We start from the raw sequence: 288,358 nt of genomic DNA, 5'->3' as shown, positions 1-288,358 counted from the left end.
TATTTGAATTTAATAATATTCTAATTCTTTTAAATGTTGGTATGATGGTTTTTAATTCGATATTCAATTTCAGTAATATTTTAATCTAATTAAACGTTGGCCCAATGTTTTTATAGCGGTGTTTTTATTCTCTTCTTTGCTATATGAAAGTAATAATAACCTTACTTTAGTATTTTATACTCATAGTAAATGTTGTAAGGATCTTAAGTTTTACTAACGTTTATTTTATTTTAAATCTTTACTATCACTTCTTATTTTCTACTTCCGGCCAGAATTATAAGCGTTAAGGATTTTATGCAAAGTTTGTCTGGCGAACGCCAAGTATTTAAGTGTGGCCTTTTTGCCAAGCGAAAGAGAGGAAGCAGTGAGTTCGAAGCAGGCCGCTTACCTTAGAAGTTACGCAGTTGCTATTTGCCTTCCAGGCCAGAGGTTTTAATCCTCTTGATAAATTAAACGTATTGTAGTGTTCACAGTCTCTGTGCTACATACGCTTCCTGTTATTATAAGGCCAATCTTCCACGTGTATTATTCTAAAGTTAAATTAGAGTTTAGTTTTATTTTGATATCTTTTACGTTAGACCCCGAGTGGAGGGTCATTGTATTCCGAAGTACGGAAGTCATTGTATATAAAGAAAAATAAAGGGTTTTGTATGCCCTTCGTCTGTATCCTGTCTACTTACTACAATTAGTGAACATAGCTTTAGTAAGCTCTCTGTTCCTAGACAGGTCCTTGTATGTTCCCGAAAAAGGTTAGAAGAAACATTGAACCTGATAGTGGCGCCCAACGTAGAAGAATAACCATCGCCGAGTTTCACGAAGAACCTGTGCTGCCTGCAGAAACGGCTCAGAATCCAGAAATGCCAGCTGCCGCCCTGGAAGGATTTGGGTACATCGTCCAGACCATGCGCGCTTCGATGAAACCAGAAGCAACATTTAATGGAAACTCACCGGTAACCAGTTTTTTGGAAAAATTGGATGACCACTTCATGCTCTACCCCGTGCACGAGTTTCAAAAAGTTACCTTAGCTACCAGCGCTTTGAGGGGCCAAGCGCTTAACTGGTTCAAATGTATCGGCAGAAGTCTCTTGGGTCAAGCAGGAAGTCCCACCTATACTTACGAAAATTTCAAGACTGCCCTACTAAAAGCCTTCCCTGTTGTAAGGGATCGTGCGAAATTAGAAACGGAACTTTTTAGCATATATCAATAAAGAATCGAAACCTCTCGAGCTTTATTTTAAGAAAAATTCACGTTTTCAAGCTCTTGTATGGAAACCGTCCGGATCCTGAAATAATTCAAGTGATTTTGCCGAGGTTACTAACCCCAAGTGCAAGACTTTATTGAATTGAGAAATCCGACTACATTGGAAAAGTTATTTGAGCTAGCAATCCAGTTTGAAAGTAGAAGAACGGCGGACGTCGAAAGAAGACGCCAGTATCAACAGCGAAACCAATTTGGTACGCCAAGACTACAGCAAACTCAAGCATACGGCTACGGAGAAAAAGCGAATCAGTGGGCAAGGAAACCCGAGCATTCAAAAACAGCCGGCGAACGTCGACAGTTCAATAGCAACCCAGGAAAAAAGTCTCAAGGCCAGGGGAAAAAGAAGGAAAGCACGGAAAGGAGAAATAATATAAACTAAAACGGATTTCTGCTGACGAGAGGGTGCGGAAATCCGAAGGCCACGAAAACCCCTCTTCCTACGAGATAAATACAGTAATGGTGAAAAATTTGACTCTTCCGAAGATTGAAGTCTTGGTAAATAATATCCCGGCCACCGCACTCCTGGATACCGGCGCGCAGTGTTCCTGTGTGGCAGAAGTCTTTTTTAGAAAGTATTTTCGCAAATACCGCATATATAATGCGGATAACACGACAGTATTAGCGGCGCAAGGAAAAGAATGTAAGTGCGTAGGTAAAGTACAGTCGGTCACAAAAGTATTCGAACACCTGTACCCATTCAGAAAATTTACTTTTCCGTTGAGAAACAAAATTGTCTCCAGAGTCCATCTTGGTTCGATAGAAAAAAAAAACAAAAGGATGGCTCATGTCCAAAATTGGCTAGGTGCATGAAACAAAATACAACATGACCTATCTGGGTGAGATGGGAAACAAAATGGCTGCTCACGTGATCCATTATTGCGCTCAGAGAAAACGCAAAGTGTGGCTGCGGCTCGTCTCGGTTTCGGTGAAAACCCGAAACGGTCTGCAGTGTCTATCTTTGTTGGATGAGAAAACAAAAGGATGGCTCATGTCCAATTTATTTAGGTGTGGGAAAAAATATAGCGTGACCTATCTGGATGAGATGTATCCAGCGATCCAGTATAGACTTTTTCCCCATCTGCAATAGGTGACATCTATAAACAATTTCATTGAAATCTCCTCGAAATATAAGAAACAGTTAGCTCGTGAAATTGTAAGGTATTCCCAAAGAATTCCACTTCTTGAAGAAGGAAAAACATCCTAGCTGCAGATGAGGTAGAGAGAGAAAAAGCATGTTGCACCATGGAGAGCCCGCACGGTTCTGAACAGAAAACGTGGAATGCTTTTATAGAAAAGAGTTGAAAGTGAAAGTAAAAGACGATTGGAAATTTTTCAATTGGTTGCCGACTGGGAAAAAATTTTCAGAGCTCAGAAAAAAAATTCTGAGATGTAAAAAAAAAAAAAAACTTTTTGTTAATTTTTATCATGTCTTCTAGACATGATAAAAATTAACCCTACCCCCCTTTTGTGTGGGAATGTTGTCTCACTGTTTCTAAAAATAGACCATGACTCATTCTAGGAATTATATGTTTTAGAAAGGATGAGTCATGGTCTTTGGGTTTCTCCGATCCAAAGTAAACAAAGTGAAGACATCAAATTAATAGAAAAAAAGGAAGATTTTTTTTTTTTTTTTTTTTTTTTTTTTTTTTTTTAGCTCTGGAAATATTTTCCCATTCAACAGCCAAGAAATATTTCCAGCCAATACAATTTCATTTTTACTTTCACTTTCAATTCATTTCTTATATCTATAAGAACATTTCATGTTTCTGTTCAGATCAGTGTGGGTTGTTCAAGATGCAGCAACTCTACTCCATCCCACAACCAGGAAAAAAAGATGTTCTTTCATGAGGAATTCTTTTGGCTTTCGAAAACAACGATGACATGATGATTGTAATACATTTCTGTTCTCATGTCCCATGCTTGAACTCAGAATTATTTCCAGAACTCTGAAAATTTTTCCTAGTCAGCTCGATAACCCAACTTTCGTATATTTATTTTTTAAGCCACTCGAGTTTCGACTACCCATCCGTGTGTGCTGTGCATTCAACCTGGAGACACATTCCCTGAGCTCTAAGAAAATTTTCCGAGCCCACTCAATCGCTGAAATGGATTAAAAATAAATTGTTTCATACATTTTTAAAGCTCAAGAGTGTTAGGTATCATGGAAAGAGCTTTTTCTTCTCACAGCCCACTCAATCGCTGAAATGGATTAAAAATAAATTCTTTCATACATGTTTAAAGCTCAAGCGTGTTAGCTGTCATGGAAAGAGCCTTTTTTTCCCAGCCCACTCAATCGCTGAAACGGATCAAAAATAAATTCTTTCATACATTTGTTTAAACCTCAAGACTGTTAGCTGTCATGGAAACTGAAATTTATGTCACGGTTTGTGTGTCACACGTTGTCAACGGTATGATTTGAGGTGAAAATTGTAAACCCGGTATGAAAAATCTCTTTAACATCACTTTAGAAGAAGATGTGGGATAGAGAGATTTCGTCATGGGAAAATGGTCTTTCAATGTCCTTCATGGGAAAATGTCTTTCAATATCATGTCATCTCTTTTCAAATAGGATTGAAGGATTTTTCTTAAACTATGTTTAAATATTGATGCATAAAAACCACGGATGGGAAATTTTGATCCATGGATGGATCATCCAATTTCGCTAGACCCTGATAAACGGCTGCTGATGAAATCCAAACGTAGGGTCCTAGCTTTTCAAATGGGAAACATTTTCCCCTAAACGGAGGAATGATTTCTATTCTGTGAGACGTCAAAAATTGGAAAAAAGCTTGTGTTCACAGAAGCTCTTTCTAGAAGAGTGGTCCTGGGTCCAGATGAGGTAGAGAGAGAAAAAGTGTGCTGCACCTTGGATAGCCCGCACAGTTCTGAACAGAAAACGTAGAATACTTTTATAGAAAAGTGTTGAAAGTGAAAGTAAAAGGCCAATCGTCTTGGCTGGAGAAGTTTCACTTGGTTGCCGGCTGGGAAAAATTTTTCAAAGCTCAGAAAAAAAAAATTGAGATGTTAAAAAAAAAACAACTTTTTGTTAATTTTTATCATGTCTTCTAGACATGATAAAAATTAACCCTTCCCCCCTTTTGTGTGGGAATGTTGTCTCACTGTTTCTAAAAATAGACCATGTATACCAATATACTACAAACGGACTTGAACGCCTGTTCTCAGTATGTAGCTATACAAATTTGAGGTAAAATTTAAAAAAAGACATCTTTTTGGGGAAAAGGGAGTAAATTTGTATAGGAGTATACTACAAACGGAATTTAAGGTCTGTTTTCAGTATATAGCTATACAAATTGGAAGGTAAAAAAAAATAAAAAAAAGACATCTTTTTTTTTTCGGGGGGGAAGGCAGTGAATTTGTATAGGAATATACTACAAACGGACTTTAAAGCCTGTTTTCAGCATATAGCTATACAAATTGGAAGGTAAAAAAAATAAAAAAAAAGACATCTTTTTTTTTCGGGGGGGGAAGGCAGTGAATTTGTATAGGAATATACTACAAACGGACTTTAAAGCCTGTTTTCAGCATATAGCTATACAAATTGGAAGGTAAAAAAAATAAAAAAGACATCTTTTTGCTGGGAAATTAAGTGAATTTGTATAGGAATATACTACAAACTGACTTTAATGCCTGTTTTCAGTATATAGCTATACAAATTGGAAGGTAAAAAAAATAAAAAAAAAGATATCTTTTTTGGGGAAAAGGAGTGAATTTGTATAGGAATATACTACAAGAACATCAAGAAAAGAACATCATGGGTCCAAGAATTGAAACTGAAAGTCCAAAAACGAAATGTTAACGACTGGGAAGAAAATTTTCAAAGCTGAAAAAAAATTATAAAAAAAAAAAAAAAAAAAAAAAAAAACTTCCTTTTTCTTTCTTAATTTGATGTCTTCATTCTTTTGACCTTGTAGAAATAAAAAAAGTGAAGACATCAAATTAAGAAAGAAAAAAAAGGAATTTTTTTTTTTTTTTTTTTTTTTTTTTTAATGTGTGAAAATTTTTCCAGAGCTCTGAGAATTTTTCCCAGTCGGTTTCTAGAAGCAACTCGTTAATGTATTTAAACCACTCGCGTTTCAGTTTCAGATCAGTCTGTGCTGTGCACTCAACGTGGATACACGCTTCTCACTCTCCTGGGAAGAGCTTCTGTGAAGGTATGTGAACATTTTTTTCTTACTCTTTTGTATTTCATAGACTACAAATATTTATTGAGTCACCCATTTTATAGAAATGTATTCTTATTTCCTTTCAATACTTTGAGGTAGGGTAATATTTTTCCCCCTGCTACTGTTTTTGTTTTTCAAGGCTAGAAATGTTTTACTCAATAGCTGTTTTTATAGAAAACATGCTATTATTTCGTATACTGATATATTTTGTGAAACTTTAACAAATTCCTTTCAAGAAGCCAAGATCTCGTGATCCACAGCTGGCTAGACCCGTCAGTGTAATCGGATCACGATTGTTCCATCATATACTGATATATTTTGTGAAACTTTAACAAATTCCTTTCAAGAAGCCAAGATCTCGTGATCCACAGCTGGCTAGACCCGTCAGTGTAATCGGATCACGATTGTTCCATCCTATACTGATATATTTTGTGAAACTTTAACAAATTCCTTTCAAGAAGCCAAGATCTCGTGATCCACAGCTGGCTAGACCCGTCAGTGTAATTGGATCACGATTGTTCCATCATATACTGATATATTTTGTGAAACTTTAACAAATTTCTTTCAAGAAGCCAAGATCTCGTGATCCATAGCTGACTCCATTAGTCAGGAAAAACGGATCACGATTTTATTCTTTTATTTCACTTCTTTAACAAATGACTTTCAAGAAGGCAAGATTTCGTGATCCACAGCTGACTAGACTTGTCAGAATTAACGGATCACGATAGTTCCATTGTATACTGATATATTTTGTGGAACTTTAACAAATTGTTTTCAACAAGGCAAGATCCTGTGATCCACAGCTGACTCCATCAGTCAGGATAACGGATCATGATTTTTTTCAATCGTATACTGATATATATTTTGTATATTTTGTGAAACTTTAACAAATCCTTCAATCGTATACTGATATATTTTGTGAAACTTTAACAAATTCCTTTCAACAGGGCAAGATCTCGTGATCCATAGCTGGCTAGAGCAGTCAGGATCAACGGATCACGATGATTCCGTCGTATACTGATATATTTTGTGAAACTTTAACAAGGCAAGATCTCGTGATCCACAGCTGACTAGACTAGTCAGGATTAACGGATCACGATTTTATCAATCGTATACTGATATATTTTGTGAAACTTCTTTAACAAATCCTTTTCAATAAGGCAAGATCTCGTGATCCACAGCTGGCTAGAGCAGTCAGTATAATCGGATCACGACTGTTCCCTCGTATACTAATATATTTTGTGAAATTTAAACAAATGACTTTCAAGAAGGCAAGATCTCGTGATCCAGAGCTGACTCAATCAGTCAGGATTAACGGATCACGATTGTTCCATTGTATACTGATATATTTTGTGAAACTTCTTTAACAAATGACTTTCAAGAAGGCAAGATCTCGTGATCCAGAGCTGACTCAATCAGTCAGGATTAACGGATCACGATTATTCCATTGTATACTGATATATTTTGTGAAACTTCTTTAACAAATGACTTTCAAGAAGGCAAGATTTCGTGATCCACAGCTGACTAGACTTGTCAGAATTAACGGATCACGATAGTTCCATTGTATACTGATATATTTTGTGGAACTTTAACAAATTGTTTTCAACAAGGCAAGATCCTGTGATCCACAGCTGACTCCATCAGTCAGGATAACGGATCATGATTTTTTTCAATCGTATACTGATATATATTTTGTATATTTTGTGAAACTTTAACAAATCCTTTTCAAAAAAGACAAGGTCTTGTGATCCACAGCTGACTCCATCAGTCAGAATAACGGATCATGATAGTTCCATCATATACTGATATATATTTTGTGAAACGTTAACAAATGACTTTCAAGAAGGCAAAATCATGTGATTCAATAGAATTGTTCAATCGTATACTGGTATATTCTGATAAAACAACAGAATGATCCAATTTTGAATACGATCCCAATATGTTTTTATAAAATCCATTTCATATTTTAAAACGTGAACGACTGACTTTCAAGCTGGCTGCATGGGTGTTTTTTTTTCGTGGTTTTTCCCCACGTGTAACGTGAATACGAGCCAGTTTCCCTTCCAAAGTCCTCCACGAAGGCATTTCTTAAGGCAAGTAGCCCTCAAATGCTTTACCGTCCTCCGAATCGACTTGACCTCTCTCCAACTTCCACGGTGTCATTTGAACGAACGAGTCGGCTGTTGGAAAAAAATGTCTGACAGCTGAAAACAATATCTCCACACACCTTCACAAAACCTCTTTCCAGGAAGAAGAAGCGTGTATTCAGCTCCAGTGCACAGCACAGACTGATTTAAAGCTGAAACGCGAGTGGTTTAAATAGATGAGAACCCTCTATAGAAATAATTTGAATATATCTGGTTTTGTGAATCAAGCCGACTGGTAAAAAATTCTCAGAGCTCAAAAAAAAAAAAAATCTTTTTGTTAATTTTTATCATGTCTTCTAGACATGATAAAAATTAACTCCCTTCTCTTTTTGTCTGGGAATGTTGTCTCACTCTTTCTAAAAATAGACTATGACTCATTCTTGTGGAATTCTGTTGGGATTTTACTTTCGATTGGCTTTTGACTTTGTTTCAATTCCCCAGTTATCTATAAAAGCATTCCGCGTTTCACTTCAGATCCGTGTGGGCTGTGGAAGAGGCAACACGTCTCTCTCTTTACCCAATCTCATGATATTCTTTAAGAATTTCTTAGCCATTTGTCAAAGAAGGGGACTATAATTGAAGAATTTATGAATTTGGGAACATGTCACCATGGCAAATCTAAAATCTTGGCACTGGATACTGGAAAGCCCCGCTCTGATTATAATTCTGAGTTCTAGCATGGGACATTTTTTAAATCAATAAGCTAAACTATTTTTCTAGTCTCATATTCTCTCGTGACTAGGGTTCCAGATTTGGGTAGAGAGAGACATGTTGCCTCATCAACAGCCCGCACTGTTCTGAACAGAAACGTGGAATGCTTTTATAGAAAAGTGAAGAGTTGAAAATGAAAGTCGAAAAACGAAATGGGATCGGCTAGGAAAAATTTCTCAGAGCTCAGAAAAAAAATTTGAGATGTAAAAAAAAAAAAAAAAAAAAAAAAAAAAGAATCTTTTTATTAATTTTTATCATGTCTTCTAGACATGATAAAAATTAACTCCCTTCTCTTTTTGTCTGGGAATGTTGTCTCCCACTTTCTAAAAATAGACCATGACTCATTCTTTCTAAAGAATAGAATTCCAAGAAAAGATTGGATGAGTCATGGTCTATTTTTAGAAAGTGGGAGACAACATTCCCATACAAAAGGGGGGGTGAGTTAATTTTTATCATGTCTAGAAGACATGATAAAAATTAACAAAAAGTTTTTTTTTTTTTTTTACATCTCAGAATTTTTTTCTGAGCTCTGAAAATATTTTCCCAGCCGATCTCATTTCGTTTTTCGACTTTCACTTTCAACTCTTCTCTTTTCTATAAAAGTATTTCGAGTTTCTGTTCATTACACTGTGGGCTGTTGAAAAGGCAACACATCTCCCTCTCTACATTAATTGGGAATCCAAGATGTTCTAAAGAAGAATTCTTTGAGAATCTCTTAACCTTTCTAAACTTTAGACGAGCTAGCTGGATATTTCTTCATTTCTTTTTCAAGTATGGGTTCAAAGGATTCTTTTAAATAGTTGCAAGTAAGACGTCGTATCATTTTCTGTTGATTCTATTAAATCTATTAAAAAATCTATTAAATCTATTAAAATCTATTAAAAAATTTCAATGCCTAGTTTTAGGGCTACCTATACCCGGCATGATTCATATGTTTTACTCTACGTTTTAGATGAGACCCTCTCTTAAAAACACGATTTTCCTATTCAAAGTTGAAATGAGTTTCTAAAAGCATGATTCTTTTAAAAAACATGTGTGATTGTGTAGGTGTGGTGGGACGGTTAGATTTCTGCTCTTACGAGATAGTCATCTCCACCCTCTCGTGGTCGCTGAAATCTCGTGATGGCTCAAGTGAAAAGGGTTCGTTTATTTTGACTCACAACCACGTTATATTTTTTTGGATATCTCTTCCAACGACTCGTGGAACTCTTTTCCCTGAAATCAGGTATGTTTAGCAGTGCACGCCCTCTGAAGTAAAGCTCGGAATACTTTGACAAATCCTGTCGAGTGGATTATGAAACCATTTTTAAAGGACCTCAGAGAAACACCCATGAAGACGATACCAACGTGTCGTTTTTCAGAAAGCATGAAGGTGGTTCATGGTGAGAGATGAGATGGTAAAATAGTTTTTTTCTTAGAAAGTTGAAAAAAATGGAGAGTAGTAAGACACAGTCTCTTTTTTCGAAACTGAGTAGGAGGGTCATTTTGAGATGAGCTGGAAAATATTTTCTGAGAGATTTGAAAAAAAAATTTTAAAAATAAAAAATATATATATTATATAATATATATATTATAAATACTTTTTGTTCATTTTTATCATGTCTTCAGACATGATAAAAATGAACGACATCTCTCTTTTTTTCTTTGAAACCTCTCTCAACCTATCTCGTCCTGTTTCTCAAGTAACATTCCTTTCCTGAAAAGCTAATTTCTTTAGAAACCTGAGACAACTCCTTTCCTGTAAAGCTAATTTCTTTAGACACGTAAGACAACAGGTAGAGACATCCTTCGAACCAAAAAGAGAGTAGAGATCCTTTTGAATAATGTCGAATAGACAAAAGACGGCTAGCCATTTCCGTTCTATGCTTTTTTTCCTAGGGACGATCCACGAAAGGGTCTTCTTTTGTTCACGAAGCGTGGTTCACCCATGAATTAAACACGTAGGCTCGAAACTTTCTAACATCTCTACCTCCACGGTGCAGTTTGAAAGGAAGGTGACCCACCCATCACCCCAGCTATGAAATGAAACGTCAAAACAGTGCACACGTTCTAGAATAAGAATCCTTGTAGACATTTGGGGGCTCTACAGCACAGACTCAACAGAAACAAAACGATAAAAACTTTCATAGATCCTAGAGACTGGATGCTTAAAAATAAGGTGATGTCTCGTCGATCAAATCAGCTGGAAATGTCTAAGAGCTGTGAAGAATGGATGGCCTACCTTCACAAAAGTTGTTTCAAGGAGGGAAAAGTATGTATCCAAGTAGAATACACAGCACAGACTGATGTTAAGTCGAAACTGGAGTGATTTCAATACACAAGTATGAATTCGTTCTAATAACCCTTTAGATAGGTCTCGTTTGACTCATCGAGTCGAGGGGGAAAACATTGACGTGTTGCCTTTCCAACAGCCCACACTGTTCTGAACAGAAACGTAGAATGCTTTTATAGATAAGAGAAGAATTGAAAGTGAAAGTAAAAAAACGAAATCGGATCGGCTGGGAAAATTTCTGAGCCGAGAAAAAATTCTGAGTCAGAAAAAAAAAATAATAATAAGAATAATAATAAAAATAATAATAATAATAATAATAAACCTTCCTTTTTTCTTTTTTAATTTGATGTCTTCACTTTTTGACTTTCTACAAGGTCAAAAGAGTGAAGACATCAAATTAATAAAGAAAAAGGAAGAGTTTTTTTTTTTTTTTTTTTTTCAATCTCATAATTTTTCCTGAGCTCTGAAAAATTTTTTCCCAGCCGATCCCATTTCGTTTTTTGACTTTCAATTTCAATTCTTCTCTTTTCTATAAAAGTATTCCGCGTTTTTGTTCAGAACAGTGTAGGCTGTTGAAAAAGTAACACGTCTCCCTCTCTCTTTACCCAAATCTGGAACCCATGATGATCTTAAGAAGAATTCTTTAAGAATCTCTTACGATTCCTGAACTTTAGACAAGCTGAATGTTTCTTTTTCGTATTTCGAAGCTATTGATGGATCAAAGAAGAAGATTTCAATGGAATGACTTCATCGTTCTAGGATAGAATATTTTTTCGAAATCTCTTCCTACTTTCGTCTACACAGAAATGCTTTTCACGAAAGTTTGGTCCTCTTTTACATTTACTTTTTAAATAGTTGTTCAAAGGGATTTTCGTTCTGCTGATTCAGGTTTCCCGCGCTTCACGCTACCCATCCTCACCCATTTCTAAAGGATCTCAGAGAAAATTAAAAGGGAAAGAAATAGCCTCCAGTGAACACAACTCCAACAACGACAGTGGATAGTTATTTTCTGTCCTTCCAGAGATATCACCGGTGACCGATAGGTTGTTCAACCACACGGGTGTCGTGAAAAGGCACACCATGCCTGTTTCCCTCCCAAAAATGTTTCTTCGGAAAAGGGAAAGTTTTTTTCCCACCCCTTTGGAGATTCCTTTTCCGCATCGATACCCAAACCCATCGGCGAGAAAAATAAATTTTTTTAAGAACATGAGGTTTCTGAAATATATTACAAACATACGTATTCATTTTAATATTTTACCTTCATTGGATCAAGTAGTCTGTAAACTCTAAATTTCTTAAATGATTCCAACAACATGAGATTTTAGTGTTATTTCATCAATCTTTTAAGTATATTGTGTCTCGTCAAATCCTTTTTATTTGAGATGGATGATTGCTAAACAAAATGGTTGAAATAGCATGATAAGAAGGAAAAATATGTTATGTTAGCAAATAATTTACGTGACATAAATATTATCTAACTATTTACATGGATCCAGCTAACTCAAACTGACTGTATATAAATTGTTTTGAGGGGGGGGGGGGAATTAAATTCATCTTGTCACAGGTTTTAGCTAAATTGTATATACAATGTATTAGAAATTCCTTAGAAACTTTAAACAATATAGTTGTAAGAGGTTAGAAGAAAGAAATAATAATACGGTTCTTCCAAGCTACTTTACGTAAGATTGACGAAGCATTGTAAGAAATAATAGATAAGCTCGTAAAATACATGTATGCGTGATTTATTAAAAATATTAGACTGAATACGTATCTTATATTGAGTTTCAAGAATGGAAATGTTCTTAAAAAAATTTATTTTTCTGGCCGATGGGTTTGGGTATCGATGCGGAAAAGGAATCTCCAAAGGGGTGGGAAAAAAACTTTCCCTTTTCCGAAGAAACATTTTTGGGAGGGAAACAGGCATGGTGTGCCTTTTCACGACACCCGTGTGGCTGAACAACCTATCGGTCACCGGTGATATCTCTGGAAGGACAGAAAATAACTATCCACTGTCGTTGTTGGAGTTGTGTTCACTGGAGGTTATTTCTTTCCCTTTTAATTTTCTCTGAGATCCTTTAGAAATGGGTGAGGATGGGTAGCGTGAAGCGCGGGAAACCTGAATCAGCAGAACGAAAATCCCTTTGAACAACTATTTAAAAAGTAAATGTAAAAGAGGACCAAACTTTCGTGAAAAGCATTTCTGTGTAGACGAAAGTAGGAAGAGATTTCGAAAAAATATTCTATCCTAGAACGATGAAGTCATTCCATTGAAATCTTCTTCTTTGATCCATCAATAGCTTCGAAATACGAAAAAGAAACATTCAGCTTGTCTAAAGTTCAGGAATCGTAAGAGATTCTTAAAGAATTCTTCTTAAGATCATCATGGGTTCCAGATTTGGGTAAAGAGAGAGGGAGACGTGTTACCTTTTCAACAGCCTACACTGTTCTGAACAAAAACGCGGAATACTTTTATAGAAAAGAGAAGAATTGAAATTGAAAGTCAAAAAACGAAATGGGATCGGCTGGGAAAAAATTTTTCAGAGCTCAGGAAAAATTATGAGATTGAAAAAAAAAAAAAAAAAAAAACTCTTCCTTTTTCTTTATTAATTTGATGTCTTCACTCTTTTGACCTTGTAGAAAGTCAAAAAGTGAAGACATCAAATTAAAAAAGAAAAAAGGAAGGTTTATTATTATTATTATTATTATTTTTATTATTATTCTTATTATTATTTTTTTTTTCTGACTCAGAATTTTTTCTCGGCTCAGAAATTTTCCCAGCCGATCCGATTTCGTTTTTTTACTTTCACTTTCAATTCTTCTCTTATCTATAAAAGCATTCTACGTTTCTGTTCAGAACAGTGTGGGCTGTTGGAAAGGCAACACGTCAATGTTTTCCCCCTCGACTCGATGAGTCAAACGAGACCTATCTAAAGGGTTATTAGAACGAATTCATACTTGTGTATTGAAATCACTCCAGTTTCGACTTAACATCAGTCTGTGCTGTGTATTCTACTTGGATACATACTTTTCCCTCCTTGAAACAACTTTTGTGAAGGTAGGCCATCCATTCTTCACAGCTCTTAGACATTTCCAGCTGATTTGATCGACGAGACATCACCTTATTTTTAAGCATCCAGTCTCTAGGATCTATGAAAGTTTTTATCGTTTTGTTTCTGTTGAGTCTGTGCTGTAGAGCCCCCAAATGTCTACAAGGATTCTTATTCTAGAACGTGTGCACTGTTTTGACGTTTCATTTCATAGCTGGGGTGATGGGTGGGTCACCTTCCTTTCAAACTGCACTGTGGAGGTAGAGATGTTAGAAAGTTTCGAGCCTACGTGTTTAATTCATGGGTGAACCAAGCTTCGTGAACAAAAGAAGACCCTTTCGTGGATCGTCCCTAGGAAAAAAAGCATAGAACGGAAATGGCTAGCCGTCTTTTGTCTATTCGACATTATTCAAAAGGATCTCTACTCTCTTTTTGGTTCGAAGGATGTCTCTACCTGTTGTCTTACGTGTCTAAAGAAATTAGCTTTACAGGAAAGGAGTTGTCTCAGGTTTCTAAAGAAATTAGCTTTTCAGGAAAGGAATGTTACTTGAGAAACAGGACGAGATAGGTTGAGAGAGGTTTCAAAGAAAAAAAGAGAGATGTCGTTCATTTTTATCATGTCTGAAGACATGATAAAAATGAACAAAAAGTATTTATAATATATATATTATATAATATATATATTTTTTATTTTTAAAATTTTTTTTTCAAATCTCTCAGAAAATATTTTCCAGCTCATCTCAAAATGACCCTCCTACTCAGTTTCGAAAAAAGAGACTGTGTCTTACTACTCTCCATTTTTTTCAACTTTCTAAGAAAAAAACTATTTTACCATCTCATCTCTCACCATGAACCACCTTCATGCTTTCTGAAAAACGACACGTTGGTATCGTCTTCATGGGTGTTTCTCTGAGGTCCTTTAAAAATGGTTTCATAATCCACTCGACAGGATTTGTCAAAGTATTCCGAGCTTTACTTCAGAGGGCGTGCACTGCTAAACATACCTGATTTCAGGGAAAAGAGTTCCACGAGTCGTTGGAAGAGATATCCAAAAAAATATAACGTGGTTGTGAGTCAAAATAAACGAACCCTTTTCACTTGAGCCATCACGAGATTTCAGCGACCACGAGAGGGTGGAGATGACTATCTCGTAAGAGAAGAAATCTAACCGTCCCACCACACCTACACAATCACACATGTTTTTTAAAAGAATCATGCTTTTAGAAACTCATTTCAACTTTGAATAGGAAAATCGTGTTTTTAAGAGAGGGTCTCATCTAAAACGTAGAGTAAAACATATGAATCATGCCGGGTATAGGTAGCCCTAAAACTAGGCATTGAAGTTTTTTAATAGATTCATGATCAACAGAAAATGATACAACGTCTTACTTGCAACTATTTAAAAGAATCCTTTGAACCCATACTTGAAAAAGAAATGAAGAAATATCCAGCTAGCTCGTCTAAAGTTTAGAAAGGTTAAGAGATTCTCAAAGAATTCTTCTTTAGAACATCTTGGATTCCCAATTAATGTAGAGAGGGAGATGTGTTGCCTTTTCAACAGCCCACAGTGTAATGAACAGAAACTCGAAATACTTTTATAGAAAAGAGAAGAGTTGAAAGTGAAAGTCGAAAAACGAAATGAGATCGGCTGGGAAAATATTTTCAGAGCTCAGAAAAAAATTCTGAGATGTAAAAAAAAAAAAAAAAAAAAAAAAAACTTTTGTTAATTTTTATCATGTCTTCTAGACATGATAAAAATTAACTCACCCCCCCCTTTTGTATGGGAACGTTGTCTCCCACTTTCTAAAAATAGACCATGACTCATCCAATCTTTTCTTGGAATTCTATTCTTTAGAAAGAATGAGTCATGGTCTATTTTTAGAAAGTGGGAGACAACATTCCCAGACAAAAAGAGAAGGGAGTTAATTTTTATCATGTCTAGAAGACATGATAAAAATTAACAAAAAGATTTTTTTTTTTTTTTTTTACATCTCAAAATTTTTTTTCTGAGCTTTGAAAAATTTTTCCCAGCCGGCAACCAAGTGAAACTTCTCCAGCCAAGACGATTGGCCTTTTACTTTCACTTTCAACACTTTTCTATAAAAGTATTCTACGTTTTCTGTTCAGAACTGTGCGGGCTGTCCAAGGTGCAGCATGCTTTTTCTCTCTCTACCTCATCTGGACCCAGGACCACTCTTCTAGAAAGAGCTTCTGTGAACACAAGCTTTTTTCCAATTTTTGACGTCTCACAGAATAGAAATCATTCCTCCGTTTAGGGGAAAATGTTTTCCATTTGAAAAGCTAGGACCCCTCGTTTGGATTTCATCAGCAGCCGTTTATATAATCTAGCGAAATTATCTAGCGAAATTGGATGATCCATCCATGCATCAGAATTTCCCATCCGTGGTTTTTATGCATCAATATTTCAACATAGTTTAAGAAAAATCCTCCAATCCTATTTGAAAAGAGATGACATGATATTGAAAGACATTTTCCCATGACGGCCATTGAAAGACATTTTCCCATGACGAAATCTCTCTATCCCACATCTTCTTCTAAAGTGAAGTTAAAGAGATTTTTCATACCGGGTTTTCAATTTTCACCTCAAATCATACCGTTGACAACGTGTGACACACAAACCGTGACATAAATTTCAGTTTCCATGACAGCTAACAGTCTTGAGGTTTAAACAAATGTATGAAAGAATTTATTTTTGATCCGTTTCAGCGATTGAGTGGGCTGGGAAAAAAAGGCTCTTTCCATGACAGCTAACACGCTTGAGCTTTAAATATGTATGAAAGAATTTATTTTTAATCCATTTCAGCGATTGAGTGGGCTGTGAAAAGAAAAAGCTCTTTCCATGATACCTAACACTCTTGAGCTTTAAAAAAGTATGAAAGAATTTATTTTTAATCCATTTCAGCGATTCAGCGGGCTGGGAAACATTTTCATAGAGCTCAGGGAAAAACAAGGCTCTTTCCATGACACCTAACACTCTTGAGCTTTAAAAATGTATGAAACAATTTATTTTAAATCCATTTCAGCGATTGAGTTGGCTCGGAAAATTTTCTTAGAGCTCAGGGAATGTGTGTCCAGGTTGAATGCACAGCACACAGGGATTGGAAGTCGAAACTCGAGTGGCTTAAAAAATAAATATACGAAATTTGTGTCATGGAGTGACTAGGAAAAATTCTCAGATCTCTGGAAATAATTCTGAGTTCTAGCATGGGACATGAGAACAGAAATATATTACAATCATCATGTCCACGTTGTTTTCGAAAGCCAAAAGAATTCCTCATGAAAGAACATCTTTTTTTCCTGGTTGTGGGATGGAGTAGAGTTGCTGCATCTTGAACAACCCACACTGATCTGAAGAGAAATATGAAATGTTTTTATAGATATAAGAAATGAACTGAAAGTGAAAGTAAAAATGAAATTGTATTGGCTGGAAATATTTCTTGGCTGTTGAATGGGAAAATATTTCCAGAGCTAAAAAAAAAAAAAAAAAAAAAAAAACTCTTTCTTTTTTTCTATTAAATTGATGTCTTCACTTTGTATACTTTGGAATGGAGAAACCCAAAGACCATGACTCATCCTTTCTAAAACATATAATTCCTAGAATGAGTCATGGTCTATTTTTAGAAACAGTGAGACAACATTCCCACACAAAAGGGGGGTAGGGTTAATTTTTATCATGTCTAGAAGACATGATAAAAATTAAAAAAACGGTTTTTTTTTTTTTTACATCTCAGATTTTTTTTCTGAGCTCTGAAAATTTTTTCCCAGTCGGCAACCAAGTGAAAATTTTCCAGCCAAGACGATTTGGCTTTTACTTTCACTTTCATCGCTTTTCTATAAAAGTATTCCACGTTGTCTATTCAGAACCGTGCGGGCTATCCAAGGTGCAGCATGCTTTTTCTCTTTCTCTATCTCATCTGGACCCAGGACCACTCTTCTATAAAGAGCTTCTGTGAACACAAGTTTCTTTCCACATTTTAATGTCTCACAGAATAGTAATCATTCTTCTGTTTAGGGGAAAATGTTTCCCTTTTGAAAAGCTACGGCCCCTCGTTTGGATTTCATCAGCAACCTTTTATCAGGTTCTAGATTTAAAAATGTATGAAAGAATTTGTTTTTAATCGATTTCAGCGATTGAGTGGGCTGTGAAAAGAAAAAGCTCTTTCCTTGATACCTAACACTCTTGAGCTTTAAAAATGTATGAAAGAATTTATTTTTAATCCATTTCAGCGATTGAGGGGGCTGGGAAACATTTTCTTAGAGCTCAGGGGAAAAAAAGGCCTTTTCCATGATACCTAACACGCTTGAGCTTTAAAAATGTATGAAACAATTTATTTTTAATCCATTTCAGCGATTCAGGGGGCTGGGAAACATTTTCTTAGAGCTCAGGGGAAAAAAAGGCTCTTTCCATGACAGCTAAAACGCTTGAGCTTTAAAAATGTATGAAACAATTTATTTTTAATCCATTTCAGCGATTGAGGGGGCTGGGAAACATTTTCTTAGAGCTCAGGGGAAAAAAAGGCTCTTTCCATGACAGCTAAAACGCTTGAGCTTTAAAAATGTATGAAACAATTTATTTTTAATCCATTTCAGCGATTGAGGGGGCTGGGAAACATTTTCTTAGAGCTCAGGGAATGTGTCTCCAGGTTGAATGCACAGCACACAGGGATGGGAAGTCGAAACTCGAGTGGCTTAAAAAATAAATATACGAAATTTGTGTCATGGAGTGACTAGGAAAAATTCTCAGATCTCTGGAAATAATTCTGAGTTCTAGCATGGGACATGAGAACAGAAATATATTACAATCATCATGTCCACGTTGTTTTCGAAAGCCAAAAGAATTCCTCATGAAAGAACATCTTTTTTTCCTGGTTGTGGGATGGAGTAGAGTTGCTGCATCTTGAACAACCCACACTGATCTGAAGAGAAATATGAAATGTTTTTATAGATATAAGAAATGAACTGAAAGTGAAAGTAAAAATGAAATTGTATTGGCTGGAAATATTTCTTGGCTGTTGAATGGGAAAATATTTCCAGAGCTAAAAAAAAAAAAAAAAAAAAAAAAAAAAAAACTCTTTCTTTTTTTCTATTAAATTGATGTCTTCACTTTGTATACTTTGGAATGGAGAAACCCAAAGACCATGACTCATCCTTTCTAAAACATACAATTCCTAGAATGAGTCATGGTCTATTTTTAGAAACAGTGAGACAACATTCCCACACAAAAGGGGGGTAGGGTTAATTTTTATCATGTCTAGAAGACATGATAAAAATTATCAAAAAGGTTTTTTTTTTTTTTTACATCTCAGATTTTTTTTCTGAGCTCTGAAAATTTTTTCCCAGTCGGCAACCAAGTGAAAATTTTCCAGCCAAGACGATTTGGCTTTTACTTTCACTTTCATCGCTTTTCTATAAAAGTATTCCACGTTGTCTATTCAGAACCGTGCGGGCTATCCAAGGTGCAGCATGCTTTTTCTCTTTCTCTATCTCATCTGGACCCAGGACCACTCTTCTATAAAGAGCTTCTGTGAACACAAGTTTCTTTCCACATTTTAATGTCTCACAGAATAGTAATCATTCTTCTGTTTAGGGGAAAATGTTTCCCTTTTGAAAAGCTACGGCCCCTCGTTTGGATTTCATCAGCAACCTTTTATCAGGTTCTAGATTTAAAAATGTATGAAAGAATTTGTTTTTAATCGATTTCAGCGATTGAGTGGGCTGTGAAAAGAAAAAGCTCTTTCCTTGATACCTAACACTCTTGAGCTTTAAAAATGTATGAAAGAATTTATTTTTAATCCATTTCAGCGATTGAGGGGGCTGGGAAACATTTTCTTAGAGCTCAGGGGAAAAAAAGGCCTTTTCCATGATACCTAACACGCTTGAGCTTTAAAAATGTATGAAACAATTTATTTTTAATCCATTTCAGCGATTCAGGGGGCTGGGAAACATTTTCTTAGAGCTCAGGGGAAAAAAAGGCTCTTTCCATGACAGCTAAAACGCTTGAGCTTTAAAAATGTATGAAACAATTTATTTTTAATCCATTTCAGCGATTGAGGGGGCTGGGAAACATTTTCTTAGAGCTCAGGGGAAAAAAAGGCTCTTTCCATGACAGCTAAAACGCTTGAGCTTTAAAAATGTATGAAACAATTTATTTTTAATCCATTTCAGCGATTGAGGGGGCTGGGAAACATTTTCTTAGAGCTCAGGGAATGTGTCTCCAGGTTGAATGCACAGCACACAGGGATGGGAAGTCGAAACTCGAGTGGCTTAAAAAATAAATATACGAAATTTGTGTCATCGAGTGACTAGGAAAAATTCTCAGATCTCTGGAAATAATTCTGAGTTCAAGCATGGGACATGAGAACAGAAATATATTACAATAATCATGTCACGTTGTTTTCGAAAGCCAAAAGAATTCCTCATGAAAGAACATCTTTTTTTCCTGGTTGTGGGATGGAGTAGAGTTGCTGCATCTTGAACAACCCACACTGATCTGAAGGGAAATATGAAATGTTTTTATAGATATAAGAAATGAACTGAAAGTGAAAGTAAAAATGAAATTGTATTGGCTGGAAATATTTCTTGGCTGTTGAATGGGAAAATATTTCCAGAGCTAAAAAAAAAAAACTCTTCCTTTTTTTCTATTAATTTGATGTCTTCACTTTGTTTACTTTGGAATGGAGAAACCCAAAGACTATGACTCATCCTTTCTAAAACATATAATTCCTAGAATGAGTCATGGTCTATTTTTAGAAACAGTGAGACAACATTCCCACACAAATGGGGGGTAGGGTTAATTTTTATCATGTCTAGAAAACATGATAAAAATTAACAAAAAGTTTTTTTTTTTTTTTTTTTTACATCTCAGATTTTTTTTCTGAGCTCTGAAAATTTTTTCCCAGTCGGCAACCAAGTGAAAATTTTCCAGCCAAGACGATTTGGCTTTTACTTTCACTTTCATCGCTTTTCTATAAAAGTTTTCCACGTTGTCTATTCAGAACCGTGCGGGCTATCCAAGGTGCAGCATGCTTTTTCTCTTTCTCTATCTCATCTGGACCCAGGAACATTCTTCTAGAAAGAGCTTCTGTGAACACAAGTTTCTTTCCACTTTTTAATGTCTCACAGAATAGAAATCATTAATACGTTTAGGGGAAAATGTTTCCCGTTTGAAAAGCTAGGGCCTCTCGTTTGGATTTCATCAGCAACCGTTTATCAGGTTCTAGCGAAATTGGATGATCCATCCATGGATCAGAATTTCCCATCTGTAATTTGGATGGATCAAAATTTCAACATAGTTTAAGAAAAATCCTTCAATCCTATTTGAAAGGAGATTGAAAGACATTTTTCCATGACGAAATCTCTCTATCCCACAGCTTCTTCTAAAGTGAACTTAAAGAGATTTTTCATACCGGGTTTTCAATTTTCACCTCAAACCATACCGTTGACGAGGTGTGAGACACAAACCGTGACATAAATTTCAGTTTCCATGACAGCTAACACTCTTGAGCTTTAAAAATGTATGAAAGAAGTTATTTTTAATCCATTTCAGCGATTGAGTGGGCTGGAGAAAAAAGGCCCTTTCCATGACAGCTAACACGCTTGAGCTTTAAAAATGTATGAAAAAATTTGTTTTTAATCCATTTCAGCGATTGAGTGGGCTGGGAAACATTTTCTTAGAGCTCAGGGGAAAAAAGGCTCTTTCCATGACAGCTAACACTCTTGAGGTTTAAAAATGTATTAAAGAATTTGTTTTTAATTCATTTCAGCTATTGAGTGGGCTGGGGAAAAAAAAGGCCCTTTTCATGAGAGCTAACACTCTTGAGCTTTAAAAATATAGGAACAAATTTATTTTTAATCCATTTCAGCGATTGAGTGGGCTGGGAAACATTTTCTTAGAGCTCAGGGGAAAAAAGGCTCTTTCCATGACACCTAACACGCTTGAGGTTTAAAAAGTATGAAAGAATTTATTTTTAATCCATTTCAGGGATTGAGTCGGCTGGGAAACATTTTCCTAGAGCTCAGGGAATGTGTCTCCAGGTTGAATGCACAGCACACACGGATGGGAAGTTGAAACTCGAGTGGCTTAAAAAATAAATATACGAAAGTTGGGTTATCGAGCTGACTAGGAAAAATTTTCAGAGCTCTGGAAATAATTCTGAGTTCAAGCATGGGACATGAGAACAGAAATGTATTACAATCATCATGTCATCATTGTTTTCGAAAGCCAAAAGAATTCCTCATGAAAGAACATCTTTTTTTCCTGGTTGTGGGATGGAGTAGAGTTGCTGCATCTTGAACAACCCACACTGATCTGAAGAGAAATATGAAATGTTTTTATAGATATAAGAAATGAACTGAAAGTGAAAGTAAAAATGAAATTGTATTGGCTGGAAATATTTCTTGGCTGTTGAATGGGAAAATATTTCCAGAGCTAAAAAAAAAAAAAAAAAAAAAAAAAAAAAAAAAAAAAAAAACTCTTTCTTTTTTTTTAATTAAATTTGTGTCTTCACTTTGTTTACTTTGGAATGGAGAAACCCAAAGACCATGACTCATCCTTTCTAAAACATATAATTCCTAGAATGAATCATGGTCTATTTTTAGAAACAGTGAGACAACATTCCCACACAAAAGAGGGGTAGGGTTAATTTTTATCATGTCTAGAAGACATGATAAAAATTAACAAAAAGTTTTTTTTTTTTTTTTACATCTCAGAATTTTTTTTCTGAGCTCTGAAAATTTTTTTCCAGTCGGCAACCAATTGAAAAATTTCCAATCGTCTTTTACTTTCACTTTCAACTCTTTTCTATAAAAGCATTCCACGTTTTCTGTTCAGAACCGTGCGGGCTCTCCATGGTGCAACATGCTTTTTCTTTCTCTACCTCATCTGCAGCTAGGATGTTTTTCCTTCTTCAAGAAGTGGAATTCTTTGGGAATACCTTACAATTTCACGAGGTAGCTGTTTCTTATATTTCGAGGAGATTTCAATGAAATTGTTTATAGATGTCACCTATTGCAGATGGGGAAAAAGTCTATACTGGATCGCTGGATACATCTCATCCAGATAGGTCACGCTATATTTTTTCCCACACCTAAATAAATTGGACATGAGCCATCCTTTTGTTTTCTCATCCAACAAAGATAGACACTGCAGACCGTTTCGGGTTTTCACCGAAACCGAGACGAGCCGCAGCCACACTTTGCGTTTTCTCTGAGCGCAATAATGGATCACGTGAGCAGCCATTTTGTTTCCCATCTCACCCAGATAGGTCATGTTGTATTTTGTTTCATGCACCTAGCCAATTTTGGACATGAGCCATCCTTTTGTTTTTTTTTTCTATCGAACCAAGATGGACTCTGGAGACAATTTTGTTTCTCAACGGAAAAGGAAATTTTCTGAATGGGTACCGGTGTTCGAATACTTTTGTGACCGACTGTCTGATTATACTGTTATAACCACGAAATCTCGAAATGTATGGGTTTTACAGTTGACTACGGTAAGACGCAGGGAGACCTGTCATCCCTAGCTCCTCCTAGGAATTCTGAAGATACTATTACAACCCCAAAATCTCAAAAATGATAGGATTTACAATTGACATCGAGTCCCGAAAACAATCCAGCTGACCCTAGAGAGATTGGAAAGGAAGATGGGAGGGAGATTATTCTTCTTTCGGGATGGAAACAATATTCGTACTACTTTTCTCTCAAGAGGGAAAGGGGCATCCAATCCCACAACCTGTCGAGCGGACCCTAGCGAGGTTGAAAAGGCAGACAGATTCGACTGGGGTCGGTTTCGGGTTAAAAAGAAGAGCTGTTCCGCTTTTCTTCCAACATGGAAAAGGGTATCTAGTCTCACAACCTACAAACGCATCTTCTTTCAAAAAGTTAGAAAGGATTTTAAAATAGGTTGGAAACTATTTTCTTCTTCAAAATTCGGGAAAACAACAACATACGCTTGGGTTCCAAAAAACAGTTAAAGAAGGCTAAATCAACAGCCCGTCTAAAGTGAAATTCCGAAGAGAATAAATGGGTAAGGACTCATCCATCGAGTTGGCTGGGCAATGGTTTTCTTAGAAATTGAAACGGTCCACAAATAAACAACGTGGTAAACAATATCAACAAAATGGTAAAGCAAATCTATTGAGCTGGTCTCTCAAATCTCACCCCGCAAAATATTTTTAAACGTAAACAAGTCAACAACATAGTAAATACCATCAATAGAATAGGATAATAACATCGGCTAGAAGGGGAAAAACCTGTCAGAGAAGCAAAAACACAAAAGAGTGGAAGAAAAAACGTTAACATACCTTCACAGAAGCTTTTTCCAGGAGAGATAGAAGCGTGTATCCACGTTGAGTGCCCCGCACAGACTGATTGGAAGCTGAAACACGAGTGGTTTAAATAGCTAAGTGAGAGTTCTTTCTAGAAACAATTTGGAACTCTTATTTTGATCATCGAGTCGACTGGGAAAAAATTCTCAGAGCTCAGAAAAAAATTCTGAGATGAAAAAAAAAAAAAAAAAAAACTTTTTGTTAATTTTTATCATGTCTTCTAGACATGATAAAAATTAACTACCCCCTTTTGTCTGGGAATGTTGTCTCCCACTTTCTAAAAATAGACCATGACTCATCCTTTCTTAAGAATACAATTCCAAGAAAAGAATGGGTTGGGATCTATTTTTAGAAACAGTGAGACAACATTCCCAGACAAAAAAGGGGGGTAGTTAATTTTTATCATGTATAGAAGACATGATAAAAATTAACAAAAAGTTTTTTTTTTTTTTTTTTTTTTTACATCTCAGAATTTTTTTTTCTCAGCTCTGAGAATTTTTTCCCAGTCCACTCGATGATCAAAACAAGACTTTCAAATTGTTTCTAGAAAGAACTCTCACTTAGCTATTTAAACCACTCCAGTTTCAGCTTCAGATCAGTCTGTGCTGGGCAGTTCACCTGGATATAAGGCTTTTGGATACAAGAATGGTTTTTCTCAACTCGCAGAAATTTGTTTCCAGCCGACTCGTTTTCACTTTCCCATTCAACTCGTCTCTGATCTATAAAAACATTCCGAGTTTCAGTTCAGTTCGGAACGGGCTGTTGGACACGCAATACAACAAGATGCTTCTCCTCCAGACCTGGAAAATACTTCCCTATTAGGAAGATAGAGATACGTAAAAGAATAAGCTGTTACGTTATTATTGATTCCATCTCCTTTTTAGCTTCTTCTCGTATGTGTTTACGATACTTTGTAATTTTCATAGAACGTTTAATGATGGTATAGGAAGGATTAAAAGATCGATACGGGAAATACTTTCGAAAGAATCGTTTTAACCTTCTCGAGCAACTATCTAATCTTCGAGGGAAAAGGGGGCCGGCAATAACCCAAGCAAGAAATTCATACAAAAATCGATTACGTTGATCCCATATATTGGACGAAGCCAATTTCTTTTCTGCATAATGTCGTCGAAGATCTGTTTCGTTCAGAAGTTTTAAAATTTCAGTTGCTTTTAAGTCAGTTTCAAGAATGACAAGAATAAATAAAGCCATCTCTTCATATTCATAGCGATCTATAACTATTTTTCTAAGTTTTTTGAGGTCATCTAATGTAAGCAGAGGACCTTGACATCTTTTAATATTGGTTTGTTTTGGATGTTCCCATTTCTCACTTAACAAGCGATACAAAAACCAGAATTTATTCTTCACTTGATTGCGCGATTTCTTCTTTACTTCAGTCAGATACTTTTCATATTCCTCTAATGCTCTCTTATAATGATATTTAATGCCATCACCATGTTTTCGATACCAGTCATAGAATTCATTAAAATAAAATTCATAGTTAGTTCTTGTTGCTTCCGAAATATTCATACGTTTAATAATAATTTGACATTCCTCCATTGTCGGATTTGGTATGAATACTGTACTGTCATGCTTGTGTCTATGTTTAGGAAGAGAGTTTTCCCAACATTTCCACCGTCTCATTCGTTGGTATTCCCTCTCTTTGAATCGAACATTTGGATCTCTTCTCCTTTCTCGTAATCTCCATCGATTTGCTTCTTTTTCTCTTTCCAATGACCAATAATGTTTCATGTAGGCCTTCTTTTTCCTTTTCCTTTCAGATAAAATTGTGGATTCCTCATTATTCATCTTGATTCGAACCCTTCATTATTCATTATTATCTATGTTATTTTTGATTCCGTCTTATATTTTTTTTAAAATCTAGTTCTTTTTTGGTACCTAAAAATTAAATTGATTAAAAAAATATAGGGATTCTATAAACCTTTTGAATATCCTTTAACCGTAAAATAGAAAAGAGAATAAAAACCTAACCCCTTTCATATTACCCCATTTCTCGCTCAAGGCACCTTGATCAAGTATTGGGATAATGATAGAAGGGTTAGGACTTTAGGATCCTTTTTATTTCACTATAAATTGATAAAAAAGATTTATACTAAAGGATTTCAAAATTTTATTAATGATATTAAATTATTATTAATGATTTTTTGAATGGGTGTCAGGATCTGACGATATTGAAAACGAAATAACTTTATCAATAATATATATGTTTGAAAAATGAATATCATGAAGGGAGGAAAAAAAACATAATTTTTCCTAATATCTAGCTTGTTGTGTTTGATAAATCATGTAAATGGTCAAACAAATCACTAATGTAATGACAAATAAACAGTAAAGCTGGACAGTATGAATGAAAGACATAAACTTACCCCTTTTCAATTTGAAGATTTGAAAAGGATAGAATATGTTATCTTCTTTAAGTGGAAAAGATTCCGGCTATTATATTTCACCTTGAACTGTAGATTGGAAATCTAAATACTTCTATCGATAACAATGAATCCATTGTTTTTTTTTGAAAAAAAAACTAGTAGTGACACACGTCGGCTGGAAAAATTTAACCTTCTCCATATAAACTCCTTGCATGTCTAGAAGTGATTTTTCTTTCTCCCATTTCAATAGCAAAACAAAATTGTTGATGATAACGTTCTCCTTTTTCCAATGTCACTTTAAAGAATATCTTTTGAGATCTTTTACGTATCTCTATCTTCCTAATAGGGAAGTATTTTCCAGGTCTGGAGGAGAAGCATCTTGTTGTATTGCGTGTCCAACAGCCCGTTCCGAACTGAACTGAAACTCGGAATGTTTTTATAGATCAGAGACGAGTTGAATGGGAAAGTGAAAACGAGTCGGCTGGAAACAAATTTCTGCGAGTTGAGAAAAACCATTCTTGTATCCAAAAGCCTTATATCCAGGTGAACTGCCCAGCACAGACTGATCTGAAGCTGAAACTGGAGTGGTTTAAATAGCTAAGTGAGAGTTCTTTCTAGAAACAATTTGGAAGTCTTGTTTTGATCATCGAGTGGACTGGGAAAAAATTCTTAGAGCTGAGAAAAAAAAATTCTGAGATGTAAAAAAAAAAAAAAAAAAAAAAAAAAAAAAAAAACTTTTTGTTAATTTTTATCATGTCTTCTAGACATGATAAAAATTAACTAACTCCCTTTTTTGTCTGGGAATGTTGTCTCACCGTTTCTAAAAATAGATCCCAACCCATTCTTTTCTTGGAATTGTATTTTTAAGAAAGGATGAGTCATGGTCTATTTTTAGAAAGTGGGAGACAACATTCCCAGACAAAAGGGGGGTGAGTTAATTTTTATCATGTCTAGAAGACATGATAAAAATTAACAAAAAGTTTTTTTTTTTTTTTTTACATCTCAGAATTTTTTCTGAGCTCTGAAAATATTTTCCCAGCCGATCTAAAAAAAAAAACTTTTTGTTAATTTTTATCATGTCTTCTAGACATGATAAAAATTAACTCACCCCCCCTTTTGTATGGGAATGTTGTCTCCCACTTTCTAAAAATAGACCATGACTCATCCAATCTTTTCTTGGAATTCTATTCTTTAGAAAGAATGAGTCATGGTCTATTTTTAGAAAGTGGGAGACAACATTCCCAGACAAAAAGAGAAGGGAGTTAATTTTTATCATGTCTAGAAGACATGATAAAAATTAACAAAAAGATTCTTTTTTTTTTTTTTTTTTTTACATCTCAAAATTTTTTTTCTGAGCTCTGAGAAATTTTTCCTAGCCGATCCCATTTCGTTTTTCGACTTTCATTTTCAACTCTTCACTTTTCTATAAAAGCATTCCACGTTTCTGTTCAGAACAGTGCGGGCTGTTGATGAGGCAACATGTCTCTCTCTACCCAAATCTGGAACCCTAGTCACGAGAGAATATGAGACTAGAAAAATAGTTTAGCTTATTGATTTAAAAAATGTCCCATGCTAGAACTCAGAATTATAATCAGAGCGGGGCTTTCCAGTATCCAGTGCCAAGATTTTAGATTTGCCATGGTGACATGTTCCCAAATTCATAAATTCTTCAATTATAGTCCCCTTCTTTGACAAATGGCTAAGAAATTCTTAAAGAATATCATGAGATTGGGTAAAGAGAGAGACGTGTTGCCTCTTCCACAGCCCACACGGATCTGAAGTGAAACGCGGAATGCTTTTATAGATAACTGGGGAATTGAAACAAAGTCAAAAGCCAATCGAAAGTAAAATCCCAACAGAATTCCACAAGAATGAGTCATAGTCTATTTTTAGAAAGAGTGAGACAACATTCCCAGACAAAAAGAGAAGGGACTTAATTTTTATCATGTCTAGAAGACATGATAAAAATTAACAAAAAGATTTTTTTTTTTTTTTTTTTTACATCTCAGAATTTTTTTCTGAGCTCTGAGAATTTTTTCCCAGTCGGCTTGATTCACAAAACCAGATATATTCAAATTATTTCTATAGAGGGTTCTCATCTATTTAAACCACTCGCGTTTCAGCTTTAAATCAGTCTGTGCTGTGCACTGGAGCTGAATACACGCTTCTTCCTCCTGGAAAGAGGTTTTGTGAAGGTGTGTGGAGATATTGTTTTAAGCTGTCAGACATTTTTTTCCAACAGCCGACTCGATCGTTCAAATGACACCGTGGAAGTTGGAGAGAGGTCAAGTCGATTCGGAGGACGGTAAAGCATTTGAGGGCTACTTGCCTTAAGAAATGCCTTCGTGGAGGACTTTGGAAGGGAAACTGGCTCGTATTCACGTTACACGTGGGGAAAAACCACGAAAAAAAAACACCCATGCAGCCAGCTTGAAAGTCAGTCGTTCACGTTTTACAAAATATGAAATGGATTTTATAAAAACATATTGGGATCGTATTCAAAATTGGATCATTCTGTTGTTTTATCAGAATATACCAGTATACGATTGAACAATTCTATTGAATCACATGATTTTGCCTTCTTGAAAGTCATTTGTTAACGTTTCACAAAATATATATCAGTATACGATGGAACTATCATGATCCGTTATTCTGACTGATGGAGTCAGCTGTGGATCACAAGACCTTGCCTTTTTTGAAAAGGATTTGTTAAAGTTTCACAAAATATACAAAATATATATCAGTATACGATTGAAAAAAATCATGATCCGTTATCCTGACTGATGGAGTCAGCTGTGGATCACAGGATCTTGCCTTGTTGAAAACAATTTGTTAAAGTTCCACAAAATATATCAGTATACAATGGAACTATCGTGATCCGTTAATTCTGACAAGTCTAGTCAGCTGTGGATCACGAAATCTTGCCTTCTTGAAAGTCATTTGTTAAAGAAGTTTCACAAAATATATCAGTATACAATGGAATAATCGTGATCCGTTAATCCTGACTGATTGAGTCAGATCTGGATCACGAGATCTTGCCTTCTTGAAAGTCATTTGTTAAAGAAGTTTCACAAAATATATCAGTATACAATGGAACAATCGTGATCCGTTAATCCTGACTGATTGAGTCAGTTCTGGATCACGAGATCTTGCCTTCTTGAAAGTCATTTGTTAAAATTTCACAAAATATATCAGTATACGAGGGAACAGTCGTGATCCGATTATACTGACTGCTCTAGCCAGCTGTGGATCACGAGATCTTGCCTTATTGAAAAGGATTTGTTAAAGAAGTTTCACAAAATATATCAGTATACGATTGATAAAATCGTGATCCGTTTTTCCTGACTAATGGAGTCAGCTGTGGATCACGAGATCTTGGCTTCTTGAAAGAAATTTGTTAAAGTTTCACAAAATATATCAGTATATGATGGAACAATCGTGATCCGATTACACTGACGGGTCTAGCCAGCTGTGGATCACGAGATCTTGCCCTGTTGAAAGGAATTTGTTAAAGTTTCACAAAATATATCAGTATACGATTGAAGGATTTGTTAAAGTTTCACAAAATATACAAAATATATATCAGTATACGATTGAAAAAAATCATGATCCGTTATCCTGACTGATGGAGTCAGCTGTGGATCACAGGATCTTGCCTTGTTGAAAACAATTTGTTAAAGTTCCACAAAATATATCAGTATACAATGGAACTATCGTGATCCGTTAATTCTGACAAGTCTAGTCAGCTGTGGATCACGAAATCTTGCCTTCTTGAAAGTCATTTGTTAAAGAAGTGAAATAAAAGAATAAAATCGTGATCCGTTTTTCCTGACTAATGGAGTCAGCTATGGATCACGAGATCTTGGCTTCTTGAAAGAAATTTGTTAAAGTTTCACAAAATATATCAGTATATGATGGAACAATCGTGATCCGATTACACTGACGGGTCTAGCCAGCTGTGGATCACGAGATCTTGGCTTCTTGAAAGGAATTTGTTAAAGTTTCACAAAATATATCAGTATATGATGGAACAATCGTGATCCGATTACACTGACGGGTCTAGCCAGCTGTGGATCACGAGATCTTGGCTTCTTGAAAGGAATTTGTTAAAGTTTCACAAAATATATCAGTATACGAAATAATAGCATGTTTTCTATAAAAACAGCTATTGAGTAAAACATTTCTAGCCTTGAAAAACAAAAACAGTAGCAGGGGGAAAAATATTACCCTACCTCAAAGTATTGAAAGGAAATAAGAATACATTTCTATAAAATGGGTGACTCAATAAATATTTGTAGTCTATGAAATACAAAAGAGTAAGAAAAAAATGTTCACATACCTTCACAGAAGCTCTTCCCAGGAGAGTGAGAAGCGTGTATCCACGTTGAGTGCACAGCACAGACTGATCTGAAACTGAAACGCGAGTGGTTTAAATACATTAACGAGTTGCTTCTAGAAACCGACTGGGAAAAATTCTCAGAGCTCTGGAAAAATTTTCACACATTAAAAAAAAAAAAAAAAAAAAAAATTCCTTTTTTTTCTTTCTTAATTTGATGTCTTCACTTTTTTTATTTCTACAAGGTCAAAAGAATGAAGACATCAAATTAAGAAAGAAAAAGGAAGTTTTTTTTTTTTTTTTTAAATCTTTTTTGAGCTTTGCAAATTTTCTTCCCAGTCGTTAACATTTCGTTTTTGGACTTTCAGTTTCAATTCTTGGACCCATGATGTTCTTTTCTTGATGCTCTTGTAGTATATTTCTATACAAATTCACTCCTTTTCCCCAAAAAAGATATCTTTTTTTTTATTTTTTTTTACCTTCCAATTTGTATAGCTATATACTGAAAACAGGCATTAATGTCAGTTTGTAGTATATTCCTATACAAATTCACTTAATTTCCCAGCAAAAAGATGTCTTTTTTATTTTTTTACCTTCCAATTTGTATAGCTATATGCTGAAAACAGGCTTTAAAGTCCGTTTGTAGTATATTCCTATACAAATTCACTGCCTTCCCCCCCGAAAAAAAGATGTCTTTTTTTTTATTTTTTTACCTTCCAATTTGTATAGCTATATGCTGAAAACAGGCTTTAAAGTCCGTTTGTAGTATATTCCTATACAAATTCACTGCCTCCCCCCCGAAAAAAAAAGATGTCTTTTTTTTTATTTTTTTACCTTCCAATTTGTATAGCTATATGCTGAAAACAGGCTTTAAAGTCCGTTTGTAGTATATTCCTATACAAATTCACTGCCTTCCCTCCCCCGAAAAAAAAAGATGTCTTTTTTTTTTTTTTCTACCTTCCAATTTGTATAGCTATATACTGAAAACAGGCCTTAAATTCCGTTTGTAGCATATTCCTATACAAATTTACTCCCTTTTCCCCAAAAAGATGTCTTTTTTTTAATTTTACCTTCAAATTTGTATAGCTACATACTGAGAACAGGCGTTCAAGTCCGTTTGTAGTGTATTCGTATATATGGTCTATTTTTAGAAAGGGTGAGACAACATTCCCAGACAAAAGGGGGTAGAGTTAATTTTTATCATGTCTAGAAGACATGATAAAAATTAACAAAAAGTTTTTTTTTTTTTTTTTTTTTTTTTTTTTTTTTTTAACATCTCAGAATTTTTTTCTGAGCTCTGAAAATTTTTTTCCCAGCCGGCAACCAAGTGAAAGTTCTCCAGCCAAGACGATTGGCCTTTTACTTTCACTTTCAACACTTTTCTATAAAAGTATTCTACGTTTTCTGTTCAGAATTGTGCGGGCTGTCCAAGGTGCAGCACACTTTTTCTCTCTCTACCTCATCTGGACCCAGGACCACTCTTCTAGAAAGAGCTTCTGTGAACACAAGCTTTTTTCCAATTTTTCACGTCTCACAGAATAGAAATCATTCCTCCGTTTAGGGGAAAATGTTTCCCATTTGAAAAGCTAGGACCCCTCGTTTGGATTTCATCAGCAGCCGTTTATCAGGGTCTAGCGAAATTGGATGATCCATCCATGGATCAGAATTTCCCATCCGTGGTTTTTATGCATCAAGATTTCAACATAGTTTAAGAAAAATCCTTCAATCCTATTTGAAAAGAGATGACATGATATTGAAAGACATTTTCCCATGACGGCCATTGAAAGACATTTTCCCATGACGAAATCTCTCTATCCCGCACCTTCTTCTAAAGTGAAGTTAAAGAGATTTTTCATACCGGGTTTTCAATTTTCACCTCAAATCATACCGTTGACGACGTGGGACACACAAACCGTGACATAAATTTCAGTTTCCATGACAGCTAACAGTCTTGAGGTTTAAACAAATGTATGAAAGAATTTATTTTTGATCCGTTTCAGCGATTGAGTGGGCTGGGAAAAAAAGGCTCTTTCCATGACAGCTAACACGCTTGAGCTTTAAATATGTATGAAAGAATTTATTTTTAATCCATTTCAGCGATTGAGTGGGCTGTGAAAAGAAAAAGCTCTTTCCATGATACCTAACACTCTTGAGCTTTAAAAATGTATGAAAGAATTTATTTTTAATCCATTTCAGCGATTGAGGGGGCTGGGAAACATTTTCATAGAGCTCAGGGAAAAACAAGGCTCTTTCCATGACACCTAACACTCTTGAGCTTTAAAAATGTATGAAACAATTTATTTTAAATCCATTTCAGCGATTGAGTGGGCTCGGAAAATTTTCTTAGAGCTCAGGGAATGTGTGTCCAGGTTGAATGCACAGCACACACGGATGGGTAGTCGAAACTCGAGTAGCTTAAATAAATATACGAAAGTTGGGTTATCGAGCTGACTAGGAAAAATTCTCAGAGCTCTGGAAATAATTCTGAGTTCAAGCATGGGACATCAGAACAGAAATATATTACAATCATCATGTCCACGTTGTTTTCGAAAGCCAAAAGAATTCCTCATGAAAGAACATCTTTTTTTCCTGGTTGTGGGATGGAGTAGAGTTGCTGCATCTTGAACAACCCACACTGATCTGAACAGAAACATGAAATGTTCTTATAGATATAAGAAATGAATTGAAAGTGAAAGTAAAAATGAAATTGTATTGGCTGGAAATATTTCTTGGCTGTTGAATTGGAAAAATATATCCAGAGCTGAAAAAAAAAACTCTTCCTTTTTTTCTATTGATTTGATGTCTTCACTTTGTTTACTTTGGAATGGAGAAACCCAAAGACCATGACTCATCCTTTCTAAAACATATAATTCCTAGAATGAGTCATGGTCTATTTTTAGAAACAGTGAGACAACATTCCCACACAAAAGGGGGGTAGGGTTAATTTTTATCATGTCTAGAAGACATGATAAAAATTAACAAAAAGTTTTTTTTTTTTTTTTTACATTTTAGAATTTTTTTTTCTGAGCTCTGAAAATTTTTTCCCAGTCGGCAACCAATTGAAAAATTTCCAATCGGCTTTTACTTTCACTTTCAACTCTTTTTTATAAAAGCATTCCACGTTTTCTGTTCAGAACCGTGCGTGCTCTCCATGGTGCAACATGCTTTTTCTCTCTCTACCTCATCTGCAGCTAGGATGTTTTTCCTTCTTCAAGAAGTGGAATTCTTTGGGAATACCTTACAATTTCACGAGCTAGCTGTTTCTTATATTTCGTGGAGATTTCAATGAAATTGTTTATAGATGTCACCTATTGCAGATGGGGAAAAATTCTATACTGGATCGCTGGAGACATCTCATCCAGATAGGTCACGCTTTATTTTTTCCCACACCTAAATAAATTGGACATGAGCCATCCTTTTGTTTTCTCATCCAACAAAGATAGACACTGCAGACCGTTTTGGGTTTTCACTCTTCGCGAACCGAGACGAGCCGCAGCCACACTTTGCGTTTTCTCTGAGCGCAATAATGGATCACGTGAGCAGCCATTTTGTTTCCCATCTCACCCAGATAGGTCATGTTGTATTTTGTTTCATGCACCTAGCCAATTTTGGACATGAGCCATCCTTTTGTTTTTTTTTTCTATCGAACCAAGATGGACTCTGGAGACAATTTTGTTTCTCAACGGAAAAGGAAATTTTCTGAATGGGTACCGGTGTTCGAATACTTTTGTGACCGACTTTACCTTTATATATCCGTATCAAGGACGAACAAGTAAAGGTGATGTTTTTTATAGTAAAGAATTTGCAAGCACATTTAATCCTAGGAATAGACTTTCTTTCAGACGCACAAGCTACACTGGATTTTAATGAAGCGTCCCTTAGGCTGACAATGAAACCAGTGCGTGTAGAAAAGGTTGAACCGCCAAGGTTAAATCTTGACCACCTGCCTAATGACGAGCAAGATAGAATCCGACAAGTGGTAAGTGAATTTGCTTCCTTATTTAGTGATATTCCAGGATTTACTCAGGTTACTAACCATAGTATTGACACCGGAGATGCATTGCCGGTTCGTCAAAAACCATACCGGTATGATAAGAATAAGGAAAAAATTATAGAATGGCATATTACCGATATGCTACGTAAAAAGATCATAACGCCCATCTCAAGTAGTTATGCTAGCCCGGTGGTTTTATGTAAGAAAAATAATGATTATCCTTTGGAGCATCCAAAAAGGTGGAGATTCGCTATTGATTACCGTAAATTAAATTCCATAACGAAATATCCGGTATATCCGTTACCGATCATAGAAGAAATTTTAAGGAACATAAAATCAACCAAATTTATGACGACTTTAGACTTAACGAATGGTTATTTTCAAATAGGGGTCAGGCCTGAGGACGTGCCTAAGACTGCTTTTATAACCAAGTCTGGCACTTATGCATTTTTGCGTATGCCGTTTGGCCTTTCTGGGGCCCCAGCAACATTTCAGCGATGCATGGACATTGTGTTAAGACCTGTTCTTGGAAAGTCCACATTTATCTATTTAGATGATATCATTATTACTAGTGATAATCTCGACCAACATATACAGGATTTAAGACAGGTGTTTTCTTTATTAAATGAGGCCGGTCTAAAAGTTAATGTCGAAAAGTGCAAATTTGCAGCCCCTGAATTAAAATATTTAGGTTACAAAATATCGCAAAAAGGGATCGAGACAGATGAATCAAAAATAATCGCTGTACAAAAGTATCCGACTCCAAACACGGCAAAGAAGCTCTCTTCTTTTCTAGGACTTTGTTCATATTATAGGTCCTTTATAAAAGATTTTGCGGCTATCGCTGAGCCATTGTTAAAATTAAAAAGGAAAAAGGCAAGATTCTCGTGGACGGCCGAAGCCAATAAATAGTGCTTTCGAAAAATTAAAACAAGCATTAACGCAAGCCCCTGTGTTGAAATTTCCTGAAAAGGATGAAAATTTAGAAATTTCAGCGGATGCTTCGGATTATGCGGTAGGAGCGGTACTTTCGCAAAATCAGCAGCCCGTGGCATTTTTTAGCCGAACTTTAAATCAAACACAAAGAAACTATTCCGCGACCGAGAGAGAGGCACTTGCAGTTCTGTTAGCAGTGCAAAAGTTCCGAGTCTATTTTGGAAAGGCGCCGATAACAGTATATTCTGATCATGCGGCGGTAACTAGATTGTACTCAGGGAAAAATTTATCCCCAAGGTTAATAAGATGGGCACTCAAGCTGCAAGAATATAATCTGGTAATCAAGCATACCCCCGGAAAGGAAAATATCGTAGCAGATGCCCTATCACGAATTAAATTAGACGAACAGGGTAATACCGTAAAAGTTGCAATGCTTACAGCGTGTACAATAAATTCCCGAGAAACTGTAATAACCGAACTGGGTAAGGATCCTGAGTTTGGAAGTATTTATGAGTATTTGAAGGATCCTGAAAATTTTAGCCACCAAGATATGGTGGCGATAAGAAATAGGGCGGCCCATTACGAACTAATAGATGGTCTATTATTTTATACAAAAACTACGAATTCCAACAACGAATTTCGACCTGTTATCCCAGCTAGTCTTAGATTAAATATCCTGCAAGAGCTCCATGACAACCCTTTAGCTTCTCATGCTGGTATTCGAAAAACTATCCAACGCGTACGCGAGGCAGTCTACTTTCCTGAACTGCAAAAGTTAACAAGGGCGTATGTCCAGTCCTGCCCAACATGTCAAGCCGTTAATTATATTAATTTCCGTCCGGCCGGGTTTCTAAATAGTATTAAATCCGAATTTCCAAATGAAATAATTGGCATCGATTTATTGGGCCCTTTCCCAAAAAGTCAGTTAAATAAAAGTCGCTATCTCCTTGTTATGGTTGATCATTTTAGTAAATGGACCGAAATTGTTCCCTTAAAACGAGCCTCCGCGAAATTAGTTACTGATTCTATTTTAAATAAATATATTTTAAAATACGGGGCGCCCCTAAAAGTTATATCGGATAATGGTCCTCAATTTGTAAGTAATATATTTGAAGACATGTGCCAAAAACTGGGCATACGTCATTTAAAAATGGTCCCGTATCGGCCGCAATCAAATATAGCGGAACGGGTCAACAGAAATATAGTGAAAATTATCCGTAGTTATGTTAAAAATTTTCATAAAAGCTGGGATAACTATGTCAATGAATTTGCTTTCGCCCTTAGGACCGCAAAACATGATACAACGGGAAAAACTCCTGCTGAGTTATTTCTAGGCAGAAAGATTATAACACCGTTAGATAAACTATTTTATGTGCAACAAAGAGCCCCAGAATTTAAAATGGGTGATATAGAAAAACTAATAAAAGAAGCAAAAAAGAATACGGAAGTAGCACAAAGAAAACAGAAATTATATTATGACTTGAAACGACGGGGAGTAACTTATAAAGTAGGGGATGAAGTTTTAAAAATTAAGCATTCACTTTCTTCAGCACCAGAAGATAAAACTGCCAAATTTTTTCCACGATTTGAAGGACCATATGTTATAGAAAAAATAACTCACGCTGTTGTAGTGTTAAAGGCCAGAAATGGTGAAACCTGTTCCGCAAATATTGATCAAATTAAGCCCTACTTCGATCGTAATAAAATGCAAATCTTTTCAGATCTTTTGCAGGATCCGGCACGGCAGACACCGCAGGTACAAGTTCCAGAGGTGGGAAAACTACAAGTACAAGGGCAAGCCAATGAGAGACAGAAGCAAGTGAAAAGAAAATTGCCCCGCGGAAAAATTGAAGGTAAAAAGAAAAAGAAGTCGTTCCACCGTCCAGAAAACAGAGTTCACGAACACCCCCAGAATGAAGAAGGGAGAAGGACGACGTATGTGAAGAGGACCAGGAGAAAGGACGGCAACTATAACCCGGCTTTAAAACGGAAGATCGACTCATCCGACAGAACTCTCCGCAGCAAACGTCGCCGAACTGCGGAAGGGCCATCAGCGGCGGAGGAAAAAGTACAAGAAAAATTTGAACGGCCAACAACGAGGTCCAAGCAGGATCACGACAGAAGTTTCCCGGTTCCACCAAGACCAGCTGCCTTTAAACGGCCAAGACCACAAGCAGAGGAGAAAAGGAAGGTGTTCAAGGGTGGCCGTACTGGTGAAAAACGGAAGCTTCCAGAGGAAAGCACTGAAGGGCGAGCCCGTACAAGAAGGAGGATAAACCAGGCTAATATCTGCAGTACCTTTAAAGACTGGGCCCAGAAAAGGATGTCCGAATATTACAAAGATAAGTAAAATTTTATGTTACTTTGCAAACTTAAGTTAATCTTTCATTCTTACTGCAAGTGGCAGATTTCAAGAAGTTTTACCTCATGCGAGGTCTACCTTTATCGCCAAAAGGGCGAGAAATGAGTTGTGACCGATTTTCGTATTATGTTTTTAAATTACTCGTGCGTAAAACTAAAGTTGATATATAATAGCGTTGTGTAAAGACTTAAATATTGTAAAAAGTTATTGTATAAATTTTATTTAAAACATTCTAGCAAGAAAGAAGTTTTAGTCTGAAAGACTTTTTGAAATGTAGTATTATTTCAATGTAGAAAGAATTGGCACTTGCTTTGAAAAGAATAGAAGTTAACAATGTACTACTAATGTATGTTTTCAAATGTGTAAAATTAACGGCATGTTGATATGTTCTTATATACATGTGAACTGTTATTTTAAATGTTAAGAAATACCGTGATATGGTAAAAGTGAAAGTAATGTTAAAAATTTGTTATTCGTGTGACTGTAAAGATTAAATCATGGCGAATATGTGGTAAAGGTTGAATGATGTAGTTAGGCTCTCTGACGCTACACTTTAGAGTTAGCCACTTTTAGAATAGTACCTCAGGGTTTAGAGTTGAAAGTAGGGTGTGTTAAGAGGTCTCGTTATGTTGAATTTTAACACTTTAGTGTTTTGATTGTAGAAGGAAGTGTGGCACACGTAGACAGAAACACATTCGTGTTTGGTGTTCTTTTACAACACATGTCAGAGAGCACGGGGAGAGATAATTAAAATAGTCATGAATGAAATAAGAAGGTTAAGAGAAGTATATTCTATATGTTATTTGCAATGTCATTCTGTAACATTTCATTAAACTAGTTTTCCTTCCAGATCTCTGGAAGGAACCAGAATTGAATAAAGCTCCTGTTTAGATGCAGTACAGATGAAAAAAAAGATTGTTGTAGATCCTGGGAGCTGCTATTGTAACAAATTTCTTTCTTTTAAATTTTCTAGTTTCTAACGAAGTTATGATTGTAAAAGGTTGGCCTCGCGTTATATTCTAGAGCTAAAAGTTTTCAACAAGGTCGTTTTAGACCTCAGTTTCAAACTAATTAACTCTGGCGGGAAGTATGTAAGGATCTTAAGTTTTACTAACGTTTATTTTATTTTAAATCTTTACTATCACTTCTTATTTTCTACTTCCGGCCAGAATTATAAGCGTTAAGGATTTTATGCAAAGTTTGTCTGGCGAACGCCAAGTATTTAAGTGTGGCCTTTTTGCCAAGCGAAAGAGAGGAAGCAGTGAGTTCGAAGCAGGCCGCTTACCTTAGAAGTTACGCAGTTGCTATTTGCCTTCCAGGCCAGAGGTTTTAATCCTCTTGATAAATTAAACGTATTGTAGTGTTCACAGTCTCTGTGCTACATACGCTTCCTGTTATTATAAGGCCAATCTTCCACGTGTATTATTCTAAAGTTAAATTAGAGTTTAGTTTTATTTTGATATCTTTTACGTTAGACCCCGAGTGGAGGGTCATTGTATTCCGAAGTACGGAAGTCATTGTATATAAAGAAAAATAAAGGGTTTTGTATACCCTTCGTCTGTATCCTGTCTACTTACTACAATTAGTGAACATAGCTTTAGTAAGCTCTCTGTTCCTAGTCAGGTCCTTGTATGTTCCCGAAAAAGGTTAGAAGAAACATTGAACCTGATAATGTATTTATTTACACTTGCCTGCCATCTTAAAAAATGACATTTTCAACAAAAAATTAATCCATTACTTTTAACGATATTTATTTATTTATTTTTTAAGTTTCGAATACTTTACTATGCGTAAAAACAGCGTTTTTCAAGATGGCTGACGTTTGTAAAAATCGCGCCAACAATTCGGCCAACGTAAATCGCCAAAAATCCGTGCAACCGTCTACCAAAGTAGCACCCCATCATCTACATATAAACATACGATTAGCTTCTTCCCGTTCTTATTTCTTATATATAAGCATGGATCAGCTTCACTTGTCTTGAAGCCCAGCTGTGACACAAAATCTTCAAAATATTTATTCCAGCAGCGTGATGATTGTTTAAGTCCATGCAAACTGCGTTTCAACTTACAGACTTTCTTCGAACCGTCACTATATCCTTCTGGTTGCTGCATGTATATAGATTCTTCAAGTTTTCCATATAAGAATGCTGAACCGACATCAAACTGAAAAAGATGCATTTTCTCATTGGCTGCGATGCTCAAAACTGAACGAATAGTTCCTAACTTTGTTACTGGACAAACGTTTGATCATAATCAACTCCAAAACGTTGAGTACATCCTTTGGCAACAAGTCTAGCCTTGAATTTATGAATAGATTCATCAGGATTCCTTTTGATCTTATAAACCCACTTGCATGGTATAGCTTTAGCATCTTTTGGTAATTTTTCTAAACTCCATGTTTCATTCACTATCAATGATTTCATCTCTGAATCCATAGCTTCTTTCCAATTAACACTTTGCTTACAGTTGATCGCTTCTTCATAAGATTCAGGTTCTTCAGAATCAATAATAAAAGCTTCACTTATCTTTATATAATCTTCAAAACGCTTTGGCGTTCTCAAGTCAGCTCTATCTCTTAGGAATCTTGACTGTGCATTATTTTGCAAATTAATATCTTCACATTCTTCTCTTTCAGAATGTTCTTCTGATATATTTCCAGATATTTCTTTGTTGTATTCTTTTTCTGAATTATCTTCTTCACAAAGAAACTTTTCTGACTTATCTTTTTCTGAATTTTGTTGATGTGCAGAGCCAGAAATTAGGCTATCTTGATCTTGAATAGGTAACTGCACCCTTTCTTCACAATTTGTGAGCTTTTCGTTAAATATAACATCCCGTGAACAGATCACACTATTGGTTTCTTTGATCCATAGTCGGTATCTTTCGTCTCCATCATAACCAATTAAATAAGCTTTTGTAGCCTTATTATCCATTTTCCTTCTTCTTTGTTTAGGAAGATGGGCATAACAGACAGATTCTACTATACGAAGATGCTTAATTCGAGGTTTCGTTTTAAACCATAGCTCATAAGGACTCATGCCTTCTACTGATGATTTGCCAGTTCTGTTTAGTACATATATGGCAGTGTTGACTAGTTCAGCCCACATTGCTGCAGGAAAATGAGCTTCAGAATTTGAGTACTTAAATGTCCTTGCCATTTCGATTATTGTACGTATGTCTCTTTCACTAGAGCCATTTTGTTCAGGAGAATAAGGTGCTGTTAATCTTTGAGTTATACCTTCAGAAGGCAAAATAGCACGCACTTTGTCATTGTCAAACTCGCGTCCATTATCGCTGAGAAATTCTTTGACTGAATGTCCTAAAATTTTAGCGTGTGCAAGCATGTGTTGTAACATATTTACAACAGCAGATTTTTCCTTGATAAAATACCCATAACGAAACTTTGTGTAGCTATCTTTAAACACAACTAAGTATCTTTTCTTCTGGAAAAATTCATCAAAAGGTCCACAGACATCAGCTGAAATTAATTCACCAGGCTTGCTGGCTGGCTTTCTTATGGCAAATGGTAAACGGTGTGCTTTGCCAAAAATGCATGGTTCACACAATTTTCTTTCAAATGGGATTTTAATTCCTAATTCTTTCTCAAGCATGTTCTTAATGTGATGTTTATCTTGATGTCCTCATCTCTGATGATATAACTCTAACAAGTAATTGTCTGCTTCAGCAGCATGAACTTCTATAATTTTATCAGGCATAATAGGTTCGATAGCTGCCTTGTATAAAGTACCATATACTTTGCGAGTTCCAAAAAGCACTACTTGACTATTAACTTTTAACCAGCATTCTGTAACTGTTGAAATAAATTTACTATTCGGATTTCTATCTTGAGCAGCAAGTAAAGAAAATAAATTTCTGTTTATCTCAGGGACATACCAAACATCTTTAAGGTAAATTCTTTGGATTTTACTACCAATAGTTGTTTTGACACATACTGTACCTTTACCAAGAGCAACTAAAGTTTCTTTTCCAGTAACCTTGATGCTACAGGGACTATCAAACTTCATAAAGTCAATAAAGTATGTGAAACAATTCATGATATGTCTTGTAGCTCCACTATCGATCCAAAAAGATGTTCGATCAGTCTTAGCCTCTTCGTCAATGGACATCAGTATTACACTGCCTGTATTTCCTTCATTGGTTTTCGTTAACCTATTCTTGGGTGGTCTTCCATCAGCAATCCACTGTTTACAATCTTTTACCCAGTGTCCTTTCTTTTTGCAATAATTGCAAATATCTTCTTTTCTTGGTTTTCTTCTGAATTTGTCTTTTCTATATTGCTTTTGTTTTTCAGATTTTGACATTACTAATGCCACTTGTTCATTTGTATTGCCTTTCTCATGACTTAAATTCTCTTTCATGAGAGCAAAGCTGTGCTGTTAACTCATCAACTGTTCTTTTGCCTTCACCCAAGAGTAACCAACTTGACTTAAACAAATGGTATTGTCCTGGTAAGACATCTAAAATCTTGCAATTGAGTAGCATGTCAGGTAACTTATTTTCATTTTTCTTTTCAAGTCCTGAATTCAACTCATTCCATAAGTTTTTTAATTTGGAAAGATGAGCCGCCATATTATCATTTTCATTCCACTTGAATTGAAAAAATTGCATGCATATATTATACAATTGATTTTCTGATGATGCTTCAAATAACTTATGCAATTCCAACCACACTTCTCTAGCAGTCTGAAATCTCATAACTTTTTGCAGAGTTTCTTCCGTCATGGAATTTGTTAATACCACCATAGCACTAGTGTTTGCATTTTGAAACTTCGTAACAGCTTCATTATATTTCTCTTGTTGAGCAATCGGAGCATCTACAGGAAGAATTTCTGGTTTCACTATAGTTCCTTCTACAATTTCTAAAGCACCAGGATGATAATTTAAAAGAAATTTTATCCTGTATTTCCATATAAGCCAATCGCTTTCACCTGATAAAGGCTTTATTTGGACATTAGATAATTCCATACTTTGATTTCTAAACAACTTTCGATTGCTATAACGAAAACAAAACACTTACTTGATTAGGCTTAACGAGTTCCGTTTCTTCGAGAAAACATCAATTCAAAACATTTGACGCAATATGAGAGCTTGCTTGACCCATAACCTAAAAAAGTATTTCTTAAAAAATACATAACCTAAAAAAGTATTTCTTAAAAAATACATAACCTAAAAAAGTATTTCTTAAAAAATACATAACCTAAAAAGGTATTTCTAAAAATAGAGAAAACAAACAGCAGAGCAAAAATACGATGCTTTTTATTGGAATTACAAACTATAGCTTTTTTTTTGAACGACAGTATCGCGAATCACGATCTCCTGATGACGACAACACTCACTGTTGCCAGAACTTATCTAAACTATATATTATATTATTATTATTATTATTAACATACTTTAATAGTGATTTGGTGTGAATTGAGTTGCAAGATTGTCAGCTATGACATCAGCCTTTCCTGAGTCAGTGTAGGCCATCTGTGCGCGATCGGCCGTTTGAAGGGCCGGAATGAGTGTTTTATTTTTGCGTAATCGGGCGGCTGCGCGCCAAATCGATTTTCTTCAGTCGTTAGGGACTCGATGTATGTTTTCCACTCCGCTTGTTTTAATAAGCGGGTTTCGGTCCTTATCTCGTTCTGTATCTTGCGAAACTGGGCACGGATATTTGGATCTCGTGACCTTTGCCAAATTCTTCGCGAGTAGTTCCGCTGCTTAATTTTGAATTTAGTCTCAGGTGGGAGCCTAGCATCTGGGTGTTTAAGTGGTTTTGAAGCCGCAGCTCTCGCTTCTTTAAGTAAAGACTCCAAACTTTTAATATGCCTGTCAAAGTCCGAATTGCTGGAAATTTTGATGGAAGGGAGTGCAGTTTTTTCCAAAATAAATCTAAAGTCGTCCCAATTTGTTGAGACTTGCTCCTCTAATTTTGAGTATCGATTTTGAATATCTAAGGTAATCAAAACAGAGTAGTGATCGGAATGTAAGTCCTGAATCACTTTAATTTCATGCCGAAAAAATATATTATAAAAGGCAGCCAGATCAAGAACTGCGGGGGACCCTCTTGCAGGGTAGCAAACCATGAATTCAGACTAATACCATACCTGTTCCTATTTGAACAAAACCACGCGTTATGTCGTGAATTTAGATCACCAGCAATAAGTAGGTGATTTGAAACATTCAAAAGTTTATCAAAATCACTGACAGGAAAAGCTGGCCTTCCACGGGCTGTTGATTGTGGAGATAAATAGGTTAAGACTATTGTCAGCGGGGAGAAATTTTGAAGGAAAATTTTGATGATAGTCGCTTCCAAAATATTTAAATCAGGGGACGGTATCATGTGATGCTTTAAGGAACGCTTCACATAGATACAAGTGCCACCACTGGGATTTCTGCTCTGTGACACCCTGTAAGTACAGTAAATGTCATAATTCCCAATTTTGGGAGTATTCCCTGGGGTAAGGTGAGTCTCTTGGACTAATAGCACGTCAATATCATGCTCTACTACAAAATCACGAAATTCGTGAATTTTTTATGTTAATCCATTGGCGTTCCATGTGCCAATGGTCAGTTCTCTGATTGTGTTGGAACTGTTATTCATATAATTGAATCACTAGCGTACGATAAAATCGGAATCTCTAGCCAATAAGATTGCTTTGAGTGATCGCGTGCTTTTCTCCTCATTTGGAATAATAAACATGGCTGCATTTCGTTGGAGCGAAACTCAGCTAATAGATTTCTATAGAGAAAATGTTGTGTTGTGGGACACGAGTAATGTAAATTTTGAAAATAAAAAATTAAAGGATTCTCTTATTTTGATCAGATTTGTCTTCCCCATTACTTTTTATATTCAAATACTTTCTAATTTCGGGTGAAAATGATTTTAACTCCTCCAAGAAAAGTTCCCAAAATTATTATTAAAGATGTCATGGGTACTAGATGAAAATATTCGGAAACTACTTAAAACTGTGGTCGCAGAGACTCAATTGACTTCTCCGAAAATGGGAGTTAATCAGGTGACGAGGTACATAGCTTTTCCGACACCTCCTACACCAGCGATTATAGCTTAGTGGTAAAGAGCAGACTAGGTTTCCTCCTGCGTCGAGATCGTGGGTTCGATCCCCCGTTTTAATTTTGGACTTTCTGCGCCTGGAAGAATTTTTAATTTAGTTTCTCCATCACTAAATTCGAACTGCTTGACTTAAAAGTCACGCTTTATTTTTTCGCCTACGGGTGGGGTGTTTATTGAATTTTAACGTCTTTCTTTTTATTTTTCGAATGACCATTGGCACGTGTTTTAGATCTACTGGTAAAAAAAAGTCAAAAGTCACAAACTCAGTTTTGTGTTAATTGAATTTCGCGAAAGCAAATTACAGCCCAATTTAATTCAATATTTCTAAATTTTATTCTCTGATTAACTGATAGAGTCATATAATCATAGTTTTCAGACTGTATTAGTTATTTAATTATGCTGATATTAGTTTTTTCATGTTCAATAAATATACTACTTAAGACTTTGCGCCTTTATGATATTTCTTATTTATGAAATTACACTGTTGCTTTGTAATGTAGTAATCTTTATTCTTTATTAATACTTTTTACTCATATTGGTTTGATATTCATGATGTTATTGTCTATTTATTCATTAATAAAGGTTTTGATTCAAAGCACAGTAGTTACTTATGTTTTTTGAAACATGGTTTTTTTATTATTTCAAGATTTAAATGCACAAATAGGAGTGCCATAAAGTGAAATTTAAGAATAAATAAATAAACTAAAAAAGAAGTAATCTGTGTACTCAGTACACAAAAGAAGAGTTTTTTTTTTTTTTTTATTTTCCTGCAAACTGAATTTAGCAAAAAATCAAAATCACGCGGCATCATCCGTAAATACTTTCCGAATTGTATTCTGTCTGCAATACGCAACTCCCGAAGCAGGGAATTACGAAGGCACTATGAATTTCTCGTCGTTTGACCCAATTTCTGGTCCAAACGCCTTTTTTCCCCTTCTGTAGCAGTAGCTAAGTTCAAAATTGTAGCTGTATCTATAGTAGCAATTTAAAATAGTCATCCATTATTTTGACTATTTGACAACACCGTAAGCTTTGTTTACAAATCGTAGACAGTGTGACGCCGTAGAGGGCGGGAACACTTCCTTTCATAGTGATTGGCTGAGTGAATTCCTGTACCAACGAGAAAATCGTTCCGTGTGGACAGGCGAGCTATCTCAGATATTGTCGGCCAGATAAGTCGGCCGAGAAAATCGCTACGTGTAGATGGGCCTTTACAGCTTACTAATGCAGAGTATGTTTCCTTTATATATATATATATATATATATATATATATATATTAGAACCCCGTGAGTGTCAAGTGTTTTTAGCCCAATTGACGTTCTTGATCGGATACATTTGGAAAATATTCTTTACCTAGCATCATATCAAATCAGACTAGTCATTGTTACTTCATTTACCGTACTTTCAGGGGTGGAGAATGGTAGTGATTAAAGTGAAGTTTTGCCAAATATTCTATGTGTATATACAAAGATGTTTGTGTATATATGTGTATATGTAGACTCTAAATATATATAGAAAGAGATTATATTATAGATTATATATCAAAATTTAAAAAATATTTAATTAAAAACTGTTTCGTAACTGTAAAAATCGTCGTTTATTCTATTATTTTGCAGATAGAGATTCGGGAGGGCGCTGCGATCACGAAAGCTGGAAGCAGTGTCTAAACATAGCTCCGAAATTTTTTAAATAACTGTTTCAGTAAATATTTTCAACTCTCTAAAAAAGTTTAATTCACCTTTCCTATGCAATGTCTCATTCATCAAATTGAAAAAAGGAAACTTCGCTTCTTCGAAACTTCAGATGTTTTGTTAGCTGCTTACTATCAACACGAGAAATCCAAAAGAGGCCCTGACACGGAATATTCAGATAAGTAACATTCTGTTCTTTATACAATATATGTTTTTCTATCACTAGAGTGCAATTAAATTTCTTTATTTATTATTTTTCATAAGATTCTAGCATTATACAATAGTTAGTAATAGTAGCAAGTAATGTGGTTCTTTTCTTCGTAACTATTCCGTAGAGACGCCACATTCCTTATCAGTAGTCCGTTCTTATCAGTAATTCACACCCTTCGGAGGCCCCCCTCTTCGTGCTTAGGAATTTCTTGAGAGGGAAAAAATGGGGATCTCTTGACCATCGATGAGTATAGATTGTGATTTTTGTAACTAAGATCCCCGACCTTTTTTTTTTCAGGTATCAAACTTGGAATTATGATCAAATATAAATACAGGGTGACGGAATTTATTAAACTTGTACTATAATAAATTACAACTGTTAAATTAATAAATTAATTTTATATTTAACTAATATTTAAGAAAAATAAACTGTATAATTTATTTTTGTTGATATGCTCTCACACTGTGTATGGATTTATGATTTTGTCAATTACTGTTTTTTGAAATATACATGAATTTTTTGGGAACGGCAATAGTTAATGTTACTTTAGTTAAAATATTATGTACATCTCTGTGATGATATATGTCTTTTCTAGTTAGGTCTCAAGATTAGGGCATACACATTACCATGTAGGAATTCATTCATTTATTATTTGTTTTTATTAAACTTAGCGAAAGTTTGCTTCTTAAAGACACTAATTTTTGCAGATGAACTCCTTAACTACACTCATGGACACAATCGTATTTTAGGATATTTTCTACTTCTTTTCCTTTTCTTTCTTTAGGCCCTTTTTCTTTTTTTCCCTCTATTATTTCTGGGCCATTTATATTAAATTTTATTTTGTCCCATCTTTTCTTTCTGGCGTTTTGAACTCTTAAAAAATGTACGAAGTTTCTTTTTACTCTCCTCAAATACGAAATTGCCCCCCTTTCTATATACCTTTCCTTCGCACCTATGCTTGATTTTTCGCCCATCGGTGCAAAACAAGACATCTGTCTACTTTGTCTGTCTGATGCAGATAGATAAATATCAAGCACTTTTCGTCTCTTAGGAAAAAATCTTTTCTAGTTAATCACTATTATATCCAACAGTGACACAATAGAAAAAAAAAAGGGGGGGGACATCGAGATTCAGCAAATGGGAGGTGGTTAACTATAATTTTAAAAAAATATGCCACAAACATGATGAGTTAACTATTAATCTTCAGAATTAGACGCATATTTGAGTCTAGGTCCATTCGTTGAAAATATTTCCTTGGTGAAGTTAGTTATTTCAACCAGCATATTTCTGCACCTATAATAAAACTTTTCACATTCCATGACACTTTTATGTCTCAATACTTATATTTCTTTCTCTATTATGTGCTGTTCATAATACAAAGTATTCTTTCAATGGATGGGCTACTTTCTGGAATATAAAGGAATAAATTTTTACTATATTAGAAAAGTCTCGATATATTTATATTAAAAAAAAATCCCTACTCATGAGTTTGATACAGAAATTTTCTTGTTATTCCACTCAACTTCCTTATAATTTTTATGAAACTTTACTGAAGGAATTGCCTTCTGCTTCTGTATCAAATTATCTTCTGTTTCGGAAAATGTGATGAATTTTCCAAACAGGTTGTCTTGCAGGTTTTTTTTTCATTCAGTTACCTTCCTCAACAGAATTCACTTGAGTTACTCGAACATTTCAGTATTACCTTGCACTTCATAGCTTATTCATTTCTCAAAAGTCAGCTAAAACCTTTAGTTGTTTTTTGGCTTAGGATTGTGGCAAAGTTGGCAAGGGCTATTTGCCTAAAGTGACAGACAGATACATTCGTGAAAGATTTTTTAAAAAGAAACTGGCTCTTAATCACGTTACTACGAAACCTTTTCTTCTGGTACTATTTTGTTTCATTTAAAATATTAAAACGCATAGTTAAATTTAAATATACACACTCGGGTTGAATGATGTAATCGCGAGAATACTCGGTCCCCAAACTCTGTCGAAACTTATCGTAAAATTTCTAATTATTCACAAATCTGAATAATTTAGGTATATAATGCTAAATTTCAAAATTAGTACATTACTATAGTTGTTTATTAGAATGATAATACTTTACAGAATTCGAAGGAATGAAAAGCTGAAGTTAGTTACACACTATTAGAGATATAGTTAGACACACTAGTAAGGAAAGCCCTTGAGAAGAAATAACATGATACAGAAAGAATGAGCACATAAGGTAATTAGGATCAGAATAGGTTATAGAAAATTGCATTAATACAGAAAAATAAAAGTCAAATATTTACACGACAATGCATATGTATTAGTTTATTAAGAATGGCCCTTTATCTCAGCTGGATTCGAACTCACAGCTTACGGTCCACCAAAGTATTAGCACTTCTGTAAATCCTTCAAGCGATCGAGCTAGCAAGAACTTAAATTTAAACAGTGATTATGGCAGCCGCTGAGCCTGGAAAGTGGTTAGAGATTCTGACTGCCGTTCTGAAGAGCCCGAGTTCGAATCCCAGAAAAAGGCATGGATGGAAATTGTCTGTCCCTTCATAGGAGGCAGCAGTGGCTAACCTTTAAAGTGTCTCTATAATAACTGACCATTTCTTTCGCCACCAGCAAGATAAAGAACATGGGTAACTTTAATTATTTCTCATATCCTTTAACTATACTAATATTTGATAAATCAGATTACTTAAAATAAAAAAGAAAGAAAAACTGATATTATATTATACATGGAGTTCATACCGCGATTTCATGGACGACATTACTGTTTTAGAGAGTGTAGACTTGACGCAGAGAAAAATTACATCTTCAAAATTTTTACCTTTCAAATTCTTTTCCCTTTTCTACATAAGCCGGTGTTATGATATAATATAAATGAAAATCCTGACATTTTGAAATTAGTAATGTAGAGACAGATTAAGTTATCATTGCGAGATAGATCACAAACATTCAGTATATTATCAGTACGCTTGTCAACCGTGATATCACATACATGATTGAAGTGACAACACAACACAACTGTCACCTATTTTTGTGGAAAAAGTTGGCGGTCCTGGAAGTATGTAAAATGGGAACGTTATCTTAACGCAAATGAGGTGTTTTTGTTTACATATTGGTTAACTAATCCGTTATAGAAATATTTTTACCTCTGAGCCATGTGCTGTTTTTAATGTGAACCAAACTACCGTGTAATAAAAATGAAGGTGATTTGAGGACGAACGTCTCTTGTGATAGTGAGTATTCAAGATTCGATGAAGTGGGGACGCCATGTTTTTCTGTTTTACCATCGGTTTTTATTTTTCACGATGAATTGGAAAATGCTGTGGTGATTGAAAGCTGTGATTACTTTTGCAGCTTTCTGTTAATTATAAAGTCATTCGAAACCTTTCTTTTTTAGAATCTTGTGTAGCTTGAAGCAATCGGTGGTTTTGTATGGCCGTAGCAGTCGAAACGTATTGCTTAACTTAATAACTGCTTATATTAATAATTTCTGCAGTGCGACAGGAAACACCAGATAATTGTCATCGAAAATACTTAAGTAAGATTTTATTTTTATAGATATATCATGTATTTGCAAATTGATATTTTACAAATTCATTAAATATGTAAAATTTTATTAAGAAATTTAGTGGTTGTAATTGAGATATCTTTTGAAAAGAAATCTCTACTGTAATAAAATGCTATGCATTAAAACACAGGAACTAAAATCAATATTCTAAAACTAAGTTTTTTTTTCGTAAGGAAAGTCTGAAACAGAATATGCTCACATGTTGAATTTCAAACAGCTATGATCTCAAAATAATATTTGAATTTAGAATATCTCTTTGATTTATTTATGTTTTTATGACGACTAAGCGGTCTATATTTAATAAATATATAGTACATAGGAGATGTACATGGTAATTATAAAATTTTTCTTACCAGTAGGCTTAGGTAATAACGTAATTAGTTAACACTAGAAGGAAAGTTCCGTAGTAGTTAATGGTAGAACTGCTACTGATTAATTTTTATTTGACTATGGCAAAGGAAAAAATAATGCTTCATTGTAAATTGAAAAATTTTTATCAATACGTAATGAACATCATGCATATAGTCTGTTAATTCACCTGTATGTGTGCTCTGCATTTTTTTTTTTTTTTTTTTTTTTTTTGGTGGTACTTGATGGAAAATTTATTTTTATGTCCTGCTCTATAAAAAAAAAAAAAAAAAAAAAAAAAAAAAAAGAAGAGTTGGATATTATCTGAAATAAACAACACAATTATTATGTAAATGTTATAATTCAGTTTTTCAACAGTTTTGCCATGGTTTAATGTTTTCCTTGACAAATTTCATCTGAAGTACTTTAATGACTTTTGTGTAAGTCTTGGCCACATGATTGGAAAAGACATCAATTTGAACCTATTCCAGTATTTCAGAGATTGTTTTTTATTATTACATTTGAATTCATTGGCAAATAATTTAATTAGATAAACCCTTGCTAAATTTGCTAAACATCATGAATGCATTGCATGTACAGCATGCAGAAGTGCATTTTACAAAGTTAACTTTCTGTGGAAAAAATAAGTAAAAAATAATAATCTGAATTAGGTATAATTCAGATTGAGGTAATTTGTATGCTATAAATATTGTAGTTAAAAGTTAGTTATTAGTGAAAAGAAAAAAATGAAATGGTAAAAGTATATTTTAGGGTACCCCTTGGTGGTGCATGGATATTGAGTTTGTGGAATTCCTTGACTTATAATTTTGGCTTGCATAATGGCGATTTTTGCACAAAAAATCGAAAAAATCGCCGTTAGACAAAGCCAAAATAACAACACAAAGAATTGCACAAACTCGGTATTCATGTACAATTACCTATTTACATCAACATCAACCTATTTTCACTTAAAAAAAAATCCCTGAATTTTAAAAAAATGGCATTGCGCACTATCCTGACTCGTTAATCTTCGGATTATGGTAACTTGGCGATTTTTGGGCGACCAACCCTGCTACAGCAACCTGCTAGTTCTTTTTTTTTTTTTTGACGGCATTTTGTTTTCACGAAGTAAAGGCACGTTTTTTTTTTTACTCAACATTTTTTTCCAACAATCTGCTAGCCGAATTACACTTATGCTAGAACTTTTATGGAACAAAAGTGCTTAATCATGACGAAGATTAGGTGCGAAATTGGGAGAAAGTGCAGAATCGCCCACTGCTTGCTGCGTTTTATAGAAGTGCACATACACGGTATCATCCATGTACACTTCGACCTATTTTCACTTAAATAAACATCCCAGAATTGCACAAAAATGGCTATTCATGTACACTGCTAGTCCTAGCTAGTAACCTTTATCGCTTTTCCAAAATGTTGCCAAATTACCTGTTACCATATTCCAAAGATTAGCCTCTTGACTTTATCCATATTCACTTGGAAAAAATCCAAGAATTGCACCAGCTTGCATTGCGAACTCCCTTCACTTTGTCCATGTACACATGGGTATATTTTCACTTAAAAGGTCAAAGGAGCACCCGATTCTACAATCCAGGCAATCACAAAATACATAATCTCAATAAACTACATTTTAAATCAAACAATAAAATAACATAAAAAAGGAAAAACATGTTATACATTTAAGCATTACAAAAAGCGGGTTTTCATCCGCAGAGAACCCATTGGCGCTTCGGGAAAGAACCCGTTGGCGCCGTTGCAGTTTTTACTCGTCAAGGGATGAGCCGAGCCGTAAACGTGATTTTTAGTGCATGTAAATTCAAATTAGCAGACAAAACAAAATATTAAGCATATGGTAGTAAAAATTCACAGATAATAAGCATGTAGATGTAAAACTAATATGAAAATAAAGCTGTATTTTTCATAATATATTTCACAATACAAATAACCTTCAACAGTAATCTATTTTTCTTCAGTAGCATTGTTAGCAAAACTAGAACTTTATACATTTTATTATTTTTCAAGACTAATTTGAACTGTATTCCTTACACCAGCAGTGGTTTGCTAATTTTGATGACCATGGGGATGCATCAAACTACTCAGTCATCTTAGATAATCAATATTTTTTATTTCAATTTAATCAGCTATTTATGTCACACCTGCCATCCTCGGAAAGGTTATTGTTAGAAAAGCATTAACAATATAGTATCTTATTAAAATTATAGGCTGATCTTTGGAATATGGTAACTGGTAGTTTGGCGATATTTTGGAGGCGATAAAGGTTACTACCTAGGACTTTGGTAATAATGTGAGAAGTACTCAGTTCCGATTACGCATTATTTTGTGTGAGGGAAATGAGAGATCATGAGATATGTCATGTGACATTAATGGACGAATTACAGTTCTTTAATCGGAAAAGGGGGGAAATCTGGAAAAAATCTGGAAATTTTGTATTTAACTTTATTCTGTGTTGTGTGAAACAGTGTTGGTTAATTTTTGGATCCCATGGCCCTAACTAAAGTGAATTCAAACTGGGTATTTAGTGGGATTGAAAGGGGTAGTAATAAGTGTTTTTTTAAGGTTGTGCGAGATTAGAAGATGTTTTATTAAGTTATTTATTTTATATGGTACTTTGCTGTGAACTATAAGTATGATTTTAAAGATCCTGAAACAGGCGCACATATGCTTGCTTTTTATTTAGTGGAGGAAATAAGAAAAGTTTATCGGCCACGTAATCAAGATTCTGAAGAAGATTAGGTAAGTTAGTATTTTTAATTATTTGAGGATATTATTTTTATGCATTGTTCTAAATGTAAGGAGTAAATAAAGTAATATGATATTATTGGAAAATTATTATTAGCAATGATTTAGTTTAAAGTAATTAGGATTGTAAGCTAATTTTTATTAATTTAATATATGTGCTTATTTATTATTTTAAGTAGTGTTTTTGAATTTTATTATATTTTAATTAAATGATAGTTATTTTGTGAATTATATGTTTGTAGGAATTTGGTATACGTTTCAGTGGAAGTAAACGTGCATGGAAATAATTTAAATATTTGACACTAAGTATTTGTAACCATTTGTAATGTTTGCGGTATGAATTCATTGGTGACGTTTATAATATAATAGATAATTTAGAGGTAAAAGTTTTTGGATATTTTATTTATTTTTTACGTGGAAATGTTCATCTTTGGAAAGGGTATATACTTTTTCGCTATCAGGTAATTTCATATATGTTCTTTTTACCAAATTTTAAGATTCACAAAATTTTCATGCATTTTCGTGAAATTTTTCTAATTTATGAGAAAAAAGCAGTGTACATGGATATAGTGAAGAGTGTGCACAATGCCATTTTTGTGCAATTCTGGAATGTTTTTTTAAGTAAAAATAAGTTGACGTGTACATGGTTTAGCAATATTTTAATTTAATGATAGTTATTTTGTGATTTTTAATTTTTGTAGGAATTTGGCATACGTTTCAGTTGAAGTAAACATGCATGGAAATAATTTAAATGTTTGACACTAAGTATTTGTAACCATTTGTAATGTTTGCGGTATGAATTCTTTGGTGACGTTTATAATATAATAGATAATTTAGAGGTAAAAGTTTTTGGATATTTATTTATTTTATACGTGGAAATGTTCATCCTTGGAAAGGGTATATACTTTTTCGCGATCAGGTAATTTCATATATGTGCTTTTTACCGAGTTTAAAGATTCACAGAATTTTTTTGCATTTTCATGCGAATTTTGGTTGATCTTTACAATATGGTAATTGGTAGTTTGGCGACATTTTGGAGGCGATAAAGGTTACTACCTGGGACTTTGGTAATAATGTGAGCAGTACTCAGTTCCGATTACGCATTATTTTGTGTGAGGGAAATGAGAGATCATGGGATATGTCATGTGATATTAATGGACGAATTACGGTTCTTTAATCGGAAAAGGGGGGAAATCGGGAAAAAATCTGGAAATTTTGTAGTGTTCAGTAGATAAAAAGAAAAGAAACATGTTTTTACTTCGTGAAGACAAAATGGCGGCGGGAAAAAAAAATAGAGGGTTGCTGTAGAAGAGTTGGTCGCCAAATTTTCGCCAAAAAAACACCAAGTTACCATAATGTAAAGATCAACCCAAATTTTTGTAATTTATGAGAAAATAGCAGTGTAGAAGGATAAAGTTAAGAGTGTGTCCAATGCCATTTTTGTTCCATTCTGGGATGTTTTTTTAAGTAAAAATAAGTCGAAGTGTAAATGGTTTATGTGTATGTGCTATTCTGAAAAATGCGCAAGGAGTTTGCGATTGTGCACTTTTTCCCAATTTTGCAATTAATATTTGTCATGATTAAGCATTTTTGTTACATAAAATTTCTAGCATAAGTGTAAATTCGGCTAGTAGATTGTTGGGAAAAATGTTCAGTAAATAAAAAGAAAAGAAACATGTCTTTACTTCATGAAGACAAAATGGCGGCGAAAAAAAAAATAAAAAAAATAGAGGGTTGCTGTAGCAGAGTTGGTCGCCAAAGTTTCGCCAAAAAATCGTCAAGTTACCATAATCCAAAGATCAACCAAATTTTACGCCATAAAAATTGGAGCCGTGAACCGGCATCTGTCGACGAAAACTTCTTTAATTATAACGAAAATATTTCTATCCATTCGTTGTTAAAAAATTCAGAAAAATAACGTGGAAAATCAGAAACAATAATAATAAATAAGAGAAGAAGAAAATAAATCTGCAAATGCGAACAACGACAGTGATAATTCAACAAAATGAACGCAAGAGGTTGCAACCTTCAAACAAGCGAATACAGTCAAAAGTCGTTAATTCAGACACCCATAATCCGGACCTCAAAGCTAAAAACTTTCTGCGCATGTGCCGCGTTGGCACATGCGCGTAAGACTTTGACTACTGCGCATATGCGTGTGCGCAAGTGCAGAATACGTTTTCGCCTGCGCGTTTAATGTATAACGGATGGTGTACGCTAAAATTATCTAATTATCTATTTCAGTTAATGTTAATGATTGCGTTGTTCCTTAATCTTCGAATTGGATCCCGCTTGTTATTTTTTGCAGACTGTAAGAGCAATTTTATAAAAGTAAACTTGAACTTTCGATTATGTCAAATAGAATTTCCGATGCTGGAACTTCCAAAGGATCTACAAAACGAAGGTAATTTTCGATGTCCAACAAACAAAAAGTGGAATTGCTGCAAAAAATGGATAAAGACATGAAGAATGTGACAGAGAGGTTAGTGAAAACGAAAAAATTTCGATTGACAAGTTAGTCGGTATTCTTGGCACAGCAATTAACGGGACTTGAACAGCGGAACTTTGTAACTGAACAAGAAATTATGTCTGTTTATAGAATTAAAGAGAAAGTATTATCACATAAAACGAAGCAACTTAAACAACTTACATTGAAAGAAATGTTTAATAAAGTAAACAAATAAATATTAAGCTTTTCTTTTGTAAATTTTGATACCCTTTAGATCATAATTGTTCTTTATTTTATAAATTACGGTTTCATATTTTTAATTTTAGAATTTCTGCATGCCATCTTACGAGATTTAAACTGATGATCTATAATTCGGAATCGCCGAAGTCTCGACGAGTCCGGATTAACGACTTTTGACTGTACGATGAATCCGATAGGTTACCAGGTTTGAACTATTATTTCCAAAGTTGGCAATGTTTACATTTACCGGGTTCTCTGCGGAAGTGCTTCCCAAAAAGCAAATATCCACTTACCCTATTAAGAAGTTCCTTCGTCTTTAGTCTGTGGCACACAAAATTCGTTAACAGCATCCAAAAACTTTCTAAAATTATCTGAACTCGAATTCGTTTATCGGCGTTGCCACATCTGAACCTTTCTTCCTACAAACCTTTCTTCCTACAATCTAAACAGTTTTTACGTTCAACTAGACCTATATCCTTCCTAGATACAAGATACTTATAATGGCTACTAAGTAAACCTTCATTTATACACCAGGCAATTAACACTCTTTTCCCCTTTCGATCAAATCGTACAGAAACTTCAAATTAATCTTACTACATTCAGCCATTCTAAACAGTAAAACCAACACACACCACAGTCTAAAGAATAAAACCAACACGCACCACAAAAGCACTTACAAAACATGCCATGATTCAAAATTTCTCAGAATCCATTCAACTACTCAGGCTACCACCATAAATAAAATAACAACTTCGCCATAATACAAGGGGTACCTTAAAGTCTACTTTAACCAATGAAACAAATGTTAATTGAAAGGATTTATGAGTACTCTTCTGTTATCGGGACGATTCAGAAATGTATGTATGCATGTTTATATGTTCATATACCAGGGCCATCCAGGAAGTAGATTACGTTTCCGTCTGTGTCCGCTAGAGGCGGGGCTAGCGCGGCCATCTTGGGGTCAGAGCGTTGCGCAGCTCAGTCTGCATCTAGCCGTGCTAGTGAGAGGTTCGTGCTGTGCTCCGTTCAGATACTGTGACGGTTTGAAATGTCTGCGTTAATTGAAAATCCCGCGAGCTGCGAGGTGCGCTCAGTAATAAGGTTTCTGACTGCAAAAAACTGTAAACCGATAGAAATCTATCGGCAGCTTCGTGAAGTGTATGGGGACAACATTATCACTGAAGGTGGAGTGCGTCAGTGGGTCATAAGATTTCAAAATGGCCGAACCAATGTTCACGACGAAGATCGAAGTGGGAGACCCAGCATAGTGACCGCTGAACTTCTCGAAAAAGTCGATGCTAAAGTCCGTGAAAATCGAAATTTCACAATAACGGAACTTTCTTTGAGTTTTCCACAAATTTCGCGAAGTTTGTTGCACGAAATCATCAGCGAAAAGCTTGGTTACCACAAGTTTTGTGCAAGATGGAAGGCAAGAAGAGGTAACGAAGTGGTTGAAGGCGCAGGCGGCCGAATTTTTCGACGAAGGAATTTCCAAGCTCGTACATCGCTACGATAAATGCCTTAATTTGTATGGTGACTATGTAGAAAAGTAGTATTTGAGTGTGGCTTTCATCTGTATATAATAAAATTTGTTTCCTATACTTTGTTTATTTTTTTATTCCAAAACGTAATCTACTTTCTGGATAGCCCTCGTATGTGTGTTCACATACAGATTTGCATACATACATACATACATTTCTGAATCTGGTCCCGATAACCAAAGCGTAGTGATTTTTGTTACTGATTAATAAGTACATGATACAATTATTTTTTTAAAATGCTGGCGATTTTTGTTTGAGACAATGATTGACACAGCTCTCTAAAAGCTTCCTGTAAAGGAGCACAGAGTTTTTCGGTCCCTTTCATGTGCCCCTCTTGTTTTTTTTAAGGTTAATCTTCGTTGTAAAATCAGACAAATCCAGGGTTTTCTAAATAATTTAATTTCTTTTAAGTTAAAGGCACTTTACCTTTTTTATTGCTATTGCTTTTCATTGTTGACTGATGATCATCCAATTCTTCATTTGTCATTTTTTGATTAATTCTTTCTCTTCTTGGGTCATATCTGAAAATCCTTTGTCCACCAGTTGCTTTTATAATTTGTATGATTTCTTTGTCGTTATTTTTAAGCGCTGAAAAATTGTTACCATTTTTTATAACTTCTGGCTAGAGCTAATGCCAATGAGCATTCAGTTTCGATGATTGAATGTTGAACTGCATATCAATGAAATTCTAATGTTGGACAAATTAATTGGAAACATTTTAGAAAAAATATATATATAAAATAGCATTTCCACAAATCCATGCTCAGCAGTGATTTACTTTACTATATATGGTTCATTTTAATGTTTTTACATATTAAGATTTTACTTGATTTTTATACTTGTACTCATTTTTCATGAGATTTCATTTGATTTTATACTTGTATTGAGCATGTTGCACATTGGAATTTCTATTGTATTATATAATTCAAGTTCTGAAGCAGACACTTTTTACTCTTCTTAAAATAGTTTGTGATTTGTATGTTCTTACTGCTGCCTTTCTGGTGTAGTGGTTAGTGATGCTGTTTGTCATAAAAATGGGACTGTGTTTGAATCTCGGAGAAGGCATGGATATTTGTGAGCATATAGTGTCTGTGAGAAGGAGACACTCAAAACACTCGGCGGCCTGAAAGTTTTCTCAAAAGGTTGCTAGTAGAGAGAAAAGAGGGACTGGAGACCTTTCCCTTCCCTACGATGTTTTCCTTCAAAATTGGAATGGATTTAAAAATTCTTTATTAAAAAAAATCAGTAAAAATAGCATGTAAATAAGACAAAATAGTTATGAATAGTGACACATGAAAAATGAACAATGAATATGATGCTACAATGTGCAAAATTGTAAATAGTAATGTATAGAACCAAGAACAACGTAAAAGGCTATTCTCTGGGATTTATCTGAGCTAATGAAAGTGGTTTCATTTATCGACTAGCTCCACTTTATGTGAAGTTTTAATTTTTCAGCTTGTACCCCCATGAAGAAAAAGTGGTTTTGGAGCACTACTGCCGTTTTTCCCACGTTTCCATTAGTTCAGATAAACCCTAGTGTGGACTGCTTTTAAGAGGATACAGATTGAAGCAAGGCACTACCTAAACAAGCAAATTCATTGTGTTAGCAGGTTTGAAGTGCATTATCACCATTTTTGGTAGGGTTTACATTTACCAGACTTTCTTTGGAAATGCTTTTGGTATGTTTAAGTGCATTTTGTCTATGCGGTAAGGAGGCATTCAAATTTGTGGCGAGTTGAAATCCTTTTTAGAGGATGGTTGTAGGGGAACAGGAGTGGGAGACCAGATCCACCCATCTCTGGGACCGTTCATCCCTGCAGCCTTCAGTTGGGGTAAAAGCTGCTCGGTTAGCAAGACTTGTGATACCTAATATGCCTAGATTCAGAGGTGCCTGCCTAGCTTCAATCGAAATCTGTACCATTAAATCAGAAGATTGGTATGATTTTCTGATTATTGTGTTCACTTTCTGAATAATTTGAGTGAACTCGGAGATTGATGCGATGCGTTTATGCGACGCATGGTGTGACTAACGAACATGGCACTAATGTCTAACTCCTTAGCAAGTTCTCGAGTGATTGATCGTACTGATCTTCTTCCATAAACTCTCGCAGGCAGTCATCATCAATAGCAGTAGGTTGGGCAGAGCATTTTGCCTTTTGTATGTTATAGTCTTAGTTTTTGAACATTCGGTACTAAGCCTTCACAGTGTCATATGATACAACATCGGTACCTAAAGCTATACACAAGATTTTGCAACATTCTGTAGCTGACTTTTTGCAACAGAAGTGGAAGTAAATGATAGTAGCGTGATAGTTTCATTTCAGATACATTGTAGTTAATAATAACAGTATTGTTTTACAAATTTCACAACATAGTGTTCTAAAGCAAGTCTCTTTCTTTCAAATGCCAAAAATTGTGTGACGAAATGTGATTTAATAAACCAACGTGGACTGTTTGCGCAGACGGTATTTGGGGTGGTCGGAAATTTTCGTTAAAACCCAATATATACTTAAAAGTACTAATTAAAAAATTAGGCAGAATATGCATGCTCTTTGTAATGGTAAAGGTTATTTTGAAATTCGTAGTTATATGTTTCTAAGAGTAAAAGTAAATGATTGGATACGGAAAATAAGTGAACACGTCTGTCCATATATCCATACATACATAGATACCTACAATTCTGGACCTGGTTCCAATAACAGGATACCAAAAAAATCTAATGTAAAATTAAATTTATACTTATTTCATAGAAAAACTGCATTTCAAAATAATTTTATTCAGAGCCCTAATATCTTGCATCTTTGAAAAAGAAAAAGAACCGTGTATGTTTCTCTTAAAAGGCAGAATTTTTTATAAAATTGATATAAAAATGTGCTTGTTTTAAATTTCAAACTTTTAATATATTCTATTTTATAGAGTAAATAAAAATTTCACATAATTTTCCTTATTTTCTAAGAAATCTTAAAGTAAAAAGTGAAATTGAGGAAATGGAGTAGAGGAATATGCATTCATTGAAGCAGAAAAATCTCTGAAGAGTCTTAAGTATTGGGTTGGCAACTAAGTAATTGCAGATTTTTTTTAAAAAATCAAAGACAATTTTTTCATGGAACTAAATAACTTTATTCTGTAATGTATTGCCCATTTTGATCAATGACCTTTTGTCATCTTTCAGGCAGCATCATAATTCCACGTTCATAAAACTTCTGGTTTAGCAAAAAACTGAATTAGCAAAAAACTGAATCAGGTACGATTTGTCATCATCATCATTATTGAAATTTTTACCATTCAAGGAGTTTTGTAAAGATCGAAACAAAAAGTAATCAAATAGTGCAAGGTCAGGACTATATGGTGGATGTGGCAAAACATCCCAACCAAGCTCCAATAATTTTTGCTGAGTGACCAAAGATGTGTGTGGTCTTGCATTGTCATGATGGAATACAACACCTTTTCGATTTGTCAATTTGGGCCGCTTTTCTTCAACTGCATTGTTTAATTTCGTTAGTTGTTCAATGTAGACATCAGAATTGATCGTTCGGTTGGGTGATAAGAGTTCAAAGTAGACAATTCCTTTGTAATCCCACCAAACTGATAACAAAACCTTCTTTTGATGAATATCAGCTTTTGATGTTGTTTGAGGTGGTTCACCTACCCTGCTCCACGATCTTTTCCGCTTGATATTGTTGTAAACAACCCATTGTTCATTGCCAGTTATCAGTCGTTTTGTTTTAAAAATGGATCATTTTCGTTACGTTTCTTTAGCAAATCGCAGCTGTTAATGCATTGCGTTAAATGCGTTTCTTTCAGTTCGTGAGGAACCCATGTATCGAGTTTTTTAACATAGCCAAGTTGTTTTAAGTGATTTTCAGTGCATGTATGTGATACATGAAGCTTCTCTGCAATCTCACGTGTTGTACTGTGACGATCCGAATCGATTATTGCTTTGATTAGGTCGTCATCAACTTCAACTGGACAACCAGAGCATTTTTCATCTTTGAATGAAAAATCACCAGAACGAAATTTGGCAAACCAATTTTGTGCCGTTCTTTTAAGGTTTCATCACCATAAACAGCACATAACTTTTTATGAGCTCGCGATGCGTTTTTCCCTTTGCGGAAGTAAAAAAGCAAAATATGACGAAAATGTTCCTTTTGATTTTCCATTTTTCAACAAACGCCAAACAAAAAGTACGCAACCGATCAAAAAAACTTTTTTTTTGATTGACAGCTGAATTGCCAACTATTAAATAACAAAATGTGTTTTACCTTTGTACTACGTCTGCAACCCTAAAAATTCAACTGAAGCCATCTATGAGTGAAATCCGCAATTACTTAGTTGCCAACCCAATAGTTTGGAAAAAACTTCAGTTTGAAAGCAGCTTATTGTTTTTTATTTGGTTATTAGGACAACATATTTAAGGTATTTAAGATAAAAATTTGAATTAAATTAAAAAATACTTTTTTTTATTTAATTTGATTTTTTATCAGATAAATAAAAAATGCATATTTTTGTATTAAACATGTGCAAAATGGTAATATTATTTCATAATACTGTGAGTGTAGTTAATGTCTTATTTAGCATTGCGCTTGTTAGCATAAATGTAGAATTGAGTCTCCATTTATTGGGGGAAAAAAAAAAAAAAAAGTACCAAAATATACGCGACCGTAAGGATTAATTTCAAATTATTATTGTGTATTTCCTTTAATGATTTTAACTTATCTTTTTTATACACCTATATTTCTTCTCTAACAACTAAATAGCATACAGTCAAAAGTCGTTAATTCGACACCCATAATCCGGAATGATCTATAATCCGGACCTCAAAGCTACAAATTTTCTGCACATGCGCCGCATTGACGTTTACTCTTGCGCGTTTAATGTATGACGAACGGTATAAGCTAAAATTATCTTTTTCAGTTAATGTTGCAGATTGCGTTGTACCTTAATCTTCGAATTGGATCTGGCTTATTATTTTATGCAGACTGTTAGAGCAATTTTATAAAAGTAAGCTTGAACTTTCGATTATGTCAAATAGAATTTCCGATATATATTTATTAATATGTAAAGGATCTACGAAGTGAAAGTATGTTTCGAAGTCCATTAAACAAAAGTGGAATTGCTGCAAAAAATTACCTAACCATTCCGAAATCTGTATATCAATTTCACGCTGCTCTGCGGATGGGGGGGGAGGAGGCCGCGGCGCGCAATGAATTGGAAGTTGATCTGTCGGCACTATCCTTATCTTCAGGGCAGATGTTTTCATTTTATTTGGCTTATAATTCCTTAGTAAATATAGTATTTCATCTCAATATACTCCGTCTTTGATATGATTTAAATCAAATTCCTCGTCATTATAATTTGCTTCCGATAGGGAAAAAAGTGACACAAATGTTATTGAAAATGAAAACATTTCGATTGACAAATTAGTCGGTGTTCTCGACACATATAGGACTTGAACAGCGGAACTTTGTAACTGAAAAAGAAATTATGTCTGTTTATAGATTTAAAGAGAAAGTATTATCACATAAAAAATGAAGCAACGTAAACAACTTACATTGAAAAAAATGTTTAATGAAGTAAACAAATAAATATTAAGCTTTTTTTTGTAAATTTTGATACCCTATAGATCATAATTGTTCTTTATTTCATAAATTACGGTTTCATATTTTTAATTTTATAATTTCTGCAAGCTATCTTACCAGATTTAAACTGATGATCTATAATCCGGAAGAATCGATAATCCGGAATCGCCGAAGTCCCGACGAGTCCGGATTAATGACTTTTGACTGTATTAGCCCAAAAACGAGTTGCCTACATTCTAAGTAATTTTTTTTCTTCTTTTTTTAGCCAAAAGGTACTTTGTCACTGAAGGACTATTGCTTTCATTTTGCGATTTTGCGCTGAATCACTTTTCAAACTGTTGCTACCAAATGTTAGTCCTGCATTATATTTGAAGAAATTAAATAATGAACATCTTCCTAAATGTATGTTTATTTCTTGCATTGTGATAAAACAACGGTACATAAAGCCATCGAATTTTGAAAACATAATCCTTCACCGAATATGGGCATCTGAAAACCTAAATTTGGGAATTTGTTTTATTATCGATTTCATATTTTGTAAAACTTTAACGAATTTTTGGTTAATAAACCCAAGGATTTCAAAACGAGAAATTTCAACGTTGTACAGAAAAAAACATGTGTATCTCCAATGCGTGAGACTGCATATCAGAAATTCTAAAGATATGCTCATTTTAAAGTTATTTTACTGTTGATGGTTGGTGTTTTGTTTAATGGTTTAAGTGCAAAGAACATGTTATTTAATAAATAAAGGTAACACACAAAAAAATGTCACTTGGACATAATTTAAAATCTGAAACCTTTCAGATTTTTTTTAAGGTATTTTACCGAAGAAAAATTGAGTTGAGTTTTTTGGCCATTCATGAGTAATAAACTATCTTATTAAAATTGTACTTGGTACTTTCCTATTGAAAACAAAATGTTCAACCATATGAGCCTCTTGTTTTCTAAATGGTGTTTTGAAATTTGTATTTATAATTACAAGGAATTTGGAATAATTTATTGTATTGCCTGGTATATCATATGTATTAGCCCATTGACCATGAAAGTTGGCTGTCATTAAAGTTGATGGAGGTCCCACCAAAATTTTGCAGAATTCTGAAGGAACCTATTTTTCTTTATTTAATAAACAATCGGTCTTTAATATGCTTCATTTTTGTGTTTCATAAAAAGGCTTTTGTCGATTTTTACTATTCTGTTACGTCCTTTGATTTTATCAGAAGCTCTGTTTAGAATGCTATAAGTACAGACTTGTCGCAGGTAATTATTCAAATTCAGTTTGTTTTGTCAATCATATTCAGCTGACTATCGTGTCTATAAATTATTTTTTAAATGTTAAAATCCCTTAATTGAAAATAATGCATTGCTTCCTATTCTGTAGAAGACAGATGCCAAAGCTTAAAACTTTTTTTTTTAAATGCAGGATAAGGACTCAGAATTAATAGCTTATCAGAATTATGCCTGTAACTAAATGTAACTTTTGGAAAATCCTTCAATAGATGTTTAACCGACTTAAAGATCTATGTTAAAATTCAAAATTTAGAACAGAAGGCATTCACAAATTCAGCCAGCATTTATTGCTAGAAATCAAAAATGAAGAATTCAAATTTAAACTAAATCTAAGTAGAAATTATCCAGAGGCTATACAAAGATATTTAACTTGTAAGTTGGCTGTAAAGTACACCGGCACAACAACACAGTCTGCAAGATTAAAGCGGAATGCTTGCATAGAATATCAAATAGTAACATGGCCTTCAGCAGCCAGAGTACCCGACTGAAACAATATCAAATCCTCATATAAATACAAATATATTTCAGAGTTCCCCTTGGCAAAAATTAGCGATTTTTAGCGACTGGCGAGCAAGGCACAATTTTGAAGTTGGCTGCTACACAAATCCAAAATAAAAATTTAAAGAATTGCACAAACTCTGTGTCCATGTACATATTGATCTATTTTGTCTTAAAAAACCCTCAGAGAATTGCACAAACTCGGTATTGCACACTACCTTTGTCCATGTACACATTGATCTATTTTTACTTAAACAAAAAAATCAGGAGAATGATGACGTCATATAAGGTTAAAACAAAATTACTCATCGCCAAAATTGAGCAAAACTTGTCTCCAATTGTAGCTCAATAAACTGCAAATCACGCAATGAAAAAACATAAAAAAGGAAATACACGTTATCTCATATACGCACTGCAAAAAGGAGATATCGACATACCTTATTTAGAAATTTCTGTGTCTTAAGTCTTGTAGCAGACAAAATTCTTTAAACAACATCCAAAAACTTTCTAAAATTATCTGAACTAGAATATGCATACTGCTGTCGCCACATAAATTCACAGAAATAAGAGTAAAAAATATCCTCCGTAGTGCCGGACTGTCAATGGCATTTCCTCTGAAAATCGCTTTTTATTACACTCCACATACCTTATTGTTGACATGAGCTCTGATTTCCGCATCCTTAACCCCTTAGGCTGTGTTCAGATGGCGGCGTAAAGGACATAGAGGCGTAGTCATAAGGGCATAAAATACGGGAATTCCGTTCGCACTTGCGAGACCGGGGTGTAATCAGTGGCCAATGAGAGAAGCTAAATTTGCGCGTGCGTGGATGTGTCTACAACTTTCCCGCGCTGTTCTCCTGCTCGATTCATTTCCAGTTTGCTCTGCTTGTTTTGTGACAGCGAAATCTTCTGTAGAACGCCACTTCGTTTTAGCTTCGCTTTGATTGGTCGACACTTATCCCAAACTTTGTGTAAAGTTGAAAACTTTGAACCCTATGCCACAAGCCCTAAACCAGATTTTGTGACATTGCATACACTGGTTGCCTTGGCAACGGAGCTCGGCTTTAACCACTTATGCCCTTTATGCCCCCATCTGAACGAAGCTTTAAGGACCAGAACGAAGCGCAACGACGAGACCGATCTCACTGAAAAGGATAGTCTCCACGAGCCTGCGCGTTTTCAGCAGTTAAGCCTAATTTTACAAAATAATAATAAAAAAAAAAGTATAAAATTGGAATATTTGTATAATGACTTCAATTTTTGAAGTTGCGTAATTAATGTACTTGTTTTTAATATGTATAATTATAAAGAATATCACGTTAATAGAAATAAATTAAACAGTCAAAATACTCAAAATTATAACTATACACACAGAAATAAACACTATAACATAAAAACGAAATTACAAATACGAAATTAAAAAAATCTGATGTGTACACCACATGACTTCCTTGTACGGAATATTAAATTATACGCATTTTTTTCTTGCATTTCGTTTCAACTTATTGGATTTAATTAAATCTACTTCGCCGACAGCGCATAAACCACAATAGAATAAATGCATTCTTTAAAATTCACTCTATTTGTTTACCATAGTGACACTCTGGCACTAGGTTCACTTAACAGTATTATATTTCGTTCATATTATAACTCAGAATGCACAAAATTTATACTATTTAAAGAATAATTTAATCTTTGCCACATGTTCTATTCAAATACTATAATAAAGCTAGAACGATGTATAAAAGAAATTAAGCAAACAAAACAGAAAAGAAACAGTTTTCACAGACGATTGAGTATTTCTCATTCAGTTCTCACTTCGCTACAAGACAAAAATACATAAAAACTCAAAATATATGTATTAAAAATTCCTAATTATTAAAAATTAAATTACTAATTATTAATAATTAAATTAAAAATTAAATTACTAATTATTAATAATTAAATTATAAAAAATTAAGTAAATCTTAAACGCTTATTTCCTTGAAAAAATTTCAGAAAGGCTTAAGCATGATTTAATTCGCAATAATAAATGAAGGCGCTATGTTTGTTGTTGCGAAGCAACGTTTCTCTAGATTGGCAACAAATCCACTACTCTGCTGTTTCAAATGTATACAAGCAATGGCCGCCATAAAAAAAATTATTAGGCTTAGCAGCACATAAACAACTTTAAAATTGTTGATAATTCTAAAAATATTTCATACAGATTTACTAAAGGCATAAAAAGTTTAACCAGAAGATAAGAACAACATAATTCAATCATTTTTAAAGCAAAAAATGTACAATTTACAAATATATAAGAGTAAAGAAACAGATCACTGAGCCGGGTAATAGAGTGAATATACAGTCAAAAGTCTTTAATCCGGACACGTCGGGACTTCGGTGATTCTGGATTATCGATTTTTCCGGATTATAGATAATCAGTTTAAATCTGCTAAGATGGCATGCAGAAATTATGAAATTAAAAATATGAAACCATAATTTATAAAATAATGAGCAATTATGATCTAAAGGGTATCAAAATTTACAAAAAAAAAGCTTTATATTTATTTGTTTACTTTATTAAACATTTCTTTCAACACGTGCATGCGTAAAGCATACGTTACGCATAGTCGAAATTAGAAAATTGCAACCAAAAAACTATTTAATGTGTATTCGTGATATTTATAATGACGAGGAATTTGATTTAAATCATATCAAAGACAGAGTACATCGAGATGAAATACTACATTTAGTAAGGAATTATAAGCTGAATAAAATAAACACATCTGCCGTGAAGATAAGGATAGTGCTGACAGATCAACTTCCAGTTCATTGCGCGCCGCGACGACCCCTCCCCCCCGCGCAGAGCAGCGTGAAATTGATAAACAGATTTCGGAACGGTTAGATAAACAAAGGATATGCCTTTATCCATTTTTTGTAGCAATTCCACTTTTTGTTTGATGGACATCGAAACATACTTTTGTTTTGTAGATCCTTTGGAAGCTCCAGCATCGGAAATTCTATTTGACATAATCAAAAGTTCAAGCTTACTTTTATAAAATTGCTCTTACAGTCTGCAAAAAAAATAAGCCGGATCCAATTCGAAGATTAAGGAACAAGGCAATTATCAACATTAACTGAAATAGATAATTAGATAATTTTAGCTTATACCATCCGTCATACATTAAACGCGCACACGAAAACGTATTCTGCGCTTGCACACACGCATATGCGCAGTGGGAAATGTCTTGCGCGCATGCGTAAACGCCTATGTGCATGCGCAGAAAGATTTTAGCTTTGAGGTCTGGATTATAGATCATTCCGGATTATGGGTGTCCGAATTAACGACTTTTGACTGTATATATATAAATATATTTATATACGTTTGGCGCTGCTGATTGCAACCAAAATACCAGGTGCACATCTACATGTTATAGTAGTCCTATATACAAAATTTCAATGTTCTGAGGCTACTCGTTTGTGAGTTACCTGGGATACATATGTTCGTACAAATGCCACAAAAAATTCTCTTCAGAATTCATTTTAAAGCTGTTTCATAATTTTTTTGGAGGAAAAGAGTGTTTTATTCTGTCCTTACGTACAGATATCACATAAAAACATCATTAAATTGCATTCGAAAGCGGTCAAAATGGATATTTTCATTACAATACTTCGTTTTTACTTCGTACAAGGAAGTAAAAAGAAAACTAAGCAAGACTTACCTGTAGGTAATTAAATTCCAATTTAAAAATTCCGCTGTGTGTGGAATAATTCAAAACAAGGATCAACACACAGGCGTACATTGCATATTTTGCACCCAAAATACGTTGTTTGCTTTCGCTTTTCCTTGTTTTTAGCGCACACAATGCATCTTCTCCTACCTTTATTACCTTTTCTGTCAACGCAAATTTTCGGAAAATGTCTTCCAGTTAGATGGTATCTTAGACTCTTAGCCATAGATAACGGAATGCAACTGTATATAACCCCAACACATGTCCCAAAATGTCTTCAAAAGACACTCAGAAATATTTCATCCTCAGACCCTGTGTGACATCAGATTTATATTAGAAAGCTTCCTGTTTTTGTAGATCGAAAAACAGTGTCTGCTACGATACCAGAATGTGATCAAGGAAAGACCCCTAGTGGCAGGATATCCGTTACTGATCAAGTCAATATATGCGTTATATATAATTACTCTATATGTAAATACATTATATATCATAATATAATGCCTGGGTCATTATATATAATGACAATTTAAAGCATTATATATAATGACCTATTAAATCGAGTAAGAAAAACAAAAACGCTGGTTGTTTCCTGAGAAATGTGAGCGAGTAAAAAGCATTATGCGTCGAGAAAGCTGATAGTCTTTCCCCTTCTGTAATAATGCTGTAATGTTATTTTTTAATTAACCAAGAAAGTTTATGTTAAGTTTCAACATAAAGAGAGAAAAGGATAACTGGTCTTGAAGTTCTGCGACGTTACACCTACTGCTGCACTTTCCTAACCAAAAAAAGCAAACAACATTAAAAAAAAAAACAAGGAGCTGGATGCAGTTACCCACATTCGTATAACGAAAAAAGCAAAGAACAAAAGCGAAAAAAAATCCTAACAAAATAAATAATAACACCTGAACTCCTTTAATTCACAAGCACACTTATAAAGAGCTTTTATTCACAGTTTGTTTATATCAATAAGTCTATCAAAACCAGAAGCACAGAAACTAATGCCAGTACATGTGTAGAGTCATTAGGTATTTTGGAGGCAGGAAAGATGAAAAGTATGCAACGCCTTTGCCGAGGATTGAACCACGCACCTCTGGAATACCCGCCCAGCGGCAGATCACCACACCACGAAGGTGGGAGAAATACCTTATATACTCCCCCTTTTAAAGGGCAATTGGGATTTTTAGGGGACCCAATGGCCAAATCCTGGGTGGAGCATCATTCAATACCCTTTTAGTTCGGGCACCACTATCGAGACAGTAGGTATTTTGGAGGCAGGAAAGATGAAAAATAAACGCCTTCGCCAGGAATCGAACCATGGACCTTTGGAATACCGGCCCAGCGTGCAGACCACCATACCACGAAGGCATACGAAGAAGGCGGGAGAAATACCTTATACATGAAGGTCAAATGCCATATGAATCAACCTATGTGAAAACAGTTACCATTTAGCCCATCTACTGGCTTTTAAATATTCAAATAATCGTTCCATTTTAAAGTTACTTATAATCGATGCTGGGCAGGTAGGATTTAAATCATTGCATCGCTTATATGGGATGCTAGTCCTGTGCGGGTTAAATGTCACTACGTGATTTACTGAGAAGTCAACAAAGCCATAATCAAAAAGACAATCATATGACTTCAGGCAGTTCGTTACAATATTTGTTCCAGGTAAAATATGCCTTTTAATTACATCCAACAAAGTTTCTTTTCTCCTGTCCTCAACCACTTAAAAAAAAAAAAAAAAAAAAAAAAAAACCTTCTACTCTTTTGGTCTATACCACCAAACACCCACTTTACCATCGCACACACTATGCAATGCAGAAGTAAGCCCTTACAAATATTTTTCCATCACTCAAATCCATAGCATTCAACTACTCAGTTATTTTTTAATTAACCAATGTTATTTTTTAATTTTTTATTGCCATAAATGAAAGAACAACTTGGCTGTAATCCAAGGGCACCTTAAAATATAGGCTAGTCAAAACTTATTCTGGTAGGGAGTTGTAAGTTGAAACGAGGCAAGATAGAAAAAGTTAACTAAATTAAAATATAGCTTACATTTTGTAGTGTTCTAACAAAATAGTAGAAATCGGCGAAAGCCTTTTTACAAAAACCAAGCATGTTGAATACTGATTGTTTATTAAATAAATAGGAATTAACTCCTTCAGGATCTGCAGGAATTTTCACTTGTGGAAGAAATGTGAATTACCAACAAACCCTAAAATCTATTTTATTTAAAAAAAGGACTAGAAAAAATATGTATATACAGATCAGTTACAATGAACGTTTTCTTGCACATGCATAAATCAGTAACCATTTATTACTCGTTAATGCCAAATGAACCATAAGACGGTGCATATGTTTCTTTGTTGAACACTAAAAGTTATAATAGCATTTTGCTTTACAAATAATGTGCTAATTCCTTATGCTATATTAATATTATTTAATTTATCTGTAGGTAATGGATGAAGCAAGCATTGAAGTCTTGGTGTCTCGTGAAGCCTATCCAGTGAATACATTTATTTCTGATGATGGTATATATACAGTTCCATTTAACTTGTTGCCCGGAGAGGGTGGTTTATTCAGGGGGCGTACTTCAGAAGGAATTCTCATCTTGACAGAATACAGGCTGTACCATGTAGAAGGAACTTTTTTCAATATCCCTGTTGGTTTGATTGACTATATTGAATGCAGAGATATATTTTATTTATATATTTATTGCAAAGATGGACGCTCATATAGGTAAGAAAGAGATATTTGTTTTGTGAGTACTTGCATATTTTCATGTCGACTGTGATCTAACCAAACTTACATTAATCATTCTGGCAAAAGTTTGAAGGAATGATTCATTCTTTATTTAACCTTCTGAGAGGCATTACTGGCTTTATCTGGCCATGGTTTTTTGTTACTTGGCACATATTAGCAGGGTTCGTAGCGGTCCTTCCAAGTGCTTATAAGTCCTTATGTTAGTAAATAAAATATAAAAGCCCTTATAGGTGCTTTTTCTCTAAAGCAATTTTTTTTTTTTGGCATTTAGTGCCTTTTTTTTTAACGAACGCACACTTTTTCCTTGTACTAAAGCCGAAACTAAATAAACAGCTTTTCTTCTTTATGTGGAACGTCAGATGTTGAATTATACTCCCAGAAATAGATTTTCACCCCTTTCTCTCCATTAACATAACCTTTGGTGCGCGCGAGTACAGACAGGTGCACGTCGTTTTATTGGTCAAAGAATTGCGAAAGCGATAGAAAATTCCGGTACATTCCGTATTTTCTTTTGCTCCCACCCAATACTACACACGTTTGAATTTCTATCAAGATTTTAATAATTTGCATTCTCGTTCCACGTGGTCAGTTCATATTCGTGTTTTTAATGATCGGTATGCTTATATTATGAGCATATGTATAAATATTTATAATAATATATTTGCAGTAACTGCTGAAGTATAGATAAACTTAAAAAATGCATAAGTGTGGCTTAACACAGATTAGTTTTCTAAGGAATGATATTCGGAATGGCATAAGTAAAGTGAAAGTAATCGAATATATATATATATATATTTGCACATACTATATGTATGGGATATCGGGTTTATGAGTTTATTTCTGCAGAGGGTCTGTTATCGTTTTCGCGGGAAATCTGTTGGTTCCATTTCGATTTTAGGTCGCCAAGGGCGAATTCGGTAACGCTAGCCGAGAAAAAGTGAAGCTCGGAAATACGTTTTGAAGCTTCAATAGACAATTAAGTATTTGGTTTAAACCTATGTTGTTGATAGTAATGCATAATTTTTGCTAATGGCGATACAATTATTAGTTGAAAATAACTAACTAATTAAAAATTTTTTAATATTTTTAAAGCTGAAAACAACTAATTGAAACTAATTTTCCTGAATTAACTATTAAATTTTTTAATATTTTTAAAGCTGAAAACAACTAATTGAAACTAATTTTCCTGAATTAACTAGACGCAAAATTAACTTTCATGAATTACTAAAGTTATTGGGTAGAAGTTTAACTGAAAATATACATTCCGTATTATATATATATATATATATATATATTTATACAGTACAAAGTCCGAGGTCTGGACTCTTCGGGACTTCGGCGATCCCAGATTTGAGAATTTTCCGAATATTAGATCATTTTAAATCTACTAAGATGGCACGTAGAAATTATAAAATTGAAAATATGAAATCATGATTTATGAAACAATGAAGCATTTATTATTTAAAGGGTATCAAAATTTACAAAAGAAAAGAGCTTAATATTTATATGTTTACTTTATTAAACATTTCTTTCAATGTGAGTTGTTTGATTTGTTTTCTCTGCTAATACTTTAGACTAATACTATAGACATATAATTTCTTGTTGAGTTATTAAGTTCCATTGTTCAAGTCCTGTAATTGCTGTGTCGAGAATTCCGAATAACTTGTCAATCAAAATTTTTTCTCGTTCATTAACCTCTCTGTTACTTTCTTCACTATCGGTAGCTGTATTTTCTGGATTTAAAACCACACTACAGATTTCGCCTTCCGTTAATTGATTGATGATTGGGGCATTGTCATCGCAATGAAAAACTTCTGTTTAACTTCCCTAAATTCTGCCGCCTGGTGCGGCCATGTGAGCTCTGGCACTGGTTCTGGCTTTATGTGAATAACAAATCAGTTATTCTTAAGTCAAATAGCACTAAATATAATCGTTTGTCCTATGAGTATCATTAACAAAATCTATTTTTAGCATAAGGAAAAAAATTTCTGTTAAATTTCCCCTTGTCAACATTTTAGCGCATTAAACTTAAATCTGTAATCGGATAATACTGTGTTATTTGGCGTCGCTGCATGAGTCATCACTCAAGTTGTCATCCGTTGATAAACATGCAGTGATGAAAGCAAAACACAATAAATAATGATTCGCGATTTCGGCATCAAGGATATAAAATATTAGTTGCTGTAAAATTAATAAATGCTTCAGTATGAGATTATGCCAAGCAGATACGCAGCTATGGAGTCAAGTTACTAATTATACAAATTTATGCTAAAATAATTATTTCTTCACTAATGAGATATTTTATTTAGCGCCAAACTGAGATTAAGAATCGGGATTTCTGGCATGGTTTTTTATGATGAGGAAAAAAATCTAATGTGCATGCGTAAAGCATACCCCTTCCCTCCAAAAAAGCCCTAAAAAATTGGTTGGCGGTGGTTTTGAGGACCGGATTTTAGATCATTCCAGATATTGGATGTCTGGATCTTGGAATATGTACTGTATATATTATATATATATAGTAAAAAATGTATATTTTCAGTATACATTTCTTATTATATATATAGATTTCTTCTTATATGTATATATATATATACATTATATACATATATATGCGATACTTAATGCCTTGCATGTAATGTCCCTTTTAGCTGCAAAACATCTTTCCCTTCTCAACTGCAGAGTTTCTTCTAACAGTATCATGAATTTTGTCAGTATCATGAAGTTAGAACCATCTACTTCAGGAAAAGATGTAACTGCTAATTCAACATCAATAAGTGTAGAAAATAATAAAATCAATTCTTTTCTTTTCAAATCTGAAGTTACAGATGCAGAAATGTTGTGGGCTTTTTGAAATGCATCAAAAGCCACTATTCTTTTAAATCGTGTGATGATATTGGGCCGTTATTCACTAAAATGTTCCCGGATAGTTCCATCGCAAAATAGTTTTCAAGTGGTGAAAAGAAACGTGCTTATATCTGTTATTTTGGTCTTGGCCCTTAATTTAAAACTTTGTTACTAAAGCATTGTAAAAATGCTGAGTTTTTTACATTACTATTTGATGAGACTCTTAATCTGACAAATCAAAAGAAGCAACTAGATATTTATGTGAGGTACCGGCATCACGAAAATAAGGTCAGAACTCAGTACCTTACTTCTGCATTTATAGGGCATGCAACAAGTGAAATTATTTTATCCAAATTTTATGAATGTGTTGAAAAACTAGACTTGTCAAAACTCTTACAAATATCGATGGATGGTCCTGCAGTAAACTGGAAATTTTATGATTTATTGCAACATGACTTGACAAAAGAATATAACGTTCAATGCTTGACATTAGGGACATGTGGTTTACACGTTCTTAACAATGCTTTCAAGCATAGGATGTCATCAATTGGCTGGGACATTCCATCATTCTTATCCTCCTTATATTGGATTTTTAAAGATTCTCCTGCAAGATGTGAAGATTTTTTAAGTATATCTGGCTTAAAAAAACTACCTGTGAAGTTCTGCTTTTACCGATGGTTGCAAAATGTCCCAGCAGTTGAAAGAGCCATTGAAATATGGGATGACTTGCTACTGTACATTAAAGAAGTTGAAATGGGTAAGTTTAAAAAAAATTCATCGAAATCCTTCTCAAATATTTTGGAGGCAACTAAAGGTAAAACATTTCTTATAAAATTAAATTTTTTTCTCTCTCTGTCAAAAATATTATTGCCTTTCTTTGAATATTATCAAAGTGATAAACCACTTATTCCCTTTTTTGCTGAAGATATCTTAAAACTTGTAAATGATTGCCTTCAGGACTTCAAAATTTTGAAACTAGAATATTCAAAAATAACTAAAGCAGAAAATCTTTATAAATTTAATTTTAATGATCCAAATTGTTATAATGATAAAAGTAAAGTTTATTTGGGATTCATTGCTGAGCAGTTAATGAATGATAAATGCCGCAAGGAGGACATTTCACAAGCTGAAAGTTTTGCATTGAAACAAGAAGGTCAACAATGTGTCTTAACAATAGTACAACACTTAATGTCTAAATGTCCAATAAATTATTCTCTTATTCGAAATACATCTTGTATAGACCCACAATTGATGGTTAAAAGTCCAGAAAAGCCCAGAACAAAATGAAAATAGTTCTAACGGTATTAATGCAGAATAAATGTGTTTTACAAGATGATTGGGATGAAATTCTGCTGCTGTTTGGAGAGTTTCTAGACAAAGTAGTTAAGACAAATTTACGTGAATTTTCTACTTTTGATCCTCAAAATCTTTCTCTTGACACATTTCTCACTTCTTTATTTCATGATTTTCACTATTCAAAAGTATGGGCAATAGTGAAAATGATTCTTATCTTGTCACGTGGACAGGCCTCTGTGGAAAGGGGCTTCTCTGTAAATAAAGCAATTGAAATTGAAAATTTAATTGACTCATCATACATTTTTCAACGCACAGTATTTGATTACATAAAATTTTCTGGAGGTGTTCTTAATATCGAAATTAATAAAGAAATGAGATCAGCAGCAGCTTCTGCAAGGTCTAAATATATGCAGTATTTAGAAGAACAAAAATCTTTAACTAAATCTGAAAATTCAAAGAGAAAACGAAATATCATTGAGGAAGAAATTGATTACATGAAGCAGAAGAAAAAATTTCTTCAAAGGGAAATTAAAGATATTAATGAAGAAGTAGATGCTTTAGCAGATGAAGCTGAGACCAGCATGAACATTGATTTCGATTTGTTTATCAAAGCAAATTAAATTAGAAGAATAGTTAAAGAAAAGGAAATAGACATAAATAAATTAGTTAAAATAGCTGAAAAGGTATTCAGATTTAATAAAAAGCACAAATGTTTTGTATCTTTTCTTGTTCAGTTTATTATTCTAGTATCTTTCAAAAAACCAAGGAAATAAATTGTATGTTTACAAATCAGTTATTTTAATCTGCAAAATATTCTTACATTGTGATTATAATAGTAGTTGACTGTGTTTAAATAAATATCAAATAAGTTAATCGTGTAAATCTCTAAAATAGTGACTGTTATTAGTGTAAAATACACTTATACGTGTTTTTAAAGAAATTATGTTCTTAATTTAATGTTATCTACTTCATAACTTGTAGGGAGTTAAATTTTCAAAATTGTTTTATTGTAAGTATTAAAGTGAATTTAATAATAGTGCATAATGCACACTTCTGTTAGTTTCTTAAAGTGAAATTACAAGCATGAAGTCGGTTGTATGGATAATTGCTTTATTCTATTCATTTTTTTTTTTTTTTTTTGTTTGCTGATAGGTCCTTAATTTTTTCTTTGATGGTCCTTAAAAGTCCTTAATTTTCACGTAAGGAAATGTGTACGAACGCTGGTAAAGAATGGCTACAATCTACCCCCCTTCTTTTTTTACCAGTTACGCTTGACTATTCGGAATTTTCAGATATTCAGCAATTTCCGAGTATGCCAGTTATTTAAGCTTTTACTGTTAAAGGATGAAGCAATTTTCCGTCTTCCAATTTCAGAAAAGTTCCTATTTTTACGTATTTTTGCTTAAATTACTTTGCTTGCAATATCTGTTAAGGGAAAACTGTTACACAATGAAAATTTTAAAAATGTTCAGAATTTAAGTTTAATTACGCAGCGTATTCAGAAACTAAGTACCGTTTCATTCTAGCGCCGTCACAGCTCTGTGGTAGGCATCCCGCGCATGCGCACTAGTCTTTCTTGTGCACTGACTTTCAATTGTCGCCATTTTGGTTGCTCGATGTTGTGTTTTCAGTTTGCTGTGCACATTCAAAATGTTTAAGACAATTAGTTCTCCCGCTGACTGTTAGATTCATGCCGTGATTAAATTTTTGAACGCGAGGAATATTAAACTGGCCGAAATTTATCGTCAAGTGACAGAAGTTTACGGTGGATACGCGATAAGTGATGGAATGGTAAGAAAGTGGTTAAGAAAGTTTAAAGTAGGTCGAACAAATGTCCACGCCGAGGCACAGAGTGGTCGGCTTTCTGTTGTCATCGATGATTTGGTAAGGAAAGTTGATGAAGCAATTCATGAGAACAGACGCTTCACAATGACAACTCTTTCAGAGGCATTTCCACAAATTTCACATACTGTTTTGTTCGAAATTGTGTCTGACCGCTTGAATTATCGCAAACTGTGTTCCCGATGGGTTCCAAAAATGCTCACTGATGTTCACAAAACAAAGCGACTTGGTAGTGCCCTGACATTTCTCACGCGGTACAGTGATGAGGGAGAAAACTTTTTAAACCAAATTGTGACAGGTGATGAAACTTGGGTGTGTCATTTCACACCAGAATCGAAACAACAATCGATGGAGTGGAGACACACACATTCTCCGAAAAAACAAAAGTTCAAAGTGACAATGTCATCACAAAAAATCATGTGCGCTGTCTTCTGGGATAGGAAAGGCGTTTTGCTTACTGAATTTCTTCCCAGAGGTGAAACCATTAATGCGGCACAATATTGTGAGACTTCAACAAAACTAAGGCGTGCCATTCAAAACAAACAAAGAGGAATGTTCAGTAAAGGATTGTGTTGCTCCATGACAATGCTCGGCCCCATACGGCTGGTGTCACTCAATCGTTAATTCGACAGTTTCATTGGGAGCAGTTCGATCACCCACCATACAGCCCGGACTTGGCGCCGTCCGACTATCACTTGTTCCTGCACATGAAGCGCGAGCTTGGTGGTAAGCGCTTTGGATCTGACGATGACACGAAAAATGCTGTGGAGTCGTGGTTATTGAAACTGGCGGGAAGTTTCTATGACGATGGTATACAAAAACTGGTCACCCGCTATGACGAGTGTTTGATCATTGGCGGAAACTATGTTGAAAAATAGTTTAAGACATGTATTTTCATGTAAAAATAAAATTGGATTCGAAAAAATTGTTTTACTATTTTTTTTTTTCAAAATGGTACTTAGTTTCTGAATACACCTCATATTTAAATATTAATATGAGTGGAAAAATAAATTGTATTTATTTTTAGGTGCTAAGAGAATATAATAAATATGGCTTATTATTATTTATTTTCTCTATTTTGAACTGAAATTTCATCATTAAATCTTGTAATATAATCTAGTTCTGTATAGTTTTTTTTTTTCCTCTCATTATAAACTAGTTCTGTAAATTGAGCTGTCATTTAAAATTAAAAGAAAGGAGTGCGATTGTTTTCCGTGGTTGAGTAATGCTCATTTTCTCTTAATAAATACTGAATTGCTCATATTTTAAATTACAAGTCTGATTTTTCTTTTAAGGTTATGCAGTTGTGTATAATGTAATTAGACAGATGCTTATTTTTTTTTTTCCCTAAAATGTGCTAAAAAGGGCTTATAGGTGCTTATTTTTTTAAATTAAAATGTGGTTACGAACTATTGTGGCTATTAGCTAATAATTTTAGACATTTTGCTTTTTTTTTAATAATGTAAATGCCGTCTTAATGAATGTAAGTTTATGAAAATAGGGACTAAAATAAGTAATTATATAAATTTTGCTAATAAATGCTGTTTAAATACAAATCCATTCAGAGAGTTAATTTGAACATGGTTTCCCAGTAGGATCGATTGACCACCTGGGGTCAATGAAAATTCAAAGGGGGATCAATGATTATCAAAAGGGTTGATACCCAAATATGTACTGGCATTTGAATGACATGATTAAGCTCCCATTGATTACAAAAATTGTGCAGTAGGTGCTACTTAGTGATCACGTTTTTGCATGACTATTTTGATAACAATAAATGATAAGAAAAAATATCCTTCAAAATATCAGTGGAATATAACTGATTTAAAACAGACACAACATGAAACATATAATTAGGTACTGTCACAGCATTTTAATTGGGAACATGAGAAAAAAAAGGAACAGTTTTTAATGACTTTAATTGAAAAGTTCATTTGCAGATTGTTCATATAATGTTTACGGAAATTATTTGACCAATGCTGTTTGCCTAATCGTGACACTTGGAACATCCCTCATTAAATAAGAACATTTTCTCCGCATTCTTTTCTTCCTCTTCATAAGAGAGAGGGGGGGACAAAAATTCTGCAGAAATTTTTATCACTACTTTATGTACTATGACGACAACCTTGGCAACGTTTGCTGATAAAAATCTTCATTGGTGTTTTTTGGTTTATGTTTATAAATTTTAAAAATAAAAGCCCTAATTATAAAGTAACAAAAATTTAAAAACCAAAAATCCTGAATATGTACATATTATAAACACATATAAAAACAATACACTTAATATGAATGAAAAAAATTAAAATTAACTTGCTTAAAACTGGTTAAAAGAAAACATTGAAGTTATTGGTGAAAGGTGACGGGAAATAGCTTTCAAAATAGCATCAAAAGGCACTTCCTGTTTTTTCCGCCAAATAAATTCAGCTGAATAGGTATCCAAATGATGGCGGCTTGTCCCTCGTTGTCTCTTGTTCCTCCATTTTTCAGAACCTCACATCCTTTCATTGTGTTGAGTATGAGTCTGTGTAGATGGGTCAACAGAATTGTATCGATGATTCACCTTAAAATGTTTAAAACTGGCAGCAATGATCTCCGCTGTTTGATATCCAGGCTACGAATATGGCATTATTGTTGAGCTTTCAGCAATATTATTTTAGATTTCATGCATTAATGTTGTTGCCTTTCCGATGTGGAACTCTGACTAGAAATGTTTCTTTTGTCTCCTGGCAAATTCCACCGAAGACCCACTGCTGTGGCAAGATACAACCTTGATTATTCTTTTGATGCGTAAAAAGGCTTTCGACAAACATTCCGGGCCCTCCAATTTTAATATTTTGATTATCCTCCAAATCCTTCACACACACTTCATGCATATAATTATTCCAATCAATAACAGTCTTATCAGATAAATCCAACTGATCTTAGCACCATTTAATGGACAACTGTTCATATGCCCAAAAGTAAATAAATCTTAAAGCTTTAAAAAATTCAATATGACTGTTTTCAAACCACGTACCAGTTCGGTCCCACTGCTGTGGCAAGATACAACCTTGATTATTCTTTTGATGCGTAAAAAGGCTTTCGACAAACATTCCGGGCCCTCCAATTTTAATATTTTGATTATCCTCCAAATCCTTCACACACACTTCATGCATATAATTATTCCAATCAATAACAGTCTTATCAGATAAATCCAACTGATCTTAGCACCATTTAATGGACAACTGTTCATATGCCCAAAAGTAAATAAATCTTAAAGCTTTAAAAAATTCAATATGACTGTTTTCAAACCACGTACCAGTTCGGAAACCAAACTTTTGTTGACAACTTTTGACATTGGATCTCCATTAAAATCCTGAATTATAAAACTTCATATCATGGCCAAACAAACCATATTTTTACAAACGCGTTCTTTGAGTAAAATTCCAGTCTCTCTGAAAAATTCTATCACTTCTTCATTTGAAGGAAGTTGTAAAATGTTGATATCCGTTGGGAAAAAAATAATCACAAAAAGTTTCACGTGCTTAACCTAAATGTAAATAGTACGTGAAAATGTAGGAAAAAAAAAAAAAAAAGTTGTGGTAATAGCAAGTGCGGGATAATACTCTTTATTTTAGCACCCTCTATAACCTATGTTAGGGTTAACCTGTATAACCTACAAGGGTTGACAGTTTTGGCGAAATATCTAGGTAGTAGTCGTAGTATGTAAGTACCTTTTTTTCCTTCTGAAGAAAAGAGACTGTGGTTGATCGTGCTCAAAACTGATATAGTGATTCAAAATCTATGCCAACTAAGATTGCTTCTTTCTCTAATTTTAAATAGTAATAATAATTTAATAATAAATTATAAATTCTAAAATCAAAAACAAGCTGTTTGACTATTTCCTATCTTAGTGACGTTTCTGTTTCACTTTTAATTTGTAAAGCTCTATTTTAACCTGTTTGGCAACTTCCTCTTTTATTTGGTGATTTTGCTTCATTTAAAAAAATTATAATATTTTGATATTTTAACTGAATTGTAAATCACAAAGATATAGTTTCATGTTTTTTTATGCAAACGGGCAGGACTTCGGCAATTCGACAACTATATCTGAATGATAACATTAATCATGATTACATTAAGGAGTATTTAATGTGTTAATAAAATTTAGTACTAATTGATTTATTAATATAAAGCTTTTTCATGCAAATAAATCTTATTCAAAACACATAAGCTAAGGGTAAAAATATATTTATGGAAGCCCTTAGGTGAAAATTGGCGATTTTTCGTGGTACGTGGACACATGGACTCGAAGTTTGTGCATTTCTTTGACTTGTTATTTTGGTTTTGTGTAGCGGTGATTTTTTTGCCTTTGCACAAACTCAATATCCGTATACACATTGACCTATTTTCTTTTAAAAACACATCAATAAACTGCATTTTAAATGAAACAATGAAATAACATAAAAAAGAAAATTCATCTTACTGTTACACATCATCTTAGCTTCAAGGAAATTTAGAAATTTCCATGTCTTCGGTCAAACAAAATTCCTTAACAGCAGCCCTTCCTAAATCTGTTACCTTCAAAAGGAGGTACATGGACACAGAGTTTGTGTAGTTCTTTGACTTGTTATTTTGGCTTTGTGTAGTGGCGAATTTTGTGTCAAAAATCGCACAAAAAAAAAAAAAAAAAAAAAAAAAGTAAAAAAATTGCACAAACTTGGTATCCATGCACACATCGACCTATTTTCACTTAAAAAAAATCAGAGAATTGCACAAACTTGGCATTATGCACTCCCTTGACTTAGTCCATGTACACATCAATCTATTTTCACTTAGAAAGTCAAAGGAGTAGCCAATTCTATACTAGAGTCAAACAAAAACTATATAATCTCAATAAACTACATTTTAATGAAATAATATAAAAAAGGAAGTTCATTGTAGGGCTACATACAGGAAATTTAGAAATTTCCCTGCCTACATTCAAACAAAATTCCTTAACAGCAGCCAAAAACTTCCTAAAATTATCTGAACTAGAATCTGTATACTGGTGTCGCTACATAAATTCACAAAAATAAGAGTCAGAAATATCTTCCGTAGTGCCGGTATCCTCCGACATTCGATCGTATGCATTTCCTTCGTACAAACAGGACACTTATAATGGCTACTAAGTAAACCTTCATTTACACACCAGTCAATTGATGCTTTTTTCCCTTTTGTTCCAAATTATACAGAGATTCAAATTAATCTTACCACATTCAGCAATTTTACTGTGTAAACCACAAAATAACCAAAGTGCTTCCTAACCAACATCCAACACAAAAACACACAAATCTTTTCCTATCATTGAAATTCACTGCAATCACAAAACCAATTATGCCATAGCATTCAACTACTCGGGTTACCATAAATACAACAACTTGGCAAACGACAACTTAGCGATAATCCAAGGGGCACACTTAAATATACTGTAACTGGTTTATATCACATTGTAAATTAAATAGGTACATTTATAGATTTTCTGTCATGTTAATTATGTTTTTTTAATGGAAATGAAAATAATATAAGCTTGAATTTCAAATAATTAAAATCTTTGCCATAACTACATAGCTGAAAGGTCTTTGTGGGCTGCTAGTTACCTCGGTTTTACTCTAACACAAATAGTAATTCTTGGTAATTTGTAACCAAATTCTTCTGTAATTCTTGCCAAAGTAAACCTTCATTTACACACCAGTCAATTAATGCTTTTTTCCCTTTTGTTCAAATCATACAGAAATTCAAATTAATCTTTCGACATTCAGCCATTTTACCATGTAAAACACAAAATAACCAGTGTACTTCCTAACCAACATCCAACACACAAACACAAAAATCTTTTCCCATCATTCAAATTCACCACAGTCATGCAACCAGTTGCATCATAATAGGGTTTTCATTCAACTACTCAGGTTACCATAAATGAAATGAAAACTTGGCAATAATCCAAGGAGCACTCTTAACCGTTTGACTGCTGCGCGTCACAAAAGCGCTGCGTTCATTTGTCTCGACAACCACGACGCAGTTAGTTATTTTAGAATGCACTTATATTACAAAGTACACGTGAGGTCAGACTGACTACATTCACCCACAGAGCAATAAGGACAGACGCGCTGCGTCGTGGTTTTCGAGACAAATGAACTCAGAGCTTTTGCGCCGCGTAACAGTCCAAAGGTTAAATATACTCTAACCAGGTTAAAGGTTATCAGAGAGAAATATCTAAAAATAAAAGTTCTTATCAAATAAACATTAGAACAGGGTTGCCACACTACTGGTAAAACCGGAAAAGCCAGGAAATGCGAAAATTGACCAAAAAAATCAGGGGAAAGTCAAGGAATATAAATATTTTAGTCAAAATCTGGAAAAATCAGGGAATTTCATATGGTGATCCCTTAAAAAAAAAAAAAAAAAAAAAAAAAAGTTTTGCACCGATGTTGGAAGCAATCTCTTTCTTGGCGAATTGTATATCGCATTAGTGTCACTTGGGCAGCTGGCATGGCACCAGTTTTCGCAGTTCCAATTAAATTGTGTTTTAGAAAGGCAAAGCAGGTTTCCAGCAGCTTTTGGTTTCCAGTAACCTCGAGAAGCGCATGTGCAGTGCATGTTGAACTAAACAAAATACTTATTCTCGTATAAAACAGAATCGGTTTAATCCTAGTATATGGTATCATGGAGGGTAGAATCAAAGAATATGTATTTATGAATATCTTTTAAATTTTCTTTAAATGTTAAAGGAAAAGAAAATATTTTTTTGCGTAAGTAAGTTAATTAATGGATTAGTTATTTTGAGAAAAAGAGGGGGAAAAAAATCGGTTTTTAAATTATTGCGAAAAATCAAAGAAGAAAAACGTTACTAATTAACATGCGAGCTTCAATTTTCTAAACTCATCGTGGAGAGGGAAATTCTGGCTGCCAGGTTCCGTCGCCAAATCCCTTGGTTTTTTATATATTTTTAATTAATATATATATATATATATATATATTTTATGTATGGTACACAGAATTTGGCGACATTATGATGAGCAGTAAACTGGTCATTTTGGTGTTGGTGACAATATTCAAAATCATGCCCAAGGCCTTACCGTATACTAGATTAGCACAAAATCTTATAAACCTTTTTTTTTTCTTATCAATAAATGCCTTATTTGTCATTTTGCAGTAAAATAAAAAAATTGTAATCAGTTATCTAGGCTAACTATTTAATATAACTATATTCGCTAAAATATCGTATCGAGCCTTGATTTCTTTTTGTGGGGAGCCATCAAAAGTGTCGTATATCATGATCCAATTGTGTCTAAAATGGATCTTGTGGCAAGACTTTCCTACGCAGCTGCTACACTCAAATAAACTGCCGGTGTGTTTGAACATGTCCGACAATCAATGGTCTGTCAGTGTCAGGCATGTTTGGCTTCTGATGGTTCAAACTTCGAGCATCTGTAGTAACATTCAAGCTGTCGTACACCATTTGTATTCATGTCCGATAAATGTTTCAAATTAACCAATCTATTGTTTTCTTTCCCTTATACCTCTGCTATCACTTACCCCTGACATTTCGGGGCATGGGTTCCTATGCAATTCTTAATCTTTATGATGTGCCCTACCTTCCGCAGCAGTTTGTCACAACATTTACGGGACACCCTGTATGATGGGAAAAAATTTACTCTTTTAAATGCTTGAGCTCATGTATCTTTTCCGATTTCGAAAAGTTTTCACTTGTGTGTTCCTGCAGCACTTGCACATGCTAGTCTGCAGCATTATTAGTCATTCTTTGCAATCTTTGACACCTGTTGGAGCCTTTTCTGTAGAAGTTGTAAAGGTATTTCATGATACATATTGCTAGAAAAGACCAGTTTCATCCACTGTGTAAATTTGCCCTGGAGATAATGTTTCACTATTAATGAGTTCAATTAATTCATCTGCAGTTAGTTAAGCAGCTTCATTATCAACTAAAGCTTTCTCACCTGAGATTAATGGGGAAATTGCAGAATCACTCACTGCTTGGCACGTTTTTAAAAATTGCACGTACTCGGTATCCATGTACACATCGACCTATTTTCACTTAAAACAAATCCCATAATTGCACAAAAATGCATTGTGCACTTCTTTAACATTATCCTTGTACACATCGACTTATTTTCACTTAAAAAGTCAAAGAAAATTGACAAAAATCCAACTCTTTTAAAAGATGCCAAACAAATAAATGGGTGATTCTGCACTTTACCCAAATTAATTGCATTATACTGTTGCGAGTGGAGTGTCGGAATCCACCAAAAATTCACAAAGTTCCTTTTTTTGTTGCATCATATATCAGGGTTCGTAACGGTCCTTACAAGTTCTTATAAGTCCTTATATTTGAAAATAAAATATAAAGGCCCTTATGACTTATTTTCACTTAAAAAGTCAAAGAAAATTGACAAAAATCCAACTCTTTTAAAAGATGCCAAACAAATAAATGGGTGATTCTGCACTTTACCCAAATTAATTGCATTATACCGTTGCGAGTGGAGTGTCGGAATCCACAAAAAATTCACAAAGTTCCTTTTTTTGTTGCATCATATATCAGGGTTCGTAACGGTCCTTACAAGTTCTTATAAGTCCTTATATTTGAAAATAAAATATAAAGGCCCTTATAGGTGCTTACTTTTTATTTAAAAGCCCTTATTTTTTTGTTTTTAGTGCTTATTTTTTGCTTTTAGTGCTTTTTTTTTTTAATCCTTTGTTTTTAATTAGCGCTCATTTTTTCCCTGTCCCAAAGCCGAAACTAAATAAACAACTTTTCTTCCTTATGTGCAATGTCAGATGGTGAATCATACTCCCGGAAATTGCTATTCCCTCCCTTCCTCTGCATTAACATAACCTTTGGTGCGTGTGAGAGTACAGACAGGTGCATGTCGTTCTATTGGCCAAAGAATTGTGAAAACGGTAGAAAATTCCGGTACATTCGGTATTCTTTTCCTCCCACCCAAATACTACACACGTTTGAATTTCTATCAAGATTTTAATAATTTGCATTCTCGTTCCGTGTGGTCAGTTCATATTCGTGTTTATTATGATCGTTATGCTTATATTATGAGCATATGTATGAATTTTTATAATAATATAGTTGTAGTAACTGCTGAAGTATAGATAAATTTCCAAAAATGGGTGTGTTTTAACACAGATTAGCTTTCTAAGGAATAATATTCGGAATGGCTTAAATAAGAGGAAAGTAATTGAATAGTCAAAATAATTTCATTTTCTTTGCCAATACATTATACAGTATGGAGGTTGGGAGTTTCTCCGCAAAATCTCTAATATTGAAGCAGTGGACTTGTTTTTGTCACTGTCCAATCTGGATTGAGTAGGACTAAAAGTTTTTGCCGTCTACCCAACCCAAGCGAAGATTGATTCTATTCCGGAAATTTAATACAGTCTGTTGAAAATTAGTCTCTTTCTTTTCCTTTATTTAGTTCTTTATTCTCCAAATACCGGCAGGTCTTGATTCCGATTGCATAATATCACATATGGAAGAATTACGTTGCACGTATTGCGCAATAACGTTTGCGGTATTTTGCAGAGATAATTAATTTTGATGTTCAGTCTGAGATTTGTTTATGTACACTTAAAAGAGTTTTACTGTGCTTTCTAAGCAGAATATTTCTCAGTTCCATTGGTCTATTTTTTATTTTTATATGATGCACATATCGAAATGTCAAAATCATTTATTTAGCCTAAATTTAAATCTAAAGAATGGCTACAATCCCCCCCACTCCTCTTTTTCCAGTTACTATCCGGAATATTCGGGAATTTCCGAGTATGCGGGTTAGTTAAGTTTTTACTGTAAAAGGATGACTGAATGAAGCAATTTCCCATCCTCTGATTTCAGAAATGTGTCTCTTTTTTACTTAAATTACTTTGCTTGGAATATATGTTAAGGAAAAACTGTTATGCAATGAAAATTTAGAAAATGTTCAGAATTTTGATTTAAGTTAAATTATTTAAATATTAATATGAGTGGAAAAATAAATTGTATTTATTATTAGGTGCCAAACAAATACAATTAATATGGCTTATTATTATTTATTTTCTATATTTTCAACTGAAATATCATTAAATCTTGTAATATAGTTTAGTTCTGCATAGTTTTATTTTCCTCTCATTGTAAACTAATTCTGTAAATTGAACTGTCATTTAAAATTTAAAAAAAAAAAAAAAAAGTTAATTGTTTTCTATTTTTGAGGTAATGTTCATTCTCGTAATAAATATTGCATTGCTCATATTTTAAATTACAAGTCTAATTTTTCTTTTAAGGCTATACTTATATCCATTTTTTGCAGCAATTCCATTTTTTATTTAATGGACATCGAAACATGGTTTCGCTTTGCAGATCCTGTTGCAGCTCCTGAGTTTGAAACTCTTTTCGACATAATCAAAAGTTCGAACTTTAGTTTTCATAAAATTGCTTAATTATAACAGTATGCAAAAAATAATAAGCTGGATTAAGTCAAAAAGTTAAGGAACAGCACAATCTGCTATATTAACTGAAATTCTTTGGAATCAGTAAAGTATAATTTTTGCCTAGATTAACAGGGTGTGCTATACATTATTTGCTATATAGCATGAGAAGTGGCGACAAAATGTTCCGTTAATTTTACATCCATTACATCTCTAATTCTTGTGCATGCTTAAGCTTATCTGAGTCCTGAATAAATAAATTCCTACGTATAGTTAAACTTACTGAGGTTCAGTGCTAGATATTTTGCCACCTGGTGCAGTCTCTGCAGCTCCTAAATTCTGCTACCAAGCACATCCCAAAGTTCTAAATTTTTGCTGCCCCTTAATTTTGGGGTCCAGTGCTTTTTTTCCCTAAATTCTCAAAATTTTGTCACCCCTTAATTTCGTTACTCAGTGCTTCTCTAAATTCCAAAAATTGTGTCTTCCCTAAATTCTGCCGTCCACTGCAGCCATACGAGCTCTGCCGCTGGTTGTCGGTTTATGCGAATCATTTTTTCTTAATTGAAATAGCACTAAATGTAATCTTTTGGCCTGTGAATATCATTAACAAAATCTATGTTTAGCATATGTAAAGAAATTTTTGTTAAATTTTTCCTCGTCAACATTTAGCGCATTTGACTTAAATCTGTTATCTTCACTACTCTTTGTTATTCAATCACTAATATATAAAAATAGTGTTTAGTTATCGCTGCATGAGTCATTACTCAAGTTATCATGTGTTGATAAACATACGGTGATGAAAGCAGTTGGCATCAGAGATATAAAATATTAGTAGTTGTAAAATCAACGATGTTTCTATGCAGAAGAATATTTCGGTTCAAGATGTATGCCAAGCAAATACGGAGCCAAATTATTGATCACACAAATTTATGCTAAAATGATTGTTTCTTTAATAATGAGGTATTTTATTTAGTGCCGAAGTGAAATTAAGAACCGGGATTCTCCACGTTTTTTTACATGGAAAAAATCAAATGTGCATCCATAAAGCATAAAAAATATTCCTAGAAAAAGTTTTTGTTGGTAACTTTAAGGTCTAGATTTTAGATCATTCCGGAAATTGGACGTTCGGATCTTGGACTTTGTACTATATTTCTCTTGTATGACAAATTTCAAAACTTAACTTTCAAACCATGAGTTTTGATTAAGATTTGTGCTTGAGTATCCTCTCTGAATCTTGCATCATAATATCGTGATAGATATATCACAGTTTGCTTATCTTATAAATATTTTATATTATTTGTTACTACATTATAGAACTTCATATCAATGAATAATTATTTATCAATTTTATTTATAAAATTTTTTGTAATCAATATGATGTTGATTATGCTGATCAAGTGCTGTTGCAAATTCCACAGTCAACCCCTTGATCATCATTAATCCCATTTAACCCATCAATACATGCGCTGGGATAAAATCCACCCCACGTGTAGTCTTTTCTTAGAGAAAATAAGGGAAGGTCGTATGTGACCTTTCTAGTACTTCATGTATCTTTCAAGATCAAGGTTAGGAAGGGGTCGTCCAGAGGAATTTTTCCCGTGTGCTTGGGATTTTGTGTTTTTGCAGAAGGAATGTGCAATGGGATTGTAGCGTATACTAACATTTCACTTCTAGAGAGACATTCAATGAAATGAGTGTGTACGATCGAGAACAGTAATGACTGCAGGTTCTTGTTGCTTGTTTTGAAACTGATAGCGAAATTGAAGATTCTGATTCTGAATGCAATAATATTTCTGAAAGTGCTCACGAAACTGATTCTGACCAGTAATATGATGATTCACATTATTTAGGGAGTATATCTTCTTTGACATCAGACAGTTTTTATGTTTGAAAAGATGGAACAATTTGAAGTAAATTACCCTCGAAAAATGTTCGGACACGGCCGCACAATATAGTGACACATTTACCTGGTGTCAAGAAAAGATTTAGAAATTTGAAAAATCCAACTGAGTGTTTATTGCAAATTTTTGATGAAGAAATAATGGAAGATTTGATGAAATCAACAAACATTTACATTTCATCGATAAGAAAGAAATTGTCTAGAAAACGTGATGCACAAGAGACAAACGTTGCTGAATTGAAGGCGTTGCTTTTCCTATTCTATTACACTGGAGTGCTGAGAGCAGCACTTCTCAAAAGAAAGATTTGTGGTCAGCTGACAAAAGCAGAAAAACTTTTTTAAATAACAATGTCTATTAACTGATTCCACTTCCTGTTGAGGTGTATTAGGTTTGATGACATAAATTTACGAGCAGAGCTAAGGATGACCGCTAGACTTGCATGTATTAGAAATGGTTTTGAAATAGTTATCAAAAACATACGAAAAATATATTCTTTATCTGAATATTGTACTATAGACGAAAACTTAGAACCCTTTTGAGAAAGGTGTCAATTCAGACAATATATAAAAATTAAGTTCCCAAGATATGGAATAAAAGCCTTTTCTTTGTGCGATTCTCATACATTTTACGCATACGACTTAGAAATTTATGCACGTCAGCAGCCTGTCGGACTATATAGACAATCAAATATGGCATCGGATGTTGTACAAAGACTTATTGTACCCATAAGTGGCACTGAAAGAAATATAACTATCAATAATTCATTGGCCAAAGGAATGTTCAATTGGTACATGAACATTCCTTTGGCCAATGAATTATTGAAAAAGCACGAATTGACATGTTTTGGTAGAGTTCAAAAAGATAAGCGTAAAGTTCTAGAAGAATTTCTGCCAGATAAAACAGGCTTCTGTACTTTTCTCATTTTGGGTTTAGAAGTAAAGAATTAACTCTTATTTCATATGTTCCAAAAAAGAGTAAATTGGTTCTTGTTCTATCATCCATGCATGAGGATAATCAAATCGATCCATTATCTAAAGAGCAGCTCAAGATCGAAATGATAACTTTTTGCCACTCTACAAAAGGTGATGTTTATACTGTTGATGAGTTATGTGGAACTTAAGTCTGTTTCAAGAAAAGTTTGTTTGTTTGCTGGCCTCTAACGGTATTTTTTGGACTAATGAACATTGCAGGTATAAATGCTTTTTTATTCAGCGATCAAATAACAACCAAGTGAATATGAACCGAAGAGCTTTTCTCAAAGATTTAGCATTAGAACTTGTAAAAGAACACGTCCTATAAAGGGCTGCAATTCTATCTCTCAAAACTGGAGTAAAAAAAAAGATGCAGCAGACCTTCACCCTAAGAAATTGTTTGTAAAAATATGTTGTCACACTATGTGAGGATTGTTCAAAATGAGATTATTTGAATAATTAAACTCAGGTAGGAAGGGGGGGGGAGATGGAAAACCTATGTGTAATTTATATTTTTTAATATCCGTATTTAGAATCTATTCTTTGATATGAATAATTGTATGGCATTATATTGAGTTTTAATGAAAAAAAGCTAGTAAGAATGCAGCCTGTTCATATTCCTCTAGTGCTTTATCAAACCACTCTATAATAAAAACTTATTACGAAACTATAGCACAATTATTATGATGTAAACACTTATGTTTAAAAAATATGTACATATGAAAACTGATTTTTCTAATATAAGAAATTATATATGTATCTTATATAAGTTAGTAATTTTGCATAAATTCTGATTTTTATGGTTTACTTTAGGTAACCAGTATGGAAATGTTTGTATAACTTTATATTATCTCGAATTAAAACTGGAAAAAGGTTTAATAGAATTCACAAAGCTATTAGTCATGTATACATTCATATAAAACAAAGAAAATTCATTTATTTATACGCTGGGGGGGTGAACTCCGAAAAACAAAAACACTGGGGTAAAATTTTTCCCATGTGTGTACTAATGTACACTGCTCAAAAAAAAAAAAAAAAAAAAAAAAAAAAAGGGACAGTGTTATATCTCCCGTTCTACTGGGCTGATTGACAAAATTCAACCTGCGTTTTTCATGTCTCGAAAGCGCGACTTAGGATATATATTAGATTTATATATAGCACTATTCTAACATAGGTATTTTGACACAAAATCGGACTTTTTCTGAAATAACATACCAATTTTTTTACATATTTTGATTCTACGACTCAAATTATGCCAGAATACCAAGTTTTGTAAAAATCGTACGAGTAGTTTTTAAAATATTAGCTCTCAAAATTTTAGTTCCTTAATGTTAATTGAATTTGGCAAATATTTATTAATATCTCTTTTTAATTAAACTTTTTTGATTTGTTTCTCTCACATTTCGAAATTTAGGTTCATTCCAAATTTTTCGTGTTTTATTTTTAAAATTTCTATTTTAAAATAATTTTTATAAATTTTTCGAAAAAAATTTTGTATTATAACCTATAAAACTTTTACTATCATCTTAAAGTAGGTGTATTTTTAAGCATATCTGCAAAAATTAGGCTTTTTTATTCAGAAATTTCTAAGATATACACGAATTTACATATTTTCGCATTTTGAAATTTGGCATATTTTTTTGAGCGATAATAACGCCAAATGTGGTCTATGGATTTTTGTTACAGTGAATTGCCACAGCTATTTTTAACCTTAAATTTCAAGTAAAATTTTACGGAGAATTAATTACATCTCTCAATAATTTTTTCCCTCAATGATGCATAATAAATATTTATTAATACTATATTTAAAGCTATTTTTTTAAATTATAGATAATATTATTCAAATTTTTAACTATTTTTTAAATTTCTCTATATCTTTAAAAAAAATAAGAGTAAATTTTTGTATGAGTAAATTTTTACCTTCCGCGTTTTATCGTCTGCTGCTTTACTTCGTTTAAATCGAATTGTCTAAAACAGAGAATTTTCGTTTGATGTTTATTTGAATTTTATGACAGTAAGTGCATAATTTATTTCTAAACAAATTATTGCTTTTGAAGTGGCTGAAAGAGCGGCTGATACATATTTTTAAAACACAGTATATTTTTATAGAAACATAAGATTTAGAATAATCATTTTTATAAAAGTCAAATTATGATATAAACATACAACCCTCTAGAGACTGAATTAATGGAAGTTCAATGGTTATGTAGAAATGATTTGCAGCTACTTAATGGCTGGATAAGTCAGCAGATTCTGTGGACAAGTAAGAATAATTATATAAACGACACCCAACATTCTGGATTCAATTAACAACGAGGATATGATGTTTATTAAATGAATTCAAGAAGTTTTAAAATATAAAAAATCAACTCATTTTTTTATCTTAAAATGTATTTTTGTGCGTAGCGTATTTTCATTATATTCTTAAAATTCTAATTTAGAATGTAATTGTCAAGAACTGAATCCTAATCATTAGTAATATAATAAATCCTTCTTATAAATTGCAAACATTTATAATTTTATATTAATCAAGATTGCACACGATATTATTTATTTACACTTCAATTCTTACCATCAGCTCTAGTAGAAGTTACAAATCAATAATATTTAATTAAGGATTGGATTGGATTATTTAATTATCGCAAAGCACACGAGTCCATGCAGCCAGCCCGTTCGTGGGATTCGAACCTCGGACCAAACTACCAGTGTTCAGCGTGTTTACCACTCGGCCGCTGGTGGGCTATTTAATTAAGGAACGACCATCTAAGTTTAAAAACAGCATACCGTAGCAGCAATTCAATTATTGGCGCAGCATCTTTCATGTTACTCCCGATTGGCATGCTACATGATTTTTAATTAGTATTCGGGTTTTGCTAGTAACTTCACTTAGAAATCGCGCTTAAACTAGGTTAGTTGGTTATTTGAACATAGAAAGAACATAGGAGCTATTTGATTAAGATGCTTTCATAGAGAACCTTTGTAAAGAGAACCTAGAAAACGACGAAAACCAACCATGCAAAGCCTGGGTTAGACTTCGCAACAAACAATTAGTATTTAACAATCTTCAAATGCTAAACAACTGGTGAGGCTCCAATTAAATCTCCAATTTAATATTTTATTTGTAAATATTTAAAATATTGTTGTATTCTTAGACACAAAAGGCACAATTTAAGTTTTGTTAACTCGTTAGTAAACTACCAAGCCGTAGTGCAAATGAATATTCAATTGCTTTTGCAATAATTGTATTCACTTAATATTCTTGGAATATGAGCTAAAGAAGGAACGTTCTCGGAAGATTAAAGAAGTGTTTAAATCCAGTGATATTAGGTTTGTCTTACAAGCTCAGGATGAAAACGATTCTGCAATTGCCCGAGTAGTTGACTTGTAAATGACTGTGAATTAAGCAGTTGAATTTGTCTGACAAATTTGTCTTCTTGCGATTTTTTTCTTTCCCAAAAACTAAAATTGCCTCTCAAAGGAAAGTTTTTTGACATTGAAGAGACAAAAGGAGTATGACATCTACTTTTAGAGGCATGTTAAAAACAGATCTCTACAAGCCTTCTCTTGCATTACATGTTGTGCAGTCAGACAAAAAGTTGCATCAGCCTAAATTTTATAATCTATTTTTATTCCACTCTGATTACTTTATTAACATACAGTGAATATATACTAAATCTTTTACTTTAGCTTAAGTAATTCGGAAGTTTTGACGGAATTGTTGTCGGAACTAGGACTTAGAAGATAAGTCAAATTAAATATTTCGATAACCCAATAAATTCAAGGTCGAAGTTTCAATATTTTATTTTCGGAAGGGGGGGAATTTTTTTTCAGTTTTGATCCATTATCCTAAGTATATTTGCTTCCATTCTTTATTTTTCCATAAAAGCGAAAAATTTACGCTTGGTATATAACACATAGCTTCAAATTAAAATTTAATAATATACAGAGTGGTTATAATTAAAATTCCACACTGAAACAGTCATAAAAGGAAAACTACTGGATCAAATGTTATCAAGCTTGGTAATCGTGTAAAGGAGGTCATGGGAATTTATTTTCCGCGAAAAAAAGGAAGTTCGAAACCTCATCACCAGGGGGGGAAATGGAGCTGTATGCAATATTATTAAACGAAATATGGGTCGGAATCTAACTTAACCTTTTGTTACACGGGTTTAATATGTTGCATACCCTTAAGAAACTTTGAAGTAGGCAAATTACCATTTAAAAGCGTTGAATTCGATAACAGTCGAGTGCGCCATCCGTCTAAGTGAGAAATTCGTCCGTGAAAACCACGAATTAGCGATTAGAAAATGTGAGATCGCAAATCACTCGCACAAGTGCGTACAATCTGGAAATTGTTTTCTTACAGATCGCTAATTTGTAATTTTTGAAGCCTGAATTCAGCACTAAAACATGAAGATACTGATTCAAAACGCTTTTAATCGATTTGGGCCAAAGAAATCCCTCATGTTATCTATCTAGTTCTATTGCATTCTCCTGCTGCATTCGATTGCATAGTAGTCATTGCACACCGTTTAGTGTTGAAGGACAGCTAGTTTTATAACTGAACCATTTTTCTCTTAAGAGCAGGCGACAGCTGGACCACTGTGATTGCAGCTTACTTAGAGTCAATGTTAAAATGTTTCGTGATACATGAACTGCATGGAACAGCAGTAATATGGCATTTTAGATACTACGATTTTTATGCAGGGCTGGGCCCCACCTCACGTGTGTCGCACAGTTACTTAGGAAACATTTCACGAATAAACGTCTTATAGGCCGACAATTCCCCTCTTCCCGCCAGACCTCAATCTCTGTGACTTTTGGCACTGTTTATGGTGATATTCTAAACAATTTGGCAGAAATGAAAAATGTCCGTAACATTCCTCCTGATATGCTAAGAACTGCTGTTAAGAATGAAGTAACAGGATTTAACTTGCTCTCGTGAAATGCTGGACGTTACATTGAACATGCTTTGTAACACGTTTCGGAAACTATTAAACACATTTTAAATAGATGTTTTCATGTCTTATTTCATTTACCAATATTGTATACAGCGCCATTTTTCCACTGGTGGTGAGTTTTTTAACTCTTTTTTTTTCCCGCGGAAAATAAATTCCCATAACCTTCCTTACACAATTCCCAAGTTTGATAACATATGGTCCGGTAGTTTTCCTTTTATGACCATTTCAAATTGGAACTTAAATTATAACCACAATGTAAATTAAACTTTAAAAGTCTGACAGTTTGGTTCAAGTCCCAGCTTTAAAAATATATATATTTAAATATAATATTTTATATTAATCCTCTTAGAATGTTTTAAGAAGCTAATTTTTCTCTCGCGTTATAGATTGTATAAAAAAACATGATCTTTAATATGATTTAGATTGTTTCAGCCGATATAAGAATCGGGTCACTCGGTGGTACAGAATAAACCCTGCTGGACTGTTTTATTTCTTTGTCATTTACAAAAATATTTTAATTAAAATATTTATGCTTTGGACTTTGCTCTATACTTTGTTTATAGTTAAAATGTCTAGAAAATGAAAAGCTGTCTTCAGCTGAAACACAGTTGATACAATTGATATTTTAAAAAAATTGACAAGAATGCAAAATTTATTAAAGTCTAGCAATTGAAAAATCTTAATTTTTTTGTGTGAGCACTGAAAATAACTGTAGAAGGAAAGAAGAAAATTAGGGAGAAAAGTAAGCAAAAATTTGCAGGGAAATTTGGCTGTCAGACATACCAAAATGTTTCAAAAAGTTGGACGCTTTTGAATATACTTTCAGGATACTTCAAAGAATTTAGGTGTTCAAAGAGAAAACACTTAGACGTGTACACCACCACCATCACCACCACCACCAAATACCATCAATTGAGCTTGTTTTAACAGAAAAGACAAAAACGATATCATTACAGATTAAAGTGAAGAGCGACTGGTTGTAGACTATATAGTTGTATAAATTTAAATTACGTTATAGAACATCATATCATATCATAAATGGAGAATCCCATGATTTTCTCAGTCGAATTATTTGAAGATTCAGGAATTTATCCAGTGATGTATGTGGATGTCACCTAAAGACGTTTTTTTTTCCTCCTGATGAAACAGCGACTGAGCGGTAAATCGCTGAACACTGGTAGTTCGGTCCGAGGTTCGAATCCCGCGAACGGTCTGTCTGCATGGGCGTTTTCGTGGTTTTCCCCATATGTAATGTGTATGCGAGCCAGTTTCCCTTAGAAAGTCCTCCACGAAGGCATCCCTTCCCTTAGGCATAATTAAATAAACCAAAACCTCTTGATGAAACCAGACTTTCCTTTCATCTCATACCTTCAAAATGTTTAGCCTCTAAAGACTGATAAGGGCTCTGACCAAATACTTTGTGATGAACTTTCTAAGAGAAACCAGCTAGCATACACGGTACACATGAGAAAATCCACGAAAACACCCATGTAACTAGCCCGTTTACTGGGATTGGAACCCCGGAGTGAAGTACCAGTGTTCAACGATTCTCTACCGCTCGGCCGTTTGTGGGCCTTTATGAAATGGAAGGCGATAACTTTATTTAAAATGATTGTCAGAAATACCAAGATATTTCGAAAAGTTGGATGCTTTTTAATATACTTGCAGAATGCCTAAAGAAAAAGTGCAAGAATAAAGTAGAATGCCTGAAGGAAAAGTAAAGAAAAAATAAATTTTTGTGTAAAATTTAACATTTCTACTTTTTTTTTTTTTAATTTAAAACTTTTTAATCTTTTGATATTTGATTCTTGCGATTTCAAAAATAAAATATTTGACTAAAATATGAATAACATTTTAAGAAACCAAATGTAGGATAAAACTCTGTAAAGCAATGAGCACAATGATTAAACTGTTTAAAGCAGTGTATACAAGTCATCCTATGTTAAAATGTCCGTTATACATCTCTCTTATTTATATATTTCTTTTCTGAACGGAACATTGAAAGGCGTGTTAACTGTGCTTTACTGTAATTTCTCTTTTAATATATGCAGTTTTCAAGTGCATCATAGTCTGGGTTACAAAATATTCTTCGGAAGAAAACGCAATTCAAATAAATAAAATCAAATTCTGGAAAATTTATATTAATAAATATATTTAAAATGCTCAGTTTGAAGGAATAAATAGAAAATTTTAAAACAATTATCTGAAGAGACAATGCAACACAAACAATTAAAAAAAATATAAAAATTTAAAAATTTCCTAAAATAATAACTATGACAAATAAATATATATAAAGAAAACTATTTGAAAAAAAAATAAATAAACGCTGCACCTTTATTGACGCAGTTTGAATAAGTAAATAGAAATTTTTAAAACAGTTATTCGAAGAAAAACATGTAACTTAAAGAATTAAAATGAAATTCGAAAAAGAAAAAATTATTTAAAATAATAACAGTTATAATAAAAAATATTTAAAGAATATTATATGGAAAAAAGAATGATGGTGACTTTTTTTCCTCTCACGGGAAAGGAAACAAGGTTGCCATATATTAAGACGTTCGCCAAGTGAACTATTCTTGGTGCAAACTGAACAAAAAGTGCCAACATAAATTTGTGAATTTCTCCATAAATTTCGCTCCAAATTTTACAAAATTTCATATTTAGGCGTAATTTGAGTTGTAGAATCGAAATATGTAAAAAAATTGGTATGTTATTTCAGAAAAAGTCCGATTTTGTGTCAAAATACCTATGTTAGAATAGTGCTATATATAAATCTAATATATATCCTAAGTCGCGCTTTCGAGACATGAAAAACGCAGGTTGAATTTTGTCAATCGGCCCAGTAGAACGGGAGATATAGCACTGTCCCATTTTTTTTTTTTTTTTTTTTGAGCAGTGTACTTACATAGCCCAGTGATGCACGTGTGCTGAAGACTAATATTTCATGGACCTCCAGGAGGGTCAGGCCAACCGGCCAAGCAGTAAAGTCTCTCAATACTATTAGTTTGGTCCAGGGTTCAAATTCCAGCAAACTGGCTGCTTGCGTGGGCAGTTCATGGTTTTCCCCACGTGTATACAAGCAGTTTCGTTTTGAAAGTCCTCCACGAAGACATCCCTTCCCTTAGACAGATGGCCCACTAATGCTTTGCCATAATTAAGTAAACCAAACCTTTAGGGGGTTAGTACTGACCCGGTTGGGAATTCCTGATCCGGATTGATGCATGGTTGCACGATGTTTTTTACAGCACTGTTTTGCCAAACTTCACAATCTTTCAATGTATCTGTATATCAAGTATGTGTACCAGGATAACCACTCCCAGAATATTGAAAATATACCACTGCTTGCTGTCCTATAGGAAGCAGTCCAAAATTTTAATCTTTTTTTCCTATTTCCGCAAACTCAAGAGAAATACAGAACCCCAGCCTGTAAAAGCAATTTATATCATTATTTACAGAAACTAAACTTACTGAGGATTGCTGTATTATAAAAGATCTTATAGGTGCTTTTGACTAAAATTTATCAGTTACTGGCACTAAATTGCTTTGTTTGGTGACAGTTTTTGATGGCCAAAAATGATACATGGGAAAATATGCAAGTACCAATTTGTGTTAAAAATATCGCAGTTATTTGCATAAAATTTTTAAACACTGAAAGGCTGTCACAAAATAATTTTTAGCTTAGAATTTTAGTACATTTTCATTAGCCTGCTGCAAAATATTTTTTGGTTGCTTGGGGAGGGGATATGTGAAATAAATATTGTGGACATGTTAAACTGAGCAAAAAAGTAAGATACCATATGATCAGCAGCTGTTTTCTGAATTTATAAATCTGTGTTTATGATGTACTGTAAAGTGTCTCAGAACCAACTCATTCTGCTTTTAAAATGTTATGGATCTTCTATTTAAAAGATCAGGTACTTCAGAAAAAATCACATATTAGTCTTTTGGCTCCGTTAAATATCCATTTCTTGCAAGAAGTGCTGCTGACTTAGTATGCAAGTTTTCGTCTGCTTCCCTGATTAAATTGAACTGAGCAATTGGAGTGTAATGACTTCAGCCTGCCAGTGTAATTTGACATTTCAAGTTGTTTTTCATGCTGCATATGCTTTCAGTGGTTGCTGACTGCCAGTATTGGCAGATGTGAGCATGTAAATTATTTACATGTAATTAATAGACAAGTACCAGAAATTTTTATTTTATGTATAGAATGCATTTATATCGCTCTTAGTCAAAAGCAAATGGTAGGATGCCGATTTCACTACAACTTATTTTCAGTAATTTGTGCTGATCTTGTGCTAGCAGACTTTTTCCTCTTTCCATGACTGAAATTGTCACTAAAGGGACACCGATTTTCAAGCATGTCAGTCGTTTAAGCTGCTGTTAAAAAAATTAACACAGTCTCAAAGGAGGACTTCAAAAGTTTCCAAAATATTCAAAAGTTTCCAGAATTTGTATGAATGTTGTCAGAAATGAATTGTAGACGGCGGAGCTACTTTGAAGTACAGTGATGTATTTATATGTAAATATTTATTATGATGTAAATATGTAATACAGTTATGGCATCAGTTACCTTTTCAGTTTCACCTTGTAGTTTTGTTAGTGAAAGCAAGAAATAAATACTTTATGGCTTTAGCATGAGTATTATATATCACCTGGCTCAGTGAGCTCAGTTTTTTTATTCTTATATGTTGGTAAATTGTGCATTTTTTACTTTAAAAGTGATTGAATTATATTCTTATGTTCCGGTTAAGGTCATACTGGCCAGATGTCCAGAGAAGTGGCAAGTCGCCCGGGAGAGATTGCTATGTGTGCCTACATTGCCACATAAATACTTTTTGGTGGCATGGTGCATTGCATCGGCATCTTATTGTCAGTTTTCAGTAGGGGTTAGAATAATCAGAAGGACAATAAAAAAATCAGGACAGGTATTCTGAGATCTAAGGATGAAATAGCATTTTAAAGTAAAAACTATTCAAGTAGCATTTCTATTTGTACCCCCCTTTTTTTTAAGATTCTGTCTGATTTGAAATTTTTAAATTAATTTCTTTTAGGTGTATTTTTGATAATAATGATGAAACACAGAAATGGTTCAAGAGAATTCAAAATGGTATAAAGGTTCCTGACAAAGTGGATGACCAGTTTGGGTTTCGATCTTTTGCATGGACAGGGGAAGAACAAAAAGAAGGCATTGCATCAAAATTTTGTAAGTTGCTTGATTTTGTTTTTTGTTAATATGTGCAGATCTGTTTGTGTCTTAAAGTATTTATAAAGCTTTAAATATGTATTGTGTTTTAACTCTAAACATTAAAAGTCTTTTGATTTAGTACTAAATTAATATCTTACAAATTATAATTCATAACAGTTCATGCAAGCCCTAATTATGTAAGTTTGTTGACTTCAGTAACTAGTTATTGATTATTGGAGGAGTTAAAGCAGTAAAACTCAGTATAATATTCATAATTTGCAGGACTAGTTTTGAAGGTTTAAATATAGAACCTTCTTCAGTTACAGATGTGCAAATGACGGAAGAGAACCCAGTGATGAGATACGGTAAGAATGAAAGGAAGTCAAGTTACTGGTGCCCTGTATTGATGAAAAATGAAAACAGCTATGAAAGAATTTCTTTAAAATTTAAGGGTATAAAGACAGACTTGAATAAGGATTGTTTACTTGAAGTAAAAGATTTCTTATGAACGAGATATACCAATAGAAAATCTAGTTTGCCAGCAGAAGATGTTTTTTAGAATAATTTTGTCTGCAGTACAATAGAAAATATTGTTATGAAATGTCTAGCTGCGGTAATATAGCTTCCCCGCAAGGCAGGTTTAAGGTTGCCACATTTGGTGAGAAATCGTCCATTTGTCCCCTAGACGGGTAGAGAACCTTCTGGAATGAATTCTTACTGGTTTAAGCCCAGAATGTTCTCGAACACAAGCCAAAAGCTATATAAACCCTGCTGGTATGCAGAGAGTCATGCAAGCCCTAATTATGTAAGTTTAGTTATGTAATGTTAAGTTTAGTTATGTAATGCAAGCCCTAATTATGTAAGTTTAGTTATGTAGTTAATTATGTAAGTAATTATGTAAGCCCAGAATGTTCTCGAACACAAGCCAAAAGTTATATAAACCCTGCTGGTATGCAGAGAGTCAGTTAGTGTGGCATTGATCAATTTGATAGTCAGTCAGTGAGTGCCTAGTGGTCAAGTGCATTGATAGAATCTCTTAGTATATCGTGAGTTAGTGCATCGTTGAGTTTTCTCTTAGAGTGTGTTGAGCTCCGGGAACGACCGAACCAAGTTTGGAGTTGTACTCTAGTGTGTCGTTGAGTGCATCACGAGTTATAGCGGGGAGAGTCTCGAGAGTATGTAGAGTTTGGAGAATGACCGAGCAGAGTCAGGAGCTGTATTCTGGTGCTTTGCCGTTAAGCTGTCTTCACCATTATAACCTGATAGCGGAGAGTATTGAGAGTACATGAAGTTCTGAGAACGGCTGAACCGAGTCGGGAGCTGTACTCTGGTGCTTTGTCCTGAAGCTGTCTTCACCATTACAGCCTGGTAGTGCGAAGGCTGTGTCACTGGTTCTTCGACGACTTTAAATGAGATTATGGAGCTGTCTTGAATAATGTGGCCAGTAAAGTGTGCTTTAATACTTCATCGAGTGTTGTCGTTATTCACTCCAAATCTACGAACCTGTATGTACGTGAAAAGAAAAATACGCAACAATATGAATTTCTAACCAACAGGATTAAGCAACAGAGGATTAATGTGTTTTGTTTTTCCTTAAATGTGTCTCATGTTCCTTAGTGCACAGTTTTAGGGCTGTCTTACTTTAATCAATGTAAATTAAACCACACTGGGGAGGAATTCTGTGTTATACTTCAGAATTTCATATTTGGACTGAGGTCCTTAAGTATGGAAATGCGAATTTTATTGATGGAAGATAAAATGACTTGAAAGTTGAATTTCTGTAAAATGCTTGCAGTTTATAGAATCAGTGGAAAAAGGAATAACAACAGAATTCTTACAATCTAAAACAAGAAGCTGCTTTTTGTTATGTTAATGAGAATTTTTTAATGGCTTGATCAATAATGTTAGGTGATAAGTCTCTATCAATAGCAATGCTTTTAAGTAATTTAGTTCTTGATTGAGAGCTGATTTGGAGGAGCAAACTTGAAGTGCTTAGAAAACAAAGGAATAAAATGAAATTAACTTCTGTTTAGTCTCACATGATTTTAACTTCCGTTTAGTCTGACCTGATTTTAACTTCCGTTTAGTCTGACATGAATTGAAGTGTGGTGGATGGCAAACAAAGAAGCTTTACTGTAAACCGTAATGCTGAAGTTGAATATGTTGCATGTGACCAAGATGTCAAAGAATGGAAGAGAATTAGATATTTTTAGCTAAAAAGTGAACTGAACAGCAGAATTCATTATTGAAAGAGCTTTATTACCATTAAACAGGGTAAAATTATTGTCTGCGTAACAGAACCATACAGGCAAGTTTAAAGATTCGAATAATTTTGATTCATAATAATGCATGTATATAATAGCAAGGATGGGACTAATAGGGTTCCCATGGTTAATTCCCCAGTTTCCCCGTAATTCTTATTGTATTAGAAAACAAAATGGTGTTTGTTCAATTTCTGTGCAAGAGAACAGAAATTCTCAAAGTCTTGTTTCTAAGCATTTAAGAGAAACCTTCTATTGGAACATTTATTAATAATGGGACTAATAGGGTTCCCATGGTTAATTCCCCAGTTTCCCTGTAATTCTTATTGTATTAGAAAACAAAATGGTGTTTGTTCAATTTCTGTGCAAGAGAACGGAAATTCTCAAAGTCTTGTTTCTAAGCATTTAAGAGAAACCTTCTATTGGAACATTTATTAATAATGGGACTAATAGGGTTCCCATGGTTAATTCCCCAGTTTCCCTGTAATTCTTATTGTATTAGAAAACAAAATGGTGTTTGTTCAATTTCTGTGCAAGAGAACGGAAATTCTCAAAGTCTTGTTTCTAAGCATTTAAGAGAAACCTTCTATTGGAACATTTATTAATAATGATTTTGCATCAAAAGAAACTATGGTGAAATTTCCAGGGGCAATACTTTTTTTCTATTGAACTTTTTATTATGCCGGGGTTCGTAGTGGTCCTTATAAGTCCTTATATTTGAAAATAAAATATAAAGGCCCTTATAGGTGCTTACTTTTTCTTTAAAGCCTTTTTTTTTTTTTTTGCTTTTAGTGCTTTTTTTTTTTAAATGAACGCGCAATTTTTCCCCGTATCAAAGCCGAAACTAAATAAACAACTTTTCTTCCTAATATGGAATGTCAGATGGTGAATCATACTCCCGGAAATAGCTTTTCCCCCTTTCTCTGCATTAACATAACCTTTGGTGCGCGCGAGAGTACAGACAGGTGCATGTTGTTCTATTGGCCAAAGAATTGCGAAAACGGTAGAAAATTCCGGTACATTCGATATTCTTTTCTTTCCACCAAATACTACACACGTTTGAATTTCTATCAAGATTTTAATAATTTGCATTCTCGTTCCGCGTGGTCAGTTCATATTCGTGTTTATTATGATCATTATGCTTATATTATGAGTATATGTATGAATGTTTATAACATAGTTGCAGTAACTGCTGAAGTATAGTAAACTTCCAAAAATAGTTATGTTTTAACACAGATTAGCTTTCTAAGGAATAATATTTGGAATGGCTTAAATAAAGGGAAAGTAATCAAATAGTCAAAATAATTTCATTTTTTTGGCCAGTACATTATACACTACGAAGTGCATTATACAGTACGAAGATGGGAGGTTTTCCCCTTTCTCTGCAAAACCTCAAATATTGAAACTGTTACAGTTCGCTGCTTTTTTTTTTTTTTTTTTTTTTTTTTTTTTTGTCACTTTCCAATCTGGATTGAATAGGACTAAAAGTTTTGTGGTCTACCAACCCAAGCGAAGAATGATTCTATTCCGGAAATTTAACTCAGTCTGTTGAAAATTAGAATGAAAAACACCCCAGATTGGTAAGTCTCTTTTCCTTTATTTAGTTCTTTATTCTCCCAAAACCGGCAGCTGTTGAATTTGATTGCGTAATATCATGTAGGGAAGAATTACTGCGTACGCACATATTGCGTTTGCGATATTTTGCAGAGATAATTAATTTTGGTGTTCGGTCCGAGATTTATTTATGAACACTTAAAAGAGTTTTACTGTGCTTGCAAAGCAGAATATTTTTCTGTTCCGTTGGTTTGTTTTTATATGATGCACATATCGAAATGTCAAAAGCATTTATTAAGCAGAAAAATCTAAAGAATGGCAACAGTCTATCCCCCCCCCCCTCCGCTCCTCTTTTTTAAGTTACACTGGACTGTCCGAATATTCGCGAATTTTCAAGTATGCGGGTAGTTAAGCTTTTACTGTTAAAAAATGACTGCATGAAGCAAATTTCTGTCTTCTGATTTCAGAAATGTTCCTCTTTTTTACTTAAATTACTTTGCTTGCAATATCTGTTAAAGGAAAACTGATATACGATGAAAATTTAGAAAATGTTCAGAATTTAGATTTAAATTAGTTAAATATCAATATGAGTGGGAAACTAAATTGTATTTATTATTAAGTTCCAAGCGAATAGAATAAATATGCCTTATTATTATTTATTTCCTCTTATTTTGAACTGAAATTTCATCATTAAATCTTGTAATATAGTTTAGTTCTGCATATTTTTTTTTCTCTCATTGCAAACTAGTTCTGTAAATTGAACTGTTATTTAAAATTAAAAAAAAAAAAAAAAAAAAAGTAATTATTTTCCATGCTTGAGATAATACTGCATTTCTCATATTTTAAATTACGAGTCTAATTTTTAAGGTTATGCAGTTGTGTATAATGTAATTAGACAGGTGGTTATTTTTTTTCTTAAAATTTGCTTGAAAAGTGCTTATTTTTTAAACTAAAATGTGGCTATGAACCCTGTATGCCATTAACTGACAAAATTGAAAATCTAGAAACTAAATACAAAGCTGAGGGGTACGAAGCTGTGCCTGAATTTAATGCTGTAGGATGGAATGTAATACTACTGTTATGAATTGTGGATAGAGCATATAATCTGACACAATTTGCAGCAGATGGGATAAGCAATTTTTTTAGATGGGTCAGAAATATTTGGGAAGATTTAATTGCAGTTTTTATTTTTGAGAGGTTCAAAGGTGAAGGGTCAAATTATGTGAGCCTTTATTTAAGAGCTTAGTGACACATCAATATAAGAGTTTTTGCCTATGGCAACTATCTGACTGACTTTTGTCCACCTTTGAAAGTACAGTCAAAAGTCTTTAATCTGGACACGTCAGGACTTCGGCTAATCTCGATTATAGATCATCAGTTTAAATCTGGTAAGATGGCATGCAGAAATTATACAATTAAAAATATGAAATCGTAATATATGAAATAAAGAGCAATTATGATCTAAAGGGTATCAAAATTTACAAAAAAAAGCTTAATATTTATTTGTTTACTTTATTAAACATTTCTTTCAACACGCGCATGTGCAAAGCATACATTACGCATAGTCGAGATTAGAAATTTGCAACCAGAAAACTATTTTATGCGTATTCGTGATATTTATAATGACGAGGAAATTGATTTAAGTTATATCAGAGTACATTGAGATGAAACACTACATTTAGTAAGGAATTATAAGCCGAATAAAATAAAAACATCTGCCCTGAAGATGAGGATAGTGCTGACAGATCAACTTCCAGTTTATTGCGTGTCGCGCCGTCCCCCCCCCCCAGAGCAGCGTTAAATTGATAAACAGATTTCGGAATAGTTAGAGAAACAAATCTCCTTTCTGTCACTTTCTTCATGCCTTTATCCATTTTTTACAGCATTTCCAATTTTTTGTTTAATGGACATCGAAACATGCTTTCGCTTTGTAGATGACATAATCAAAAATTCAACCTTACTTTTATAAAATTGCTCTAACAGTCTGCAAAAAATAATAAGCCGGATCCAATTCGAAGATTAAGGAATAATGCAATCTGCAACATTAACTGAAATAGATAATTAGATATTATTAATAAATTTTAGCTTAGCTTATACCGTCCGTTATACATTAAACGCGCATGCGTAAACGCATTACACGTTCACGCATGCACAGAAAGTTTGTAGCTTTGAGGTCCAGATTATAGATCATTCCGGATTATGGACGTCCGGATTAAAGACTTTTGACTGTATATGTATAATGTATGCGTTAGAATGAATTCTGCGCTGTGTAGCTTTTTTTTTTTCTCATGTTTAGATCAGGGTTCAAAGGTTTACTGTTAAATTTTGCATTATGGGCAGTGAGATGCTTAATAATTTTTCTGTACCTGAAACTTTACTGAAATTCAAAGCTTTTTTAATAGGATCTAGAATTTTTGGAATCGAAGGTTTTTGGGATTTGAGAGAAGTTAAAATTATATCTTTGATTCTCTCTGGTTAAAAAATGATCATAAAACAATATAAAGCATTTTTTTTTAAATGTCAAAATAATTTTTTCATTTATGTGTGTGCAAAATATTTATGTTAAAAATAAGACAATTAAATTTTTTATTTATATTAAATAACAATACATATTATTAAAATTTTCACATTTAATAATTTGTAATGAATTTGTGATTTTATTGAAATATAGTTTATTTAAAAGTAAAAAGTGATCTGTTTATTAGTAATTTTAGGTAATTGGAGTTCTGTTGTATTCCTTTCTAACTTTGTAAATTGAAATATTCATCATGTGAGGAAAAAAATGGGTACTTGTGTTGGCATAACCATCTTGGTACAATTCGGCCTTTTTTTTTTTTTTTTTTTTCACATGAAGGGGGTAAAAGTTATTTATGGATAGCATGTTTGTGGATGTTTTTTGCCTGGAAGGACTATAAATTTTGTTTTGGCGTTGATTCACTTTTTAAATTGTTGCCACAAAATATTAGAGCCCTGTGTTATATTCAGAGAAATTAAATAATGAATAATCTGCATAAATGTATATATGTTTCTTGCATTGTTATAAAACAACAGTACCTAGAGCCATCAAATTTTGAATAATGTGCATTTCCACCCGATTATGGGCATCTAGAAGCACAAATTTGGAAATTACTTTATTATCTATTTCATATTTTGTAAAACTTTAATGAATTTTGATTAACAAACTCAACAATTTGAAAGCGAGCAATGGCGACGCTGTATGGGAAAAAAAATATATCTTCAGTGTGCAAGACTGTGTATCGAAAATTCTAAGGATATGCTCATTTTAAATATTTTGTGATATTGCTGTTGAATTGAATTTTATGGTTTAAGTGCTAAGAACATAACATTTAATAAATAAAGGTAGCACACAAAAGGAAAAAAAAAAAAAAAAAACACCTTGGGGCGTAATGTAAAATCTGAAAGCTTTCAGGTATTTGTTTTTGTGAGTTTTTTCCCCAAACTATTGATATTTATCATAAATTGGCAAACGTTATCAACATATGGAAATATACCAAATTAAAATACAAATTTAAATTATTAAATGAGGATTACATGATGCATTAAAAAGATATTAATAGTCTCCAAATCTTTCTAACATCGATCTGTTTTCACTTTCAAAAACATCAGATTTACCATTCCACAAGCTTCATCAGCACCAAATGCATCTTCTTTTCTCTCTCTCTCTCCTCCTTTTTTTTGGGGGGGGGGGGATTTTACCCTGAATTTTTGTATTTTTGCAGGAATTGTACTGCAGGTTTTTCCTGTTGTTGGCATATTCCACAAGTTGGTTTTAAAATTAAATATATTGATCAACATTTTCTATTACCAAATCTAATCTTACAAATCAGCTCTATCCACAATATTAGATTATTAATTTTGGTAATAAAAATGTTGGAACTTTGACTACAACAAAAAGTACCCATATGAAAATGGCAGTGTTATGTGACTGAAGGATTGTTAAGAGCATGATTTCTTAGAAGAATGGTTATGCACATAGTTGCCAAAGTTTAGTGTATTCTGCAAATTTGCCAACTTCTACTAAGGTGGTTATGATAATGTATAAGTCTAAAATTTGTTGCATTTTTAATCAGTTGTAAAATTAATTAGCAGTGTAATTTAGCTGAAATTGTTTGTGAAATGTTTAGCCACTCATGATTTGAAAGAAGCGGCATTTGCGGATATTACAGCCGAGGCTGAGAGAATGGGTTTTGATCTGAATAGTGTGTGGAAGATTAGCAGAGTAAATGAAGATTATCAGTAAGTAAATTCCTTTTATTTCACATTTTTTAAATAGAAATTAAAAAAAAAAAAATGGAATTATTCATGTTTTGCTTTTCTCTGTAAAATGTGGACCATATTTACTAAGTTCTTTAACTGAAATTTTAAGAACCGTACTGTCAAGTTGAATTGTTGCGATGTAAGTAACCCTTTTTTTTTTTAACAACATATCACTGTATTTCCTTATATGTTCCTTCCCAACTCCCAAGTTCTTTAACACCAAGGACTCTGAAATTTTTTAAATATATGTGTAGTTTTCTCTTTCCTCAGTACATTAAGAGAATGAGCTGTTCTAAATTTTAAAATCAAGTTGTCCATGTAGTTTTTTTTTTTTTTTTTTGTCTTACTTATAAAGACAAACCCTCACAAAGTATCTGAAAAAGTCACATCGAAATTTTCCTTTCTTAAGTATTGAATATCATGCCAGCCTAATACAAGAACCAATTCGTCACAGCGAAGCAAATGAACTGACATTCAATCCATGATGTTACTGAATAGGCTGCCCATTCACCTTCTCTAATTATTAATTTGGGGCCTGAAGAAGAGCAAAGACAATAAGAATAGGAAGATTCTGGAAAGTAGAAATGAAAACATCTCATTAGATATTGTAATGTCAATTTTACTATGTTTTGTTATTGAATATAGGTGTTTTTAAAGAAATAATATTGGAATAGTTACTTGTAATTTATCTGTGACTGCTTTTCATTTGCTGTATTCTTACTGTAAGCGTGTGCTTCGGAAATCAAGTGATATATGTAATTTTCCTTTCTTGATTTTCTGACGATAAAATTAATTTTGAAAAAGGGGGGAGAAATACAATAATCATTAAGAGAAAACACTTTTACTTTCATTTTGAGCAGTGATGAGCTAATGCCTCGCCACTGAAAATTACTCCATAACAGCTTTTTGTTGCTAAACCAGATATATAAGTACATTGTTGCCATTTGGTTTTTCCATCGAGATATGTTATATTAATAAATAATTTATATTTATCTGGAAAGTGTATAAGTAATGCTTAAATGAGATTAATAATAATTAAACATCTGATATTTTTAGAGTAGTTTAATGCTTCTGCTACTACAGATTCATTGAAACTGTGAGAAAAAATATAATAAAATGACAGCATGTTTTGGAATGTTGGGAATATTCTGAACTCCTTTGGTGGTGATTAAGATGTCCAAGGATTTTATAATTGAAGAAATTCAAAAACTAAAAGTAAAAGGTCTAGTCTTCTGAGAGATAAATTTTATTCCACTGGCAGACGTACGTATGTACGGTAGTAAGTCATTGGTAAACATTATTTGTCAACAGTCATCATGCTTTTCTAACCATTTGTTTTGAAAATAGGCCAAAGCTTCAATGTTAACATTGAAGAAGTCAGTGGCAATTACTCTGTTTGTGGATAGAGCTAATTTGTAAGAAGGGGATGATGGGTATTGGTACTTGTTTTTCTGTAGTGACCGTGGCGAACAGCATTGATACAGTTCAAGGTTAAGAAAGTGCAATTTGTTGCAAATGTTATAAGCATACACAAAAAAAGAAATTGACTACGGTAAATGATAATTTCTTCAGTATTCACATAGTATAAGTTACTTAATATGTAAACATAGGAATAATTCATTATAAATTTATATTTATTGTAGTATTTAATAATGTTGTAATTTATATTGTATTAAATAAATTATAACATTTTATTACTTTAACAATCTATTTAAAAGATAACATACATAAAGATACCAGAAAACTCATTGTTTACAAGTGCTTTCTGGTGGCCATAGTTAAGTAATTACTGCTAATATCTGATAGGTTATCTTGGCCAACTTGGTGACAGAACATTGCATCGCCAAATAGTTTCTTTTCCAATATATAATTGCATATTATGCCCATTTTGACAAATATTCTCGCTCAGTAAAATGCATTTTTCATGGGAAAAACTGTGGCTTCTATTTGAATTGATGTATTGAAATTGTATTGTATTGAAAATAGTGATTGTATTGAAAATAGTATTTGTATTGTATTGAAACTATTGTATTGAAAATAGTGAACATAGTTAATTATCTGCCATGAAAAACTTACATTTTAAAAGTAAAAATTTTCATTAGATAAAGAAACATAAACAGCAAGCTCACACAAAAACTGTAATATTTTAAAAGCGACAGTATAACAAACACATATGCAGATGGATAAATATTTGTTTCTCACCAATGCAAAAACACACCAAATCAAAATTTTTGCCAAGGCCACTGCAGAAAACAATTATCTGATATTTCTGCGGTAAAGAAGTTTGCTTCATCTCAGGTATCACATGATGCACACTTGTTTCATGAAATGCGTATCTCTTTAACCCATTAACTACCAAAACTACAAGGAATGATTCTTTTCTCATGAAAATAATAACAAATATTAAATTAAGCATTTATAATATAAATTTACATTGAAAATAAAAAAATGCTCTTATCTGTGGAAAAAGCGAGTGTTGCGTTCCCGCAACGTCAGCGGAATATGACTACAGATATTTAGTGACTAGGATTGTACTCGTGTGCAATGTTTCCTTTGAGTGGAAAACTGGATTACTTTTTAGCTGTATAACGTTTTATAAATCTATAAATCACTTTACTTGTATTTAATATTAAATTATACATTATATTTCTCTGACAAATACAGATTATTTCATTTGAAAGATTCAAGCATGAAAAGCTCCGCTACATTCATGATGTAAAGCTTCATTATATACTTCCATCTATAAACAGTCTGGCTGTGGCACTCTTTACAACGAAGTCTTTTGTTATCATCGGACTTAACGATAAAAAGTCTATCATCTCCATGCAATGGTTTTTGAATGCTGAATTTACTAGGTCTTCCTGTTGCTGATCTATTTCTGGCTAATTCTAAACTCTCAATAGGAGTTTGCAAAAGGAATAATGCAATCTCGCATCTGAAATCTAAAAGACACTTTCTGTTTCCAGTAGTAGAAAGTCGTGATAGTTAGTAAGTTTAAATATAGTCTTACCTTATATAATTTATCAGTATTGTCAATTTGACTATTGTCAGCTAAATGCAAATTCTGCTTGATATTCCTGTACTGCAAACGTGATATCGATTTTGGTACAATAGGAACAGAAATGTCCTTATCAAGTGACCAATACATTTTTTCTTGAGGTAAAGAATGATATCCCGTAAGCAATAATATTCCAATAAATCTTTCCATATAGGCTTCAGATGCAATAAATTCTGGGAGATTTTTTTTGCTGAGCATATATACTTGTCCGTTCAATGAGAAGAGAATAAATGTCTATACCAAAAAGAAAATCAAAAATCTCTCCAGTAGTTTTACCTTGTATTTTGTCTTTTATAGTTTCTCTTCTATCTCTGACGGTTCCTTTTTTATCCATTTTCAGTTTTCTGTTTTTAAAGATTTTCTTATGACTACCACTGCTTTTAGAAGGCTGAAACTTACTTCTTATGTGAATTTCAACTTTCCCAGCAATATCATTTGGTAAAATATCATTATCATTATTTAAAACTTTGTCATCCCCTTCTTCATCAATAGCTTCTGAAATTTCTGGGGGAACAACAACATCAATTTCATTGTTGTCATTATTAACATTATCATCATCTGCTTCTTCATCAAAAAACTCTTTGAATGGCTTCTAATGTAAGATACCTCGTTATAGGCATTTTTAAAGCAGCCAGAAGATGAACAAAAACATCGAAAGGAATGAGTAAAAAAGGAGCTTACCTGTTTCTTGCTGAGTTGCGCCAGCGCAATACCTGTTTTCATTTCCTTCCCAACACAAATATAAACATCTGATTGATGTAATGTTCTGATAAACGGTAACCTTGACTAAAAATAGTTATTGTTAAATATTTTCGGAAAAAATACCCGATCGAAAATTTTGGTTAAAGTATGAGATTAATTATTATAAAAAATGATTGTTGAAGGCAAATATTTTTTTAAAGAAATAATCTTCATATTATTCCCTACACAAAATCATCTGCTGGTACAAAATATCTTAGATAGTTTATATTTATATACGCATTTGTTTTGACCATTGCGTCAATGCAACACCAGCGGCTAATGGGTTAAACTACATCAAAGTTCATCAGAAGTCATTTGCATGATAGAGAGTCCCATCCTTACTATGAGCCATAGAGTTATTAACAGTCTTAGCAAAGCGCTTGTTATCTTACTTATTGAATACCTGCTGTACTAATTGTTGTTCATTTTTATTGCATATGAATTGGCAGTGATAACAGAAATGTGTGCTTCACATTCAGTAAGGTTCAAAGGTAAAACCTTACTTTTAATATTGTTACGTGTGTACAGGTTTATAATGGATTGAATGCACAAAGAACCAACGATAGCATGATAAAATTTATTTTCTTACTGGTACAGCTGTTCTGAGTATGACTGAGCACTGTCAGTAGTTACCACTTCAAACAACCGAGAACGTTAAACAGAATGTAATGCAAAGCACATATAAACAGCATAGTTCATTTGGAGATCTAACTCTGAACTAAAATCTGAGCACTGATGGTTTCTGTGGTCTTATATAGTTCCTCCCTTGGCCACAGGGAAATTTTCAGTACTTTCCTTTTCTTTAAATTACTGGAAGGCATATATAGTTACAGTTACATATAAGGGCAGGATTCCATTACAGTTAAATATATTGATCAATTGCAGTTAAAAAGGGACTGGATCTAAATGTTGTTAATGATCTTTAAGTTTTGTAACTTTCAGTGATATCTCTTCAAATTTGGTGACAAAAAATAGTCACTAAAACCATTGCCTGCTTGCCAATATTTCACTAATTTAGTTGAGGTAGCCATTATCTACCTTAATGGTAAACAGACTTACCCTTGCAACCTCATTTTGTAAGAGCTTCACTTTTTCAAGTATTTCATGTCACATTATAGAAAAGATATTACCATTTCACATATAGTTTTACTAAAATCAATTACATATATCCAAAATTCATAACATTATTGAAAAGCTCGCTAGCAAAACATGTTTTACAGTCAATGTAATGTACACTACAAAGCAGTAGTTTATGTTAAATGTTGTATAAGATACATCCTTTCTTCATTGAAATCGTTCACTTTCATTTAAGTTACAAGGTTACAATAAAAATATGTGTGAATTATGTGAATAAATGCATTGCTTGCCATCCAGAATGCAGCACCATGCATAAAATGTATATAGTGAAGAGCCAATTTTTAATTTAAAATCATGTTTACTTTTTTAAGCGTGCATTAAAAGCTCTATTATGTATCATGTAAGAGAGAATTTCAGAATGCGAGTGTGAAAGAATTTTTGTTTAGTGGGATTGTGTATTTAAGGACTGCTCTTTCAAAACAGTTCGTCCTGTCATAAACTTCTTTTTCTCTAGAATTAAATATAATGTAAAGTGGTTATCTGGCCATTACACACAACTTAATGTAAAAATTTTAAACATCAAAATTGATAAGTGCCTTCATCAAAACTCATATGATATCTAAAATATACCCAGATCCTTTCATTGTGCTTACCAGAATTTCTCCAGCTTGTAATCTTGCAGAAGTTTAGCTAAAACTTGCCCTGTCTCTCAGCATGTTAAACAGTGCATGTAGAGTATGTGCTCAATGGCCCCGAAGACTTGTGCTTGAGGTGACAAATGTCTTGTCCATATTACATATCCTGGGTCAGGAAAGTATTTCCGTATGTGATGTGCAGAGTATCAAGTATGCTTACTTATGGTGGAATTGTCGGCAAGATTACAACTGATTCGGTTTTGATGTGGAAATTAGTGCATTTTCCAGTGTTTTAAATACAGATTTAGTATTCTTGTGTGTTAACAGTTTGTATAAAATTTATGAATTAACATGCCAGAAGTTGGGGGGGGGATAACCAAAAATTTAACTTTTTTTATAACTCCAAGCAGAAACAAGTTTTACAAGTGAAGATATCCAGAGCAGATCTGTCTGTCTTCATCAATTTACATCCCACATCCAGAGTTGCCAACACTCCCAATTTAGGTGGGAGACTACCTATTTCTGACCATACTCCCACCTACCCGATTTGCAACATATATCTGCCGACTTCCTCTTATTCTTAAAATTTCTCACAATTTTTACGTAGCTTGGCTTAATATGTGGTTGTAATGAAAGTTTTCCACCAAAAAACGTTCTTGATGAAGTTTCGGGAAGGGGGGACATGAAAGCAGTACCTTTAGTGTGGATAATAATCACATCCAAATCTATGATTTTCTGCCAACATTATGCTAGTGTTTCAATCCTTCGTCCCAGAAACTTGCTGGCAAGTCCAAAAACAGATCAGCCACATTTCAGACATATGGAAGATAGCAGAAAGATGTAGCTGCAGGTGTGAAAAAAGATAAAAGTCCGAATGAGCGATGTTAGGGCTATATGATGGATGTTGCAAATGATTCTATTCGAGCCAGTGAATACAGAAACATGTAGATATATATATATATCCCTATAGATTCCAGCCAGCGAATACAGAAACATGTGGTCTTGCATTATCTTAGTGGAATATTACATTTTTGAGCCGGAACTCAGTTCGATGTTTTTCTTTGATAGCAGCGTCAACATGGACAAGTATCTCGCTGTACACCTTACTGCCGACGGTTTTACCTTTTCCCAGGTAATCTTTATAGATAATAACCGCGACAATCCCACCAGACACAAAGCATGGTCTTTTTTATTAGCAAATTGTGCTTTGGACACTGCCGATACGCTCACTGGGTGCAGACCAACCCCCTTTTTGGCCTGTATTGTTGAAGTAAATACACAAGTGACAATTAAGTCCAGAATTTTAATATTGTATTCATATTCGAGCAGAAGGCCCGAACATGTCTCTCCTTATCTGTTTGAGTCAGCCCATGCGGTTTTATGCGATACATAGCGCAACGAATGGACATGGCATTAACATCTAACTCCTTAGCAAGCTCTCGAGTGCTTGCATACTGAACTTCTTCCACAAGTTCTTGCAGACAGGCTGCATCAGTTGGCCAGCCGGAGCGCTCTGCTTCTGAAATGTTATAGTCTTTGTTTTTGAACTTTAAGTACCAAATCTTTACAGTGTCATGTGATACAACATTAGTACCTAAAGCTATACACATGATTTGGTGACATTCTGTAGCTGACTTTTTGTGACAGAAATGGAAGTAAATAATAGTAGCATGATAGTTCCATTTCAGGCACCTTGTACTGAATGATAGCAATACTTTTTTACGGATTTCACAGCACAGTGTTCTAAAGCAAGTCTCTCTCTCTTTTTTTTTTTCAAATGCCAAAAATTGTCTGACAAAATATGATTAAACATAGCTATACAAACTGTTTGCACATACAATATTTGCAATGGCTAGAAACTTTTGTTAAAACCTGATACTGATAAACCTGATACCTGCACCCAGAAAGGTTATTTTCGGCATCTAGAAAGCACTTGTTTTCTCTCTAAATGCATATAACAGAAAATGAAGTTATTTAATCAGTAAAAGATATGCCGTGTTTCAGCTTTGTGTGCGAGAGTCCGAAATACGTGTCCAAAAACGTAGTGTTCCAGTTCTGCAGTGATAATCAAGCGGTTATCTGGCATATGAGCACAAAGCACATATGAGGCCATTATTTCATTCATCTCACTAGGAGAAATGCATTTCACATGCTTCCCAGAAACTTTTGAAAAATGCGATCATTTGTCTTAGTTATGTCTATAAAAGTGTAAAATACTCAGTTACTTTTCAAAAATAGTGCACAGAGGACTTTCTATTATTTTGTCAAGAAAATATAAGTATACTTGTATAATACCGCAATGTGTATCGTATGTCATTGCGATATTTCGATTTCGAAGGGTAGAAGGGCCGATGTTCTTAAACATATGCATACCCAAGGATAATGCGAGTTCTACTGGGGGGGGGAAATTCTGGGCAAACAAAAGGATCAGAAAGTTATTAATGCATAATGCCTGTACCGTGCCTGCCTTTTTACTGAAGCACAGCCTGCAACTGAATGCATCGGATCATATACAGCTTTATTTAGAAAAATGTTTTCCAGCAGTGAAATGAATAAGAAATAATCAAGTGCCAGGACAAAACCAGCTGCAATTGTAAAAGAAATGGGTTCAAGATATTGGTATGAAAAATTAATGTTCAGTTATTGATTGCATTCAAATAGTTCCATTGTGCCTCTCTACAGATGGAAGCAATTATACCAAAGCAAAACTGTATCCAGTTGTTTCTTTCTTTCTTTCTTTTTTTTTTTTTTTTTGTAATCCAGAGTCTTCAGAAACTGAGTATAGTTTACTTTCTGTTCTCACTTTAGAAGGAGATATGACAGGCTTTAATACTGAGCACAACTAATTAAAAACTTTTTAAAAGAAAGTGCAATTCTTCAGGGTGTAATTACTTTGCACTTAGTGCCAATAGTGCACCAGGAATGGTAGGTTTGAAGACTGTTGTTGCAGGCAAATTAAAAAAAGGAACTTCAGATTTCCAAATTATAAGGTGCACTCTTAAATTTAGCAGTTGGAAAAGGGGGCAGCTTATTTGCCAATAAGTATGGATGAACAATCGTTGATATTATCATTATCAAAAATCTTTCCAAGGTAATTATCATTATCTTGAAAGAAATTTAAAAAAAAAAAAAAAAAAAAAAAAAAAAAAAAAAGGAAAAACTGAAACAATTCTAACAGCTGAATAATACTGAAATAAGAAAAAAAATCTGTATGTATATACTGGTTATCTTTAGAGAAATCTTTATTTAGAATCCTTGACAAGTGCAACCCATTTCTCACATTTTTTAAAGGAAGAAGTAAATGCTTTTACAGTTAAGATAAAGGGCTCTATTGAAAGTTATGAAATATCTTAAATAAATGGAGATCTAGTTATTACTTACGCTGTTAAAAATAGGTGTAAAGAAAAATTAATTTATTTCTGCACCTGCGAGCAATTTAACTGGCAGTTCTCAAAATAATACCACAAAATATAAGCGTAAAGCTCCCCTCCTCCCCCCAAAAAAATCGCTTGGCAAGGAACACATTTTCTGTTTAGAAGCTTGTGAAGCACGAATATATTTTTTTCTTCTGACCTTAACAAAGCTCTTTGCCCTTATATATATATATATTATATATATATATATGAAATGTAATTTCTCATACATTATTTGTTTTGTGCAGCCGGGGCAACAGGAATGAGACAAATTTTGGAATATATAGTGGTAGGTTTATTTTAGCATCCATCTCACAAGCGTTGTCCTCGTACCTTGAGCAGAAGCCCTACTTATACATATGTGTACGTCACGAGGCTCCTCCAATCAGCGATGTTAATTGAAATCACGAGATGATGCTTTCTTCTCATCAGGAGTGTTCTTAAGTACTTTATGTAATATGACAGATTTATGAGTTTGGCGATTTGGCGGGCGCCAACAGGTTAATATATTTTATACTAAAGAAAGGATTTCGCAAAAATTTAGGAACAGGGATGCAATTTAGGTAGAGAATCGCCAACACATTATTAAGCAATATTAATAGAATTTAATTTAATCAATTGATTTAAAAATATCATTACAGATTATCCCCCCCCCCCATCTGAAAAGGCTTGCAGTCGCAGCCGTCGACCCAAGACAGTCCAGATAGTGAGAGCAGAAAATTTAGTTATTAGGAAATTAAGTGAGTAGGAAAACTGATTGGATTTACCTCAAGGCACACAAAATGTTTACATAAAATATGACATAAAATATTTGAATATAATTAATACAGTATATAAAATATAATAAATAATTAATGAAATTATAATATAGTAACTAAGTGCAGAACAAATAAAGCACTAATAACATATTGCTGGTTAGCTACGCGGCAATAGGAAATATAGGAAATAACTGAATTTGTAAGTTTATATCTTAGGGCATGCCATTCACAGTTTGTGTATGAGTCCATACAATCATTAGAGTTGTCATTCAGTCTCATCTTCAGTCTTTTACTGGTCTTTGGAGATCTCCGGATCATTTAATTAGCGCTAGAATTATGGATTAGCATTGGCACTGAAAACATTTGAGTTTTTATCTCACGATACTAGAGCTCTTATACTCTTGTTGAAAATACACATTTTGCTAGGTTTTTAACATATTTCGTCACTCTATTTTTCTCTTATTAATGATAACAAAACAAAATTTAACTTCCAACATCCATACCAGTTTCTTGGTACACGATGCTGCAGAAACATAAAATGAAATTCAGAAGTTTCAACAACTGAAATTTAACTTTTTCAACTGTTGCTACAATTTATAACACAAACATACGAAAACATGAGCTCAAGGAAATGTGAGGGTATAGTACTCTACTTGTAGTATAGCCTCAATTGAGTGTTTCCCACACGGAAAGTGCATTGAACCTGAAACTCAAGTTTGAAGGAGCCCAGTAAAAGAAAAGGGCAGACAAACCTTTCAGACACTGAGATATAAATCAACTATTAAGGGGGACAACAGGTTGAAAACTAAAAGAAGGGTTATGGATAGTTTATTGATTTATAAATTTTGATTTATTCATGATGTAATTTAAAGTTCTCGGGTGGATAATAGAACCTTAATTTTGACGCATGTACAATCTCAGTTGGTTTCTTCATGTGAAAATTTTCCCTGTCGATTTCATAATTAACTTCAGATAATTTATTCATAATCTGATAAGGGCCTGAATAGGGTGAAGTCAATTTTCTAGTATTTGGATATTCAAATTCCTCGTAAAGGACAAAATCTCCAGGTTGAAATTTAGATTCTACATATCTGATGTCATATCTAGTTTTATTCTTTCGGTGGTATTCGATAGTTCTTTTCTTTGCTAAAGCCCTTGCTTCATTTAAGGAAGGGTATTTATTTTGATCAATTGGAGATTCAAAAGGGAGGTTACCAAATAGTAAGTATGCTGGGGTGAACTTAGTTACCGTATGAGGGGAGTTGTTATATTCGATAACAACTTGCTCTAGCACTTTAGTCCATGGTACTTTTTTAGAAGAAGAATTTACTTTACATTTTAGTCGACTTACTATTGATTGATTTACTCTTTCTACTTTACCGTTTGTCTGGGGATGGAGAGATGAAGTTAAAAGTTGTTTAACATTATGCTTTTTAAGAAATTTTTTGAATCTAGAGGAAGTGAAGGCTGCATTCCTGTCACTCAGAATTTTTTCGGGGACCTGTATTTGAAATATTTGTTTTAGACAATTGGCATAGGTTTCTGAAGTTACACTTTTAGAGGGAAAAGCCCAGACATATCTTGTTGCATGGTCAATAACTATATGCAAATATTTTTTTGTAGAATTATAATAATTAAATCCTCCCACAGTGTCAATAGAGAGACATTCGAAGGGTTTGTCGGTTGGGGGTACGTCTTGCATAAGACCAAATTTTTTCTGTTTTTTCTTTTTATTAAGTTGACAAGTATGACATTGTTTAACAAAATTTCCGATATCTTCGCTAATATGAGGCCAATAATATTGAGGGGTGATTAAGTTAAGCATAATTTGAACTCCCAGGTGACCAAAATTTTCATGGGTTTTATTCAACAATTTTAATCTTAAAGATTTAGGTACTACAATTTTATAAAAATTCTTTTTCTTAATTACCATCATATCATTTATCTCTTGGTAATTTTTTCCGCAGACATTATCAGTTTTTTGTTGTTGGATTATTTCATTTCTATCAAGTAAATGTACATAATGTTGGAGGTGCTGTGAAACAGGATGTCTAGAAAGCATGTCAGCTTCAATATTGTTAGAGCCCTTCTGATACTTTACTTCATAATTGAACATACTTAGTTTGAGTGACCAACGGAAGAGTCTACCTTTTAAATTTTTAACATTTTTGAGCCAAACGAGGGCCGCATGGTCCGTATGTATAACAAATTTTTGTCCATGCAGATAGTAATAGAATTTGTCTAGGGCATCTACTATGGCCAAACATTCTAACTCAGTAATCGTATAATTTTTCTTGTAATTTCTTAAAGTTCGGGAATGATATGATACAGGGTGAAGGACATCATTTTCATCTGGTTGTTTCAAAACAGCTCCAACAGCAGTTTGAGAAGCGTCAACAAAAATATGACATGGCCTACTGGAATCATACAATTGTAAAACAGGTTTGGAAATCAGTATTCTTTTCATTTCGTCGAAAGCTTTTTGACATTGGTCATCCCATTCCCACTTAACATCTTTTTTCAAGAGTCTGTTTAATGGAGCTCTAATAGTTGCATAATTCGGAATGAATCTATGATACACATTCACACTTCCCCAAACTCTTTGTAACTCTTTGGTGTTACTGGGGTTTTTAAGTTTCTTAATAACTTCTATATTATGGTTATTGGGAATTATTCTACCATTTTTTATTTCATAGCCAAGAAATGTGATCTGATCTCGGGCGAAGACACATTTGTTTCGATTCAATTTAATATGCTCCTCTTTAAACACCTCAAATAAAATTTTTAAATGTTCTAAATGTTCCTTCTCAGAGGAAGAGTAAACGATTATATCATCAAAGTAACTGCAAGCGAAATTAATTTTATTTTTTGTTAATATTCGTCTAATTGTTCTGTTAAAAATTGCAGGTGCATTTTTGAAACCAAAAGGGAGTCTTAACCATTCGAATAATCCAAAATTCGTGCAAAAGGCTAATTTCTCAGTATCTGCAGGGTGAATCGGGATATGCCAGAAACCAGATCTCAAATCAATTGTAGAAAATACTTTTACTTTACTTAATTTGTCTAACAAAGTGTCAATGCGAGGAAGAGGGTTTGCATCTGTTTTAGCCAGGGAATTCAATTTTCGATAATCTATGCACAATCTAGTTTTTTTTCCTTCCTCACGTTTAAGTACTAAAGTCACGGGGGACGAATATGGGCTACAACTTTCTTTAATTATACCTGCTTGTAATAATTGATCAATTTGGGTCTTAATTTCCTCTTCTTCCATAGGGGAAGTTCTATAAGGTCTTAATGATACAGGCAAATCAGAATTTAAATTAATTCGTTGAGGTTCAATATTAATTTTTCCTACATCATACTTATTTTTAGAAAACACAGATGAATAATCATTTAACAATTTTTCCAAGTTATACTCTTTGTTATCGACAGTATTAGAAACAGCATTTTTCACATAAATGTTAGACTGAGAAACTAATTCCTTTAGATTTGTAGTCCGAGATTTACAGGTTGGAAAATTTCTTACATCATCATCATTATTAACACATGAATAAACATTTGTTGTACCACCTTGAAGTTGGAGGTGTAGAGATATGGGTCGGCTGTCAAAATGGCAGTCATCATTAAGTACAATAGCTCTCTGTTTAATTTTTAAATTAGTACAATCAATACTCAACTCAAATAATTTGCATTCATAAAGTCCTAAAATTACATAATTCAAATTATTATCAAGAACAAACAAGGTAATTTGTTTACTAATCTGTCCAATTTTCATTTGTATACAACATATTTTGTTGAAGATTATTTTTCCTTTAGTTTGGGTTACTGAAAATGATCTAACTCTTTGCACTTTTAAACGTAATTGTGTAGCTGTTTTGGAAGAAATTATTGATATGGTGGCACCACTGTCTACAACACACACTAGACGTTTCTTATTGGGCAAATATCCCGACACCTTTAATAGTCAACTACTGTGAGGGGTTTCTGGGGTTGGTTCTATTGCAAGGGGCGTAACATTAGGTGTATCAGATCTCTCCCCTCTGAAAGGACAAACCTGAAACCAGTGAAAAGCATTTGGGATTCCGTTCCGGGTGCAAAGTCTACAGGGACTGGATGGCAATGGCAATCTATTTTGAGAATTATAATTATGATGGCTTGTAAATCCTGGACCACTGAACCGATTATAAAAATTATTTGGTCTCTGAAAACGTTGGAAATTGTTGGGTCTAGGAGAATCTTGTCTCACAGTAGTTTCATAGCTTGAAGTTGAAATTCTACTTCTATTAAATCTATTGTAATCTTGGGGACTGTTCCCAATCGGAGTAACAAGTCTGGGAGGTGCACTTTTGATTTGTTGATTTTCGCTAATCTTAATAAGCTTATGGACATGAGTAAGCCAAGAGATGGGGTCAGAGGGTGCGTTGATCGTCATTAAGGATTTTAATTCTGTAGGAAGGCCATCCGTCAGACCCTCCAAGATCATTTCATGAGTTAGATTTAATTTTTTACCAATATCTAATTTTTTGCGAAAATATTGCATTATGTCCTCTTTATGATTGTACTTATAATTGGCAAAATCACCAAACGTACTTAAAGTGGGGTCGAAAAAATTTTCCTTTAAAATTTGGACTAATTCCACATATTTAGTAATTTTATGGCAGTTTTTGACATATACGCTAAGTGCATTACCTTTTAGATATCGAGCTACATTATTAAGCTTCCACGTTTCATCTTTATCTAAATGAGTTTTGTTAAAGTACTCAAGCCATGAATTTATATCCATATCATTCTGCGCGTCAAAGGGAATGATACTTGTTTCAGGTTCAGCGCTAGCTGCCCTTAATGAATCATCAGGATCAGAGATGTTTTCATTAGCCATTATTCTTTTAATAATACTTTCATAAATAAAACTAACTCAAAAATAATACTCTTTAAATTTTCCCAAACCAATATTAAAACCAAAATACATCCTTTAAATACCAAATTTGAAACACGTTTATACCAAAATAATACTTTTTAAAATTTTCAAGATAAAAACACTATTATTAAATCAGTAATTATAATTCAATAGTAATAATATCATTTGCATCGCCAAACTTTTTACTAATTGCTTCTGTTTGACTTATTGTGACGAGAATACGAGTGATGAAATCGACACGAAAATACACATTTTTGTGCACTCTTGATTAGATTTTCGCAAAACACGATCAATCACCACACAAGCACAAAGCTCTCGAGAGCAACACAGAACGGCGTAGACGTAGGGAAAGATTTCCATCCTCAAAAGTAGGTCAACGGTAAGAGCACATTTGATGAACGACGAACTTACGATGGAAACACAGATCACACATCACAGGGGGCAGAAGGATGCTTCTCTGGACGTAAAATAATCTGCAGAATACCAGAATACAGGTAACAGAAGGATGATTCTCTTGAAGCAAGAACGCCTAGTGAAAAATGTAGAAACATAGAAGTCGCACAGGGGCAAATTCATCTAAAGTGCGTAACATTTTATCCGTATAATCCTTGGGGTATTTTCTTTTTTACATAATCCTTTTGAAGGTGGTATCCTACCGGCTTTCTGAAATGTAATTTCTCATACATTATTTGTTTTGTGCAGCCGGGGCAACAGGAATGAGACAAATTTTGGAATATATAGTGGTAGGTTTATTTTAGCATCCATCTCACAAGCGTTCTCCTCGTACCTTGAGCAGAAGCCCTACTTATACATATGTGTACGTCACGAGGCTCCTCCAATCAGCGATATTAATTGAAATCACGAGGTGACGCTATCTTCTCATCAGGAGTGTTCTTAAGTACTTTATGTAATATGACAGATTTATGAGTTTGGCGATTTGGCGGGCGCCAACAGGTTAATATATTTTATACTAAAGAAAGGATTTCGCAAAAATTTAGGAACAGGGATGCAATTTAGGTAGAGAATCGCCAACACATTATTAAGCAATATTAATAGAATTTAATTTAATCAATTGATTTAAAAATATCATTACATATATATATATGTGCTCTGTTTTCCCATGATTGATGTTTTTAACCTAGTTCTGCAGTGCAGAATTCCATTCATTTATGTTTAGCAGTCAGTGAATATTGGTCTGGTTAACATTTTATTTAATGATTAGCTAAACTGATTAGAGTAATTTTCTAGTGTTATAAGGTACAAGCTATAGCTTGTGTGTGTGTGCCTGTATTTTTGCATTATTTGCATTTAAGAAATAGAAACTGAACTTTCAGATATAAATTAGTTAATATTTAACGTTAATTCATTATTAAAAAATCTTTTTGAGAAAATTCTGATCTTTGAGTGTTGTAGGCTGCCAAGTATGCAGATCTAAAACTTATAATATAAAATAAGCGTATAATAAAGTATTATGTAAAAGTATGGCATTTAATACCCTGTAAGTGATCAGCTGAGTGCATCCATGCCACACACATTCTCTTTTGCATACAACATCATGATGACCATATGCATGTGTGGAGGAGGCATTAAGGGAATGAACTAAAAATATCTTGAATCTTTTGAAAATGAATTTCATCAAATTTGAGGCATTTTGCTATTATTTACATATCATGTATGTACTGAAATACTAAAATTCTAAATACAGGAAAATGTCATTTAATGAACATTTGATGCTAAAAAAAAAAAAAAAAAAAAAGGGACAGTGCTATATCTCCCGTTCTACTGGGTCGATTGACAAAATTCAAACTGCGTTTTTCATGTCTCGAAAGCGCGACTTAGGATATATATTAGATTTATATATAGCACTATTCTAACATAGGTATTTTGACACAAAATCGAACTTTTTCTGATATAACATACCAATTTTTTTTTCCATATTTCGATTCTACGACTCAAATTATGCCAGAATACCAAGTTTTGTAAAAATCGTACGAGTAGTTTTTAAAATATTAGCTCTCAAAATTTTAGCTCCTCAATGTTAATTGAATTTGGCAAATATTTATTAATATTTCTTTTTAATTAAACTTTTTTGATTTGTTTCTCTCACATTTCGAAATTTAGGTTCATTCCAAATAAAATTTACCCATTTTTTGTGTTCTATTTTTAAATAATTTTTATAAATTTTTTGAAAAAAATTTTGAATTATAACCCCTATAAAATTTTTACCATCATCTTAAAGTAGGTGTATTTTTAAGCATATCTGCAAAAATTAGGCTTTTTTATTCAGAATTTTCTAAGATATACACGAATTTACATATTTTCGCGTTTTGAAATTTGGCATAATTTTTTGAGCGATAATAACGCCAAATGTGGTCTATGGATTTTTGTTACACTGAATTGCCACAGCTATTTTTAACCTTAAATTTCAAGTAAAATTTTACGGAGAATTAATTATATCTCTCAATAATTTTTTCCCTCAATGATGCGTAATAAATATTTATTAATACTATATGAAAAGCTATTTTTTAAATAAATTTTTTAATATTTTTTTAATTTGTCTCTATCTTTTTTTTTTTTTTTTTTTTTTTTTTTAATAAGAGTAAATTTTTGTAATTAAATTTTTACCTTCGGCGTTTTATCGTCTGCTAGTTTACTTCGTTTAAATCGAATTGTCTAAAACTGAGAATTTTCCTTTAATGTTTTTTTGAATTTTATGACATTAACTGCATAATTTATTTCTAAACAAACTGTTGCTTTTGAAGTGGCTGAAAGAGCGGCTGATACTATCATCCATATTTTTAAAGCACAGTATATTTTAATAGAAACATACGATTTAGAATAATCATTTTTTATAAAAGTCAAATTATGATATAAAGTCAATATTAGTTTGTTGGAATTGTTGTTAAACATACAGCCCTCTAGAGACTGAATTAATGGAAGTTCAATGGTTATGTAGAAATGATCTGCAGCTACTTAATGGCTGGCTAAGTCAGCAGATTCTGTGGACAAGTAAGAATAATTACTACATAAATGACACCAACATTCTGGATTCAATTAACAACGAGAATACGATGTTTATTAAATGAATTTAAGAAGTTTTAAAACAAAAAACCAACTCATTTTTTATCCTAAAATGTATTTTTGTGCATAGCGTATTTTCATTATATCCTTAAAATTCTAATTTAGAATGTAATTGTCAAGAACTGAATCCTAATCATCAGTAATATAATAAGTAATTATTACGGTTATTAATAAATCCTTCTTATAAAATAATTGCAAATATTTCAAAAAACTTTCTGTCTGAATGCAAATATTTTTCTGCGCAAATATTTTTAATTTTATATTAATCAAGATTGCACACGATATAATTTATTTGCACTTCAATTCTTAACGTCAGTTCTAGTAGAAGTTACAAATCAATTATATTTAATTAAGGATTGGATTGGATTGGATTATTTAATTATGGCAAAGCTCATGAGGGCTATCTGCCTAAAGGGAGGGATGCCTTCGTGGAGGACTTTCTAAGGGAAGCTGGCTCGTATACACGTTACACATTGGGAAAACCACGAAAACACCCATGCAAACAGCCCGTTTGCGGGATTTGAACCTCGGACCGAACTACCGGTGATCAGCGTCTTTACCGCTCGGCCGCTGGTGGGCGTACTGTAACAACAATTCAATTATTGGTGCAGCATCTTTCATGTTATTCCCGATTGGCAAGCTACATGATTTTTAATGAGTATTCGGGTTTTTCTATTAACTTCACTTGGAAATCGCGCTTAAAATAGGTTAGTTGGTTATTTGAACATCGAAAGAACATGGGAGCTATTTGATTAAGATGCTTTCAAAGAGAACCTTTGTAAAGATAACCTAGAAAACTACGAAAACCAACCATGCAGCCTGGGTTAGACTTCGCAACAAACAATCAGTATTCAACAATCTTCAAATGCTAGGCAACTGGTGAGGCTCTAATTAAATCTCCAATTTAATATTTTATTTGTAAATATTTAAAATATTGTTGTATTCTTAGACACAAAAAGCAGAATTTAAGTTTTGTTAACTCGTTAGTAAACAACCAAGCCGTAGTACAAATGAATATTCAATTTTTTTGGAATAATAGTATTAACTTAATGTTCCTGGAATATGAGCTAAAGAAGGAACGTTCTCGGGAAATTAAAGAAGTGTTTAAATCCAGTGACATTAGGTTTGTCTTACAAGCTCAGGATCAAAACGATTCTGCAATTGCCCGAGTAGTTTAGTTGTAAATAGCTGTGAATTAAGCAGATGACTTTTAATCTTACGTTGTCAGTCAGAAAACGTATTCCAAATGTTTTGTATTGAATGACAATGCATTTTTTCATTATTCAATAACCAGTCGGAGAACCGCTTGTGTTCCGAAAATAAGTATGTGTACTCAATCGTCCTGCATGCTCTTCAAATTTGTCTTCCTGTGATTTTTTTCTTTCCCAAAAACTAAAGTTGCTTCTCAAAGGAAAGTTTTTTGACATTGAAGAGACAAAAGGAGTATGACATCTACTTTTAGAGGCATGTCAAAAACAGATCTCTACAAGCCTTATCTTCCATTACATGTTGTGCAGTCAGACAAAAAGTTGTATCAGCGTAAATTCTATAATCTATTTTTATTACACTCTGATTACTTTATTAACATACAGTGAATATATGCTAAATCTTTTACTTCAGCTTAAATAATTCGGAATTTTTGACGGAATTGTTGTCGGAACTAGGACTTAGAAGATAAGTCAAATTAAATATTTCGATAACCCAATAAATTCAAGGTCGAAATTTCGATATTTTATTTTTGGAGGAGGGGGAAATTTTTTCAGTTTTGGTCCATTATCCTAAGTATATTTGCTTCGATTCTTTATTTTTCCATAAAAGCGAAAAATTTACGCATGGTATACATATAACGCATAGCTTCAAATTAAAATTTAATAATATATGGAGTGGTTATAATTAAAGTTCCACATTGAAACGGTCATAAAAGGAAAACTACTGGATCAAATGTTATCAAGCTTGGTAATCGTGTAAAGGAGGTCATGGGAATTTATTTTCCGCGAAAAAAAAGGAAGTTCGAAACCTCATCACCAGGGGGGGGGAAATGGAGCTGTATGCAATATTATTAAACGAAATATGGGTTGGAATCTAACTTAACCTTTTGTTACACGGGTTTAATATGTTGTATACCCTTAAGAAACTTTGAAGTAAGCAAATTTCCATTTAAAGGCGTTAAATTTGATAAAAGTCGAGTGCGCCATCCATGTAAGGGATAAATTCGTTCGTGAAAACCATGAATTAGCGATTAGAAAATGGGAGATCGTAAATCACTCTCACAAATGCATACAATCTGGAAATCGTTTTCTTACAGATCGCTAATTTGTAATTTTTGAAGCCTGAATTCGGCCCTAAAACATGAAGATACTGATTCAAAACGCTTTTAATCGATTTGGGCCAAAGAAATCCCTCATGTTATCTATCTAGTTCTATTGCATTCTCCTGCTGCATTCGATTGCATAGTAGTCATTGCACACCGTTTAGTGTTGAAGGACAGCTAGTTTTATAACTGAACCATTTTTCTCTGAAGAGCAGTCGACAGCTGGACCACTGTGATTGCAGCTCACTTAGAGAGTCAATGTTAAAATGTTTCGTAACCACTGTGATTGCAGCTCACTAAGAGTATCTAAAATGTATCTAAAATGCCAGTAACGTGGCATTTTAGAAACTACGATTTTTATGCAGGGCTGGGCCCCACCTCATGTGTGTCACACAGTTAACTTAGGCAAGATTTCACGAATGAATGTCTTATAGGCCGACACTTTCCCTCTTCCTACCAGACATCAACCTCTGTGACTTTTGGCTATGGGGTTATCTCAAAAGCATTGTTTATGGTGATAATCTGAACAATTTGGCAGAAATGAAAAATGTGATATACCGATATGTCCGTAACATTCCTCCTTATAACCAAAGCTGCTGTTGAGAATGCAGTAACAACAGGATTTAACTTGCTTTTGGAAAATGCTAGACGCTACATTGAACATGCTTTGTAACACGTTTCGGAAACTATTAAACACATTTTAAACAGATGTTTTCATGTCTTATTTCATTTAACAATATTGCATACGGCGCCATTTTTCCCTGGTGGTAAGATTTTTTTTTTAATTCTTCTTTCCCCTCCCCCCCCGCACGGAAAATAAATTCCCATAACCTCCTTTACACTAATCCCAAGTTTGGTAGCATTTGGTCCGGTAGTTTTCCTTTTATGGCCATTTCAATGTGGAACTTTAATTAAAACCACCATGTAAATTAAACTTTAAAAGTTTGACTGTTTGGTTCAAGTCCCAGCTTTAAAAAAATATATATAAATATAATCTCTTATATTAATCCTCTTAGAAAGAATGTTTTAAGAAGCTAATTTTTCTCTTGCGTTATAGATTGTATAAAAAAACATGATCTTTAATATGATTTAGATTGTTTCAGCCGATATAAGAATCGGGTCACTCGGTGGTACAGAATTAACCCTGCTGGACTTTTTTATTTTTTTGTCATTTAGTAAAAATCTTTTATTTAAAATATTTGTCCTTTGGACTTCGCTTTAAACTTTATTTATAGTTAAAATGACTAGAAAATGAAAAACAGTCTTCAGCTGAAATGCAATTCATGTAATTGATATTTTAAAAAATTGACAAGAATGCAAAATTAATGGAAGTCTAGCAAACGAAAAATCTTAATTTGCTTGTGTGTGCACTGAAAATAACTGTAGAAGGAAAGAAGAAATTTAGGGAGAAAAGTAAGCAAAAATTTGCAGGGATATTTGGCTGTCAGACATACCAAGATGTTTTAAAAAGTTGGACGCGTTTGAATATACTTTCAGGATACTTCAAAGAATTTAAGTGTTCAAAGAGAAAACACTTGGACGTGTACACCAGCAAATACCATCAATTGAGCTTGTGTTAACAGAAAAGACAAAAACGATATCATTGCAGATTAAAGTGAAGAGCGAATGGTTTTAGACTATATGGTTGTATAAATTTAAATTATGTTATAGAACATCATATCATATCATAAATGGATAACCCCATGATTTTCTCAGTCGAATTATTTGAAGATTCAGGAGTTTATCCAGTGATGTATGTGGATGTCACCTTAAAGGCGTTTTTTTTTTTTTTTATTTATTGTCTCCTGATGAAACAGTGGCCGAACGGTAAAGTCACTGAATACTGGTAGTTCGGTCCGAGGTTCGAATCCCGCGAACGGGCTGGCTGCAGGGGCGTTTTCGTGGTTTTGCCCATGTGTAACGTGTATGTGAGCCAGTTTCCCTTAGAAAGTCCTCCACTAAGGTATCCCTTCCCTTAGGTAGATAGCCCTAGTGTGCTAGTCATAATTAAGTAAACCAAAACCTCTTGATGAAACCAGTCTTTCCTTTCATCTCATACCTTCAAAATGTGTAGCCTCTAAAGAGTGATAAAGGCTCTGATGAAATACTTCGTGAAGAACTTTTTAAGGAAAACTAGCTGTCATACACGGTACACATGAGAAAATCCACGAAAACGCCCATGCAACCAGCCCGTTTACGGGATTCAAACGCCGGAGTGAACTACCAGTGTTCAGCGACTTTACCGCTCGGCTTTTTGTGGGCCTTTATGAAATGGAAGGCGATAACTTTATTTAAAATGATTGTCAGAAATAGCAAGATGTTTCGAAAAGTTGGATGCTTTTTAATATACTTGCAGAATGCCTAAAGAAAAAGAGGAAGAATAAAGAAGAATGACTAAAGGAAAAGAGAAGGAAAAAGACATTTTTGCGTAAAATTTAGTATTAACATTTTTTTTTTAAATTTAAAACCTTTTAATCTTATGATATTTGATTCTTGCGATTTCAAAAATAAAATATTTGACTAAAATATGAATAACATTTTAAGAAACCAAATGTAGGATAAAATTGTGTAAAGCAATGGGCACAATGATAAAACTGTTTAAAGCAGTGTATGCAAGTCATCCTAAGTTAAAATGTCGGTTATACATCTCTCTTATTTACAGATGCCTTTTCTGAACGGAACATTGAAAGGCGTGTTAACTATGCTTTACTGTACTTTCTCTTTTAATATATGCAGTTTTCAAACGCATCGTAGTTTGGGTTACAAAGTATTCTTCCGAAAGAAACTCAATTAAAATAAATAAAATCAAATTCTGGATAATTTGTATTAATAAATATATTTAAAATGCTCAGTTCGAAGGAATAAATAGAAAATTTTAAAACAATTATCTGAAGAGACAATGCAACACAAACAATTAAAATAAAAGTATAAAAATTTAAAAATTTCCTAAAATAATAACTATGACAAAATATATATATAAAGAAAACTATTTGAAAAAGAATAAACGCTTTATTCACGTAGTTCGAATAGGTAAATAGAAATTTTTAAAACAGTTACTCAAAAGAAAACATGCAACTTAAACAATTAAAATGAAATTCGAGAAAGAAAAAATTACTTAAAATAATAACAGTTGTAATTAAAAATATATATAAAGAATATTATTTGGAAAAAAGGAACGATGGTGACTTTTTCCCCTCTTATGGAAAAGGAAACTAGGTTGCCATATATTAAGAAGTTCGCCAAGTGAACTATTCTTTGCGCAAACAGAAAAAAAAGTGCCAACATAAATTTGTGAATTTCTCCGTAAATTTCGCTCCAAATTTTTCAAAATTTCATATTTAGGCATAATTTGAGTTGTAGAATCGAAATATGTAAAAAATTTGGTATGTTATTTCAGAAAAAGCCCAATTTTGTGTCAAAATACCTATGTTAGAATAGTGCTATATATAAATCTAATATATATCCTAAGTAGCGCTTTCGAGACATGAAGAACGCGATTTGAATTTTGTCAATCGACCCAGTAGAACGGGAGATATAGAACTGCCCCCCCCTTTTTTTTTTTTTTTTTAGCAGTGTACATGACAATTAGCATGAATAACTAAAATGATAGTGCTACGTATATTAAGTGAGCAGTTGTGACTGTTTTTTTTAACCAGGGGCAAAGTCCTGTCTAGAGGAGAATTTCATAGTTTCTGGAGGGGATGTAGTGCATGTTAAGTGTTTTAGTTTTATGAATATAAAAAACTACTTTTATTCACGTTTAGGTATTTGTAAACAATTTCTTTTTTTGTTTAATTGATAGAACACATAAAAAATAATCTAAATTTAAAAGTATATGTTTTTCCTCCCAAGTTTTAGAAAGGAGGAGGGATGATTGTAATCTAGCAGGAGGGTGCATGCCCCCCCCAAAAAAGTTAACCACTGAATTATTACTTAATCTAACTGTCTTATGTGGCATGAAAATTTTTGGGGATAAAATTTTTAATTAATTTTAAAAATATTGTTTAATTTGATAACATTAGCATTTTTTCAGTAAATCTGAAGTTTGTTCACTTCAAACAACAGTTTAGTTTTAGAGATTAATGTATTTTATTAATAGGATTTAGTGACCATAGTACAGTCAAAAGTGGTTAATCCGGACTCGTCGGGACTTCGGCGATTCCTGATTATCGATTTTTCCAGATTGTAGATCATCAGTTTAAATCTGGTAAGATGGCATGCAGAAATTATAAAATTAAAAATATGAAACCATAATTTATGAAATAAAGAGCAATTATGATCTAAAGTTCTGCTGTTCAAGTCGTGTAATTGCTGTGTCGAGAATGCCGACTAATTTGTCAATCGAAATGTTTTTGTTTTCAATAACTGCTGAGTCACTTTCTTCACTATCGGAAGCGAATTATAATGACGAGGAACTTGATTTAAATCATATCAAAGACCGAGTACATCAAGATGAAATACTACATTTAGTAAAAAATTTATAAGCCAAATAAAATAAAAACATCTGCCCTGAAGATAAGGATAGTGCTGACAGATCAACTTCCAATTCATTGCACATCGTGTTGTTTCCCTCCCGCCGCAGAGCAGCGTGAAATTGATAAACATATTTCGGAATGATTAGATAATCAAAGGATATGCCTTTATCCATTTTTTGCAGGAATTCCACTTTCTGTTTAATGGACTTCGGAACATGCTTTCGCTTTGTAGATCCTTTACATATTAGTAAATATATATCGGAAATTCTATTTGACATAATCGGAAGTTCAAGCTTAGTTTTATAAAATTGCTCTAACAGTCTGCAGAAAGTACTAAGCCGGATCCAATTCGAAGATTAAGGAACAACGCGATCTGCAACATTAACTGAAATAGATAATTAGATAATTTTAGCTTATACCGTCTCTTATACATTAAATGCGGATGCGTAAACGTATTATGCGCATGCGCACATGTATATTCGCAGCCGTAAAGGTCTTACGCGCATGTGTAAATGCCTATGCGCATGCATGAACACGACACATGCACAGAAAGTTTTTAGCTTTGAGGTCCGGATTATGGGTGTCCGAATTAATGACTTTTGACTGTATTAGATTTCAGTAAATGGTAAAATTTATTTCACTGAAAATGAGGGCATGTGCATTAAGGGAGACACGGTATTGCTTGAGGAGAAAACTGTTTTCTGTTATGGTTTTTTACCTAATTTCAAACTTTAAATTATACTGAAAATTAAGAAAATAGCTGGAAAATGGCTTGAACTAGTTTTCAGTAGTATTGAACACACTGAGAATATTTTATGTTATGCTGATCTTAATGAGAAGCAACGCTTCAGAGTTATTAAAAATTGTAAAGTGATTTTCAGCATTACATTTGTTAAGTCAGAGGTGGACATACTACAGCCCATCTAAAGACTATCCAGCCCACTGCAAATTTAAGAACCATGTTATATTTATGTAATATATTTACAATATATATTAAGCATTACTATATTACTATACAATTAATCAAGGTACGCATATCAAAAGTGAAACAGAAACATGAATGTAACATTTAGCACATTAAATATGAATGATTTTAAATGAAAACAATTCAATAAAATTAAAAACTGGTACAAAATATGAAAAAGGTTTTTAAAATTTTTGAAAATTTCTTGGCCTTTTTTCAACTTTAAGGATTTTTACCTGAGCCATTTTTTGAATTACACCTGAATGATTGATAAAACTGGAAATATTTAAAAAATTGAAATAATTAAAGTGTGTGAATCTTCGGATTATGGTAACTCGGCGATTTTTCGGCGAAACTTAGGCGACAAACCCTTCTTCAGCAACCTGCTAGTTTTTTTGGGGGGGGCGCATTTAGATTTTACAAAGTAAAGGCATGTTTTTGTTCTTACTCAACATTTTTTCCAACAATCTGCTAGCCAAATTATGCTTATTCTAGAACTTTTATGGAACAAAAGTGCATAATCATGACGAAGATTAGGTGCAAAATTGTTTCTAAGTGCTTATTAGCTAAAATCACAATCGGAAGTTTCTGGAAAGTAGTGGAACAAACGTGCACAGAAATTTGTTTTTACAGGGCAAATTTATATATGAAACATGTAAATAATTTTTCTCATAAAATAGAAAAATTTGCACGAAAATGCATTTAAATTTTGTGAATCTCTGAAGTCGAAAAAAGGACATGTATGAAATTACCTGATCGCTAAAAAGTATGTATACTATGCAAGCATTTATATCTTCAGCTTGCATATACCCTTTCCAAGGATGAACATTTGCACGTATAAAATATGCAAGAAATTACATTAATTTTCTTTTCCCTCTAAATTATCTATTATAAAAGTCGCCACAAAATAAATAATCTGTGACTGGAACTGTGTACTTCTCAGATTATTGCTAAAGTCCTAGCTAGTAACCTTTATCGTCTTACCAAAATGTCGCCAAACTACCTGTTACCACATTCCAAAAATTAGCCATTAAAGTGTTTTAAGAATGCAAAAAAGTAAATTTAATCAGTCATTAAGATATAACGTTCTCTGACATGACCCCAAAGTGAAAATAATAAAAATTTTAAAAGGATAATTTTAAATTCTTAGTAAGAAAGTATAAAAACCATTTGGCAAATCAAAAGCCAACTGCTAGTATTATCACTTAAAATTTTCAAGTAAGAAACCCGAGTGTATTGGGCAAATCAAAAGCAGCCTTGCTTTGGATAAAAAATAAAAAGAATTATGATGGGTAAATCAAGAACATTGTACTAAAGAAACATACTAAATATATATTTTAATTAAATTTTGAACCAAAGTAAAAGCAGACCTGTTAAAAAACTTTACAAATCAAGTGACTGTGCACCTCCCCCCCCCAAAGTCAAAATTATGAGGAAAGAAATTTATTCAGAAAAAAATAAATTAAGCATAAATTTTAAATAATAATTAATGCAAAAAAATTTCAAAACTGAAAGGGAGTTCACATAATTGGCACATGATTTCATGTAGAAAAGGTCTGGTGTCATATTTCATTGAAATTTAGCATGTGCATTTTAAGCTCCATCCAGTGCTTTTTCTGTTGTGGCATTAGCACAAATGATTATAACAAGAACAGCATGTTTTTAGACTTTGCTTATATATATATATATAAATTTAACATTCTCTTAAAAACAAATTAAAATAATTAAATTTTAAACAATGAAATTTATATATATATATATATTTGTTTTTTGGCCTGCTTGCCTTAGAAATTTGCCCACCACTGAGTTAAATGATTAAAGTACTTTAAAATTCATTGTTAGAGGATTCTAAATATCTTTCAGTATTTTAATGTAAATAAAAAGGTATTTAAAAAAATATTCGGGAAGTGTTTATTAAAATTTCCATTCTTTTGTTTTCAGATGTTTATTAGTACATGTACGAGAAGAGAGGTGTTCAGTAAACTAACAGTTTTTTAAATTTTTATATTTAGGCTTTGTCCCAGTTATCCACCTTACATTATTGTTCCTACATCAGTGCACGATGAGCATGTGAAAGATCTAGCCACTTTTCGTTACTCACGAAGAATTCCAGCTGTTGTTTGGAGGTAGGTTAATTATCTTTTTACAAGTAACCAAACCTTTAAGGATTAAGTTTTTAAAAAGAAATGTGTCGTGAATATACGTCTTATATTGTAAATGTGAGAGCTGCAGAACTTCTGTTATGTAGGTGAGTATGTATTAATTTGGTGACATATATGATTACTTAGTGTTATTTCACTCGAGAAATATTTTTAAATATGTTTCAAGAGATTGTTTTACAGATGAAAAGGTAAAAGTTACTTACCAAGTGCAAGTTGGTGGTTTATGTGACTTTTTAAAGAAGATTCCCTGACTATCAGTATTCATTGTAAGCGGGCAAACATTCTAAAAAAGCATACTTCAATTTTAAATATAAATTTTAATTATTAAATAAGGATTATGTGATACATTAAAAAATACACATTTGTCTTAAAAATCTTAATCTGTAATTTGTTTACGCTATTCTTCCTGAGTATGCAGTGATCTGTTTTCGCTTGACAAAAATCAGAGAATTGTGGATATTCAGAATCTGGCTAACCTCGGCAACACTGGCTTTCAACCAAATACGTCTCTTCGTTGTTCCCTTTAGAGATTTTGCAGCAAAATTATGTATTCCTTCAGAAATTTTAAAATATCCCACAAGTGCATATTTTAAAATTACTTTAAAGGCGAAAAATATTATTTTATAAAAAAAAGTTGGAATAGAAAATACAACAGTAAAATGAATGCATACAAAAACGGCAATGTTGCTGGACTTGGTTGCTTTAGCAGGTGGTTGCCAGAGTTTGGCACGTTCTGAAAATTTGGTGGCTTCTAATAAGATAGTTTTAATAAAATTAAGTACTGAATTTTTTTTTTTTTTTTACTTTCAGAAAGGAAAGAAAAAGGGTATATATATATATATATATATATATATATATATATATATATTTCCAATACCATACAGAATTGAGGGTGTGTTCATTACCATTATATTAACTGTACCTGTGTCTTAAAAGCAGATTGTTAACCAATCATTAATTGTAAATAATTGTTAAGTAATCTGTTAAAAAATTTGAAAGGTTTCAGATCTTAATGGTCACCCAAAAGGTCTGTTTTAAAGTATAATAGCTTTTATCAATAGCAGTGGTCCAGTTGGGAATAGCAAAACATTTGATAGGATACTAGAGGAATAGACATTTAAACTAATATGGGAATGATATGTAACTTCTGTATATTTGGGGGGGGGGAAACATGGAATGTTTTTTATTAGTCATCATTAACGAAATGCATTTTTATTTCAATTGATCAAATAAAAGATATTCTAAGAACTGCATCTACTGCTTTTAAGTAGCTTTGTAAATCCATAATACACAGATTAAATAAAAATATTAATATCTTAAGTCGTATTGTATTGATTTAAATGTAAGGGTAAAGTGTTTCAATGAATTTTTGTTTTTACACAAAGCGATGCTATTTAGTCACATTTCTTGATACACATTCATGTACTATTTTTAGGGTTGAAAGTGTGCAGTCTTTTGTAGTGAAATTAACATTTTCACAATGGTGGTCTTCAGTACATCAAGTGTATGGATACAACTTTGCACCAGACACAAAAATCTACTTTTTTGCCTCCTGTTTTTTCTTTATTCATTTTCTGTGTTATTTTTCAATGTTTTACAAAAGATAGTTGCATTTTCTATGAGTACATAAAAGTTATAGTGTAGAAGTCATAACTCAGATTTAAACTAAACATGTGCCAAATGTTTGAATACCAGTGTAACGACTAATGATTTTCAAAGCTGCAGATTCATAGCTTTAATATGGAAGTCGTCATAAACAAGATTGTCTTACATGCAAGCTGATCTTTTCTCTCTCTTTAGTCTTCATAAACACTGCTTGTTTTATCTTTGAGATTTTCATGTACTCAGTCAGATGCATTGCATGAATTTAATCAAAAATAGCAACCAAGTTCAGCTTTCATAATACATAATTTTAAGAAAAAAATTACATGTACAGATTTTTGTACCATTTGGCAACGTTTGGGTACTGTCCCTGTGTTACTGTAGTTGATCCCTATATGTAACCATAACAGTATCCAGCCCTTTTATATAACTTTAACCATATATGCCTTCAGTAGTTTCGAGAAATGGAAGGTACTGTTCTGTTGTGCTGATATGAGCTCTATGAGTACTTTTCATCAAAAATTCCAGAACAGTAAAGTGTTTCTTTTGGAAAAATAAATTTTATCAATTGATTATGTGGAAGGGCTGATGGTCTTAAACATGTGCATATACAAAAACACAAGGAGACTGTAAATTGTATTTTGTGGGAAGAAATTAATTTTTTTTTTGTGGAAACAAAGGACCAAAAAGTTGATGCTGAATGTCTACTGAAGCACAACCTGCTATTGAATGCATCGGATCATGCTATAGGTTTATTTAGAAAAATGTTATCTGATAGTGAAATCGTTAAAAATACTCAAGTGCAAGGACAAAAACAGCAGATATTATTAAAGAAATATGTATAAAAATAAATCTTCAGTTATTGATTGCATGAAACCAGTTGTATTTTTGCTTTCTCTGGATGTAAGCAATAATACTAACACAAAATTGTATCCAAATTATTATTTCGTTTTTTAATCCAGAGTCTTAAGGAATTGAGTGTAGTTTATTTTCTCTCCCCACTTTGACAGATTTAACAGAGTTTAACCCCTTAAAGCAAGAGTTTTTTTTTTTTTTTTTTTTTTTAAACTGGTAAAAGAATGATCAAGTTTTTTTTTGGGGGGGGTAGGAGATAGAGCAGGAAATGAATATATAGGTATAGTGTAAGTTATTTTTTCATCTGTACAAATTTGATAGCAAATTCTTGCTGCAGCCAAAATCTCGTCATCATTATCCTTCAGATTCACTTTCATCGCTGAAACTTTCTGATAAATGGGCATATTCAGAATCTTCAAAGTCGCTCATCATCAGATAACTTTTTCTAAACAATTTACAAAAACACTTAGTAAAAATTAAATTCTGGTTAACTATTTACTTTTATGATAATTAGCACAATAAAAGTGGATATGTTACCTTTTCTACACCAAGCAACTTCTTTATAACAAACTTATAGCTAATCATCAAAATATAGGGTTTACAGAAAAAGAAACAAAATTCTGCATACTTGATGCCCTCTATAGTAAATAAGTTTAATTATAATCTAGCCTATCTATTTTTACTAGAACGGATCTCAGGCAGGCATTAGAAGTAACTCAAGATACAAGATCACCTGTGTGAGACACAGGCATGTGCAAGTTTTCTGGTAACTTTTGCCCGTGTCAGGCACAACCAAATCTGTTAAGAGGTTAATATAGCACAGCTAATTATTCAAACTTTAAAAGAAAATGTGATTCCTCTTGATAATTGTTTAGCATATAGTGCCAACCATCCACCAGTTATAGTAGGCTTGAAGACCAGTGTTGCAGGCTCTTAAAGAAAATTCAGATTTGGAAATTATGAGTTGCTCTTGTCATCTCTTAATAGCTGAAAAGGGGGTAGCTTCTTTACCAATAAGTGTGGATGAGCACATTCTTGATGTTTATTATTCTCTTGAAAACTGAAAGGAAGAAAAGATTGAAAGAATTTTTGGTATAGCTGCATAATATTGAACTAAGAAAAATGTTGAAATATGCATGTACACTGCTCAAAAAAAAAAAAAAAAAGGACAGTCCTATATCTCCCGATCTACTGGGCCGATTGACAAAATTCAAATTGCGTTCTTCATGTCTCGAAAGCGCGACTTAGGATATATATTAGATTTATATATAGCACTATTCTAACATAGGTATTTTGACACAAAATCGGACTTTTTCTGAAATAACATACCAATTTTTTTACATATTTCGATTCTACGACTCAAATTACGCCTAAATATGAAATTTGTAAAATTTGGTGTGAAATTTACGGAGAAATTCACAAATTTATGTTGGCACTTTTTTGTCAGTTTGCGCCAAGAATACTTTACTTGGCGAACTTCTTAATATATGGTAACCTAGTTTCCTTTCCTGTGAGAGGAAAAAAAGTCACCATCGTTCCTTTTTTCCAAATAATATTCTTTATATTATATTTTTAATTATAACTTTTTATTTTATGTAATTTTTTCTTTTTCGAATTTCATTTTAATTGTTTAAGTTGCACGCTTTTTTTTTTTTTTTCGAATAACTGTTTTAAAAATTTCTATTTACCTATTCGAACTGAATAAATAAAGGTGCAGCGTTTATTTATTTTTTTTTTTTTTCAAATAGTTTTCTTTATATATATTTTTCGTAATAGGTAATTTTTAAATTTTTATACTTTTATTTTAATTTTTTGTGTTGCATTGTCTCTTCAGATAATTGTTTTAAAATTTTCTATTTATTCCTTCGAACTGAGCATTTTAAATATATTTATTAATATCAATTTTCCAGAATTTGATTTTATTTATTTGAACTGCGTTTCTTTCGGAAGAATACTTTGTAACCCAGACAACGATGAGTTTGAAAACTGCATACTGTATTAAAAGAGAAAATACAGTAAAGCACAGTTTTACACGCCTTTCAATGTTCCGTTCAGAAAAGATATATATAAATAAGAAAGATGTATAACCGACATTTTAACTTAGGATGACTTGCATACACTGCTTTAAACAGTTTTATCATTGTGCCCATTGCTTTACACAATTTTATCCTACATTTGGTTTCTTAAAATGTTATTCATATTTTAGTCAAATATTTTATTTTTGTAATCGCAAGAATCCAATATCATAACATTGAAAAGTTTTAAATTAAAAAAAATACAAATACTAAATTTTACGAAAAAATTTATTTTTCTTCTCTTTTTCTTTAAGCATTCTGAAAGTATATTAAAAAGTATCCAACTTTTCGAAACATTTTGGTATTTCTGACAATCATTTTAAATAAAGTTATCGCCTTCCATTTCATAAAGGCCCACAAACGGCCGAGCGGTCAAGACGCTGATCACTGGTAGTTCGGTCTGAGGTTCGAATCCCGCGAACAGGCTGGTTGCATGGGTGTTTTCATGGTTTTCCCGATGTGTAACGTATATACGAGCCAGTTTCCCTTAGAAAATCCTCCACGAAGGCATCCCTCCCTTTAGGCAGATAGCCCTCGTGTGCTGTGCCATAATTAAATAATCCAATCCAATCCTTAATAAAATATAATTGACTTGTAACTTCTACTAGAACTGACGTTAAGAATTGAAGTGCAAATAAATAATATCGTGTGCAATCTTGATTAATATAAAATTAAAAATATTTGCTTTCAGACAAAGTTTTTTTGAAATATTTGCAATTACTTTATAAGAAGGATTTATTAATAACCGTAATAATTACTTATTATATTACTGATGATTAGGAATCAATTCTTCACAATTACATTCCAAATTAGAATTTTAAGAATTTTTAGAATTTTAAGTTAGAATAATGAAAATACGCTACGCACAAAAATACATTTTAGGATAAAAAATGAGTTGATTTTTTATGTTTTAAAACTTCTTGAATTCATCGTATCCTCGTTATTAATTGAATTCAGAATGTTGGGTGTCATTTATATAATTATTCTTACTTGTCCACGGAATCTGCTGACTTATCCAGCGATTAAGTAGCTGCAGATCATTTCTACATAACCATTGAACTTCCATTAATTCAGTCTCTAGAGGGTTGTATATTTATATCATAATTTGACTTTTATAAAAATGATTATTCTAAATCTTATGTCTCTATAAAAATATACTGTGCTTTAAAAATATGGATGATAGTACCAGCCGCTCTTTCAGCCACTTAAAAAGCATCAGTTTGTTTAGAAATAAATTGTGCAGTTAATGTCATAAAATTCAAATAAACATCAAACGAAAATTCTCAGGTTTAGACAATTCGATTTAAACGAAGTAAAGTAGCAGACGATAAAACGCCGAAGGTAAAAATTTACTCTTACAAAGATTTAATCTTATTTAAAAAAAAAAAAAAAAAAGAGATAGGGACAAATTAAAAAAATATTAAAAAATTTATTTAAAAAAATAGCTTTTCATATAGTATTAATAAATATTTATCACGCATCATTGAGGGAAAAAATGTCATATAATTAATTCTCCGTAAAATTTTACTTGAAATTTAAGGTTAAAAATAGCTGTGGCAATACAGTGTAACAAAAATCCATAGACCACATTTGGCGTTATTATCGCTCAAAAAAAAGATGCCAAATTTCAAAACGTGAAAATATGTAAATTTGCGTATATCTTGGAACATTTTGAATAAAAAAGTCTAATTTTTTGTAGATATGCTTAAAAATATACCTACTTTAAGATGATGGTAAAAATTTTATAGGTTATAATTCAAAATATTTTTCGAAAAATTTAAAAAAATTATTTAAAAATAGAAATTTAAAAAATAAAACACAAAAAATGGGTAAATTTTATTTGGAATGAACCGAAATTTCGAAATGTGAGAGAAAAAATCAAAAAAGTTTAATAAAAAAAGAGATATAAATAAATATTTGCCAAATTCAATTAACATTGAGGAGCTAATATTTCAAAAAGTACTCGTACGATTTTTACAAAACTTGGTATTCTGGCATAATTTAAGTCGTAGAATCGAAATATGTAAAAAAAATGGTATGTTATTTCAGAAAAAGTCCGATTTTGTGTCAAAATACCTATGTTAGAATAGTGCTATATATAAATCTAATATATATCCTAAGTTGCGCTTTCGAGACATGAAGAACGCAATTTGAATTTTGTCAATAGGCCCAGTAGATCGGGAGATATAGCACTGTCCCATTTTTTTTTTTTTTTTTTTTTTTTTTTGAGCAGTGTACATGCTGGTACATGCTTTAGAGAAATCTTTTTCTAGAATCGTCAAAAATTGGAATCCACTTCTTACACTTTTTAAGGAAGAAGTAATGTTTCTGGAGTTAAAATGAAAGACTATTACAAGTTATAAAATACCTCAAGTAAATGGTGATGTGGTTACTATTTTCACTGTTAAAAAACATATGTAAGAAAAAATAACTTGTGAGCAATCTAATTGGTAATTTTTAAAATAATACTGAAAATATAAGCATGAAGCTGATAGAAAATTCTCTTAAAATAAAAAAAGTTGCTCGACAAGGGAAACATTTTCCAGTTACTGTAAGTTTATCTTGTGACGAATGAATATTTATGTTTTTGTCTTCAAACCTTAATGAAGTTTTTGCCATCATTAGATTGTATTAACTCAAATTTACAGTGCAGAATTCCATTAATTCTTGTTTTGCAATCAATGACTAAACACATTTTATTCAAGTTTGTAAAGAGTTAACACCTATAGCAAATGTTCATTATAATGCAAAGGTAAGACATACAATCATTTTGACCATGTATGCATTTAAAATATTTTTTTTTTACCCATTTTACTGTTTAAAAAACATATAGCAATAAAAAATTAAAGAACATTTAAATTAACAAGCAAAGATTTTTGAACATGACTGATAATAAATGTGTTACAATTTTGAAACTTATACAAAAGCTGAAAACTTTTGTTACCAGACATTAACATATACTGGTGTTAACATATTACATATTGTGTGTAAGTTCACAAACTCTCTTGTTTCCAGTCAAGCAGTGTAGCCAATATTAGAATGTAATAATGCCCAGCTTTCAAATGTGTACTTATATGTGTTAAATAGGCTGGTTACAATACATGAAGATTGGTCTCGTAAGAAAATCATTCTTGAAAAGGCCATGAGAACCAGATTTCGGGGTAGATCTCCAGTGAGAGGGATCGATTGTGTTGTAAATGACCTACACATTTTGTAAGTCAGAAACTGTAAAGCAGTTGCAGAGTGGCCAACTCTCTCGATTTAGGTGGACCATACTCCTGCCAAACCGATTTTTAATCTATTTCTCCTGACTTTCTGTTATTCTTAAAATTTCTCATGATTTTTATGTAGCTTGGCCTAATACTTCATTATTTGCCCGCAAAAAAGGGATTTTTGGCGCCTGAAAGCACTTGATTTTTCTAGATGCATATAAAAATGACTGAAGGCATTTCATCCCTGAGATATGGCACGTTTCTGCATTGTGTACCCTTATCACATACAATATTTGTTGCCAGAACAAAACGTTTGGTGAAACAGTTCTGAGAAACGCTGTTTGGCGAAATAGGGTTACCATCTTCACTTAATAAACAGGCTGAAAGCCAAACAAGAATCAGTTATCGCTCAGATTGGTGAAAGTGACGTTTGGTTCTTCGTGTTGTTTTGTATCGCTCACACTCTTTTCGTTTTAAACTTTATTGTTAGTAATGGAAGATAATAGAAAGATGATTGCTATCAAGTTAATCACTTTGATCTCCACTCTGACACTTCAAGTAACAAATAAACACTCTTCTGGTTATAGCAATCAATTACATCAGTAATAGCCAAATTCTGTATACACTAAGAATAGTTTAAAACATGTGCTGGATAAGTCTATTTATCTGACTTTACTTATGTGTATTTTCTGTTGTCTGCATTCCAATAAAAATTTGTGACCTGGTGAAAGCATTTTCTTGACAAACTTTATGGCTCATGATTACTGTTCTGTCCATTCAAACAAACAGACAAGTGTGGGGGGGGGGAAACACCTTCTGACAAAAATTTATATAGCTTATATTTACGTCCTCACAGCCAGCAGATACTATTCAGCAAAATGAAGATCAAATAAAGCATATGAATACATGAGCAATCAAATATGTGCGAGTTGTTTACGGTCCAATAGAACACTCGGTAATATACCTAAAACACATTAATTATACCAACTCTAGAAATTAGGTGCTGCACATCATGAGTTTGTTTTATTTGATTACGGCAAAGCCTCGAGGGATATCTGCCTAAAAGGAGGAATCCCTTTGTAGAAGATTTTTTAAAACTGGCTAGTATACCAGTTACAAATAGGGAAAACCAAGATAACGCCCATGTAGCCAGCCCGTTCGCGGCATTCTAACCTGAGACAGAACTACCAGTGTTCAACGACGCTTCAGCCACTAGGTGGCCCGTGCACTTAATTAGAAACTACAATTCATTATGTAAACACTCATGTAGGTGATAATCAGTTGTGCACTCTTTTAAGTAATCAAATGTTATAAATGCACAGCTGTTACATTTCTTATTATTTATTAGTCATGTTTATATTACGTAGATCATACATATGATACAATTATGAATTAACCCAATAACAAAATGTGTACACTCTTTAGTAGTCAAATGCTCATTATTTTTCGACTGATTATTATATATCCATAATAATTTGTATCCCGTTTTACCTTCGATATCAGAAGAATTATGATGGAAAATGAGTATACAATCAATTATCGAATGAAAGACATCTCCTCACAACACAAACAGTTTAATATTACAATTCTATTTACAAGTCTAATTAAGTGTTAGTTTTAGCTTTGACACCTCAAAGCAATACTCAGAACATAAATGGCATAAAATATTACTCATCAGTTTTTAAATACTCATGAAAAACATTTCAAAAAGTCACTATTCTCATTACTTAAAATGAAAGTAAACAATAGAACAAACTCGAAAACGTAGATGTAAAAACTCAACTGTTGCCAATCGCGATTTACTAAATTACATCAAAATAAAGATAATAATCAGGTAGAGGTTCAACTTCACATCCTCCCACCTACGTTAATATTTTTACCTCAAAAGTTTAACTTACAAAAGAAAATTGTGAATATTTTATAAGTTACAAAAAGAAAATTATAAGTAGTTCATAAGTCCAGTCTCTTAGATACTTTGATTGTACGACCTGCTCTAGCCTTTTGAATCTGAGGTTCAAGTCCACACACGTTATGAAAGGAAGAATTGGCACAGGTTTCACCTCCCACCTTCGCGGTTGAAAATTTCTCAATAATGGGATCATCGATGGAAACTTCAAGTGGATACAATCTTTGAATTGGTCTTAGCAAGTGTCCATTGGCTGTTTTAAGCTTGACAAGTCTTGTAATTCCATCTTTTCCTGGAAGAATCTGAATTATTTTACCTAATGGCCAATTGATTCGCTTGGTGTTATCACTTCCTATCGATACAATATCACCAATATTCTTTTTCACAGATTTTTTGTTTCCTGCTTTTTGAATAAGTGCTCCTAAATATTCAGACCTAAACCTGTTTCTCAAATCCTTTTGAAAGTTTTCTCTATATTTGACTCGCTTATTAAGACTTTTATGCCCAATGTCATCAATATCTGGAACACCACTTATTTGATTATCTTGCAGAAATAGAGATGGACTTAAAGGCATTAAAGTAGCATCACTTTCAGTTACATATGTCAATGGACAGGAATTAATTACTGCTTGACAGTCACACAGAGTCATGTTCATTTCTTCAGAAGTTAGCGAAGCTCTTCCTAATACTCGTCTCAGCAATTTCTTAAGAATTCCTATCAATCTCTCCCACCAGCCTCCCCACCAGGAGGCAGTTGGTGGGTTGAACTTCCACTGAATTGGTGGTATAGATGTGTCTTCAGTGATTTGCTTCCAGTTTAAATCTTGAAGTACATTTGAAGCACCAACAAAATTGGTTCCGTTGTCACAGTATATGATTCTGCTCCGTCCTCTACGAGCTATAAATCTTCTAAGAGCTGGTAGAAAACTCTCAGTAGACATCGATTCAACCAACTCTAAATGGACTGCCCTATAAATGGCGCAGGTGAATAAACAAATCCAAGATTTCTTGTTGCCTTTCAGGATTACTGGTCCCTCAAGATCAACTCCACTGATTTCAAATACAGCTGCTTCTCGTAATCTATCTTCTGGAGGAGCCTCAGTACAAGTTTCTAGGTTCTTTGCAGAAAATCTTCTACACACGGTGCATTGATTGATGATAGATCTCACAGTTTTACGAGCATTCAGAATCTAAAATCTCTCTTGTAGAATATTTATTAAAATTTGAGTACCAGCATGTGCATTTTTCTCATGATAGTATCGCACTAGTCTTTTGACAACCTCATGACTGAATGGAAGAATAGCTGGCGTTTTAAAGTCTTCTGTATCCTCACGAAAGGTAAGTTTAGTTTTTAGTCTGAGGATTCCACTTTGATCCTTGAATACTCCTAAAGTTCTTAATTTCTCATCCTTTTCATTCACAAAACAATCTTCTTGAACCATTTTGATCAATAACTTCTCAGCCTCAAAAATTTCATCAGAATCAAGGTTTCCATGCTTTCTCACTGTTTTTTCAGTTCGACAATTGGAGGTGAATCTTAGGATCCAGGCAATTAGATTAACTATCCTTTTGTATTGGGAAAAATATCTGTAATACCAGTCTCTCTTGGTAACCAAGCATGCAGAAACTAAACATTTAGTTACAGAAGAAACTATGCTCTTTTTCTTTTCTCTAACAATCTCAGACAAAATTGAGGACGAAAGGCGAGACGCTATAGTAGCTGCAAGTAATTCCAATCTCGCGATAGTAGTTTCTTCTTTTCCAGTTGGTGTAACTCTACTCCTGGCTTGTATCAGTCGTACTTTAGTAGAATCAAAAGTTTTTATACGAATGAAAGCAGCCACGGCATAAACATGCTTACTGGCATCACAGAAAATATGTACTGAAGTATTTTTGCTCGTACTCCTTGAACCAAAATATCTTGGAAAATGGATCTTTTCCAGATAGTCAATATCTTTCAACCATTTTAAAAATGTAGTTCTCGTACAGGTATCAACTTCTTCATCCCATGTTATCTTCTGCTTCCAAGTTTCTTGAAGTAATAACTTGGGAATAAGGATAACAGGACAACATATACCTAGAGGATCAAACAATCTATGAGCTGTAGATAAGATTAAGCGCTTAGTCACTTTTTCAAAACGTAACTCTTTTATGCTACCAGTATTTATTCTTAGAGTGTCCGACTTTTTATTCCATATTAAACCGAGCACATTTGTATCAGCAGAAGCATCAGCATTAATATCATTGAACTCCCATCCTCTAAGCTCAAATTTTCTCTCAGCCATTACCTCAGTTGATACACTAATAAAATGATTGAGTTCTTCTTCATTTTTATCACAACTGACACAATTGTCAACATAAAAACTATACATAAGTTTTTGAATGACACCTTTCGTATATAAGGATTCACTGGTTTCTATTTTCTCTAAAACAGTTTGTAGGTGAAGCTGAATAGTAGAATTTAGAAGAAAAGGGCTACCTGCTACACCAAAAACTACACGGCAGTGCCTGTACACTTTCAGTTGACTATCACTATCAAGCCATAAGAACCACAAAAATCTCTATCAGTAGGTGAAACACTTATTTGAAGAAAGGCTCTTCGTATATCAGCAATAACACCAATCTTTTCTTTTCGAAAGCGTGTTAAAATACTCGGAAGCTGTTCTATTAGATTTGGGCCTTTTTCTAAGCAGTCATTAAGACTAGAAAATCCCTTTACTTTGGCCGAAGCATCAAATACCGGTCGGAGTTTTGTAGTGCTATTCTTTTCGATAACTTCTCGATGAGTAAGGTAAAGAACTTGCCCTTGATAATTTTTATCAGCCTCTTCAATTACTCCCTCTTCTAGCCATTCCTTGAAAGCATCTCCATAAGCTTCATAATTGAACTCGATTTTAAGACGTTTAACAGTTTTGTTCAGTCTTCTCTCGGCTAAGTCAAAATAGTCTGTTTGTGGTGGATGATATTCCAACCAGGGCAAATCAACCTCGAAACGATCATCGACTATACGAACTGTATTTAGAAAATGTAACCGAGCAGCTTCTTGTAGTTCAGTCTGGTTTTTCTTGACTGATGGGTCAGTGATCCCAAGTGTGTCCAAAGTCCATAGATCTGTTATGGTCTCCACAGTAGATAACAAGGATGTAACTAAGAACGATGATGAAAACTCACTTTTCGAAGTATTCGGCATTCGTCCCATAACTGACCATCCAAATTTGGTCTCAATAGCTACGATACAACAAGGCAGCTCACGACGACCACCTGTCATGAGTTTTCTAGCTACATCAGCCCCAATAAGAATCTCAATAGGATTTTGACAGTCATCCACAATATTTATATTACAGGCTGCTAACTCTTTCAGACAAAGCTTGTTGACAGTAGGTGGCACTGACTTACAAATAATTTGTTGACTAAGAACTTTAAAGTTGCAATTATAATTCCCATGCACACTCGATAAATATAAAGTGTAGACATCATGCTTGCATATCCCTGAGTCCTTCCCTCCAAATAAAGAGTGTTGTAAATATTCACAACTCTGAGGTTCATAGTCCATTTCTTTAGCTGTACTTCTTAATAAATATGATCGCTGTGAACCAGTATCGATAATAGCTCTTGCGACGCATTTTTTCCCATTACTTCTAATTATAACTTTGAATGTTTGAAGTATTACGTCCGGAGTAGAAGATAAATTGGAAAGAGCTTGATCCAATTCAGCACTAATCTCAGTTTTTTTTTTTTCAACTTCAGGTGATTCTTCGTTTTTTGACATAGTTATTTAATGCATCTTTCTACACAGAAGAATATGGTGTTTTTTACCACAACACAAACAACCAACTTTCAAGTTACAATCCTTGACTGAATATCCAGATTTCAAACATAAAAAACACTTGTGAGATTGTTGAACCAGTGACTCCCTCTGCCTTAAAGGTATTTTTTTTTACTTTTAGACAGTCTCCAGAAAAATGTGAATTAGAACAGAATATGCACTGTTTTGATACTTGAAATGAAGTTAGAAGGTCTGTTGCACTAGGTATATTTGAAAACTTTCTACTCTTACATTTGTTCTCTATTACCTTTTTCTCATAGGAAAGATTATGTTTTACTTCTGCTTTTGGTTTCGATGTGTTGAAACTTTGAGAGGCTAAAAAAATGCGTTCTTCAGCTTCGACTTTGGCTTGTAAAAATTCTAAAATGCATTCTAAACCACTTTTCTCAATTATAGTTTTACTTTCGTCTGAATCATCTAAATTCACTTCTCGAATTCTACGATGAGCAGATATATAGCGCTGCCAAGCAACAAGAGTTTCTTCGGGTAATGATGATTCAACTAGTGGAAAAAGCATTGCATCATATTTTTCCCTAGTAACAACTAATAATTCAAGTGATCGCAGTTTACTCTCAAGTTGATCGAACAATTTTCTTAATGAATTTTTAGAAGCGTTCTGTTTTTGAAGAACTAATACTAACAAGTCTCTGACGTATACCTGAATCAATAGTTCCTCTCTGCCGAAACGCATTTTCAGCTGTTTTAAAGCTTTTTCGTAACTTATTACCCCCTGGGGGATAGCTCTTAATTAATTCTTCAGCAGGACTGCCTTTTTCCATTGCTTGAGATAAATACGAAAATTTATCGTGAAAATCGATATTAATGTCGTCATCAATTTTTTGAGACTCCGAAAGTATAGCCAATTTCGTACACTACCGTCAAAAGTATGTAATTTTATTTTTGGGTAACGTAATAAAGTGTTTGGCTGCGAAACAAAGTTCAAATTTTCATGTTTAGAAGATAATTGTTCACTCAGTAGTGTTTCTAGCTTCTGTTTTAAAGATCTCCATCGATCAATATACATTTCTGACTCATCTACCACTTTTTCTATTTCGGTATCGGAAGTATTTTCAGAATACAACAAATGTTTATATTTCTCTTCACATGCTATCATTAATAAAGCTTTCTCTTCAATTAGCTTTAATTTATTAATTTTATCAGCAAAATTTAATTTGATTTCTTCCTCATCAAAAGTATTACATGCTCGAGTAAACAACCTTCTAAGTTGCTTTCTATCTTTCAAAACAATATCCATAATGCACAAAGAATAAAAGAAAATATAAAAATATTTTTTCACTCACTCTTAAAAATGCAGCTGTAGTCCTGTCGCGGACGCCAGATATCCCGTTTTACCTTCGATATCAGAAGAATTATGATGGAAAATGAGTATACAATCAATTATCCAATGAAAGACATCTCCTCACAACACAAACAATGTAATATTACAATTCTATTTACAAGTCTAATTAAGTGTTAGTTTTAGCTTTGACACCTCAAAGCAATACTCAGAACATAAATGGCATAAAATATTACTCATCAGTTTTTAAATACTCATGAAAAACATTTCAAAAAGTCACTATTCTCATTACTTAAAATGAAAGTAAACAATAGAACAAACTCAAAAACGTAGATGTAAAAACTCAACTGTTGCCAATCGCGATTTACTAAATTACATCAAAATAAAGATAATAATCAGGTAGAGGTTCAACTTCACATCTTGCAAAGAACTGATGACTACAGTTGCTGCCAATTATATGATCATTATATGAATTAAAAGTTATTTCAAATGAACTTTTTGGCAATGTTAATTTTTGTATTCATACATACATATATATACACATCTAATAAGTCATATATTTACATACAGATAGACAGATGCGATAGTTTAGAAGTTGTTAATATATATTTATTAGTATTAATGTAATGAATAAGATTTATATTAATGAACGTATATACAAATGTTTTTCATCATGCATAATAATAAATCCATAAATTTCTAATGTTTCAATATGTAGCATTTACAATAAAAGTATAGTTTCTAATGTACTTATAATCCAAAAAGTATTTCATTAATAACATGAAAATAATAGACTCCTCACAACACAAACAGTGTAAGAAAGTAAAAAAAGAAAAGCATAGCTTATATAATAATGAGTACAAACTCATTATTATATAAGCTATGCTTTTCTTTTTTTATGCATCTTTTATGCTGTTTAAAATGTGTCACTGATTATGCAATTAACAATTTAAAGGATAAGTAATTAGGAGAAAAGCAGCGCATATACAAACGGATTTTAAAAAAAATATTCAACTTAAATTTAAGAAATAAAATTCTATTATATAACAGTGATAATATACGATCAGCACGAAATACGACAAATTTGGCGACGAACAATTTGTAAACAAATCCGAACTGAAAGAACGTCGTAAAATACTGTCAACTCTGAAATTTCAACGATTATATATTTAATGAATATATAAACATTTTAAAAATGACTGAGGCAGTTATATTACAACAAAACAGCAATAATTAAATCGGCCTCTATTTCTACCGTCCATGACTTCACAGTGAGAGCCATCGCCATATTGAAAGTTACCTGTGATCCTTTAGAAGCAGAACTTTCGTCTGATTGGTTGAACATTCGAGGAACACATCTCCAGCTGGAACATTTTCGGAAATGTTTTAAAATGTTGCTCGTAGCCGGGATATGTTCCTCCTAGCTAGACGAAACATTTCTCGGAAGCCGCCCGCTTAAAACAGTGCTGCTAGAATCTCGTTTCTCGGAATTGTCCCGCGTAACCACGTGCGTCCCTAGAAATGATAGCCTCTTAAGAGAGTCCGAAAACATCGGGTTCCTGTTCTGCAATTAGAATCAAACGCCGCTGCAGGTCATCTGGCATATATTAACTAATGAGACAAAGCAAGATCGCTGTTGTTTATCTTGTTCGTCTCGCCAGTGAGTAGCGTAAGTTTCACATACTTCCCTGAAACAGTTTAAGAAACTGTGATTTTGCGTTAGTTATCTGTGCTAAAAATGTAAAATGCTCATGTACTTTTCAAAAATGGTACACAGATGACATTCCTTCTATTATTTCGTCAAGGAAAGGTAATATTGCAATTTGCATCGTTTGCCATTGTGATTTTTCGATTTTGCTTGGTGGAAAGACCGATGTTCTTAAACATGTGCATACACAAGGACAATGTGAGTTGTACTGGGGGAAAAAATTAAACTTTTCTGTGGAAACAAAGGACCAAAAAGTTAATAATGGAGCATACCTGTTCTCTGCCTTTTTACTGGAGTGCAGCCTGCCTCTGAATGCATCGAATCATGTTGCAGCTTTTTTAGAAAAATGTTTCCCGGCAGTAAAATCGCTAAGAAATGATAAAGTGCAAAAACTGTAAAAGGTTTTTAAACGTTTTTATTTTCAGATGTTAATTAGTTACTATTTAAAGTTACATCATTAAAAAATATATAATTTCTTTCTACATATTTTTATCATTCAAAAAAATCTCCTGATTTTTTAGTGTTGTAGGTTGGCAATTATGCAGTTACTAAAAGCAGCGATGCCTGGAGAAGACCAAGGCCCACCCGAGGCCAGTACAGTGAAGTGGTTTTACATGCAAAACTTGCGGATGTTTTTCCTGTAGCAAATGCATCTTTTCCTGATAACAGTTTTTTTTTTTTTTTTTTTTTTTTTTTTTTTTTTTGAGTAGATATTCAGTTCTACTTCATTTTGTCTTGGAAAAGAAGTATATTACTGTTGCAACTGATAAACTGCAGTTACAGTTTTGCAGTTTACAGTTAGATAAAGTTATGTAACCAGTAAAGATTGATACCCAATGAAATTTCATTGAAAATGAATTTTAAAGTACAGTGAACTGTCTAGAATAATTTTGGTCATCCTGACCATTCTCCATAGTAATGCAGAGTGTGAGAGAATTTTTCTGTGTTGTTACTAAAACAAAAACTAAATTTAGATTCATTATTAGTAATGACACATTAGCAAAAGTAGGCCTACGTGGCAATTGCTATGAACAAATCTCTTTCTTAATGAAAGTAAAATTTGCCACCAAGGCTAGCATTTATGAAACTGATTAAAGTATTTTTTTATTAAAAGGTACAAATAATCAAATTTTTTAACATGTAAGTATTTTTGTACTATTTTCATTTGAGTCCACCAGCGGCCGAGCGGTTAAGTCGCTGAACACTGGTAGTTCGGTCCGAGGTTTGAATCCCACTAACGGGCTGGCTGCATGGGTGTTTTTGTGGTTTTCCCCATGTGTAATGTGTATACGAGCCAGTTTCCCTTAGAAAGTCCTCCACGAAGGCATCCCTCCCCTTAGGCAGATAGCCCTAGTGTGCTTTGTCGTAATTAAGTACACCACCACACCACTATTTTCATTTAAAAATTAGTATTTGAACTTTCAGATATTTATTAGTTACTATTTGAAGTTAATTAATTCATTATTAAAAATATATGTTTTCTTTCTATATATTTTTATCATTTAAAATTATTTTTTTGTCATGGGAAAACTCTTCTGATTCTTTAAAAAAAAAGAAAAACCCACTTGGTTTTTTAGTGTTATAGGTTGGCAGAATAGATAGTTATTTAAAATCCATACTGAACTAAGGTTGCTTTTTTGTCCAATTATAAATGGTGACTGAAATCTAAACCGCGCTGTTTGGTGACTTAACTCCTTCCTTAGTGAAATTTCTATCTTGCTTGTCAATTTTTGTAATTTATTTTAACTTGGCAACTTTAGTATAAAAAAATTATTGTGATCTTATTAACTGCAAATTGGTGGAACTTCAGCAGATCAATAACAATTTACGAATGATAACATTAAATGTTACCATTCACTGATCATCCTCAATGTTACTTTATGCTGTGATCTACTGTACCTACAATATTTATAATATGAAAGAATTAAAAAATTATTCTCTCTAATTAAATAAAATTATTCTCTTAATAGGCATCAGCAGAATGGATGCGTAATAGCACGCAGCAGCCAACCTAGAATGGGAATTCTAAGCTGGCGTAATGCTAATGACGAGAAATTAATCCAGGCAATCTCTGATGCATGTACTAGTGATCCAGGCTATGAGATAAAAGTCAATGGCAAGGAAGAATCTTATTCTCTTCAGAGTGATCTCGATGGGGATGCTTCTTTATTTTGCAGTAAGAAAATTTTCGTGTTCTCGACTACTGTTTTATTGCACAGACGTATCAATAAATTTCAATCATTAAGAGATACATTTAATTATTTGGTAATCGTGCAATATGTGATCTGCTTTTATTTACCTAGTTTTTTTTTTATTTTATTTTTGCCATTTTATTGTACATTCCAATATGAAAGCTATTGAAATTTTTATTTTATGAAGCTGTTGTTGTTATTGAATTATGAATGTATTGAAAGTTCAGTTGACTAATGTGAAGAATAAGGGGCACGCCAAATTTGGCAATTTGCATGTTATATAATGATTTTAGCTGGTTATTTTTTTGCTTGGGACAGTGACTGATGGTACTAGGAGTTTTATGGTAAACAGCGCTTATTTTTAATGCTTTTTACAAAGCGTCTCCTTTTTTCATTTGGGTCAAATTCCATTGCATAATCAGATAATTCCTATGCCTTTTTTAACAATATCTTTAATTTCTTGTAGTTAAAAGAGCTTCATCGTTTTTCATTATTGCTGCTTTCACTTTTGGCTGGTGTTATAAGACTATTTGTTCATTTGATATTTCATGGTTAATTCTATGACTTCTCTTTCTTCCATATCTGAAAATCCTTCACTACCAATTGCTTGTGCATTTTGTACTCTTTCTTTGGCATCATTTTCAGTCACTGGGAATCCTTTAACCCTTTGACGGTTATGGAAATGAGCAGTTTCCATTTACTTAATTCGTGCAGCATTAGGAGTAAACAGTAGTCGAAAGTGGCAGCTGTTTTCCCCCGCCGTTCTTCCGAAAATGTCACCTTTCTCTGGCGATGCCGTAGATAGCTCGCCTTGCGCATTTTAAAAATTTCTTAAAGTATTTGTAGTACATAAATAACAGTTTTTACATACTTTAAAATAATTATTAAACAGTAAATTATAAATGATTATAACCAATTGTATAAATAATAATAGTTAATTATAAATATAAGACAAAAATTAAATTGAAAGGACTAAATAAATACAACTAATGTAAAACTTTATGAAACACAGTATAAATACAGTAATTACCTAAAAATCTTTTTGTGTGTGATATACTTTAAAACATGGAATTGCACATAATGGGGCATTACAGTCTTTGCAATACGTACGTGTTTCACGGCGAATTCTTTTTCCATTAGCATCATTTTTGCTGCAACATACCACACATCGTCTAGTAGGTTCTTTCTAATAGAGAATTTCAGAAATATTTGTCACGCAAGCTTTCATGCCTACATCACCAGTAAAACTAAATTGGCTAGGAGCGTGAGAACTTGAATCAATTATACACCACTGTCGAACACTCGAAAAATCTTCCTCATCGCTTGAATCGTCTTCTGAGCTTGAAATACTGTGAACAAAGTCTTCATCAGATTCAAAACTTGATAAGCTTTCTGTATCACAATCATAATCATCATCATACCTATCTAACTTTCGCTTTTGAGCCATTTTACTGTACAAACACTCTAAAAAAATGCGCCAAAATACGTATAAAAGGAACAAGGTCAAAAAAAAAAAAATCCACCTTCATTATGCAAAGGAATTCATGGAACTCGTACTGCCATCTGTAGACAGTAAAACTAACTAAATTTCACGAGTAGCATTCCTTTGAAACACAATCAGTGCAGAATAATAATGGGGAACGAAGTCAGCTCATCAGCGTGCATTGGGGGAAAATTTCACTACGTGAGTAGTGCTCGTTACTAACCATTTCGGTCAAAATCTTGCTCCCGATCGGAACTCGTTTGTGCGCATTATGAAGCACGATTCGATTGCGAGCTGAACTCGTTCATAACCATCAAAGGGTTAAAATTGTTGATATTGAATGAAATTCTAGTATTAAACAAATTAAATGGAAGCAACTGAGATTTACATTTATATGCAAAATTATGTTCCACAAATCCTTGCTTGGCAAGTGCTTACTTACCGTAGCACTTGATTAGAAATGTTTCAGTACTGTCAGTTTGCTTGTGTTTTATTCACCAGACACTCATACTTTTTGGTTTCAGTGGTAAGTAATTATAATTACTACGTAAAATAGTTTGTGTAGGGGACAAAATAGCTGTTTTGGAAGGAGACTGGTCATAGGAGCGAATTTTTTTTTTAATTTTGAAAAATACAATTGTTTGTCAGTTGCAAAGGAGCATGGGATTTTTTAAATGAATTTTAAAGCAAACAATTGAGAAAATAGATAAATATTATATATTACAAATAAAATATGTATAAGCTTGTTGAGCAGATTTTGATTGAAACAAAACGAGTAATTGTTCCAAACATTTTCATAGGGGTTGTTTGGGGGATGGTGGGAGGAGTCCATAGGAATATTAAATGTAAATTGAACTAGTATTTCTATCTAATAAGCAATGTACAATCATATTTTTAGAATTAATTTACATCTGTAAATTTGTATAAGTCATTTGCAAGCTTTGATTTGTTATTGTTAAATATACTATAAAGGAAGCTCTCTTTTATAACTTAAGTTTTATAAATTATTTGTAGGTCAAGATCAAGTAAAACCTACTCAAAAGAAACTCCTCATTATTGATGCTCGATCTTATGCTGCTGCAATGACGAATAGAGCTAAAGGAGGAGGCTATGAATGTGATGGTTATTATTCAAATTGTGAAATTCAGTACATGGGTCTTGCAAACATTCATACCATAAGGAATAGTTTTGCATGTGTCCGTGCTCTATGTGCTGCCCCTGATGACAGGTAAAATCATTTCCTGTGATTAAAAATTTTTTTAAAGGAAGCCTTTTATATGTCTATGCATTTAAGTGCTATCTTTACAATTAAAATTATAAAGAATCTGTATGTATGGTTCTCACATTGTGGAATAATGATGACATCTCGAGCCACTAAATTTTGAACATACATATTCCTCCTCCTGAACAAGTACACCTCAAAGCTAGAATTTTTAATTTCAAAATTTTTTTTTTAACTTTGTATTATGTGAATTTTTTTTAACTGTTAACTAAAAGTTTTATTTGTGGCCACTGCAAAACATAAGTGTTGAGGTTTCAAATTTAATTGAAAAACTCAGTGATAAAAAAAGAGTGTTTAAGCAAAATGCAATATATTTGACTTTTAGTATGGAGTAATGGTGGCTCTTATAGCCAGCCACCAGATTTTGTACATACATAATCTCCAACCCAAGCATGTGCACCTTTAAGGCCTTCCTTTTGAATTTTTATTTATTTATTTCATATATTGTGCAAATTTTAGGAATTTTTGATTAAAAACTCGGTGATATAAAAGCTTTGTTTTGCTGCCCAGCAAAGTGTGCGTCACATTTAATCAGAAAACTTAGCGCTGTTAAGTAAATATGTTTCCACTGACAAAATGCAAAATATTTTTCTTTCGAATTTAATCAATGAACACAGCAATCTGACCTTTAAAATTACATTAGCTGGATTCTTTAAAAAGTCGTTATATATCTTTTTCTCTTTTATAATAACTATTTCAGGCTGCTGGCTGTGTGAGTAGCTAGTACTTCAAATGTTTTATTTTGAAGTAGTAAATCAATGAGTAAAACCTTTATATATTTTGCAAAATTCATAATTTATTATTTTAGATATAACTAAAAATTTACCCTCAATTTTTTTTTTTTTTTTTTTTTTTTTTTTTATGTTTTGCAAAATTCATAATTTATTATTTTAGAGATAACTAAAAATTTACCCTCAATTAATTTTTTTAAATTATCATGTATTTAAGGGTTACTTTATGTTCTGATAACGTTCTGCTATAATGTTAAATTTTGTGTAGTTCTTATGATTTTTTTTTAAATTTTATAAACAGTAAGTAGGATGGTGTTTTTATTTTAATGTTTCTTGATGCTTTTAATTCATAGTCATAATTTTTTTTTTTCAATCCCAGTTGGCTGTCATCGTTAGAAAACACCAAATGGTTAAATCACATTTCGGGCCTCATCCGGGCTGCTTTATTAGTTGTTAATTCAGTTGATGTTGAAAAGAGGCCCGTTTTGGTGCACTGTTCTGATGGATGGGATAGAACGCCGCAAATAGTTGCTCTTGCTGAGATTATGTTAGATCCTTATTACAGAACTAAAAAGGTAAATTTAGAAACTTCATTTCGTAAAATCTGTGCCAAATTTTAAAGCAGCATTAGCATTAAAACCTTGTTATCTCAAATAAAATATGAAATGTTAAGAGAAAACTTGAGCTAAATTAAACTGTATTAATGTATGGTAGCATTTATTAGTATCTGAGAAAATAATGACATTGAAAAATATCTAAAATTATTTCATGACCTTTTTATGAGTTATATTTCTGTTGCTTTAAAGTAGATGTGAGACAGAAGCATGTTGTATGTAGTTTATTTTTGGAAATATTAATGTATAACTTTGTAATTTCACATATTAATTTATCTGTTTCCTTTAATGAATTTTTACTTGGTTCAGGGATTTCAAGTTTTAGTTGAAAGAGAATGGCTTCAATTTGGCCATAAATTTGCTGACCGTTGTGGACAGTCTGGTGGCACAGAAGACAGGAATGAAAGAAGTCCAGTATTTATACAATGGCTGGATTGTATATATCAACTTCTGGAGCAGTTTGAATGCCATTTTGAATTTAATCAGCAGTATTTGGTAAGTTGAATATATCCAATCAAAAATAATAAAAAATTTCATAATTTGGGAAAATAATTTTTTTTTAAAACTGTAAAGAAACCATCTTTTAGGATTTTATTGTTTTCATTTTGTAGGCTGGTTTGATGTTCTCAGAAAATAAAATGTTCTTTCACTTGAAAATATTTATTGCAGGTCATGTACAAGTTATCTACTGAAACAAATGTACAGATCTCCACGTGGTGTTAATTTATTAAAAAATAATAATATTGTGCCATTTTTTCTCGTACTCTTTGGCTTTGCTGTTTTGAACTGTTCACTTTCAAATCTAAGATTCTGTTTCTGTATCTCTTAACTTCTGGGGGAGTAATAATGCATAATTATGATTTATATGTTAATTTTTTCTTAATGCTCACTGGTAAATATGTAGACTGTTATCTGAAGTTTTGATGATGTGATTTTTTATTTATTGTACTTATTATTATTCTTAAGAGAAATATTTAATTATCCTAATTTCTGTTTCCTCCACTGAAACTTTGATCTGTGTGCTAGTATGTGTTTGTTATAAATGTATGTATGCACTTAAACAAAATATTTTTTTTTTGTTTTTGTCTAGGCATTCTTTGTTTGCATATCTGTTTGTTCTGTTCTTGTTTGTATTGCCAAAAAATGAATTGGAGTATTCATCATTTTGTATTAAAAAGTAGCTTCTTTAGATTTCCGTATTTCATTGTTTTTATGTAGAGAGAATCATAGAGTATATAATTTTTAACTCTGGGTTATCGTATATTTTCTACCGTAAGAAGATATTGAATACATATTTATTATCTTTGAGATTTTGCCATTTAAAGCTGATTTTCTAGTTGTGAATTAATAAAGTATACTAGTTACTCAAAAGTTTTTAAAAAATTATTTTCTCTTTTGCAGTTTTATGTTACACTCGGGGGGGGGGGGACTTCAGATTGTAAAAGGAAAAATTTGGGTAGCTCGTTAAGCCCCCCCCCAAATGCTGTGTATGATTAAACTGAAGGTTGTTATACTAGAAACAGCAGTATGTACTTTAAGAACCATCATTAAGAGTTGAGCATTAGAGGAACCCAAATGAGACCCATAAAATATGTTAACTTTTGGGAGATGATTGTATGGGTGTTTCAGATGTTCAAACTACTGGTATGTTGTGGGGTTCTAGTTTGACATTTTAGTTTCTGTTGCACAGTACAAAATCTGAAATCTGGATGTCCAATATCTGGAATGATCTAAAATCCAGATCACGCCCCCCTTTTTTTTAGAACTTTGTTTGTCTGCTTTATGCAGTTGATATTTTTTCATAATAAAACATGGAATGTCCTGATTCTTAATTTCATGTTGGCACTAAATAAAATGCTCTCATATTAAAGAAACAAACAAAATCTATATCATTAATAGCCACCTTTTTGCTTGGCATACATTTTAAATTGGACCTACTGAATAATTTATATCCCCTTGTGTCAACCTAGACAAATCATTGTTTGTTATATTTTTTTACTTTCATCACAGCAGTCGTAGCAACACATTCATTATAGCATCACTATCAACATACACCAGCTTGAGAAATAACCCACACAATGATGTCTAAACATTAAAAAAAAAAAAAAAAAAAAAAAAAAAAAATTTATAAGTAAATATTAAAGAGCATGGTAAGCTTTTATGTTAACATTATGCTTGGCAGTATAGACTTTAGGTAATTGTAGTGTGATGTGTTGAGTGTATTGATGAGGAGAAATTTAACAGAATTTTTTTTCCATATGAAAAAAATTTTGTAAATGATACAAAAATATTACATGTAGTTCTGCTTGAATTCACAATTACTGATTTTTTATTCAGATAAGCCCCAGACTGGCATCAGAGCTGGTGTGGCCACACCAGGCATCAAAATTTAGAGGAGGCAAAATTTTTAGAATTTAGGGAAGCATTGAGCAACAAAATTAAGGGCAAAATTAGGAGAGAATTTAGGAAAGGGCTTTTCAGGACATGCAGAGACTGCATTGTTCCACAAAATGTCTGGATAAGCCTTAGGTTATGTGGAAACTTATTTATTCAGTATTTAGATAAGCCTTAAGCATGTACAGGAAGTAAACATTAGTATAATAAATAACTAAACTAATACAATTTGATCTTAACAGCAACAGCATGCTGTAGAAGCAAGACAAAGTTTAGCAGATCAGCATGTCTTTAGTCTCCAATTTTGTGATACATCGCTAGTAGTGTATAGATGTTAACTAGACCTTATGATGATAGCCACAAAATTGAAGATTTTCATATTTCACCAACAATCCCTGGTGTCAACCTAGACACAAAACAAAATTTTCCTATTAATGGAACTTATGAAGAAATATAGAAAAGTGGTAATAAAAGAAAATGATATAACAGAAGTTTTTCGTTGTGATAACAATGTCCCAAGCATCGGTCAACTAACGTATGGCAAAATCTGTAGTATGGTTCTAAATCCAGAAAACATTCCTATCAATAGTGACAGAGAGATTGTTGAGAATTAAAAAAAACTTGATTGACAATTCAATGGGAATCCTTGTCACGCCAATTACAAAACTTGAAGAATGAAACTTTGTAGCTGAACAAGAAATTATGCCAATCTATGGAAACGAAGAGGAAGTATTAGCACAAAAAATGAAGCAAATTAAACGACTTTCATTGATAAGATATATTTAATAAACAAGAAAAAAAATATATATTTAGCTTTCTTTTGTAAATTTCACTTCCCTTGAGGTCATAAGTGGTTCATTATTTCATGAATCACTATTTCATATTTTTAACTTTATAATTTCTACATATCATCTTATTAGATTTAAATTGATGATTCAGTTTCCACAAAGGCATCCCTTTCCTAAGGGAGATAGCCCTCATGTGCTTTGCTGTAATTAAATAAACTAATCTGGCGAGTCTATATCTCAGATTTTGTACTGTATTGTTACATTTTCTCATTTGATAGTGTCATCACAGCTTTTCTGAAGTGGGAATGCCAACGAGAGACTACTGTATAGATATAATCAATAAGTGCACCTTTATACGATATTTTGTTGAATACTGTTTCCAGTTGTAAAACTAAAACATTTAATTATTTCATTGTAATATTTCTGAATTTTAAATTAATAAAAAATGTATTTATCAAATCAATGATATTTTATTTTTAATGCTTCAGTAGTGTAAGAGGATTTGTGAAAGGAAAATATAGGATATGGGTTTGCTTGCTAGTTGGCTGAGTGATTTTTCTCTATATGAGCTTTTCCCTTTCTTTAAATGATTGTGTTTTTCATTTTTATCTTAGTGTTCCTATTGCTTTTGTTAAAGATTAAGAATTTTCTTTTGTATTTGCAGGCACGTTTAGTTCTACATACTTATTCCTGTTTATTTGGAACATTTTTATGTAATACTGACCAAAGTAGGAATGCTTATAAAGTGTCCAATAGAACATTTTCTGTGTGGCCAGTGTTGAACGAAAAAAGTCAATTCCACAACTACCTTTTTAATCATAGTAATGAGGTGAGTTCTTATTAATTTGGGGCTATTAAGGCAGTATATTTTTAATGATTACTGGAATAAAAATATTTTATGTATTAACATAAGTATTAAAAAAATCATTGTGAAATTTTTTATTGATGTTCACACTCTGTTTCTTATTTTATCGTAACTGTATAATATTTTATTTATGTGGTTTATGTTATGTGAGCATTCTGCATAATTCGGGTGTATTTTAGAAGACTAGTTATTGCATGAACTAAGTGAAACAATAAATTATTTTATTTTTTATCTAGTTCCCCCCCCCATGGAATAACTGTCTATTTTGTAAACTAATGAATGATAGTCAGATAAGTGTAAAATAAATTTACAGTTTAACTGAATTACTTGACATACAGAATGTTATTTATACAAAGATGCAAATCATTTGCTACAACAGGGTTTAATAAAATGGCATTTGGAATGGCATAGACCATTAATTCTAACATAAATACACATTTTGTTGACACTGCATTTTACTTGAACATTTTTTACACACACACTGAACCGTACCTTTAAGCTGTAGTCACTAACTGGAACAATTTCTATATAGCTAGCATTTGTGAATACACTGTATATACTTTCCTAATGGTATTATTTAATTCCCCCCCCAAACCAGCACCTTTTTATTAGTTTGAAACTTTTATCAGTTTTGAAGTACTTTTTGCAGTTAAAGCACCTTGTAATTGATCTTTTTCACCCACATGAATCAAATCTTCCTTCGAAATAGGAACTGTTGAGCTGCACAACAGAGCATACACTTTTATTACCAGAGTGGAACGCTTTGTTTTCAAGAAGTGAATAAACTAACTGTTACTCAAAGAAGTGTATTGGTTTCTTGCATAAATGTTTTCAACCTGTTTTCTGTATCCTGATTTGCTGTCTCATCACTGCCCCTTGGCTTTGGCTACATCTTGGTTTGCTGTGTATGATCATAAGCTCTGGCCAGGTTACTTTTCAGTTACCCATAAAGCTATTGCAAAATTCTGTTATAAACATATAAATCTATTATATACTCCATAATGTTAGGGGCTTAAATCAGCAGGAATGTTTTAAGCAAATGTGTTACTCCTGCTCTCTTTCTTTGAAGGTGTCTTAATACTTTCCATGTTTTTAAATGAAACAAAGAACACCGTGAATTATTTGATCTTTATCGATTTGTTTGACGATGTTCCACCAAATGTCAGGCACAACATACGATTCCAACATGATGCTCATTTTGGACTAGATGTTCGTAGCTATTTGAACAGAACATTCCCGCGTCAATGGATTGGGCGTGGTGGACCAGTTCCCTGGGCCCCCACGCTTACTGGATTTATTGATTTTTTTTTTTTTTTTTTTTTTTTTTTTGGTGGGAAGCTATCAGAAGTGTTGTGTATCACGATCTTGGTGTGTCTGAAATGGATCTCATGGCAAGACTCGCTTGCACAGCTGCTTCAATCAAAGAAACTGCCGGTGTGTTAGAACATGTCCGGCCATCAGAAGTATCGTGTATCACGATCTTGTTGTGTCCAAAACGAATCTCGTAGCAAGATTTGGCTGTACAGCTGCTACAATCAAAGAAACTCCCGGTATGTTAAAACATGTCTGGCAACAAATGGTCCATCGGTGTCAGGCATGTTTGGCATCTGATGGTGCAAACATCGAGCATCTGTTGTAACATTCAAGCTGTCCTACACCATTTGTATTCATGTCCAATAAATGTTTCAAATTAATCAATGTTGTTTCTTTTCCCATCTTCTATTTCTGCTACCACTTACCCCTGACATTTCCGAGCATGGGTTCTTATGCAATTCTTAATCGTTATGATGTACCCTACCTTCCCTAAAAGTTTGTTGCAACATTTACAGTACACCCTGTATATGGGCATGTATTTTAAAAATTGATTTTTAGCTTATAAACATTATTTTGTATTAACCGATTTAAGTTTTACAGTGGCTTATTAATTGGTAGGCTGCTGTATTGTATAATTTATTTCTATCTTGTCATTCTATATCTAACCAAAATGGTGTATGTATATAGGGTGTCTCCAAAGCACTAACTTTAATATGCCCCTTTAGAAAGTGAAAAATATTTTTGCTTACTTAACCCTTTTGGTTTTAATGGACACATACATTCCAGGGTAGATTTCATACCCTATTTGGGTAAATGAAATCCACTTTTAAATGGGTTTTTACATTTGCAGTGTTTTTAAGGAATTAGGGAACAAATATATTACTAAAGAAACCTGGCAACACTTTTAGATTGCAGATGGCGCACTCATGTTTTTAAGCACGCTGATTACTCAGGTTTCGATTTGTCTAATTTTTTTTTTTTTTTTTTTTATTTTGCCATAAGTACAATTATATTTAAGGCATAATTAGTATGAAAGACTTTTTATTGTTCTTATTAAAGTAGTAATTTAACATTTTTTATGTCAGATTTAAGAAATTTTGAATAAATTTTTTTTGTGGGATATATTGTCCCAATAGTATTTAACAGTGGGCTAATAGATGGAGACAAACACCTGTGAAAAAGTATGATGTATTTCGCATCTGCAGTACAGCAGCACAACCTGCAACAGAAGTCTGCCACCTAGTGAGTGTGAAGAGGAAGGTATCGGTCTCTAAACAGCAGTCACCTGTGTTGCATGCTTCGATTGAACTGTCTGTGAGAAGTTGAAATATCGGACTGTCAGAGTTCCAAAGAGGAATGATAGTTGGAGCACGTTTAAGTGGAGCATCGGTTACGGAAACAGCAAGCCTTGTGGGTGTGCAAGGAGTAGGGTATCAGCCGTTATGACAGCATACACAAAAGAGGGGTAAGACGACATCTTCAAAGCACAACAGTGGTCAAAAGTCAAAGCTGGCTGATAGGGATAGACAGGTCTTAAAGCGCATAGTAGCCCGAAAGCAGAAGCAATCGTTATCCGAGATAACATCCGAAATGAACAATCATCTCCAGGACCCTGTTTCAACAAAAACTGTCAAAGGGGAACTTCATGCTGTGAACATTTATGGCAGAGTGGCAATTTGTAAACCCTTGGTGACAGCAACTAATGCTTTCAAGCGACGCCAATGGTGCAGAGATCACAAAAGCTGTCCTCCTCAGCAGTGGCAACAGGTAATATGGTCAGATGAATCGTCATTCACCCTATTTCAGACGACGGACGCGTTTATGTCTTGAGAACGCCCAAAGAAATGTTTCATCCTGACTGCCTTTTGCCTACTGTGAAGCATGGGATGCGATATCTTGGCGCGGTCTTGGGGCACTTGTTATTCTGCATGAGAGGATCACATTCAATCACTATCTAAGCATTTTAGGGGATCGTGTCCATCCTTTTGTCCAGGCTGAATTCCTTGGAGAGTGAACGCTTTTTCAAGACGACAATGCCCCTATCCACACTGCTAGGTGTATTTAAGAATGGTTCGAAAAGCATGACAATGCAATTAAACATCTCGCTTGGCCCCCCCTCAATCTCCGGACTTGAATATCATTAAACATTTATGGGCATATTTGGAGTCCAAACTTTGTTCCCGATTTCCACCTCCATCCGGACTTTCGGAATCACTGTGCTGGAGGAATGGTTTAATATTTCTTTAAATAATGTCCATGACCTTTGTGCATCTATCCCACATTGCATTCAATCTGTACTTCAGTCAAAGGGTGGTCCAACCCCCTATTAATAAAGATTTTCCATTATTTCACATGTGTTTCTATTATTTTGTTCTCCATCTGTATGTCCCACCAATTATCAACTGCATACTGATATATTGTGTTTCTGTTTCTGAAACATATATGAAAATTTCTGTTGTATATGAACTGGTGCACGTGACAAAGTTTATGTTTTGTAATATTCTTATTATATATTACCGTAAATTTTTGTTTTCTGGGGGGGGGAAAGGTAATATCCTAGACGATTGGTACAAAAAGTCCCAGTTTTGGGACACATTGTCCCAGGATGTTTTCAGTACGGGAAAAGTTAAAAACTTTAAACCCATATTACACTCCTTTTAATATATCAACATTAAATTAAACTACTTTTCATAGTTAAATTTTAATCGTGCAAAAGTCGGGTTGAAAAGATTAAAACAGGCAGATGTTCTAATTATGAATAGACTTGATTTGACTTGGCAACAATGTTGTTTTAACACTATCAGTTCATTTGGCAGTTTAGTAGATATGGAGCGTTACGCAAGGGAACAACAAGTTTTTATTTTGTAAGCTCGTTAGAAGGATGGAAAGTCTTGACTGTTAAAAAGTCTCATGTAGTCTTTGGACTTGAGAGTGTACTCGGTAAAACAACAGTTTGCAGATTGATAAAGAAATTTGAGGCTGAGGTTCGACTTCAGGCATTAAATCACTGCACTCTGGATCCAGTCTGTTTAAAACATCACTGTCGTAAGTAACAGTATTATTGCAGGTCACAGAAAATCTAAACTTGAAATCCTAGAAATGAAATAACATAAAAATTTAGTATGTCAACAGCCACACTTAACTCCCTTCGCGCCGACTATCACGTCTACGTACCAGCAACGAACACATTCACTTCCCGGCCAACACGCAGGCGTGCCAGAGTGTTTTCCCGTTCAGCCCCGACTGTCACATATTTGTGCCAGTGTCCTGGAATGTTTTAAAAACTATAATTTCTGCCACAAGATGGCACTGTGTGTACATATGTTTCGGATACATGTACATTAGAGCTTCTACTCTAAATGAGAGAAGCATGACTCACATACACGTGTTTTTGATTATAAACAAAAGGGGAAATAAATGTTTCCCAATGGCGTGATTTATGATGTCTCTTTAAATTCGCACGTGGTAGTTGTTTATTGTAAGTAGAGAAGTTTTATTTTCGCTAAAGCGTTGGGTATTTATTCAACAAAAAAAGTAAAAAAAATCTTCCTTTCCTGAATTATTGGCTTAATTTAGTTAATCAAGTTATTTATCGGTATTCCTCTAAAAGCACTAATGTTAATATCACACCAAGATCAGCAGAATCATTAAATCCGCTCAGAATTAACTGAAAGACATTTTCCAAAACTTTGTTCAGAAGAGACTGATAAGAAAATGAGACGACGATGCTTCGTTTGTTCACATTCCCGGAAAAATCCTCCAAAACGGCAAAATGAGTTATTACGAGTGCAAGGAATGTAACATAGGACTGTGTGTAGATCCTTGTTTTCAAATTTTTCATACGAGAAGAGAATTTTAAGTAATATATTTAGTTTTCAGATGTATACTGTTAAAAAGTTATAAAATGGTGAGTAATGAAAATAAAATGTGTAAAATATGCATTTAAACAAGAAATAAGGTAACTAAAGTATATATAAAAATATCTATAAAGCATAAGCTGTTGAAATACTCTATAGAGCATTATTAAACAATGCGTTGATACTTTGGAAATTTCATGGATTTAGGCTTAATAGCAAAAAAGCCCCAGGCCCTGGACAGACGCTCGCGTAAGACACTGCTGGCCTCCGCGATTAGCACACGTTTGCGCTACCCGGCACGAAGGGGTTAATATGCAGATATGTAGAAAAGTAATCTAAAATGTTATCAAGTGTGTGGTGCTGGGGAGCAAGTCGTGGAGAACATTAATTTTTTGTTCTTAAATTGGAACATTTCCGTGGTATAAATAGGTAAAAATATTTTCAGTTTTCTAAATATAATATTTTATTGAGCATATTAAATCTAGCACTTTTGTTGAGACACCCTTTGTGTGTATAATATTTATTTGATTTTGTCTGAATATACTGATGTTAAAATCAATAAAAAATTATTATACTTTGAACAAGAGATGAAACTGTAATAACGTATTACAAATCAATTTTATTTTAAAATTTGTGTAAATCACAAACATAATTTAAATCTATCATTAAACTTTTTGTTGCAGTTATTACTTTTTTTTTAATATTTGTGAAACTGTAGAATACATTCCATCTAAAATTGTAAGTTTTTTTTAGGGAGAACCAGAGTCTTTTTACAGCAACGGCATAAAAAAGCTGTCTGTAAGGCTGTGTTCAGGCGGGAGCGTAAAGGGCATAAGTGGTTAAAGCCAAGCTGCGTTGCCAATGCAACCAGTCTGTGCTACGTCACATAATCTGGTTTAAGGCTCGTGGCACATGGTTCCAAGTTTTCAACTTTACGCCGAGTTTGGGATAAATGTCGACGAAGCTAAAATGAAGCGGCTTTCTTTAGATGATTTCACTGTTACTTTGAAGGCGACATTTTTTTTAATACGGAGCATAAGTAGTCATGTATCGGAACGAAATAATGAGTTGATCTCGCAAGAAATCTACGATGATGACATGCATTTTTTAACCGCTTCCCTTACAAATTTTTTTGAAAAAAATTGCAAAGCTGTCTTTGAAATTTTTTGCATCCCATGCATTTGCATTTTAATATTAAATACAACCAAACGAAACAAATCAAAATATGTAGGTTTTAAGTTGAATTTTTAATTTTTTGAAGGTGTAAAAGCATTTATTTTTAATATTAGTTTACTATCCCAAGTAATCTCGGGCAAACGAAAGAAAGTTAAATATTAATCTTTGTATGATAGTTTTTGAAACAAGGGACAACACAGAGTGACACCTGACGTTCTATACTGGTATCTGGTCTCTTTTCTTACTGGCTTACCGCTGGAATCTCTTTCACGAGAGCACAGAGTACACTGTCTCGTTGGATTTTATTTTTTCCCCCCAACCTTTTCATAATCACTATCGGAAAATCATCGCTTTCGCTATTATTTATTTTATTTTCAACGCATGCATCCTTCTTTATACATTACTAATCCACAAGCCAACGTATACTATACAATACGGAAACACGCGACCAGTCCCTCTAAAAGAACCGTGCAACCAACAAAATTTGGCAAACTGCCAATAAAAGCTGAATATTTCCTTTCATCTCCTCCAGACCGAGTAAAACCATGATAAAAGAAATCGTACTAACAAATTCTGCTTTGCCCAAGTTTTCTGGGGATAATAATTAACTGCAATATATACGAACCTGAAATAACTCGGGATAATCAGGGAAGCGGTGAATGAGTTTTTACTATAATTTGAAAATATGGATGAAACTCGTAAAGCGAAAGTTAAGCTCAGGATTATGCGCGCTCTGTATGATCCTGTAGATCAGGGATGTCAAACTCATAGGTACACTTGAGCCAAACAAACAAGGTTTAACTTTAGGTGGGCCGGGGGGGGAAAAAAAACACCAATATTCATAGAAACGTAGATTTATTTCGAATAATACAATAATAAACGTATATATATATTTATATAGAAAACAACAAGAAAAATTTAATGTTTACATCCTGATACTTGACATCTCTTCTCTGCTATTATCTTTCCTATTTCAGGAGAAATTTTGTTTGCAGTGATAACTTTCAACGCTGACCCAAGGTGTACCTTTCATGACTGAAAATAACTGCTCGCACCGATAAGTGCTACCAAACATGGAAATAATTTCATTTGCGAATTTTCGAGTATTTTCAAACCTGGCTGGTAAATATTTGTAAAATTCAGGCACGCCCACTTCAATGAATTTTGCTTTCAAATTTGAGTTGCATTGAATCTCGATCACCTCCATTTGCATATGGCTGGGTACTGAGTCTATACTTATTGAGAAAATCGAAGAAAACAAAAAAAAATTTGTCTTCGAGGGAACTAAAATCATTAAACCTCATTTCAAATTCAGTTGTTAAATTTGCAATTTTTTCTGCGTATTTTTGATACGAACAAGTATCATCTAAACTTGATTTGTTCATGCTGCATGTCGGGAAGTGCGTCAAATCTTCATTTTTAAGTTGTTTTTCCCAAAGAACTAGTTGACATTTGAATGCTTTAATTATGTCAAACATGTTCGTAATGATATGATCTTTTCCTTGTAACGATAAATTTAAATCGGTTAAGTGTTTGGTTACATCAACCAAGAAAGATAAATCTTGTATCCATATTGAAACGTAAAACAAACTTACGTCTTGATTTTTCGTTTTTAAAAACTGACATATTTCTTCTTTCAAATCCCAGAATTGTTTGAGAATCTTGGAGCAAGATAACTAACGTACCTCGGTATAGTAAGACAAACCCGAATATTCATTATCTTAACTCACTTAAGAAAGCAGTGAATTGACGCTGATTTAAACCTCGAGATCTTATAAAATTTATAACTTTTTTTATATATGACAAAACATTCTCCATATTTATTACTTTCGTGCATAGAACTTCTTGATTTATAATACAATGCATATGATGAATGTTTGAACCGTGAATTTCACTAAGTTTTTTTCTTAGTAATGCTACGAAGCCCTTGTTTTTCCCAGTCATTCATGGAGCGCCATCTGTAGCTACAGAATTTAATTCTGCCAAAGGTAGATTGTATTTCGGCAGAAGCCCAAAAACACAAGTAAATATATCTTCTCCTGTGGTAGTACCAGGCATCGGTATTAGTTCCAGTAATTCCTCAAAAATGTTAAAATTCTTGTCACAAGAACGAAGAAACACTGCTAATTGAGTTTTGCCATTAATGTCCGTGCTCTCGTCACAGGCAATGGAGAAACTTTCGAAACTAGATGATTTTGCTTTGATCTGATCACTTAAATTCGCGGCTAAATCAGTAACTCTTTCCGCAACTGTATTTCGAGACAATGAAATTCATTGAAAAGCCTTCACATTTCCAGCACAAACAATTTCTCCAGCTTTATTTATTCTTTCCACAAGAGATAAATCAAATTGCTGAAATATTTCTTCAAAAATATTCTAACAATATCACAAAATGTCAAATGTTTAGCAAAAATCAATTCAAAACAGAGAACTAATTCTATCTCACAGCGAAATCGCTACAAATCAATCACAGCATTAAGTAAACAAACAGTTCGCTAGAACTACAGCTACTACTGAGATGAGTTGTTTGTTCTCGGCTTTTTAAGCTTTATAATTAATTTCTTGAATATACTGGAAACATCTATAAATATCTGGATTTTTGTGGATGACAACAGCAATTACGAGATATTTATTTATTAGGTATTAAATGCACACGCTGTTCTATTTTTAACCTTCCAACACAGCTGTCTTTTCAAAAATTGTCTGCGTTGCTAAGGCAACATGAAGCAAATCTAATTACAATTCTAAATAAAAAAAAAACTAAATAAATGAATAACTATGAAATCCGTAACAATATGAATTAAGTAATAATTAATAATAAAGCGAAGTGCATGAATATGCATGCACCAATATATCGTACAAAACTATGATTGGAAAACTGAGACCATGAGTTCGGCCACATTCGGCTATCGGGGGATGCGTACAAGTTCTGAGTGCACGTGTCCCCGAAAAGCCGAAGGTAGCTGAACGCAAGCTACTCACACACATTTGTAATTTATGTAGTGTATGTGTCAGCTCGATGTGAGTAATCTAACAACACTAAATAAATTATCGTTAATTACTTAGCAGTAAACATTTCATTTTTTTCTTCGTCGATGTTATTTTATTATTATATATTATTATTTGCCGATATATTGGCCGGGCCGCAAAAATATTTGTTGTGGGCCACGAGTTTGACATCCTTGCTGTAGATGATTGATCCCATCCAGTATTTTTCATTTTATTATGAAAATTGTTTAAAAAATGCATGCTTGCAAAAATTTTGTTTTTTCTGTGTAAATTATTATTATTACTTTCTTTCTGTTTATTATTTTTTTTATAAATTATTACTATCATTTTCTTCCTGTTTTATTATTTTTGTATTTAAGAATAAATTTATTGCAAAAGCTGGAAATATTGTATCGCTATTTGCTTCAAATGCTAATTTTCTTTACAAAGAAACTTCATGAATTAATTTTACTAAAACATCAAATCAATATCAAGAATCTGCTGTTTTTTTTACAGTAAAAATATTACTTTAAAAAAAAATTATTTTCACTTATTTAAGAATAGTCACAGTAGTCAATTCAATGGTGTAAGCTTTGTAAAGTAATAAAAGATTAATCTTTTGAGAAAATGCTCTTATGAATTCCAAGAAGGAAAAAATGTAGTGAAATATCCTTAAAACAACAGTCAACAGTTTTGTCTCCTGTTGAAGTTCTGTTCTGTTTTTTTAATTATGTTCTCCATGAAAGGAATTTATTTTTAATGAAACTGAATAGCACACTTAATTCATAACATGGACTATAATTTAATGAATAGTATTTTTTATTATCCACTCTTTATTACTATTATTTGAATGGAATTTTGATCATTAAATTCATGCTATTTCTCTGGTAGAAATTCCTGGATAAGGTATGAATGTTTATAATTTTGGTGTATTTGAAGACTTGGGTACCTAAAATTTGTCAATGTGAAATTACTTTTGAGATATTGTTCGTAAATAGACAGCATATGTTGAAATTAAATTCAGGGGTGCGGCCTATACAGCATATGTTGAAATTAAATTCAGGGGTGCGGCCTATACATGCAAATTATTAGAAATAGATGTATACAAACAGCTGGCAACACAGTAAAATGTATTTAATGATTGAGCATAAAATACATTGTTGGGTGAACGTTTCCTGATATTGTACTAGTTGTGGTTGCTGGTTATGGTGACCAGTTGTGGGATACTAGTACTAGTGATAATTGATACTGGTAGTGCAGCCAACTACTGTAGTGATCGACAGTGACAGTGAATAAGGAGTGAGTGCTAAGCACATGTTTCACTGTCACAGAAACTTCTCATTGAAAATTAGGTAAGTACTGTTTTCCGCCTAACTGCTTTCACACCTGCAAAATGGAAAAATATTATATACAGGCTATCTGTCAGTTATCCTCAAGATTTTTTTTAATTAGGCATATTTAGAATATTGTATTTCTTCTAAGAGAAATTATATATAAAAATTGAAGAAGGTTTTATATATATAAATATGCATGTGCATGTTTATAGTATAAAGAGTACAATGCAGAAATATTCCATACTGCTTTGCACAGAAATATGGGCCAACCAAGTATTGGTCTTTCCAAAAAATATATCTAGACCTTTTCATTCTTTTTCTTTTTTAACTTCTTCCGTTACCTCTTTCTTGGCTTATAAGAAGGGCAGACAAAAGAGCATTCTGTTGAACCAGTAAAACTTTGTGGTGAGCTGAAAAAGCCATGACACAAAATAACGAAAACAAGCAGAGCGAGCATGGGAAATCAATCGAGCTAGAAACCAGCCAGCGAAAGGTGTAGACACATCCATGCATGCGCAAATTTAGCTACTCTTATTGGCCATAGCTTAGACCCCCGTCTCGCAGGTGTGAACGGATGTCCCGTATTTTATGCCCTTATGACTATGCCTCTATGCTCTTTATGCCACCGTCTGAACAAAGCTTAAGATGGTGAGACATTGTAGATAATGGAGGAAAATATATAACTGATTAAAATGTTAAATTGTGTTTTTTTATATTATTTAAAAATTTACCAAAAAATGCTCATGAATTTATGGACTGACCCAATATTTGGATATAAATGGTACCTAATGTGTTAATACTCATTTTAACATTGAACTGAGGCACGATTTTATGTGATTTCCCTTTAATTACTATTCTTCAGAGTGCCAGAAATATCTTTCTCAGACTTCCTATTCCTACTGACAAGAATATGCATTCAAAAAATTGTAATTAGGTACACAAAATGCATCTAGAAATATGTCCAAACAGTTAAAGTAATACACATATTAGAAAAAAAGGAATCGAGGTATAAGTTGGAAGAATAATATTGGAACTACATTGGAAAAAAATATTTACTCTTGATTATTTTGGCAACTGTAGGCTTTGTGGCTTAACACTTGGTTGCTTAGAGAGTTAACCTACCATAAATTAGTTGCAGTACATTTGTCCATGGTTATTTTGATAACATTAAATAATGAGAAAAAATGTCCTTCAAAAACAGCAATGGAATTTAACTACTTTAATATAAATAAGTATTTTCTCAGTTTTTTAATTCAGAAAATGCAGACATTTGTCTATTAGCTGTTCATAATGTGTGTAACATAAAAGCTGATTAATGAACTTTCATGTCATACAAATGGGCAATTCTTGGAGAGCATCCCTCATTTACTGGAAGAGAAAATGCAAATGTAAAATTTAAAATTGGGCTAAAAAAGAACATTTAGTTTGGCATAAATGTTTTCCAAGTATATTTTTCCCTGCAGGAGCTGGGTGGCTCTGCAGAAATATTTTTGCATCTAAAGATGAAGAAATTGTGTCTGATCACCCTCAGAATCTGTACTTAAACTAAGATTGCTTTTTTGCCTAATTTTAAATGGTTGGCTAAAACAAAAACAAGCTGTTTGGTAACTTAACCTATTGGTGACATTTATTGGGCATTTGACTATTTTTACAATATATTTTGACAGTCCGTTGCTTAACTTAAATTAAAATGAATTATTCTGTAATACTTCAATACTATTAACTGAATTGTTAATCACAATGAACAATGTGTTTGCCATATTTTTGTATGCAAATGGGCGGGACTTTGGCAATTTCATAATATTATCTAAATGATATTATTATTTGCGATCATGATCTGCAACACCTGCTGCATTATTTTAGCTATTTATTGTTTCCATCATTTTCTCTTGTGTTTGAATAAAAAAAAGCTTCTGAGTTTTTAAATTTTCTTTATTATTATTGAATTATGAAACTATTGAAATTTAATGTGATAATTTACATTTATGTATTCTTAATTTTTTGTATGTATTTCCTTATTTGAAAATAGTATAAAAGTGGTAAATAGCATACTACGCTGTTTCCCTTTAGTAATATGATGTTTTTAAACAGTTTTCCTTTGTCTGTTTTGAAGGTTTTAAGGCCATCTTACCATATAAGAAATCTGAAATTTTGGAGTGATGTTTATCTACCAAACAATTCTGTCAATCTTGGAAGATCGACTATGCCTCCAGTCGAAGAACCTCTTCCAGAAGAAAATCTGGAAAAATCTAATCTCGTGAAAACAAAATCATGTGATAACATACCATGTGCTGAACATTCTTTAACTTTGCAACGGCGTAACAGTGACCCTAACATAGTAGAAAATACTTTTATAGAACCCGTACTTTATCCACATATTCCAGAATATACTGAAAAAATCTCTACTCATAACTCGAACATAATGGAAAATTCAGTGCTAAGTAATCTGTGCAATGGCTTTGGTGCTGATAGGTCTGAATTAGATGACTTAGAAAGGACAGGTAGTAAAAGCTTTGGAATTTCACATTCAAATTTAGTTTTGAAGGAACCTACAATCGATGGTTCCACTGATACACTAGTCAGTGAAAATGGCGCATTAGTTCAAGAACAGTGTAGAAATGAATCCAGTCATACAAACAGTGGTGAGACATTTTCGTATTCAAAGTTAACATGTTCAGTCAGTACAAGTACCACCGATCTACCTTTAACGGTGGAAGGTGTCTTGCAGTCTGTGACACAGAATATCAGTTATATTGATAGTAAGATGCCAAATTGGTGTCAAAATGTGATTGGTGCTTTTATTAGCAATAAGAGGAACAGCGATACATCAAATTCGTGCAGCTGTAGCTACACTACACCCAATCATTCACGTACTCCAAGCTCTGGTTTTCCTGCAACTCCTTGTGATGAACCTAGTGACATGCCAACGTTAAAAAAAGATTCCTCCATTCATCAGACTTTGGATGTGGATGGCTTAACTATTGTACCCAATGCTGTGCAAGAAAGAATTAAAAAACTTATTCTGCATTATAAGGTAAGTACAGTTTTTAAAAGCACTGATGATAAAGTTTGAATATACTTCATTCTTTGACATGATATATGGGAATTAAATAAAAAATAGTACTTAGCACAGGTTTTCAAAATCATGTAAAATTGCGGAGAGTTCAAGAGTATTTTAAAATTTGACAGGATTCGTAGCAGTCCTTACAAATGCTTATAAGTCCTTATATTTGAAAATAAAATATAAAGGCCCTTATAGGTGCTTACTTTTTCTTTAAAGCCCCCCCCCCTTTTTTTTTTTTTTTTTGCTTTTAGTGCTTTTTTTTTTTTTTTTTAATGAATGCGCAATTTTTCCCCGTATCAAAGCCGAAACTAAATAAACAACTTTTCTTCCTAATATGGAATGTCAGATGGTGAATCATACTCCCGGAAATAGCTTTTCCCCCTTTCTCTGCATTAACATAACCTTTGGTGCGCACAAGAGTACAGACAGGTGCATGTTGTTCTATTGGCCAAAGAATTGTGAAAACGGTACAAAATTCCGGTACATTCGGTATTCTTTTCCTCCCACCAAATACTACACACGTTTGAATTTCTATCAAGATTTTAATAATTTGCATTCTCGTTCCGCGTGGTCAGTTCATATTCTTGTTTATTATGATTGTTATGCTTACATTATGAGTATATGCATGAATATGTATAATAATATAGTTGCAGTAACTGCTGAAGTATAGATAAACTTCTCAAAATGGGTGTGTTTTTACACAGATTAGCTTTCTAAGGAATTATATTCGGAATGGTTTAAATAAAAGGAAAATAATCGAATAGTCAAAATATTTTTTTTTCCGCCAATACATTATACAGTACGGAGGTTGGGAGGTTCTCCCCTTTCTCCACAAAATCTCTAATATTGAAACAGCAATTTTTTTTTTTTTTTTTTTTTTTTTTTGTCACTGTCTAATCTGGATTTTATAGGACTAAAAGTTTTTGCAGTCTACCCAACCTAAGCGAAGATTGATTCTATTCCCAAAATTTAACACAGTCTGTTGAAAATTAGAATCAGAAACTCCCCAGATTAGTAAGTCTCTTTCTTTTCCTTTATTTACTTCTTTATTCTCCGAATACCGGCATCTGTTGATTCCGATTGCGTAATATCACATGTGGAAGAATTACGCCGCACGTATTGCGCAATAACGTTTGCGGTATTTTGCAGAGATAATTAATTTTGATGGTTCAGTCTGAGATTTATTTATGAACACTTAAAAGAGTTTTACGTTGCTTTCTAAGCAGAATATTTCTCAGTTCCGTTGGTCAATTTTTATGTGATGCACATATTGAAATGTCAAAATCATTTATTTAGCCGAGAAGTCTAAAGAACGGCTACAATCTTCCCCACTCCTCTTTTTCCAGTTTATCTGGAATATTCGGCAATTTCCGAGTATGCGGGTTAGTTAAGCTTTTAATGTTAAAGGATGACTGCATGAAGCAAGTTCCCATCCTCTGATTTCAGAAATGTGCCTCTTTTTTACTTAAATTATTTTGTTTGGAATATATGTTAAAGAAAAACTGTTATGCAATGAAAATTTAGAAAATGTTCAGAATATTGATTTAAGTTAAATTATTTAAATATTAATATGAGTGGGAAAATAAATTGTATTTATTATTAGGTGCAAAACGAATGCAATTAATATGGCTTATTAGTATTTATTTTCTATATTTTGAAATGAAATTTCATCATTAAATCTTGTAATATAGTTTAGTTCTGCATAGTTTTTTTTCTCTCATTTTAAACTAATTCTGCAAATTGAACCGTCACTTAAAATTTAAAAAAAAAAAAAAAAAAAAAAAAAAGTTAATTGTTTTCCATGGTTGAGGTAATGCTCATTCTCTTAATAAATATTGCATTGCTCATATTTTAAATTACAAGTCTAATTTTTCTTTTAAGGTTATGCAGTTGTGTATTATGTAATTAGACAGGTGCTAAAATGTGCTTGAAAAGTGCTTATAGGTGCTTATTTTTTTAACTAAAATGTGGCTACGAACCCTGTTTGATTATTTTCATATAATAATTAGTGGGAATCTATACATGCTGTGTAATTATTGGTACTTTCTGATTATTGATACCTGTATGTTTAATCTTGATACACTTGCTGTGTATTTACATATTTTCTGCAGATATGTGCATAGCATGTGTTCGAGTGTCAAGAGATTTATACACTTCATATTTAACTGATCAATGTATTTTTTCCATAATTATTTTGAAGACTATTGCTGGCTGTGAAAATATAAATATCAGTTATATTGATAGCCTTCACCTCAGGCTTTGTTAAATGATAGTTTAACCCTCCGAGTGCCATATCCAGTCATGAGATTTTTTTGTCATTTGGTATATATTAGCTTATAATTTTAAGATATTTTGCTCTCTTACTTTCTTTAATAATGTAAATGTCATTTTATTGAGTGTAAGTTTATGGAAATAGAGAGTAAAATGAGTAAATATTCAAATTTAGGTAATAAATTCTGTTAAGTTACCTGTATAAGTTACTTCAAAATACCTGCCCAGTGATAAATATGCCACATGAGCGCATGACGGTGAAAACCGTACAAAGCAAAGGGGCATTTTCCTTTGTTTAGTTATTTATTCTTCAAATACCGGCAGCTGTTGATTCCGATTGCATAATATCACGTGCGGAAGAATTAAGGTTACTAACATTTACGATATTTCACAGAGATAAAAGAGTTTTACTGTACTTGCTAAGCAGATTATTTTTCAGTTTCACTGGTCTATTATTTTTTCTATGATGCACATATTGAAATGTCAAAAGCATTATTTAGCTGAAAAATCTAAAGAATGGCTACAATCTACCCCCCTTTCCTCTTTTACCAGTTACGCTCGACTATCCAGAATTTCAGATATTCGGCAATTTCTGAGTATGCCAGTTAGTTAAGCTTTTTCTCTTAAAGGATGAAGCAATTTCCCGTTTTCCGATTTCAGAAAAGTTCCTTTTTTTACTTATTTTTACTTAAATTACTTTGCTTGCAATATCTGTTAAGGGAAACTGTTATACAATGAAAATTTAGAAAATGTTCAGAATTTTTATTTAAATTATTTAAATAGTAATATGAGTGAAAAAATAAATTGTATTTATTTTTACGTGCCAAGTGAATATAATAAATGGTGCTACTTTGGTAGACGGTTGAACGGATTTTTGGCGATTTACGTTGGCGCAATTTTTACAAACGTCAGCCATCTTGAAAAATGATGTTTTTACGCATAGTAAAGTATTCAAAACTTAAAAAAAAAAATAATAAATATTGTTAAAAGTAATTGATTAAATTTTTGTTGAAAATGTCGTTTTTTAAGATGGCAGGCAAGTGTAAATAAATACATTTAGTATGAGTATAAAATACTAAAGTAAAGTTATTATTACTTTCACATAGCAAAGAAGAGAATAAAAACACCACTATAAAAACATTGTGCCAACGTTTAATTAGATTAAAATATTACTGAAATTGAATATCGAATTAAAAATCATCATATTAACATTTAAAAGAATAAGAATATTATTAAATTCAAATACTTTAAAATATGTATGTAGAATATAATTAACATTAAAACATATGGACAGTAATTATCTCAGCAATTTTTGAAAATAGTGTATTAATTTTTTTAACAAAAATTGAAATATACAATTATAAAACAAAAGAAAAATATGTACTTGCGTTTTTTTTTTAGTCATTTAACATGTTGTTTATTGATAAGTACTACAAAAAAAAAATCGGATTCATAATTTAGATAACATCTTTGAAGGAATTCGAAGATATGAATTAAATTTTAAAACGGTGCGGAAATGCACAAATTGTCAGTAACCAATCAGGGACCTGATTACAGCTGGTTAATACACAAATATTCTATAACCAATCAGAGAGCTTATTACATCACGGCTAGAATTAAAATTATTTAAAAATTCATACATAATAAAATCATTTTTTAAAAAATGCAAAATTAAATTGTATTTTAATATTTAACAACCATAAATAATGTTTAAAACATTATATTAAATTTATACATGTTAAAACCAGTTACTATTAAAGTAAAGTGACGTCATTGATTACATCAACCACAACATAAAATTTCATAAAATATCATAAACAATAAAATTTTTATTTCAAATAAAAATGCAAAATTAAATTGATTTTTAATATTTAGAAGCCATAAATAATATTTAAAACACGGAATTTATGCACAATAAAACACATTATTTTTTGAATAAAATGACAACGAAGTATCGGTTACCATAAATAACTTATCCAGCAATGGGTTTCGCCAAAAGAAAATTGCCAAAATCCGTGCAACCGTCTACCAAAGTAGCACCTAATAAATATGACTTAGTAATATTTATTTTCTCTATTTTGAACTGAAATTTCATCTTTAAATCTTGTAATACAATTTAGTTTTGCATAGTTTTCTTTTCTCTCTTTCTTAACTAGTTCTGTAAATTGAACTGTTATTTAAAATTAAAAAAAAAAAAAAAAGAAGAAGAAGAAGAAGAAAGAAAGAGTGTTAATTGTTTTCCATGGTTGAGTAATGCTCATTCTCTCTTAATAAATACTGAATTTTTCTTTTAAGGTTATGCAGTTGTGTATAATGTTATTAGATAGGTGCTCATTTTTTTCTTAAAATGTGCTTGAAAAGTGCTTATAGGTGCCTATTTTTTAACTAAAATGTAGCTACAAACCCTGTTAACAAATTATTTAAATTATTTTTCTAATTTTATATAACTAGTCAGCTTTGTTTATTTCAGTTACTTTTGCAAAGTAATATATTTCAACCCCCCTTTTTTACTTCCTTGTATGAAGTAGAGAAAGTATTGTAATGGCAAAAAGTTTCGGGCATCATATTTCAATACAAATATCCATTTTGACCATTTAAACGATGTTTTTGCATGTCGTCTGTACACTTGGACAAAGGACTCTTTTTTTTTTTTTTTTCCCAAAATGGATTATAAAATGGACTCGGAAGAGGTTCCTCCCTCCATAACATCTGTACATACGTTTGTATGTATCTCGCATAACTCAAAAAACAAGTAGCCATAAAATTGTTGAAATTCTGTATACGAGACTGCTATAACATAGTTATGCACCTCCCATTTTCGTAGCATGGACTACATCAAAACATGTACAGTGGCTCTCAAAGTGTTTGTACACTTATGAGTTTCAGTGAAATATTGCTTTATTCATTTATAAAAATTTATATTTGATAATGAGAATTTTTGATTAAATTTTTCTTAGTAAAAATACATTAGTTATTGTATGAACATAGTACAAGTGTTTTTTAAGTCTTTGTAAAAAGGAAGTATTGTATTCATGAAAAAATTCGGGTATCATGCTTCAACGAAAATATTCATTTTGACTTCTATCGAATGCAATTTAATGATGTTTTTGTGTTACATCCATACGTAAGGACAGAATAAAGGATTCTTTTCTCCCAAAAATTATAAAACCGATTTTATCTTTTAAAATATTTAAATAATGAACCATGTTCATTATTTGAATTATATTATCATTATCAAGTAATGAACATGGTTCATTATACCATCAGTAAATACTAAATTACCTAACCCTGATGCTGACATGCGTCCACACACAAGGACATCTCCACCGCCATGCATTACTGCTCCAACCAAGTTCTTGGGATTATTTTTGCATTTTGTATAATAAAAAAAGTGACAGATGATAACTTTATGAAATTTTATGAAAATATTTCGGTGTATGATGACTTTTGTGAGGCTTGTTTTATGATGCCTCCTTACATTTTTCAGTTTTATAAAAAGTAAATAAATTTATTAAAGAAAAGAATTAGTTTTATTCAAAATCACACGGAAAAGTTATTAAGAAATTGGTTTTATTCAAAATCACAAGGGCATGATTTAAAAAAAACGCTGAGCTTTATATTCAAATTCAGTTCCAGGCTACAGTGTGTTGTCTACAAATTCTTAAAAGTGTATGAACACCTTTGAGAGCCACTGTATATATACTCTGTTACCTTGATGGGTGAGCTCAGTTTTTTTTTTTTTTTTTTTTTTTTTTTTTTTTTTTTTATGCTGGTAAATTGTGCATTTTTTCTATTAAAGTGATTGAATTACTATTTTGTTCTTATGTTTCAATTAAGGTTTTTATACCTTTGCATTCCGTAGTTTAGAATTGTCAACAATTTTTATGTGGTGTAACTAAGCATAACGATATGATCATTTGTTTACATTTAAAACTCTTAGTAGAACAGTGAATTATGTCAGTTGGTGCATCAACTTCAGTGTCTTTATGCACAATGGGACCAAACGTAACTTTCAATTTTGGGAACTGAAAAGTCTTCTTGTGCACTGACTGAATTGCTTGTTTTTGCATAGAAATTTTAATTGTGAAAATTGTGTTTTAAACTGTATTTGGTGTTTTAGTTTTTTCTATATTTTACAATTTTTAATAAAGATTTGAGTTTATATGCATTTTTGCTTTTCCGTGAAGTGAGAACTGAATTGATTGAATTAGAAATATATCTGTAATAACATTCGAGGAAATAAATAGAAATGAATTAAATATTCCGTATAAGAAAGTCCTGTGGTGTCCGCATCAGGAATTTTCCTTTCTTGATATGGAAACCAGAAATATATATACAGTTAAAAGTCGTTAATCCGGACTCGTCGGGACTTTGGCGATTCCGCATTATCGATTTTTCCGGATTATAGATCATCAGTTTAAATCTGGTAAGATGGCATGCAGAAATTATAAAATTAAAAATATGAAACCGTAATTTATGAAATAAAGAACAATTATGATCTAAAGGGTATCAAAATTTACAAAAAAAAAAAAAAAAAAAAAGGCTTAATATTTATTTGTTTACTTTATTAAACGTTTCTTTCAATGTAAGTTTATGTTGCTTTGTTTTATGTAATAATACTTTTTCTTTAATTCCATAAACAGACATAATTTCTTCTTCAATTACAAAGTTCCGCTGTTCAAGTCCTATAATTGCTGTGTCGAGAATACCGACTAATTTGTCAATCAAAATTTTTTCGTTTTTAATAACTTCTGTGTCACTTTCTTCACTATCGGAAGGGAATTATAATCACGCGGAATTTGATTTAAATCATATCAAAGACGGAGTACATCGAGATGAAATACTACATTTAGTAAGGAATTAAACAAAATAAAATAAAAACATCTGCCCTGAAGATAAGGATAGTGCTGACAGATCAACTTCCAATTCATTGCGCGCCGTGGCGTTCCCCCCCCCTTGTAGATCTTTTACATATTAGTAAATGTATATCGGAAATTCTATTTGACATAATCGAAAGTTCAAGCTTACTTTTATAAAATTGCTCTAACAGTCTGCAAAAAATAATAAGCCGGTTCCAATTCGAAGTTTAAGGAACAACACAATCTGCAACATTAACTGAATTGGAAAAAATTTAGCTTAGCTTATACCATCCGTTATACATTAAACGCGCATGCGTAAACGTATTATGTGCATGCGCGCACGCATATTCGCAGCCGTAAAGGTCTTACGCGCATGCGTCATGCGCAGAAAGTTTGTGGCTTTGAGGTCCGGATTATGGGTGTCCGAATTAACGACTTTTGACTATATATAAGTGCATTGTAATTATATATATATACAATTACTATATAATTACTTGGTAATGGCTTAATGCATTATAGAGATTAATAATTTATAAATATGTAATACAGACAAATTCATTTATGATAATATGTATTCTAGATAAGATGCCAAAAGAGGAAAGAGCTATGTGCGATTTTTTTCTGTCATAATAGTTAGGTTTTTCATCAAACTGTTCAATAATAGAGTATAAAATACAAGAAATTAGTCAAATTTTATCTCTGTATGTGTTCTTAAATATCATTGAAATACAAAAGAACTTCTAAATTAAATTTTGTTGAATCAGTATACGAGAGACAATTTTCTAAAATAAGTGAATGAAGAATCTGACCAAGGTTTTAAATGAAGGAAAAAGTTGAATTTCATTGCTTATTATCCTCTGAAATTCAGCATTTAAATTTTAATTGTCTTTGGTATAAATAATTTGTTAAATGTATGGATGTCTTGTACAATATGCATGATTTTTTAAAAAATTTCTTTTAAAATTTCTTCAGCATTTTAATATATTACATTTTCATAGAATAAAGTTGCAAATCTTCAGTGTGAGCTATCCTCTGCTAGATGTGAATTCCTTCAACATATATGCAGGTATTACCAAGTAAGGGATGGTCATGGAATCGATGCAGATGATGCGGTATGTAACAATGTGCTTCTTTCTTTTAAAATTTTGTAATTGAAATTTTAATATTTTCCATGAGGGATTAAGGTCTGTTTTATCTTTAGGAAGGGGGGATATGGTATTTACGATTATCCTGTCAACTGTGAAAGTTGGCTTACATCGCGTCCATGTTCATATATAATTCTAAAGTAAATAACTTCTATTTAATAAACAGTCGGGATTCAATTTGCTTTGTGTTTGCACATCTTAAAAACGTTTGTCTCGATTTCTACTATTTCATTAATCTTAGAACAGTGTTAGTACACATTTCCCGCCAATAATTGGTCTGCTTTATTACTGTTTTTTCGGCCATTTTCAGCTGACCATAGCATCTTTATTAATACACTTTGTTTTATTTATTTATGTTAGGATCCCATAACTTTGAAAATAATCCATTGCTTGCTCTTTTGTAGAAGGCAGATCCCAAATTTTATTTCTTTACTTTAAATACAAGAAAAACTGCAGCAGTAGCAGTTAATTTACATCCTTGGTACATAAAAACAAAAGGTGATTTATCAAGAATTAGTTGGGCTATATCAAATGAGAGCACATATGTTATCAACTGCATTAACTACTCATAACTGACGCTAAATTGCGCTACAGTCAAAAGTCGTTAATCCGGAATGATCTATAATCCGGACCTCAATGCATAAGCGTTTACTCATGCGCATATGCATTTACGCATGCGCGTTTAATGTATAACAGACGGCATAAGCTAAGCTAAAATTATCCAATTCAGTTAATGTTGCAGATTGTGTTGTTCCTTAATCTTCGAATTGGATCCAGCTTATTATTTTTTGCAGACTGTTAGAGCAATTTTATAAAAGTAAGCTTGAACTTTCGATTATGCCAAATGGAATTTCCGATATATATTTACTAATATGTAAAGGATCTGCAAAGCGAAAGTATGTTTTGAAGTCCATTAAACAAAAAGTGGAATTGCTGCAAAAAATGGATAAAGGCATATCCTTTGTTTTTCTAACCATTCTGAAATCTGTTTATCAATTTTACGCTGCTCTGTGGGGGTGGGCAATAAACTGGAAGTTGATCTGTCAGCACTATCCTTATCTTCAGGGCAGATGTTTTTATTTTATTCGGCTTATAATTCCTTACTAAATGTAGCATTTCATCTCGATATACTCCGTAGCGGTCCTTATAAGTGCTTATAAGTCCTTATATTTGAAAATAAAATATAAGGCCCTTATAGGTGCTTAATTTTCTTTAAAGTCCTTATTTTTTTGTTTTTAGTGCTTATTTTTTGCTTTTAGTGCTTTTTTTTTTTTTTTTTTAATGAACGCCCTATTTTTCCCCATACCAAAGCCGAAACTAACTAAACAACTTTTCTTCCTAATATGGAATATCAGATGGTGAGTCATACTCCCGGAAATAGCGTTGCCCCCTTTTTCTGCATTAACATAACCTTTGGTGTGCACGAAGAGTACAGACAGGTGCCCGTTGTTCTATTGAATTGCGAAAGCAGTAGAAAATTCCGCTACATTCGGCATTCTTTTCCTCCCACCCAAATACTACACACGTTTGAATTTCTATCAAGATCTTAAAAATTTGCATTCTCGTTCTGCTTGGTCAGTTCATATTCATGTTTATTATGATCGTTGTGCTTATATTATGAGCATATGTATGAATGTTTATAATAACATAGTTGCAGTAACTGCTGAAGTATAGTAAACTTCCAAAAATAGTTGTGTTTTAACACAGATTAGCTTTCTAAGGAATAATATTCGGAATGGCTTAAATAAAGGGAAAGAAATCGAATAGTCAAAATAATTTCATTTTTTGGCCAATATATTATACAGTACGAAGGTTGGGAGGTCTCTCCTTTCTCCGCAAAATCTTGAATATTGAAACTGTTACAGTTCGCTGCAAAACAAGCAACAGACTTTTTTTTTTTTTTTTGGTTACTTTCCAATCTGGATTGAATAGGACTAAAAGTTCTGCGGTCTACCAACCCAAGCGAAGAATGATTCTATTCTGGAAATTTAACGCTGTCTGTTGAAAATTAGAATGAAAAACACCCCAGTTATTTAGTTCTGTATTCTCCCAATAACGGCAATTGTTGATTCCGATTGCATAATATCACGTAGGGAAGAATTACGGCGCACATATTGCGCAATAGCGTTTGCCATATATTGCAGAGATAATTAATTTTGGTGTTCAGTCTGAGATTTGTTTATGAACACTTACTTACTAACTGAAAGAGTTTTACTGTGCTTGCTAAACAGAATATTTTTTAGTTCCGTTGGTTTATTTTTATATGATGCACATATTGAAATGTCAAAAGCATTTATTAGCGGAAAAATCTAAAGAGCGTCTACAGTCTACCCCCCCTCCGCTCCTTCAAGTTATGCTCGACTGTCCGAATATTCGCCAATTCCAAGTATGCGGGTTAGTTAAGCTTTTACTGTTAAAGATGGCTGCATGAAGCAAATTTCTGGCTTCTGATTTCAGAAATGTTCGCTCTTTTTTACTTAAATTATTTTGCTTGCAATTTCTGTTAAGAGAGAACTGATATACAATGAAAATTTAGAAAATGTTCAGAATTTAGATTTAAATTATTTAAATATCAATATGAGTGGAAAAATAAATTGTATTTATTATTAGTTCCAAACGAATACAATAAGTATGCCTTATTATTATTTATTTTCTCTATTTTGAACTGAAATTTCATCATTAAATCTTGTAATATAGCTTAGTTCTTCATAGTTTTTTTTTTTCTCTCATTGCAAACTAGTTCTGTAAATTGAACTATTATTTAAAATTAAAAAAAAAAAAAAAATATTTTCCATGGTTTAGGTAATGCTTATTCTCTCTTAATAAGTACTTTATTTCTCATATTTTAAATTACAATTCTAATTTTTAAGGTTATGCAGTTGTGTATGATGTAATTAGACAGGTGCTTATTTTTTTCCTTAAAATGTGCTTGCAAAGTGCTTATAGGTGCTTATTTTTTTAACTAAAATGTGGCTATGAACCTTGGATAGGATTTAAATCAAATTCCTCATCATTATAAATATCACGAATACGCATCAAATAGTTTTCTGGTTGCAATTTTCTAATTTCGACTATGCGTAATGTATGCTTTACGCATGTGCGCGTTGAAAGAAATGTTTAATAAAGTAAACAAATAAATATTAAGCTTTTTTGTAAATTTTGATTTCTTTAGATCACAATTCCTCTTTATTTCATAAATTACGGTTTCATATTTTTAATTTTATAATTTCTGCATGCCATCTTGCCAGATTTAAACTGATGATCTATAATCCGGAAAAACCAATAATCCGGAATCGCCAAAGTCCCGACGAGTCCGGATTAAAGACTTTTGACTGTACTTAACAGCAGTTTCACAGTCGTGGTAATATGTAAATATCAAATGAAGTTCCTGAATTACCAAATTTTTAATCTATTTTTGTATTATTAATAATTATTCCAAAATATAAAATTATATTACAAAATTTCTTTAAACTAATGAAGATGTTTAAATGAGTGATCAGGATTGTTATTTATTTAATTGTAAAGAAAACATATCAGCTTAAAATTTAAAGTAAGGTAAAACAGCTATTAAAATAACTAAGCAAAATTTTATGTAAAAACTTACAGGTTTTCTTGTCTCTGCCTAATGTCAAATTACACTCAGTATACATCCACTCTGAAATACATCCTGTTTGGACATGAAAATGTTTGTTTGGCCTACAATATTTATTTGGAATGCATCTCGAGTTCAGTTAAACATGACTACGTACGCTACTCTTGTTTAACTATCAAGACAATGTTGTTATTGCCTATGAGCATCAGCATGCTTATTGCTACTATTCAGTTGCAGTAGGTATTCCTAGCTATTCAGTAAGCAGCCCACACCATAAGTGATTTTTGTGTTTTTTCACATAAATATTTTGTAGTTTCATGTACAGTATCAACTGCAGTGCTTCATCTCAGTACAGCTTCACCCATTACATTTGTATTTTAGTATTAAACAATGTTATAACAATAGGATTTTTTATAAATTATTTTATTTTTATTTATTAATTATTTTTCCTTATATTTCTTATTGGAAACGTTTGGTACAAGTCCACGGATCTGGAATGGATTAATGATGTATACCAAGGTACCAATGTATTATCCGTTTTTAAAAGATGTCTATTTTATATATATGTGTGTGTGTATATATATATATATATATGTTATATTTTGGCAGTCGGGCACAGGAGTGAAGAAGCTTGGCATCCAAATAATGACAAAGAATAATAAATTTATAGCTCCATGTCTTTATTCAATGCTAATGGCGTATCATTATTCTTTTAGATTACCTTCTCCAGAATTACATATGCAGTAGTAATTTAAACAAAATAAGATTAAATTTACTGTGTAATATTGTTCGAACAAAGGGAGGCAGATGGGAAAAACAGAAGAGATCTGATAGCGGCAGGAGGAGAAAAGTAGTCTAAATAAAAATGGCACGAACTCTGCATTTATAGTAGTGGTTACATAACATGCCAGAATGTCCTCGATAGTACTGTTCTGGTAGGAAGATCCTAAAATTGCGGAAAGTTAATTAGAGTTTGCCTGTTAGCATAAAGCAAAGTCATCATATTTTTTATACTTTATATATACATATTGTAGGGTTCCTCACTTTGTAAATGCTATGTTACTGTTGACATGAAGAATCCTAAGAACTAGTTAGTGAATAATAGCTTGATTTCATGTACGGGAAACATCAAATACGAAGGGTTAACTATCCCTTTATTATTTCAACTAAGATTTAACAAACTCTGTCTTGGAGAAATACAATAAAGCCGCCACTTAGGCTTGAACTTAAGAGATTAAGAATTAAACTCAAACTAATCTAAACTAAAGAGATATAGCCGAAGCTATCAAGATTCTAATAGAATCCCCTTAACGTTTAATGTCTTGCGAAGCTTTTAAGGGCCTAAAGCACGGCCAGGCGTAATAATAGCTTAAGAGAAAGTAGCCTAAAAAGGCAGACGCGTGCTATCTAGAAATCTGGTATCTCTCTCTCCCAGACTGGAGAACTTCGCGGTTTAAATAGCGCTTCTCCTCATTAAGTATTCGGACGGGATTCTAAAACTATGTTCTGGCCGGAAGTCGTAAGTTGAAGTTAAAGATTTGATAGGAAAAAAAGTTTAACTCCAAATTAAAACTGTTAATAAAATTAAAATAACCTTACTATATATACGAGGCGTATTCGGAAACTAAGTACCGTTTTGAAAAAAAAAAAAATAGTAAAACAATTTTTTCGAATCCAATTTCATTTTTACATGAAAGTACACGTCTTAAACTATTTTTCAACATAGTTTCCACCAATGATCAAATACTTGTCATAGCAGGTGACCAGTTTTTGTATACCATCGTCAAAGAAACTTCCCGCCACTTTCGATAACCATGACTCCACAGCATTTTTCATGTCATCGTCAGATCCAAAGCGCTTGCCACCAAGCTCGCGCTTCATGTGCAGGAACAAGTGATAGTCGGACGGCGCCAAGTCCGGGCTGTACGGTGGGTGATCGAACTGTTCCGAATGAAACTGTCGAATTAATGATTGAGTGACACCAGCAGTATGGGGCCGAGCATTGTCATGGAGCAAGTCAATTCCTTTACTTAGCATTCCTTTTCGTTTGTTTTGAATGGCATGCCTTAGTTTTGTTAAAGTCTCACAATATCGTGCCACATTAATGGTTTCACCTCTGGAAAGAAATTCAGTAAGCAAAACGCCTTTCCTATCCCAGTGCACATGATTTTTTGTGATGACATTGTCACTTTGAACTTTTGTTTTTTCGGAGAATGAGTGTGTCTCCACTCTATCGATTGTTGTTTCGATTCTGGTGTGAAATGACACACCCAAGTTTCATCACCTGTTACAATTTGGTTTAAAAAGTTTTCTCCCTCATCACTGTACCGCGTGAGAAATGTCAGGGCACTACCAAGTCACTTTGTTTTGTGAATATCAGTGAGCATTTTTGGAACCCATCAGGAACACAGTTTGCGATAATTCAAGCGGTCAGACACAATTTTGAACAAAACAGTACATGAAATTTGTGGAAATGCCTCTGAAAGAGTTGTCATTGTGAAGCGTCTGTTCTCATGAATTGCTTCATCAACTTTCTTTACCAAATCATCGGTGACAACAGAAGGCCGGCGTGGGCATTTGTTTGACCTGCATTAAACATTCTTACCCACTTTCTCACCATTCCATCACTTATCGCATATTCACCGTAAACTTCTGTCACTTGACGATAAATTTCGGCCGGTTTAACATTCCTTGCATTCAAAAATTTAATCACGGCACGAATCTCCCAGTCAGCGGGAGAACTAATTGTCTTACACATTTTGAATGTACACAGCAAACTGAAAATACAACATAGAGCAACCAAAATGGCGACAATTGAAAGTCAGTGAACAAGAAAGACTAGTGCGCATGCGCGGGACGCCTACCACAGCGCTGCGACAGAGCTAGAATGAAACGTTACTTAGTTTCCGAATACGCTACGTATATTAAAATTGAATATTTTCTGAAGAGTTGTTGAATTATATGAAGACATATTCAATACCATGTTTTCTATAGAAAGCTTTTTAAAAGAAGAAAGGGGGTCTTCTGTTATACATGTCTGTGAATTTTTATGAATTTACAATTTTTTAAAAATGCCCCCCCCCAAAAAAAAATAATTTTCACCAAATCTGTATTTTAAGTGCATACTTTTAGCAGATTTTTTTATTACTGTTTTAAGTATTACTGTTTTTTAGTTTGCCTTAAAAGAGGCCTTTCCCTTTCATATATTGTATTGGTAGATTTTTTGGCTAATCGGCATTTTGTTGATTTGTAAAACCAGTATGCAGATTTTGATTCTGTGATTTGCAAATTTTATGACTGTTTTTAGATGACTATAATATTTTCATATCTTTAAAGTGACAATAATATATTAAAATTATGTTATTTTAGGAAATGAATATGAAAATAAAAATTAATATTTTTTTCATTTTTTAAAATGTATATTAATTTTATGTATAATAATCTCTGAATACCATGATTGCAAAATTTAAATGTGTTGATAAACATTATTAGAACTTTCTTTTAAACTAAACTAAACTCTGTGGCGCAACAGCCCTAGTGGGCCAGCAATGCCCTGAAATCTGCTTTCTTGACCGTGGGTCCGCAGTGTGTAAGCATGGACCCTGAACTAGTGGTCAGCTTGTTTGCAGGACCCCCAGTGTTTATTTCCCAAGTGAACGTGGTACTCATTTTATCGACCCAAGGGATAAAAGGCTGAGTCAACCTTGCCCAGCCCGGGGATCGAAACCTGGAACTGTGGTGCTGCTGTGCAAATTTAATGTACATGCACACTTTTCGTTTGGTTCAAAACATCAATGTGTGTGTTTTCTTTTAATTTCACTTTACAGTTTTTTTCTGAATTACGTTCTTGAAAAGTTGGTAGGTATGGAAGTTGGTGTGAATGTCCGATCCAAACAAGTTTGCATATTCCAATAAGTAAATGCTTTGGGATTAGTTTTAAAAGGGAAATTGTATATTTTAAAAATTTGTTTTTTTCTTATTTAATGTTTCCAGGTTAAAGTGTTTTGTAGGCTGAGAATTTCTGCTGTACTTTAAATTAAAATTCAGTTATTGTTTGAACTGGCAATAGACATTTTGCCGCTTGGTGCATTGTCTATGGAGGCATTGTCTTCTAAATTCTGCTGCCTGGTGTTTCTGTAAATTCTGCCTGTCCTTAATTCTAAAAATTTTACTATTCCTAAATTTTGCTATATTATGCTTTTCCAAATTTAAAATATTTTTGTCACCCCTGAATTCTGCTCCCAGTGCAGCTGCATTGGCTCCATCAACTGTGGTACTGGCCCTGTTTGTTGTTTTTTTATTTAATACCAAGATTTTTATTTCTGTCTTCAGGTGAAACCTTACTGTTTACACTTAGCTATATGAAAATCGCACAGGGCACATATATATATATATATATATATATATATATTCACACACACACATATTGTTGCATGCCTGTGTGTTCATAATGGATTGACTGCACACAAAACCGATGATAGCTTGATAAAATTTATTTTTCCCGAAACACTACAGTTCTGGAACTTTTCGCACAAAAGTACCCATACAGCTTTTCTCAAGATGACAGAACACAATTAGTAGTTACCACTTAAAACTATTAAGAACATTGAACACAAGCTAATGGAAAGATATTCAAATGCGTCAACTCGCACAGTAATCTATCAATATTCTGAGCTAAACTGAATATTGATGCTGCCTCTTGTCTTACATAGTTTTCCTTCTGTCTGCCGAGAAATTTCCAATACCTTTGATTTCTCAGAATTGTTGGAAGGCCTACACAATTAGTTACATAGGATTGGACCAGTTACAGTTTACACAAAGGTCAGATTCAAATGTCGGACTTCTTGTCTTGACGATTTCTCGCCAAAACTATCGCCAGCCTTTCAACATCTCACCAGTGTAGCGAGGTAGCCATTTAACTCAATGTTAAATGTACTTACCCATAAACCTGTTTTGATGACAATGCTTTGCATTCTAAGGCCTTTCAGCATACTACAGTTTACATATACAGTCAAATACCGACCTGAAATCCGCAAACTCCTGAAATCTGTGTTGCTCTCAAAATATAAACATTTAGTTTATAGGTTCCGGAATCCGCAACATAGAATATGAAATATCGAAGAAAAAATACTTACTGGATAATGATGTTATAATTACCGAATAATAATGAGCTATGACGGAAATACCAAATTATTGACATCATGATAAAAGTTTTTTTCCCTCCAATCTGCATCGAAGTAAAAAAGCAGATGGTAAATTCAACTCTTCTTTCAAGTTCACGCTTCACGTTGTACTTTCTGAGCTTTGCTATTTCACCAGATAGTTTAGTGATGGCGTTTTTTTTTAATCCGGATATTTTGTGGATAAATTAAGAATATTTTGAATTTCAGCGTTTTTTTAATACGACAGATAAGAAACGCATTCATGATTTTACAGCTTGCTTCGTTGAAAAACGTAAACACATTTCATTAACGGTAATGAAAAAAGTGGAAATTCTGCTAAAGATGGTGGCAAGTCCTGCTGCTTGGTTTATAGCAGAATCATATAGAAATGCCTCACGAACTGTGTATCATATACGGAACAATAAAGAAAAGCTTTTGAAATTTTACAGCAACAGTGATTCTAACACCAGAAATCTTTACATGAGGCGAAATCAGCAAACCTTGATGCTGTCTTGTACGAGGGGTTCCAGCAGCTGCGGAGTGATGGGGTCTATTTCAGGACTACTCCTGAGAGAAAAAAGGAAGCAGATTCATGCTGATTTAAATATAGAGGAGCCTAATGTAAATGAACAATATAATATATAGTTTATATATGTAATAATAATTTAATGCATATAATTAATTATTGTATTAATGTATATAATAATTTAATTAAATGTATCTAATACGCATTATTTATTTTGCACTTTTAGTCTGAATAATATGTTTTCTGTCCTGAAATCCGCACAACCTCTGGTCTCAAGCATTGCGGATTTCTGGGCTTCTACTGTACTACAATAAGATATACTACAATTTACATATAATATCACTAAATTATTTACGTATATACAAAATTTGCAACATAATGTATATTTTCACACAGCATACAGTGGAGCACTGTTTACACATATTTTAGGGTACCATTCACAAATGATACATAAACAAAATTTTAAGATGTGAAAGGTGTGTATATTTAATATTTTAAAGCGTAATAGAAATCCAGTACTTTTTCTGGCTGTAGGCATGGCTCAGTGGAAAAGGCAGAAATAAGATGTTGATAAAACTGAATTGAAAAATCACCATTTTTATTTTGATACATTTTAGATCAGTGCTTCTCATCCTTTTTTGGTCCACAGATGGAAAAATTTCGCGAACTGGTGGTTTTTTTTTTCACCTTCCCCCCCCCCAAAAAAAAAACTTTACAAGGTATTCAAGAATTACTACATAAGTTAATTATAGTATTCTTATTACCATTTGCCTACAATCATATTTAGATATAAGGATAAGTAAATATTGTAATTATTACATATCAGTATAATTATCATATATAAGAAAATAAACCTTTGAGAAAAATCACATTACAAAAAAAAAAAAAAAAAAAAAAAAAATAATTAAAACCCGTGCATATAAAAACAGATCAAGGACAAGCGATTAACCTTATCTACCATACCTGAAGCGCCACTTGTCAACCTCTTCTTGTCCTCAAGTGGCAACAATTGACATAATTGGCATTCATAATAATGCTTTCATTCATTGCAAAAAACATCTCTACAAACAACACATTCAGATTTTAGACAATTTTCTGTTGATTGTGGCCAAATGACAAAACCATATTTCAAATAGTCTGCGATATAGTGCCTTACAAAGCTTTTTCTTTTTTTCACAGATTGTGGATTATATTCATCTTCATCTGTATTCGAAGGGGTGGACAACATACTTGGTTTTGAAGAATCCTTTCTTTGCACAAAATTTAGTAATGTGCCTTTCGTTTCTTTTTTACTCATCTTGGGTATTGATTTTTAATCTAGGTAAAGTTAAAGAAATATTAGTTATAGCACAGTATTAAATTAAGTGGTTATTAAAAACTTACGCTGCTGTATAGTTTTCAGTTGTCCAAGCATGCAGAAGAATGTAAGCAAGATAAAAAGCGAAACCTAACCTAAGACGCCTTAAACACTACGATAGATATTCAGTGTTCAAGTAATTATTGGTACTCAAGGCAGACATTGGCACACTAACTGGTGTGCTAAGTGTACAGCACGGCAAATTATGAAAAGCGATTAGGTACATAGTTGCCAGTTGGTTATATTTTTCATCATCGATCATATTATTTTCAAAACTAATAAACTATTGCTATTGTAATGTAGGTGCTGTTATATTATCAGTTGTCGGCCGATGACACTTTGTGTTTTAAACATATAGCTGGATACTTTGCGGACTGGCAAATATTAATTATTCTAAATCGGTGCTTACGACGTTATTTCAAGCGGAGAAGCATAAGCAGCATGGAGATGTTGGCATGGCGGGAAGCTAGGAAAAAAGAAACTTCGTTCCTCTCGAAGCAGTATTTATACTGCATAGGTGCATATGTTAATCTAAGCCGTGATTAGTTAATTTTAGTTTTAGTTATTTTAATAGTGAAAAGATCTTGAATTTGGGAGAACAGACACACCAGAGGCCGCGCCTTCCACCTGGAAATTCCGTACAAAGTGTTACTGAACGGGCTCTGTACGGGACTCATCAGTGGCGGCGCAGACCCCACAGTCCCGGCCCGGCTTTACACACAGCCTCAGCAAGGTGAAAATCTAGAAACGAAGTCAAAAAGAGACGAAGTCACCTTTGCCTCGGGTCACCACTTATTCAGAATCGGTGCCTTGCTTTACTTTGTCAGTCCCCGCCACTGGGACTATGAGGGCCAAACCCCCATCGAGAGACCCACTTACCATTTACATATTAGCTCCACAACAGCCGAGGGAACGGACACGACAGCACCAAGATGAATTTAGGGGGAGAGCACCAAATCTAGAATAGTTAATTTGAGGTTGCCAATTATATTTAAAGCAGCTGTTGTATTTTATTACCTCTTACATATATATATATATATATATATAAACTGTACAGTTTTGATACTATCATAACCTACTATTGATATTACACAATTTTACTCCCATACTTTCAATTTGTAAAAAATATTAACTATGTTCAAACAAATTAAAAATTAATACTTTTAAAATCATAAGAATGTAAATTTCTGTATATAGTTACATAAAATTGGGGGGAGGTCTTTCCCCAAGAACATATTAAGGCGAATTTTAACTTTTGTTAAAAGGAAAATGTCTGTGTCATCTGACATGTCTTTTGATTCTGAGTCTTAAGCAAAGCATTCTGTTATTGAAATATATTCTCGCATGTGTGTGAAGAAATTTCTGAAGGTGTTAATGCAGTAGATATTATTTTAAAAAGAAGGGGAGATTATCTCTTTATTCCCACTATTTAAATTTTCAAGTAAAATAGTTCCAATGTGCTTTTCTTCTGTGTATAAGCCAGACATCATTACATTAACATGTCAGTTTACTTATTCATTGATTGTCTAATCCCAGTATTTTCCAATCTTCATCCACAGTCACAGTTTTATCACCATTTACATTATAAACACTTTCACTTGCCCCTGAGTGTGGAACTCTCCTTTCAGTGAAGCAATTTTTAATTGTTGTGGTTTTACTTGAGTCTACGTAAGTGAAATCATATTCATAGCCTAAAGGATATTTAAATTTTTCTGTTGTATATCCTGTAAAAGGGCTATTTGTACCTTGCAGGAAAGAAAATGACTTTCACTTTTGTCATTGCATTTCAGTCTGTCGTTTGAGGATGGGCTGGGCACTGATTCATAAAAATTAAAATTTTGCAGTTTTATCTCCTTACAGTTTTATTTTTATTTATTTATTACTTTTTAAGCCATTCTGTAAATATGTCTATAGTTATCTATGCTTTCTTTTTTACTTTGTATTCTATTGGCAGAGTTTTAATATGTTTGAAGCACCTTGAATTTTATCATTTTTTCCATACCATAGCATTTGAATGTAGTAAAACAGTGAGGTGTGCTTTACTTTGCTTAGTTCCATTGCAGTAGTCATCTTTGAAAGCTAGTGTTCTTATAGGTATAAGTTTAAATAGAAGAGCAGTTTAATGAACATTAAAAATATCTTTCAATTCATATTCCTCCATCTATTTTGGTGTATAAGTTCTTGAAGCATGTTTCAGCTGATTTAACAGAAACACTCTTTGATTCACTATTTATTATATAACATGGGATTCCATGCCATTAATTTAGCCATTCAGATAAAAAGCAGGCTTCCTTCACATTTAATCAAAGTGTTTCCCAAACCCAGTTTCAATTAAAGTGCATAGTTCCATTCTCTGGAATATTGGATGCACAATACTGTGTGAAAAATTTTAGCAAAATATCTTCAACCTCAGCAAATTTTTTTCTATCATAAACAGCCATAACAGAAGTATCCCTTTTGCCAAACCAGTAGTCTCATCAAATTCTTTTAAGATTGGAATTTTATTTTTTAACGAGAGTGACTCTCATTTTTGTGACATTTTGAATCAATCAGCTCTTCCCAGTTTACTTAATGTAGCATCCTGTGCAGAAGGGGGGAAATATCATATATATTTTTTCTTTCAAGTATCTCCATTATTCATGAATTGGTTTTCAACTCTCATTCCAGACTGTGATGTCTTATGCCCTTGTTCTGTTCTTCTTATTTCTGGAAAAAGTATTTGAATGGTGGGATGGCAAAATGTAAAACCAGTGCTGTAAATAGCAAAAGCAATGTATAGCAAGTTATAAGACGTGTAAAAGCAATATTTTACATTAAAATAAATAGGTTTTTAATCCGGCCCAATGTGAAGGGATAAACGTAAAAGGCATATAAGCGAGAAATGTATAAACATTGCTCCACTGTATTAGTATTTGGTCATAAATGTATATTTTCAAGTATAAAAGTGTTTTGAATGGCCCAGTATAATGTTTGGACATTTTTTTAATTTAAAGAAATAAATTTTATAAAAAATTACAAAATCTTAATGCACACATGTGTACTTTTCGTGGTTAACAGTCTGGCAGAAAGTAAATACTCAAAATTGGAACAAAAATAAAGCAGTTCAATAAAATAACATAATAAAATTATGCAGTTAAACAGAAGAAATGAAAATTCTTTGATCTTTTTCAAAGAGCAGCTGAAAATTTTTCAACAGAGCACAGTTTCTGAGTTATATGGGGAGGACTATAAATGAAAAGTAATTGCCAAATAAATTAATTAAAATAATGTAAGGTAATGGTAAAACATAGTATAAAATATTATAAATTTATTTAATCTTTTTAATAAATCATAAAAATATGTTCTGCTCCATTGAGACCCAAAATAAAAAATACTGTACAAAACTTGAAGAGTATAAAATTAGAATTCTCAAAACTAAATAAACAATTGGTCAGTTTAAAAGCAACAAGCTAAATCAATATTTTTCAAAACTGCCCAAATAACTTAATCAAAAACAATCATATTTTTTAAGTTAATTAAGTCAAGACGTAAAAAATAAATGAAACTAAAAAAAGAGAGAGAATAGTAGGCTATTATCTTAAATTGTGAAATATTTCAACCAGCAAAAGGCTTAAAATTAGGAAACAGAATTAATTGAATAAAAAATTTAATGATGATTCTTTTGAGGGACTAAGAGAAGGTGTTAAAATAACTTAGAATCTGTGTACATGTCATTGGGCATGTTAAATGCAGTAAGCTAAATTAATATTTTTATAAACATTTTGCACTTAGAAAAGGGCAAAACTACTACAAAACAAAAGAAATTAAAATTTGAAGTCAAAAGCTAAAGAAACAAAATTAAGTTACTTTTGTGGAGAATGAAAGGCTATAGCCTAAAATGGGAAACATTTTCAGTCTTGAATTTCCAAATATAATAATTTATTTTACTTATAGGGTGCCCATTAAAGTCCAGTACCGCTCGTTTAACTGCCAAATAGCTGCAACTGTAGTTGTCAAAGTCTAGGTATATAAAGTGGATATATCCTAATAAATGGGTCTGCTTACAGTGCCACCTGGAGTAAAATGGCAGTTAGAGTTAGCATTCCTGTCTCGAAGTTATGAGATACTAGGAAAAACATTAATTACAAAGCTGTGGAGCATCACCGATTTGGTGCAGAAAGGCATCTTATGGATGTGAATGCTGAAAACGCACGTCTATTTCTTTGCGATTTCTGAAACATATCGTGAAACTTGAACAGAAGGAGAAAAGATTATGTTACAGACAAAAAACAAGACCACATTGGGACACAGTGGTACTGCATGTAATTTACTATCGAGCGAACTGTTATTTGAACCTCGGTTGCATCCTTGTACTGATTGTCTCTAAAGAGTAGACTTCATGGAGATCATGCACAATCATGTCACAGAATGCATCAACTCAACACAACTTGAGCTTGGTGTACAAAATTTGTGCATTATGCAAATACTGTGTGAAACGTCACGCATTTCTCTGAGACACCTTATAAAAGAGATATCTCCTCTCAGAATTGTATGTTAAAGCTCATGATCATCGAGCGATTTTGCAAAATTTATTATTGCAAGATCATCTTAGATCATCGGCAGCGCGGTTGTATTGCCCACTTTTTCCTGCATGCCTGCATTCTTCACACAGAACCATCCCACAGATTGTGAAACATTTAAATGAACAGGCTGTGTGGTTAGCCATCTTCGATTAGACAGATAAGCCAAGGTGCTTGTCATGGGAATAATTAGTATCACAATTTCTGTTGTATTCGATTTTTGAGCTGCCTCAGCATTAAAAAGGCATATTGATTTCAAAACTATAGTTAGTTTTCTTCTACCATGTCAAGATTTTCTCTCTACACCTTATGTGAATGTGACCGCTTTCCGCAGCATCAAGTGGGGATCATAGAAAATACTACTGCCCTCTTATGCACCTGCGTTGATATAAACCCTTTGATTGGTGCTGGGTGAATGAGAGCAGCAGCAGGTGTGTACTTGTTCAGACTATTTCAGTTAAGCCTGAGATACTGTTTGTGAGACATGTGTCACTCTGATGTAGTGAAATGCATTCCAATATGGAGTCGGAGTTCTTGTTTGTATATATGGTAAGCTGTGTTTAGTTTTTATTTATATATGAACTGAAACCTTCTTTATGTCTACCTCCGCTATTTCGGTGTCATAAGTGCTTAAACAGCCCCATTTCATTTTGTTGTACAAATGGCAGTTTTAACATTCCCAGGGAAAGGTCAAACATCAGTACATTTGTCAGACAAGTGTATTTTATGTATGGTAAAGGGAAAATTGGTGATAAAGGTAAATCATGGGCCACTCACAAACTGTGTAAGCAGTGTGTCGAGAGTTTATGGATATGGATGATGGGAACATACAAATGTGGATGAAGGGAAGATGTTCAAAAATTCCATTGGGTATACCTATGATATGGTGAGAGCTCAAAGATAATTTGAGTGATTATTTGTGTATTGTGAAAGTGTCAGGATATAACAAGGAAAACAAATGTAAAATAGAATATCCTAGTTTATCATTTAACTATATGCTAACTGCTTCACTCAGCTGAACTCCCACCCTGTTTGCAAATACAGGAATACGATTCTGGTGAATATGGAATCTACTCCAGTGACAAAGATTTTGAAATTGAAGATTATTCCATTCTTAAGGGATTTGACCAGCATAAATTAAATGATTTAGCATAAGATTTGAGACTATTCAAAAAAGCTTCAAAGCTGATAGCATCAAGACTGCACAAGAAAAACTTTCTTCAAGGTATCTTACTTTCAATCAAGAGAAAGTACATTTCTGCAATACCTTCAACTTGTGGATATTGAAGTGTATCCTCCTCCACAATGGAAATTTATTTGATGTATTTGCAATAGGCCATTCAGTTTGTTTGTGTAAAGAATATTAAGGCATAAAGAGTGTGTGAAAATTATTAAGACGTAAAGAGTGTGTGAAGAATATTAAGAGTCAAAAGAGAGTCAGATTTGTGGCAAAATTACATGCTTGAATGGATCATGTGTATTGACCTTAAAATGATCTGCTCCCTCCTTGGCCAGCAATGCATATGTACCAAGTATGCCTTTTTTTATATGTATATGGGATAGCAGAGCTCGTGAAAAGCATTGGATGCAGTCGAATTTGAGGTCTGACCTGAAACCTGGAGATTCAAACATTCTACATCATCCACTTGTCAACATATAAAACAGAATGTTATATTTTCACCTCTGCGTATAAAAATAGGTCTCGGGAAACAATTAGTTAAGAGGCTGTTTCAAGTGTCTCGATTCGGCATTTCGTAGTCTGTTATGTGAAAAGATAAAGGCCAACTTGTTTGCTGGTCCAAACTAACTAAACTTGCTCTAAAAAAGTTTTGGCAGTTGCTTTAAGATGGACGTTTTATTGGAACAATAGCAAAACTTAAAAAAAAAAAAAAAAAAAAAAACTTGCTTGGCATTCAAAAACATTGTCGAAGACTTTCTTGAAAATACATGAGCATATAATTACAGTGAAACTATCCAGCAACTTTTGGAGAGTTTCAAAATGTTTGGTTGTAGCATAAGCATCAAATTGCATGCATTTTATACAAAAAAATCTTGGTAGAGTATGGAATAAGCAGAGGGAGTGATTCTACCAAGATTTGAAAAGGGGGCATGATAGCAAGGTATATGGAATGTACATATGATGGCTGACTTTGTTAGAACATCAAACAAAAATATCCTCAATCTAAACAGTCCAGAAAAAGACATAAGCAGAAATTTTTACTTTAATATGAATTTTAATCATTTAAAAAAAACATTACTATTTGTATGAGAAAAATTTAACTTGCAAGTAACTATATATATAGCCTTTGTATGAATAAAACTGTTGCTTGTGTATATTTGGTAAGTTTTCATTTTGTTTTCCTTTATATGCATATTCTGTGTGACTTTTGAGACAAAGAAAGGGTATCCTGTAGCTTAAAATGCTGACATGATAGACAAAAACAGATTTTTTATTGATTCTGAGGCTAAAAAACAAGTGGCAGATATCAGACAATGAAATTGGCATTCCTGAGTCCCACATATCCTGTTATATCCAAACTGCATCACAAGAGAGATAAGCGAAATTTGTGGCCTCTAAAAAAGCCCTGTTTGGAAAATACAAAAGGAATTAGGTGCTCATCCATACCTACCAGCACCTTATCAAGCATAACTGGACTGCTGAGAGGCATTTTACATGGTGCAACTCCATCATGAACCATATAGATGTCCAACCAATATTCTTGGCAGATAAAGTGTAGACAGATGAAGCATTCTCTTAGTGGAATGAAATGTACAATAGGTAGAACACCCATTACTTGGCACTGGAAAATCCATCATGTTCTGCTGAGATTTGACATTAGATATGGTTTTTGATTAATGTTTGGTGTGGAATTTATGATAACAATCTAATCTGCCCAATATTTTACCAGGATACATTAAAAACCTCACAATATATAGAACTTTTGCAAGACTTAATACCTGATTTTGTTAAGAACCTGACGTTGCTCCAACTCTGGAATGGGTGATTTAAACTTGATGGCATGGTTGCACGCAAGACATAAACATTTAAGCGGTACTTGATGGAGGAATTTGGAAATGAATTATCATCTATAGTGGTTTTGAAGAATGACATCCTTATTCACCTAACTCCAATGGGTATTTTCCTGTGGGGATACCTCAAACAGCAGGTCATACTCAAAATGTTTGCGAGCCCTTCACAAACATTGCAGGACCTTCAAAGACATATTACAGATGCTTATGCAAACTTGTCAACCGCTATGCTACAATGTGAAGTTCTAACAAGAGCAGATGGGCATTTCAGCAGGTGGAGAGAAATTTGAGCATTGAAAATAAAGGTACTCTGTGATAATTAGCCCCCCCCCCAAGATCATTTCACTGCATCACAGTTGAGAAAATGTGAACAAAAATGTATTTAAAATGTTCTGTTCTTAACATTCATATCCATGAGGGTCTTTTCATGCTAAATTGATGATGCTCTTTAATCAAATACTTTGTGATTCTTTTTTCTCATATCTCATACTGTTTTCAAAATAGCAGCGCTAACTTTGCTTTTTTCCACTAGGTGGTGCTGTAAGCAGTGTCATCTATTTGCACATAGCTGCTTTACTATACCTTGACACCACTTTTGTTACTATTGCTTCAGCCTTTCGACAGTTAAGCAGGTGGCACTGGACTTTAGTGGGCACCCTGCATAATCAGAGAAAAGTTCAGATATGCCTGGTCTTTGAAAAAGAATACTATAATTATAAAAACATGTTATTAAAAATAATTTAGTATGTTACATTTGCATATACTTATGTTGTTGATAAACATGTCTTAGTATTTTACTTTTTGAAATTATCTAAATGTTAAAATGCTTAGAAATATGCAGAGCTTCTATGATGCTTTCGTAGGTATAGCATCTGCTCAACTCTTGTTCCAGTAACAAATATTTTCATCCTGCAGATTTTGGGCTTGTTTCTGCTAAATAAGCATATCCTGCAAGACTGATGTTGGATTTCTGCATTACTGGGTAAAATAGATTTCCTAGCTGAGTATATTATTTTATTTGCTAGGGAAGTCTATCCCGTCCATTAAAATTTAATGTTGTTCCCCCTTATCTCTGAATCATTTCCATCTGGCCATGTATGTATCAGTTTTTAGAATTATGCAGTGTGTTCATTTTAAAACACGTATGAAAAAAAAAAAAAAATCATTACAGGTAGTATTGTATTTCTATTTGAGTGTACTGTTCTGTCCAATGTTACAGTTATCAGGAGTTATTGTGGTCCAAATATAGCTGAAAATTAGGATTTTTTACTTGCTAAAATATGGAATTTCCAGATTTGTGAAATGTAGATTCAAAATCTTTCCTGAATTTGTTTTAAAACAAATGTGTTATTCAGAGATTACATAAATTTAAAACTTTTAGATACTTTGATACTTCTATAGAAATAGAAGAAACTGATATTCTGAACTTTTCAGCTATGAAATTCAGGTTGAAAGAAGATGGGGGAAAAATAATTTCCCACCAATCAACAAACTAATTAAATTTAAACTTTCTTTCATGGACCCAGTGTTAATTTAATTATATGGGGTGACATTATGACACACTATAGAACATTACCAAAAGTTGATAGCCTATATGAAAGCAGAGAGCAATTTATTTATTCTCATTAAAAAAGTGCAGATGAAATTTTTGGGTTAGAGATGCCTAAGACTGGATTAGTAAAGGTTTTCAGAATGATTAGTTAAATAACTGGACAAGTTACCAAAATTCTTAATATCCTTCTTAATAGTTCTAATATGCATATTTGAGTTTCTAATCTAATACTGTAAAGATTAAATGAAGAGCCATTGCTTATAGAATAATATGTGGCTGATCATACTACAGTTGCTTGGAAGGAAAATTATAAATGAAGCAATTTCTGGAACTTTAACCTCCCTAGTAAGTAAGCTAAACTTGGCTATCATTGTTTGAAATGTTAGGAAACTAAAAAAATTTGTAAAATGATATAGGAAATGTAATTTTTAATAAACTTATAAAATTGTACTTTTTGGTTTGAAATGAAATTTTAAAAATAGTATATATATGCTTGTATATCCCATTCATATTCTAAATTATTTGAGATTATGTCAGATATTTACGCTCAGCGGTAGTGTTCAGGATTTTTGAAATGTGGTAACAATTAGCCCTGTGTTGTTTTCAAGGGAAGAATAGAAATAATCCAAAATGACTGTAACAGTGGACAAAACCAAGCAATAAAGTCATATAATAGAAACACTAGATTCATAAAGATTTTTTTTTTCATGCCTGTTTTAACATTAATGCAATGGCAACTATGTTTTTATATTTCTGACATTCTTATTTCAAAGACCTAATATTCAAACAATTGGATCATTTGGTCGTGTGTCAGTTGTGTGATAAATTACAAAAAAGGTAGTTGTGAAATTTAATGATTAGTATTCTAACAGAAGCTACAGTATTATCTTGTATCTATTACCATTTTTTCTTGAAATTTGTTGACAACTGTTCTAACTTGATGACTGAAGTTTATTGTGAATTACCTATTCTTGCTATTAAAAGAACTATCAGAACATTAAATCTTTGCAATTAATTGCAAATATTAGAAGAGTGGAAATGAATAGGCTTGCTTTCAATCCATTGAAATTTCACTTTATGATTGATGTATTTTTGTTTTTAATTCCCAATAGCGTTCTTTAGCTGATTCTGCTTGCAGTGGTGAACAGCATGCTGGAAGTGGGGGATCTGAGAGCAGTTGGGATTTATTGTGGTCATCAGAGCATGGGGCAACAAGTTGTGGAATGTGATATTAATTCTCAGGTGCTGCTCTTTCTTGGTATTGGGTATGTGTTGACATATCTATTTCGCCTTCCTTGAATCGTCCTTTATCATGAAGAGGTTTTCTCTACAGAAAAACTTTCATTGCCCAGTTATCTTATTCTGATATATATTACATCGTAAAGCATAGGCCAGAGGTGGGGAACTTATTTACCATGAAAGGCCACATTTAAATTAGGCAGTGATAAAGGAGGCCGCATAAGTTGTTATGCCTATAAATGCAAATTTTGTGAAATTATTAGTTTTTGTATAGTTTTATCACTTTATTTTATTATATTGAAATAATACAAAAAGAATGAAGTCCCTTATTAAAATAAAAATTTACGGTATAAAATATGTTTCTATTTATATAAGGCTAACTTATTATAACATTAATGTTAAAATAATTTTTAATAAAAATAATAATGAAGTAAAAGTATTTTTCAATAGCATACCAACCAATAGCAACAGTATGTAAAATAAAATTAAAGTTAATAAGGAAAATTTAATTTAGTGGGATATTTTCATTTGTTTCTTGTCTGAAAGTAATTGACTATTTGGATCAAACTTCGTAACGTGCAGCCTTAGTACGAGGGCTATCCAGAAAGTAGATTACGTTTTGGAATAAAAAAATAAACAAAGTATAGGAAACAAATTTTATTATATACAGATGAAAGCCACACTCAAATACTACTTTTCTACATAGTCACCATACAAATTAAGGCATTTATCGTAGCGATGTACGAGCTTGGAAATTCCTTCGTCGAAAAATTCGGCCGCCTGCGCCTTCAACCACTTCGTTACCTCTTCTTGCCTTCCATCTTGCACAAAACTTGTGGTAACCAAGCTTTTCGCTGATGATTTCGTGCAACAAACTTCGCGAAATTTGTGGAAAACTCAAAGAAAGTTCCGTTATTGTGAAATTTCGATTTTCACGGACTTTAGCATCGACTTTTTCGAGAAATTCGGCGGTCACTATGCTGGGTCTCCCACTTCGATCTTCGTCGTGAACATTGGTTCGGCCATTTTGAAATCTTATGACCCACTGACGCACTCCACCTTCAGTGATAATGTTGTCCCCATACACTTCACGAAGCTGCCGATAGATTTCTATCGGTTTACAGTTTTTTACAGTCAGAAACCTTATTACTGAGCGCACCTCGCAGCTCGCGGGATTTTCAATTAACGCAGACATTTCAAACCGTCACAGTATCTGAACGGAGCACAGCACGAACCTCTCACTAGCACGGCTAGATGCAGACTGAGCTGCGCAACGCTCTTACCCCAAGATGGCCGCGCTAGCCCCGCCCCTAGCGGACACAGACGGAAACGTAATCTACTTCCTGGATGGCCCTCGTATATCCTCTAAATGAGGCCCTGTAATTTTCATTCTTAAACTAGTATTAATTAATTTGTCATGAGAGAAAATGCTTGCTCACAGCGGTAAGTGTTTCCAAAGCAGGAAAATAGACAGTTTGCATGCTATCATAGGCATGGATATTCAACAGCATTTTTCCAGATTTCTAAGGCATCCTCTGTAGCATCAAAGAGAGATCTGAGGGTACTATCTTCCCACAACTCAAATAGCTCTATTAGTAGTTCTGTAGGTTAATTTTATCTATTAAATGTGGTTCAAATGCCAATTTCGTAAAAGTAGGCTTGTCAAAATCTGAAAATCTTTCAGTGTATTTCTATTAAAGAATCCATGACGCCTAAATATTCATCAAATGTTTTATTACTTCCTCGTACGAAGTAAAAAGGAAGTATTGTAATCGCGAAAAGTTTCAGGCAGCATATTTCAACGAAAATATCCATTTTGAGTGCTACCGAATGCAATTTAACTATGTTTTTGCGTGATATCTGGACGTAAAGACAGAATAAAAGACACCTTTCCACCAAAAAAAATATAAAACTGCTTTAAAATGAATTCTGAAGAGAATTCTTCGTGGCGTCTGTACAAACGTACGTACGTATCTTGCATAACTCAAAAACGAGTAGCGTCAGAATGTTGAAATTTTGTATATAGGATTGCTATAACATGTGGATGTGCACCTTGTATTTTGGTTGCAATCGTCTGCACCAAACGTATATATATATCCATTCTGTTACCCGGCTCAGTGATCTCAGTTTCTTTACTCTTATATGCTTATAAATTGTGCATTTTTTGCTTTAAAAATGATGGAATTATGTTGTTCTTATCTGCCGGTTAAGGTTTTTATACCTTTAGTAAATCTGCAAGTAGTATTTGTACTATTATCAACAATTTAAAAGCTGTTTAAATGCGGGCTAAGCCTTTAGTTTTAAATAACATGGCGGACTTATTTATTTACATTTGAAACAGCAGAATAGTAGATTTGTTGCCAATCTAGAGAGACTAAGCTTCGCAACAACAAATATAACGCCTTCATTTATGATTGCAAATTAAATTATGCTTAATCCTTTCTGGAATTTTTTCGAGGAAATAAGGTATTCCTTTAATATAAAGAATTCTTTTAATATTTTTTTATTAAGAAAACTGAAATGTAATATGTTCTATTATATATTTGGTGGCCGTGTTTAAACTGAAACATTCATTCAAAACTATTTGATGCAAGGATAAAATTAGAATTAAAATAATTTAAATTCATTTTAATAAATTTTTATCAGTTCATATGCGTTGTTATCGTCTGCTTATTAACATTTTTCTATTTCAATATAAGCGCGTTATCATTACATAAATACAAGCGATATTTTATTAATATAATTAACGAGTGGCAACATTATTTAATTTCGGTTTATTGTTGTTCTAAAGAGAATGATCTTTAAATTTATCATTGTAATGCTGAGTTCTCGTGATGCTTGGATTGCACGTTATATAGCTATATGAAAGTTAATAGTATTTCAGCCATTTCATTTACTGAACTCCTGTATACTGGTTACAGATGTTTATTTTTACCTCACAGCGTAAAATATTCACTTTTACTGTAGGATTATTTGTTGAATAATCAAGGATGAAAAAGAAAAAACCGTACAGGAAAAAGAAATGTAACATGAAGAAATATATCTTAAAAAAAATGACAAGAAGATGGATATAAAAAGGAAGAAAAGGATAAAACAATTAAGAGGGTATGATGAATATAAACCGGAAGAAAATGTTAAGACCAAGGAAAGAATTTGTTTTAGAAGAATATATAAGATTAAGAGCAGATGATGAATATAAAGAGGAAGAAAATGTTAAGGCTAAGAAAAGAATGAAACGATTAAGAGGGGATGATGAATATAAAGCGGAAGAAAATGTTAAGACCAAGGAAAGAAGGTTAAGAGCGGATGATGAATTTAAAGTGGTAGAAAATCTTAATACCAAGGAAAGAATAAGAAGATTAAGAGGGGATGAGGAATATAAAGAGGAAGAAAATGTTAAGACTAAGGAAAGAATGAAACGATTAAGAGGGGATGATAAATATAAAACGGAAAAAAATGTTAAGACTAAGGAAAGAATAAGAAGATTAAGAGCGGATGATGAATTTAAAGTGGTAGAAAATCTTAATACCAAGGAAAGAATAAGAAGATTAAGAGGGGATGACGAATATAAAGAGGAAGAAAATGTTAAGACTAAGGAAAGAATGAAACGATTAAGAGGGGATGATGAATATAAAACAGAAGAAAATGTTAAGACTAAGGAAATAATAAGAAGATTAGGAGCGGATGATGAATATAAAAGCGGGAGAAAATGTTAAGACCAAGGAAAGAATAAGAAGATTAAGAGCAGATGATGAATTTAAAGTGGTAGAAAATCTTAATACCAAGGAAAGAATGAGAAGATTAAGATGGGATAATGAATATAAAGAGGAAGAAAATGTTAAGACTAAGGAAAGAATAAAACGATTAAGAGGGGATGATGAATATAAAGAGGAAGAAAATGTTAGGACCAAGGAAAGAATAAGAAGATTAAGAGCAGGATATGAATTTAAAGTGGTAGAAAATCTTAATAACAAGGAAAGAATAAAAAGATTAAGAGAGAGCGATGACTATAAAGTGGAAGAAAATGTTAAGACGAAGGAAAGAATGAAAAGATTAAGAGAAGATGATGAATACAAAGAGAGAGAAAATTTTAAAACTAGAGAACGTGTACAGAAATTAAGATCACAAGAATTATATCAAACCAAAGAACTATTAAATGACAGGCAACAAAAAACAAATAAATGAAATGATGATCAACGACTTAGAGAGAATATTGTTCGACAGTATCGGAGGAGTAATGTACCAAAAGATAAGTATTTTTTGCAATTTATTAAAGATCGAGCATGTATGCCTCAATTTATATGTTGTTGTTGTGAGGGTTTATTTTTCAGTCACTCTGTAGTTAACTTTAATTTAGTTAAAATTAAAGAAACTGTTTCTGAAGACATATTTTCAAAAATTTATAATTATAATTGAAAATTTATTTGTAAAACTTGCAACTTTCATATAAGTAAAAGTAAAATACCTAATCTGTCTACTAGCAATGGATTGAAATTTGTTGATGTACCTGATTGCTTGCAAATTCTTTCTTCACTTGAAGAGAGAATGGTTGCACCTTATATTAATTTCATGCAAATTAGGCCTTTAAAATCTTTTGCAGGAAATCCACAACTCGGCTTGAAAGGTAGTGTAGTAAACATACCAATTGAAATAAATGATGTGTTAAATGTATTGCCGAGAAATTTCGATCAGATGGCGACATTACAGCTAAAGTTAAAAAGGCATTTTGATCACAACAGCAACTATGTGTTTGAAATGATTCGTCCTGCTGTTGTCTGCGAAGCTCTAAAAAATCTGATTGGAACTCCACTTTACAAGAAACACGATATTCAGATTGACAAAAAATATTTGCATCAGTTTCAAAGCAAGTACAATGAAAAAATTAATTTCATAGTAGATAATTCTGATATTAATGATGACATAGCATTATGTAATAGTCAAACTCATTCAAGTCTTTCACATGATGTAGATTTTGATTCACATTTTAAATTAGAGGCAGAATTAGATGAAGAAGTTATGTTAGTTGATAGAAATGAAGAGATAGTTAACAATGTTAGAATTATAGCTCCAGCACAAGGAAAAACTCCTGTACCTTGGCATGCAGTAGAAGATATAGACGAATTGTGTTTTCTTAAGATATTTGGTGGTTACAAAATGAATATTCCTGCTTTTATTTTGTATGGAGATTGGGCAAAATCAGAGATTAGGCGCTGGGATCGAAGGTCATGTATACCTACTAGGGTTCTTTTTATGGCTAAGAAGAAATTAAAAAAATCCTGCATAGCTAGTTTAAATATTTGTCTGAGAAAAACAAAGCGAACCACAGATGTATGAGTTAAAAATGTTGTAGATATGGCATTTTTAGACAATTTAATTAAGTTAGACCAGGGTCATAAAATTTTAAAACAAATTAGATCTTCGCCTTCTTATTGGGAATAAAAGAAACGTGAGCTAATGGCAATGATCAGGCAATTAGGTAAACCTACAATTTTCTTAACAGTATCTGCAGGTGTAAAGATTTGGCCAGAATTATTACAGTGTTTAAGTACATTAAATATGAACAAAACATTTAGATGACGCAGAAAAATCAGAATTAGTTACACGAGATCCAGTACCCTGTGCGCAGTACCTTGATTACAAAGCAAATAAATTAATATTACTTTTAAAGCGGGATAACAGTGTTTTTGATGAATATTTAATTGAAGATAGTTATGAACGAGTAGAGTTTCAAGTACGTGGATCTCCGCATGAGCACATTTTTCTTTGGATTAAAGATGCGCCCATATATGATCCAACCAACTGCGAAAGCGTAAAAGAATGCATTCAATTTATAGATAGATTTATAACTTGTAAATATGATGAAAACGAAGTTTTTATGGCAGTTCAATGTCATAGACATACTCATACGTGTTACAAAGGTACAAAAAGTAAAATGAAATATCGATTTAATTTTCCACAGCCTGTTATGAATAGGACAATGATTTTGGATCCGTTAAATAATGATGATAAGAGTGATAAAATTGGAAAAACTTTGTCTGAAATTCGAAATTTAATGTTATATTTTTCAAAAAAAAAAAAAAAAAAAAAAAAAAAAAAAAACAAGAACTTGTTTCTTTTGAAGATATTTTAATAAAATTAAAAATAACAGAAGACCAGTATATTGTAGCTTTAAGGAGTTCATTAAAAAGACCACAAGTATTTTTAAAACGTGGTAGTTTAGAAGTAAATATTAATTCCTATAATAAAACCATATTACATTTATTTGAGACTAACATGAGACGTACAGTTTGTTTTAGAAGAATATGGAATAGCATCGTACATAATTAACTACGTTGGAAAAGTAGATGCTGGTCTGTCTAAACTTTTACGTGATGCCGAATCTGATGTTAACAGTGGTAATATCAGTGTAGTAGAAAAATTTCGAAAAATTACTAATGTATTTTTGAATAATAATTTAATGTCGGCACAAGAAGCGACATATCATGTTTTATCATTGCATTGTCAAAAAGCAGTAGACAAACAATTTATATTAACACAAGTCCAATAAATGAACGCGCCTTAATGTTAAAAAGTCCGACTGAATTACAAAAGTTGAATTCTGAATCGAATGAAATATTCATGGATAACATCATAACAAAATATGCCAATAGACCGCCAACACTAGAAAAAACATGTTTAGCAGATTTTGTTTCTAGTTATTCAAGATGAAAAATTCAAAGTAATGGCAATGATGATGAATTAATTAAATACCGACCAAAAGAAAAAGTTGCAATTATTAGATACAGACGGTTTAAGTTAGATCAAGACTCGTTCAATTATTATTGCGAATAAATTCTGTTATTTTTGCCCCGGAGAAATGAAGCTTATGAAGTAGAAAATGTGGATACGAAAAACGTTTACCTTGATAATATAGAAATAATCGAACACAATTGACAAAAATATTCGATTATAGGAGATGATGTATTAGATAGAGCTTTAGAAAATGTTCAGAATGAAATTCAGCATGTACAAGATGAAGAAATTAATAGTTTCTTAGCTGAAGAATTACCTGGCCACCAGCAAACTGATATTTTACAACAAGATGGAAAAGAAATTTGTAAAGATAAATTTTACAATCGTTTTATATACCTAAACGAGTATCACCTAAAGACCTGTTAAATATAATGTCGAAGTTGAATAATTTGCAACAAGACTTTGTGATGCACGTGTTGAATAGTTTCAAAAGACACAAATTACCATTAAAAATATTTTTAAGCGGTTCAGCTGGAGTTGGGAAATCTACAATACAGTCAAAAGTCGTTAATCCGGACTCGTCGGGACTTCGGCGATTCCGGATTATCGATTTTTCCGGATTATAGATCATCAGTTTAAATCTCGTAAGATGGCATGTACAAATTCTAAAATTAAAAATATGAAACCGTATTTTAGGAAATAAAGAACAATTATGATCTAAAGGGTATCAAAATTTACAAAAAAAAAAAAAAAAAAAAAAAAAAAAAAAAGAAGCTTAATATTTATTTGTTTACTTTATTAAACATTTCTTTCAATGTAAGTTGTTTCATTTTATGTGATAATACTTTCTCTTTAATTCTATAAACAGACATAATTTCTTGTTCAGTTAAAAAGCTCCACTGTTCAAGTCCCGTAATTGCTGTGCCGAGAATACCAACTAACTTGTCAATCGAAATTTCTTCGTTTTCACTAACCTCTCTGTCACCTTCTTCATGTCTTTATCCATTTTTTGCAGCAATTCCACTTTTTGTTTGACGGACATTGAGACATACTTTCGTTTTGTAGATCCTTTGGGAGCTCCAGAATCGGGAATTGACATAATCGAAAGTTCAAGTTTACTTTTATAAAATTGCTCTTACAGTCTGCAAAAAATAATAAGCTGCATCCAATTCGAAGATTAAGGAATAACGCAAGCATCAACATTAACTGAAATAGATAATTGTATAATTTGAGCATATACCGTTCGTTATACGTTAAACGCGCACGCGAAAACGTATTCTGCACTTGCGCACACGCATATGCGCATGCGCGTAAAGGTCTTATGCGCACGCGTAAACGCCAATGCGCATGTATCAACGCGGCACATGCGCAGAAAGTTTTTAGCTTTGAGGTCCGGATTATGGGTGTCCGAATTAACAACTTTTGACTGTAATTAAATGCATTTACCAAATGATTACTAATTACCACGACAATTTACCTGGTTCTGAGAAAGATAAATTAGCTGTTCTGTTATGTGCCCCTTCTTGTAAAGCTGCCTTTTTAATGAAATAACATTACACACCGCTTTTGCTCTACCCGTAGTACAGTTTGGTGGCCAAATGCCTGAACTATCTGCTGATTTAGCAAATAATATTAGAGAAAAATTGTTCCATTTAAAATTATTAATTATAGATGAGATTTCAATGGTAGGCAGTACACTTTTAAGTCGTGTAGATACCAGATTGCGACAAATACGAGGAATAAATAAGCCTTTTGGTGACTTATCAGTTATTGTAGTTGGTGATTTGAATCAGTTACCACCTGTAATGGATTCACCTATTTATAAAATATCAAAAAATAATAAAATGTTTAGGCGTTTAACATAAATCCTTTATGGGAAAATTTTGAATTTTTTGAACTGATGCAAATTATGAGACAAAAAGATGAAAAACTCTTTATTGACGTTTTAAATAATTTAGCTGTAGGCCAAATGACTGCAAAGGATATAGAACTACTTAAATCAAGAGAGGTTCAAGAATCAGATGTTCCTGAAAGTGCAATGCGTTTGTTTGCGGAAAATGTTAACGTCGATATTTATAATCGGATGAAAATAGAAAAGCAAATAGGCACAGAATACATTTCTGAAGCAAAAGATACGATTTTAGGTAAATTATCAGATACAAGTAGAAATCGTATACTAGAATCATTAAAAACAAAAAGTATGATTGAAACAAATGGTTTACTCGTTAGTGTAAGATTAAAATTATTTATTAAATATATGATAACTAGCAATATTGATATCAAAGACAGCCTTGTGAATGGAGCCTGTGGTTGCTTAAAGCACATAACATTTAATTCAAATTCTACGGATCCGTGTATAATATGGATAGACTTTGCATCCAACACTGTTGGTAAAAAAGCAAGTCTGCTGTACAAAGACTACATGAAATCCGAAAATATTGATACCAATCTAACACCAATTGGGAAAACTAGTATTTCTCTAAATATTTCGAATAAATTACAGTACCAAATATTAAGAAAACAATTTCCAGTAGTACCTGCGGAAGCTTTGACAATACACAAAAGCCAAGGTCAGACTTACAAAGAAATATGCATAGATTTTAATAAATCAAGCAGAATTTCACAGCCCATGTTATATGTGGCGCTAAGCAGAGTTACAAGATTATCTGGATTATATATTTTAGGTACATTTAAACCCCCAAAATTAATTAAATCAAATGATCCAGTTTTGTTAGAATTACATAGATTACGAACAGAAAAAACACTGAAATTATCATTTGATAATTTAAAAGTAGCTAATGGAATTACGGTCATGTATCAAAATATCAACTCCTTGTCGACCAAATTTGAATTAATATTAAGCGATGAGTGGTATCACAGATGGGATATTTTAATATTTGCGGAAACACTCTCAAAATCAACTGACAAATTTGAAATTCCTGATTCGTTGAAATATTTCGATTCAACGTACATCGTTCATCAAGAGGTGTTATTTGTTTTGCAAGAAAAGAAATTGATGTGTTATATCTGGATCATGTACTTGAAATACAAGAAAATCAAAATAAAGCTGAGTCTCATGTAGAATTATTCAGTGTTAAAATAGAAAATTATTTAATTATCAGTGGTTATAAATCTCCTTCCTGTACAAAAAAAACTTTTTGAGAAAATGTTTCAAAATATATATAAGAAAACATATGAAAATAAAAAAGAATTAATAGTTATTGGTGATTTCAACTTTGATATGAAATGTGAAAGAAAATTTGATATAATTAACATTTTTAACAATTATAACTTGACATCCATATTGCCAACTGATGTACCTACTACAGATTTAAATACGCAACTAGATGTTATATTTTCTACAAGTGCCTCTATGACAGCAGGTGTGTACGAAACATACTTTTCATACCATAAGCCAATATTTGTAAAGTTTAATTTACAAAGCAATAATCCTATGTGTGCACAAAATGAACAGGCACCATTAATAATACAAAATACAGTTTCTAATTGTCGTACTAATATTAGTAATCATAAAATTAGTACCTTAAAAGAAATTGCTGAACTAAATGCGGTTGGACTTATAAATTTAGACGAAACAATTTTACAAATTGCTGATAGAATGCTGTCGAAAATTCATAAAATAAATGTAACACTGTCCAAAAAGCATTATTCTAATCGTTTAGAAATGATATTTTTAGAATACAAATACTTCCTGGAAATGATAAAACGAAGTGTTCTGACAGAAAATCCTTCAGAATTAAAATCTCACCCAATTAATTTCCAATGAAACAAAAAAATTTATGATGCTTTAACAGAAGATTTCTCAGTAGTGAAAACAGAAGGTGACGGATCATATCTATTCCGTTCATTATCGTTATGCTTATTTGGGACACAGGAATTACATAAATGCATTAGAATGTTATGCTGTTATACTTTGAACACCCTGATAGAATGATTTTTTTGTTCGAATATGCAAGTGTAATAGAATTAATAAATAATACTGCCAGCATTAAATCGTGGGGAAATGAAGCACATATAAAAGCGATTGCAGCTTCAAGAGATATTTATGTTTATGAAGAAATAGAAAGTGACGACATGAATAGGAGAATGACTTTACGGGAATTACAAGATAGATGTGATTCAGGGCTACTGAATAAAAATCATTTCCTGATTATGTTTACAAAAAATACTTTCAACAATGACAAAGATTCTGTGTCTTTAAAACAATGACAAAATGACAAAGATTGTGTGTCTTTAAAACAATTTTCAACAATGATAAAGATACTCTGTTTTTTAAAGCCCATATCTATGGAGGAACAAACATTGCACATTATTCGGGTATTTTACGTAAAAGTTTGAATGCCATTCTTTTGAAACCAAAATATAGACGAGACGTGAAACCTACTGAGTTTACAAACTGTAGTAACAAGTGTTACAAACATAGAATAAATATACAGAGATAAAAATACCACCACACCGTACTCATTTTAAACTCAGTAAAAACATGTTACAAAACAAAATTGAAAATTTAATAAATTTCTTCTAAGTTTTTTTTTTTTTTTTTTTTTTTTTTTTAAGCTTTTCATTTGTCTATGGTTACATCATAATAATTTAAAAAACATGGATAAAAATTGATAAAGCACTTTAGATATATAAAAGGCCTTCGATTTATTTAATAAGTAATAAAGGAACTGTTACTCTATTCTAATCTTTGAGGTTGGATTCATAATTGTAAAAATAGTTGATGTTAATAAAAATGAATATTTCAGCAACTGTGTAACTGTCTACTTTAGTAAAGAACTGGAGGATCATATCTCACTTTCAAATGAAATAAGTTTAAATGAAATATAGCAAAAAATGTGTAGAATTTAATAGGCCATACAAGGAAGTCATGTGGTGTCCACATCAGATTTTTTTTACATTTTTGCTAACTCTGGAAAGTGTTTTACAGAAATATTCGAGCAAAAGCGCAATGTTTTTTTATTTTATTTTTTATTATTATTTGTTTTTCTCTTGGATCTTTTGCCACATTTTGTATGTATGCTATGTTTTACCTCACAGGCAAATATTTAAATTGTTTTTTTTTTTTTTTTTTTGTCATAATATCAGACGAAAATGCAATGTTTCTGCAAACTGCTTCATCTGATAGATCACATAGTTTTCCCTGTTCTTGATAAAATTTCAAATTTGTTGTCGTAAAGTTAAAATTTTTATCTAAACTAAAAATTTAACATCTGCCGAAATTCATGATGATATTTTGCATTTGTGTGAATGTAGTTGACTTTCAAAATAGTTCTATCCAAAGTGTCTTGCAAAATGGTTATTTTTGCCCAAAGATTTTGCTGGTGCAAAATGCTCAATAGATTGCAATACGTTATTTAATTTTATTACTTTTCAAATTGGCATAATATATATAATTAAATATTAATTAATTCAAGATCTAGAGGCTGCACATTCCCCATCTCTGGCATAGGCTATCTAAATAAATAATATTCCTTAAACACATAATTTTCTAATTAATAGGGTGATCATCATCATCTATAATAGATTACTTGAAAATGTATGTAAGATACCTCATCTCAAATTTAATTAATTATTTACCAGATTCAGCTGTATTTAAAATGTCATGCTGTCTCCACATTTTATCACTAATTAGTTTGCAAAAAGTATTATAAGAGGAAAAGTTCTGTATGATTTTTTTTATTTAAGGGGGACATATTTCCATTTCAGATCTTTTCCCATTTACTTCTTCATTAACAAATTTCCTTTAACTGCATATTCATGAACATGATCGCCATATTATTTAATAATTATTGATTAATTAAAATTTTTAATTTATATGAATTAAGAAATTTAACAAACTGAACTGGCTTTGAATATTTATGTACAATAATTAATGATTTTTTTAAGGAAATAATTTTAAAAAGTTGATTCTTTAAAAATTCTTATTAAAATAAATTAGTTATTACATATATTTGTGTGCAAATTTACATTTTTCATAATATGCTATTTTTAGCATTAAATAAATAAATTCTAACTAAATTTTATAAAATGAGTTAAAATAAATCATTGCATCTGCTGGGATACAAAAACTGATTTTGTGCTCTTTTTGTTAACAGAACACATCTAGGAATAACTCAGCTATTTTGTATGATGATTTGAAACTAAAGTACATACTTCACATCTGATCATCTCTTTGCTGAAGTTGGTCTTTAAATATTTTTGGTTTTAAACAAGTTTCAAATTTAAGAAATTCTTATTATTGCTATGTTTAATATTTCTTTTTCCAATTCTAACATGCATTTAAGGGTTAATGTATAAAAATGAATTCTAAAACCTGAAGTTAAATAGCTTTTTGTAATTAATAAAAAATGTGCCAAAATGAAATTAAAAAATTTTTGCTATCATTTCCATAAATAAAAGACCTTAATTTTTAAAATAAAATTGAAATTATTCATCTTACTTTCCATGGGAATAAGTTTTTAGTCTAAATAAATTATTGTGTATTTTGATTTTTGCTGAGGTTAATAAAATGAAATTTTTAATCCTTTTTGTTTTTATGAATTTTACGTGTTATGTGGATGATAGTAATATGAACTTAGTAGTTTAAGAAAGCAGAGGTATATTATGCATAAAATAAATGTCTGTTAACCCTACTAATTGCCAAATTTTTTTCTGCAAACTGCATGCTCTTCACACTTAATAAAAATAAGGAGAAATTAAATATAGTTTGTCATGAATGGTAAATAGGATTCAGCCTTTGAGTAACTCTTGTGACAAAATAAAACTAGTCTTGATGATATAAAGACATTTGAAGATAAAATAGAAGTTTAGAAAGTTATGTTCTGCTAATAGAGCGTACTCTTCTTGAATTTAAAATTTGATGCTATAAACTAATTTTAATCTAATTAATTAAATCTTTAAACTAATTTTAAAATTTTGAAAAATCTACCCGCCTAGCACCAACTCCACCAAATCGAGCACAGTTTCTATTAATAAAATTTGATGGTATTTTTTAATATTTTGTTTGACAAAAAGTTTGGACAGCTCTTGTAAAATAATCATTATTACCAACCTAAAGATAATTTCAAGCCTTTCATAATCCTTTCGTTCCCCCTAAAAAATTCGTGAAAAATCGTTTATGACAGATAGATGCATCTTAGGATGATTGATTTTGCAAAATTTGGAGTAGTTTTACAAATTGTTAATTTAAATAGGTGTACTTTTGTTGTTATTAAATCAAAGTTATTTGCTATACATGTTTTAAGATTTCGTTTATTTATTTTTTTTTTTTTTGCTTCAAAGTCTTTCAGTTGGTGACACTAAAATGGTGAGTTTAAAATCAAAGAAATATAACATAATAAAATGTAACCCAAAATTAGACTTTATGTAACCACAAATGTTAAATAAAAAAATAACATAGGAACACTTTAATACTTCTGCTATTCATTATATTAATTTAGTGATCCTAAAGTAATAAAAGTTCTTTTATAAATATCTATCACTTTTATATTTAAAAATGAAGGACTTCATGAAGTGACTTCATATCATAAAGACTAGTTTTATTTTGTCACAAGAGTTACTCAGAGGCTGAAGCCTATTTCCCATTCATGATGTGTTCTCTAGAATTTTGTTCTTGTGCACATTTTAATCATTCACTGAATCATGAAAGCATTAGGAATACATGTAATTAGAAGTCTCTACTCAAATGCAGGCTCTAAGTGAGCAGGCATAATTTTTCCAGAAGCATACTGCAGTGGCTAAAAAAGGTTAGATATTTTGAACTTAGAAACTTTAAATGTAGATACATAACTATGCAAGACACTTTAAATATACAGCAAGCCGAAAGTCCTCTTGTGTGGATTTTTAAGAGTAGAGAGGGGTTGGAGACCCCTGGTTCCCCTCATGGAGTGCTCTCCCTCAAAATTGAGGATGGAAAATAGAAGTCCTACCTATCTTTGTAGTAAGCTCTGGTAAATATTGTTTCATGTTATATGGGCATGACAACAACTAATTTAAACCCTTTTCGGACTTTTCAAGATTTAAACCCTTTTCGGACGGCCGTCCCATCCACACATCACTAGAGATTGCATTCAGAGTACGGGAGATGCGTATACGCATTTTAAGTTGGAACGTTTTTCTGAAGACCACTAGATGGCATCCTATGTCCATTACTTTTGAAATCAATACAGTTTTAGGTTCGTGACCTTGAGTTTAATATATTCTGCCTGACTTTGGTATTTTACTCATCAACTGTTGCCTGGGTGGGGGGGGAGCGTAAACAGAGGTGGGCTCTTTAAATCGCCAGGTGCGAGTGCTAATATAAACATTCGTGTGTCTGATTTATATCCAATTCCTTTTTTTATTCCACTTCTTCCTCTACTATGTACGGCCTTTGAGGGTTACTATGTGGAGCTCTGTTATGTTTTGCATTGCCTTCAGATATAATTTCAGATTCTTTTTTTATTTCGGAAAGCCTCACCTCCAGTCTTTTATGGTGTAAAGGCCCTATTTATCAGAGGAAGAATACACTTGTGTGGTTAATGAACCATTTACTAACACAGATGAGAGTGATGATTCATTTTCTAACAGTTAGAAAGTGATATTTCTCCGTGCTTCGAGATTTACCACACTCAGTCTTCATTTTAAATTGTGTTCATCATACTGTAAATAGTCTTTATTATGTTGTTTTATTAATTTTAAACTTTATTGATGGATTTTATCGATTAAAACTGGAATAATTTGAATAGCGCTTCCAAAAATTATTTTACAAGATAAGCAATTTTTTTAAATATATTTTCATGTAAAATAAAGGGGGAAAAAAAAAGGTTATTAAGGGCTAATTTTAACATATATAAGAGCTAAGGTAAAAATCTAAAATGATAAAAATTATGAGGCTAGAAATGAAATTTTTTTTCCCTGTTTATATATATATATATAATAATTTATTTGATTAATTGATTATATTATCTTCTAAGTTTAATTAAAGTAGAATTATTTTAAAAGTGTGCATCCATACTGATAAGTTATATTTTGAAAGATGTTTTGAAGTAATTTGAAAGCAAAATGTTAATAATGTTTTAACGGGGACTGGAGTTAAATCATCACGAAGAATAATATTTCAATTGTAAAAGGAAAAATTAAAACATGTAATCATTGTCATTGATCGGAAATTAGTTGACTTTTCAAGGGGAACAAACCAACTCCTGTTCAATGAACAATAATTGATAAAAATACGTAAATACGAAAGTGTTTCGTCTTTACTCGAGTTATAAGTTAAAGCCAAACCGGCAATTCTAGTCAGGCCAAATATTTCCGCGAATAGTAGGAATTATGAACCAATGCTGATTCTCAAAGAACTTATTCTTATGAAGCATTTTAGTCAATTCAGTTTGGAGTAAAAATCAATTACTGTAGAGAAATCCTATAAAATAATCAATACTGTTTAGGAATTAATCAATACTGTTTAGGAAATAAATTATATATATATATATATATATATATATATTCTGTTTGATATATATATATATATAGTATATTGTTTCATAAGAATAAATTGAATTTAAATAAATTTAATTTAAATACAAATTTAATTAATTCTTTGCACCATTGCTGCAAGGAATGAAATTTAAATTTTAACAAACATGTATATATGTAAAAAAGGAAATTTAAAGTTAAAATTAAAAAATGTGCAAACATATAAAAGATTTAATTTTCGAACTAATCTACAATATCATTTAAATTCAGATAGCATAAGTAAATCAAGTGCAAAACCAAACCATGAAAATAAATTCACCAATTTAGCAAATTAAAATTAATCTTTTTTTTTTTTTTTTTTTTAAATGCATAAGTGAATGACTGTTGAGCAGGCAGGAGACAGACTTATCAAGGGGAAGTTGCTTCCAAACCAAACTCTCCAATCATTTAATTTGTGTTTCGTCATTCATGCAGGCAAGGGTAAAAGTCAAAACCAAAAGTAAAGAGTGAAGAATGTCCAAAAAGAAATACCAATAAAGTGGTACCGTTAGAAATTAGCAATTAAAAATTAAAGTTCTAAAAGGAAAATACCAATGAAGCCTTTTGAGAAATAAGCAATGTAAAGTCAAGTATTAAATTAAACTTTTTTAAAAAATTAAATTTAAAAAAAATTATTTTTTCAGAAATATTAATTCATTTTAGAATTCATTTTGGAAACCCGTGTCTACAGAAACCTCCCTGACACGAATATGCATATTAATAAAAAGGAACTAGATATAATTTATATAAACCAATAAGAAACAAAAAGAACTAATTCATAATTTAAAAAAAAAAAACAAATATATACTTAAAAATATAATTTCATATCTAGAAAATACTTAAATACTACATAAAAAATATTAAAAAAATACTTAAAGCAAGTAAATAGTAAGTTTTAATACTAATTTACTTACTATATTAGCATTGGGGTCTGCAAATGTTTTTCCAAAGTGATGTAAGTGTGTTCTTCAAGTTATATAGATGGTGCTTATATAAGTAAAGTTGAGTGCCAAGCTGCTATCTTTGTTTTATTATTTTTTTTTTTTTCTTTAAGCGCCATCTATATAATTTGACTTACATCACTTTGGAAAAACTTTTGCAGACCCCAACTCTAATATAGTAGGTAAATTAGTATTAAAATTTACTATTTACTTGCTTTAAGTATTCTTTAAATATTTTTTATGTAGTATTTAAGTATTTTCTAGGTATGAAATTATATTTTTTAAATTATAAATTAGTTCTTTTTGTTTCTTATTGGTTTATATAAATTATGTCTAGTTCCTTTTTAGTTTCTTTTTATTGATATGCATATTCGTGTCGGGGAGGTTTCTGTAGAAAAGGGTTTCTAAAATGCATTGGTTTCTTAATTAATATTTCTGAAAAATTAATTTTTTTAAATTTAATTTTTTTTAAAGTTCAATTTAATACATGACTTTACATTGCTTATTTCTCAAAAGGCTTCATTGGTATTTTCCTTTTAGAACTTTTATTTTTAATTGCTAATTTCTAAAGGTACCACTTTATTGGTATTTCTTTTTGGACATTCTTCACTCTTTACTTTTGGTTTTGACTTTTACCCTTCCCTACATGAATGACGAAATACGATTTAAATAATTTTAATTTGCTAAATTGGTGCATTTATTTTCATGGATTGGTTTTGCACTTGATTTACTTATGCTATCTGAATTAAAATGATATTGTAGATTAGTTCGAAAATTAAATCTTTTATATGTTTGCACATTTTTAAAATTTAAATTTACGGAGTTGCCAACTCTCTCGATTTTCGACCGCTCTCCCGCCAACCTGATTCACAATATATTTCTCCCGACTTTTTCTTATTCTTAAAATTTCTCATGATTTTTATGGAACTTGGCTTAATACGTTGTTATATGAACAAAAAAAAAAGTGATTTTGGACGTCTGAAAGCAATTGAATTTTCTCTAGATTATATCTAAAACAAAACCTTGCGAATCAGATAACTTCTGCTTTGTGAGTGAGAGCATATACGTATCCAGAAACATCGTTCTCCAGTTCTCCGATGGGCTTCGAGCTTCACTGCGTGTCATCTGGCATATATTAGCCAATGAGGACAAAGCAAGCTGTTATTTGGATGTTCTTTAGTTATTTTGTTCATTTGTCCTGAGTTGTGTGAGTACACGTGCCTTTGGGAAATAGTTTTGAAATTATCATCTTTTGTTATGTCTGCGAGAAAGGTGAAATACTCGTGTACATTTCAAAAATCGTACACAGTTGACTTTCCTTTCATAATTTCCTCACGGAAATGTAATAAATTTGCGACGTGTACCACCTGTCGTTGCGATTTTTCGATTTCGATGGTGGAAGGGCGGATGTTCTCAAACATGTGCGTACACAAAAACACAAGGACATGAGTTGTTTTCAAAAAAACAAAAAATTAAATTTTTCTTCGGAAACAAAAGACCAAAATGTTATTAATGCAGAATGTCTGTTCTCTGCCTTTTTACTGGAGCACAACCTGCCATTGATTGCATCAGATCACGCTGCAGCTTTATTTAGAAAAATGTTTCCCGATAATCAAATCGCTAAGAAATACTCAAGTGTAAGGACCAAAACAGGTAAATTGTTAAAGAAATGGGTTTGAAAAATAAATCTTTAGTTATTGATTGTGTTAAAACAGCTCCGTTCTGCCTCTTTACGGATGGAAGCAATAATACCGATTGAAAACTGTATCCAATTGTTGTTTCTTTTTTTTTTTAAATCCAGAATTTTCAGAAATGGAGTGAAGTTTGCTTTCTGTCCCTACTTTAGAAGGACATTCGACTGGCTTTAATATAGCACAGCTAATTATTAAAACTTATAAATGTGGATGAACACATTGTCGATATTTATTATTATCTTGAAAGGAGTTCTAAAAGGAAGGAAAAATTGAAACAGTTCCAACAGCTGCATAACAGCAGTTTACAATTAAAAAACTTGGATGAAGTTATAAAATCAGCTAGGATTGACACCCAGTGGAGTTTAATTGGAAAACTGAAAGGTGCTGATGGAATTGTAAAATATAGTGAACTATCTAGAATTATGTTGGCCATCTTGGCAGTTCCCCATAGTAATGCAGAGTGTGAGAGGATTTTCAGTGTTGTCTCGAAAACGAGGACTAAATTTAGGTCTAATATTAGTGATGACACATTAGGAAAACTTTTATTAGCGAAAGCAGGCCTACTGGGCAATTGCTATCAACAAAGCTATGAAATTTCTTTCTTAAAGAAAGCAGAATCTGCCAGTGTTTATAACATTTGTATGAAAACTGATTAAAGTGTCTTTTTTTTCCCCTTAAACGATGAAAGTAATAAAATGTTTTTTATGTGTAAGGTATTTTTGTGTTGCTTGCATTTAAGAATTAGTTACCATTTAAAGTTAATTCATTATTAAAAACTATATTTTTATCAGGTTGGCAAGTATGAATTTTTATATATATATAAAATTAGGCTTAGCGATGCAAAACTCCCGTCCTGTACGGTGACTGCCTTTGATTCCCTTCCGTCCCGCACGAGCGTGTTAAGCAAAGGTGCACCGTCACGAAAGGGTTAATGTATAATTGGTCTAGTATTTTTTTTTTAACCCTTTGACGCGCAATGGTCGCACCCTGAAACCACCAGTTTTCAGATTTTTTCCCTCCTCCTCTTTCCAAAATTTTTGGGGGAAAATCAATTGATTACTGATCTTTTACCACTAAATAACACAAAATGACCGCAGAATCATACATGTTCTGGATCTTAGTACTTCTAATCGGATGCCTTTTAAAATTTGTTTTCAATGAGACAATTTAACTTCCTTTTATTGATATAAACAACTTTAATTTTCAAAAGTTATTCATCACAAATCATGATTTCTATCATAAACAATAAAAAATAGCACTAATTAAACTGCATATATATAAAAAAATTCTGCTTTGTGGTTTCAGGACACGACCACCGAGCCACTAGAACAGCGTTTCCCAAAGTGTGGGTCGTGACCCGGAACCGGGTCGCAGAAATATTCAGCTAGGTCGTAGCAAAAATTGTAAAAACACAAAAAAAAATTTGTAACATTTTGCTCTAAATTTAATATTTTTCAAGTACTGCAGGTGGCAACCCTTTACCACCGTTTCCTACCAGACTGTTTAAATTCGGATGCTCTGATTGGCTGATTTCGATTCGTCATTCAGTGCCTTCTCCAGTACATGTGCCGTAAACTCACATGTATCAAAACAAGGTTATGTTTGAATTAGTGTTTTTTTTTTTTTTTTTTTTTTTTTATTGAAAATTTTAAATCCTTGTGCACCACATAGTATTACACAACACAAAATAAAATAAACTTACAAATTCACAGATGATACGTAAGAGATAAATTTACAGAAAAAAGAGAAAGCCATTTTATGTTGAACAAAAACATGAAGAGGGGGAGGAAATGAAATATTCACAGAGTTTAACTTAGAAATGAGTTCCTTTCGTCCTTCCTTGAGCTTTGAACAATAGAACAACAAATGTTCGACATTTTGCACTCCCCCGAAACTGCATGAACACAAGTCTGTACTAGATAATCTAAATCTCTTCAGATATGAATTGAATTTACCATGTCCAGTTAGAAATTGAGTAACTTCAAAATTGCAGAAAAAGTGTTTATTATTCAGTCTGTGAGGAATGGAAGGAAAATATAGTTTAGTCAAAGAGGCAGTAGTAGAATTCCTGTATAGTTCATTCCACTCGAGTATTGTAGCATCCCTACTTTTGTTCTTGTAAAATGACTTAGGAAGTATCATTGGAGTAATTACTTGAAGATGTGTAGCTTGTTTTGCCAACCAATCAGCCCATTCATTTCCTAGATTGCCAGTGTGGCCACGTACATGAGAAAAGATAACATCAACACCTTTATTATTAAGGTCTTTAAGAAGAGCATGGGAAGTCACAATTAATTTATTATATGAGAAGATATTCCTAAGAGAAAATAAGGATGAAAGAGAATCAGTGCGAATAAGAAATTTAGCACTTAGCGAACAGTTGTTAGATATCCACTTAATTGACTCACTAATGCACAGTAATTCGGCTTGGAAAACACTGCATTCATTGGGAATTCTAAAGAGTTTGTATTCCAGTTCAGAACCATTATGGAAAACGACATAAGCTAATCCAACTCGATTATTAATTTTACTGCCATCTGTATAACACACAACAGGGAAATTATCATCAACAGAATTGTCATAAATGATAGTTTGAATTGGCAGGATGAGGAAGATCTTCAAACAACACCTTGGCATCGAACATAAATTTGCCGATGGTATCTTTAAACTTTTTGTCATTCAAAACATGAAGGTCAATCGGAGGAAATCCTGAAATTGCAAAACAGGCTTCATAGCTAATTGTTCTGTAGCCACGCACAACTCTTAGTAAAATTCTTCTTTGAATTCTGCGAAGTATACGGGAATTAATCTTCTTTTCTAAAGCTGTTCCCCACACTCTAGAAGCATAGCAAATAAAGGGGACAATACCCCTGCTTATAAATCATATCAATAACATTAACTTTTAAACCAAAAGTATTGCAAGAGACACGATTAAGTCCTCTAAGTATATTTTCACACTTATTGGATAAATACATAATATGATTTTTCCAACAAAACTTATGATCAAGAATAACGCCTAAATATTTAATTTCATTCACCGTTTCGAGTAAGGTATTATCCAAGTACAGTTGTTGGTTTGTATAGCTGACATGCTTTCTTTTAATTATCATAATTTTAGATTTATTAGGATTGAATTCCAATTTCTGTTCTCTGGACCAATTGGAAATAATAGTAAGGGTGTTTTGAGCCGTATTAAAGAGAGTAATGGGACACTTCTCTTGAAAGCAAATTAGTAGATCATCAGCAAAAGCAATTGTTTTACAACTCGGACAATGTGAGAGTCTATTGAGTAGATCATTCATAATTAAATTCCACAATAAAGGTCCGGAAACCGAGCCTTGAGGGCAACCTCTTTCCAAAATGCGGGAGGAAGAAACGTGGCCAAGGGAGAGCAATGCAGATCTGTCATGCAGAAAATCTTTAATAAGGTGGTAAATATTACACGGAATACCAGCTTTCCTTAAAAAAATAAGTATCCCAGGACACCAGGCGTGGTCGAAAGCACCTTTGATATCAAGAAACACTAAAACTGTGTGTAAATTTCTCTTCTTACCTTCGTCCACTATGTCTTTTAAGTACAAAAGAGCCTCTTCACAACTCTTATGAGGGGTAAAACCAAACTGTGCTTTATTTAGCAGTTTTTTATCATGCAAGAACCAGGTAATTCTATTAACAAACAGCTTTTCTAGGCATTTTCCTAAACTGGGAAGAAGACTAATGCATCTCAAGTTATCTAAATGCGGGATACGAGAACCACTATTCTTAGGGATTAAAACGACATTCGCTGTTTTCCAGCAACGAGGAAATGAACCAAGCCTCAGACAAGTATTGAAGATTTTGGAGAATAAATTTGGAAACATTCTATGAACTTGCTTCAAAATTTCGTTTGAAATAGAATCAAGACCAGGAGCTTTATTGCATTTAAGTTTTTCTATAACACTATTAATTTCTGACATAGTAAATGGAGGATCTGGATTAGCAACATAATTTAACGAAGCTTCAGCCCTAATCATTCTATGAAACGAATTATCCGTGCTAAAATGGTCCGTGGGAAAGCTTCTGTTAAGAACCTCATTAACAGTTTCTTCAAGCGACTTTGTACAATTACCAGATGGAAGATAAATTCCACTGACTTCAATTCCTTTCATAAAAATTTTCTTTATACCATTCGTATATATTTTTTTCCAAACATTCCTTTCATTTATACTCATTAGGAATTCTCTCCAAAACTTAAGCTTTGCATCCTGGAGCTTTAAACTGTAACTATGCCTTAAGTGAAGATATTTTTGTTTATATAACTCTCTAAGAGTAGGGTTACGATTTCGTTGAAACCTACGTCTAGCAGCGTTAACCTGTTTTCTCATACAATCGATTTCAGTAGTCCACCAAGGTACCTTATGAACCCGTGACTTTTTTAGAGGCATAGAAGCCTTAGATGCGTTATAGAGAATTGAGACAAAATTTTCTAGTCGAGAGTTTAATGCATGCTTATCCGTACAGCACTCAATAAACTGCGAAAACTCATCAATCGACTGCTTACATGTATTGTAAAAAATATTCCAGTTAGCTTTCTTTACACTGAAGACAGTTTTGCTGTTTTTTCTGTCATAGAAAGTGTTATTAGAAGCTACAGAAAGTTCAAACTCAATCGCACAGTGATCAGAAAGGGATTCATAGTCTGGTTGACACCAACACAAAATATCTGCAAGAAGATCAGATCCCACAACCGTAATGTCAATATAGCTTGAACCTTGAGTACTACAGAAAGTAGGACCACAGTCTTCGTTTAGAACGAACAAATTATTCATACTTAAAAATTCACAAAGTTTAACCCCTCGAGAATCTGAAACTGGACTATATATTTCAGATTTGCTGTTGGCATCCATAGCCCAAATCAATCTATTACAATTTTTTGAAGCTAATGCTACATTAATTTTATGCAGATCCAAGTCGATATTTCTATTAGGTTCAAAATAATAGGAAAAAAAGATAAAATCTTGAGTATTGAGAGTAACATGAATAAACACCATATTATAATCAAGATTATTAATATCAAGCAGAGTAGACAGCTTTTGATTTCGTACAATAATAGCAGCTTTAATGGTATCACTATTAGCATCAAAGTAAACCCGGTAAGAGGAAGGCAAGTTGGGAAGAGAGCATTTATAAGAGTGAGGCTCCTGAACAAGAGCGATATCAATGTTAGAATTTTCCATATTTAAAACAAGCTGCTGAGTAGCCATTTTCGAACGATGAAGATTAAGTTGAATAATTTTAAGAACAGAAAAGGGAAAGTTAGCCATAATTAATTTGAGAAATTATTCTATTCTTCATAAAAATGTGAGAAGGACAATTTTCGGAGAAAGGCTTATGCTTGACATCAACTTTCTTGCCAACATCCTTGATTTTGCTATTATAACGAATGCAATTTACACAAGCTTGGGTTTCTTGAGTTTGGCAGTGCTCACTTTTATGTTCTTTTGCACATTTATAGCAAGCAACAGAATTTCTGCAGTTAGCTACTTTGTGATTATAGCCAAGGCATTTAAAGCATCTATTTATTATGATAAACTCCTCTACTTTACAAGCCGACCACTCAAAATGCAAATACCCCAAAGGTAGGCATTTTCTGTATAGCTCGGGTTTCATTTCGACAACGATATGCTTTGAGTTTTGGAATTTTTTAAGAGTAAAACAGAATTTCATGTCATTAATACATTCATTACCATAAAAAATGTCAGGATTTTGATCAAAGAGAACAGTTAATACATCTTTATCATCAATTTCATTTGGCACATTTTTAATAAGTAGAGCAGGATTTTTCTGTCTTGGAAGAGAAGAAATTAGTTCAGGTTTGTTGTTGATTTCATCTTTTAGTTTATCACGATCAGTTGAGGAAGAGCATTGCACTAAAATTCTGTTATTCGAAATCGTCCTAATATTTTTTATACCTAATTTCTTTTCTGTCGGATTAATTTTTTCCTTCAAAAGTTTTTTAACATCAAGGGATGTAAAGTTTTCCAATCCAGCAGCTGCCGAAACAACCAAATTACAATCATTTGACTGTTTGTTTACATTTTCTCCCCTAGATGGCGATACCACCTCAGCATAAGAAGGTCTCATAACAGAGGTCTTCAAACTTGCCACACAAGCTTCGCGATAATTAGCAGATTGTAATCTTTCAAAATTTTTAATTATAAGAGATTTTAACTCACCCAAAGCCGTCCTAGCATGTTCACGCAGCTCACCGTTCATATTACATTTAGATGCAAGTGCTGTGTTGGTAGTATCATAATGTTTTTCAAGAGACGTGTAAAACGTGTCAAGCTCTTTATCCGCCATCTTGAACTCCCTTGAATTAGTGTTACCTATTTTATTTGACAATAGTTATTATTACCTATTATTAATAACAACTTCATATTGGTAAGTAATAAAAATACTCATACTAAATCATAAATAAATCATTAATAAACACATTCTTTTTATTAAAGCTTTCAACCTTTTTTTTAAATGGATTTTGTATTTAAAGGCATTGAAATTAATAAATTATGCAATGAATTGTGTATGGGTGCACTGTAGTATCCATCAACAAGCGTTGGTGGTAAAACAAATGCTTTTAAATTTAAACATGACTTTGGACGAATGTATTAATCAAGAAAACCACAGATTTAAATGATGATGATCAACCAAGCACGAGCAAAGCTGAACATCATGATTGTGAAGGAACTGTGCCTGAAGCACCTAAAGCAGATATACAACGCCAAAATAACAAGCGTAAAGCTACTTGGACTCGCAACTATTGTGACGAATATTAACGCTTTGGGTTCATTGCCAGTGGCAGTCAAAATAATTTGCCGCTATGTGTTATTTGCAATGAGCAACTTTCAAATGAAAGTATGAAACCGTCAGTGTTGAAACGACATTTAAACACACTCCATTCTGAGTACTCTGATAAGCCAATTAACTTTTTTACTGATAACAAAAATGAATTTATTGCTGCTTTTGGCTGAACCAAAAAATGACTTTAAAGCCATTTCAAATAAAGATATTAAATTTTTATTGCATTCTTGCACAGCCTATTTGTGTGAACAAGGATTTTCTTTTATGTTATATTTAAAAATTAAATGCAGAATAAAATTAAAAGTGGATCCTAATTTCCTGTTAAAACTGAGTGAAATAAGACCAGACACAAAGAAATTTTTCTCTTAAACAGGCCTAAATTTCACACTAAATTTTAGAATTAAAGTATTATAACTTAAATTTTGATAGTAGAAATGGTAACCCATTTTTAATCTAAAATATTTTTTATGTATTCATATTTAATACAAATAGCCAATAGGTTGTGCAAATGGCAAAATATACTTATTTTTAATATTTCTATTGAGAAATTGAAAAATAATTATTTTAAAATGCAGCGGTGGTACTGAAGTTTTTCAGTTTTTATTTAGATGGTACATGTTAGTCCAAAGGTTGAGAACCGTTGTTCTAGAGGCTCGGTGGTCACGCCTTGACACCACTGCTCTTCACAATGGCGTTTTCTGATTTTCAAATAGGAATGTTTATTTTTACCCGGATATATATAAGGGGCTTTGAAATCACAGAGTTATTTTATTATCAAACAAAATATGCACCTGCCCAGTAAAAGGGTGTTTCTTTTCCAGAGATTTTTCTCTGACCTCAACACACTTGCTTCTCAAGCTAGTATTGTGATTTTATGAATTATTTTATGTGATTTAAATTTAATGTAAATATAATTTGCTATAATTAAAAATAGAAATCACGTAAAAGTTTTATTTAAATTAAAAATATTTTGGAACGAAATACAAATAAAACAAATATGAATGGGGAAACAAATGATCCGGTTCAAAGCCAAAAAGACCAACCCCCCCCCCCAGTAACATAAAAAAAACCACAAATTTCATATGCTAGTTGAAAAGAAAATAATGCTGAACGTATACCAGTGAAATTTAAATCCAAGCAGTGTACATTTTGTAGTACAAGGGAAAACCTCGTGGAACAAGATACATATGCGAAACATGTAATGTGGGTCTATGCATGTACCAGAAAGACGAAACATGCTTTGAACAGTGTCACTTAAAAAATTTATTCTTTGAAATTTAAAGAAAAACACCAAATTTTTTTAAATCCATTTATCCGTCGTCCTTTTTATGTAGGTACTTCTATTTTCACTGCTATTGAAAAATCACATAAAAGTTTATTTTATAATTTTTGCTGATGATTTACTTTGTAAAATAATATAAAAAATTTATGTATTCTTACATACAATTTTTTTTTTTTTTTTTTTTTTAATTTGCAAATTTTGTCATTTATTGGAAATGTGTACGGGAAAAGGTCAAGTTTCTTTTTTTACCCTACTACCTCAGTGCCCACCAGCGGCCGAGCGGTAATGTCACTGAACAATGGTAGAGTGGTCCGAGGTTCAAAACCCACGAACGGGTTGGCTGCATGGGCGTTTTTCGTGATTTTTCTCGTGTGTAACGTGTATACGAGCGAGTTTCCCTTACAAAGTCCTCCATGAAGGCTTCCCTTCCCTTAGGCAGATATCCCTAGTGTGCTTTGCCTTAATTAAATAAACCAAACCAAACCTACTACCTCAGTAAGTTTCAAAGTCCTAGACATTTCACAGTGCAACCACCACCCACAGAACAATGGGCAAGAGTAAATTTTTTTTAATCTTTTGAGGCCAGGGCTTTGGTAGCAGTATAAGCCTTGAAAGGACGGGGAATTTTGAACCGAATGCTTTCCCCGCTTTAAGAAATCACCTCCTATTTGCAACAAAGATTCTTGTGTGTAGTAACAGTAGGCATAAATGAGTTCCATTTTTGGAACAGTAGGGGTGCATCTATGTCGCAAAAGGAAGCGAAGTGTAGGGATTTCATATTACAGTTGTTCCGGATTGAGACTACTCGAAAATGTGTAAACCTCCATTGAAGAAAATGCCATTCTTTATGTTATCGGATGTAACTTTCGTTTCTATAAAATTTTGGTTTGAATTTTAAATTACACTGCAAAACTGTGTCTTTACTAAGTGCTTACAATAATTATTTCTATCGTATCTTTATATTAATATTATGTCAAAAAATATTTCAACTATTTGATTATTTCCTTGGACAATTTAAAATTTAACCAGTCTTCATCTCGGCCTCTCTCTCTCTCTCTCTGTTTTTTTTTTTTTTTTTTTTTTTTTTTTTCCCCACACTCTGTTAAATGTCCTTATAATTTTAAATTTGTTTTAGTATATATTATCAAATATTCTCAATATCAAAGATATCAAATATATCTTTGAACTTTCTTCCATACAGGGAATAATTAAAAATTAAACTCTTAAAGCTATAGAAATGATTAAAAATTAAAGTTCAGTGGAGCTGTTAAAATTATGCTCTATAGGTGTAATGAGATTTTAATTTTACATAATTGTTCAAAATCTGCATTATAACATACTATTTAAGGAGGAAATTTTCAGCAAACTAGAATATAACTGGTTTAATTTAAAATAATTTTATTTTATTGTAGACTGTTAGTACTGCAGTGTAACTAACCACATAAGTGCTACTAATTAAAATTCAGTTCTTTTCCAAAATTAATGCATAATAAAACAGACGCTCAAAAACTGTTTTTTAGAATATTTTAGTTTTGAAAATTTGGAAAAAAAAAAAAAAAAAAAAGATTCACCGTTTTGTACTGTTTATTGAAAATTAATAAGTGATATATTTCAAGTATTAATAATAGAATGAATTTAAGTCATGAAAAATGTCAAATTATTTAGAATGCAAATCCATAATTCAAAACGTAAATTCCATTTTTTTTTTTTTTTTTTTTTTTTTTTTTTTTTTTTTTACGTTTGTCTAAAACTAATTTCCCAGTCTCACTAAGGGAATGTGTTCACTCAGGTATCAAAATTTAGGTAATTTCTTAGTAAAGAGAATTTTTTTAAATTGAAGGGAAAATTGTTTGTTATGCATAGTGTCTGCAAAAACTGTGGGACAAAAGTTACGGGATAATTAGTTGTTGTCTTCAGTACTGTATTATGTTATTTTATATTATGCTACATAATTTAGCACATTAAGGAAAATTTTCAGATAATTTCGGGTGCTCTGTCAGCAAAATTCTCTCCTGTTTGAAATCGTCGTTGCATGTGAATTTTTCTATTTCCACTAATGTTTAAACCAGTTTGTTTCAACTCCAGACTGTCTTTGTAGCAGCTTTGACAACAACCATGGCGGCATATTTTATATGGTGGAATTTAAATTCTACGATATATTAGCGAGTATCTTTACTTGCAGTTACTCAAAAAATCTTCATTGTTAGGTCATGCAAAATCTATACTGACACAGTTGAATTAACTGTTTTTCTCTTTTTTATTGAAAATTTGGCAGCTATTCATTGGTTTCATAAACACCTCGGTCTTTATGCTGTTGTATCGAAACTATTTCATAACTGAGTGTACAAGGTATGTACCCAGGAATTTGTCCTTGAACGTAATTGCTGAGATATATGTCTAATGAATGACAAAGGCATTCAATCACTTGAAAGGTCAAGGTTCAAAAATTCAGATGGGGAACATGTGTTGTCTTAGGACAATGATTTGTATATTATTTGAGAGCATTTACATCCTGTTTGTATTCTCAGCTTAATGGACAGTGAAATTTCACAAATGCTGCTCTAATCCATTCTGAACATCTTACTTCAAAATTATTTGACCGTGAAATCGAGACACTGATACGGAGGTACTTTTTAAAATAACAGTACATTTGGAATCTAATGGCTAGAGATTATCTTTCAAACTGATTGACTACGTTTAGTATATTTAAGATTTCCAGGTTTCAGTCTGAAATTGTAAAACTACTGTTGTTTTTTTGACACAAAATTTATATTTATGTTCTTGGGATTTGTTTGAATAACAGTACCATCACGGTAAACTTCCGTATGTGAAGGTCACTTTAGCATAAACAGATATATATGGAAATAAAGACAAAACTGTTAAGAATTTAAGAAAAGCTGCTTGTACATGTATACAAGTGCGGGGGAATTTATATCTGTTTATGGAAATGTATACCTACATATCCATATAGTATGTATGTCTGCATTGATATAATATGGTACAATTACACTGCAAAACTGTGTCTTTACTAAGTGCTTACAATAATTATTTCTATCGTATCTTTATATTAATATTATGTCAAAAAATATTTCAACTATTTGATTATTTCCTTGGACAATTTAAAATTTAACCAGTCTTCATCTCGGCCTCTCTCTCTCTCTGTTTTTTTTTTTTTTTTTTTTTTCCCACACTCTGTTAAATGTCCTTATAATTTTAAATTTGTTTTAGTATATATTATCAAATATTCTCAATATCAAAGATATCAAATATATCTTTGAACTTTCTTCCATACAGGGAATAACAAGTGCAGATATGCACATAAAGCGGTAAGCATGGGTACCCTTAAATGGGAATAACGTAAATACAGACACATGTGCATTTATAGGTATGTGTTTGCATGCGGATTTATGCATACGTGTATAAACATACAGATACAGTCAAAAGTCTTTAATCCGGACTCATCGGGACTTCGGCGATTCCGGATTATCGATTTTTTCGTATTATAGATCATCAGTTTAAATCTGGTTAGATGGCATGCAGAAATTATAAAATTAAAAATATGAAACTTTAATTTATGAAATAAACAGCAATTATGATCTAAAGGGTATCAAAATTTGCAAAAAAAAAGCTTAATATTTATTTGTATACTTCATTAAACATTTCTTTCAACGCGCAGCATACATTACGCATAGTCAAAATTAAGAAAATTGCAACCAGAAAACTATTTGATGTGTACTCGTGATATTTATAATGATGAGGAATTTGATTTAAATCATATCAAAGGCGGAATACATCAAGAGGAAATACTAAATTTAGTAAGGAATTATAAGATGAATAAAATAAAAACATCTGCCCTGAAGATAAGGATAGTGCTGACAGATCAACTTCCAGTTCATTGCGCGCCACGACGTTCCCCCCCCCCTTGCAGAGCAGCGTGAAATTAATAAACAGATTTCGGAATGGTTAGAAAAACAAAGGATATGCCTTTATCAATCTTTTGCAGCAATTGCACTTTTTGTTTGATAGACATTGAAACATACTTTCGCTTTGTAGATCCTTTACATATTAGTAAATGTATATCAGAAATTCTATTTGACATAATCGAAAGTTCAAGCTTAATTTTATAAAATTGCTCTAACAGTCTGCAAAAAATAATAAGCCGGATCCAATTCAAAGATTTAGAAACAACGCAATCTGCAACATTAACTGAAATAGATAATTAGATAATTTTAGCTTAGCTTATACCATCCGTTATGCATTAAATGCGCGTGCGTAAATGTATTATGCACGTGCATAAACGCATAATGCATTTACGCATGCGCAAAAAGTTTGTAGCTTTGAGGTCCAGATTATAGATCGTTCTGGATTATGGACGTCCGGATTAAAGACTTTTGACTGTATTATGATCTCGAAAAATTTAGGGCTATTAATTGCTAGAAAAATGTCAAAATAATTCCTAAAAAACTTATGAAAATATGCAATATTCTAATGCAATGCAAGGCTCTGTTTACAATTTACAAATACAGTTATCGCAAATTCTGTAGCTATGCGGCTACAAGAACTAAAAGGGAAAAATTGAGAAAAACCGGATTCCTAACACAAAGACCTTTGAAAGAGATAAGTGGTTAAAACTCCAGGGACATCAAATTTGATATTTCATCCCACTTTTCAGCCTGGAAAATGGGGAAAAAGACATGGCCACTAAAGTGGACAACCCCGTCTTTTCAAACAGAGAACTCTATGGCCAATATAATGGCCATCCCATCTTTAAAAGGTTAATTCATATACAGTCAAAAGTCTTTAATCCGGAAATCAAAGCTACGAACTTTCATTCTGAATAACCAGCAGCCAAGGCAGTGGTGCCCCGAGGCGAAGGTGACTTCGTTTTTCGATTTTCACCTTGCTGAGGCTATGTATAATGCTGGGCCGGGACTGTGGGGTCTACGCCGCCACTGATGAGTCCCTTACAGAGCCCATTCAGCAACACTTCGTATGGAATTTCTGGGTAGAAGGAGTGGCCTCTGGTGTGTCTGTGTCTGCACATGCACGTTTAGTGTATAACCAGGGTTCGTACGGTCCGTAAAAGTCCTTAGATTTTTTGGAATCAATTTTTCGTCCTTAAAAGTCCTTAATTTTAATCATCTGAAATTTCTATCTGTTTTTACGACTGTCATTTTCAGTGTGAATTAGCATTTTGAGGAATATTTTTGGTGATTCACTGCTGTATATATGGTAATCTTTTGAATGGGTTCATGAGTTATAATTTGTTCCTAAAATGATGGGATACTCGAGTTTCTAAGCAAGAAGGGAAACATAAGCATTTCGAAATTCATTTTTTCTAGTAAAGAGCTTTTAAACAACTTTTTGCTTTTGGGGATGTGAATTCTTTTATTAAACTGTTCTAAATTTAGGGACTTTTCAGCATTTTGGCGATTTTAAGATTAGTTTTTATAGAAACTTTTTAATTCCAAAATCTGAGAATTTTTCAACGATTTTTTTTAAAACATCGTAACATTGATAAATTTTATTAAAATAATGGTAATATATTGAAATTATATTTAAAAAATAGCATTAAAATAAAACATTTTTATTTTTCGCTGTCGTATCAGTTTCATTTTGGCAACTTATACAATATTTTAAATCTGAAAAATAAACAAGGTATAATGCTATAAAGCGCAATTTACGAAACAGCTCGTAGCAAAAGCAAAATTCGCTATGTAATTAATAAAAAATGTCTTGTTTTTAATCTTTTCGTAGTAAGAGGTTTTCCCCGTGTAATTGTCTCAGAATATTCAAAATTCTCAGAATGTGCATCAGTTTTCTCTATAAAATTAATTTTATACTTTTTTCCTCCTACTTTTTTCCAAAATATTTCTGGCTTTTTTCTGTTACAGAAATGGTAGAGATATTTTTTCTTTAGGATTTTAGACATTGCAGCTTGGAAAGTTTAGAAGGATTTGAAGGCAAGATTTATAGACCCACGATTCTAGAAGATTCGAGAAATATGAGACAAAATGAAAAATGTCTCCATGGTATCAATAAGTAGTGAATGTATTTTACAGAAAATTTGCAATGAATTTCTTAATTTTGGGAGAAAATCTGGAAGAACAATGAAAACATAATATTTGAATGTATTACTTCTGATACTAGAATCTTAACATGTTTATCTTCTCTTTATTTTCTCTACATTTCACTAGACAGAAGCATGGAAAATATCAAAAATGCTTCTGATCTTATCACATGGACATGCATTATAGAAAGGGATTTTTTTATTAATAAAGAAATTGAAAACTTAAATTTAAAAGATTCATCTAATATTTCTTAATGCATCATACACATAGCTGGCACTAGGCATTTTTCCACCTGATGCAGTCTCTGTGGATTTTAAATTCTGTCTAGTGCATTTTTAAATTCTGCTTCCAATGCCTGCTCTAAATTCTAAAAGTTTTGCCATTTATAGATTTTGTTGTTCGGTGTGTCACTAAATTCTAGAAATACTGTCACGTCAGCTCTGTAACCATCCTTTAATATATATATTTCATATTGCTTCTGAATGTTCATATTACTAAATAAAATTAGCCGCTTTTTCTGTACATTCTAAATGCATTTAGTGTTTTTTAGAGTAACAGAAATCCTTAATTAAATCCAAAAATTCTAAAATTAAAAGGAAACATGTTGAAGAAAGAAATTGAGTACATAAAGGAAATTAATTTTCAAAGATATGTGCAGTTATTATTATGTAAATTACCCAACTGTTTATGATTTCAACCTTTACTATAATTTCCCATTTCTATTTCCTCATATGATAGAGTTATTGAGCCAGATTAAATTACAATTAAATTGTATAATCATTGAACACTAGTCCACATTATTAGTTCGAATCTGACTTTTCTTGCTTAATTATGTCACCGTGAGCTGTAATTGATTTTGTTAGCATCAGAACATGCCTTTATGTTCTAAGTTCTTTTTAAATAAGAGGCTTATTTAAACCTTTGTCTGATATTGTAGTTAATTTCAGACATAGCGATAACGTCATGCGTCAGACATGCTTCACGTCTGTCGGGGGGGGTTGGACTATTTAACTTTTACCAGATCATTTAAACCCTCATAGGTACATTATGGAGAGGTTGACAAGTTAGGAGATGAAGCACGCAGAAACTAGTGAGAGCATTGGTTTGCATATTGAGACAAATCTCTAATTGTTAGAAAAGATGCTTAAAAGAGAAGGAAATCGATATAAACGTTCAAATATGACTAACTATCATAAGTGTAAAATATTTAATGCTACTTGATAAATTGCATAGTTTATTTTATTCTCAAACTTACAATTATTCATGTTTAATTAAATTAATTCATGTTTAGTAATAATGCGTACTACTTAGGGATCTATTTTATTTTTAGGATGGTATTACAAAAGGGAAATTCAGGCATAGATAATATCTTCAGTTGAATTTTTTCAGTTCCCGTTTGCTCATAGGTCCTTAATTTTTTTCATTAATGGTCCTTAAAAGTCCTTAAAAGTACTTAATTTCCGTGTGTAGAAATGTGTACGAACCCTGATAGCGGATGGTATAAGCTAGGCTAAAATTATCTATTTCAGTTAATGTTCCAGATTGCGTTGTTCCTTAATCTTCGAATTGGATCCAGCTTATTATTTTTTGCAGACTGTTAGAGCAATTTTATAAAAAGTAAGCTTGAACTTTCGATTATGTCAAAAAGAGTTTCCGATTCTGGAGCTGCCAAAGGATCACAAAGTGAAAGCATGTTTCGATATACCGCTTCCGATAGTGAAGAATGTGACAGAGAGGTTATTGAAAACGTAAAAATTTCGATTGATAAGTTAGTGGGTATTCTCGACACGCCAATTACAGGACTTGAACACAAGAAATTATGTCTGTTTATAGAATTAAATAGAAAATATTAGCACAAAAAACGAAGCAACTTAAACAACTTACATTGAAAGAATTATTCAATAAAGGAAACAAGTAAATATTAATATTTTTTTTTTTTTTTTTTTTTTTTTTGTAAATTTTGATACCCTTTAGATCATAATTGCTCTTTATTTCATAAATTACGGTTTCATATTTTTAATTTTATAATTTTTACATGCCATCTTACCAGATTTAAACTGATGAACTATAATCTGGAATCGCCGTAGTCCCGACAAGTACGGATTAAAGACTTTTGACTGTATTATTTTTCTCAGGGATCATAATAGTCAATTTCTAGAGTTTTTAGTTTAAAAAAATATAAAAATAATATTGCGTTCGTCAAAGGGTTAAAAACCAGTATAATGAATTATATGTGTAGTTATCTATTTCTTATAAAATTTCCTTAGCGACTTTAATAATGTCATTTTTAAATAGCATTTTGTTAAATAAATTTTTAATCCTGTTAATCTTCATAATATCCATGAATTATTATAAATGTTTCAAAAAATTATATTAATAATTTAATATTAAATACTTAAAACATTTTAAAGAGTTGGTTTTATTCTCAAACTTGCTTTACTTAAAATTGTTTTATATAAAATTTCAGACTGTTTAATAATAACCCATGTTATGTCAATTTTTTACATTAAATATTAGATTGTGCTTGATAATAATGATCAGAACGCTATTACAAGAATCAATATGATTTCATAGATAATTACTTTAATTTATTGAGTTCTGTTTAATGATAAGTCCTTAATTTTTTTTCTACCATTTATGGTCCTTATAAGTTCTTAATTTTAATTTAAAGAAGTGGGTACAAACCATGTGTAGCTCTTGATATGTGTGTACATGTTTTCCCCATAATATAAATTATGTGTTGTAACTTTAACCTCCATCTAACGTGTTATGGATTTAGCCCTGAAAGTTCCCCAAAATGGCTTCAATAAGTGGCATTTTATTAATTATAATTCCAGAATGATCCCCTGGCTAATCTTAACTCATTTTCTTCCATTATATTATACATCCATCTTTAAACCAGCTAGATTAAAAAGTGACTGAAATTTTTGTTTTTAATGAATTGGAAAACCATCCTTTTGTACAAAACTACGTTCTTAAACAATCCCTTGGAGGTTTAGTTGGATTCAACAGTTTTTGCTCATGTGACATAAATAGCAACCTGTTTTTGCATTTGAAATTTGATACAAAGTGTGGAAAATGTACTGAGGGAAAGGATAATGTTTTATTTTAAAAATATAATAATAATGAGAGAGAGCGCTGTCATTTATATCTGTCCCTGAATCATCTGTATTATAAATAACAATTTGTTATTACCTTTTTGGAATATTTACTTATTGTAGAAGGTATGAAGAAAATAACTTGTGTCGATAACATTAGTACTTACGTATGTAATATCATTTACAGTCGCATGAAAAAAATTAGTACTTCAATTGGAGCTATAATAAACTATAAATATTCTTTTTGTTTGTGCAAATCCTGTTTTATTTTCATTTGTAATTAGGAAACTTATAAATTTTATTATTTTATTTCAGTTTCATTCAAGTCCATTCTATGCATGTGGGCAACAGTATCATAGCTCGGCAGTAACAGCAAGAAACTCGTATGCAAGCATGGTTCACTGTTACAGACTTCCCAAGCCTGCTGCTCTTTCTTGAGTGTGAAGGGCTGGATTTTTCTTTAAAGATGAGGGGGGAACATTTCTCTTAGTTTCTTATTGTCAGATTCTGAGAAATGTTATGGATTCTTCTCATTTTAATGAATAATTAATATAAATTAGTTGTGAAAGAAAAAATGATTAGTAACGGGAATGAAGATTTTGAGTTACTGTAAATCTGATATTAAGTAGTCTCTGGAAGCTACATTTTAAGTTACTTCATATAAAATGTGTAAGGAATATATTGTTTAAACTGTTGTTTTTAGCCTGGAATACCAGTTCTTCTATTCATTTGCCTGTTTCTTCACTTATGCACTTTTTATTCCTGTCTTGTAATTCATGCACATATTGTTAATTTATGTCATATCAGTTGACATATACTATTCTGCTGTTCAGAAAAATTAAATACCAAATTGCCATTTGTAATTCGGTCTTGATTGAAATGATTACCTCAGCCAACCAATCTGTTATTTACAGTCTATTTAAAAATTAAAACTGTTTTACTTACTGGCACTGGGGAAAAAGGTTCATCTCAGAGAAATGATTTAAAGAGAAGATTTAAGAGGCCAAGAATAATTGTAGAATTTGTTGTAATATTGAGGGCTTTTTTAAACTGTCTGAATATTATACTAACTAATAATAAGAGCTGGACAGATGATATTTTTTTAAAGCAAAAGCTTAAATGTAACCAAATGAGAAAACTACCAAAATTGTTAATTAAATAAACTCTTTACATAATTATTTTGTATTCCATTATTGTCATTTAAAATTGCAATCAAATTATGAAATGCTAATGAAATATCTTACACTCTTCTTGTCTAAAATTTCTTTTTTGGTTTTGAAATAGGTGTGCTGAATTTAGGTTTGCTCTTAAAAAAACATCTAACGTTTTTGTTCTTTCTACTTTTATTCCTGGACGTTTTACTTATTTTTTAAATGAAATACTTTTGTTTATCATCTAGCCTCAAATTTTTTGAAATCTTACCCTTTAAAAATGTGTTCAGCTCTTGTAGAAAGATTTTGTTTATAATATATATATGTGCATTTTATATCTTTATTATGGCATCTTTTATCATTTATTATGGCATTCTTTTTTGTATTAATGGCACTAATTCATATTCTTAATCAGAAGATATCCATAAAGTACTGAAAAACTTATATTTTGTTTATGTAGACTAGATTTGGTTTAAAAAATGCTTATAGGTACAAGTTCTAGGAATCATATTACAAAAATTAGTTTGGTTTGTTTGTAAACTACATTTAAGAAATTTGTACAGACAAAAAAGTATATTTTACATTATATTATTTTGGTAACAAATTATTGTATATATCAAGAGTTGAAAATGGAAAGGCAAGCTTGAATGTATTATTTGAATAAAGCAAACATTTTCACTCTTTGTTTGTTTCATATTTTTTTAATTAAGTATTTAATGTTGTGCAATTTAAATTATTCATAAATTTTAAGATGTAGTATTTCATTATGTAAATATTTTGCAATTATACCTTGTAATAGTATATTTGGATTTGAATTAGTGGTCTATGTCAAAATATTGGGTGAGTTCAAATATTCCAGAAAATGTTTACTGTTTTCTAATATTTCAAAATTATTTTGTTTAATTAAAGCATACGTTCCTAACCTTTTTCATGTCCCTCATCGGTAAAAAATTTTCAATATATTCTTCTATCCCTTAAAGCAGTTTCTATGATAATGATTTTTAAAAAAATGTGTAATCAGATTTTAATAATAAACGAAAATGAAACATGGATATAAGAAAAAGTTAACATTTGCAGTAAATCTTTTAAAATTTGTTCTTGTTATTGGATAAGAGTTTTTTAAATCATGGCAATGGCAGTTTATTGTTAATAGCAGTTCGCATTTCTTCCTGTACATCCAAGGGATTTCCGATTTTGTTTTGATTTGCAAAAGGGCAATAAATCCACACTCCCATAAATATGGCTTTGCAAATGGATTGAGCATAGTTAGTTCCTTTTTCACTACGTTTTGGGAGCATATTCATTACTGAAAGCTAATATTGTTCCAAATTATTGTCTTCAGTTCATCATCATACAACATGTTATCGAACTGAAACTGAGTACAGTCAAAAGTGGTTAATTCGGACACCCATAATCCGGACCTCAAAGCTACAAACTTTCTGCGCATGCATGGCGTTGACGTATGCGCGTAAGACCTTTACGGCTGTGAATATGCGTGTGCGGAAAATACGTTTATGAATGCGCGTTTAATGTATAACAGACGGTATAAGCTAAGCTAAAATAATCTAATTCAGTTAATGTTGCAGATTGCATTGTTCCTTAATCTTCGAATTTGATTCGGCTTATTATTTTTTGCAAACTGTTAAAGCAATTTTATAAAAGTAAGCTTGAACTTTCGATTATATCGAATAGAATTTCTGATATATATTTACTAATATGTAAAGGATCTACAAAGCGAAAGTATGTTTCGAAGTCCATTAAACAAAAAGTGGAATTGCTGCAAAAAAAGACATATCCTTTGTTTATCTTTAACGCTGCGGCACGCAATGTAGTGGAAGTTGATCTGTCAGCACTATCCTTATCTTCAGGGCAGATGTTTTTATTTTGTTTGGCTTACAATTCCTTGCTAAATGTAGTATTTCATCTCGATGTACTCCGTCCTTGATATGATTTAAATCAAATTCCTCGTCATTATAATTCGCTTTCGATAGCAAAGAAAGTGACAGAGGTTATTGAAAACGAAAAAATTTCGATTGACAAATTAGTCGGTATTCTCGACACGGCAATTATAGGACTGGAACAGCGGAACTTTGTAACTGAACAAGAAATTATGTCTGTTTATAGAATTAAAGAGAATGTATTATCACATAAAAAAACGAAGCAACTTAAACAACTTACATTGAAAGAAATGTTTAATAAAGTAAACAAATAAATACTAAGCTCTTTTTTTTTTTTTTTTTTTTTTTTTTTTTTGTAAATTTTGATACCCTTTAGATCATAATTGTTCTTTATTTCATAAATTACGGTTTCATGTTTTTAATTTTATAATTTCTGCATGCCATCTTACCAGATTTAAACTGATGATCTATAATCCGGAATGGCCGAAGTCCTGACGAGTCCGGATTAACGACTTTTGACTGTATTATGGATTTATAACCTATTCTTCTGAAGTTTTCAGTTCTTTTCTTTAAAATATTCATCAGATAACTTTGATAATGATCGACAGTTTCTTCACATACATGTCGCACTTTGATGTTAATCAACATGTGTGCCAAATCTGTTATCAACGCATGCATACAAATGTTATGCATGTAATTTGTAAACAATTATTTAATTTTTTTTAATGAAAATATCTCACACTCCTTAGAATGCTGAGGGGTGTGACTTAAAACAAGTTAAACCCTAAAATTCCTTATTAACAATTAATCGTTCCTTAATTTAATCCATATCTATTACAGAATTCATTTTTTAAATGGGAGATTTCTATGCCTTTAGTAAATCTTATGCAAATGTCTAAAAGCCATAGAACCAGGACGGTTATTCTACGCTACGAGAGTCGACAGCAAGTTGTGGGCCGCCAGATGTCGCTGCTAGTGAAAAACAGGTCTGCTCGACATCCTATATTCTCTGAGTACGGAAGTTGTAGAAAGCGCGCAAAAAAGTGTTGCCGCGTCGTCAATCAGGGTTGTGCAGTTGACGTACTAAGTAGACAATGGCTTTGTATATGTTTTCGCGGCTGATTTTTTTCATATTTAAACGAAGAATACGGTCGTAGATCTCTGAATCGGTGGCGAATTTATAGAAAATATGTTGAAGCTTTTGCTCTGCCAGAAGATGTTTTCATTGCGTATTTTAGATTGCCAAAATTTATAGTTATTTTAATTTGCGATGAACTGATAGAGTATTTGGAGCCACATTCAGAAAACAAGAACGCAGTTTCTAGTGAAAGAAAGGTTATTTATACTATTCCTGAAATTATAGATATAAATTGTAATTATATGCTTTAAAAATGTAGAAGATAATAAGTTTATTAAGCACATATAGACATCCGATAAGCTTCTACTCCATTTATGTACAGCAAGAATTACGTTTATTTTAAAATCTAACAGTTGAATACCTTACGAACAATACTGTACACAAAAAGGAATGTCGTTCATTATTACGCGAAATTCACACTACTGTAAAATAAAAATTTAAAAAACAATTATAAAACTATAAAATAGCTTTATAATATTTTTTCAGTAGCAGTACTACTACTACTAGTGCGATACTTTTAAAAATAAGTTTTAGCCCAGAAGGGCTATTACTTCGTTTTGCCATTTTGTAGCGTTTCACTTTTCAAATCGTTGCCACTAAATATCATCGCACTGTATTATATTTAAAGAAATTAAATAATGAGAAATCTGCATAAATGTATGAATGTTTCTCGCACTGTGATAAAACAACGGTACCTAGAGCCATGAAATTTTGAATAACGTAATCCTCCATCCTAATATAGGCATCTTGGAGGCCAAAATTTGGTACTGGGAATTTGTTTTATTATCTATTTCATATTCTGTAAAGCATTTATGAGTGTTTGATTAAGAAACTGAATGATTTCAAAGCGAGCAATGGCAACATTGTACGGGACAAAAAAGAGGAAAAAAACATTTTCATCTCTAGCGCGCGAAACTATGTATCGGAAATTCTAACGATATGCGCTTTTTAAATTATATGATTTTGCTGTTGAATTGAATTTTATGGTTTAAATTTCGAAGAACATGATATTTAATAAATAAAGGTAACACGCAAAAAATTTAAAAAAACCGGCCTTTTGTGAGTAATATAAAATCTGAAAGCTTTCAGATTTATTTTTTTTTTTCGTGTGTAATTTTATTACGCTTTAAAATTGGTTTCTAAGGGAGGGCTTTCTGAGGGAAACTGGCTTGTATACAGATTACATATGGGGAAAGCCAACTACATGCATTCAGCGACTCTACCGCTCGGCCACTGGTTGGCTTATTAGCAGAATTATACTGCATTATTATTTTATTATGCTATAAAGTAACAATGCTATAAGACTGAGACATACCTTTAGAATTTTCGATACAAAGTTTCGCGCGCTAGAGACGAAAATGTTTTTTTTTTTTTTTTCCTCTTTTTTGTTCATGGAATAGTACTTTTGTAATCCATTAGTATTAAAAAATCATTGTTTCTTTGCAAACTTAAAAAAAAAGATACTGTTCAGAGCAGAGTTCTCATTTTTATATTGCAAAAGAGATATTGATTATTATTAGTTTTCTATTTAATGTGTTGAAGCGCTGGTTTGACAAGGACTTCAACTGCAGAAAAATATTTAAAGAAACAGTGCGAATCTGGAAAAAAAATCACCTTCAGTATATTTAAAAAACACTGATAAATTTATAAAATAATCTGAATTAATATAAAAGATTTTCTTATATGAAATTATCTAAGTGCATTCAGTTACAATATTATTAACGCGAATATCGTTTTGTGTAAAGGTAGAGAAAATATTTTTTCGCGTTAAATTAATTAATGGATTATTTATTTTGAGCAAAATAAAAGCACGTAAATCCGAGTTTAAATTAGCGCGAAAAGTCAAAGAAACGTTTTGTCAAAGAACGATTCATCTTAAACCCTGTTCCTCAATTTCCTATATACGTCGTACATTGATTATTTTTACTTTGGTGTTTGCATTGTGAAAATAATATTACTATCTTCTAATTATTTTCATAGAATAAAATCTTTCGAAAAGGAAGAATATTTTAAATAAGCAGTTTATATATATATAAGAAATAAAAATAACAGCAATGTAATATTAAAAAAAAAGTATTAGTAATTGTATGACAAAAATTACAATACGAATTAATCACACATACAGGATAGATGAGTATAATTTTGGTATATATTTTATATTGAAGAAATATTTTCTTTCATGTTAATTATTGAATAAATTATTTAAAATAAAACATTTTGATGCGTGTGTGATAGCTGAATGCAGCAGCAATCGGCCGTACTGTAATAGCGAATGAATTTTAGTCCTTTTCCTGAAAGAAATATTTTCTTTCTAATTTCTTACTTAAAGAAATACAATGCGTGAAAACAGCTTAATGTAAGCATATTAAAAAATAAAAAAAAGAACTTAGTTTGCATTTAGATTGTAATGCAAGTTAATCATATTATAAATTTAAATGAATAAAATTATTTATTTCTAAAAAGATTTGAAGTAAGCTTAATTCATTTACTCTTATCTATTTACCGTTGCTTTCAAGGTATCCCATATCACTCTATATTTCTTAGTCTTAAATTCCTACATTAACTTTCCTCTTAGGAAACGGGATCCTTAAAAAACGGATAACATAGCAGCATATTCTGCTGCGTGTTGGTCATAATACTGTTTTGTGCCATTCTTTTCAAACTACAAATGCAGCGTGTGAGTTAGTGAAATAATGGGAGAATATTCCTAGAACTTCAATCAGCGCGCGCTATAAATTTCGTCACTCGTCTGTACTGCGATTGGTCTAAAGCTCCTTGAAGCCTTGTCCCCTTTCAGTAAAATCAAATGGAGCCACCCGCCCACCAACTGAGGACCACAGAATGGCTTTCTCCGATAAGTTGTTGATGACTGTCCATACCGGTTTTTTTGAGTCAATATTGTTCACTCAAGTTGTAGACAGATCCAGTGATCATAGAATAGGCGTCCTGGATTGTTTACTTCATGCTCTCTTGCTGTCTTCTTTGTGGTTAAATAGGCTAACTGCATGGGATACTCATGGCCCCTACACACACACACAATGTGTGCATGCAGCTGTTTGCTTTAGAAAGATCCGTCATAAGTTTATTACTTTTTTTACATACCTTAGTGAGGTAAACTTAAATAATTAATCTGATCAGTCTATATTGTTAAATATTACTTACTTAAGGGTAATCTTAAAAATACCGTATTGAATATATGTTGTCTTTTAAAAAAATTATTAATTATGAAATTATTTTTAAGGACCTCTGAAAGAAATTTCATAGTAATTGCATTTTAAATAAAGCATATTGTAATTATTGATCAAGAAAAAATTATAATGATAATTAATCTAAAAAGAAAAGGAAGGGGCAAACAGTTTTAGGTGTAGCTTTGTTTCCGTTGATGAACCTTTGGGGCCAGCGCATGAAGAACGAAGTGTAGTCACGTGACCTAACACCCTGAAATAAAACGTCGCCACCGGCTCGGGCATTTTCAGCAGTTGAGCCTAATTTTACAAAAAAAAAAAAAAAAAGGTGCTACTTTGGTAGACGGTTGCACAGATTTTTGGCGATTTACGTTGGCCGAATTGTTGGCGCGATTTTTACAAACGTCAGCCATCTTGAAAAACGCTGTTTTTACGCATAGTAAAGTATTCGAAACTTAAAAAATAAATAAATAAATATCGTTAAAAGTAATGGATTAATTTTTTGTTTAAAATGTCGTTTTTTAAGATGGGAGGCAAGTGTAAATAAATACATTTACTATGAGTATAAAATACTAAAGTAAGGTTATTATTACTTTCATATAGCAAAGAAGAGAATAAAAACACCGCTATAAAAACATTGGGCCAACGTTTAATTAGATTAAAATATTACTGAAATTGAATATCGAATTAAAAACCATCATACCAACATTTAAAAGAATTAGAATATTATTAAATTCAAATACTTTAAAATACGTTATATAGAATATAATTAACATTAAAACATATGGACAATACTTATCTCAGCAATTTTTGAAAATAGTGTATTAATTTTTTTAACAAAAATTCAAGTATACAATTATAAAATAAAAGAAAAATATGTACTTACATTTTTTATTTCAAATAAAAATGCAAAATTAAATTGATTTTTAATATTTAAAAGCCATAAATAATATTTTAAACACGGAATTTATGCACAATAAAACGCATTATTTTTTAAATAAAATGACAACAAAGTATCGGTTACCATAAATAACTTATCCAGCAATGGGTTTACCATAAGTTGTATTACTCGCCAAAATCCGTGCAACCGTCTACCAAAGTAGCACCAAAAAAAAAAGTATATTAATATAATGATCTCAATTTTTTAAGTTACGTATTTAATATTCTCATTCTTAATCCGTATTAATATAAATAATATCACATTAATAGAAGTCAACGAAACATGCGAAAGACTAAAATTTGGTACTATTCGGTTTCGAGGGCCGTAAAAAATCGCCAAACTATTGTTGATGCCAATGCTGCCAAAAATAATTGCGGCAACCCTAACGCAAGAAAGGAAGTGTAATAGCGAATAACTATTTAAGATTGATGTTTTAATTTAGATGAAAAGTTACTTTCATATAGTACTTTTTTATTATTATAATTTATATAAAAAAGGCTAAACATGACTGAATGGAAGCATAAGAGTAAATAACTGTTTCAGATTATTATTTTAATTTAGATAAAAAGGTTAATTTCACATCATACAATTTATTATTATTATTATTTATATAAAAAAGGCTAAAATAATTGAATGGAAACATACTCATTACAGGTTTCTTTCCTGCACCGCCATTTTGCTACCGTGTTATCGATAAAGCATAATTTCATCTCATAATTGTTCAAGCATAATTTTCTATCATGAATGATGCCTTTTTTTTTTTTTTTTTTTTCTTTTTGAAAAAATTCTATTGTAGACTTTTTTTTCTTCACTCGGCAATTCCCAAATTGTAAAATCCATAGCTTTATCATAAAGAGAATTAAAAAATTAAACTAGTATTTCAATGGCGACTTGCAAATATAGAACTATCTAAAACTTACGCAATTTGATTGTATGTATGTATGTATTTAATTATGGCAAAGCTCACTAGGGCTCTTACGCAATTTGAAATCAGCGCGTTCGCGAGATTTGGCGTGGCGTGCTGTTTAATGAGCGAGTTTGCTAGATTTGGCACTTTTGCGCATGCATTTTCGCTGCAATTTTTTACGGTCCCCGAAACCGAATTGTACCTAAAATTTTAACTATACACATGTAAACAAAATTATAGTTACGAAATTTAAAAGAAAATTAAGCAGTAATTATTTGTACATTTCAATTCAAAAATTCTGTATTGTGTGGAATATTTCAAAACAATGATCAACACATATGATAAGGAGGGTTTTTTTTTTTTTTTTTTTTTTTTTTTTTTTACGAATGCCAAGCGACATGCATCGGGAAAGCTGATGCCTTTCCCTTTGAAGTATTGTGATTGTGAAAAATTTTAGGCATCATATTTCAACAAAAATATCCATTTTTACTCCTATTTAATGTAATTTAATGCTGTTTTTGCATGACATAAGGACAGACTAAAGGACTCTCCCCCCTTAAAAAAAATATGAAACTCATTTAAAATTAATTCTGAAGAGAAGTTTTAGTGGCGTCTGTGCGTACGTATCTATTATGCATAACTCAAAAATGAGTAGCCTCAGAACATTGAAATTGTGTATATAGGACTGCTATAAGACGTAGATGTGTACCTCCTGTTTTGGTTGCAATCGGCCGTATCAAAAGTACATAAATATATGTATTGTTGCGTGCGTACGGGTTCGTTATGAAATGAATGCACAAGTCCGATGAAAAATGAACAAAAATTTATTATTATCACAACAAAAATGCTTAAATTTTCTCAAATTATCATGCAGTATTACAATATCTCACAGTAGTTTTCTTTTAACTACTCAAATGTCAATAGAACGTAATTCAAAACAGCTAAAGAACGCTAATCCGCGAATTCGCTACAATCAACAACAGTAGTTTTCTAAACAACAACAAACTAAGCAACTACTACAAACTGAGATGTTTTCCTCCTTTTATAAGATTTTAAAATCACGCGTTAGAATTTTCCAGTACTTTCTCGAAATCAAAAAGAGATATTTATTTATTTAATGCACGCGCTCTTGTATTTTCAATTTTCCGGCTTAGCTTTCTTTTAATATTCATCACGCGCTGCACTGCGCGAGAAATAAAACCATTTAATTTCTAATTGAACTAACATTAGCTTTTTAAATACCAAATTCGTAACACTGCCCCCTTCCCAAGGACTGCACGTCCCGGGCAGTACAATCCCTGGACAGGAAGCAAAACTTACAACTGTGGCATAAATGCATTAATAAGCATTACATTACAATAATAAACAACATGAACAATAAATGCAATACATAAAACAAATCAAATGCTATCAAATACAAATCAAATACACATTTAAAAACAAAAATGGACCATGGTCTTATACTATTTACAATTATTTACATTATGTACTATGGCCATAGTAATGAGCTAACCTGTCGTAATGAACGACTTTAGGTTTAGAGTTCGAAGACTTACGAATCCGAACCACGACGTCATTCAGCCTGTTTAGGACTGTGTACGGCCCATCCCAAGGTGACTGTAATTTCGGACAAAGTCCTTTCCGTCGAGTCGGATTCCACAACCACACCTTGTCTCCTTCGTGGAATTGATGTTCAGTAGCTCTTGTGTCGTATCGGGTCTTCATCTTCTCCGTCGCCAAGTTGACTCGCTCTCGTGCAAAATTGTGCATCACTTCAAACCGGGCCTGGAGATCTTGAATATATTCCTCAGACGATGAAGGAGCATCCGGAGGGCGGCCAAACAATAGATCACAAGGCAGACGAAGGTCAAGACCGAAGAGCATCTGTGATGGAGAATAGCCGGTAGTCTCGTGGACAGCACTGCGGTAAGCCAGTAAAAAGAGTGGTAATTTCTTGTCCCAGTCCTGTTGGTTTCTGGAAACCACTAATGAGAGGTTATTAAGGATGGTTCGATTGAACCTATGCCGTCCGACGTCTACCATGCCGTCCGACTGGGGATGCAATGGCGTCGTTTGAGTTTTGTCAATGCCAAGTAGTTTGCATAGTTCTTTGATTACTGCAGAGGCAAAATTCCTTCCCTGATCGGAATGTAACTGAAGAGGCACTCCGAACCTGGAAATCCAGTGCTGTATCATTACCTCAGCTACTGTGACTGCCTCTTGATCAGGAATAGGATAAGCTTCAGGCCACTTGGTGAAGTAATCAATGACAACGAGTATGTATTTGTTGCCATCAGCAGTTCGTGGCAGAGCTCCCAGGATGTCAAAGGCGATACGTTCAAAAGGCGCACCTACGTTGTAACGTTGCAGTCTGCCTCGGCTGCGTTTCCTCGGTCCTTTCCGACCTGCACAGGCATCGCAAGATCGGCACCACTTTTGCCCGTCATTCTTTGCATTATTCCAGTAAAAGCGCTCACGAACTCTCTGTAAGGTCTTCATAATTCCAAAGTGACCTCCTGTAGGGCTGTTATGTAGTTCTTTGAGGACATCAGGAATCCGGGATCTCGGAAGTATCAGTTGCCATCGGAACGTCTTCCCATCATCCGACTCGAATTTCCGGTATAAGACGCCGTTTCGAATGTGAAGTGAATCCCAGAGTGCCCAGTATTGTTTTGTTGTAGGACTACAGATAGAAATGTCCTGCCATGTAGGTTTTCTGTTTGATGACTCTATTAAATCAAGTATGGGTTTAATGTCGCGGTCTTCCAGCTGGTCTTTCCTGACTTCATCATCACTCCACGGGTCTCGAGCAGCCGATGTTGATGTTGTAATTTGTCTTGCGACCGGAGTCAGCAGTTCGTATTTCGCTTCCACCCTGGAACAATATCGGCAGTTTTCTTGGCAAGGTCTTCTAGACAGGGCGTCGGCGTTTCCGTGTGATGATCCCTTACGATGACGGATAGTGATGTCATATTCTTGGAGTCTCTGTATCCACCTGGCTATTTGACCCTCAGGATTTTTGAAATTTAAAAGCCACGCCAATGAGGCATGGTCCGTGCGGAGGAGGAATTTTCTCCCGTATAGATAATGATGGAAATGTTCTACAGCTTTGACTATGGCGAGCAACTCTTTCCTTGTGACACAGTAATTCCTCTCCGGTTTAGACAGGCACTTGCTCCAGTAAGCTACTACACGTTCTTGGCCGTCTATTTCTTGGGACAAAACAGCACCGACACTTTCATTGCTCGCGTCGGTGTCGAGAATAAATGGTCTGTCGAGCTGAGGATACGTCAGGATTGGAGCAGATGTTAAAGCTTCCTTTAAGTTGTTAAATGCATCCTCTCATTCCTTTGTCCACAAGAATCTTTGCTTGCTCTCTGTCAGCTTGTGAAGTGGTCTTGCGATAGAAGAAAAGTTCTTCACGAATCTCCTATAGTAGGTGCAAAGCCCTAGGAAGCTTCTCAGTTGATGGACATTTTCGGGACGCGTCCAGGATTTAACCGCTGATACCTTTTCAGGATCCGTGCGCACACCTTCTGCAGAGATGACATGTCCCAGGTAAGTCACTTCCTTTCGAAACAATTTGCATTTAGCGGGAGTCAGCTTCAGATTGGCCTCTTTCAGTTTCTGAAGCACCTTTCTAAGATTTTCTAGATGCTCTTCAAAACTCTTTCCGACGATGATGATATCGTCCAGGTATATCAGACAGGCTTCGTAAGAAAGGCCTTTCAAAACAGTCTCCATAAGACGTTCGAATGTTGCCGGCGCATTACACAGTCCAAACGGCATCACTTTGAACTGCCAAAGTCCTTGTCCCGTAGTAAATGCCGTCTTTTCTCGGTCTTCAGGCTGTATTTCTAACTGCCAATACCCACTCTTTAAATCAAGTGTTGAGAACCACTTGCTTCCAGAAAGAGTGTCTAGAATGTCATCAATTCTAGGAAGAGGGTAACTGTCTTTCTTCGTAACCTCATTCAACCGGCGATAGTCAACGCAAAATCTTGTTGAGCCGTCTTTCTTTCTGACGAGAACGATTGGAGATGCCCATGGACTCGCTGAAGGCTCGATGACATCGCCTTCTTCCATATCTTTTAACAGTGTTCGCACCTCTTCCTGTTTAGCAAACGGTAGACGTCTTGGATGTTGCATGATCGGGGGATGATCGCCAGTATCTATTCTATGTTGTGTCAAACTAGTTCGACCCACGTCAGAAGACGAGCGGGAGAAAACAACTTGAAGATCTTTAATGACGCGATCGGCAGCATTTTTCTCTTTATCGTTTAATTGTGCATTCTGCAATAACTCCGATGTAATGCTCTCTGAGGACACGGATTCTGGGATGTTACTCTTTTTTTCAACGCTGGTTACTGGAGTACATGTTGCAACCACTTCACCTTTCTTAATAACTCTCGACTTTTCAGTTACATTGGCGACTCTCACCGGGATAACCGTTCTGGATAGGTCGACGAGTGTTGAGGCTACTAATACTCCTTTTGGGATATTACAGTTATTGGGATATTCTATGATGCCGTAGCGGAAATTTCTATTTTCGGCTATGGATCCAGGAAGTAAAATTTCTGTTCTTGCCGGTATTGTAATATAGTCTTGTGCTATGATTTTATGGACAGATTTAACTTCTTCATCATTAACGAGAAATAACGCTATGTCCTCAGATGTAGAATGCAATTCGTTATTTTTAAAATCGAAGGAAAAATTGTATTTCCTTAGAAAGTCCAATCCGAGTATGCAAGAATCAGTGATTTCTGCTACATATGCCATGTGATGGTAAGCGGCACTTCCAAACGTGATGTTAACATTTACTTTTCCGTCGATGTCGATCTTCTCACCGGACACAGTCTGGAGGGTAACGCAGGGCGGCGTCCAGATAAGTTTGTTTCCTAGTTGTTGAGCCAAATCTTTTCGGATGATGGTGACGTTGGCTCCTGTATCTATAGTCATATTGCACGGAACTCCATTAATATGTCCTATTATGAAAAGTCCATTACTGCCGCCTCTCACTGCAGAAATCTGAAGCGCTTTAAACGGGGGCTTTTCATTATCTGGCAACCTCCGCCCCGCGAGATGGCCACTAATTAGTTTCCCTGCTGCTTGTTAGAAGCGGTCTTAACATCAGTACCTTGGGGTGTTTTGCAGTTTCGTCGTATGTGTCCTTCAGCACCGCAGTTCCAGCACTTAACGGTCGGTTTCTTCTCACCAATATTCCGTCTCAAGGCGTTCAGTTGTCTAGTTAAATCGTCAAGTCGAGCGGTGACTTGATCCCCTGGCTCCTGGACTTGAGCAGCTCTGACTGGGTGGCGGTCTCGACGAGTGGCTTGCTGGGCTGCCTCAAATTTCATGGCGTACACTAGAGCACTTTTTAAATCTTTTACATCCGCCATTCGTAGAGCTTTCTGTATTTCAGTATCTCGGATGCCGTCGATAAAGTATTGCAAGGACAGGATTTCCCTTGTTTCTGTCGGGCATTCCGAAAAGGCGAGATGGGACAGCCTTTCAACATCCGCGGCGAGCTCCTGAAGTGTTTCGGTAGGCTTCTGTTGACGAGATTTTAATTGGAGCCTGCTGTAGTCTTTTAAACACTTCTCCCCAAAGCGCAACTCCAAGGCGCCGGACAGAGCTTCGAAATCTAACCTTTTGTTTTCGGGAAGAGTCTGAAGGATATCCGCTGCGTCGGCTCTTAGAGAAGCGGCGAGATGACAGGCCTTAGCTTGGGAATCCCATCCATTCGCATCCGCCACGATAGAAAATTGTGTCTTATACACCTGCCAGGAGGTCTTCCCATCATATGTGGATAGCTTCAGAGGTGGACGAGCAGGCAAGAATTTAAAATCATCACTCCTGCTCCCTGCCGACGCTACGAATTTCTTTAAAGTATCCATTTCTTTGGCAACTGCAGAAACTCTCTCATCAATTTGTTCTTTTACAGAAGAAACTCTTTCTTCTATTTCTTCTTTCACCGAAGAAACTCTTTCTTCAATATGTCCAACTTTATTTTCAACTGCGTCAATTCTGCCTTCCATAGCTTCAAATTTATTTTCTATTATGCAAGTAATTTCTCTTTTCATTTCTTCTTGACCAGCTTGAACGGCTTTCATTTCGTCCTTAACGGATTCCTGGCCCAATTTCATTTCTTCCTTAACGGATTCCTGGCCCAATTTCATTTCTTCCTTAAATGATGCTTGGCCAGCTTCCATCTTTTCTTGGAATGCAGCAAAAGCACTAATGAGCTGTCTCAATTGTTCTTCCATCGCTCTTGTTATTGGCATTCAAATCCCACTTCTGACACCAAAAATTGTTGCGTGCGTACGGGTTCGTTATGAAATGAATGCACAAGTCCGATGAAAAATGAACAAAAATTTATTATTATCACAACAAAAATGCTTAAATTTTCTCAAATTATCATGCAGTATTACAATATCTCACAGTAGTTTTCTTTTAACTACTCAAATGTCAATAGAACGTAATTCAAAACAGCTAAAGAACGCTAATCCGCGAATTCGCTACAATCAACAACAGTAGTTTTCTAAACAACAACAAACTAAGCAACTACTACAAACTGAGATGTTTTCCTCCTTTTATAAGATTTTAAAATCACGCGTTAGAATTTTCCAGTACTTTCTCGAAATCAAAAAGAGATATTTATTTATTTAATGCACGCGCTCTTGTATTTTCAATTTTCCGGCTTAGCTTTCTTTTAATATTCGTCACGCGCTGCACTGCGCGAGAAATAAAACCATTTAATTTCTAATTGAACTAACATTAGCTTTTTAAATACCAAATTCGTAACAGTATTATTATATCCACTCTGTTACTTGGCTCAGTGATCTCAGTTTCTTTATTCTTGTATGTTTTTAAATTGTGCAACTTATGCTTTATAAATGATTGAATTATGTTATTATCTTCTTAAGGTTTTTAAGCCTTTAGTAAATCTGTATGCAATATTTTTAGAATTATCAACAATTTAAAAGTTATTTAAATGCGGCAATTATTTTTACTATAACAGCCATGTTTGTTTATATTTGATACTTAGCAGAATAGTGGATTTGTTGCCAATCTAGATAAACTAAGCTTGACAATAACAAATATAATGTCTTCTTTTATTATTGAGAATTAAATCATGCTTAATCCATTCTGGAATTTATTCGAGGAAATAAGCTTATAAGATTTACTTCTTAATTTTCAATATAGATATTTAGAGTTTTTATGTAATTGAAAACTGAATTAATTGAATGAGAAGTACTGAATCGTCTGTGAAAAAAAATTTTTTGTGTGTGTGTGTTTAATTTTTTTAATACATCGTTTTAGATTTATTAGATTTGAATAGAACATGTGGCAGCTATTAGATAATTGTTCAGATGATATAAATTTTGTGCATTCTGAACAAAATGTTGAGTGAATTTTAAAGAGTGCATGTATTCTTTTGTGGTTTATGTGCTATCGATAAAGTATATTTAATTGAATCCCAATAGCTTAAATGAAATGCAACAAAAATGTGTATAATTAAATATTCCGTACAAGAAAGTCTCGTGTACACATCAGATTTTTTTATAATGCTGTAATGTTACTTTTTAACTAACCAAGAAAGTCTATGTTAAGTTTAAAATCTTTATATGTATAAGCGGTTTAAGTGTTGTGGCAGATAGTTTATTGTTGCCAGTCGGAAAAATGAGCGCGGAAATTCACGTTTCCGCAGTTTTTAATTAATATCTCGACTGATTAAAGTCGTACAATGATGAGAATAGTATCAATAGATTCGGAGAATTTTTTTGACTCCAAGGATACACGTTTCGAATTTCAGCTCGGCACCGTTCCGTAGATATTGGAGAAAAAAGAATTTGGCACGTTGCCAAATCCCTCTAATAGGGAAAACCCAAGAAAGTGGGAAATATAGGCGAAAATTAGTTTTTAATTAACATCTCGGCTAATTAAAGTCCTACGAAGACGCGAATGGTCTAAATGAAGTGCCACGTACCTGCGGAATCCAACGGTGTGCTTCGCTAAGCCCAGGATCCATCTGTTTTGGAGGAGATAATGTTACTTCACCCCATATACATTGGTTATCATAAATTAAGGAAAAATCACGATTACTGAAAAAGTTACATGTAGAATTTAATGAAACTTACCCACAATATACAACACATAATAAGGTATCAACTAACATAAAATAAATTACCAGACAATTATGGTAATATAGAAATTAGCACATGTATAAAATGAACAAATCGAAGGTGTCAGTTTGCTACAGGAAAAGTACCTTCAATATGGAATATGATCCCCTCTAGAAGCAATACAGTGATATGTGATGCTTTCAATTATGCGGTCTATCAGTTCCATAGGAAGCGAGAGCTATTGCTCTTGCAAAGCAGTTGCAAGGGTCTAAGGGGACGGATTGAGAGCAGCTAAATATCTCCCTAAAGCATCCCAAACGTGCTCGATAGGATTCAAATCCGGGGATCGAGCTGGCCACTCCATGCGCATAATTGTTTCCTGTTGAAGATAATCATATACGATGCGAGCCCTGTGAGGTCTTGCATTGTCGTCCTGTAACAGGAAAGCATCACCTATTGCCCCGGCATATGGGCACACATAAGCATCAAGGATGTCATCTCTGTAAACATGAGCATTTACGGTTCGCCTTGGAAAAACATGTAGGTCTGTGTGCCCACCCAAAGAGATGCCACCCCAAACAGACACTGCCTCTTCCGTATGCGTCTCTTTTACGGAAGATAACGGGTTCCAGGTTCTCTCCATATTAAATAATGCCTACTATCGCGTTCTAGACTAAGCCTGGACTCATTCGTAAAGAGAATAGCCCTACATTGCTCAAGCTTCCGGCGGACATGTTGTCGTGCCCACTGCAAACGATCCCTTCTATGGCGTGACTTGGGCAGCACGCGAATGGTTGTTCGCCTCGCATACAGACCACCTTCGTGAAGCCTTCTACGCACAGTTGGCGTTGACACCAACCTTCTGGTGGCTGCAGCAAGGGAGGATCTAAGAAGAGTTGGAGTAGCGGTTCTATTCCTGACTGCACACAATGTCAAATATCGGTCATCGGCGCTCATCGTAGCAGTTGGCTGTCCTTGGCTGAACCTCCTAGTTCAAGTTACACATACGCGACCGAATCTGTGATTTGAAATTACCTCCAAAGTCTGTTAACCACAGAAGGACTCACATTTAGCCATCTGGCCACTTCTGTTTGACTTTGTCCTGCCTCTAGTCTCCCAATGGCTTTCTGTCGTAGTTCTGAAGGCAAATGATGTCTGGAGATAATTGTTATGAATTGGCTATCTCAAATTTCTGATGTCACTATCACAGTGAAATATGTGGACTTGCTCTCAAACATGGACTTTTATGCTCCTCGCAGATGACGTATTCCGAGTGCAGCGCCACTAATTTGCATATTGGAGTTTTACTCAGCTACAATTGCTTGGCAACATATTCAAATTTTACACGGTTTGGCTTATTTTAGAGGGAGTTATCGCTATTTTTGTGATTTTTCCTTAATGTATTATAACCAGTGTATATATATGCGTCTTAAGTGTCTGTTTGTTGCCGATACTTTATTGGTTTTTTCTTGCGTAACTTTACCCAATGGGGTGAAGTTGCCACGGCACAGGGTTGCCGTTTAAATTGAGACGTAGACAATTTCCTATAAAACTTGCCTTTGCTATGACCATCAATAGTTCTCAGGGCCAGACGCTAAAGCGTGTTGGCATTTTTTTACCTGAGCCTGCATTTGGACACTTTTTACTTTATGTTGCTTGTTCAAGAGTTTGTGAAAGAACGAACATAAAATTAAAAATAATTGATGGTCCTCTGCAAGGCGAGTTTAAAAATGATGGAAAGATTTACAAAAGAAATGTTGTGTACAAAGAGATCTTTGACATGTGAATTAACATTTTATTATTTAAATCACCTTAAGAGCTAGCGGTGGCTCTTAAGAAATGTACCGCCAGTGGTTTCCTTCATTGCTCTCTACTTTAAGCAAGTAGAAGGGGGAAGCCCCGTGGGGCAGTATGCAAAGGTGTGTCCTCACCGCCTGCCCGGGGTAATTCAGTTTGAATTAGCAGACAGCTTTGCACAAATCATTTTAATTACAATTTGTGACATCTAGAACAGCGGTCATTTCGTATGACTGCTGGGCTTTTTAGTAAATATAAAAGAGGACAACTGGTCCGAGTTTTTCCATCCCCAAAGTTCAGCGACGTTACACCTGCTTAGTCAATTAAATGTGTTTTCTCGCGTTCTCTTTAAAAATAAATGAAAACATTAAGCTGGATGCACTTCCCCACTTTCTAATAATGAAAAACGCAAAGAATAAAATGAAAGACAAAAAAAAAAAATATTAACAAAATAAATACGCCGGTGTTCCTGTAACTTAGAGCTGTGATTCCCAGTTTTTTACACCAATAAATCTGTTAAAACCAGGAGCACAGAACAGAAACCGATGCACATACATGAAGATCAAAAGCCACATGACTTAACCCAATGTGAAAACAGTTACCATTTAACACCATCTAATGGCATTTAAAAATTTTTAAAAAATTGTTTCATTTTCAAGTTACACATACGCGACACAGGCCTGAAAGAGATTGAAAGCTTCGCGTATAAGCGACGCTGGGCTGGTAAGTGTGGAATTGTTGCATCACGTCTACAGGACGTTGGTCATTAAAGGGTTAAGGCCTTTAGTTTAACAGTCTTTGTTTCATGTTTTACCGTTATATTAACAGAAATATAAAGTATGAGTATAAACAAACATTTACTGCACTATAGATAATTTAAATGTTATTAAATACTTTATATGTACCACAAATGATGAAAAATTTATTTGACGATTATTGTTTTGATAGCTGTTTAGTGTTGACAGTTATTGCTCTAATCAAGCGTTATCTCTTTTCAAATCTCTATAAAATATATCAAGCTATTCAATAAAATTATGAATGTGTGCTTTTAAAAAATCGTTTTAATTGAAAAGATTAAAGCCAGTAACTACATTATGTTTTTAAAGAAAATATTGCGGAAATGTCATATACCATCTGCTAAGGAAGGAAAGAAAGATTTATATATTTAAAGCACGTTACTGAACATAATTGTTAATCACTACTGGAATGGCCAGATTTAAAACAGCTGTCTTACAATAGGTGTAGAATACAAGAAAGTGATTAGTGAGGTGTGGTCCCATGATGTCTTGGATGTGCTGAATGGAATTTATCTGTGGCAAGGTACAAGTCTAAGACATTTACTTAAATTTATTAGAAAATTTGTTAGATCACTGTAGCGTGATTCCGGCTTTGTGACAAGAAATTTTTTCTTGCTGGAGGAATCATTTCCCACGAGGAAAACAGAATACATGAAAGAGAATAACTGGTTACCAGTGATGTTCACATAGTCGATGATCGTCATGCTATGTTTGTTCTCTGGTGTCTATCTGTCACAGGCAAGCCCATAAGAACATTCCCCAAAGGGTTGTAACTCTACCACTGGCCTGAGTTGTTCTGTGGTACATGGGCTCAAAAGTGAAAGCTCTGGGTGACATTGTTACCAATGTGAAAAATGATTCATCATTCAAGGAAACTTTTTTTTTTTTTTTTTAAATTTTTGCATATCACAATATCATGATAAGCAGGCACACTGTTGTAAACATCTAATATAAACTATATATGTATAATATTTATATATATATATAATATTATATATATATAATATTTATAATATTATATATATATAATATTTTTTCATAAACACCTGTGATGAAGCATTAACAGCAGTGCATCTGTTGCAGTCTCATATCCAACATAATCTGATAAACTATGTGCCCAGATGTAATATGGACATGCATCATATCCATCTGTCGGAATTGGCATTAAAATTGTGATGAAAAGTAAATTGTTATGTAAATTTTATGATACAATGCAGCCTTCTGTGTTCATAAAGTGATTTTGTTGAAAATATTGTTTTATATCAATGCTTTGCTTGCTTAAGTGACATAGAAATCGTAATCCGTAATGAATTCACATAAATCTGTTTCATTTTATTAATATTTATTTTCTTGTTGTTATAAAGTTGTTGGTCGTGAAAAGAATCTTTTTAAACTTTCATTTAAAAAAAAAATGCAACCTGTGACTATTTTTTTAGATAATTATCTGTTATTAATTCCAGGTTAAATATATTTTAAATGATTCTTGAATAAATTACAATATTGTGAATAAATCAGAAATATCACTTCTTAGAGGAAAAACTGGAAAGTGCAGCCAACAAGTTGCTAATAAGACCTAAACAAATTCTTGAAATATGCAGAAACATTATTTTTAAAGGCTTTAATGTTATGCACATGCATTTAGATTTCGAACTATTTGTTAATGATTTTTTGTACGTAGTAAATTACGGATATCATCTTTATAATTTTAAAACAAAAAACTAACAATAGCGAAGTATTTCATTATAAATTTTACATATTTTTAGTGGAAAATACATGCACGGAACAGCTTAAAAACACGTACGTTTCACTGCCGTAATGAAACGTTTTGAGTTAAAAAGATGGACGCCGCTTGTTCGGTGGAGTTTCATTCCCCGATAGTGGAGGAAACTGCGACCCCTCCCTCCTTCTATTCTAACCTCCTTGGTACAAATATGGCTTATATGGTAAAAAATGAGGCTTAGCTGCACTTAAACAACTTTTAAATTGTTGATAACTTGGCAATAAATCTACTATTCTTCTAAGGTTCAAATATAAACAAATATGGCTTATATGGTAAAAAAATGAGGCTTAGCTGCACTTAAACAACATTTAAATTGTAGATAATTCTACAAATGTTCCATGCAGGTTTAACTAAAGGCATAAAAACTTTAACCGGAAGGTAAGGACAGCATAATTCAATCATTTTAAAGGGGGGATGTACAATTTACCAACATATAAGAATTAAAAATACAGCTCACGAAGTCGAGTAACAGATATACAGGCTGCCCACTAAAATCCAGTACCACCCGTTTAACTGCCGAATTTGTATTCATAAAATTGGTGTTTAGGGTAGAATAAAGTGACTGTGCGCTACTTGATGAGATAGCTTACAGGTGGATTCATGACGTCACAGTTTGAGAAACCATGAACCGTTTTCAGCGTTCTATTTCTAGTGAACGAATAAAGTGACTGTGCGCTACTTGATGAGATAGCTTACAAGCTTTTCACGGTTTCTCAAACTGTGACGTCATGAATCCTGAACGAAAGGAGAAAAGATTATCTTGCAGACGAAAAACGATACCGCATAGCGGCACAGCGGTGTCACTTATAATTCACAGGTGGATTACAGGTGGATTCTTGACGTCACAGTTTGAGAAACCGTGAACCGTTTTCAGCGTTCTATTTCTAGTGAACGAATAAAGTGACTGTGCGCCACTTGATGAGATAGCTTACAAGCTTTTCACGGTTTCTCAAACTGTGACGTCATGAAATCCTGAACGAAAGGAGAAAAGATTATCTTGCAGACGAAAAACGATACCGCATAGCGGCACAGCGGTGTCACTTATAATTCACAGTCAAGAGAAACGTGCTTCAAATTCCGCGGGGTGCATCATTGTACTGATTGTCTTTACAAACATAGTAGATAATATGAAGATCATGTACAATCGTGTCACAAAACGCATCAACTCAACGCAACTTCAGCTTGGTGTGCGAATTTGTGAATTATGCAAATAGTGTATGAAACGTCACATCTGTTCATCTGAGACAGCTACAAACTATCTCCTCGGGGTTCTATGTTGAAAATAATGGTGATGGAGCGATTTTCAAAAAATAGTTACTGTGAGATTGTTCTGCTTTACGGTGAGTGTGGGTGCAAGGCACGATCGGCAATGTGTTTTCTGCAGGCCCGCATACTTCATACAAAACCATCCTACAGGTTGTGAAACGTTTGAGGGAGACAGGCTGCGTGACCAGCTAAAGGTAGTGCGGAAAGTACATTCGGAAAATGTCTTTTCATATGCCCTCACATATCCAAACAGCATCACAAGAGAGGTAAGTGAAAACTGTGGCCTCTCAAAATTTGAAAAATCCTAAATGAATTAGATGCTTATTCATACCGACCAACACCTACTCAAGCATTACTGGACGAGGATGCCGAGAAATGCATGATGCAACTTTGTCATGAACCAGATAGAGGTCCAACAAACATTCTTGGCTAGTATAGTGTGGACGGATGAGGCATGCGTTCGTGGAATGAAATTTACAGTAGGCAGAACATCCATTACTGGGTGCTGGAAAATCCATCATGTTCTGCCGACGTTTGACATCACATACGGTTTTCGATTAATGTTTTGTGTTATAATAACAGGCTAATCGGCTCAATATTTTCCGAGGTACGTTAACGGCCGCAGAAAAGTTGAACTTCTGCAAGACATAACACCGGATTTGGTTGAGAACCTGCTGTTCTTCCACTCCTGAATACATGGTTCCAACATGACGTCGCAAGTGAAGAAGTAGCTGATGGAGAATTCGGAGAATGAATAATCAGGTACGGTGGTTTCGAAGCGTGGACTCCACATTCACCTGACCTGACTCTAATGGACTTATTCTTGTGCGGACTTTAAGCAGCAGGTGTATGCGATCCCTCCACAAACATCGCAGGACCTTCAATGACTTATTACAGATGCTAGTGCAAACATGTCACCTCCTATGCTACAGAGTGCAACATGAAATTCTAACCAGGGTCCAGATGTGGATTTCAGCTGATGGTGAGAAGTTTAAAACATCGAAAATAAAGGTAGCTTGTCATAACGGTTGTTTATTTTCTTTCTATTATTGCTTCATGATGTCAAAGCTTCGGAAAAAACAAATGGGCGTTTAAAATGTTCTGTTCTTAACATTCATGTCCACGAGGTGTTTTTCCGTACTAATTCGACGATGCTGTAAACCTTTGTAATTCACGTTTTCTTCCTATCTCGTATTGCTGTCGAGATAGGACACTAACTCCGCTGTTTTCCACCAGGTGGCGCTGAAAGCTAGCTCATCTAGTAGCGCATAGCCACTTTACTATACCTGGACACCACTTTTATGACTATTGCCGCAGCCGTTCGGTAGTGAGACGGGTGGTACCGCAGTTCAGTGGACATCCTGTATATATTTATTTACTTATGGTGCTGCCGATTGCCACCAAAAAGGAAGGTGCACATCTACATCTCATAGTTGCCCTATACACAAAATTTCAACGTTCTAAATGTACTCGTTTTCGAGTTATGCGAGGTACATACAAATGCCATGAAAAAACTCCTTTGAATCCATTTTAAATCAGTTTTATAAATTTTTTGTGGAAAAAAGAGTTCTTTATTTTGTCCGTCCGTACAGATGTTGCGCAAAAACATTGTTACATTGCATTCGATAGCGGTCAAAATGGATATTTTCGTTGAAGTATGGTACCTGGAATTTTTCGTGATTACGATACTTCCTTTACTGTGTACAAGGAAGTAAAAAGAAATCGAACAAGTGGTATGTAGTAGTCTTATCTTGATTGAAAATCACCTTCCACTTCTAACTAGTTTTGATTTAGATGAAATAAGCGGTTTCTCCCCTTTTTTGTTGTCAAGGCTGTTCTCCAAAGAATTCCCAAAAATCATAGAATTATATAAGAATTGATTAATGAGGGTAGAATAGTTGATATAAATAACAGTCATCTTTTGCCACAATGAAACCGTACCGAGCCAAAATATAATGATTTTTTTGGGGGAAAGTGCAGAATCGCCCGCTGCTTGACGCGTTTTTAAGAATTGCACATACTCGGTATCCAAGTACACATCGACCTATTTTCACTTAAGAAAACATCCCAGAATTGCACAAAAATGGCATTACGCACTCCCTTCACTTAATCCATGTACACATCGACCTATTTTCACTTAAAAAGTCATAGAAAATTGGCAAAAATCCAATTCTTATTCTTCTAAATTTCGCCAAACAAATAATAGAGCGATTCTGCACTTTAGCCGATTTTTGACAAATCAGCGAAAGCAAAACATTTATCTTTAAATGATATTATTTTGGTAAAGAGACCTAATTTAATAGAAAATATTCCATATTGGACCGATTCCGAGCAGTTAAAATCGACATGTAAATTTGATATGTGTCACATGTCAGTCCCTTTTCATGCGTTGCTGAATTATCTTGTAAGGTTTATATTCATTTTAACTAACATTTATTTTAAGTTTAAACTATCTTTCCTGTCAAGCCTTACTTTCCCCTGGAACTGCCAATGCCAGAGTATGTCAATTTTAGTAGAACGCGCAAGGATTCAAATTATCAGCGGAAGTATTCTGAGTTAAATAGAATGGAAACGAGTTCGAGGTGTGCTGTCCTTACTTCACGAGCGCGGAGGTAGTTAGCCTGAAATTGAAGAACCCCGCGTTTCGGCCTGTGTGCTTGCCTCGGAGAATTGTTAATCGTTCAACGTGATATTCAAAGTTTGCTGAATTAGCAGCGGTATTGTAAAACGCGGTGAGGTTAGTTACGTTTAGAGAGCCTCGTAGTTAGAGTCTTGTTATTATTTCTTTTCAGGTTCTTATTTTTATTTTAACGCCGGGTCGGCGTAGTTTGTGAGCGTCAAGAGCACGCAATTGTAATTTCTTAAGTTGAATAAAAAGGGACTTAAACCCTTAGCAAGACTCTGTCTAAATTCCAGTTTCAACAGTCACCTCTTGGTTGCGTGCAGGTTGGAGGCGCGCAACTCTACAATCTCATTATCAAAAAATGAAGCCCATATATAATGTGGGCAAACTTAAAGGTGAATTACTATATTTCTCTTACTTCTACAGTTTCTTCTTTCTGTACCTTATCATATATTCTTACGGTTCATTACGCAGTCTTGTGTCAAGTGTTTTTTTATTGTTTGGACTCTTAAACTTAGCTACCTTATTTACGTGTACACTTTTCACTACATTCTTTCAATAAATACTGTATATCTTAAGTTTCTCGAAATTACATTATTGTGAAAGATCTTGATAATATTTTCGCTTTTTCAGAAAAATGTTCGCTATCTGTAAGAGTTACAAATGTTCACCTTATTCCCTCCTTGTATTCAACTACCTCACAGCATTTGTAGTTCTTTATATATTACAGATATCAATGCAAATAGCGCAATCCTATCATATAGTTATCTGGCATTAATGATATTGTTGCGTGCATACCGGTTCGTTAGGAATTGAATGCACAAGTCAGATGGAAAATGAACAAAATGTATTATTATCACAACAAAAATGCTTAAATTTCTTCAGATATTCGTGCAGCATTACAATATCTCACAGTAGTTACCTTTTAACTACTCAAACGTTAAAGATAGCTTAATTCAAAACAGCTAGACAAAGCTAATCCACGAATTCGCTACAGTCAACAAGAGCAGTTTTCTAAACAAACTCTTAAAACAACTAACTAAATAATGAATTGATCTTTGATCTTTGATCGTATCTTTATTTCTGGCCTCAACCACCAAGGGTTTTTACCAGTAATATGAAAATTACAACTATTGTACATTTGCTAGGTTTAAAATTAATAAAGATGTACATTAGTGCATCAGCACACAGGGGCGAAAGTCAAACAAAAGTTCATGAGTTTGTAAAGTCTATACGAAGGATGTTCTGCGTCTTGCGCTATGCTGGCGTGAAGGCACGTGTGATCTTGAGAAAGCACCTGGTTGGTCAGCTTCGAAATAAGTAAACTTCGTTAAAAGTTCTTAGCTAGAAAATTGCTTAATTTGATATAAACTTTGTATTTTGCTTTAAAACATAGTCCATAGGAAAAATGGCTTTTGAGAACCAATGCAGTGCCGTTAGCGCTCGAAGCATAAAATCATACACTAAACTAAGTCTAAAACAGGTAAAATCTTAAGTAAATAAAACTATTTACAGATTTACAAGTTGAAGAATGATATATACAGAATGAGGATGAGTTGAAATAATAAGTTGTAGTTGTAGAACTGAAGTAAATTAAACTAGAATTCTAAGTCAATACTCTTAAAATAATCGAAAGCGGCTATGCCTATTGTTGGATTTCAAAAGAATGTAGTTTGTATTTTGTACTTACTTTCCTTTAATTTTTTACTTAAATTATACTTATAATTTTACAATACTTATTACTTTTACTTTTTGGCCACTAATAATTGTTGTTAGTTTAGTTTCTTAGAAGTGGCAACAAAACAATTCATAGAATTAGAAAAATATGTTTTCTGCAGTTAGGCTTATTGAAGAAGAATGACATGTTACATACCAGAGTGATGTTTTATTAAATAAATGAAATATTTTGGAATATTTTTAGTAGTCTCTTAGAGTCCATGATACGCTGGTAGCATAATAGTTTATTTTGACGCGTAAGCGAATATTTTAATGGTACCCTCGAGGGAACATAAGGGACGTTAGTTTGGAATTCTAAAGTATAAAAGTGGAAGCTAAAGAAGCTATTAAACTTGAAAGGAAGATTTACAGAGCTGCTTTTACAAAATCCTTCAATGTTTTAGAAGAAATTTTAAAGAAAAGTGAGATAAATTCTTCTGAATTACAGTCGGTGCTTAATGTTTTTGTTTCGAAAGTTCAACGTTTGGAAGATACGCACGTACGTTATCTTAACACACTGTCCGGAAACGAAATTGAAGCAGAATTCGATGTTGTTGAAGATTATCGTGACAAGGCCGTTAGAATCGAAACTAAAACGAAAGATATTCTTCAGAATCTACACAATGTAAGTACTTCAAATTTAATTTTGAATGAATCTATTAATGAGAATGTATGTAAGCGTACACCTAAACTTCCAAAACTTGAATTACGAAAATTTGATGGGGAAATTAAGGAATGGTTATTTTTTGGAGTCAGTTTGAAAATATTGACAAAGATACTGCGATTTCTGATAGTGATAAATTTCAATATTTATTACAAGCAACTGTTGAGGGTTCGCGTGCAAGGGAGTTTATAGAAAGTTTTCCTCCTACATCTGCTAGTTATCCCAAGGCCATAGAATGTTTGAAGGCTCGTTTTGGTCGAAATGGCTTGCAAGTGAAAGTATATGTGAGAGAATTGTTGAAATTGGTCCTGAGAAATGCCAATTCTAGTAATTCCTGTAGTAACTTATATGCATTATATGACAATTTGGAACAACAAATTCGGGCTCTGGAAACCCTTGGCGTCACTACAGATAAAAGTGCTGCATTAATTTATCCTTTAGTTGAATCTCGCTTGTCTGAGGAATTTTTAAGAGCCTATCAAAGAAGTGCAAATACCGTATTTATGCGAATCTAATGCGCATCCCCATTTTAAAACTTTAAATAATAAAAAAATTGTTTGTCGGCGAATGTAATGCGCATCAATGATATGAGGAATTTATTTAATCTTATTTTATACAACAATGGATTTGTATATAAACTATCAATTAATGGTATGATAATTTTATTTAAATTTAGATACCATATTTTATACAACAATGGATTTATACATAAAGTAGTAGAACATAGAATTAACCTATTAGTGGGCAATTGTTATGTGAAGCAATCACTGTTAATTACCACTACCGTATATACGGTACCTATCGTAAAATATGAACATGAAATAAATCGTAACGTTTCTATCTAGCTAACAGTTTCTACAATTAGCGATTAATAGTAAACGTCTTTATTCACTGTTTTCATCACTGGAATCCTCGCAGCTCTTTTCGTCAGACGCAGATTCATTTCTTCTTTCCTCATCATCATCATCGTCATCCTCGGCGTTCTAGAGCTCGTCATCTTCACTGCCATTCAATGAATTTGAAATGCAGCATTTCTTGAAAGATTTCACAATCTTTGGTGCTTCGATGCTTTTCCAGGCAGCAGAAACTCAGTGCAACAATGTGCGGTGCAGCACGCTTAATTTTTCCTGTCGGGGTCAATTCGCGGTCATCGGCGAACTTTGCACTCGAATCTAATGCGCCATCGAATCTAATGCGCACCCCAATTTTGAATACTACATTTGGCCAAAAACGATGCGCATTAGATTCGCGTAAATACGATATTGACCATGATCCAGACTCAAAATGTAGACTGGACAGTTTATTAAAATTTTTGAAATCAGAAGTAGAATCCAAAGAACGCATAAGTTTAGCTATGGCTGGTTTTGGTTTGAAGAACGAATTGAGCTGTGGGATTAAATCTATTAAAACTGTTCACGATCGGCTATCAATGGCAGCAAGTTTGTTGAGTGCTGATTCTCCCGCTAAGAAGTGCGTGTTTTGCAGCAGAAAACATGATTCATTTAATTGTTTTAAGGTTCAAAAATGCCATTTTCAGAGAGGCAAAAAATCTTAAAAGGGCACTGCTTTCGCTGTTTAAAGGCTGGTCACTGCGCAAATAAATGCAGGAGTTCTATTAAATGTGCAATTAGCCATAAAAATCACAGCGTAATTATGTGTTTAGAATTGCTTAAAAATAAAACAAATGTTAAGAAGCCTATGTTAAACAGCAATGAAAAGGAAACTAGCAAGGCAGAAAGTTCTGTAAATCTTTCTAGCATTGGCAATACACCACAAGTACTTTTGCAAACCCTGAAAGTAAAAATAATTGGAAATAATTGTACATTTTCTTTTCGAGCTTTATATGACGCAGAATCGCAAAAATCGTATTTAAGGAAGGATTTTATTTCTTCTATAGGCCTGATACCTTCTAGACAACAGATTTTGAGCCACGCTCTGTTTGGAGGAAAACGAACATCTGAAAATTTACATGATGTCTACAAAATTAAGCTAAAGAGTTTAGACGATAACTTTACTTGTACTTTTGATATTTATGAGCAAGATACAATTTGTGATACTGTACCTTCTGCCTTAAATGGACCATGGATTAAAGAGCTCCAGTCCATGAATATACCATTTTATGACACTGAAGATTCATCAGGCCCTATTGATCTTTTAATTGGTGCAGATGTGGCTGGTTGACTTTTCACAGACAGAAAAAGAGTACTTTCTAGTGGTATTTGTAACCATAGAAACTTACTTGGGCTGGATATTGATTGGTAAAACATCAGTGAATGCTGAAAGGGAAGATACAGCGATGACGATTGTAACAATGTTTGTGAAAGATGCCAATATTTCTGACCTTTCTTCCTTAGACATCTTAGGAATATCTGATCCAGTCGAAGTAAAATCACGAAAGGAAAAGGAATTTCTTATTAAGAAATATTTTCAAGAGACACTACGAATTAAGGGTGATGGGCGGTACGAAGTTGCCTTACCCTGGAAAGACGATCATTTGCCTCTCCCAACCAACAAAGATATAGCGATAAGAAGACTTGAAGTCTCAACAAAAAGGCTGAATTCAGAAAAATTATTTGATACCTATCATGATGTCTTTAAACAATGAACTGAATTGGGAATAATAGTCGGTATCTCGCTGAGCCGTGTAGATTAGTTTAGCACTTGTTAAACATTTCAACTTTTGATTTTTAAATAATCTGCTCTTCAGTTACCGCCCAAGTGGAGGTGAACTTTGTTAGCGTTAAGTTAACGCAGTGTAAATTTTAAAGAGTTAATAAAGGGTTTGAACCCTTTCTTCTGTGTAGTTTTCTGTTACTCCTGTATCCAGCTAGAGGTTAAAGCAGTTGGACACTACATTTGGTGCCCGAAGTTATACGAACCAGAAAAAATGGCCAACGACGAATTATCTCCTGAAGACTCAGAAATAGTAAATCGAATGATGACCTCCCATTTAGATGGATTTGGCTTCCTAATACAGACGATGAGGGCAGCAATTAAACCAGTAGTGATATTTGATGGCAAAAACTCCGTAACTTCATTTTGGAAGCCCTCGAGACGCACTTCCTATTATATCCAGTACCAGAAAGGCAGAAAGTAGCTATTGCTTCAACTGCTCTCCGAGGACAGGCGGAAGCTTGGTGGAAAGCAATTGGGAAATTCCTACTTGGCGAAGTTGGATCACTAGCCTATACTTTCAACAATTTCAAAGAAGCACTTCTAAAAGCGTTCCCGATAGTTAAAGATCGTGCCAAGCTTGAATCAGAATTATACATCTTCTATCAACAGAGGGATTGACGAATTAACCGAATTTATCTTACGAAAAGTCAAGTTTGTGAATATGGTATACGACAGGAAACCTGACAATGAAATTATCGAAATCATACTGCCAAGATTATTATCCTCCGTTCAAGACTTTGTGGAACTCCGTAATCCGCAAACGCTGCAAGAATTATTCGAATTAGCAGTAAAATTTCAAAATCGGCGGATAGCAGAAGCCCAGAGATATAATCAGAATTTTTCCCGACAGCCGACTGCGGAAAGAAATAAGTGCTATGGAGGAAAACAGTTTTCAGCTAAGCCGTCAACAAGCAACAATGATAAAGATGATGCCAAAACCCGCCAGCATAACCAGAAAACAGCAAGACAAAAAACGCCTTTAAACGAATAGAGGGGTTTGAGAATTTGAGGTTTTGACTCCTGAAGCATCAAAATATCCCTCAAAAGGGCATGTGAATACTGTGGTAGTGAAAAATTCTCAATTGCCTGTAATACAGGTCCTTTTAAATAATGTTCCTGTAGAAGCACTCCTAGATACCGGTGCAGAAGGAAACTTTCTAAATCAAGACTTTTATTATAAATATTTTAGAAAAGTTACATTATTTAAAAATAACACGACGGAAATAGTAACCGCTCAAGGAAAAGTATGCGAATGTATCGGCAAACTGTCGCTTAATGTGAAAGTTAAGGATGAAAACCTTAAACTATTATTTTACGTAGTGAAATACTTGCAGAACAAAGTCATTCTAGGAACACAATTCCTGAGAGCCGCAAATGCGAGAATTGATTTTTCAGCAAATTCAATTACGTTAGATATGGATTCAAAGGTGGTGAAAGCTGTTGAGAAGATTCCAGAAATCGACCTACAGCATTTAAAGGAAGATGAAAAAGCCAAGCTGCAAGAATTGGTGTGTTTTCAGCACTATTTTCTGATAAGCCTGGGAACGCACAGATAGTAACTCATTCTATTGAATTAAAATCTAATGAACCTTGTAAAGCCAAACCGTACAGGTATGACAAAGAGAAAGAGGCTATCATTGAGAAACATATACAAGAGATGTTAAAAAATAAAATTATAATCCCCATAAATAGTAAATATGCAAGCCCTGTTGTGCTCTGCAGGAAAAGGAACAATTTCCCCGCTACGGATCCCAAAGCATATCGCTTTGCTATATTAATAGATTATAGGAAACTCAATAGTTTAACTAAATTTCCGGTGTATCCTTTACCCGTGATTGAGGAGATTATTAGGAAAATAAAATCTACAAAATTTATGACTACTCTTGATCTTACTTGCGGTTATTTTCAAATTGCCATGAAACCAGGGGACGAAAATAAAACTACTTTTATCACTAAAACAGGCAGTTATGCGTTTCTACGTATGCCCTTCGGACTATGCGGGGCACCTTCAACTTTTCAACGTGCCATGGATATCATTTTACGTCCTGTTCTTGAGAAGTACACTTTAATTTATTTAGATGATATCATCATAACAAGCAGTACTATTGATGAACATATAAAGGACCTTCACGAAGTTTTTTCATTATCGAAAGAAGCAGAACTAACGGTAAAACGGTAAATGCATCAAAATGTAAATTTGATACAAAGGAATTAAAATATCTAATTTACAAAATTTCAGCTAAAGGCATTGAGACTGAGGATTCCAAAATCAAAGCTATTAAAAATTACCCTCCGCCAAATACGGAGAAGAAGCTGTCATCGTTTCTTGGACTATGTTCTTATTATCGTACGTTTATTCAAAACTTCGCTAACATTGTTGAACCTTTACTAGTGTTAAAAAGAAAAAAAAATCGAAGTTTGTTTGGACAGCTGCGGCAAACACAGCCTTCGAACAATTGAAAGCAGCTTTAATTAACGCCCCTGTGTTAAAGTTTCCGGAGGGAGATGATAATTTAGAGATTGCAGCCGACGCTTCAGATTATGCCGTGGGTGCAGTGCTAGTGCAAAATCGACATCCTCTGGCATTTTTTAGTAAAACTTTAAATACCACACAGAGAAATTATACGGCGACCGAACGAAAAGCATTAGCCGTGTTAATGGCAGTTCATAAGTTTCGGGTATATTTCGGAAAAGCACCCGTCACTGTATATTCAGACCATGCTGCCGTAGGTAGACTATATTCAGGAAAGAATTTAACTCCTAGACTAATTAGATGGGCCTTAAAGTTACAAGTATATAACGTAATAATTAAGCATACGCCAGGCAAAGAAAACACTGTGGCCGACGCACTATCAATAATCAAGATAGATGACAATGGGGATCAAGTAAAATGCGCAATTTTAACATCTAAAGTTTTAGATTCCCGAGAAACTATCATTTCTGAATTAAGAAAGGATCCAGAATTCGGTAACATCTATGCTTATTTAAGGGATCCAGATAACTTTGAACATCCAGACCTTGCTACAATTAGAAACAGAGCTCAAAATTACGAGATTGTAGACAACTTATTGTTTTATACTAGGTCTACGAATGAAAATTTTGAATACAGGACAGTCATCCCAGCCGCACTACGGCTAAGCATTCTGAAAGAGTTGCCCGACATCCCGACAGCTGGACATCTCGGTGTAAGGAAAACAGTGCGTAGAGTACGCGAGGCAGTGTATTTTCCCCAACTACAGAAAGTAGTAACTGCTTACGTCAGATCTTGTAAATTATGCCAGCTAATTAACGACGTTAATTATAGCCCAGCCGGATACCTAAATAGTATTCGCGCGACTTTTCCTAACGAAATTTTGTAAATAGATCTTCTTGGCCCCTTTCCCCAAAGCGAGTTAAATAAAAATCGATATCTTTTAGTAATTGCTGACCATTTCTCTAAATGGATAGAAATTGTTCCGTTAACGAGAGCATCGGCTAAAGTAGTCGCAGATGTGTTTTTGCACAGGTATATCTTAAAATATGGTGCACCTTTAAAAGTAATAAGTGACAATGGTAGACAGTTTGTAAGTCACATTTTTGAGGATTTATGTAAAGGACTGGACATACGGCATATGAAAATGGTCCCTTACAGACCACAATCTAACATCGCTGAAAGAGTGAATAAGAATATAGTTAAAATAATTAGAAGCTATGTTAAAAACTATCACAAGCGCTGGGATAGCTATATCGACGAATTAGCATATGCTTTGAGAACAGCCAAGCATGACACGACGGGAAAAACGCCCGCTGAATTATTTCTGGGTAGAAAGATTGTAACTCCACTCGATAAATTATATTTCGTGCAAGAGAGGGAACCTGCATTTAAGCAGGCGAATATCCAAAAACTAATTGATGAAGCATTGAAAAATTCAGATGTAGCAAGAGAGCGGCAAAAAGTACTATATTATGGTAGTAAACGCCGCGAAGCAGATTTCAAAGTGGGGGATAAAGTTCTTAAAAGCAAATTCACCCTGTCTAGTGCTCCAGAAAATTTTGTGTCGAAGTTTACACATAACTTTGAAGGTCCTTGTATAGTACAACAGATCGTCGGAGCAGTCATTTATATCACTTCAGATTCAGGCGAAAGAATAAAGGCCAGCCCGGATCAGTTAAAAAAATATTATGACCGGAAAGATTTTGATGTAGTAAATAGTTTTTTGCAGGCTTCCGAGACAGAAGAGGCAGCAGTAACAACAGCAGTTCCAGTTCCAGCAGCGATTCCACCCCCTGAGAAAAAGAGGAGAACAGAGGAAATAAGGTCGGAAGCAACTCGAAATGTGCCACAGAAAAGAACGTCAAGACAGATGGAGGCTCCAGCGAGGAAGAAAGTTAAGAATACGCAGTCTGCCAGAAGAAAGGCCCCAGCCAAGAACAAGGATAGCCGTGCCAGGACAAGGTCTCGCAGCAGACAATAACGGAATACAGCAAAGCCGTGGTATACGGAAAGATTGACAAGACCATCTCTAGGTAGAATAAAGAGATCTGCCGTGGCGCAAGGCGCGCAACACGGTCCGAAGCAAGCAAGAATGTCCATGCAACAGTCTTCTACAACGTATGTTCCAAGGATCAATGTTCCTGCTAATAAACGAAAAAACCAGGAGCCACCAACAGTCCAGTTCAAAAAGCAGATGCATAGAGGAGAAAAAAGAAAGGATCGACCCCAGCCACTGGAGAGAAAACAAAGAATACGGATTGCAAATGTGAGCAAACCTACTTGGAATCAATTCTGTAGTAAACGCATGATGGAGTACCAGTCAACAAAACACAAAAGATAAGTGAATTTTCAATAAAACCTATCTGTCGGTAAAATTACATGTTAATCTTTTAGTACGAAGTTTTTATGTTCAAGTTAATTGTCTCAGTGAAAGACTAAAGTTAGTTTAAGTTTTGTTTGTCGAAAGACTATTTATTTTAGACATGCCAAAAGTTCTGGCCGTATACAAGCAACTTCGTATTTGTACTTCTGAATGAAAATTTGTTTTAGGTTCGCCCTTTTGGCGAGAAGAAATAAGTCACGTGTAGTGTCGCTTCAGTTCCGTTAGTTTCTAATTAAATTTAGTTAAAGCGGAATGGCAACACCTTCTAGTCTCCGCAAAGAACGAAGTAAACAAACTCCGGGTTTCTGTCACGCGATTCTACGTGCATGTAAAATGTAAATAAATCTTATGAATAAGAATCTATAACTTCGTAAGGAATAAAATATTGGTTCCATTGGAGTCAGAGAAGTGTTATCTTCCTACATTTGCATACCAGACACTTCACTGGTGTATCCCGGCGTGATCGAATTCTACAATGGCTGACGAAGACGAAACCGAAATTAAAGCAACAACTGCATCTGTCGCAAAGGTAAGCGTTAAAGTTCCTCCTTTTTGGAAGCCAGATCCTAAAATATGGTTTATTCAACTAGAAGCACAATTTAGAAATGCAAAAATTAGTGCAGATCAAACAAAATATGATTATGTTATAAGTTCCATTGAACCCGATATTTTGTCACAGGTATCTGATATTTTGCTAAGTCCACCACAAGATAATAAATATGAGGCAATTAAAAATAGACTAATTTCATTATATGCTGATTCAGAGACTCAAAAAACCCAAAAATTACTGAGTGAGTTAGAACTGGGTGACAAAAAGGCCATCTCAATTACTGTGTGAGATGCGTAATTTGGCTGGCGATAAAGTAACAAATACTTTCCTAAAAACATTGTGGCTACAACGTTTACCCGTTAATATGCGTAGCATTATATCTGTTAGTAGTGAAGATTTGTCAAAAGTGGCTACAATGGCCGATAAGATTTGGAAATTAAACCCTGTTACTCCCCAAATAGCTGCTGCATCATCTATAACGGTAAAAACGGAAGTGATTGAAAGTTTACAAAAACAGGTTAGTGAACTTAGATTACAAGTTTCTGCTTTAAACAAGCAACGCCACAGTCGTCCCTATTGTCGTAACCGATCCAAATCAAGAGATAGGAGTTACAGTGGTAACTGATCTAGTGATATTTGTTACTATCATAAAAAAATCGGTGATGAGTCATTTAAGTGTAAACAACCCTGCAACTACTCATCAACATCACAGACAAATAGTCCGGAAAACCAGCTCCCCGTCTCTCATTGACGTCGGAGGGACAAGGGGTGCAGCTGAGTCGTCTTTTCATCAGCGACAAAGAATCGGCTATCCAATTTTTAATAGATACTGGGGCAGAAATTTCTGTCATTCCTCCCTTGCCTGCAGATAAAAAAAACATCTCAAAATTAGAACTCTTTGCGGCAAATGGTACGAAAATTAAAACATATGGCTAAAAATTACTCAAGCTTGATCTTGGACTCAGACGATCATTCACATGGCCTTTTGTAATTGCTGAGGTAAACAAACCGATAATAGGGATGGATTTTCTTGCAAATTTTAACCTTTTGGTAGATTCTAAAAATCGCAAGTTGATTGATGGTACTACATTCTTAACAACCAATGGAACTCCTTGTTTTCAAAATAACAATAATAATATTCCGATTTTAAATGCTGTAAATGATCCATATAAACGTATCATTAACGATTTTTCGGATTTGTTAAAACTGAATGTAGTTAATAATAAAGTTAAAAATCATAACATCGAACATTATATCGAAACCAGAGGTCCACCAGTTTTCGCTAAAGCCAGGAGACTATCAGCTGAGAAACTCAAAGCGGCTAAAAAGAAGTTTGAATTTATGCTCCAAATGGGTTTATGCAGGCCATCCAAAAGTAACTGGTCGAGCTCACTACATCTCGCTATGAAGAAATTAGGTGATTGGAGACCTTGTGGAGACTATCGAGCGTTAAACAACGTCACGATTCCTGATAGATACCCTCTCCCATTTTTAACAGATTGCAGTTCCATTTTAGCTGGTAAAAAGTTTTCTCATCCATAGACCTCATTAGAGCGCACCAACAAATTCCAGTTCGCGAAGAAGATATACCGAAAACGGCCATTCTCACTCCCTTTGGCTTATTCGAGTTCCCATTCATGATTGATTCCCATTCATGATGATTATTCGAGTTCCCATTCATGATTCCTATTAAAAATTGGATAGAATCGGCTATCCAATTTTTAATAGATACTGGGGCAGAAATTTCTGTCATTCCTCCCTTGCCTGCAGATAAAAAAAACATCTCAAAATTAGAACTCTTTGCGGCAAATGGTACGAAAATTAAAACATATGGCTAAAAATTACTCAAGCTTGATCTTGGACTCAGACGATCATTCACATGGCCTTTTGTAATTGCTGAGGTAAACAAACCGATAATAGGGATGGATTTTCTTGCAAATTTTAACCTTTTGGTAGATTCTAAAAATCGCAAGTTGATTGATGGTACTACATTCTTAACAACCAATGGAACTCCTTGTTTTCAAAATAACAATAATAATATTCCGATTTTAAATGCTGTAAATGATCCATATAAACGTATCATTAACGATTTTTCGGATTTGTTAAAACTGAATGTAGTTAATAATAAAGTTAAAAATCATAACATCGAACATTATATCGAAACCAGAGGTCCACCAGTTTTCGCTAAAGCCAGGAGACTATCAGCTGAGAAACTCAAAGCGGCTAAAAAGAAGTTTGAATTTATGCTCCAAATGGGTTTATGCAGGCCATCCAAAAGTAACTGGTCGAGCTCACTACATCTCGCTATGAAGAAATTAGGTGATTGGAGACCTTGTGGAGACTATCGAGCGTTAAACAACGTCACGATTCCTGATAGATACCCTCTCCCATTTTTAACAGATTGCAGTTCCATTTTAGCTGGTAAAAAGTTTTCTCATCCATAGACCTCATTAGAGCGCACCAACAAATTCCAGTTCGCGAAGAAGATATACCGAAAACGGCCATTCTCACTCCCTTTGGCTTATTCGAGTTCCCATTCATGACGTTCGGCCTACGAAATGCGGCCCAAACGTTCCAACGTTTCATGAACAGTTTGTTGAATGGACTAGAATTCGTGTTTTGCTATTTGGATGACATTCTAATAGCCTCTCCAAATGAAGAAACTCGCCAAAAACATCTACGAGCAGTCCTTGAGAGACTAAACGAATATGGCCTGTGTATTAATGCGGCAAAGTGTAAATTTGGTCAAGCAAAACTTGCATTCCTGGGATACGAAGTGTCAGCTGAAGGACTTAAACCTCTTTCAACGAAAGTTGATGCCATCAAAAATTTCCCAGAACCAAAGTCATTTACTAGTTTAAGACGATTTTTAGGTATGGGGAATTTTTATCACAGATTCATACCAAATTGTGCGAAACTGCAACAACCTTTAACAACATTCCTCAGTGGTATTGAAAAGAACTGCAGAAAAGAAATAACCTGGACGGCAGAAACAAGAAACGCCTTCCAGATCTTAAAAGATGCACTTATTCATGCCACAAACTTAACTCACCCATCCGAAAAGGCTGAAATATCGCTAACAACTGATGCTTCCGATACTGCCATTGGAGCCGTTTTACATCAGATCGTGAATAATGAAAAACAACCCTTAAGTTTCTCTTCCCGAAATTTGACATCAGCACAACAAAAATATAGTGCCTACGACAGAGAACTCTTAGCCATCTATACAGCAGTAAAACATTTCAAATACATCTTAGAAGGGCGAACTTTTGCAATATACACGAATCACAAACCCCTAACGTTTGCCTTCCAACAAAATTTGGAAAAAGCTTCGCCACGACAAGCTAGACAACTGTCATATATAGGCCAGTTCTCAACCGATATCCGATTCATACAAGGGCATGAAAATACCGTCGCTGACGCTCTCTCTCGCATAGACACCATTTCTGTACCATCTGCAATAGACTTACAAACTATAGTAGACTGTCAAGAAGATGACGACTTGGAGATACTTAAAAACAACCCAAACTTAAAAATCCTACAGATCCCTATACCGGACAGCGACAAGAAAATTTACTGTGATACTTCTACAAATTATAATCGACCATACATCCCTGCAAAGTTTCGGCAGAAAATATTTTCTTCAATCCATAATTTCTCTCATCCTGGAATAAGATCCACGATAAAATTGATAACACGACGTTTCATATGGCCCAATATGAATAAAGACTGCCAACTATGGACTAGAGCATGTTTATCTTGCCAAAGATCTAAAGTTCACAGACATACACAGTCATCTTTGGGAGAATTCAAAGTACCTCCACACAGATTCCAGCATTTAAACATAGATCTGGTGGGTCCGCTACCTCCTTGCAAAAGATTCAAATATCTTCTAACCATCATCGATCGTTATACACGATGGATCGAAGCGGTACCGTTAGAAGATCAATCAGCAGAATCTATTGCTAAAGCTTTGATTTATACTTGGTTTTCACGCTTTGGAATTCCGAATCGCATAACATCTGACCAAGGTCGGCAATTTGATAGCCAACTTTTTCAAGCTTTAGGAAAATATCTTGGTTTTCATACAAACACTACAACTGCGTACCATCCACAGGCAAATGGCCTGATTGAAAGACAACACCGAACTTTAAAAGCAAGTCTCAAATGTCATCTACTCGAATCAAAATCATGGCTAGCAGCATTGCCTTTCGTTCTTTTAGGCATAAGATCTGCCATCAAGGAAGACTTAGGTTGCTCATCCGCAGAACTTGTATACGGAACCCCTTTAGCCATTACCTGGTGAATTCTTTTCAACAGTACCTCATATGAAAGAGTCTGAATTTTCTCAGAACCTTCAGAAAATAATAAGAGCTATGAAGCCAAGTTCTACCACCACCCATGGAAATAGAACAGTCTTTGTTTCTAAACATCTTTCCAACTGTTCTCACGTATTCCTATACAACAACATTAATAATTCGTTGCTACGGCCTGTCTATCTTGGACCGTATCCTGTAAAAGCAAGAAAGGATAAGTACTTCGATATTGAAATTCGAGGAAAAGTTAAAAGAGTTTCAATAGACAGACTAAAGCCATGTTTCCTAGTGCAAGATTCTGATATTCCTTTCCAAAACTCCCATTCCAAGAAAGCGGAACTTGGGGAAACACCTGCACTCAAGAGCACTGAAGAAAATTCAGAAACTCATCATGAAACTAAGACTACTAGAACCGGCAGACATGTGAAGTTCCCTAGTCACTTTAAAGATTATCTTCCATAATCGCTGTCACTAGGATGGGGGTGTGTAGCATCGCTTCAGTTCCGTTAAGTTTCTAATTAAATTTAGTTGAAGCGGAATGGCAACACCTTCTAGTCTCCGCAAAGAACGAAGTAAATAAACTCCGGGTTTCTGTCACGCGATTCTACGTGCATGTAAAATGTAAATAAATCTTATGAATAAGAATCTATAACTTCGTAAGGAATAAAATATTGGTTCCATTGGAGTCAGAGAAGTGTTATCTTCCTACATTTGCATACCAGACACTTCATCACGTAAATTTTTTTTCTCACATTTTATTCTCCAGTATGCTAAAAGTATGTGATTGTAAAATGTGAAAATATCTATTGTACTAAGGTAAAGTAACTGTAAGAAAATCTTAAAGTGAAAAGTTAATGAAAGGAAATCGTGAATCGAGGAAATTTTAGTCAAATTAAATCGTACGTTTCTGAGTGAAAGCTTGCATGTTTCAAGAGTCAGAAGAATGAGCTAAAATTAAGCATGAAGGTGGACGAATACTAGTGTTTCTTGAAAAACCGCAATGTTCGGTAAAATTAAGAAAATTACATTAAAAGTCTAAAGAGTTAGAAACTCGAGAAAAATTTCAATGCTTGTAAATTCAAAAGTGTTCTTTATTGTATGTTCAGAAACATGTATTCATAGTTATTCCTTCCAGGACAAGTTTCAGTACCATAATGAATAAGAACTATGGAGTCTACAACGAAAGGAAAACGAATTATTTGTATTGTAATTTAAATCAAAGTTCAGTTCTTGTATGTAAGCGGGGCTCAGAGTTGTTTTTCTAGAATTTAACAGTTTGTAACAGGTCTTTAAGGACCTTTATCCAAGTCTGCTAAATTCTGGCATCGGCAACTGTAGGAATTTATATTTAGTTTTACTAATAATTTAAATTTTAGTTCAGACTTTCCTATCAGCCTTCATTCCCCTAAGTGTCAGTGCCAGAATAGTTAAATTGGGTAGCGCGCGAGATGAGAATGCAAATTCTACCTTGAGGAGAAAAGTTTAAATACTGAGGTTTTAGAATGGAAGTGAGAGAGTTTGGCTCGCGCAGCCGTCTCTGCCATAGGGTACAATTTGCTGGTTGCTGGTTTAAGTGACTAAAATGCATTTATCTACTGCCACTTGTTATAAAGGAGGTCGGAGGTCGATATCTCGCTGAGCCCTGTAGATTAGTTTAGCACTTGTTAAACATTTCAACTTTTGATTTTTAAATAATTTGTTCTTCAGTTACCGCCCAAGTGGAGGCGAACTTTGTTAGCGTTAAGTTGACGCAGTGTAAATTTTAAAGAGTTAATAAAGGGTTTGAACCCTTTCTTCTGTGTAGTTTCCTGTTACTCCTGTATCCAGCTAGAGGTTAAAGCAACTGGACACTACAACTTGTTGCCGCAAAACTGATGAAAAGAAAAATAATGGATGCAGTGATTACGGATCAAGTTGGTACTATTGTTATTTTTCAAGCTATGACAAAGTGATACGGTTGATTACTTGGATAAAAAGATTTATCTTTAATTGTCTAAATGCAAAGTTTTCGCGAATTATTGAAGAGTTATCCTACGAAGATGTCAAAAATGCAGAAAAGAAATTACAAAACGAATAAAATATTATTAATACAAAACAAATACTGTTCAGATCATTTTAACAAAAGAAAATTAGAATTTTTGGCAACATACAAGGACGAAGAAGGAATTATTAGACTGCGAACAAAAATTACATTTTCGAAGGATACAGAGAACTTTAAACATCCTTTTGTTTTACCGGGAGAACATCAGGCTATCAAAAGGTTAATTATAACAGGATACCAGAAGAACTCTCATGCTGGTTCTCAAATATTGTTGAGTATTCTAAGAGAACATTACTGGATTTTAAACGCGAAAAAGTTATTAGATCTCTTTTATCCAAATGTGTTACTTGTTCAGATACGCAAAGAGAAATTTAACAGCACCGATATCTGCATTACCAGAAAATCGCGTAAAAGATGCATATATTTTTTAAATTACTGGAATTGATATGGCTGGACCTGTGTATTTAAAAGGAGAAGCAAAGGCTTGGATTTGCCTATATATGTGTGCTGTGTATAGAGCTGTCCATTTTCAGCTCAGTTCCTCACTGTCTACAGAGGCTTTTCTTCAGAGTTTCCGTCGGTTTATAGCCCGTAGAGGCCGTCCTTCTGTAGTTTATTGTGACAATGGAAGCAACTTCGTTGGAGCATCAAATATTGTTTGAAACTCGTTGATTGGAATGTCGTTGCGCAATACACCACCACTAGGAAAATTCAATGGTTTTTCAATCCCCCAACTGCCTCTTGGCGGGGCGGTGTTTGGAAGCGATTAGTTGGCTTGATGAACTTGTTTTTAGAAGAGTTTTGGAGAAATCTCTGCTGTCTTTTGAAGAAATTACAAAAGTGTTGTGTGATACGGAATTTGTTATTAACTCTCGTCCACTTACCTATGTCTCAGAAAAGGAGTCTGAACTTGTTCCTTTATCTCTTAAATCATTTTTACAAGATTTCGAAAGTCAGGCGTTCCTGATTTGGATGAGATTGATCAGCGTTCCCTCAACAAGAGATTAAAATATCGTCAACAACTAATCACTGATGTACGAAAAAGATTCAGATCTGAATACCTAGGACTTTTGATTAAAAGACATGATCCGAAGAAGCATGTGCAAAGTATCAAACTGGAGACGTAGTTCTTGTTGGAAGTGATAATGTTAAATGTACTGAGTGGCCATTAGCCGTTGTTACTGAATTGTTACCTGTGAGAGACAATTTCATTAGACTGGTACGATTGAAAACTACAAATGGGCAACTTTAATGTACCGTACAAAGAATGTTTCCTTTAGAACTTTCATGTAATTGGTTCAAAGATCTAAAAAGGGAAAGATTTGAACAAGCTAGAGTTGAGGGTATTCAATGGAAAACAGCCAAAAAGATATTAAATCTGTAAAACCCAGGAGTGGAAGAGAAGTCAGGCAATAAGAAATAAAGCTCTAGGTTTGCCACAAGAAAACATACAGCCGGAAACCACAACCAAATTAAAATTGCGCCAAATAAAAAACTCTCGCCAAGCTCGGCGCTCACCTCGATTATGGAATTTTAACCAATAAATGAATACTTTAGAATATTTTTAGCAGTCTCTTAGAATTCGTGATACGCTGGCAGCGTAAAGGCCCGTTTCCACTGCTGCGTATGCGTTGCGGTGCGTATGCGTTTCTCCAATCAGCGAACGAATTCACTTTGATTGACATCTGCAATCCGGTCGGTGTGCGGTGACGGATGACATACGGATGGAGTTCAACAATGTTCAACTTCTATCCGTATGTCTGCGGATGCGTTGGGGTCACGTGGTAAAAAAGGAGCAATCAGGTGCAGTCACCAAAAATTAATGGCGGCAGAAGTAGAGATGAACGCTCGCTAATAGGAAAAGACGTTTTGCTAAAAAATACTTATTTCTGAATTAACATTATAGCGAGAAATCTGCGTGCTGAAAAAGACAGCAATCAGCTGAATTTAGTTAAAAAAGATAAGAAAAACAAGATAACTGCAACTACAGTACTTATTCGTTCAAGAAATTCAGTTCAAGAAAATCAGCGGCAAAAATTATAAAGACTTTATAAATGTTTGGACTTTAATTCAGTTCTTTTATGTTTTTCCATTTAAGGTTTTCTTTAATATTTCTAATAGGTTAAATTGTTTCCCAACAACTTAAAGTGGAAGGATGTTGGATTTCAAAAGAATGTAGTTTGCATTTTGTACTTACTTATTTCCTTTAATTTTTTACTTAAATTATACTTATAATTTTACAATACTTATTACTTTTACTTTTTGGCCACTAATAATTGTTGTTAGTTTAGTTTCTTAGAAGTGGCAACAAAACAATTCATAGAATTAGAAAAATATGTTTTCTGCAGTTAGTTAACCTTATTGAAGAAGAATGACATGTTATATACCTGAGTGATGTTTTATTAAATAAATGGGCTAAAATTCCATAAGCGGGGTAAGTTAACGCCAAACTATTTTGGCCTTCAAAATTTGGCGAATTTTTTAGGCGGCAATGAGAGCACTAAAATGTGATTTTTAAACGTCAACAGAATAGTAACTTTTAAGTTTTGCAGTAGTGAAACGCCGTTATTTCATGTAAATAGAATAGTAAAATGAAATGATAAAATACTAGATGAGTAAAACAAAGTCCAACAGCTTTGCATGTAAAAGCATAGTCCTATATATATGTAATTCATCTTAAAATAGTAGAATGAACAATTCTTGTAAATAATTATTAAGTAAATAAATGTATATACTTATCAGATCAGAGCACTGCGAAGTCAGTTTTAAACGTAAACAGAATAGCAAATTATGCGTATTCAGCATCATAAACTAACTAAAATATTCAAGTTACTATCGTCGTGGAAATCAACACACTAAACAACTTTCGTTCAAAGCTTTAAATATTCCACATCTTTCGATTGCCACATGCAAGAAACAAAACTAAAAAAAAAAAAAAAATTAAATAAAATTAAATGAAAACATTCATAAATTATAAACTTCACGTCATATGAAATCCAACATTCTCCCACCAACAACTTCTTCTGCAAA

The 288,358-nt window shown here is 33.2% G+C and overlaps 1 protein-coding gene and 1 pseudogene across 5 annotated transcripts; both read left to right on the top strand.

Annotated features, from left to right (window-relative positions):
* The first annotated feature begins 49,974 nt into the window (after window positions 1-49,974).
* LOC118182008 (phosphatidylinositol-3,5-bisphosphate 3-phosphatase MTMR3) lies at window positions 49,975-244,735 on the top strand. Of its 5 annotated transcripts, XM_085818543.1 has the most exons (16): window positions 49,975-50,508; window positions 53,600-53,655; window positions 71,430-71,713; window positions 101,053-101,204; window positions 109,147-109,258; window positions 136,723-136,836; window positions 155,324-155,529; window positions 158,043-158,256; window positions 159,421-159,616; window positions 159,965-160,150; window positions 163,502-163,666; window positions 176,485-177,405; window positions 185,564-185,677; window positions 196,170-196,256; window positions 206,601-206,753; window positions 243,217-244,735. In XM_085818543.1, the coding sequence occupies exons 3-15, from the start codon at window positions 71,433-71,435 to the stop codon at window positions 206,715-206,717; spliced, it is 2,865 nt and encodes a 954-aa protein (XP_085674669.1). In that variant the 5' UTR covers window positions 49,975-50,508; window positions 53,600-53,655; window positions 71,430-71,432; the 3' UTR covers window positions 206,718-206,753; window positions 243,217-244,735. The 5 variants fall into 5 exon arrangements, with proteins under 5 accessions (XP_085674669.1, XP_085674675.1, XP_085674659.1 ...); XM_085818549.1 differs by lacking the exon at window positions 53,600-53,655 and having other exon boundaries at window positions 49,975-50,203; XM_085818533.1 differs by lacking the exon at window positions 53,600-53,655.
* LOC146999182 (uncharacterized) lies at window positions 212,080-214,232 on the top strand (annotated as a pseudogene).
* Window positions 244,736-288,358: the final 43,623 nt, after the last annotated feature.

The sequence above is a fragment of the Stegodyphus dumicola genome, chromosome 1, assembly GCF_044657685.1.
Source record: "Stegodyphus dumicola isolate Sdum_Otavi_A_Nest chromosome 1, ASM4465768v1".
Classification (NCBI taxonomy): domain Eukaryota; kingdom Metazoa; phylum Arthropoda; class Arachnida; order Araneae; family Eresidae; genus Stegodyphus; species Stegodyphus dumicola.
Note: the sequence above shows the minus strand (reverse complement) of the source record. Positions and strands in the feature narration are given on the sequence as shown.

Coding starts and splice junctions, on each gene's coding strand:
- LOC118182008 (XM_085818549.1), top strand. CDS start 71,433: ATGGATGAAGCAAGCATTGAAGTCTTGGTGTCTCGTGAAGCCTATCCA. Junction 71,714..101,052: donor AAAGATGGACGCTCATATAG/GTAAGAAAGAGA, acceptor AATTTCTTTTAG/GTGTATTTTTGATAATAATG. Junction 159,617..159,964: donor CTTATTACAGAACTAAAAAG/GTAAATTTAGAA, acceptor TACTTGGTTCAG/GGATTTCAAGTTTTAGTTGA.